The sequence below is a fragment of the Silurus aristotelis genome (genome assembly GCF_946808225.1).
Source record: "Silurus aristotelis genome assembly, chromosome: 7".
Lineage (NCBI taxonomy): Eukaryota > Metazoa > Chordata > Actinopteri > Siluriformes > Siluridae > Silurus > Silurus aristotelis.
This window is the reverse complement of record NC_139580.1, coordinates 20,969,273-21,257,630: the sequence shown is the minus strand read 5'-3', so window position 1 is coordinate 21,257,630 and position 288,358 is coordinate 20,969,273. Positions and strand designations below refer to the sequence as shown.

Here is a 288,358-nt window from a genome sequence, read left to right as displayed (position 1 = left end):
GTAAACAGTGTAGTATAATATAATAAAGTCAAAGGTGCAAAAAAAAAGCATGTAAACAATATAGTAGTATAATCTCGATCAGAAGCATCAATATCAACCTCATTAATCCTCCCTGGGTTTTTTTTCCACTTGCAAATTGTGTGATTTTGTGCGAATTGTACAGGAAAGAAAAACGCAAAAGTACAACTGGTTCCTGAAAAAGGTAAACAAGTTTCGAACTGTTTTGGCTGAACTGTCCTCACGATGTCCATCTTTTTTTCAGAAAAGTCCGTTTTGTAAATGTCCTTAGCTGAGACCAAATCAATTTTAGTTTGCTACAGATGCCGGGATGCAGATTTTTGAATGACCATGAGCCACTTTGTGTGTATAGTTTCCGGATATAACAGTTACAATTCCTGGCGTTCAACCAGGCCGGCAAAAAAGTTGAAAAAGAAAACAAGTTAGCAAAACATTACCCTGTTAGCCAACGGCTAAATGCATCATAGCCGAGCTAAACAAAACCCAAAAGACTCTCTCAACGCTTGAGAGCAGATATTAATATAAATATTTTGTTAGTGTATAGGTTTATTGACAGGTCGCTGGGGTTAAAGACACACAGCAGTGTTACTCACATTAGCGAGTCGCGCGCTGCTCTGCGTCTGAAACTCTCCTCCTGCAGTTTGATGTGTGCGCGCGAGGCGGAGGAAGTGAAACGTCACGTGGAGGAGGCGGGGCTTCTCACTGTGTACGCCACTACTGCTCTGAACATATACTGTGTGTGTATAAGGGCCCTGCTATTTATTATTTTTTAAAGTATTTATTTTTTATTTTGGGATCAATCCACAATGATTTCAAGATTCGTTTAGAAAACATGTTCCTTCAAGTTCTTAAATGAAATAGTGAATAAATATTTTGTTTGTAATTTACCCTAACACACCATCAAATTATATTATATGCATAGATTTATGGTGCCCCCTTACTTTGTCTTTTTTTTGTCTTTTTTTTTTTTTTTTTTTTTTTTTTTTTTAATAATAAATAAAATAAATAATAATAATAAATGTAAAAAAAAAAATAGACCCTAGACCTAAGTGACACCAGCCTCATGTTGCAAAATTTTCCTAAACACAGCTTGGATGGTGTTAATTTTATGCAGCTTTGTTTCACAAACTTTGCCAATTGTCCTATTCATGACGGTATGCCAGACTCTGTGCTAAATACGTGCGATTATCCAACATGTCTCTTTAGGCTTAGGCTTTGACTTCTTCCCTGGCAATTGTTAGTGACAGAAATGAAGGTGGCAGCTTTTCTAAATCATTACTCGCCTCCTTTTCTCACTCGCTGACCCTTTTTTTATTACACACTGGCAGTGACTCACTGTGTTACTGCATCTCTTCTCCCAGCATAACATTCAATATGCTGCTCTTTTCTCTGTCACCTCGTGTTTGCCACCAGATCAGCCATAATGTGAGGTCAGGGTTATTTTTAGGTCAGAGAGTTCACAATCTGTTAATGCCAATATGCAAAGTAGTTAGGCAGTAATGCTTTGGTGAATGTTATTTCGTTTCAGCAAATCCACTTTCGAATTTGGTAATAAAGATCATGCTTTTTAGCATATGCATGTATAGGTTAAAAAACAGTTGTAATTTCTAACTACCTCTGAATAGACTATGAAGATTGCATATTATCAAGAAAGCTAAAAATAAATTAACCTTCACAAAATCATGCTCAGGTCACAATATGCTTATCTGCTGGACTGCATGTCACTGAAATCTGTTGGAATTATGTTCGTAATGTAAAGTAATCCCATTAAGCAGCCTCTAGAGAGGGCAAAGCAGATTAACAATGTCAGACTAATAAGAATCAGCTAGCCGTGACGCTAGTCTACAAATCCCAATAGTCCGATTTGTGGCGACAGACACAAAGAGTAAGAGAGTAATATACACAGTGAGAAGCTTTATTAAAAGATGGTATCTCAGGTGTGCTAAACACAAGGTCTACAGTAAATTTACTCAATAATACATCCACAATTCAGTGATTATACAATCAGCAAATGTGCTACTTATACAGTATTGCATCATATAGATGGGAATATAGGATACGATTAAAAGATGGATTAAATAAAAGTATGGTGGAACTCTCCTCCTCCTCATCCTCCTCCTCCTGTTTTCTCTTTTTTTGAAGAATTAAGGTATATATTATGAAAGAAATATAATTGTAAAATAAAAAATAATAATTACACAAATGATCAAAATATGAGGTGAAAATCAAATAAAAACATATATGTGAAAGTAAATATGAACATATCGGTTAAAACATGATATTACAAGGCATTACTTTTAACATCACTTAATAACAGTACTTCCACAATTCATACATATTAGGCATTATATTGTAGTGCAGGTTTGGACACACCAATGGTAACTAGATTTCTGCTGTAATATTTAGATACTGCTTTGATTTTTTTTTATAGAGCTGCTTTATATAGTACGTTAGGCAAATGTCTATGTCTTAACAATAAATATACATAGAAATATTAATATTACACAATAATAAACATTTGCTTTCAGAACACATACAGCATGAGCAGTGTGGCAGGAATGACAGCTTCACCAGAGCACATTAGAAACTTATTATGAACTCTGGTTGAAACCTCACTTAAGTCACTTTCCTGATGAAATGTCACTTGTTTATGGGCAGTAACTCAACTCAGATAGGGTCCCAATGAGACCATTAACTAAAGGGACAATGTTTTACACACTCACTTCCATGTGTTCAGAGGAACGAGTTTTAGCCTTGTTTCTCAAGCCTGTAAGTGTACCCGTGAGCCCAAACCATGCGTCTCATGGAATAAACAGTGCTGTAAAATGGGTGAACCTGCCCACTGACATGGAGATCACCTTTTTATGGGGTGATCATAAATTATACACATTCTGGTGGAAAATACATATGCAAGATGATTTACAAGACAAGCAGAATATTTTTCTGTACTTCGAGAACCACAGGGGTTCATGTATGTAGTGACATCTACTGTATAGTAGAGCATTTTTGGGTTGCTTCAAGCAAGGCCAGAATATGTTCCACACTTTATTGCATTACTAGTATGAACTGCTGTACTATAACTCCACACATCGATCTCAAGGCATTCCCTGAAAAACACTTTTTCTGGATGGAACATGTGTTGCTCTAAAATCTGTATATAACATTCAGCATTGATGAACCTTTTTCAAATTTAGTCTGGAGGATGTGGTGTCAATTGTTTCCAAAAAGAAATTACAAATTTGATTCGTCTGACCACAGAACAGTTTTCTACTTTGCCTCAGTATATTTTAAATGAGCTTTGGCCCAGAGACGATGAGGGTGTTTCTGGACCATGTTCACACATGCCTTCTTTTTTGTATGATTATTGCAAACTGTGTTCACAGACAATGATTTTTTTGGAGGTGTTTATAAGCCAATGCAGTGATTTCCATTACAGAATCATGACTGATTTAAATGTCGCCTGAGGGCCTTAAAATCATGGGCATCCAATATTGATTCCTTGTCCCTTGTGCACAGAGATTTCTTCAGAATCTGAAGAATTTTATGATATTATTTACTGTACTTGATATTTAATGAGACATTCAACTGTTTTGCAATTTTATGTTGAGAAACATTATTCTGAAATAGTTCCACAATTTGTAGACACACAGATTTAGTGAAGCTCTGCCCATCTTTACTTTTTATAGACTCTGCCTCACTAAGGTACACAATTTACTATGTCTTAACAATAGATATAAAAAATATTAATATTACACAATAATACACATTTGCTTCTAGAACACCTACACACATACAGCATGAGCAGTGTGGCAGGAATGACAGCTTCACCAAAGCACATTAGAAACTTATTATGAACTTGCTCTGGTTGAAACCTCACTTGAAATTTCCTGATGAAATGTCACTTATTTATGGGCAGTAACTCAACTCAGATAGGGTCCCAATGAGACCATTAAGTAAAGGCACAGTATTTTGTACACTCACTCCCATGTGTTTAGAGGAACGAGTTTTAGCCTTGTTTCTCAAGCCTGCAAGTGTACCTGTGAGCCCAAGCCATGCTCATGAAAGAAACAGAGCTGTAAAATGGGTGAACCTGCCCACTGACATGGAGTGATAATTTTATATTATAAATTATACACATTCCGTTGGAAAATATGCAAGACAATTTACAAGACAAGCAAAATATTTTCCTCTACTTGGAGAACCACAGGGGTTCATATATGTAGTGATCTACTGTATAGAAGAGCAATTTGGGTGGCTTCAAACAGGGCCAGAATATGTTCCACACTTTAATGCATTACTAGTATGAGCTGCTGTACCATAATTCCACACATCCATCTCCAATTTTGCTGAACTAGGAGTTGAAATAAGATTCCCATTTAACATCATTCAACATCTCAGAGCTCTGAAATTACCAGAATCTTCTTCTTCTTCTTCTTTCGGATGCTCCCATTAGGGGTCGCCACAGCGGATCATCCGTCTCCATACCACCCTGTCCTCTATATCTGCCTCTTTTACACCAACTACCTGCATGTCTTCCCTCACCACATCCATGAACCTCCTCCTTGGCCTTCCTCTTTTCCTCCTACCTGGTGGCTCCATCTTCAGCATTTTTCTACCAATATAATTCATGTCCCTTCTCTGCACATGTCCAAACCATCTCAATCTCGCCTCCCTCACCTTGTCACCAAAACATCCTACATGCACTGTCCCTCTAATAAACTCATTTCTAATCTTGTCCATCCTCGTCACTCCTAACGAAAACCTCAACATCTTCAGCTCTGCTACCTCCAGCTCCACCTCCTGTTTTTTACTCAATGCCACTGTCTCTAATCCATACAACATCGCAGGTCTCACCACAGTCCTATAAACTTTCCCTTTCATTCTTGCAGATACTCTTCTATCACAAATCACTCCTGTCACTCTTCTCCACCCACTCCACCCTGCCTGCACTCTTTTCTTTACTTCTCTAACACACTCTCCATTACTTTGCACTGTTGACCCCAGGTACCTGAACTCCTCCACCTTCTCCACCTCTTCTCCCTGCAACCACATCACTTCACTGCCCTCCCTCTCATTCACACACATGTACTCTGTCTTACTCCTACTGACTTTCATTCCCCTTCTCTCCAGCGCATATCTCCACCTCTCCAGGCTCTTCTCAACCTGCTCTCTACTCTCACCACAAATCACAATATCATCTGCAAACATCATAGTCCAGGGAGACTCCTGTCTGACCCCGTCCGTCAACCTGTCCATCACCACTGCAAACAGGAAAGGGCTCAGGGCCGATCCTTGATGCAGTCCAACCTTCACCCTGAACCAGTCTGTCGTACCTACTGCACACTTTACTGCCGTCACACTGTCCTCATACATGTCCTGCACCACCCTCACATACTTCTCTGACACACTTGACTTCCTCATACAATACCACAACTCCTCTCTCGGCACCCTGTCGTACGCTTTCTCTAAATCCACAAATACACAATGCAGCTCCTTCTGTCCTTCTCTATACTTCTCCATCAACATCCTCAAAGCAAATAAGGCATCTGTGGTGCTCTTCCTCGGCATGAAACCATACTGTTGCTCACAGATGGTCACCTCTTCTCTCAGCCTGGCTTCCACTACTCTTTCCCATAACTTCATGGTGTGACTGATCAACTTAATTCCCCTGTAGTTACTGCAGGTCTGCACATCTCCCTTATGCTTAAAGATCGGTACCAGCACACTCCTTCTCCATTCCTCAGGCATCCTCTCCCCTTCCAGAATCCTGTTACACAATCTGGTTAAAAACTCCACTGCCATCTCTCCTAAACATCTCCACGCTTCTACCGGTATGTCATCTGGTCCAACCGACTTTCCATTCTTCATCCTCTTAATCGCTGCTCTCACTTCCTCCTTACTAATCCTATCTACATCCTGCTTCACCAACTCCACATCCTCCAACCTTCTCTCTCTCTGATTTTCCTCATTCATCAGCTGCTCAAAATACTCCCTCCATCTTCTCAACACACTCTCCTCACTAGTCAACACATTTCCCTCTCCATCCTTTATTGCTCTAACTTGCAGTACATCCTTCCCAGCTCGGTCCCTCTGCTTGGCCAATCGGTATAAATCCTTTTCTCCTTCCTTAGTGTCCAACCTCTTATACAGTTCCTCATATGCCTTTTCCTTGGCTTTCGCCACATCCCTTTTAACCTGCTGCCGCATCTCCTTGTACTCCTGCCTACTCTTCTCATCACTCTGTCGATCCCACTTCTGTTTTGCCAATCTCTTTCCCCTAATGCTCTCCTGCACTTCCTCATTCCGCCACCACGTCTCCTTGTCTTGCTTTCTATTTCCAGATGTCACACAAAGTACTTTTCTAGCTGCCTCCCTCATCACTCCTGCAGTAGTTGCCCAATCATCCGGCACCTCTTCACCACCACCAAGCCCCTGTCTGACCTCTTCCCTGAACCTCACACTACACTCTTCCTCCTTCAGTTTTCACCATCTTATTCTTCTTTCAAACCTTACTTTTCTCCTCTTCTTCTTCACCTCCAAAACCATCCTACAGACCACCATCCGATGCTGTCTAGCTACACTGTCCCCCGCCAACACCTTACAGTCTCCAATCTAATACAGACGCCTTTCTCCTCTCCTTCTCCTCCTTTGGCCAACAGTAGCCCAATTTCCACCGGTACCCTGTCGGCTAACGATACCTGTGGCGGTCGTTGTTAACCCGGGCCTCGACCGATCCGGTATGAAATTCTCATTTGTGATCCGCATATTTGATTTAGCACATGTTTTACGCTGGATGCCCTTCCTAATGCAACCCTCCCCATTTACCCGGGCTTGGGACCGGCACTAAGAGTACACTGGCTTGTGCCCCCCTAATGGCTGGGTTTCTGAAATTACCAGAATACCTCATAATAATCTAAATATTATAATATCATAATATCATCAGGAAATATTTGTTCAGTCATTTAATTTTATATTTAAATTAACTTTTGGCCTGTTAACTGTTATTTTCTAATGTGAAAGCAATTCGACTTGTGATTATGCTTAATTAGCCGGGAATGTTTTCTTTCCTTTTGTTGATTTCTTCACCACCAGTGCAAAATAGGATACATTAAGTAAAGAAGGATGCATTCATTAATTACAGTTATACATCACTGCCACTAAACAGAACATTATTTCTGTTATGTAATTTAAAGATGCAGACTTATGAGTGAGTGTTTAACATTCAAACATCCAAATTTTTCAGTGTTTAATTGCAGTCAGATTTGGATTATTAAAAATAATACATCCCAAGACATGCATACTGCAGTCACAGACACAAATATTAATTCAAGCCCAAATTATGATTTGATTTCTTTTTTTTAAAAAACTGCAAACTGACCATTTTAAACCTGGCAATTCGTAATAAAATATGGTGCACTTTAGTGGAACAGGAAGAGCTTTAGAAAAGTGCAAAAAAAAAAACATATGGTAAAAAGTCTAACAGAATTTGAGCTGCCACTTATTAGAACATTTGGAACAGTCTTTCAGATGAGAACCTGCAGCACTTTGCAAATGTCAGAGACCACCCTTTTCTTCTCTCAGTAAAGTGACTTGTAAAACGTATTATTATTTGGTGGAAAACATTAACGACAGCAAAATGTAAAGTACTAAATGTTCTATTTTCGGTATAACAGCCATACAGTACTTATTTATACTTATATGTAGGTCAATACCTTTGAAATTCAAGTGGTGAAAATCATCACCCACCGTCATCAACATTATATATATATTATTAAGTTCTTGTATTTACTAGACATTTTGGTTGGTAACTTGAATGAAACTGGTTTAATCCACACTTAAACCACTCCAAAATAACATAATGTCTAATTGAACCTAAAGTTTACTGTGAAAGCAACTACAAAACTACAAAAACAAACAAAATAATATTGCACACATTTAAATAACAAAATACTTATGCACATTTATGCAAAGTTTTGGTTTATTTTCATTTAGATCTCTTTATCAGGCAGTTGACTGTGATCAAAAATCTTTGGTCTGATTCTGAAAAATCCCAGTAACACTGCTGTGCCTGATACATAGCTTATAATAATAATAATAATAATAACAATAATAATAATAATAATAATAATAATAATAATAATAATTATTATTATTATTATTATTATTATTATTATTATTATTATTATTATTATTATTATTATTATTATTATATCTGTACAGAAGCTCCAGTGATGACAGGGGAAACTGAAAAACTGTATAGCAGAACATGGAATACAGTTAGTACTGGCATACCTACAAAACAGACTAAACTGCACCTCATTAGTATAATATATAAAATCTAATACCTCATAAAGACTAATATGTGTAGCTACTGGGTAGGCAAAATAAACCGACAACTCAGCATATCTAAAAGTTAGAATTAATCAGACAGAGATAAATAGAGGGAGATTTCCTGATAAAACTCTCAAAGACCCACTTCTTTAAAACTCACAAAAAATTTTTATGCATGTCATTTGAAGCAGATAATGTGCAATTACTCAAGCATAATTAAAGTGATTATCTGCAGTACAATGAGCAACAATACCTAAATCAAGAAACTGCCTGATTATGATAATTACAGAAATAATTTCAAGGTGAAATCACCTTGTAATTTAAAAAACGCTTTGGAACTGCACCCGAGGTAAGGCATACAACACCAACACAACACCAAACTTAAACTTACACCAGAAGAACTATTAGGAAACCGTCAGTTTGAATTGTATTTGAATCCACTGTACTTCCTAACAAATATTAATTTAATTTAAGTGTGCATTATACATGCATATGTGCTGGTGGTCTAGTGGTTAGGATGCGGCGCTCTCACCGCTGCGGCCCGGGTTTCGATCCCCGTTCAGGGAACCAAATCCAGTCATTAGGGTTGCACAAGCTTTAGTGCTGGTCCCAAGCCCGAATAAATGGGGAGGGTTGTGTTAGGAAGGGCATTTAGCGTAAAAAACATGTGCCAAATCAAACATGCGGATGGTCCGCTATGGCGACCCCTAACGGGAGAAGCAGAAAGAAAGAAATGTGCATAGCTTTGTAGAGCTAGATTTTGATCTATGAATCTGTCAATATAACCCTTATTCTGCTTATTTCAGCCCTTAATATATTTGTGTTTGTGATGTCGTAAATTGCTTTTTTATTTAAGCAACAACATCGTCAGTTCCCACCAATTTTCTCATTATTTCCGATCATTAATGAATGGTTCTAAGCATGGCTAAGTATTTTAAAAACATACAGTAAGGCTGTAAAGAACACAATCACAAAATGTATTTACATTTTAATAAAATTGTTTCTCGAGAGCAATGAGCTGGCTTTCAAGGTTGGCCCAACCCCCCCAAAAAAAACCTGTGACCGTGAATTGGGACCATTTTCTGAAACAGATCCCTTTGCACTTTTTGTTTTGCTGAGCCTTGAGATACACCACAAAACATTCCTCCAATAAAACTGTATTCGAGTTATTATAATCGTTGAATGAGTTTTCAAACATCAAAATACAGTAGCAGCTCACCCGGTATTCTGAAATAAAAATATTTACAGTGTTGTAGGATTAAACCCCATCCAAAGACTATAGTATAGCACTTTATTGTAACACAGTAACATGAGGATTTATAAACTTTCATATAAAACATACATTATGTCTAAAATTTTGTCCTTTTAGATTTTAAATAAAAAAATGTTTTTATCTCATTTATATACTGAGCAGTTGAAGATTAAATCCCTTTCTCAAGGGACCAGCAGTTGCAATTAAATAGTTATTTGAACTCTGAGCAGATGGACACCAGCTTAACCACTGAGCTACCACATCCCTTAGCTTAAGTGCTTTCCATGCTATAATATGTTTTGTAATCCAAAATAAATAATTGCTTTAATTAATTGTTTTTTCTATTCCTCCTTTTGGTTTCTCCTCCAAACATTATTTTTTATATTATGTAAATGTTTCACTATGGCAGTTTCTGTGAAAAAATGTATTAGTAATATTAATAATTTAGTAACGACTGATTAGTGATTAGTAAAGGTATAAATCATGGGTTGGCATTTATTCTTCCTGCATCGAGCTGCAGGAGACCTGTGTGACTCTTTAGCTCAGAGTCTGTGGCAGTCGTCAAAAGTGGAAACATTGCACGCCATTACGAAACTAAACATAGACACTTTGAAGAAACTTTCTCTCCGCTGTCCGATGTAAGGGCACGGAAAATAAATGAGCTCAAAGCCCAGTACGAGCGATCTACACAGGTTCTCTCTCACTCACTCACTCACTCACTCACTCACTCACTCACTCACTTACTCACTCACTCACTCACTCACTCACTCACTCACTCACTCACTCACTTACTCACTTACTCACTCACTCACTCACTCACTCACTTACTCACTCACTCACTTACTCACTCACTCACTTACTCACTCACTTACTCACTCACTCACTCACTCACTCACTCACTCACTCACTCACTCACTCACTCACTCACTTACTCACTCACTCACTCACTCACTCACTCACTCACTTACTCACTCACTTACTCACTCACTCACTTACTTACTCACTCACTCACTTACTCACTTACTTACTCACTCACTTACTCACTCACTCACTCACTTACTCACTTACTCACTCACTTACTCACTCACTCACTCACTTACTCACTCACTCACTCACTCACTCACTCACTCACTCACTCACTCACTCACTTACTTACTTACTCACTCACTTACTCACTCACTCACTTACTTACTTACTCACTCACTCACTCACTCACTCACTCACTCACTTACTCACTCACTTACTCACTCACTCACTTACTCACTTACTCACTCACTTACTCACTCACTTACTCACTCACTCACTCACTCACTCACTTACTTACTCACTCACTCACTCACTCACTCACTCACTCACTCACTTACTCACTCACTCACTCACTTACTTACTCACTCACTCACTAACTAACTCACTCACTCACTCACTCACTCACTTACTCACTCACACTCACTTACTCACTCACTCACTTACTCACTTACTCACTTACTCACTCACTCACTCACTTACTCACTCACTCACTCACTCACTCACTCACTCACTTACTCACTCACTCACTCACTCACTCACTCACTCACTCACTCACTCACTTACTCACTCACTCACTCACTCACTCACTCACTTACTCACTCACTCACTCACTCACTCACTCACTCACTCACTCACTCACTTACTCACTCACTCACTCACTTACTCACTCACTTACTCACTCACTTACTCACTCACTCACTCACTCACTCACTTACTCACTCACTCACTCACTCACTCACTTACTCACTCACTCACTCACTCACTCACTCACTCACTCACTCACTCACTCACTCACTTACTCACTCACTCACTCACTCACTCACTCACTCACTCACTCACTCACTTACTCACTCACTCACTCACTCACTCACTCACTCACTCACTCACTTACTCACTCACTCACTCACTCACTCACTCACTCACTCACTCACTCACTCACTCACTCACTCACTCACTCACTCACTCACAGCCCAACAACGAGCATATAAGTGTTCACTGGGAATACAGTGGATTTTAGAAAAATATAACAAGCCCTTTAAATGTTTTATTTAATTTTCATTTTAAGTAATTTACATTTTTATGGACTTGTACTGAACTGTACAAATTAACATATAAATTGTATCTTGCACTTTTTAATTTTTCCAACACTGGCACTTTATTTTTTGCCTGTTTGTGTCTCTGAATGATATTGCTGATGATATTTTACCAATGCAACTTGAAACATAGAAGAGAGCAATGTTAAACATAAGATACATTTAATTAAGTAGAGACAATACGTGTGAAGTTAAAATGTGATATGAGATTTCTGTTTTCTTTTATCCTTTTTTTAACCAGTGAAGTATGCGTTCATTACTTATGATCTGTAATCTTAGTTCAGCAGAAACAAAAGCACTTTCGCTTTTTTCTTTTATTTATCTTTTATTTTTCCTTTTATTTATTCATTTATAATGTGTCCAATAAAAATGTTGTCAACACTCATTTCTTTAGTCTGGCAAAAAGCATCAATTTATGTTTTTTAGGTATAGAATAGCTAGCGAGTAGGGGTTTATTTACTGGACCTCAAGCAATTTTAGTTGAAGACCCTTGGTATAAATCAATAAATCGATTTTCTTTTATAAAATACTTTAGCATGAATCAATATTTTGAGCAGCTTTGTTATTGTTTTTGCAATATGGTGAGTAAGGGTGTGTATATAAATCACAGTTGCTGTTGAGTCATGTTTGTCTGGCACTATGGTTCAGGTTGTCTTTTATAACACTCTTGTAACAAACACTGTAAAGCTCTAGCTCAAGCCTTCAGCCTTCTGTTCACTGAGTAATCAACTATCATGTGAGGCAAAGACAGAACATCTTATAGGAAATAAATTTGTCACAGTGGAACATAAGAGAAACTTCAGAACTGTCCTTAAATGCACAGGTTTGTGAGTCATCAAAGACTCACATGGAGCACACAACAGCACAAATTGTTACCCTTTGTCATTTATTATTATTTTTTTTTTCAAAAATGAGAGCGCTGTGACCAAGCTTTTGCTTTGTCAAAATATCTTCAAAAGAATGACTTAGTGCTTTTAACTATAAACCTTGACATCAGTGCATTTCTGTGGTTGGCTGTACCTCCTTCACACAATTTCTACCCTACCCTAACACTTATTTCTCAGTGTGTATCTCTGCCGTGCATGTGCTGGGGTTTTTGCTTGTGCATTCTGCCGAATGCTTTGTCTTTTATGCAGTGTTTGTTCTCATCATCCATTTGCCTTGTAACAGAAGTAAAATAATTATACCAACTCAAACACTGCAAAATTTTTCTCTTTGCCCCAAGCACAGCTTATTTCCCCCAATCTGCTTTGAAGTGCTTTACTGAGTGGCAGTACTGTTGTAGTGGATCTATACACGTTAGATTACTTTTGTTCCTGTGGGCTCACAGAAAAAAAAATAAATAAAAATAAAAATAAAAATGAATAACCCTGAGCATTTAAGCCATTCTGAAAAAAAGAGGGACTCACAGGAGCAGCAATTCATGGTACAACAAAGATAGACTAAGGAATGATGCACCCTTTCATGCACAAGAAATAAATGCATTAGCTTTGGAAGAATTGACACTAGTTAATTGGTAAATCTTTAATAAGAAACTTGCTATACTTACATGACGCCTTATAATCTCTTAATATAGACACCAATCAAATACAAAAATATCAAAATATCCAGTACCAAAATATAACAGAAGTGTTCCTCTTCTGTTAGCAGGAATTAGACAGATGGATGCACGTAAAAAATGTAGCAAACAAAAACATGAGGCGCATAAATACTCTGTGAATGTGCAAACAGTAATAAATGATACAAGATAAAATCAGTAAATGTGACAAAGGCTATGGTCAAAACACTAATCAAACCAGTGGGGAACCATCACGTGCACAACATTAAACCTAGACGCTGCAAATTAACCCTGAGAATCTGGCTTATTTAAAAGCAAAGCTTATTTAAAATGTGATTATTAATCAGAAAACTGCGACATAAGATAGGAGCTTGACTGGAGGTCACATGATGAGGCCATGAGCTGAGTATCATTGGAGTTGTGGGCTACAAGGCCTACAAGGCACAGATGTGACATCTGTACCCTTCTGCATCAACCCACCTCATGAATATAAGTGAGGAAACAGTACAGGCATTATGTTTATGGCATTTGGCATCTTATCCAGAGCAACTTTTTTATCTCGTTTATATAACTGAGCAACTATGGGTTTAAAGGTCTTGTACAGGGGCCCAGGAATGGCACCTTCGTGTGGCTGGGATTTGAACTCACGATCTTCAAATCTGTTCAAATAACCACTAAGCCATCACCTCCACTAGCAGGATAGTTGGTATGGGCAATGTGGTTTTATTAAATCCATCCATGCCAGTTTTAAATGATAAATAAATTAACAATTGTGGGCAATTCTGTTATTACATAGCATACACAAGTACCTTACAAGTATGTTATGTGAAATGTTTACTATGTATTTATTACTATTATTGTTGTTGTTGTTGTTGTTGTTGTTGTTGTTGTTGTTGTTGTCATTATTATTATTATTGGAAATAATGAAAAAGATGCCAATGTCAATATTCCTCTTTTTTTCCCAACAAAGACCTCATCACTTGAGCAATAAAAAGCCTTTGTTCTAATCAAGAAAAGCATTTTCTACATATACACAACTAGATTTTCTCATCAGTTTTTTTCTTTAACACCGACTGACCACAAAAGTGCATTAAAACACAATTGCATGTAGAATAAATTAGCTGAATCCTGAATTGAATGTTTTATTAGCAGTGTTGGGCAAAGTTACTTTTAAAAGTAATACATTACAATATTGAGTTACTCCCCAAAAAAGTAACTAATTACGTTACTTAATTAGGTTTTATGGAAAGTAATGCGTTATATTACTTTTGCGTTACTTGCATCTCTTTCATGCCTGACAGGTGTAACAGGTGTAATATAGATAATTGCTATTAAGAAATAAGTTATATTAGAGCAAAAGATATTTCTTAAACATTGAAAATGTTTAATAACATCTTAGAGAACAATAAGAAGATCGACTAACTTTTGACCACAAGGCTAGACACTTTCCAGTCGCTCTTCTGTACACTGCTTTTCAATCTGCCTCGCCGTCAGAAACGTAACTATCGTTCGTGTATCTAAGGTTGAGGGTGTGGGCTGCACACCGGTGATGTGGAGGGAGAACATACCTTTCGTTGTCATCACGTAAAACTTTGTGCAATTCAGTAAATTTGACCTCGTCCTCGTCTACATCATTCTCTGCTTCATCATCAGCTTGAAACATTCTGAACGCTTTTACAAAGTTTGTGCTATTATCAGTGACCGTGGCAGTTTATCTTCCCACAAAGAGCAAATGAGCTGTGAATTTGCTCTCTCTCTCTCTCTCTCTCTCTCTCTCTCTCTCTCTCTCTCTCTCTCTCTCTCTCTCTCTCTCTCCAATGCAATGGCATCGTACGTGTGTCTCCCACGGAAAACTTTTATTCTGGGCAGTCCATAGATCTGCAGTGGTGGAAACATATTCCAAGTCGGCAAAAGTTTTCTTTAGTTCTGTCTCCATTTCCATATATGCCTTATATGCAATCCCCCCCCCCCCCCGCACACACACATCTGTAGTGCTGTGCTTTGCATGCAGATGTTTTTTTTTTTTTTTTGAAGTGGTATTTTTTTTTTTTTTGCCAGTTGACAAGAGCTTTTCACCAACACATAATCTACACTTAACGATTATTCCCTTCTCCTTTTCCTCGACTATTTCAAAATAATGAGAATACTTCCATCACAGTAATGTAATGCTCTGTCCTGCCATCTCCGCTTCTGAGTGCGTGATTCTACGTGACTACGTTCATTTTAATTCAGTATTTATTTATTTTTATGCAAAATAATTTAACGGAAAAGTAACTCGCGTTACTTTTTTAAAAAAAAGTAACTCAGATATTAATGTGTAAATCTATAAAGTAACACGCTGCTTTACTTGTTACTCCAGAAAAGTAATATTATTACATAACGCACGTTACTTGTAACGCGTTACCCCCAACACTGATCATTAGTACTATTACTTTTCATTACTTTTGTTAAATTATTGATGTGACTACAGTTGCATGACATAATCTTTGTAATTGTGCAGCACAATTTTAAGAACAGTACCTGTACTAAAGAGGACATTAAAGAGTAAGATGCTAAAATGCTACCGCTAATTTTATTTTATTTTTTTATAATGTATGTTTATGGGCTGTAGAGTTACAGTAGATACCAAATGCATGCCCTTGGTACCTCTTTAAATTATGACTTCACTTTCTTTGTATGTTTTGAGAGCAGTGTACAGTCAAATAAAATCAATAAACAAGTGCAAATTCAGAAGAAGAAAATTCAGCAATAATTGAGGCATGCCTAATGGCATAATTAAAAAACTTACCTGTAGTGCAAGTTCTACTAAATCACATGAACATATTTTCAAGTAACAATCATCATTGTTACTAAATGCCTTACGGACTTGGGCACCATTCAACTGTAAATGAATATATGAAGTTATTGAACCTTGAAGCAGTTATCTAATGTACTCTCTCTCTCTCTCTCTCTCTCTCTCTCTCTCTCTCTCTCTCTCTCTCTCTCTCTCTCTCTCTCTCTTCCTTCCTCTCTCCCTTGCAATTCTCTCTACTATTTTTCCCCCTTTTCATCATAATTCCCATGTGCTTTGGAAGAAAAGTCTCAAAAGTTAAAACTATCAAAAAGTAAAAATTAGATGGTGGCCATAAAAACCATTCCAGTCTCAGAATAAGTCCTCAAATAACTAAGAAAAGATTCGCATAAGGAGAAAAAGATACAAGTTTAGATTACATCTATTCATCTAGACGACTCACGACTCTGCACTGGACTGGAATCTCATCTATCAATTCTGCTCTGTGTTCTCGAGATCTTTAGATCTGCAATGCCCCTGACTAGGATAAAGAGATTACTGAAAATTAATAATATAATTAATGATCAACTGGATGTTTACAAATTTACAATATGTTCGTGTGTGTGTGTGTGTGTGTGTGTGTGTGTGTGTGTGTGTGTGTGTGTGTGTGTGTGTGTGTGGTGTGTGTGTGTGTGTGTGTGTGGTGTGTGTAAAACCCGTTATATACCATCAGGAAATTAGGTTCCCAGAACACAATGGCTTCTTCATAGCTCATTACAGGTGTGAACTTATTCAGCAACATTTTTCTTGAAAATGGTTTAGATAAGTGGTTACCTAAAAATACAAGGAAAGGGAGAAAGATAATATTTAATAATAATTATATTTCTGCTGCAATACTTGGATATCAGTGGCTTTCATCCTTGGTCTCTGTCCTGCTCTTTTGAGATAACCAGCCTGTCATTTCTTTATGGAACAAATAACTTACCCTTATCTCAACCATTAAAGGGATCATTAATTCTCATTCATGATTTTTGCCCTGCGTGAGCCGTAAATTGCCACTAGTAAGCTTTTCAGATGCCGACCCCTGCTTTTAGATTAATGGCAGAGGGTTATGTCTAACAGTGAATGCACTGGTTTATCATTTACTGTATATATAGGAGGAAAGGCTGATTTACTATGCACTATGCTGTTGGGATTCATGGATTTATTGTAATTATTGCGTACTCTGTGAGAACGAATGTGAGTAGAGGGGTATAAAAAGGAATATAAATTAAGGGAACATTCTGGATCTCTATTATGAGAGCACTTGAAACATAGTTTTGCTGTTAGATTAGCTCTAACATATTACAAACATCTGTCACTCTGCCCATGTGTTTGTCCACTGTGTTGTATTTTTGCTTTCTTGCATGACTGGAAATGCACCCAAGAGACACTGGCTGATTAGATGCAATGTGAGGAATGAAAGATGCTGCTGAATTCAGTGCTAGAAATACTATTAGTTATGACAACTGGCTGCACTAATGTTTATCGAACCAATCCCCAGTGAACCACCCATTTATTTTAAAGTTGAGAGTAAATAGGGACTGAACAGCTTCTGCTTAACTACTGCGCCTGGTAATTATTAATGCATCACTAAATGCATCCTTAAGCAGCTTCATTATAAACCAAAGCAAGTGGAAACAAAAAAGGGGGTGGAGGGTGGGTGGTTATTACTTTTATGCTGTGAAGCACCATTGGAAATGATCCCTCAAACAATTTCCATCCTCTAGAGAACTGGAGTTCTCATCTGTACCGTGTGAAGAATTTTTGTGTACTGTAACAAAAAAGCACATGTGAATATCAGGCACTTGCTCCAAAAGTCGCTACTTTACAGGCAATCCCCGAATGAAATAAACACCAGATGGTCATGTTTGCCACGTTGTTGTGCACTGCTTGCTTTATTCAATATTAAACACAGCCTCAATCATCAGGTTTGCCTCTATAAAGTATTTACCGACTCATGAGCAGTAGAGTAACATAACAAATTGCCCTGCAGTGACTTAAGGTGGCTGGGTGGGCCACGTTTAACAACCCATCTGCTTGAATTTCTTTTAATGTATACAACATAATTGTTTGTTTGTTTTTTAAAAAAAGGTGTTGATTAATTTTCTATAATTGTTTAACATATGACAGCATTACAGTCGTTTCAGCTTAAGGCAATTTTTACATTCATTTGTTCTTTATCACATGTTTCTGTTTCTATAGTAAGTGCTAATTCAACAAGGACTGGAATGGTGGGTGTTCTATGTAACTTTAGACAAAAAAAGATTTAAAGAATAGGCTGTTTTAACAAAGACAAAAATCTAGTCATTTATTTGGTGAAGCATTCTGTAGAGGGATTTATTTTTAATATTTATGGCTTTCTGCTTTGGGGTTTCTCTGATGTTACATTTTTTTACTTAATGACTTCAAATAAAAAACAAAGATGTGTGCATGTTTTATATTATTAATCATATTTGTACATCAGTGAACCTTGGGAGCCCATGATTATGTCCCTTGTTTACCAATTGTCTTTCTTTGAATATATTTGGTTGGTACAGACCACTGCATAATGGAATACCCCACAAGACCTGCCATCAAGTAGATGCTCTGACTCAGTCATCTGAAAATTACAATTTGTCCCTCGTAACTCAGAGCCTTACACTTGGCCATTTTTCCTTATTTTAACACATCAACTTTCTGAACTGACAGTTAACTTGCTGCTAAATATATCTTTGCCCAGTTCAATAAATCCAATGAACTTTTAGAAAAAAATGTATGAATTTCTAATGGAAAATATGCAATATATTTATTTCTGTAAAGCTGTTTTTTTGTGTGGATTACCACTGTTAAATTGTGTGAACTGAATTTACTAAAATGTAATATTAATTGAATGTCTGATCGTATTGTAATGTAGCAGCTGTAATTTTATGGTATTGGCAGTTTGTTGTAGATAAACAGTTAGAATTATAACATTGTACATTAATAAATTAAGCATATATATATATATATATATATATATATATATATATATATATATATATATATATATATATATATATATATATATATATATGTATATATATATATATATATATATATATATATATATATATATATATATATATATATATATATATATGTAAAATATTGTAATTATTTTTGTTGCTGTGGTATAAAAGGAAAAAAAAAAAACACCTCAGGATGTCCTGTTATTGGACAATAATCAGGTGGTCATACATCACACCACCCTACTGTTGTTAAGTTCCCTATAACAGTATTATTCCTTGTATGAGACTAATATATCTGTAAGAATTTAACCGGTGTGTAACTATTTATACATTCTTATGTTTCTTCAAATATCACAGACTAGTGAGTTAAATTAAATTAAACGATTTTAGTCTTTTTCTGTGTGTATGAATGTGTGAGTAGTTAAACAGAAAAAGTAATTAGAATTTGCTGAAGTCTATCCACATTTGGAAACAAACACATTTAAACCTATTAGGGTGAACAATTATTAAACGGGTGAATATAAAAACTGTGCCAAATCCTGAATCTTTATTGTGCAGAGCAGATCTGCAGAAAAATCTATTTATCAAATGTTGATGAAAAATGTTACATTGCTATTGTTTTAAATAAAATTTATACTGTATTTGTGGACTGTCAAATAAAAAAAAGGCACACTTAAAATTTCTAATTACTGATAACATACGCTTAGGAGGTAAAAAAAATTAAATCAATATCATCATCATCATCATCATCATCATCATCATCAACATCACCAGCAGCAGCAGCAGCAGCAGCAGCAGCAGCAGCAGCAGCATATTCTTTATATTAGTTTTAAAGGGTGTGTGAATGTGTGATGCTGTTTTATCTAGGGGATATTCCTGCCTTGCACCTAGTGTTCCTGGGAGTGATGACAGGTCCTGGATGTTCTGGACAGTTACCACGGCCCTGACCAAGATAAAATTATTATTGCAGATGAGTTCATGAATATTATTAAGCTAAAAATGGTGTACAGGGCATAAATTAAAAAAAGATTTGTATTCAGATTTTTTTTCAAATTCAAATTTTAATTTTTACGGTTTGCAGCCGAGTGTGAAGCGGCTGGGATGAGAATCAGCACCTCCAAATCCGAGGCCATGGTCCTCAGTCGGAAAAGGGTGGCTTGCCCACTTCAGGTTGGTGGGGAGTTCCTGCCGCAAGTGGAGGAGTTTAAGTATCTTGGGGTTTTGTTCACGAGTGAGGGAAGGGTGGAACGGGAGATTGACAGACGGATCGGTGCAGCTTCTGCAGTAATGCGGTCGATGTACCGGTCTGTCGTGGTGAAGAAGGAGCTGAGCCGCAAGGCGAAACTTTCGATTTACCGGTCAATCTACGTTCCTACTCTCACCTATGGTCATGAGCTCTGGGTCATGACCGAAAGGACAAGATCCCGGATACAGGCGGCCGAAATGTGCTTCCTCCGCAGGGTGGCTGGGCGATCCCTTAGAGATAGGGTGAGAAGCTTAGTCACTCGGGAGGAGCTCGGAGTAGATCCGCTGCTCCTCCACATCGAGAGGGGTCAGCTGAGGTGGCTCGGGCATCTGTTCCGGATGCCTCCTGGACGCCTTCCTGGGAAGGTGTTCCGGGCGCGTCCCACTGGGAGGAGACCCCGGGGAAGACCTAGGACACGCTGGAGAGACTATGTCTCCCGGCTGGCCTGGGAACGCCTTGGTGTCCCCCCGGAAGAGCTGGAAGAAGTGTCTAGGGAGAGGGAAGTCTGGGCATCTTTGCTTAGACTGCTGCCCCCGCGACCCGGCATCGGATAAGCGGGAGAAGATGGATGGATGGATGGATGGAAATTTTTATTTGTCACAGACACACTTATACAAAATACGACATGTAGTGAAATGCTTCTTACAACTGTCCAACATGTAAAAATGTAAATAGAAATAAAATATACAGATAAATAAATTAATAAAATAAAAATAAAGTATAGAAAGTATAAAGTATGTTAAAACTTGAAAGTATAACTATAAAGTATAAACAGAATAAGGTTAAAAATAAAAATAATAGTATTACAAATGAATAAAAATATTTTTTTATTATACTTTTTTGTTGTTGTTTTTTTTCACTCCCAATGGCTGACAGAGGAGAAGAAATTCAGTTGGTCAAAGATATACTTACAAAAATATTTATTAGACAGACTTTGAAAAGTTGGATATTGTAAGGAAATGTCAGCCTAAACAATTTTAAACATTTGTTAAGATCCTTCATGAACCATTTATATTTTGGGGGTTTCTTTCCCATAGAATTAGCACGAAAACCTCACAATTTGCCTCAATCTCAAATCCTCAGAAAAACTGTAATACACAGAATAAATGCACAAAAATGCACATAAATGCATGAAAAACCCTAACATTCCAGACACTTCTGGAATATGTCCTGGAAGCATCTTCTGTGATTGCTGTGGACCTCCAAAATGGTGTCTAAACGTGACCTTTGAGCTGGATCTTTATTTTCTCGAAGAGGGCGAAGTTGGCAGTAGCCAGGTGAGTGAGGTGGGTGTGGAAGTTAGATCATGTGGATTGTTGTCCGACGATCATCGTGCATAAATTCACGTCATCTTCCAGTGATGTTCTTTCGACCTTGAAGAGTGCAGCATCACTCAGAACACATTAAATGACTCATTGCAGCATCGCCGTATGTCAAACGCATGTCATGTCAAATGTCTCTGATTTGCACAACGTCATGCTGAATTTCACGTTTGCTCTTTGTTTTACTTGCTGTCTATGTTGAAATCATTCAGATGTGGTAACGCACATGTTTAGAATAGCACCAATTACCACCATTAGTCTCGAAAGAATTTTTATACCACTTTGTAGATCAAATTTCTCAGTAAATATATTTCTATATATTTTCACCAGATGTTTGTAAGAACCCATGCAATCCACACATGCAATGAAATCAACCATAGATGTCCATATATTTAGTTATGTGTAATAATGTAAAATGACACAGGTAAAAGTATTGAACACATAAAGAAAGGGAGGTGCAAAAAGGAATGAAAAACCAAGACAACAGCTGAAATCATTCAGCAATTAGAAAGCAATCCTGCCCCATGTCAGTGCAAATTCATATCAGTTGGTTCAGTCTCAACTGATGGCCTATAGAAAGGTGTCCCATTACCAAGGTGTGACACAATAAATATTTTATGATGGGTAAAATCATAAAAGCAAGTGCTCTTTCAAGACCTTTGCAACCTTATTGTTGCAAAACATAATGATGGCATTGGTTACAGAAGAATTAAAAAAATTCTGAATGTTCCATTGAGCACTGTTGGGCCCCTAATCTGGAAGTGGAAAGAACATAATTTCACCATAAACCGGCCACGAGCAGGTGCTCCTTGCAAGATTTCTGGAGGAGTGAAAAGAATTATCAGAAAAGTTGTCACAAGATATTATCACAAGTGCCAAAGACCACTTGTGGAAAGCTTCAGAAAGACCTGGAATTAGCAGGTAAAATTATTTGAAAGAAAACAATAAGTAATGCACTCAACCGCCATTGCCTGTATGCACGCTCGCCAGGCAAGACTCCATTGCTGAAAATAAAAGCATGTTGAAGCTCATATAAAGTTTGCTGCACAACATTTGGACAAGCCTGTGAAATACTGGGAGAATATAGTCTGGTCAGATGAGTACAAAATTGAACCCAAAAACAACATACGAAAAGTGAAGTTTGAAGGTGGAACCATCATGGTGTGGGGCTGTTTTTTGGCATATGGTACTAGCAAGGTTAAATGAAAAAATGTACTGAGACATTCTTGATAAAAATCTGCTGCCATCTACCAAGATGATGAAAATGAAACGAGGATGAACATTCAGTAAAAAAATGATCTCAAAAACACAGCCAAAGAAACTCTCAATTGGTTTAAAAGAAAAAAAGGTCCAGCTAATAACCTGACTTAAATCCAGTTGAAAATCTATGGAAAGGATTAAAGATCATAGAAGAGACACACAGAACCACCTGAAGCTGTCACTACCAACAAAAGGCTTTTGTATGAAGTATTTAATACATTTCAGTCTTCTTCTTCTTCTTCTTTCGGCTGCTCCCATTAGGGGTCGCCACAGCGGATCATCCGTCTCCATACCACCCTGTCCTCTATATCTGCCTCTTTTACACCAACTACCTGCATGTCTTCCCTCACCACATCCATGAACCTCCTCCTTGGCCTTCCTCTTTTCCTCCTACCTGGTGGCTTCATCTTCAGCATTTTTCTACCAATAAAATTCATGTCCCTCCTCTGCACATGTCCAAACCATCTCAATCTCGCCTCCCTCACCTTGTCACCAAAACATCCTACATGCACTGTCCCTCTAATAAACTCATTTCTAATCTTGTCCATCCTCGTCACTCCCAACGAAAACCTCAACATCTTCAGCTCTGCTACCTCCAGCTCCACCTCCTGTCTTTTACTCAATGCCACTGTCTCTAATCCATACAACATCGCAGGTCTCACCACAGTCCTATAAACTTTCCCTTTCATTCTTGCAGATACTCTTCTATCACAAATCACTCCTGTCACTCTTCTCCACCCACTCCACCCTGCCTGCACTCTTTTCTTTACTTCCCTAACACACTCTCCATTACTTTGCACTGTTGACCCCAGGTACCTGAACTCCTCCACCTTCTCCACCTCTTCTCCCTGCAACCGCATCACTCCACTGCCCTCCCTCTCATTCACACACATGTACTCTGTCTTACTCCTACTGACTTTCATTCCCCTTCTCTCCAGCGCATATCTCCACCTCTCCAGGCTCTTCTCAACCTGCTCTCTACTCTCACCACAAATCACAATATCATCTGCAAACATCATAGTCCAGGGAGACTCCTGTATGACCTCGTCCGTCAACCTGTCCATCACCACTGCAAACAGGAAAGGGCTCAGGGCCGATCCTTGATGCAGTCCAACCTTCACCCTGAACCAGTCTGTCGTACCTACTGCACACTTTACTGCCGTCACACTGTCCTCATACATGTCCTGCACCACCCTCACATACTTCTCTGACACACCTGACTTCCTCATACAATACCACAACTCCTCTCTCGGCACCCTGTTGTACGCTTTCTCTAAATCCACAAATACACAATGCAGCTCCTTCTGTCCTTCTCTATACTTCTCCATCAACATCCTCAAAGCAAATAAGGCATCTGTGGTGCTCTTCCTCGGCATGAAACCATACTGTTGCTCACAGATGGTCACCTCTTCTCTCAGCCTGGCTTCCACTACTCTTTCCCATAACTTCATGGTGTGACTGATCAACTTAATTCCCCTGTAGTTACTGCAGGTCTGCACATCTCCCTTATGCTTAAAGATCGGTACCAGCACACTCCTTCTCCATTCCTCAGGCATCCTCTCCCCTTCCAGAATCCTGTTAAACAATCTGGTTAAAAACTCCACTGCCATCTCTCCTAAACATCTCCACGCTTCTACCGGTATGTCATCTGGTCCAACCGACTTTCCATTCTTCATCCTCTTAATCGCTGCTCTCACTTCCTCCTTACTAATCCTATCTACATCCTGCTTCACCAACTCCACATCCTCCAACCTTCTCTCTCTCTGATTTTCCTCATTCATCAGCTGCTCAAAATACTCCCTCCATCTTCTCAACACACTCTCCTCACTAGTCAACACATTTCCCTCTCCATCCTTTATTGCTCTAACTTGCAGTACATCCTTCCCAGCTCGGTCCCTCTGCTTGGCCAATCGGTATAAATCCTTTTCTCCTTCCTTAGTGTCCAACCTCTTATACAGTTCCTCATATGCCTTTTCCTTGGCTTTCGCCACATCCCTTTTAACCTGCTGCCGCATCTCCTTGTACTCCTGCCTACTTTTCTCATCACTCTGTCGATCCCACTTCTGTTTTGCCAACCTCTTTCCCCTAATGCTCTCCTGCACATCCTCATTCCACCACCACGTCTCCTTGTCTTGCTTTCTATTTCCAGATGTCACACCAAGTACTTTTCTAGCTGCCTCCCTCATCACCCCTGCAGTAGTTGCCCAATCATCCGGCACCTCTTCACCACCACCAAGCCCCTGTCTGACCTCTTCCCTGAACCTCACACTACACTCTTCCTCCTTCAGTTTCCACCATCTTATTCTTCTTTCAAACCTTACTTTCCTCCTCTTCTTCTTCGCCTCCAAAACCATCCTACAGACCACCATCCGATGCTGTCTAGCTACACTGTCCCCCGCCAACACCTTACAGTCTCCAATCTTCTTCAGGTTGCATCTCCTACACAGAAGATAATCCACCTGTGTGCACCTTCCTCCACTCTTATACGTCACCCTATGATCCTCCTTCTTCTTAAAATACGTGTTCACCACTGCCATTTCCATCCTTTTAACAAAATCTACCACCATCTGCCCTTCCACATTCCTCTCCTTAAAACCATACCTACCCATCACCTCCTCATCACCTCTGTTCCCTTCACCTACATGCCCATTAAAGTTTGCCCCAATCACCAATCGTTCTTTCCTAGGTACACCATCTACCACTTCATCTAATTCACTCCAGAATCTTTCTTTCTCCTCCATCTCACAGCCAACTTGTGGAGCATAGGCACTAATGACATTTATCATCATCCCTTCAACTTCCACCTTCACGATCATCACCCTGTCAGAAACTCTCTTCACCTCCACTACACTCTTACTGTACTCTTTCTTCAGAATCACCCCTACACCATTTCTCTTCTCATCCACACCATGATAAAACAGTTTAAACCCACATCCAATGTTCCTGGCCTTACTCCCTTTCCACTTGGTCTCCTGAACACACAACACATCTACCTTTCTCCTCTCCATCATATCAGCTATCTCTCTCCCTTTACCCGTCATAGTACCAACATTTAAAGTACCAACCCGAACCTCTACTCTCCTACACTGCTCCTTTTCCTGCCGTCTCTGTAGACGCCTTCCTCCTTTCCTTCTCCTCCTTCGGCCAACAGTAGCCCAATTTCCACCGGTACCCTGTCGGCTAACGATACCTGTGGCGGTCGTTGTTAACCCGGGCCTCGACCGATCCGGTATGAAATTCTCATTTGTGATCCGCATATTTGATTTGGCACATGTTTTACGCTGGATGCCCTTCCTAACGCAACCCTCCCCATTTACCCGGGCTTGGGACCGGCACTAAGAGTACACTGGCTTGTGCCCCCCTAATGGCTGGGTTTATTAAATACATTTCAGTAATCGTGTTTTTTTCCTTGTGTTATCTCACATTATTACACATAATTTATCCACATTTATGTTTAGATTTCTTTGCATGTGGACTGCATGTGTGTTACCAAAATATGGTGAAGATTTCATGTCAGTAGCACCTTTAAAAATACATTTACTGAGAAATATGGTGAGGTGTTCAATACTACGGGGAAATTGCCAAGCAGCTTGGTGAAAAAAGGTCCACTGTTGGAGCAATCATTAGAAAATGAAAGAAGCTAAACATGACTGTCAATCTCCCTCCGACTGCGGCTCCATGCAAGATCTCACCTCGTGGGGTCTCAATGATCCTAAGGAAGGTGAGAAATCAGAACTACACAGGAGGAGCTGGTCAATGACCTGAAAAGAGCTGGGACCACCGTTCCCAAGATTACTGTTGGTAATACACTAAGACGTCATGGTTTAAGATCATGCATGGGACGGAAGGTTCCCCTGCTTAAACCAGCACATGTCCAGGCACCTCTAAAGTTTGCCAATGACCATTTGGATGATCCAGAGGAGTCATGGGAGAAAGTCATGTGGTCAGATGAGACCAAAATAGAACATTTGGGTCATAATTCAATTAAACGTGTTTGGAGGAAGAAGAATGATGAGTACCATCCCAAGAACACCATCCCTACTGTAAAGCATGGGGGTGGTAGCATTATGCTTTGGGGGTGTTTTTCTGCAAATGGAACAGGGCGACTGCACTGTATTAAAGAGAGGATGACCGGGGCCATGTATTGTGAGATTTTGGGGAACAACCTCCTTCCCTCAGTTAGAGCATTGAAGATGGGTTCGAGGGTGGGTCTTCCAACATGACAATGACCTGAAGCACACGATAACCAAGGAGTGGCTCTGTAAGAAGCATATCAAGGTTCTGGCGTGGCCTAGCCAGTCTCCAAACATAAACCCAAAAGAGAATCTTTGGAGGGAGCTCAAACTCAGTGTTTCTCAGCGACAGGCCAGAAACCTGGCTGATCTAGAGAAGATCTGTGTGGAGGAGTGGGCCAAAATCCCTCCTGCAGTGTGTGCAAACCTGGTGAAAAACTACAGGAAACGTTTGACCTCTGTAATTGCAAACAAAGGCTACTGTACCAAATATTAACATTGACTTTCTCAGGTGTTGAGATACTTATTTGCAGCTGTATCATACAAATAAATAGTTAAAAATTATACATTGTGATTTCTGGATTTTTTTTTTTGATCATGTCCCTCACAGTGGACATGCACCTACGATGACAATCTCAGACCCCTCCATGATTTCTAAGTGGGAGAACTTGCAAAATAGCAGGGTATATATATATATATATATATATATATATATATATATATATATATATATATATATATATATATATATATATATATATATATATATATATACAGTGGGTACGGAAAGTATTCAGACCCACTTAAATTTTTCACTCTTTGTTATATTGCAGCCATTTGCTAAAATCATTTAAGTTCATTCTTCTTCCTCATGAATGTACACACAGCTCCCCATACTGACAGAAAAACACAGAATTGTTGATCTTTTTGCAGATTTATTAAAAAAGAAAAACTGAAATATCACATGGTCCTAAGTATTCAGACCCTTTGCTGTGACACTCATATATTTAACTCAGGTGCTCTCCATTTCTTCTGATCATCCTTGAGATGGTTCTACACCTTTATTTGAGTCCAGAAATTTTTGATTATACTGATTGGACTTGATTAGGAAAGCCACACACCTGTTTATATAAGACCTTACAGATCACAATGCATGTCAGAGCAAATGAGAATCATTAAGGTCAAAGGAACTGCCTGAAGAGCTCAGAGACAGAATTGTGGCAAGGCACAGATCTGGCCAAGGTTACAAAATAATTTCTGCTGCACTTAAGGTTCCTAAGAGCACAGTGGCCTCCATAATCCTCAAATGGAAGACGTTTGGGACGACCAGAACCATTCCTAGAGCTGGCCGACCGGCCAAACTGAGCTATCGGGGGAGAAGAGCCTTGGTGAGAGAGGTAAAGAAGAACCCGAAGATCACTGTGGCTGAGCTCCAGAGATGCAGTCGGGAGATGGGAGAAAGTTGTAGAAAGTCAACCATCACTGCAGCCCTTCACCAGTGGGGCTTTATAGCAGTGTGGCCCGACGGAAGCCTCTCCTCAGTGCAGGACACATGAAAACCCGCATGGAGTTCTCCAAGATGGTGAGAAATAAGATTCTCTGGTCTGATGAGACCAAGATAGAACTTTTTGGCCTTAATTCTAAGCGGTATGTGTGGAGAAAACCAGGCACTGCTCATCACCTGTTCAGTACAGTCTCAACAGTGAAGCATGGTGGTGGCAGCATCATGCTGTGGGGGCGTTTTTCAGCTGCAGGGACAGGACGACTGGTTGCAATCAAGGGAAAGATGAATGCGGCCAAGCACAGGGATATCCTGGACAAAAACCTTCTCCAGAGTGCTTTGGACCTCAGACTGGGCTGAAGGTTTACCTTCCAACAAGACAATGACCCTAAGCACACAGCTAAAATAACGATGGAGTGGCTTCACAACAACTCTGTGACTGTTCTTGAATGGCCCAGCCAGAGCAATGATTTAAACCCAATTGAGCATCTCTGGAGAGACCTAAAAATAGCTGTCCGCCAACGTTTACCGTCCAACCTGACAGAACTGGAGAGGATCTGCAAGGAGGAATGGCAGAGGATCCCCAAATCCAGGTGTGAAAGACTTGTTGCATCTTTCCCAAAAAGACTCCTGGCTGTATTAGATCAAAAGGGGGCTTCTACTAAATACTGAGCAAAGGGTCTGAATACTTAGGACCATGTGATATTTCAGTTTTTCTTTTTTAATAAATCTGCAACAGTGTCAACAATTCTGTGTTTTTCTGTCAGTATGGGGTGCTATGTGTACATTCATGAGGAAAAGAAATGAACTTAAATGATTTTAGCAAATGGCTGCAATATAACAAAGAGTGAAAAATTTAAGGGGGTCTGAATACTTTCCGTACCCACTGTATATACAGTACAGACCAAAAGTTTGGACACACCTTCTCATTCAAAGAGTTTTCTTTATTTTCATGACTATGAACATTGTAGAGTCACACTGAAGGCATCAAAACTATGAATTAACACGTGGAATTATATACATAACAAAAAAGTGTGAAACAACTGAAAATATGTCATGTTGTAGGTTCTTCAAAGTAGCCACCTTTTGCTTAGATTACTGCTTTGCACACTCTTGGCATTCTCTTCATGCCTACTTTGAAGAACCTACAATATGACATATTTTCAGTTCACTTTTTTGTTATGTATATAATTCCACATGTGTTAATTCATAGTTTTGATGCCTTTAGTGTGACTCTACAATTTTCATAGTCATGAAAATAAAGAAAACTCTTTGAATGAGAAGGTGTGTCTAAACTTTTGGTCTGTACTGTATATATAATATATATAAACTTTTGGTCTGTACTATTTATATATATATATATATATATATATATATATATATATATATATATATATATATATATATATATATATATATATATATATATATATATATATATACAGTGGGTACGGAAAGTATTCAGACCCCCTTAAATTTTTCACTCTTTGTTATATTGCAGCCATTTGCTAAAATCATTTAAGTTCGTTCTTCTTCCTCATGAATGTACACACAGCACCCCATACTGACAGAAAAACACAGAATTGTTGACATTGTTGCAGATTTATTAAAAAAGAAAAACTGAAATATCACATGGTCCTAAGTATTCAGACCCTTTGCTCAGTATTTAGTAGAAGCCCCCTTTTGATCTAATACAGCCAGGAGTCTTTTTGGGAAAGATGCAACAAGTCTTTCACACCTGGATTTGGGGATCCTCTGCCATTCCTCCTTGCAGGTCCTCTCCAGTTCTGTCAGGTTGGATGGTAAACGTTGGTGGACAGCCATTTTTAGGTCTCTCCAGAGATGCTCAATTGGGTTTAAGTCAGGGCTCTGGCTGGGCCATTCAAGAACAGTCACGGAGTTGTTGTAAAGCCACTCCTTCGTTATTTTAGCTGTGTGCTTAGGGTCATTGTCTTGTTGGAAGGTAAACCTTCGGCCCAGTCTGAGGTCCAGAGCACTCTGGAGAAGGTTTTTGTCCAGGATATCCCTGTACTTGGCCGCATTCATCTTTCCCTCGATTGCAACCAGTCGTCCTGTCTCTGCAGCTGAAAAACACCCCCACAGCATGATGCTGCCACCACCATGCTTCACTGTTGGGACTGTATTGGACAGTTGATGAGCAGTGCCTGGTTTTCTCCACACATACCACTTAGAATTAAGGCCAAAAAGTTCTATTTTGGTCTCATCAGACCAGAGAATCTTATTTCTCACCATCTTGGAGTCCTTCAGGTGTTTTTTAGCAAACTCCATGCGGGCTTTCATGTGTCTTACACTGAGGAGAGGCTTCCGTCGGGCCACTCTGCCATAAAGCCCCGACTGGTGGAGGGCTGCAGTGATGGTTGACTTTCTACAACTTTCTCCCATCTCCTGACTGCATCTCTGGAGCTCAGCCACAGTGATCTTTGGGTTCTTCTTTACCTCTCTCACCAAGGCTCTTCTCCCCCGATAGCTCAGTTTGGCCGGACGGCCAGCTCTAGAAAGGGTTCTGGTCGTCCCAAACGTCTTCCATTTGAGGATTATGGAGGCCACTGTGCTCTTAGGAACCTTAAGTGCAGCAGAAATCTTTTTGTAACCTTGGCCAGATCTGTGCCTTGCCACAATTCTGTCTCTGAGCTCTTCAGGCAGTTCCTTTGACCTCATGATTCTCATTTGCTCTGACATGCATTGTGATCTGGAAGGTCTTATATAGACAGGTGTGTGGCTTTCCTAATCAAGTCCAATCAGTATAATCAAACACAGCTGGACTCAAAAGAAGAAATGGAAAGCACCTGAGTTAAATATATGAGTGTCACAGCAAAGGGTCTGAATACTTAGGACCATGTGATATTTCAGTTTTTCTTTTTTAATAAATCTGCAACAATGTCAACAATTCTGTGTTTTTCTGTCAATATGGGGTGCTGTGTGTACATTCATGAGGAAGAAGAATGAACTTAAATGATTTTAGCAAATGGCTGCAATATAACAAAGAGTGAAAAATTTAAGGGGGTCTGAATACTTTCCGTACCCACTGTATATATATATATATATATATATATATATATATATATATATATATATATATATATATATATATATATATATATATATATATATTGGTGATCAAAATTAGAGAACAATTTATAAACAATTGAACAATTCTGAAATAATGTCATCTTCACTGCTCAACAGTTGAAGGAGTTTTTGTCCTGTCTATACCATGCTACCAGAACACCTTTTTCACAAATTAACTAAGGCATTTAAAAAAAACCTATTATTTTGCAGAAAACACACTGATCAAAATTAGAGAACACTTTCAGATACCTCCCAGTTATTGGTGTTAATCTGGTACCTGGTGCTAATTTCCTTGATTATCTGTCAACCCCTATTTAACTGGCAGTCTAACTTCCAGTTTTACTGACTCTGCAAAATGGTGGGCCATTCTAAAGTGACTGAAAGCCTCCGGCAGCAGGTTGTCCAGATGAAGGCCAAAGGGATGACCCTATCAGCCAAAGCAAGACAAGTTGGTCGTTCCAATTCTGTGTTTTCAAGAATATTACATCTTTACAACATCACAAACTCATTCAAGTCTGCCAAGAAGGCTGGTCGTCCACGGAAGACAAATACAAGAGAGGACAGGATACTGCGGAGGATCTCAATGGGCAATCGTCTTCACACTGCAGCTGGAATTGTTTACCAGTTCAGCGCTGAACAGGGTAAGGATCTGTCTCGTCATACAGTGTCTCGACGTTTAAGAGCATTTGGACTGAAAGCCCACTCTGCAGTGACCAAACCTCTCATTAGCAGAAAGAATCAAAAGGCTAGACTAAGCTTTGCTGAGGAGCATGTTGTGTGGACAGAGGAGAACTGGTCCAAAGTTCACTTCAGTTATGAAAGCAAGTTTAATTTATTTGGGTCCGATGGGAAACATTATGATCGGCGACAAACTGGAGAAAGACTAAACCCCAAGTGTGTAAAGAAGTCAGTGAAAAGTGGAGGAGGAAGTGTCATGGTTTGGGGCATGTTTTCTGCAGCAGGAGTTAGGCCTCTTATACAGCCACATGGCAGAGTGAATGCAAATGTTTATCAGAACCTTCTTCAACAACATATGGTTCCTTTCCTGCGTTCATCACCCAATCAGCCCGCAGTGTTCCTGCAGGACAACGCTCCATGTCACACAGCAAAACGGGTGAAGCAGTTCCTTGAAACTAAAAACATTGAAATAATGACATGGCCTGCCCAGAGTCCCGATCTCAACCCAATAGGGAACCTCTGGAAAATTCTTGGTGACAAAGTTATGGCCAAGAAACCCACTACAGTCACCAAACTGTGGAGGAGACTGGAAGAAGAGTGGACCAAAATCACACCAGATCAGTGTGAGAGACTAGTGCTGTCCTGTGGCCGCAGATGTGCTGAAGTCATTCAGGGCAGAGGCCTGTACACTTCCTACTAATTGCTGACTGTTGTAACCTTCAGAAAATTTTGTTGGAATCTTTTTCCATGCTACAGTCATTGTTGTTCTCTAATTTTGATCAGTGTGTTTTCTGTAAAATAATGGGTTTTTTTTAATGCCTTAGTTAATGTGTGGAAAAGGTGTTCTGGTAGCATGGTATAGACAGGACAAAAACTCCTTCAACTGTTAAGCAGTGAAGATGACATTATTTCAGAATTGTTCAATTGTTTATAAATTGTTCTCTAATTTTGATCGCCAGTGTATATATATATATATATATATATATATATATATATATATATATATATATATATATATATATATATATATATATATATATAGAGAGAGAGAGAGAGAGAGAGAGAGAGAGAGAGAGAGAGATAGAGATAGATATAGATACACAGTATATTCATATATATCAGAATTTCTGAAATTTATTTAATTATTCAGACCTTTAAAATGATACAGAAATCAAATACCAATGAAATATTTTAATTGTTCATATGAAATATTCATCGTTGCCTGTGAAAGTTCGTGAGTGGCTCTTATTGAATTAATGACGTGCATTTAAAATTATGCACAGAGCTAATTCTTTAACCTCGTGTTTGATGGTGACCTCAACTATAATGTAGCGTAATATGACATACTTTGATATTCTACTCACAGCACTGGACTGCTGCCAGTAGAGAAAGCTTGCTATGGACAAACACTGCTGCACCAGAGTGAGCCATACACACACAAAGCTCTGAAAACATCCAGCTTGCACGCAGAGTGGCTCATTTGCATTATGTAAGTGTAAACTGGTGTGTAATACCACAAGGAACACAGAATCACAGTATTCAACCTGACAAGCCCAGAAAGCCCTTTAGTGTTTTTTTTCCACTGTTTTCTCTGATACTTGTACATGGCTGTAGGTTTAAGAGGGTCGCTGAGACTGCAGGTGTGACTCTTAAGAGCTGGTACCAAATGTCCAACTCTTTCCTGTCACTCAGATAGGGTCTATTCCCTAATCAGACCCCTGAGGACCTGATGTAAGCCTGTGGATGTCTCTTGCCTCATTATGTGCAATAATATAATATAATATAAAAAAAAACTTTCTTTTCGGCTTCTCCCGTTAGGGGTCGCCACAGCGGATCCTCCGCACGTTTGATTTGGCACATGTTTTACGCTGGATGCCCTTCCTAACGCAACCCTCCCCAATTTATCCGGGCTTGGGACCGGCACTAAGAGTGGCTGGGGATGGTTCCCTGACCGGGAATCGAACCCGGGTCGCAGCGGTGGGAGCGCTGCATCTTAACCACTAGACCACCAGGGGACCTATAATATAATATAATGCAGTAAAGTGTTTTACAGCTATAGTGGCGGTAGTTTAAACTAAAATTGAAGCAACGCAACAACTGAGAAGAAAAGCGAGTAACTTAGGAACAATCGACAAACGATCATTAATAATACTAATGATTACCTTCAGAAAACAGTGATTAGTATGGTCAATTTTTTTAGATTCAACCAAGTACTGTGTCTATGTATTGTCTAATCTAATGTCAATACTGCTGTACACTGAAAGTGAAAGGTACTCTACACTGTTCAGTGTTTTTTCCTGACTGTACTGTACAAAACATCAGAATTACAAGTAGCAAATCTTAAAAAACTTCTTCATAACTGGTTTTCCGCATCTGATTATTCTTCACGAAATATCAAGGAAAAAAATTGAGTCAGTACTCAGATTGGAGAAGTAGCATTTACATGATTTAATTGAAAGATGTTGGAGCTAAACCTGTTGTTCTTCGGGTCTGGGGACATGTTTTAGGTCAGTGGGTGAGGCATTGGACTTCCGATTGAAATGTTTAATTCTAGAGCCACTACGCTACCACTTCTGAGCCTTTAGCAAGGCCTTTAACTCTCACTTGCTCAGTTGTTTGATTAAAATATTTGTAAGTCGCTCTGGATAGGGGCATCTGACACATACCCAGAGGCGCGAAAATAGGGTATACAGTATATGCAGTACATAGGGGTGCCGCACATGGAAGGGGGTGGTTAGGGGTCATTGAATGCAGTGCTCGAATTGAGGGGGGGCTGGGGGAATCTGGGGTCCCTAAGGTTATTTTAGTAAAGAATATATAAATTACACAACAACTGGGCAAATAAGACTTGACTCAATTTGAGCACTGATTGAATGTAGTGTATTTATTCTTGTATTTACCCCTGTTGTTTTGGGAGGAGGAGTGGGTGCCAGCCATGATCTTGTATACCCCCTCAGCAAGTGTGCAGTTGCACCCCTGCACATGCTGTAAATGAAAATGTCCAGAAAAATATGAATATAGAAAAACTTGTGAAAACAACATGGAAAACATGAAACAATTATTTGTCTAAGAAAATAAGATTAAAAATGAAGCTCAAATAAATAAACTGTGTAATGATTAGAAATAAAAGCACTTGAGCACATGTAGAAAGTGAAGTACATCCAAAATGTGTGATACGATCATGTAACTTTCCTTTAAAAGTAAATTCATTGTCTGAGAAGTAATTTAAAAATGCTTAATCAAAATAATAATAATGTTAGATCACGATCAAGTGTCTTCGGTCTGTACCTTAGTCTGTTTTTTTTTTTCTGAGTGAAAATATACTGTTTATTATGTCTTATATTTGTGATATAGCTGTGTGATTGCATTAGTAATGGAAGGTATTGTAATATAGCAGAAGGGGAGATTAAAAGGGTGTAATGACATCCTACGTGTGATGTAGATACTAGTGTTTACTGAGGTTATGAAAGATATTCAACTAAGCGGATTAGACTGTACTTTTAATCTTACTGCATTATACATTGTTTAGTTGTTCAAGGGGTCAGTGTAACTTTTTTTTTTGGTCAGACCATATCATCATTTCAACTTTTTTTTTCTAGTGGGTTCAATTTCTGTGAGAGACTGACTTTCTCAGTGCGCTATCTCTGTGAAAAAAGATGACCTTTAGTTTCTCAAAAAGGGCGTTATATAAAGAGAAGATTCAATTATCACTTTGGGGGAAAATGTATCTTCTCTTTAGTTCCTTTTTTTTTTCCATCTTGCAATCCTTAAGCTCCTTCACGTCAGATCAATGTGACTGTGGCTGCTTTTGTACAACACAGCTATTTTTTTGTTAAAGAGACTGGAGCCAAGGTCATCTTCATCAATAGATTACCTGCACATTTGGGGCCTTGATCTTGAGATAGTGTCTTCCATCCAAATCAATGAACACTTGGTCAGCAGCACACAGATGTCAACAGGATAGCTCCAAAACATCCTTTAAAGGGTTATAATTAGACTATTGCTCATGCAAAGCATTACTGGGTGAAAATCTTACAGAAGAACACACCAAACAGCAAAACACTAATTAACCTATTGGCATTTTGATGTACCAGCTTAATTTCATTTTATTATTACAGCCCCAAATGAATGGAGTGAATTAACATTTCACTGCAGTACAAAATCGATAAATTGCACAAAAGTCTGAAACTGGACAATTGATTTTCTCATTTCTGGAAAGGAAAGTCGGTCGCAGCTGCTTATGTTGTGTTATAGTTGTAAAATCAATAGTAATAACAACTTACCTTTGAGAGACATTTTTCACCACAGAAGCAGACACGCCAACAGCAAACTCAGCAAATCAAGTCACACTTTCTGCATGGACACAGACAGAAGTGTAATGATTTTGTAATAGCTGACTGGAGATGTTAAAGGTTGTAGGACAACGGATTAGGTTTAGGGAAGTCTGCTACTCAAGTGTTTATTCAATTACCACAGAAATGTCTGTTTACATAGCCACGTTGGTTATACTACTAGTTTTCATACTTCTTTCTGTTTGTTTAGTTCTCCACATTCATGGCTGTGAGTGGTAATAGTATGAGACAATGATTTAAGAAAACATACCACAGACTGTCTTCTTTACTTCCAGGTTTCTCCATCTGCTGTCTCCATAACTCCTTTTTCAGGCTTCCTTATAATTGTCGTGTGTGTTATTTATAGTGCCCTTTATTAAAGTGGTGGTTTATATACTCTCTCTCTCTCTCTCTCTCTCTCTCTCTCTCTCTCTCTATATATATATATATATATATATATATATATATATATATATATATATATATATATATATATATATATATATATATATATATATATTTTTTTTTTTATATTATAGGTAAATGCATTCTAACCTAATAATACTGAAAAATATATGAGGATTTAAATGCAGTACCAGCATGTGTGTCTGTTTAATGCTTAAAATATATGAATCCCAACGTGACGATCGTCTAAACTGGAAATAACCAATACAATTGAGCATGCACCAAAGTAACAATGAAAAATAACAAATATGTGGAAAAAAGTCTATTTTTTGATGGGTAAAAAGTATATATACTTTTATATATATACTCACTTCCTCCTAGAATTGTGCAGGCACATGGGCATTTTTTTTATACTGATTGCAAGATATACAGGAGAGCTGCAAATATTAACAGCAAATCCTTCAAACTACAAAGAGTTGACAGTGGTTTGTATCAATGTTTAAGTGCATTTAATAGCTGAGTCTTCAAATGTCAAAGTGTATACCTCTTCTATCTTTTTTTCTCTTGTCTGGATTGCTTAGCAAACAAAGAGTCTGTTGAAAAGGGCACCATATTTCTGATTTGACAGGAGAGAAAAGGAAAAAAAGGATAAGTGAATAAACCCTGCTAAACCAAAAGCACAGAAAAGGGAAAAAAAATAAGTAAAAGTATTAAATAATATTTTGTGACAAAGATTTAGGGCTGTACCGGCAGCAAAGTTCCAGCACATTAAGCTTAATCAGGGTCCAGACTGAGATTTTTTTGATGCCTGTAGTATCAGGTCACGCAAAAGCTATATTAAAAATAGACATTGAAGTATGACAGCACATTGTGAATCATCACTTCTTGCTCTGACATTTCGCTGCATGTTGCGTTCAGTGTGCATCCCCAAGGGAAAAAGACTAATTAGAGTTCTGAGTCAAACAGAAGGACTCAGGGCAGACTGTTTATGGTTCACAGTGTGTTGGGTAATAGCTTTGTGTGTGTGTGTGTGTGTGTGTGTGTGTGTGTGTGTGTGTGTGTGTGTGTGTGTGTGTGTGTGTGTGTGTGTGTATGCGTGTGCGTGTACGTACCCACTGCAGATGTCATGCATATGCTAGTCGAAAGCAATTTTAAATGCTCAGCCTATGAATACTATTTCATATTTCATGTGAATGAAACATGAATACTTCTGCCTCCTCAAGCATTACCCTTCTGATCAATAGTTTATTTTTCCTTTTTCTTTTTAATACCAGTCAGTAGTGGTATTTAAGTATGTAATAATCTGTTTGGAGACTTAGGCATGAGACTAATATTTCATTCTTTCTCTATGCCCTGTATGGGCATAGAGAAAGGATTATGGCCAGAAAACTTGATAAAAGGCAATAATTAAGGTTTAATTTCATTCCGTTAGCACTCTAAATAGCTGTATATGATCCCATAATCATTGGAAAATGTAGCATTTAGATGTATACTGTCTTCCACAAGGTAATTGGTCACTGAAACGTCTACATCCACTTTTATGCCCTATGTCTTATAGGCCAATTAGTCCATGTGTTGACAGAAAAGAGCACTGAAGCTGAGACCGAAAAAATCCTGGGGAGAAAAATGAACTGGTGAGACGGGTAACAAGTTATTACCTTATTGGTAGATGAAGAGAAGAGTGATCATCTCTAAGTATACCCTGTATACAATCAGCAACACAGAAAATAATAGTCAGTGCAATTAGCCATCAAGCAATTAAAGCCATAAGGAATGCAAGTTTTAAAGAGCATTTTAAACAAATGCGAACCATTCTCACAAGACCCATTAACGTCCGGACAAGCTTCATTGCTTTTCACTGGAGTTTGTTAATGGCTCAGTTCACTGTATTTCCACTGAGAGTAGACAACACTCTCAAGTGCATATTGAAGACTGCTAAGTAAATGCCAAGAATAAGTTCTTTTTTTTTAGATATAAGACCTGTCCCCATTGGACATGCCATCGAAGACCAAAATAAAATACAACTTTTACAAGCATGTAATCATGTACCACCTGTTTGAAATATGGTTTTAAATCAGAAAAGCTTACTTCGCTGTACTTTTACACAATCTCTTCATGTTGAAACTTATTCTCCTAACATACAGCCAACATAGAGCTAAAACATAAGAGAAAACAAATATAATACATATAAATATATAAATATATAAATACATATTTCAAAATGACAGCATGGCCCATGTTTTTCTTTTTTAAAGATATATTTAAATTACAAAATACAGAGCCAGTTGGTATAAATGGGGTGATGTTAGGCTGACCCTGTAGCCCTGGTAACTTCTTTTTTTGCTTTCCACCCTTCAAAGTTCCAAAATATTTAATGCATCTATTTATTCAAATTTTTTTGCTTAATTTTCCTGTCTGTAAAGCAACTGCAAATGCCAGGACATGAGGTTAGCATCAATGAGGACAAACTTACACCACCACAAATGCTTAATTTAAGATTTAATTCTCTGAAACGACTAGCTCCAAGCAGTGATGGAATACAAGAAGCAATCAGAAGGAGTGGAGCAAATGAATATTAGGGCTAGAGTGAACCAGAAAAATCTTCAAAAAGTGAGCTTGAGGTTTTAGGCGAGATGTGCACTAACCTTAAAGGCCAAAGTCTTTTGCAGAATATCCACCTTTTATTGTGTTATTGTTAGTTGTGTGATTTGCACCTGATTTTATGCCAAATTAAAGATAAAACATCTCATTGAAATGCCCCTCATTGGCGTATAGGACAGCTAAGGATTTAGGCACCTTGTCATTTCTTTACCGGAATGAGAAACATGGGAATATTGAAAATTTCTTTTTCAAATATGAAAATTTAATGAAATTGAACAAATCTTTCTTATCTTTTAAATTTGAAACCAGTCACCTATTTCTGACAGTATTCTCGTTTCTGATCTTTCAACTTTTTCATTTTCTACTGCTCATGAATAAGTTAAATTCATATTTTTATTCATTCACTTAACTTCAGTAAACATTTTATCTAGGTCATAGTGGTGTACAGTCTGACTTCATTCCAGATGGGATGGCAATCCGCACACATTCACAGGGGCAATCTGCCTTCTGGACAGCTGTGAGTGATTTCAGTTAATTCAACATCTTCCTCAAACCCCTAATAAATAGGAAAATTAGTTTGGGATTTGAAGCTAATGGCTCAGGCTATCTTAGAGTCTTTAGGTTGGGTTTTTGTAAATGTTATAAATGTACACTGAGGACAGAAACATCCCATTGTGAGCATTTTCCTGCTGCACAGAAGGACAGTATGCTGTTGCAAATTAAAAGGACTGACTTAACACAGTTATTGTTTCCAGTTTTTTTGGCATGCATAATTTTTTTCCTAAACATTTTCAAAAGTAACATTGATGAATTTAAAAGTGGATATAAGTTCACAAAGAACAGAAAATGACTAAATAGAGAGTGGTAAGAGCTCCTGCATGATAAACCTTACAGCAATACAGCTCAGTCAATGTAGCAGATCAACAACCACATGCACAAACTTTTCCTCCTTTTTATAGTGAACAGTTTCTTTTGTTCTGATAAAAATGTCTAGTTTTATTTGTCTTAATTTACAGATTTGTTTTGGATTGCCTTCTTTCAAGTCAGAACATTAAAAGGGTAACCTTTGGCATTAACACATCAGTGGGTTTTATAGAAAGAGACTACACTTTTAAAGACTAATGCAGTTTTCACAGTCTGTGCAGTGGATTAAAGAGGCAGGAATGACCTGTTGATCATAAGTATAATATTGTAAAAGGGTTCAAGGTTTATTGGCATTGTCAAGGACTAACAGTATAAACACAAGCAGTCATTTTAAAGCAAGAAGATTTTGATGAGTATAGTTTCCCTTTAAACTCACAAGTGGTAAGAGGTAAAAAGGGCTTGTGTGGTGATTTAAAAAGGTGAACATAGATAGAAACGATTTTACTCCACAAGCGTCTCAATATTCAAGCTGAGAAAACAGTTTGGTTGTCCTTTCATACAGGGAGGAATCAGGTATGAACAATACATAATACCAGACATTTTCTGAGCAGGGTGGTTTTGTGCCAACACATTTGCTGATCCACATGAGTCCATTTGTGAGTTTTTTTAGGCGGGTTTGAGGAATAAAAGAGATAGCATTGTCTTGTTTGTTGGGAAAGACCTTGAAAGGTTATCTCTTAAGTGTCCATTTAAAGACGAGTCAATTTCAGAGAAGACAAGTGTATATGCTCTTTAATAATTTAGTAAACCCATAATTGATTGAAGATCAATAAAAAATAGTAGAAGCCTTAAAAAGATTTAAGAGATTGAAATTCTTTTCTTTTCTCTTTTCTACACTTGTGAAACAATTTATGATGACGTCAGCATTAGAGTATTTAATAAATAATGAATTCCTTTAAAAATTCACTAGATAGTAGCCTGTTGCACAAGTCTAGTGTTATAACCACTCAAAGTAATTGTATTTTAAGCTATTGATAATGTCGTCATTGATGCCATCCTGTGGCAGCAAAATCTATGGTCATGAGCCACTGAATACAAAATACAGTGTTAAAGTTAAGCTACACTAATGCTACAAAACTAAATAGACTGAGTCATATTAAAGACTTATAGAAAATCTTTTCACACTTGAACTTTATATTTCAGATGTGTATTACAAAAATATACAATAAATGTAAATAAAATTAAACCATTGACATCTGAATGCTTCACAATAGACATGATGCTTTTCCCTATAAATACCCTAGTTAGTATTATTCACACTTGCAACTTTTTTTTATTACACATGACAAGTTTCTTTCATTCCCACTTCTTAAGCAATATATTGATGCTCACTGGATCTGATTTATATATATATATATATATATATATATATATATATATATATATATATATATATATATATATATATATATATATATATATATATATCTCCTCTTTATTTTCTTCTTCTTCTTCTTCACCTTCTTCTTCTTTCGGCTGCTCCTGTTAGGGGTCGCCACAGCAGATTATCCGTCTCCATACTACTCTGTCCTCTACATCTGCCTCTTTCAAACCAACTACCTGCACCACATCCATAACCTCCTCCTTGGCCTTCATCTTATCCTTCTTCCTGGTGGCTCCATCCTCAGCATTCTCCTACTGATATACCCCATGTCCCTCCTCTGCACATGTCCAAACCATCTCAATTTGCCCTCTCACACTTTGTCTTCAAAATGTTCTACATGCGCTGTCCCTCTAATAAACTCAGTTCTAATCCTGTTCATCCTCATTACTCCCAAATGTACAACAAATGTAAATAAGTCTAGATAGATAGATAGATAGATAGATAGATAGATAGATAGATAGATAGATAGATAGATAGATAGATAGATAGATAGATAGATAGATAGATAGATAGATAGATACATAGATAGATACATAGATAGATAGATAGATTTGTTGTTAGCTTCTCCTGCTTCTTTTTCCCAACTTTTGCATTTCGTTTGTTTATTCAAATATATTTTGTTTAGTAGAAAAAGACAAAACAAGCAGATTGTGTATACCAGACAAACAAGTTCAGTTTAGGTTTTGAGCAGCACTACCTCAGTTTATTAACCTTTTTAAAATTAAATAGGTTCCATTATTACATGGCATTCAGCTAAAAAAACAACAACAACACTTCCTCTGCTTTTGTGTCCTTTGTGTTCTGATGAAATATTGCTGTGTAATATAAAACAAATGAGAATTATAAAGGTCATGTATCAGAATTTTATGTTAATAAAATAACCCACATTGTACTCGCTGCACATTGTAGTACCACAGGAAAAAGGAAAAGGTTTTACTGTTTGGATACAAAGGGATTATATTAATTTAAAGCATCTTACAGTATATCTGGCCTCATATGCTTCATATAAAACATTGTGTTTCTCAATTTATACCTTGGGTTGTTAGCAAACCAGCACTTTTTTTTTTTTTACAGAATTCAAGTAAATAAAAATACATAATTATTAATTAATATATGTATTATTTTAATAAATAAAATATATATTTGTAGCATTTGAATAATTGTATTAGAACATTTCCACCTTTAACGTTAAAATTATAGCCTGCACATGCGGTTGTGCACCAAACCAAACACATATCTGAATAAAAAGTTAAAAAATGTAGAATAAGAATTAGAATAATCTAATTGCATAAATTTGCACACCTCTGAACTAATACTTAATTGAAGCACCCATTGATTTTATTACAGCACTCTGTCTGTTTGGATAAGAGTCTATCAGCTTGACTCATCTTAACATGGGAATATTTTCCAAACCTATTTGCAAAAAATGATCCAGATCTGTCAAATTGACAGGACATCTTCTGTGCATGGCTTTCATAAGCTTCCCCTCAGATTTTCTACAAGATTTTTTGCTAAAGCCATTCTGCCATTAAAAACACCAATTGAATGTGAACTTTGAATCATCATCATGCTGAAAGGTGAAAGTCGTCTTCACCGTCAGCGTTTTAGCAGTTTTGACTGGTACTTGGAGCTTTTCTTGATTCACTTCATTTTAAATAAAGCCCCAGTCCCAGCTGAAGAATACAGCCCCAAAGCATGATGCTGCCACCACCAAGTTTCACTATGCTTTAGCATTTATGACCAAAATCTTTGTATCATTAGACTATAACTAATTTTTTAGACTGGACATGTTTTTGTGAAGATGTAGATTGTTGTAGAGGCAACCAGTACTGGACAAAAGAGCTCCAGCTCCATTAATGAGTCTCTGATCAATTTTCTCTTCGACTTTCCTATCAATTTTGAGGCTATCACTGTTGTACCTCTTGTAGCCATATTTCTCAAATTTTGATAACTGTCTTCATGGTGTTCAATGGTATACCTTATGTCTTGATTTTTCTTGAACACATGGTCTTCAGAACTGTTAATAGCTCATAAAAGTATAACATAGGAGAGGGAAATATGTGGGGGGAAAATTATAAGGTTAAAAAAAAGGGTAAAACATTCTAGGTTTAAATGAAAGTTTAAAGGCATATATTATTTAAAAGAAATGAATAGTCAAAATTAATTGTTTTATTCTGTGGTGTGTTTAAAATACATTTTATTAATTTCTAAAAACCCATAAGCTATAGATCCCTCAGCAAGGCCTTTTTTAAATAATAAAATAAAAGAAGAACAAAATCTCTGCATAGTAATAGCAGTCCCAAGAGGATGCCTTGAATAGAAAAAGTCTTCCTCACACATGGATAAAAGTCCTATTAATGGCAGTAAATGACATATAAGCTCCCCAAATTAATACTACATTAACAATACACTGTCAGAGGATTTTTAATTTTTTTTTGTTTACAAACTACAATTAATATTGTCATTGTACAAGAAATATTATATCATGTTTAGGCATGCAGGGAATCGTACTGAAAAACCTGTTAAAATAAGTTTAGTAAATATTCAAAAAAGTACTCTATTGGGTACAAATACAATTACTTTTTTTGTATTAAATATTTTTTTCATTGACTATTGATTAAGTTGGCCATTTCTTAAGATGATTCCTTCATTGATATTGGTCAGCACTGGTTTGAATATTTTCATACTCATGCACTAATGTATTAAGAATAAAGCAGGCCTTTAAGGGCAGAATGTATATAAAATGTAAGTATTTACGGTTTGTAATGTCTTTACAGTATGCAATAAGTTTATTACTTGCACAGTGTGTAAAAGAAAATCATGGTCAAATTCTTTGGCAGACTGTTTATCCCATTAAGATTCTATAAACTATTAAAAAACAACATTCTCCATCTTAATTCTTTTTGAATATTTGGTCATAAAATCTTTATTTTTTTTTTTTTTATAAAAGTCTATAAAAAACAAACAAACAGTGCAGTATAAAAAAGTATAAAAGCTCAATAATGTGTTTAACTGTGCAGACTATTTGACAGTTTTAGTGATTATGACTGCTGTAATGATAGGAAATTATACAAAAAAGTTGAAAAATGATGGAAATTTGCATCGAAGCATGTCTCCCTAAATGACTAAATAGTTCTATTTAAGGCCAGTCCAAAAGTGTTTACTTCACATATTTCTTGTTTTAGTACAGTTTAATCACTCTGATTGCTACACACCCCAAGGAACTTGTATCCCAAGAGAAAAAAAATGGTTTTATTTAGCCATAATTATTTTTTGTCACAAACACTTCTTAAATTCCACAGGAGACATGGAAAAATACACAATATTTTAAAAATCAGAACAGAAAGAAAGTGCAATACTTGGCATCTTCAAACAAACATTCAAACAAGATAAACACATTTCTGCAACACCACCTGGAAACTTGTTAAAACAAATATTATTCCTTTTTTTGTTTACTGATTAGTTAATTGAGAGATTTTTTTCAAGTGTTTGCTGAAGAGCTGCAAGCTGAGATTTAAGACAAAGTTAAAATAATATTTGAGCAAAAGGTTGAAAAGATTAAAATCTCTTTTCCAAATACAATTTTAAATACTTATTGCATTTTGCAACAAATATGTCCTGAGCATAACCATACAGTCCTGGACCAAAAACAAACAACAACAAAGAAGGCTAAACCAACAATGGTAAATATTTAGCTTCTAATGGTCTTCATAACAAATAATTGACCGTAAAATTTGCAAGAATTAAACGAATGCACTTATGAGGTGCCATCATTTGCTTGTTTACTTTTCCTGCAGTGAATTGTTTGTGGAACACACCAGTACAGGGAAATTTGCATATACTGTAGTCTGAATGACAGATTGAGAGAGATAAAGAAGAACAAAATTCCACTGTTTCTTTCACTTTGATCACATTGCTGTAAAGGAAATAACTATAAAGAAAATAATGAGATCTAGAGTCTTTTTTTCTGTAGTAAGCATAATGATGCAGAATAGTAATAAAACAAAAAGGAATTAAATCTTTGCATGTGCCTCCCTTGCAGAGTCTGATGTAAAATAGGTGTTATTGAAGGTATACAATTTTTTTTTTTACTGTTGAGCCTACAGATAAAACACTCAATATGTCCTGTATAATCTTTAAAACATACATGTCTGGTGTGCTACAAATACCTAATTAAAGTGATAAAGACCTTGACCTTTTCTCAACTCACTTACACCTATTCTTTGGTTAAATTAAAATTTAATGATGAGTATATAAATTATATGAAATGTCTAAAGTTAAACTGTTATAACATAGTAGAATAAGGTCATATAAACACAAAATGATAGCAGTGTGTATTTAAACCGTTATACTGTAGCTGTTCAGCAAAGCAACAGCTTCTGAAGACAGTTATGTTTATGACAGTGATCAGCTGATTCACTGAAACATGCAATTAAAAACACATTCTCATCAGAACATAATAGAGCTGTCATTAACTTTAACGCTACCCTGTTCTGCAGTGTTGGAGTGTATGATTTATTCATGATGATACTCTATATTCTTTACTGCAGTAATCAAGCTGTCAGACCAAGAGTGAAATGAGAATGATACACATAAATACAAACATACAGCTCTTTGTGAGTTCAACTGGCTGCTTATATTGTTACAATGAATATATATGGCCAGTCTGTGACTAACATAATATGAATGATATATAAATATCAGCAGCATTGGAAGTTGTGATTTATCTAATGCTTTTACCTGAATATTTTTTCTTGTTTAAAATGTGCAGAAATGAATCCTTCATTAATGCTAGCTGGGGTTTTAAATCTCTGTCCCTTAGACCTCAGCTGTTAACCATTTAAGTCTCCCTTCACTGCACAACATTGATTAGAGCAAACATACTGATCATTTTCTCCCCTAGTTTAACCAGCAAGGACCCACTGGGTCAAAGCAGGAAAAGTCATCTAACAAGCTGAGTGCTGTGAGAAGATCTGAAGTGGCAAAAATATTTGGTGGGATTTTAACTACAATCTCTTGAGCCATAAACGGAGGCTGAGAAATAGTCATTAGTGCGCTGTGGCTATGAGGAGAGATAATTGGATGCTGTTCTCTACTGGACAAATATAAAGAAGGTTCTTAGTTATCGCAGACTCCTGTCTGTCAGCGAGCCAATTAAGTGTGGTGGACTGAGTGCATGGCACCTCACAAGTATTGAAGGTTCTGTTAAATGCCTTTTGGACGACTAGTCAAAGTGTTGGACCTGGTGAATGCTTGCTTTGTAGTGAGAATGGAAGTTGTCTGCAATAATGTAATCTGATCTTGAGCAGCTTTTTACTGCAATCTATACAGTGTGTTTACACTAGGGAAGCAGTCCACCTGCCCACAGCATAGCAACATTATTCAATTATTCCAAAGAAACTTGCAAATTCTGCTAGAAAAGCAAAAAACGGGCCAAAACTGAAAAGTGCTATCATTAAGGATCTGGGAGCAATGCCAAAAAATATTAAAACAATTTCATGTGGCTTATCACAAAGCAAAGACAATTATTACAGCAGGTGGGCAAACGCACATGTCCAGTTCTTTCTTAGCTTTGAAATATACACTGGATTTAAATAAACTCATAAGCAGTTTCAAGATTTATTCGCTATCTAACTTGACTATATAACTAATATCTGGGAGTTTTTGGAAGCAAAATTGATGTTGACAAATTATGATGTACTTAATACCTTTATTATAAATACATAAACCAGTTGCTAATTGTCAGGGATTCCCCTGCCACGCCCCCCTCAGTAGCTGTCATGGTTCCTCCTTATACTTTGCCCGCCAGGATCACCGACAGCTGTGGCTCGTTAAGGACTAGACTATATAAACTCGTTCACTCGGAAGGAGCTCACAGTAGATCCGCTGCGCCTCCACATCGAGAGGGGTCAGCTGAGGTGGCGCGGGCATCTGTTCCGGATGCCTCCTGGACGCCTTCCTGGGAAGGTGTTCCGGCCGCGTCCCACTGGGAGGAGACCCCGGGGAAGACCTAGGACACGCTGGAGAGAATAAGTCTCCCGGCTGGCCTGGGAACGCCTTGGTGTCCCCCCGGAAGAGCTGGAAGAAGTGGCTAGGGAGAGGAAAGTCTGGGCATCTTTGCTTAGACTGCTGCCCCCGCGACCCGGCCTCGGATAAGCGGGAGAAGATGGACGTTCTCGAGTCACAGGCTGTCGGTTCTTGAGTTGTCATGCTGGTCATCTCCTGTTCCCGCGACCGCCAGCCTGCCCGCTGGTTCTGTTTTCAGACTCTGTGTCCATGTGCGGATTACTCTTTGCCGTTGCAGTTTACTTTTGTTTTCGGACTCTAAATTTCGTTTTGGATTACTCGTCTCGAGCGGATATTCTTTGTTTGTTTTCTCGCCACGGCAACTGTGTGTTTTTTTGTTGAACTGACTGAATAAACCATGATTGAGTTATTTCCGCTTCCGCGTCCTGTCCATCAGCCTGACACTACTGATTCCATGATTGGTAAATAGTGTATGATTTGTGTTCTATTGTATTAACCCTTACAAATAACCATATAAAATAAAAGCAGTGTTCCTCACTAAAACCCACATAGATAATTTAGATAAATAATTGAACGAACAAAACATTTCTTCCATGTATTGACCCCTTATTACTGCACATTACCTTGAACTTTAAAAATACTGTATTTGAATGAATGTGTGAACTTCTTAAAGCATCCTTTAAGCAAAATTTATCATTTCAGCTCTTAAAGCTATTATCAAAACACTTTCCCTCTAATGAACTGCAGAATCTGAACTTGCTATAAAGTCTATGATCAAATCTGAAGAATATTACATTAGCAGTGCAACCTTCTAAAAAAGTGGGTCGTTAAATAGGTTAACACACCTTGGATAGCATTGAGAATAGCATTGTTAATGTGTTTGGCTAATTCATTAACTAGACCTTATGATTAGACTCTCTGTACACATGAAACACTGGCTGACATTAGTAAGACACCCAGTGCTACAGTAAGCTAATGTTACACGTTCAGAATATATAAAGCTTTGTCTTTATTGATTGGACGATTCTGGACACAGAGTACTGACCACTTGATCGTCCAGAAGGAATTGCTATTGGTGTTAGTCTAAGGTGCCCTTCTACTTAGCCCGAAGGGTTTTGTATCATGGCTGAAAAATGAGCTCTGCTTCCATTGTGCACAAACAACAAAAGCGAGAGTTAAGCACATGGGTGAGCTCAGACTGTTTGCTTTACATGTACATTTTAAAATGCCTAAAGGTAAGCCACTGCATTTTAAGAATATATGGATTTAAAATACAGCTTAATGCACAAAGTCTATGGTCATGTCTGTACTAACTCTTTAAACTGAAGTGTTTAAGTTAACAGAGTGGGTGAACAAGAAAAGGCTGTTTAAAAAAACGCTGCTTTCACTTTCCCAAGTGTCTGCTTTCATTGCTTCACCTTAGTTTGAAGATACACTGTTTACATCTTTTTTCGATTGGTTCCTCTACTTTCTTTAATTTTGTTTTTTTTCCCAATGTTTTGGAGGTAGGGCATTTCAGTATTTCAAACTGCAGACATGAAACAGCAATGAAAAGTGCTGCACACTCCTGGCATAGCAAAACTCAAAACCTGAGTATTTGCTATATTTGGAATACAGTACTGCAGCTCATAAATAATATCTTGCCAGCCATGCTTTTCGCCTGGATCTAGGCTCAGCTGCTAAGAGACATTTTCACAAGTTAAAAACTGCCTATTTCATGTTATTTTTGGGCTTCAATAATTTATTTTTGTCCTGAGCTTCATTAAGCTTATGGGAATGTAGAGCATCTAATGATATAAGACTTAAGAGCCGTCTGTGTACGTTTTCTTTATAAACTGAGTATATACAGGTGCATCATTTGACTTGGTTCGTTTTGAACTTCCAGAAACTGTAGTCTTAAGAAAAAACACTATGTGATTGCTCATGCAAGATGTCTAGACATTTCAAAAACATTCCTTTATTATAAATAAATTATTTGTATAAAAATCAGGCATGCTTCAACCATAGCATATACACACTTAACAAACCAGCGCTAATGACCAGAGTAGCCGATACAAGAGACAAAGGCATTTTCCAATGCAGATCTCACACTGTGGGACAAGAATTAAAAAATCTGCACAACCACAAAAATACTTACAATTAGAATAACAACTAACATGGTTGACTCCAACATTTCCTTAATTTTTGTTGATTTTCTTTTAATATGTATATGTATATATTTTTTCCCCTTTGCTTCAGTGAAGTCCCTTTTCCATGTGCTGTTACACCAGCAGTGAGTGCTGTCCCTCTGTTGTACGGCCAATAATTTTAACTGTTAGAAAAAACAGGCAAGATTTGTCTCGGTACAACAAAACACTCTCTTTTTCAAGAACAACATTAAAGTCTCATGCTTTAGTTCCAGTAAGTGCCAGTAATCCTTTCCCAGAATCCTGTACTCAGGATGCATCTTCACATGGCATGATTGGTATAGCTGACATACGTTGTTTTGGAGGGCAATGCTGCAGAAGAGAAGGAGAGATCAGGAGAGAGAAGAGAGAGAAAAAACTGTGAGGCTTTATGCTGCTTTGTATGGAGTGAGAGAAACAAGGCTGCTATTTTTAACACCGACTTGTGGCATCACTTTCCGAAAGTGTGACTTTAAACCTCCAATATCACACTTCTCTATACTAAATTAGATTAACTCAAGGCTCTGTATTCTGTGTGCTCATTTGAGCAGTATGAAGACAAAGGAATTCCTACTCTTTATTTCTCACATTGTTCTTTGGGGAATTGCAGCGTGTTGATAAGATTCAATCAGTCAGTTTCTGGGTCAAGAGAAAGTAATTAAGAAATAATGAAAAGAAATAGGCTAAAGATCCAAGCTCACTTTTTGCATTGGGTCATCTAGTATAGACAATAATGATAACATACAGTGGCATATGGTTCAGAGGTCACATGTGAGCAGAATTAGAAATACCCTGCTCATGAATGCTCATAAATATGAATATTCCTAAATATTAAACATAAATGCTTGGTATTGACACTCAGAAGACTGCATGTCAATATGAGTCTAATGAACAAGGATGCTATGAGCTATGAACATATAAGATAATATATAAGCTATAAGATAATTATGTGTATATTCTTTCCAGATGCACCTGAACATTTGCTTTTACTCTAACAGATGATGTATGAAAGGAAAAAGTATCTTTCAGTAGTCTTAGCATATGTAAAGGACTATTATCCTGTATTATTAAGGAAGTCCACATGATCAATTCTGATTTCTTATACAAACCAATACATTAAAGAGTACATTTAATGAATTAAGAATGAGTCTGTATTTGCTGTTCCATTTACTATATTTGCTCTCATTCAGCCCAAGGTAACATTACAAAATATGTCAGAAGCTGAGTGGGTGAAGCCATCCATCATTAGTTTAAATTAAAAACCATCTGTCACAAAGGAATGAGAAAGAAATACGAACTATACTCACTGTTGTTGTCCACACTCTCACAGAGCTCGGTTTTCACCTCTCCGTTTGGCCTTTCACTGGCCAGTTGACTGAGCTTACTGGACATGGTGGCAGCTGTGACAATAGCCTTGAAGCTGCGCTTGCGTTTGGGGACATTTTGCTCCGGGTGAAAGATAATTATATAGACTTTGGGCATGTAGAGCATTCCCAATGACACAGATGCACTCAGGCTCAATGACATGGTCAAAGTGGTCGTCTGGATGTACATCTACAACAGAGAGTAGAAGAATATTAACATGTCAGCATCTTTAACGATTATTAAATCATATTTTGGCTGCCTGGATATGTGCTCTGCTCATTTCAGCTGTCCTTTTCTTAATCTTACTTAGGATCACTCCCAATTTCACATCAACCGGTTTAAAAAAAATACTGTACCCTCCTCCTAATTTCGTTTATTAATAATATAATCAACAGCAGCATGGTTTTGAAACACAATGAAAATAAATACATCTGCATTAATATGTAATATTACAACTTAACACATCACACATTGCATTATAATAAACTAAGATGCTATAGAATTTATAGTGTAGCTGATAAAATAAGAATGGTACAGAACCCTGATAGTGAAAACTGGCTCTAGTATACAAGCATCGGAACCACCAGTGCTGCTCGTAGCTATTATTTTTGACACATTTCAGCACTCTTAGAAAGCATTTCTCAATGGCTCTTTGGTTTGTTCACTTTTTCAGCTCTCCACAGAAGGTTCTATCTCTCTGCTGAAACAAACCTTTGCCTATCAGTAGACGTCTCCAGAAAACCTGTGTTGGGGACCAACCAGAAGACCTCTTACCATGCTATGATCAGGGTAATTCCTTTCTGGATAACAATGATCTTAAATATACAAAGCTGTTTAGGGTCATCCACTTGTTAGTTTCCCTTATTTTACAGAAATGTGCATACCCTGAATTAACCAGAGTCTGAGAATTATTACAATAAGGAGCTGAATTTATCTGAATAGAATTTTTCTGTTTGGGTTCTGGTAAAAATAAATCAATCCTTACACCATGTAGAAGATTGAAATAGCACATGCACTACATGTGGTGATTAATGTGGTAATGTCTTTCAGGGAAAAAATGCTCATTTTTAAGCATTAAAAATCCCCCTTTATTGTTATACTAGGATTGCATCTGTGTTGCATTTTAATGCACTTAAAACACTTCATGCCACATGTTTATTAGAACTTGCAGACACACTTAATTAAACAGTGCGAGAGTACAGAACAAAGACTTCAAAAACCTACAGTTCTCTTACATTTCCATTCATTTTAGTCCTGTTATCTTGCTATTTTCAGTATCCCACATGCAGAACTACTCCAGCACAGACCGTGGTGAGTGTGGAGAATTACTCAAGGGCTACAGTAGCGGTTTATATTCAAATGGTTGGCTGATTCTTTTGCCACTTCAAGACAAAGATTACAGAGAATTAATCATATGAAATGTAAATTGGCCTTATTAATAATCCACTTCAGTAAAGCTATACTGAACCTCTCCAACTCAGTATTGCCATAATGCTCCACAGCACAGGATAGGCTTTGATTAATTTTTTTTTGTAGGCAAGCAAAAGATTTCCTGTATTAAAATAACATACCAGCAGTCACAGTCAGTATGACAGAAACCATTATCAGTAAAAAATATTCAAAGCAAAAAGAAAAATAAATAAAAAAAATCAGCCTGTAATATTAGAAATTTGATTCGCATTAAAGTATAATCATTTATCTTGTGCTGAAAGAATTCCAAGAAATCAGATGGTGTTGGAGCTCATTTTCTTTACACTGCTTGATTTTACGCTAATATAACGGTAAGACATTTTAATAGAACATCCGAGCCTAGACACAAGCACAATCGCAATTGCAATGAGGAAAGAACAAGTACATTCGGCAATTGTTTTGAAGAAAGTAGGTCAGCTTAATAAGCAGATGATCATACCTTTTATATTTAATTAAAGACATAAGGAATACATGCTCTGAGCAAGCTTTAGGAAGCCTTGCAATGTGTAAGTGAATGCAGATGATCAATCTTGCAGAACTGCCATTTTCTTTCCCTTCTGGATATAAAGCATATGATGTAATGTACACTGAGTTAGGCAAAGCATCGTTATTGCACACCTAATGAGCCATTGCTGAGGGTCTTAACTGGCACTATGTCTATAGATTTTATTTTGGTGTTCTCCCTGAAAGGCGAATATTGAGACCTTACCCTGCAGTTCTGTATATACTAGAACAAAACGAGATGGAGCACATCCATAGAGCCACACTGCACTGCCTCATTGCATTGCTTAATTTTCTGAAGAAGAAAATCAAAGGAAAGCTAATCACAAAAGATGAAATATGTGCCGCTGAATGAATCCTACTGTATCTCTTTTTGTATTGACATTTTTTTAATGAACAAAATGTTGCAGATGTGAAGGAAATTATTTTCTTTCTTACATAAATACAGCCTGCAGTATGATGTGCATGTTAAGTTATTTGTTTCCTTTAAGCCCTCCATGGAGATGATACAAAACTATGGCTGTTTTCTCATATTGATTTTTGACAAAAGGTTAGGGGGATGACCTGTTTTGCACATCCAGCTAATTTGCTCATTATAATAGCTTCATAACGGAATTTTAGTGATTTAAATGAGACATGAAATTTAATCAATAATCATAAGGCCTTCATTAATTTAGAGTTTGCTCAATTTACATTACATACAAAAACAGACGACACTTCCTGCATGCAACTAATCTACTTATATTCTGTATGTCCATAATGACATTTTCATTTCATGCTGAAAGTGCTTTTACTTTTAAGTGCTAATAAATAATGAAAATAAATCCATTTTGCCAAATAATATTTGTGTTGAAAAAGCATTTTTAATAAAGGTAAATCAAAGTTAAGATTTGATACTTCATTTGTAAAACATGCATCTTTTGGTTTGTCTTCATATTTGCTTTTGATCACCCTCACAAAATCCTAAAAACTGGGCATAACATTTTGTATTTATTCATTTATCCATCCATCCAAAATGTTGTAGAGACCTGACCACTGCACTCATATGTGAGCCTTCTCCAAACTATTGTATTTAGAACACACTTGTACAGGATGTCTCAGTATTCAAATCATTTTTAGGCACAGACCTAGGTCCACAAAAAGATATGTTTTGGTTTGATGTGGAAGAATTCGAGTAGCCTGCACAGCCTCTGGGGACACATTTGGGATGAACAGAATGATGAGTCAGGCATCCTCACCCAACATCAGTACCCACCCTCTCTAATGCTGTTGTGGGTAATTGTGTAGAAATCCCACCAGCAACACCCCAAAATCTAGCAAAAAGACTTCCCAGAAGGGAAAAGGAGACTGACTCTATAGAAATGGCCATGGTTCTGGAACAGGATCCTTAACCAACTTATATATGGGTATGATGTTCAGGTCTTCCCATACTATAGGCAATCTGGTCTGGGTGATTTTAGAGTTGATCTAGAAAACTCTAAATGAAAATTTAAGCAGCAAGAACCTAGAAACTATACAGTAACCCAATCAAACTGGAGTATCTGTACATGCTTTATCACCACATTATCCATGAACAAGTATTTTGTTAACAAATTACATGGAGTATGTAGAAACTTTGCATTTACAAGAATATAGAATTTATATCTTTATATCACTTATATTATATATCATAATATCATATTTATATTTATATCACTTTAATGTACATATATTTTTTGTACAGGATTAGATATAAGAATAGAGAAAAATAAACAACCTATCTAACTATGAAAATGAAGCTGCATTAAAAAAAAAGATGAAAAGATAAATTTAGGGATTATTACACTTAGTCAGTAACTGGGCTACAATGTCTAGTCCTTCTAGATCTGGCCTGTCTGAGCAAGCTGTATACAGTATAACAGAAAACACAATAAAATCTACAGAGACTGTGTTCATGTTCAGAGACTAATATCCTTTTGGGGGAACTATATTACGTTAGTCACTGTTCTCTTTTGTCCCATATTACTGTTATCAGTAACAAGATAGCTCTTCTCCAGCAGAAGACAGCACATGCATGGAGCAACTGGAGTTGTCTAAGGGAGAAAATAAACAATCAGCATGGATATTATTCCAGCAGAGTCTGTGTAATGATGCTACTGGATTATTCACTGACACAAAACAACTGCACTAATGAGTAGTAGGACAAAATATTGCGTGCGACAAAAAAGTTTCTAGCCTTCCACTCATCAAAGAGTAGTGGACGAAGTACACAAAGCATGTACTTGAGTAAAAGTACAGTACAAAAGTACAAAGATACAGTAGGTAAAATATTATTTCAGTAAAAGTGCTGCCTTTAAATGTTCATGCGGGTAAAAGTACAAAAGTAGTTGCCTTCAAATGTACTTAAGCATCCGAGTACTATAATTTATTATGGTTATAATGTCTTATTATAATTTTTATCACAAGACTCTTGCTTAATCAACTCAGTTTTTATAAAAAATACTCTGTTACTTTTAGCACACAAATCTGTTAATAGAATGATATTAATGAGTCAAACACTGATTGATATCTAATAAATGATCATGAACCCATAACGGCCTTTTCAACGACTTAAAAACAATTGCGCAAATAAGGCCAGGAGTGTTGTGGCAAATTAGAGTCAGGAGTTTCTTCCATCATTTATTCCTTTTAAAATGTTTTGCTTGCTGTTGAACTGACATTAAACCGTATGTTCATGCTAAGTAGATACCACCAACCCGCATTGGTTTTAGCTCTATAACAAAGTCTCCCCCGTTGTTTCAGCTCTGCTTCATCTACCCTCACTGGATGAGTAAGACATATTCTCAGAGCAGTCCACAAATTTGGATACATTTCTGAGAGCTCACTTTCATGTATAAATTTATCAAACTGTCCAGAAAAAAGAACAAAACAACTCCTTGGTTAAATGTAGCCATAAGATACATATAACATCTATATCCTTATAATATATGTAGGTCTTTTAAATGAGCCTTTTAAGCTGCACTGGAGATTCCCCTTACTGAACTCAGTTCAGGACCTATTTAGTACAATCACAGAAAACCTTTTATGACATCACCTCAATTAAAGGTAACCAAATTAATAAGTGCTATTTTAACTACAACCCAACTAGACCAGTTAGTTTGTAATTATACTATTGTAATATTGTTGCTGAAAGCATAGCAGGCATAACCTAGGTGCTATACAGCTTTTAGCTTTTATTAAATGCATTAGCTCATACTATCCTTATAACGAGATAAGTGATAGAGCTGGATACACACCTTTATCTTTAGACCTTTATTTGTCATCCATAATTGTAATGTGGATTCAGCTCTCCTTACTGACGTGATGTCACCCAAACCCCCCTCACCCTTCTGAGGGTATGAGTGAGGGAACTTCTCCGGGCAGTGGGTGCGCACTCTGAGTCCCGACCAGGTTCATTAACCGTCACATTATAAAATAACTGATGCAAACGTGCAATGTGCAAACATGCAAATGATCCTAAAACATTTTTTTTCTTAAATACTCTATAATAGCAGAGAATTTGGCAAATTTTGGCCAGTATAAAGTGCTTCTCCTAATTTATCATTTGTCTGGTAACAACATAAATTATTATTATTTTTTTTAATCTGGGGGATTGGAAGTTGTTTCAATCAAAGACTGCTTATTCTACTTATCCTTACTACCTACTACTTATCCATTCAGTTTGTTTTTGGGCTTCGGGGTTTGCTGGTTTACACTTTTTTAACAACAATTGGCTATACATTTCCAAAAATAATAATCATCCAAAAACATAAAAAAAAAAATGTGTTCAGAATTTAGTTTAAGGTGTGAAATTCTATGAATAAGATTTTTTTTCTGTTTCTGTTAATTACATTTCTTTTCAAGAAATTAATGTAGTGAAACACATGGTGCATTATAGTCTTGATATCAATAAAGCTATGCCGTTATGTCTAAGTATGGCATGTGGGCTTAAAAAAGAAACAGGACACTTAAACACATGAAACTCACCCGCTCTGCAGACTGTGCCGTCCCAAAGAAGATTGGTATGAAGGCAAGCCAAATGATGCAGGTGGTGTACATTGTAAATCCAATAGGCTTGGCCTCATTGAAGGTCTCTGGTACTCCTCTGGTTTTGATGGCATAAACAGTGCATGTGACCATTAAGAGAATGCTATAGCCTAACGAACAGATAAGCGAGAGATCCGAAATGTCACATTTAAGCACACCGCGAGCGTTTTCAGGGTCCTGCGTGCGCTGCTCACCATAATCCACAAAGGTGTGTGGTGGGTCGGCGATGAACCACACCAGCACACCCATGAGCTGCACTGAGATTAGGCTGAAAGTGATGAACAGCTGGGAGGCGGGACTGATGAAACGCGGCGCCGCCACTGAGCGCTTGCCCTGCTCAAAGATGCGGTGAATGCGGTTGGTTTTGGTGAGCAGCGCGGCATAGCTGAAGCACATGCCCAGGCCGAGGAAGAGCCGGCGGAAGGAGCACACAGCCACTCCAGGTGCTGCGATCATAGGAAACGTGGTGATGTAACAGAGGAATATTCCTGTCAGCAGCACATAACTCATCTCCCTGCCTGAGGCGCGTACAATTGGCGTGTCATTGTAGCGTATGAAGGTGATTATCACGAATGTGGTGGCTATGATTCCCAGAATGGCAATGAAAACAGGTACCATGGCCCAGGCAGAGTGCCACTCCAGCTTAATTATAGGGATGGGCTGGCAGCCAGTGCGGTTGTGATCAGGCCGCTGCTCGTATGGACACAGCTGGCACATGAACTCGTTAGCCTGGTAGTGGTATCCCTCACAGCGTTCACAGTGCCAACAGCATGGCACGCCCTTGACCACCTTCTTTCGCTCCCCGGTCTGACAGGGCATGCTGCACACCGAAGTGGGCACAGAGGAGTCCCCACTCACCCACTGCATGACACCCATCTGGAGAGGTACAAAAGTGTAATTATGGGTATCTATTCTAAATTAGGATGTGCTCTTATAATGTTTTTCAAGATTTAATTAAAATAAATTAATTGGAATTAAATGGAAAGTTTTTTTGTGTCATCAACCGCACGGTGCTAAAAGCAACAACATTATCATAATTTCGATCTTGGACATAAACATTTGCTCTTATTAATATTTCACTTAAAATGATTTCTTAAATCAGCCAAAACATGTTAATTAAAATGCAATAGCACAAATGCCGTTGCTCACATTTAAATGCAGATGATCAGTCCAGTGCCCGATGACTTTGTACTCAGCAGAATCATTAATAATTTGATACTGGAAGATGTCGTATCGTCCAGGAGCATCTCCATTCTCGTTAAATGTCACAGGGGTTTTAGCGCTACCTGTTAAAAAGAGTGAAAAGAAGTCTATTAAAATGATGGTCAATACCAGTTAAATACAACATTTGATATCCTAAATCATTACCTATTAATCATATTTTCTAATATATTAATGTAAGCAGACTATATGATTAGAGTCAGAGTGGAATTAGTGCATGGTTACATTGCACATGATATGCAATTCAGTAATCCGTCATAAAGCCCTGCTAATGTTTCAAATATTATCATGCACTACCAGCACCATTGCTGTGAGCCATACTTGACTTTCTCCCATGCCTTTCGGAATTTTCCGATCAAGCATTTTAGGAGACAACAGCAGGATTAGTAAGGGCAACAATACAAATAAGCATCTCAAGAGACCAATATGTGATGCATCATTAAAACACCTGCAGAGAGACAGCTTGCACAGGAGCCTTCAGCCTGCAGGACTCAAAGTCTACAAAAATACAGTCCAGCCGGATTCAGTCATCTGTAAATGCTCATGAGTGAATTAAAACCTGCACACACACACACACATTATGTCTAAAGCACCGCTGAATCACATTAAATCCTCCATATGTCTGCTCATCACAGCACATGGCTTTGACCATTTCTCAATTAGCCACATGATTTGCCCGCCTCGAACAAAGACTGATTCAGTGATTGAATGACTACCAGACTCAGAAGATGCTGTGATTAAGCAAGTCCATGCTTAATCACAGGTTAGAGCCTATTTTTGTGAACTCAATTAGAAAGCTGCTGTTCGGAATGGGCTGCATAAAACCTGACAAGATAAAATTGATGTTTTAGTAATTAACAAAACAGTCTAATAAAGATGGCAATTAACATCTTAACCTTTTGTAATTTACGCTTAATGTATGTATACAACTGCATCTACTTACATATCAATTAAAGATCTGATGCATTATAAATCTTCTCCCTAGGTAATGAAATACTAATCATTTCATTAAAAAAATCTAACTTTAACATGGATCCTGGTTCAGTTTAACAAAATAAAGACATCACTAATTCTCTATAAGTGAATGAATATTAATATATAAGCAAATAAAAAATTCACTAATAGCGCTCCAGAGCAAATACAGCACAAAGTACACAGTATGTCTTTAGCATTCTGCACTTAATTCTAATGAAACGTCCCAGCACAAGCCTGTCTTAATCATAACGACCTGCTAGTGTGTATAGAACAGCTTCTAAAACATATGGGTGTAACACAGGAATTAGCATAACTCATGCGCTATAATCAACCAAGACACTGCTGTTTAGAGCCATGCTCTTTTCTCAGCATCTCATAAAAATAAACGTGTCTATGAAGGCAATGGAGCGCCTGTGACTGCAGATGAGTTGGCAGTTGCCCACGGGCAGCTGTAGTTTGCCTGAGATTTCAGAGCTTCATGCTATTCTGGGCTCATTTATTAGCCGCTTGTTCAGACTGTTCTCTTGTCAGTTAGGACAGAACAACAAAAGCAAATTGTTGGTAAAAGTTCAATCAAGCATTGAAAGTCATTGAATTAGGATACACTCTAAGGCATCTACCAAAGATGTCTGATAAATACACATCCTTACAAGACATCTAATTACACACACATATATACACAGGCTACCTGCTCGTTATATGTAAAATAAATGTGTGCTGGCCCTTGAATCAATTGTATTCTTTAGTAGAGCAATATTTTGCATATAGGCTTTTGGGTTCTTGTCACAGATAAAAATGAGCGTCCAGTGTAGTGTGTATAAGTCAAGCTGCAGCGCAAACATTATATTGATGTGAACTGAACTGCTACCAAATTCTGCTATTATGTTTGAATTGAAACATACATCAGAATTAATAGCTATGTTTTCCTGATAGAATTTCCCTCAACAATATAGCAATTTCTACCAGGATGCGTTTTTCAATAGCAGTATTCTCAAGTGGAATGATTATCAGCTTTCTTTCAGTAAATACTAACCTATCTACACAAATACATGTCTAAGACATTCTGTGCAGGAGCTCCTAGATTACAAAATAAATGTGTTTCCAAGAATGGGGTGCTTTTACAATTGGACTGCCATTTTATGTGCTTACATAAAATTAAATCTTATTTTTGTATCATTTTCAACAATGAGACTAAGAAAATGCATTATCCATTCACAAATATGCTGTTCCACAGTAAAATCACTGAAAGTAACAAGGTTTTACAAGGGTTTTTTTTTTTTTTTTTAAACAAAATGCAGGTAACTGTATCCATACTAATGATATGAAGAATTTAAAGGTATTATAATTATTAATTAAAGAATTATATATATATATATATATAAGTTTGGAGAGTTTATCTTCTTTGTATCTTAAAAGAAATTTTACTTTCTGTTAAATGTATTACAATAAATATAAATTTTATGTTAAATTAATTAAATTAATTTAGTTTAATTATCCTAAAAACATACATGCAGGTATTTGTGAAAATGTTCCATTAGCAAACAATATCTTTTACCTCTATATATTTGTAAATATGATTTCATTGGGACAGAAATGCCACCGCGTTTATGGAATCACCGACAGAAAAGAAAAAGAATTTACAGATGCTGCTGCATGTCCCATCCTCTAATCTATTAAAATATTGTTTGAGGCTCTCTACTATCTCTTTACTAACACTGTGGTTTCTCTACCAGTATTAAACTAGTTTATTAAATTGGTTTGGCAGCATTTCTATCCTGCCTTTGTAAAGGTTATCCTCATAGGAAATGTGGGGAACCTCCCTGAAGGCATGACCTTCAACCTCATAAAGTCATTCAAAGTCTGCCAGCAATCCCTCACTCTGACAGGAGATGATATTGGATGATTTTGTCTTTAAAAAAAAAGGAAAATAATGACCAATAACTAAAGTGTATGCAGAAGCAGATGCAGACTCACAAGAATAAATGGTTAGGCAATTATTTTGAATCTCATATTGTGTGGCTGTACCATAAAACTACAACAAACATGCCACTGAAAGCTCCACTATTATGCTATGTGGAGTTAATTAAGCATTTTGCTTGCACAGTGGACTCCATTGTGGCTCGTCACACATCATTTCTAGCCTTTTAGCCCTGAAGTTAAACATAAAATACTGGATGTATTTGGAAGAAAACAAAAGAATATCGGACTTAGTGCCTGCAGCAAGCCTCACAGTTCCTTCGGAGTGACTTGGTGATATAGCCATTGCATTTTTTCAGTGAACACTCATTACAATGCAATATCACTGGCATGCTACATTACTGCCATCATTCGTCATAATGATGGACTCTAGGACACAATAAAGAAGGTTTTCTCTTTTTTTGCAACTAGGAACAAAATGTAATTTATTTCAGAATAAATTAATGTATCCATGGTTGTGCTAAGAACTTACTACTGTACAGTATTTCTGACTGAAGTCAGAAGCCAGACTGTTTTATTATCAGAGTGAGGTTAATTAACCCGACTGTAGGTGTAGGTGAAAAAAAAGAAAGAGAGAGAGAGAGAGAGAGAGAGAGAGAGAGAGAGAGAGAGAGAGAGAGAGAGAGAGAGAGAGAGAGAGCACAAAATATCTTGTAAGAGTTAGGAATACTGCCCTTTAATAAATGTCACTGGACCCAGCATAGCTCAATATCCTGGATGTAATTTTATTTCTTGAAATGAAAACAGCTGAAATGTCTTAAGATACAATCAGAAATGTCACATAATTACAATTTATCCACAAAAAGTGACATGCAGGCCAATAGCTCAAGGGCATGAACAAATTGGATGACTCTCTTTTGGATATAAAGTCAAAAGGAGATTGTGGACTGGATTAGCTGCACCTTCTGATCGCTAATAGCCACCATGTTTGATGTCTGAGACCAGTTTCCAACCTGTTCTTTTTCATTGTCAGGTGCAAATCTTTGACCCGAGTTGACACTGTAAAGCTTTGGAAAACTTCTTCTTCTTTCGGCTGCTTACATTAGGGGGTCACCATAGTGGATCATCCGTCTCCATACTACTTTGTCCTCTACATCTGCCTCTTTCAAACCAACTACCTGCATGTCTTCCCAAACCATATCCTTGGTCTTCCTCTTTTGCTCCTTCCTGGCTGTTCCATCCTCAACATTCTCCTACTGATACCTCATGTCCGTCCTCTGCACATTGTTCCCAAAACTTCCTACATGCGCGGTCCCGCTAATAAGCTAATTTCTAATCCTGTCCATATTCATCACTCCCAATGAAAATCTAAGCATCTTCAGCTCTGCCACCGCCATCTCCGCTTCCTGTCTTTTACTTAATGTCACTGTCACTAAATCATACCACATCGCAGGTCTTACCACAGTCCTATAAACTTTCCCTTTCTCTAAATACCCTTCTATCACAAATCACTCCTGTCACTCTTCTTCACCCACTCCACCCTGCCTGCACTCTTTTCTTCACTTCTCTAACACACTCTCCATTACTTTGACCCCAGGTACCTGAACTCTATCTTCTCCATCTCTTCTCCCTGCAACCGCACCACTCCACTGCCCTCCCTCTCATTCACACACATGTACTCTGTCTTACTCCTACTGACTTTCATTCCCCTTCTCTCCAGCGTGTACCTCCACCTCTCTAGGCTCTTCTCAACCTGCACCCTACTCTCACCACGAATCACAATATAATCTGCAAACAACATAGTCCACGAAGACTCCTGTCTGACCTGGTCCACCAATCTGTCCATCACCACTGCAAACAGGAAAGGAAACACTGCATACATGTCCTGCACCACCCTCACATACTTCTCTGACACACCTGACTTCCTCATACAATACCACCACTCCTCTCTTGGCACTCTGTCGTATGCTTTCTCTAAATCCATAAACACACAATACAACTCCTTCTGACCTTCTCTGTACTTCTCCATCAACATTCTCAAAGCAAATACTGCATCTGTAGTGCTCTTCCTCAGCATGAAACCATGCTGTTGCACCCAGATAGTCACCTCTTCTCTCAGCCTGGCCTTCACTACTCTTTAGTTACTGCAGGTCTGCACATCTACCTTATTTTTTTAAAACCGGTACCAGCACACTCCTTCTCAAGTCCTCAGGAATCCTCTCACCTTCCAAAATCTTGTTAGACAACCTGGTAAAAACTCCACTGTCATCTCTTTTAAACATCTTCATGCTTCTACTGGTATGTCATCTGGTCCAACTGACTTTCCACTCTTAATAGCTGCTCTCACTTCCTCCTTACTAATCCTATCCATTTCCTGCTTCACCATCTCCAAATCATCCACCCTTCTCTCTCTCTCTTTTTTCTCATTTATCAGCTGCTTAAAATACTCCCTCCATCTTATCAATACACTCTCCTCACCAGTCAACACATTTCCATCTCCATCCTTTATTGCTTGTAGTACATCCTTCCCAACTCGGTCCCTCTGCCTGGCTAATTGGTATAAATCCTTTTCTCCTTCCTTAGTGTCCAACTTCTCATACAGCTCCTCTTTTGACTTTTCCTTGGCTTTCGCCACATCCTCCTTCACCTGCTGACGCATCTCCTTGTACTCCTGCCTACATTTCTTATCTCTCTGTCGATCCCAATTCTGTTTCACCAACCTCTTTCTCCTTATGCTCTCCTGCACTTCCTCATCCCACCACCATGTCTCTTTGTCTTCCTTTCTATTTCCAGATGTCACACCAAGTACCTTTCTTGCTGTCTCCCTTATCACTTCTGCATTAGTTGCTCAATCATTGGAAAACAATAAGTAGAAATAAATTGTGTTGTTGTGTAAATAGTTGCACCCAGATATCTAAACTTTTTTCCAACGGGACTAAAAAAAAGTTTATTCTGAATATAGAATTTATACAATTTCCCTACTACCTTAAATGTAGATGATCAGCAATGACATGCTTCGTTCTTGAAGTTGGCTTCACTGGAGCTACACAGTAATGATGCTAACAAAGAGAAACTGAAACAAAAAGGCTTAGACACACAGAAGACGAGAGTACGAAGACTAACAAAATAATGCAGCTTGTCATTCTACCAATAGTCCTCTGTCCTAAAGACACTCCTGTGGCAGAAAATGTACTGCCATAAGAAAAGTGCTGAGTGCTGAGAGTCTGTCTATAAATAATAGATAAATGTCTCCTAGCAGAAAAATCACCATATCTAAAATTGTATGCCTTTGTTAAACATAGTTTTTATTTTAAATCTGATCTGTTTATTGTTTATCTTCGATTATGCAGCGCTGACACCATACAGCTGAATTAGCTGTTCTTAATTAACTGAGAATGAGCTACAAGTGTTTATATACTGGCCTTTTTATGCTGAGATTGTTGTGTGTTTGATGGGGAGCTGAGGGGAAGGCAACCAGGAGGTTGTTACAGATGCTTAAATAGCATTAGGCAAACTCCAAGTCTATGTCATCATACTTTGCTTCAAACAATCCTGAGTTATTCAAGTGGTTTCTGACACCATATGACCCTGGTAGCACTAAAACCAAGAATAATAGAATATTATTTGTATATATCATTCTCTTTAAACACCAACACATGCAGCTCATTTATCTGATTTATTTAAAGAAACACTCCATTTTAAAACACTTACAATATGTTTATGGGAAACCATTTTAATAGATACTTGTGGAATTCTTCTGATTATTGGTGTACTTTTATTATTTTCATTAGAATGTATCAGTTGTATGCTATGATGATGCCACAGGGGGACACTGCTATTGCAGTTCCAATTATTTAGATAAAACATTTTAACTCATATAATTGATAGAGTTTTAGCTCCAAAATAACAAAAAAAAGGAAAAACTTATTTTTCCATTCAACACGTTCCATTGCCATTGGATTTCAGAGATGGCAGAGATGACAAATGTTTAACTCAGAGTTTGAGGATGCAGGAAAAATTATATAAAACAAGGACACTGATTCATAGGGAGAGACGTGGCTCAGGTAGTTAGCTATCAATAAGATCGACAAGCACAGCGGTGTTGATCTGTTTAAACAGGATGTACAGTATAAATGAGAATAAGAAAGCGCTGGACAGAATAAAAGTGTCAGAGCAGTGGCATTTCTAGTTAGAGGAGAAGGTTAAATCACATGGGTGCCACAAGCAGAAGATAGGCAAGCAGTATTGTAGTTAATGTAGGAAATTAAAAAAAGTTAAATTGGAAAAAATAAAAACGCCAATGTCAATGAAAGATCTATCTAACAAAAAAATACATTTTGAATTTTAAATGGTGTTAAAGGTCTCAACATTCATACCACAAAGTTTTGCTTATTGATCTGCAAGTCCAAGCCTTGTTTATAACCTTGTGTGTTTTGAGTTCTGCTTTTTTGTATGGACTTAACTTTTGCCTTATTCTCAATCACACTTGATTCTCATGCATATGGTCTATGCAGGGACTTTTGCTTGTGTTTGCAACATCTTTTATATAAACCTCTGCACACAAATTCATAACACATGTGTTCTCTCCTACAGAGAGTGATAATTACCATATTGAAACTGGTAACATTTTGTTCCTTAGCATATAGATTAGTATCAGAGAAGGGTAGGATGTAGGAGAAGAAACAGGCAGATGTTGAAGGTGAGTTGGTACACAAACACCAGAAGGTAAATCTGCTATTTGAAAAAAAACGTTACCAACAAATAACATCGCAAAGCCAAACAATGTGTGTTATTTAGACAAGCAGTTTGCATAATGCTAAACAGATAGCTCAAGCTTCGTTACTGCTTTACAGCAACATTAGATGTGTGTCTCCAGTGCAAGTTTGAAGAAGCAAACTTAGAGACCAAACATGTCTCGACTGAATTAAAACGTCTGGAGTGGTGAAAAAGATAATTTTTGGCTGAACTGTTCCTTCAAGGGTCATAGTACTAAGTGAACAAGAGACAGTAGTTGTGAAGAGACTAATTGTCCAATTAATTTAGTGCATTCCACTGAATCAGCCCGAGACAGTGAATGCTCTTCCTGAAATACAGACAGACAGCACTAATTAGTGCTGAAACCTAGCTGTCTGAGATCTTTACTTTATTGGTATTGATCCCTCTCTTCTTTTAAGCTAATCAGTGCCCTACACACATCCTGTGAAAGCAGATGGGACATTTGCTCAAGCTAGAATATATTCAGCGATTTTCCACCCACTTATTTAATTACTTATGTCTTATCCGGTGGATAACTGAGAGAATATCGATAGTAGGGAAGATAATGGAATGAAATGTTTCTGGGTCAGTGTTGGGATCACAGCTGGAGAGTGTCATACAAATTAAGTCCTTGATTATTAAATAAAGAACTATTGACTGTGTAAGATTTCTATTTTTCACTATTTACTCTAAATTGTATTTATATTGTATTTGTATTTAATAAATTCCTAATTATTATTCTATTCTTCTAATCTAAATTCTACTAAATAGCTATACTTTTATTGTAATTCTATTTATATTTTATTCTAAACTGTAAACATTTTATTATTGTTTATTTTTATTATCTTTTTTTTTTATTCCATTTTATGACAGACCAATATATCTTGAAAATCATTTCAGTGAACATGTGTGTATGGTTGTGTAAAAATGTCATCTTAATGTAATATCGTAATATTAATCAGGGAAAGTTCTGTTCAAAGTTGCTAATCAAGTTCTAATATCCTAATGAAAACAGATACATTTTCTTCCCATTATTCGGCAGAATTAACAACGAAAACGACTGCTCTTTAAACCTGAAACTCTCACTGGCATATAAACATACAGTTGCATAGCTCCATATACAAAAAGACCTTTAAGGGTTCCCTGAAGGGACCTAATGTTTATATGCTGACAAACACAGTGTTTTGGCTTTCAAACTTTTCTTTAACTCAGCTATAATAAAACATCACTGTCAGCTGCTTCTGTTTATCATAAACAATTTCCTTCCAATTAATCTCACTGAACGGGACCTGATAGTATGTAAGGAGTCCTCTTGAAAACATACGGTTTAACAAAGGATTTAGTATAACTCATTTGCAATAATCAACCAAGACACTGCAGTTTAGAGCTATGTTCTTTTTTTGGATTCTCAAAACACATACGTAAGAAGGCAGATGAGATTGCAGATGAGTTGGCAGTAAGCCACAGGCAGCTGTAGAGATTTCAGAGATTTGAAGTTGGATTGCTGTGGGTTCGGTGCTATTCTGGATGCATTTATTAGCTGCTTGATTGCATTGTCCTCTTGGCCTACTATCAAAAAAGACTGAAACCAAATTGCTACTAATCCTCAAATTTCAAGTTCAGTCAAGCAGTTCTGTCTTTTGGGACCGAATAAACAGCATGATCAAAAACAGACGTTTAATATTTAATGAAATGTTGAGTCTACAAGCAGTGTCTGACACATCCATCAATCTAGACTATATTAAACCTTTAGCAAACTTGTTAAGAGACATTATTTTACTTTTATTAAGAGACGATATTTTATGATATGTTATCAAGCAAACACTAATTACACTGAGCACAACCGTCAGCAATTTACTGAGATGTGTTGGAACACAAATTTCAGCATTATCCTTGCGTTCACATCCGTACATAATGAATTTATTCTTTTATTTTTTTCTGTGCCGCAAAAATTCTAATTGCATTTTCACATTTGTTAAGTTTAGCAATGCATTCCAAGCACTGATTTGAAAAGCCTGTAGAATGCTTATTTCTATTTTCCTCTCACACCCTCGAAGGTGTTCTAATCTTGTGGGGGAATAGGAGAAAAAAGGCATAATAAGTCTAAGCTGCACAAATTTGCTCTAACATAGTAGTGCAAAACAAAACAAAAGTGACAGATGAGGACAACTTTAATGAAACCTTTAAAATGTTCGCCATTAATTTCTTAGTAGGTTTTAGTGTATAAACTGTCATTTCATTCAATCGCTTAACAGTCTAAGTCACCACATGCATTTTTTGAACATTCAAGAGTTATTAAGGTGAACTAATGAAGTACTAGAGGTCTAATTCATAAAGACAAAAAAAGTCAGATACAATTTTATGAGGTAAATTATTGTTCACCCCATTACTTGCTTGTTCTTTAAAAAAAAATTTTGTGTCTTAAATGTATTTATGTTGAATATATTCATATGGAAAGGTATTCATACAGCAAGACTGGTTAATGCTATGGCATGCCTTAATTGGCTAAATAACAAATGTGTCAAATCACTGCTCCTATGTTGGGCATCCACCCAAAATAGAGCACATCTGTCAGAGATCCCAATCCCCACACTCCCTATCTTAGTGTAGAATTTTTTGTGAAACAAAGTACTACTCAGACACCCATATTCCTATAACTGTTATTTATGTGCCACATGTATTATTGTTTTGACTCGTAATGTCTCCACCCCTGTCTCAACACTAGTTCATGGCTTCAAGTGTATTTTTATTCACAGCTGTCTAAATCCTGGGCTCATTTTATGTCTGATGTGCAATATGTATACATACTAGGGGTGGAGGGTGACTCAATTTTAATTCAGTTCGTTCCCCTCATGTACCAAATGCAATCCTTTTTATGTGTGGAACATAGTTAAAATCTAAGTTCCCTCAGGAACATATTAAGTGGGGGATCAAAAGTTTGTTTAGTCTCTGCCTCGCACTTTGAATGCATCTTTTTATTATTACATTTGAAAACATAAACAATGCCAGGGGTATAAAAAAAATAAAAGAAACTAGAGTTAGTACAGTGTCACTATGGGTACTCACCGCCCATACCAGAAATAAGATTTGTTTTGTGCATACATGGATAGTGCATGCATAATGCTAGCAGTATGGAATCTTTAGCGTTTTTATGTCCAGGTTCCAGAATTTCAGGGAGTAAATAAATGAAGGATGAAAGTAATGAAGACATTTATTAAAGTATGCTGAAATAAGTAGTACAGTTAAGTAGATCATATATTAAATGTAAACACACACATTTGTATCAAATGAAATCAAATTTTATTTGTCACATACACAAAATTTGATTTGATTTGATACAAATGTGTGTGTTTTACATTTAATATTTAATTTTCTAAAGATATGATCTACTTAACTGTACTATGTATTTCAGCATACTTTAATAAATGTCTTGTATTACCCAAATGTGGTAAAACAATTGTAAACTATTTAATTTAGTTTTTTCATTTATTTAATTTTATTTAATCAATTTAATTTGTGCCAATTTCATTCATCACTCAATTTAATCATAATAATAAAAAGTGAATTGCATTTATTTTATTGATTTTATTTTCTAAAATATTATTTTATATATTATTTAACCAAGCAGGTATTTTATTTAAAATTGTTAAAAAAAATGTAAACTGTTGATGTTCACAAACGTTAAAAATAATAAACTGGGTTAATAAAAAACGACAAGCAATTTTATGTTTTGCATTTCTTCCCCATAACCGTACCGAAATTAAATCGAAATGTGACTCGAAACCCACGGTTCATACGTAACCGTGAATATTTAATACTATTACATCTCTAATGCATTCCCTGTGTTTGTTATTGTCAGGCTGCAGACGCGGAAGCCGATATAGTCCGATCATTGTCCTTTTATTTCAACAACCGTACAACACAAAAACACTAATAAGCCGCTGAAAACAACAAACAAAGACATCCGCTCGATACGCGTTGTCCGCTATGAGTTCGAATGTCCCAAGCATAATCCATAAAGCCTTCGGCAATGAGTAATCCAAGTCGGAAGTGGAATTCGCATATACAGCCGGCGGTCGAGCAGCCACGCGATTGTCCAGCTTGACAATATAACGACCGACAGCCTGTGACTCAAGAACGTGAGTTTATGTAGTCTGATCTTTCATGAGCCACAGCTGTCGGTAATCTTGGGAAGCAGCGTGACTGCTATCGAGGGGGGCGTGGCAGGGTGGATCTCTGACAGCTACAGACGGGGGCGTGGCAGGGTGAATCCCTGACAGCTACAGAGGGGGGCGTGGCAGGGTGAATCCCTGACAGTACCCCCCCCTCCAGGGGCGACACCTGACGCCCCAAAACCCACCTATGCCAGGCGGGCCAGGGCACTCCGAGGAAGGCCTCCTTAGACGCCTGGGAGCAACGGAGGCCTGGTGAGCATCCTCTGCGGAGAGCCGGCATGGAACAACACCTTGCAGGAGGATCCGGAATGGAGCCACGCCCTCGGTGCTGACAGGAGGCTGAGTAAAGCCCCTGGCGGGGATTGAAGCCGGAGCGATCTCCATGGCGGGGAACCGGAACTGGACGCCAACCATGACAATGACCGGGGAGTGGAGGACGTCCCGGGCGGAGACCAGGAACGTCGTACCACCCTCTGAGGGATCTGGAGGACCGACGTCGCCGTCAGAGGGACCTGGAGGACCGACGTCGCCGTCAGAGGGACCTGGAGGACCGACGTCGCCGTCAGAGGGACCTGGAGGACCGACGTCGCCGTCAGAGGGACCTGGAGGACCGACGTCGCCGTCAGAGGGACCTGGAGGACCGACGTCGCCATGCAGGGATCCTGTGGGCGATCCGTCGTCCTGAAGAGGACCTGGATGCGATCCTTCGCCCTGCGTGGAGCCTGGATGCGATCCTTCGCCCTGCGTGGAGCCTGGATGCGATCCTTCGCCCTGCGTGGAGCCTGGATGCGATCCTTCGCCCTGCGCGGAAGGGGGCGAAACGTCGCCTTCTGTGGAGCCCGGGGGCGAAACGTCGCCTTCTGTGGAGCCCGGGGGCGAAACGTCGCCTTGTGCGGGCGCTGGAGACGAGCCGTCGCCTTGTGCGGGCGCTGGAGACGAGCCGTCGCCTTGTGCGGGCGCTGGAGACGAGCCGTCGCCTTCTGCGGGCGCTGGAGACGAGCCGTCGCCTTCTGCGGGCGCTGGAGACGAGCCGTCGCCTTGTGCGGGCGCTGGAGACGAGCCGTCGCCTTCTGCGGGCGCTGGAGACGAGCCGTCGCCTTCTGCGGGCGCTGGAGACGAGCCGTCGCCTTCTGCGGGCGCTGGGGGTGAGCCGTCGCCTTCTGCGGGCGCTGGGGGTGAGCCGTCGCCTTCTGCGGGCGCTGGGGGTGAGCCGTCGCCTTCTGCGGGACTGTGGGGTGAGCCGTCGCCGTCGGTGGAACCCGGGGGCAGCAGGTCAACTTCCCTTTCGCAGTCCTGGAGCCGGGGTGAGTGCACAGGGAAACCCCTGGGCGTAGGGGCGCTCCTTGGGACCCTTAGGAGCAGATCGGAGCCTACTGATCATCCTGGAAATGAGGTGAAGCCTGCCTGGAGATCCACGAGCGGAGAAGGGCTCGCCTGGAGGTCCACAACATCAGTGGAGCTCTCTTTGGGACACTGAAGCGGAGACGAGCTCGTGGGGTCGCTCGGAGGCGGAGACGAGCTCTCGGGAGGAGCCAGGAGCTGGGCGGAGCGCTCTTGAGGGACCTGGAGCTGGGCGGAGCTCTCTTGGAGGGACCTGGAGCTGGGCGGAGCTCTCTTGGAGGGACCTGGAGCTGGGCGGAGCTCTCTTGGAGGGACCTGGAGCTGGGCGGAGCTCTCTTGGAGGGACCTGGAGCTGGGCGGAGCTCTCTTGGAGGGACCTGGAGCTGGGCGGAGCTCTCTTGGAGGGACCTGGAGCTGGGCGGAGCTCTCTTGGAGGGACCTGGAGCTGGGCGGAGCTCTCTTGGAGGGACCTGGAGCTGGGCGGAGCTCTCTTGGAGGGACCTGGAGCTGGGCGGAGCTCTCTTGGAGGTCCTGGGGCGGAGCCGAGCTTTCCGTGGGCGAGATGTCGCCTTGGAAGGGGCTCTGGGATGGGGCGTCGTCTGGAGAGGGACTCGGAGGAGTCACTTCGCCTTCTGTGACCGGAGGTGTCGGCGCGGCGCTCTCGTGACGACTCTGTGGCGGGAAAGCATGCTCCTGGCGCTCTCGTGACGACTCTGTGGCGGCGCGGCGCTCTCGTGACGACTCTGTGGCGGGAAAGCATGCTCCTGGAGACTCTGTGGCGGGAAAGCATGCTCCTGGAGACTCTGTGGCGGCGCGGCGCTCTCGTGGAGACTCTGTGGCGGGAAAGCATGCTCTCGTGGAGACTCTGTGGCGGCGGGAAAGCATGCTCCTGGAGACTCTGTGGCGGCGCGGCGCTCTCGTGAAGACTCTGTGGCGGGAAAGCATGCTCCTGGAGACTCTGTGGCGGCGCGGCGCTCTCGTGACGACTCTGTGGCGGGAAAGCATGCTCCTGGAGACTCTGTGGCGGCGCGGCGCTCTCGTGGAGACTCTGTGGCGGGAAAGCATGCTCCTGGAGACTCTGTGGCGGGAAAGCATGCTCCGTGACGACTCTGTGGCGGCGGGAAAGCATGCTCCCGTGACGACTCTGTGGCGGCGGGAAAGCATGCTCCCGTGACGACTCTGTGGCGGCGGGAAAGCATGCTCCCGTGACGACTCTGTGGCGGCGGGAAAGCATGCTCCCGTGACGACTCTGTGGCGGCGGGAAAGCATGCTCCCGTGACGACTCTGTGGCGGCGGGAAAGCATGCTCCCGTGACGACTCTGTGGCGGCGGGAAAGCATGCTCCCGTGACGACTCTGTGGCGGCGGGAAAGCATGCTCCCGTGACGACTCTGTGGCGGCGGGAAAGCATGCTCCCGTGACGACTCTGTGGCGGCGGGAAAGCATGCTCCCGTGACGACTCTGTGGCGGCGGGAAAGCATGCTCCCGTGACGACTCTGTGGCGGCGGGAAAGCATGCTCCCGTGACGACTCTGTGGCGGCGGGAAAGCATGCTCCCGTGACGACTCTGTGGCGGCGGGAAAGCATGCTCCCGTGACGATTCTGTGGCGGCGGCGCGGCGCTCCCGTGACGACTCTGTGGCGGCGGCGCGGCGCTCCCGTGACGACTCTGCGGCGGCGCGGCGCTCCCGTGACGACTCTGTGGCGGCGGCGCGGCGCGGCGCTCCCGTGACGACTCTGTGGCGGCGGCGCGGCGCTCCCGTGACGACTCTGTGGCGGCGGCGCGGCGCGGCGCTCCCGTGACGACTCTGTGGCGGCGGCGCGGCGCTCCCGTGACGACTCTGTGGCGGCGGCGCGGCGCTCCCGTGACGACTCTGTGGCGGCGGCGCGCCGCTCCCGTGACGACTCTGTGGCGGCGGCGCGGCGCTCCCGTGACGACTCTGTGGCGGCGGCGCGGCGCTCCCGTGACGACTCTGTGGCGGCGGCGCGGCGCTCCCGTGACGACTCTGTGGCGGCGGCGCGGCGCTCCCGTGACGACTCTGTGGCGGCGGCGCGGCGCTCCCGTGACGACTCTGTGGCGGCGGCGCGGCGCTCCCGTGACGACTCTGTGGCGGCGGCGCGGCGCTCCCGTGACGACTCTGTGGCGGCGGCGCGGCGCTCCCGTGACGACTCTGTGGCGGCGCGGCGCGGCGCTCCCGTGACGACTCTGTGGCGGCGCGGCGCTCCCGTGACGACTCTGTGGCCGCGCGGCGCTCCCGTGACGACTCTGTGGCGGCGCGGCGCTCCCGTGACGACTCTGTGGCGGCGCGGCGCTCCCGTGACGGCATGGTGTGCTCGCCGACGCTCGGAGATGGTGTGGTGCGTCCACGAGAACCCCGGAACACAGCAGCACGCTGGTAGAGACCCTGAGATGAAGCAGCCCTCTGATCAAAACATTGGGGCTGAGCTGCAGGCTCATGGGAGATCCGGCGCGGAGCCGCGTGCTCTTGAGAACCTTGGAATGGAGCACCTTTCTCCTCAAGGGGACTGTAGTGGAGATCCACCACCTCTATCCCCAACTTCCCCAGAAGCAGCCAGAATCGCGGAATGGCGAATCCGCGTTCGGTATAGGTCGGTCGTTCTGTCAGGCTGCAGACGCGGAAGCCGATATAGTCCGATCATTGTCCTTTTATTTCAACAACCGTACAACACAAAAACACTCATAAGCCGCTGAAAACAACAAACAAAGGCATCCGCTCGATACGCGTTGTCCGCTATGAGTTCGAATGTCCCAAGCATAATCCATAAAGCCTTCGGCAATGAGTAATCCAAGTCGGAAGTGGAATTCGCATATACAGCCGGCGGTCGAGCAGCCACGCGATTGTCCAGCTTGACAATATAACGACCGACAGCCTGTGACTCAAGAACGTGAGTTTATGTAGTCTGATCTTTCATGAGCCACAGCTGTCGGTAATCTTGGGAAGCAGCGTGACTGCTATCGAGGGGGGAGTGGCAGGGTGGATCTCTGACAGCTACAGACGGGGGCGTGGCAGGGTGAATCCCTGACAGCTACAGAGGGGGGCGTGGCAGGGTGAATCCCTGACAGTTATTCACCTTTTGGTATTAATACGCCAAATTTTCTGCTGTGTTCCAAGCTGTTTGTTACATAATTCACCTTTCCTGGTTTTTTATCTTGGTTTCGATTTCTTATTCAAGTTCTAGTTTTGCCTTGTTCACTTTTTTTTGCCAATTGCCTGAACTATGCCTGTTTCAAGTTTCTGCCTGTTTTTTCTTTAAATCTGTGGAATATTTTACATATCACTCTTCTACATTTCATTTTTACAGATTACATGATGATTATGTGTAATACATGTCCACACCAGACCAAACTTTATTTCCTGCCTACACTACAGTACTTATAAACAGTTAAGAAGTACAAAGTAAGCATTACAACCTGAATATGAACTAGCTTAGTAAAAATTGATTAGGCATAAAAAGTATACTAAAACAATGTGTGCTAACTTTTAATATGGTAATATAACTTGCTGCTAAGTGTTAGGGATAGAGTAGGCCATATCTGAGAACATAAAAACATTGAAAATGTCAGTGTTTTGGATTTTAGATTTGGATTTGGAAGGAACAAAATCAATGATAATGACAATAAACAAAAAAAAAAAATCCGGGATGCTATGTGCTTATTTACTCATATGTCCCAATATCAGTTAATGCTATATGACACAGGCCTAGTCTAGATTGCTTCACTAATAACCATACAATAGGAGATGATCTGAAGATACAGTATGTCACAATTAACAACTAAAGCAAAGTAAACTGCAAACTGTGCACTTTGAAAATATCAACTGGGGTACCTGCAGCATTTTCCAACAATACAAGTAACAACAAAACATCTTAAACCTAAAACACTCAGGAGGAGCTTATTGTGCTCCTCCTCCTGATGATGCAGGCTAGGTGAGGAAGAAATATTAACAGTTGTTTTTATCCATTGTGAATTCTTGCCCAGAGACATGTTCTAAATGATCAGATGCTTAAAGTAAAAAATAAATAATTTTTTTTTAATTGTATATTCTAAATTTGTTTGTTTCTGTAAAGCTGCATACTGACAGTGTTAATGACCATTGTTAAAAGCTGTGGAAATAAAACTTCAATAATTCAATTTTATTGAATTACCTCAATCCACTAAGTCAGCAATACAGCTACCTAATACAATTAATTCAAAGAATTTAAAGAATTCTAACAAAGAATGAGCCAAGTATGGTATGTGAATAGACTCACATGTGTGCCCTTTTTATGGCTGGCAAAACATAACAGCGAGAAAAAATGTTTAGTATGATGCACCCAATTAACACACAAACACATAAAAAGTCCTATTAATACCACATGGCAATGAATTCCACCCTCACTCCATTTCTTTTTACTTTTTATTTCATGCTTGGCTCTCAGCTTAGGTTATTCCATTAGTTATTAAACATAAAACAGTACATAACATCTTCAAAACTGAATAAATGTGAGTAAAATTCACCTGAGAAATATATGCTGTATGTTGCCAGATGTTAGCAGATTTAAATTGAAGTGTGGTAATTTTCTCCTGTATACTGTGCATCAGTATGTGTGAATTCGAAAACAATATGCACTTGTACTCGTATCTTGTATAAATGAATATAATATAAATATGAAATAAAATGCATATAAACACACAAACATATTAAAACCAAGAATGCTCTGATGTAAACACAATATCACCAGAATACCAGAATATATCAAGGAAATGAAAGCAGATTGTTCAGACAAAAGAGCAAAGTACATTTGAATGTTGCCCCATGGGATTTAACTACCAGAATATTAGTCCAGACCTAGTTAGAAATCACATTTTAAAAAGTTTGCAGATTTATATCTTTTAGTACTGCAAGAGCTAATCGGTGAGAAAGACTTAAATGAATGTTTCCAGGAGGCGAGGAGTTCACAGAATACACATGAATGAAACAGATGAAGGATATAATCCCTCCGAGCTAAAAAGCAGCAAATTTGATAGAGGAAACAAAAGAAAAGAAAAGAAATGAAAAAAGAGCAAGACCCTGTTCTGCAGTAGTTTTAAGTATGATCCACAGTAAAGGCAGATGAAATGGAGCAGTGATGATAAGTCATTACATACATACGAATGATTCAGTCTTATAGAAAGCAGAAAAAGAAGGCTGTGGCGGCTGATTAGAATTTGTTGATAACCATTAGAGAGGAATCAACTGTTAAAAAGATGTAGTTAGCTGTCAGTGCAAATGAATGGAACTGTAATGAAGGGTTTTTTTGTTCAATTACAGTACATCATCTCCTCTCTCGTCACAAGAGGTGATAAAATAGTTTGTTAGCAGGAGAAGAAAGAAAGCAACTCACCATTGAAGCTGACGTTGCGGATGTAACCCAGCAGTTCCTTGCCATCAATGTTGCTCATGCGAGAGCAGAGTCCCGGGCTTCCGGAGCACAGGTCTCGGTGCATGCGGTGAAGAGCATGAGCCATGGCATAAACCGCATCCATCACAAACTGCACTTTTCCTTCCTGCTCGAAGCTGGAGTCCCTGCCCACCTTCTCCAAGCCTAACAGTAAAGTAGAATACGCAGTTAGTTAAACACAATGAACAGAACACAGAGAAACAAAAAGCCAAATAATAATAATAATAATTACAATGTAGCAAAAAAAAGAAAAAAGAAAAGTGTAGGACTGGTATAAAGAAAGATTTTCCACTTTTTTCCACTGCACTGTACATCTTTTATTCTTTAGAAATATGCTGTTTATCAAAATATAGTGCAAAGAGAGTTATTATCGAGTTTAAGACTAGTCACCTGATTTATTCTGAATTTATTCATTTATTTGTTTCCCAAGCCCTCATTTCATGTGTCTATTGTTAAGTGTAGAAAGAGGGGAAAAAATCCTACATCCCAAAACACAAAAAGGTACAAATTGCATATTGATATAATTTAATATTTGAAGTATTCCCAAAGTGTATTGTTATTATGCTTTTTGATAAATTTAACAGAACAGATGTTAGCATGCCAGTGTGTGCTTATGTGTGTGTGTGTGTGTGTGTGTGTGTGTGTGTGTGTGTGTGTGTGTGTGTGTGTGTGTGTGTGTGTCTTGTGAAGTTTCTTGCATTCCATTAAGCTGATTCAATTAAGAAGATTAGGAAAATAAATGCTTGTCAATCTTTTCTGTTTCTAGCATAGAAACAGTGTGAGATTATTTAAATTGTTCATTTTCTTTTAAGAGTTTGACTGAGCTGACCTACACATGCTAGTTGGAGTCTACAGTAGGAAGTGAAAAGTTCTCTGAAGTTGAGGAAATATTGTTGGTTGCTTGGTAAACCCAGCCTACTCCTAGTTTCTATAAAAAAAAGTCAATACCAATATAAATGTATTCACAAAATAAATATTAAACATGTGGTAAGGAATAGAATAATTATACATCCAGACTCTATATTTAAGATTAATGTTGATAACACAGAGTCAACACATTTGCTGTAAAAACACAGCAGCTTTAATGAAGAGACAAACATAAAAACTAACAATCTACCATTAATTATGGCAAATCACACATTGCCACACAGCCCAAATAGGCATTTAATATCATTTAATATATATAAATACATAGATATAAAATGTTTTTTTTTTTTTTTTTTTTTGCAATAACATTATTCTTTTGCTGTGTCACTGCTGACCTTTAGACAAAACCGATTGGTCAGAAAGTATCCTTCTACTGCAGCATTATTTCTATAGTAACAATTTACTTATAGATACTCTATATAAGGCTAATAATAAATTGTTTAAAAACAACATTTCCTATCTAACAAGAGAAAACATTTTACTGTTTGTGTGTCCTGAAAGCAGATGTTTGGATTAGTTTGGGTAAGGACCATTAACTTTTCTGCCATGTGATACATTTCCAGACAGAGAAGTTTCAACATTTTCCATGTTATTTTTTGAGAAAAAAGAACTAGGAAATGAAAAGACTTTATAAAAGAGTGACGACAGATCTAACTTTTCTTATTTATATTTATTAAAATGAATGCTGACTATAAAACCGAAAAGTATGGTGATTTCTTTCCTTAATTCATTTAAAATTAAAATATCTTTTTTGGCAAACTGCTATGGTATAAGAGCAATAGAACACGTTGGGCATGTGGTGTTATAGGAAAATTATCCCCATTTTTAAACAGCACATCTCAAAGTATTTTATATCTTATTAAAGCAAGCTGAGATTCTTACTCTGGCTTTACTTTATGAAAAATCATAAAGTAATTTGTTCTTTACGTCATCATAAACTAATAAAAAGTGACATCATTCAAAGTGTATTGATTGAAGAATGTGGTCTAAATGCTATTGTAACATAATTAACATAACATTCTCCCTCTTTCTCCATGAAATTATAAATGGCAATGGCAATAATTAGTCTTCTTTTATTGCATGAATGGCTATGGCCTACCAACAGAATGATGCAAGAGATACAAGATTTTTTCCATCATATTAGATGAGTGGTATTATGCATGACCGACAGCTTAATCAGTGAAACTAGGATCTCAATTATCCTTCACTTAGAGAACTAAATTGAATTAGCCCTCACTGATACCACTGAGCATCAGCTTTGTCTCGCACTGCTCCTTTCCTGGCACAGCAGATGGACATTGCTCTGTTACAGTTTGATTAGAAAATAAGATAAATGACAAATTAATTAAAGAGATCATTATTTATGATGGGATGAATAAAGAAAAAATGGGTCTGCTTCACAGAACAGCATTGAATACATTTCCTTCGATGATGGCCCATTTTCTGACCAATTGTTTATCACAAAGGTTGAAAAGCTTGTCAGGCGATGTAATGGCGACACAATGTACGCTGATAACATCTAATTACCGATTTAAGATTTTCTGATTTATTTGACGATTACAGCACCTATCATGGGAGCAGGTTCAATAGCAAATAGTGTTTCACTGAAAAGCACTGATTTATTCATTCATGATTTGTAAATTATAGCAGCGCAACACAGTACTGACAAAATTCAGTAAACTAAAAGACCAAATGATGTTAATGTTATACATTTGCTCATTTGTCTTTGAGGGGAAGAAAAGGTCAAGCAGGGTCAATGCAAAATTTCACTATAACCATTACATTAGTCATTCGATAAATTGTTTGCTCTGAAACTGTCATATGAAATCGGTGCAAAAGGGTGTCAAGTACCCAAGTCCCTGCATCTGCATTCATCAAGATCTGTGGAGTACACTCATTCTGAAAAGACACAAAGCCTCTGCCATTATCAGGCGACAGAATGAGCAGACACTATGGCACACTCAAAATGTACAAGAAAGAAAAATGTTCTCTTACTAATCTTAAGAACACACTTTAAAAGGAGCACATATGAACAGAGAAAGAAAATAAAACATCATTGCTGCACAGCACATCACTTTGCTTCTGTTACAGAGTCGATGGGAAACAGTCTAAGTCGTTTACAAAGCCAAAACCATGCAGCAGAATTTAATTCAGGGCAGGTAGCAATCAAAACCAACAGCAAACAAGCTAATGCAAGCAAAGGAGAGTGCTCAGTAAACAAAGCAGAGATCAATACCATGAAATCCAACATAGTCAAAAGGCTAAGAAATGCACAAGGGATCACAACAGCAATGGCAAGACTTCATGAAATGATCGGGTGAGGGTCTTGGGAAAAATATCAACAGTATACACATTTTACAACATTTAACAGAACAGAAATTGGTGTCATATTTGCTCATATCTTTCATTTTAAAGTTTGATTAAACCAAATGTGAAAGAGATAATATTGCTTGAAAAAGAATAATGAAACTGCAAGCTGCAAAGAACCATATGTTTACAGTGCGAAATTAGTTTTCACTTCGATTATCTATATCGGGGTCATGTCCACGTGTCCATGTACACGACAGTGCGGCTGCAGGCTTATATTCGCAACCAGGCAGATGTCACACCTGTTTACACTTCTGTAATTAGTTCATGCTGGGCTCCAAGTATATCTCCTATTTAGCTGAAATGAAAGCCTGCACCCACACCAGCCTGTTGCAGATGAGATTGAAGACCCCTGATCTACATCATCTACCTCAGTCTCTGTCTCATCAACACCAATAAAAGCCGCTCACTGCATTTTTAAAAGAAGCCTCAATATTGTCCCATTATTTAACTAATTTTCATTTACACTTCATTTACATGTACAGAGTGTGTAATATGATGCTGTGATAAAACATGACCATTGTGAGAGATTTTAAACTAAATGGTATCTAATCACAGACTTAATGTATACATTTTAATTGTATATTCATTTCACTACACCTGATAACTATCTAACAACGGCTAAATGTGTGGCGTATGATAAATGTATCAAGGTTTGAAAACATCATTATGCAAATTGACTGTATTTGCTGATGAAATTTGTTAAACTGGCTGCTTGTTTAATGTGGAATAACACGACAGACCATGTGGTTATACAAAGGTAAAGGTGCTTTATACTGTACTTGTACACTACAGCACAGTGAAATTCCTTCTAGGTATATGCCAGCATGGTTAAGAGGCTGTGGTCAGAGCACAGGGTCTGCCATAACACAGCACCCCTGGAGCACAGAGGGTTAAAGTTGCTCAAGGGCCCAAGAGTGGCAGTTTGGCGATAGAAGGTTTTGAACCTTGAACCTACCAACCTTCCAATCAGTAATCCAGTGCCTTAGCCATTGAGCTACCACTTCTACCTAACTGTCCGAGGGTGCAATGGGCTGTTACCAAACCATAGTAAATTATTTCCATTTAACAGCATGATCTGAAGTAGGTTATTCCACTAATACCACATCACACTTTAAATTCAGAGTACGACATGTAGTAAAATGCTTCTTACAACTGCCCACATGTAAACATGTAAATAGAATTATAAAAGTAGAAAAGTAGAAAGTATACTAAAGTATAAAATAAGGTTAAAAATAGGTTACGGAAATAATATAATATAATGTATATATTGCCAGAAGTCCAGTTTTAAAGTGTTACACCTTTTAACTGTACATGGTTACATTAAATGTTATGGAATGTCTCCAAGAAAAATGCAGTTATTAAAAACGTTCTCTCACCAGCCTCTCTTTTTTTTTTTAGACATTAATAAGACAAATAAAATTTGTCATGTTGCAAAGAAACTGAAAAGTGCAAACCCCTCTGCTCTAAACACTCTCCTGTGCCCTGAAAGTGCTGACTGTTCTAAAGCACAAATACCCAAAACTCCTTCATTAATATTAAATGTACATACTGTAACAAAAAGCTTCACCACATCTTCACCAATTTATAGATTATTTTTTTTGTTAAACAATACGTTTTATTATTAGGCCTAGATTATGTGTTGTTCATCATGCACATACCTGTGTGTGAGCGGTTACTATAGAAACAGTACCACACTAATATGAACCTATTATTTATGTTAGAGCCGGAAATATTGTCATGCAGTTCCTTGAATTCCTGAATCCACACCTTCTAAACAATCAAACATTAAGAAATCAACACACTGTTGTATAAATCAGAAAACAATGGAAAAATTGTACTACATTTTGGTAAATAATATATATATATATATATATATATATATATATATATATATATATATATATATATATATATATATATATATATATATATATATATATATATATATCAGACACTATGGGCCTCAGTTAGCATGTTGAATGTAAAAGTTCATGACAGCACAATTTTTAAAAGACTGAACGAATATGGTATGTTTGAAAGGTTTGTCAGGAGATATCCTCTGCTTTCTAGAAAGAAAATAGCAACACAACTTAGGTTTATAAAGTTGCATTTGACCAATCCACAAGAGCTCTGGAACAAATGTCCTTTAGAGGATAAGACCAAATTGAAGATACTTGGCCATAATATACATCCCAAAACTCTAAACCAGCATATCAGAACAAACACCTAATACCAACTATGCAATGGTTGTGGCATGATGATGATTTGAGCTTGTTTTGCCACCACAGCACTTGGGCAACTTACAGTCATTGAGTTGGCCACACACTCCTCTGTGAACCAAAGTATCCTAGGGTCAAATATGAGGCCACCTCTCTGACAGCTAATGCCTTGCCCAAAATTGGCTTTTGCAACAGAACAATGATCCCAAGCACACTAATGGAATGATTTTTAATTATTAAATTAGAAGCAATCAGTTGTAGTTTTTGAATTTGGTGCAAAACCAGACAGCAGGTGATGAAGCTCTGGACGTGACAGCGGCAACAATTTCAAATCCAAACATTTAGTCTTCTAAATAGAAAACACTAGTTTTAGGTTTCAACAGTGAAAACTAAAAAAACTGTTGCTCAGCATAATTCTTGGACAGGGAACATTTCAACAGCTTGGTATGTCTGTGCAAAAGGGCAAAATATAATAGACTGCTGAGGCACTGTTGTGTTGACAGAAACAATGTTAATCAGGGGAAACTGGTTGACATATTGTGTTTACTGCTTGTTTGGCTCCAGTTTATGGATCTTAACAATGTCTGTCAAACCAAAGAATCCATTCATGGTCTCTCGAGTATGTTACTGACTCATTTGGGCAGACTTAGATTTGTTAGCTTGAACTCTTGCCAATGCTGATCGTGATGCCTCTCACACTGGCAGCCTTACCTAACTCAGGAATGCACTAGCTGACAATTCCTCTGAGTTCTCTTAATGACTTCCTCATCGCCTGCATTAAGAAATTAAATATTTACGGTAGCCATAAACAAACAAGTGCTCAATTATGAAAATGAGTGGCTGGTAATGCCTCCGGTTTAGAAGTGTTACTGTGATGCCTATAGTACAGGATACAGGTGGAGGATGCTGTATTTCGTATATCCATGTGTAAATGTGTAAATTACCAGGCAATGCAAATAGACCAAAAATGGTAATATTAACAGTTTCCCAGAACTAAGGAAAGAAAAGGAAAAAAAATTAACAGGACAGTGAAATATTTCTGCAGCAAGATGCACATTGCAGCACACATTTGTTCGACATTACTTGAAGGCAGAAATACTCTCTCATCAAGACTCCATTATAAGGAGACTCTGATAAAATTGATACATTATATTGCTGAAGTGTGATTGTATCAGTCTGGAATAACACGTATCATCATTCTAGTTGAAAATGCAGAATATGAATGCAATGATTACACATGAATAATGTTTCTCAGGTTAGTAAACAGCGCAAATGTATACATTTTGCTCATTCCTCTTTCTATATTGAATCATTACTGCAGAACAGGGGCGTTAGGAGAACAGGTGTTTCAGTCACTGTTCCAATTGACAGCATACATCCATTTCTGCATGGCTCAGTGTCTTGTGATCATACTAAGAGAGGCAGAAAGTAGAGAGCGAGCCATCAAATTCAGCTGAAACTAAGAGAAGGCACTGAACAAAAGATTGTGCAATATTTATAGCAATTTTGTTATTTCCCCAAAAAGCATGGCTAGCTGTGTGCTTGACGAAATGCCTGAGAGTGCCCTCCACTTAGCAGTCATCTTTGGCTCGCTAACAGTCCTTCCCTTGACACCCATTTTGCTCTCAAATAAAGGGCACAGAGCCATTAGAGGAAAGGCTAGTGGCCAGGACCAGAGTGAAAAACACCACCGACAACAGGCAAGGCTTTTGTTTAGATGCCTATTGATATGTAAATGTTGTGAATCAGACTCACTCTGGGAAAAAAACAGAAGAACAAAAAAAATGTTGCACTAAATGGGTCACATATGCCAACAGCCAGTGCAAACCTTCATGTAAATGTACAAACTTTTCAGAGAATGTGTACAAATATTTATGGCCATTAGCCTCAATGTGAAAACACAGAGTTAATGGCTTTTGAATAAAAGGCTACTCTGCAGTGAAATAATAACGCTCAGTGGTGCATAAATCTCCAATCAAATATTTATAAGCCCTGTCCAACCGTGCCTCTAGTGTATTGTCTCTCAGACAGAATATGAATAGAAATAGCCATTTGTCCACTTTTTTATGAAGCAAGGCCATAGCCTCTGGCATTTTCTAAGTCTATGTATGTTGTCTGCTCAATTACTGTGATGCATATACTTTAAGAGATCCGCTACAGGTCACTATTAGAAAATATCCACTCGACTGACTTAATGGAATTCTACTTTGCTGACCTCACCTTACAGCAGGAGTTGTGGTGCTGATAGACAAGAAATAAGCGTTACTGACAAAGCAGAAGCAAATATCTAATGTTTTAATTACGTGATGGCAGGAAGCACAACATTTTATGTACAGCTTTATATTTTACTTTCTGTATTTTTAGTATGTTTATTTTTTTGCTAAATTATCCTTATCGTTACCCTATGTTAATTCTCTGAGCAAAGTCTGCCCAACTTCATAGCAGTCCAAAACAAATCGATAAAAGCAAGGAAGTATGTCTGCCTCATTTTTTGGGTTAAAAGTAAAACATTTTGGTGTCAGATGTTCCCAGGAATATGTATGCAGATTAACCCAAATCTACTCATGCCTGTCAGTAAGCATCTACTGAGCAGCAATGAAATCTAAGATGACTTTTCATTTCTTGCTCTATAAAAGGAAATAAATTTAAAAATTGACCTAAATTAAGTAATGTACACACATGAGGATATTACAAATAATATTTCCACCACACAAGTAAGCACAAGAATGAGCCTTATTCATTTCTAATAATTATTTGCTTGTGACCTCACTCTACTTATTTTTGCTAAGTGTCAGTTTGCGTGAATGACTTTTTACTCAGTGAGGTTTCACCAAAAACTTCACTCTGATATGTGGCCAAAGACCCAAACCACCTGAATGGACAAATTACAGGGTTTGAGAAAACTGACTGTAGAAAAGAATTTTGCAAGTACATTCGCAATTACCTTTATTAAAAACTTGGCACACAAAAGGAAGTTTCCTTTAAAACACAATGTCTTTAACAATAGTTGAAATGTGTAATACTATATTTCAGGCTTTTCCTCATTTAATTTTAATAAGTGCACAGACTGCTGTAATCCACAGAACTTGCCCATAGTCAAGGATTTTATGGCAAATAGCCTGCTCAATCTAGATATAAAATTATTTGTCATTGACCTTCAATAGGAATTCTTAGAGGGAAAATGTATTCTAGGTAAACCTTTAATATTTATATATCAAATAACATTGACTCCAAACTTTCCAGTTTTTACACTGCTGATCTCTTAGTCTTTATTTTGCATCTCTGATTTTTTTGGCCTCATGTCTTGCACTAAATAAAGCCTAATTAATGTATTTCATCTTCAAACACTGCAGCTGACACTGAGGTTTTTCAAGGCTCCTGCTTGTACAGTTTTTCTGCAGTCATTCAGGAGTACCTGCTGTGCTGCAAGCCCCAGGCTGCCCATATTACTGCTGTGTTATTAACTTTGTGTCATGGGGTTATACCTGCTCCTGCATGCAAACCATATCACTGCTCCCTGTTATTCAGAACATCTCATATATTGTGCAAACCAGTACAGTATCTAAGTCCACTGGCCTCTGCTTTAACTATTTGCACTAAAATGAATAATAAAGTTACAGTTTCTTGTCATGCACAACCCAGTTATCCCAGTCAATTTAAGAGAAATAATAATCCCTAATAACAGAGAGAATAAAATCAAATAAAACTAAAATCTAATCTATAAGTCATTCTGAGCAAATCGAAGTGGAGATTCAGAGCCTAATGTGTCACAGCTTGATTCAACGCATTCATTACTGAATGGCAGGCAGCAAATAAAGCTTAAGTGAACGATGAGCAGATGTTCATACTCTGTGCACACCCAGGTATAAGCAATATGACAGTTCGTTTGGGAGCTTTTTTCTCTCATCATTAGGCTGACACATCTTATAAGATTTGCCCTATTTGCCAGCGCCTGGTATATACCAAATGTAAACTGAAATGCTGAGTGCAATTTAATGAATGCAATACTAAAGCAAAAATCACACTTCCTGTGAAACTCGGCTCTGTGGTTTAGCTCTGGAAACACATACCAACATCAGACATTCCAATAACATCAATTTTCATATATTTGGGGTACTTAGAATGATAACTGGCACAGACGCACACACACATTTATATGCAACACACCTACACCACATACACAGTGATGTAAACCCAAGCACAAGCAAGTCACGAGTGTTGAACAGATGTTCAGAGGCTTTCTTTCGCTAATCTCTCTCTCTCTCTCTCTCTCTCTCTCTCTCTCCTAAACACACACACACACACACATACACACACACACACACACACACACACACACACACACACACACACACACACACACACACACACACAAACATTCTCTGGGTCTCACTATCTCTCTCAGGTAGTGATGAACCAGAGGTCTTGCTGAATCAGCTCTCTATCCTGCTGCGCGATTACTCCCCAGACCCAGACAGCCTCTGATAAAAATGAATTTACCCAGTTCTCCCAAAACTCAATCTCGAAACGATAATACAATCAGTTTGATCCACTGCTGTCTTCATTTTGCAGAGGCTTCAAGAAGTGTTCGAAAAAATATTCCCTACTAGTTACTAATCAAATAAGTTGACTGTGTCGTTTCAGGTTGGCATACTTTACCTTGTTGACATACATTTTTTTATCTAGTTGCTTAACATGTCTGGGACATTTGCTAAAGGTAGCTATTTCCTGAAGCAAACAAAATCCCTGAATCAGCTAGGATTATTTTCTTTTGTAGACTTGAGAAGTCTGTACTCAGCACATTGTAGCTCTCTGCAGAGAACTGCTCAATGTATCGAAGCCTTTGTTTTGCGTGCGTGCATGTGAATGTGCACTGCTGCTGTATAGACTTAGCCAGACTGAATTTCCCACTGTTCATTTTTTGTAACATGACAAAAGAACATCTTTTTTTCCCACACTTTAATGATCTCCTCCCACTCACCTCCTTTAAAGAAAAGAAGATAATAATCAGAGTATCCGTCTGTGTGCTACTGACAGACGCATCTCTCTGCAATGAAGTGTTCTGAGCGTGTAGTTTGGAGCGAGAAATAGCGAATAGAGCAATGAGAGAGAGAGAGAGAGAGAGAGAGAGAGAGAGAGAGAGAGAGAGAGAGAGAGAGAGAGAGAGAGAGAAACAAGGACCGCCAGGGACTGGTGTGCTACAGTTACAGCTATGTAATTATTCTTGTTATGTCAAATAACCATGCCAGAACAATAACCACACAATCACAAAAGAGCCCCGGACATTCATTGCTCTCTGCAGCGCTACTGATGCAAAAAGAAGAACAGGGGAGCAAGAGAAAGCAAGCAATTCACGCATATAAAGAGGGGAGAGCTCACTCCTCTGCCTGATGTGTACACTGAGCTGCAGTATTTCCCTATTTAAACGGCAAGGACTAAAAAACACTTTTTTCCCCTTTCAAACCTTTTGTCTGCAAAAAACATACATTGGTGGCTCCTGTTTATGTGACCTGTTTCTGTTTTTAATGCTAATTTCTTAAAAATACCAAATACAATCAGTCAGTGTGACTGAACACTGAAAACCACGGTAAAGTAGAGTCTCATCTGCACAGACCTAGCAAATCTTAGCCACCTCAATAACAGAGAATATGTAACCAATGTGAAGAAAAAACACTACTTAACAGAATTGAATGCAATATAACAAAACAGCAAACCAATATTCAAAAACAGCACCATCTCAAATCTAGTTATACCATTTAGAGGAACACGAAGAGTCCTTTACATTGTCAGCACAGTACATCCTCACCTGTCACCCTCACACAGAAGTCTGTAATGCACACACAAACACGTGTGCACAGACGCACATACATATTTGTCTTACTATCGTTGACATAGTTATTAATGCAGAAAATTTATGAGATGCCAACACATATATCTGAACTCTTTAATCTACCTTCAGTCAAATAAAACTTTCTGGCTTTCATGCTTGAATTATTACAAAATTAATGTCGACCCATTAGATACAGTATATACTTATTACTGTCATTTGATTCTGTACTTTTTTGTAAATATTATTTATTACAAAGGGAGTCTATAAGAATACCAGGGGTTTAAATAAATGTAAAAATAATGTACCTGGGGAAAAAAAACTAAAATCTTTTCTTTTGTTGACCAGAATAACAAAAAATCATTAAAAAAAAGTTTTTTTAGAAAGGTTTTTAAAAGGTTAGGCGTTTAGTGTAGTGTTCTAGAATGTTGTATACCAGAACACACTCTAATAAAGAAAGCCCATAGTCCAGAGGACAAGAGAAAAATCTGAATAATGATGTATATTACTTTAATAATCTCAACTGATGCTTTAAGCAAGTAAACTTTCAGCAAGAAAGGTTTAAATAAAGCTAGAGCTACTGTTAGGAAGGGGAAAAAGTGCATGTGTGGATCAGCCAAATGTTCCCACAAGGTCAAAACTGTCAGATATTCCTATCCTCGTGGTGACACTTGCTTCTCACAAAGATAAAAACATGCCCATACACCCACACAGACACACACAGACACACACACACACACACACACACACACACACACACACACACACACACACACACACACACACACACACCACACACACACACACGCACTGTTGTTTGATCAACTGATATATTTATTTTTTCTTCATTTTACTTCATCTTTTTCTCCTTTTGCCTTTTCTTCTTTGTGTTGTATAAGTATTTGTTTTATTCTTGTTAGTTGTAGCTGTAGCTGTGTTTTCTTGTTTGCTTATTTTTATTTGTTCACACAGTAATACAAGTATAATTTAAAACAATAAAAATGTAAAAGGATGCGAAGGTAAAAAGAATGCACTTAGATAAATTCTAGTTTACCTTTGAGAACAAATCTGAGCTAAAGACAGTTCTACTATAATGTGACATTTTGTCTACAATATAGAGGAGGTATGGAGGAGAATGTGTTCTGCTGGGTTCAAATGTTCTCTTTTTGCTTTTAGGATTACTCACTCCCTAATTCTAGTTTATTTTTGCCTGCATCTGTTTTTCTGTCCTGTATTGAACTGCTTATTGCAGTCCATCTACCAGACACTATTTTTCTAGCTACTATTTTTGCACACACTGAGATAATAGACGAAAGGAATGGACACCAACAATGGCTTATCTACTCATTGATAAGACAGATGGCTACAAGGTTTGCAAAACTCTGCTGGCAACTTGAGGTGCATAAACTGAAAGCAGTTCGATTTCAGTTTGATGGATTCCTGCTTTAATACCGCTCCCTGTGTTTGCTGTGAACTATTGAGCTATCCCCATATACAGCTATTAGACTAAGTATATTGACATATTCAGACAGCATTTGTGATCCTGGAGACTTTTTGTTGTGTTGAGGCTATGCAGGGTTTTTTGTTTGTTTGTTTTGATTATTACATTTTTTTTGTTCTTTTCTTTCACAGAAGGCTATGAGAACATATTGTCCAAACAGTGCTATATACTTTTTAATGATGGCTGAAATTGAACTCCTGCCACTCAAACAAATAGTCTTATAAATTCAGCAGATCGAAGTTTTTGTGTAATGTAAGATGAAAAAATTATGCAGACAAAAGCCTGCAATTACAGAGTGACTAAGCCTGGAAAAAAAGAAATAATTATTTATGTACTCATTAGAGTCACTGGAGCAGTGCTTAGTCTAGTTCAGTCAAATCTCAGTGTGATGAACTTTCCTACCCTGAAGGATTCGCACAAAGAGGAAGAAATCTTCTAATCAATATTCACTTTAATAAGACAGAAGGCAAAGGAAACAGTCTGCTCTTACCCGTACACTTCTTAGGGCTGCCGGGACGTTTGCCATGCATTCCCAATTTACATCCAAAGTTTTCCTCCCAGAATTCAGCAAACCAAACATTCCTCCTGTTGTTAGACAAGCTGCGACTTCTGAAATACCTGTCAAAAGCTTGGGAAGAGTGTGATGGATACCCGAACAAATGAAGAATAAACAATTCAGAAATAACAGACACTAAAAGAAGTACTGCCCATTAAAAACCTGACATTCACTGACATTGACATTCAATGGCATTCATTACTCATCTTGTAATCACAAACATGCAACTTGCAACTAGTTAAAAATAAAAAAAATGATCTAGAAGGTTTACAATGGTTTTAGTCGTAGTTCATCAAGGTCATAACTTCTATTTTCACAATGAATCCGAAATTATTGTACCTTCCACTGATGCTCTTTTAGGCAGAATAGTAATGGCCCCCTCTGCCACTTTCTCCTGTTGATGTACAGGGGTGATCTTCGAGCCCCAGCTGTCTGAGCCCACCCAGAGAAAATGATTTGTCTGATTGTTTCGCTTAGCAGCATCAAGAACACGTCTGAAAAGTAGAAAACACTAACGTTAACATTTTATCTAAAAACACACTCAAGAACTACATTTATTACTGATCCAGGAATATACTAATTTATTGAAAAACAAGTTTATTTGTTTATCCATTCATCTTCATGTTTTCAAAGTCTCACTGGATTGAGACCCTATATAGTGAGGCAGAAATACACCCTGAAAAAGCCAGTACATTTCAGGGCACCATTTACACACACACACACACACACACACACACACACACACACACACACACACACACACACACACACACACACACACACCAGTGGCAATTAGCAGCATGTTTTATATGAATCTCTAGCTGAAATTACCAGCACGTTTTATGGAAAGAAAACTGGAGAACCAATAGAGACTCTGAAACAGGAATAAGGCAATGATACCCACTGCACCACCATGCTGATTATTCAAGAATACATACATGTATATACTTGCAATATCAAGAACCATCTCTCTTTTTTTTATATTAAAATGATTCAATTCATGATTAGATTTTTTTTGTAATAAAGTATTCCTCCACATTTAGTACATCCATACTTGGGTCATTTAAAGATGACATTTTTTAATTAAGATTTCAAAATACTGAGTCCACCTGGGATTGCATTAACCAAAGCCGGATTGAAAGAAGAGGAAAACTATAACTGAGAGGTGTACCTGATGTCATCCTCATTTGCAAACATGATAATAGCACGAGCATTGGGAGTCTCAAGCAGGCGCGAGAGGATCTTGTCAAACTCTCCATGTCTGGGTTCTCTGGGGATCTTTAGAGATTGTGCAATGCACACACCACCTGAGGGAGAAAGAGACAGGGGAGGTAGGAGGAGAGGGAAAGAGTGAAGAGAGAGAGAGAGAGAGAGAGAGAGAGAGAGAGAGAGAGAGAGAGAGAGAGAGAGAGAGAGAGAGAGAATAAAAAGATTGGGTAAATGAGAGAGAATGATGTGCACAGGAAAGTGAGGGTGGAGGCAGACAGGAGGTTGTGAGGGAGAGTAGGAGGAATAGAGGAGGGGAGATAATGGAATGTTCAGAATGAAATTGTGTAAGATGAGAGGCGTAGAGAGTGACAGCCATAGACAGAAAGAAAGGATGAAAGAGATATAGAAATGGGGACAGAGAAAGACAAAGAGACAGGAAGGAGACAGGAGGGAAAAGAGAGCAAGAGAGAGAAAAGAGGAGAGGGACAACCTCAAAGTCTGATTCCATCATAACAAGGACACCAGGCAATCCAAATTAGATACAGAGAGAGATGAACAAACAAATTCGGTGTTATCTTTGCTATCCAGAATAAATGTGTTTAGATAAAAAAAAACATCTGAAATGCCACCTTGCCCAAGGTGTTTGAGAACATAACATTTTTAACTCCTAATTTACACAGCCTAATGTCATTCTGACAGATTAAAACTCCCCTTTAAAAATGTTTAATACAGAGATTATGCACAGATATCCTTCAGAGCATTTATATGCAGCGTATCCATTTTAACAAGGATATGGCAACAAATGTTGTTGATCTTGGGAAAACTCCTCAATCACAACTTGTGTTTTTAATTCCATATATATATATATAAGTGTATACATGAGTCTATTATCTACAGAATGATTTCTGTTGGATAATATATTTCAAGATTGAAATAAGTAAGGAGTATTAAACAGTAGATAATGTCCATACATCAGAAATGCGTAACACTGTGAAATATCAAAGACTGAGAGATATAAAAAAAGATTTTTCCAAGTGCAATCAGGTAGTTTTATGCCAATTACATGCATTTTAAGATATTATTATTTTTGGAATTGTGGGAGAACATAGCAACATATTACTGTGTGTCTAGAAAATTGTTTAAAACATGCTGCTAGACTGTATGTTGTCATCCATATAATGCTTATTATGGGTTTACCCTAAACATTCACTAGATTGTAATCTATAGCAGAGGTCAAGTATGATAGCCTCTCAACTTTATTTTGCTTAATGCTACATCTCAGCTTGTTGGTCAGTTGTTGGTCAATAGTTTAACTTTTCTGTTATATTCTGCATCATTTTAGGTCCTGTCACCTGGCATGCTGTAATTTGTGTGCTTGCTTGTGCTTCTGACCGTCTGTTCTGTGGAAAACACTGCAGTGAAGCCACGTGCATACGCACCAGGTGGGGTGGCAAAGCCTCTTGCCTAGAGGAACAAAATCTCTGTGGCACGGCTGTTCATGCTCACGCTTACAGCCTTCTGTTTTCTGCTACATTCTCTTTTAAACTGTAAACATTTTCATTAGATTATGATCGTTTTGAAGTGGACGTAAGCCATGCTTTATCAGCCAAAGGTAATCAGAACCAGAACAATTAAAAGGTTAAATACACAATTTAGGAAGAAGCTGTGAATTGAGATAAGTGGGATGTTGCTAATCTATGCCTATGCTCCAATGTGACTTGAGTTTGAAACTGAGATGATAATAATAGAATAACTGTATATTATAGCCTATTATTATAGCCTATTGTTGGTGTGTCAAACAATTACAAATGGTACTTGCAAAATCCATTTAGGAATGAACAATATTTTTAGCTCATGCCAACATAAAACAAAACTAAACAAAAATCTAATAGAATAAAACTAAATCTGCTACATCATTAACAGTTACAAAATGTATATATTGTCTAGGATATATTATGTTCTTACATTTATAATAATAATAGTAACACTCTCTTGATCCTCCCCCCCCCCAGAAATACTTCTTTATATTATTCTTTATGTCTCTCTAATTTGGAGACAGAACAATCTTTAGTGTTAAACATATGGCCACAATAACTTTATATCATCTCCCTAACACTAGATTACACCATTAGCTTTGTACTGTCGGCTTTACAAAAACTCATCTCACCAGTGAAGCCTATCACGGCTTGTTACAAGTCTATTTTATGAACTGCTGTGGGGTCTCCTTTCTTCCAGTGCAATTTTTACTGCACTGTTAGTTGTTGCTTTTTTTTTTTTCTCCACTTGTGATTATGCTGAACAGATAGCCACCTTTCAAGAATAAAAACCAATCTTTGTGTCTATGCATGCTCATCTGCTAGTGCTCTTCTTCCTTGTTTTTCATCTCCGTCATCATTATGCAAGAGCATTGCAATTACAGCTGTAATGTTGGGCGAGCATAAACCTATTTAAGATCTGTGATATGGCCCATTGGGATTTGTGGAGTAAACAAAATACAATTTGTATGATCTAGTTGTATGAATAGATGGCTTATGGTCTAGTCCTCAGGTTTGCCCTCGGTAAGCTACTGCCACATGGCTCACCCACTTATTTTAACTTGAAAGACACATCCCTAAGCCTGCCTGTCACTTGTCACTATTTTAATATGGGCTTATGTAACTCAAATGTGCACATGTAGCTGTGAGGCTCCACCACAATACCATATGCCAGAGCGATATCAGTGTCAAACATGTACAAGAGTGCTGGAGGCATATTGTTTTTCTTGAGCATGCATGCCACAGCCAACTATCTACAAACAGCCTACCAAGAACCTACGCAAAAAAATAGAACCAATCATGGTGTCCTCAAGTCAAGCACGATTCTTCTAATTTCCCATGAGCCTGAACGAGCTGACAGTGTGCACACTTGAACACATAGTTGCAAGGTTTTTGCAATTCAATGAGTTATGATTAATTCTAAATTTGATTAAGGGTCATGCAATTTAAGAAACATGACACATACAGTGGAAGGCAAGTAATTGGGCCTTGTTTAAGACTCAGGGTTAAAAAATACTTTAACTGATTTCTCATTCCTACTTCCTACACCTTAGTAATGACTTAATCCTGGTCAGAGTCGAGGTGGAGCGTGACAGGCAAGAGGGACACTAGTTCATGCACTATGCACACCCATATTCACCTGCTCATTCACATGTAAGGACAATGTATTGTAGACATTCAATACAATACAACCAGAGAACCCTGAGGAAACCCATTTGAACACAAAAGAACATCCACAGAGACGTGTAAGAAAGTTTAAAAGCATGGTGAGAAGCGTTTATCGGAGCGCTTCTTTTTGCAGCATAGTTTGACTGATGAACGCCTATTTGCTTCTGCAGAAGGCAAATAAAATTGTCTATTTTTATTCTCATGTCGACTCTCTGTCTCTTTTCTGAATAGATAGGACTAGAAAGCAAATTTTAAACTACAGACGCCACACAGACACTAACGCAAGCTCAGAAGCAAAACCAGCACGTTTTCCACTGTGGTACTATTTATTATTTATTAATATGCTGATATGATATATTTTATTCTCTCCTTGATTATTACATCATCATGCATTCCTTACTGTGTAAATAATTAAATATAAAAATTGAAAATCAAACTGTGAGAGACATGATAACAGACAGTAATGTAAAGATGAGGTACATAACCAGTATGTGGTAATATCTATTTGGGAAAGGATCACTTTTTAATAATGTTTATTCAACCAAACAATTTTTAATGACTTCCTGACTGTACCTTTTTTCCTATATAAGTATGGCAAAATAAGTGATGTGCACATTTGGGAGATACTACTTCATCATCTTTGGCTTTAACAGACATAACTGATTAATGATTATTTCATGAGATACACAAAATGGATCTTGCTTTGCGTGATGCTGAAGGTCGGCAGATAAGAGGCCAAATATTTCAACACTATCAACTGAAGCCACACTTCAACACGTCACAGCAGAAAAACACCTGATGGTTATTCTGTTTCACCAAGCATGTTGTTTGCCTGTTTTTTTTTATAGTACAGGGCAGCAGACACAAGACATTTCTGTAGAAGTAAGAAATGTGCTAGACAATATGGCTTTTTCAGGCACACACACACACACACACACACACACACACACACACACACACACACACACACACACACATACACACACACACACACACACACACACACACACACACACACACACACACATACACACAAATAGCCATCTTGCAAAAGCTTGTTAGGAAGCGTGGGAGCAGAGGGCTTTGTGTGTAGCATGTAAACAGCACCAACCATTCACTAGCGTAACATGCACAAGCCAGTGCACAAACACGCTTAGCACATCGTGAATGCAACACAGAAAAAACAAAACACAAGCAGAGGCTGAAATGGTTATACAAACATTCCTGTGTTAGAGAAAGTAGAACCACATATTAAGGACCATGCCTACGCAATGTTTTACATCAAAAGACAGCATACAATATAGGATGTATGCAGTTATTATTAGCGAAAGATAGGAGAATTTTAGCTTCTTTAAAAGTGTTTAATAATAACGACATGGTTTATCAGGTACAAAATATAAGGCAGCAGTGGCCCAATGGTTACTGACTTTAAGATACTGCCAAGCTTTAATTGTTGGGTCCTTAAGTCTCTTATAAATGCAATAATTTCTTCATCTAATATACATCCATAATATAGTAAATATCAAGCACCAACTAACATTAAAACCTTCATGAATGTTGTACTACAAAACAGCCGTGACCCATCAATGAATGAACTCCACAAGACCTCTGAATGTGTGCTGTTGTATCTGGTACTGAGCAGCAGATCCTTTAAGTCCTCTAAGGTGCAATGTTTTAAGGTCCAACCTTTTTTGCGCCATGACATGCATCAAGAGTGAATCATAGACAAATGTGGCGGAGAGAATCTGGTCATTTTCCAAAATAAAACATAGTTCAGAATCAGATAATAAATAAATCGGAAATAATGTAAGTTATGTATTCTTTCTGTGCGGCCTGGTACCAATTGACCCACGGACCGGTGCCGGTCCACGGCCCGGGGGTTGGGGACCACTAATCTATTGGACTTGTTTGTCCCGCACACTCCAAAAATCCTTAATCAGATTTAGATCTGGGAAGTTTTAAGGTCAAATCAGAGTTGCCATGTCCCTCAAACCTTTATTGAACAATTTTTGCAGTGTGGCAGGACACACTATTTAGCTGGCCATCAGTCCCAACAGGTATAAATGAGCATTGGGTGCCCATAATCCTGTACCTTTGGTAGGTACTAACCACTGAATACTGAGAACACCCCAAGTCCTGCATTTTGATGATGCTTCAGCCCAAACATCTTGCCATCAAAAGCTAGACCCTGTTAAAGTTGCTCAGATCATTAGGCTTGCTCTACTAATGTGTCAACTTCAAGAACTTACTGCTCACCTGCTACCTAATATATCCCACCACTGACAGGGGCCATTATAACAAAAATAATCAATATCTTTCACTTTAACTGTGACTAGTTTTAATGTTGTGGCTGATCGGGATATAGTGCTTAGCAATAACAAAATAAAAGACCTTAAGTAATCTACTATTTTTTTTCTCACTCATAAAATTGAGCTATGTTTACAGTGGCACTGAGAAACTTTTTTAGCGAGGAAGTGACAGCATTTGCCATCATAAATTGCAGTGTTGCCTGAGGATGACTGGCACCTTTGAAGTGGAGAGACACCAAGTTAATGCCACAATGGAGACGAAACTCTGCCTGCTTCTTGCTTTAGATTAACCGCTCACATCTAATTGCTGTGGAAAGATGTATTTTGTCTAGAAGAGCCACACTGCTGTGGTGAAAATACATTTCTTTGATGGCATTAACATTTATTTATTTAAATAGGGACCAGTATTCAATAAAAAACCAATAAAATATGCAGAATAAATTCCTCATATAACACATTGGTATTCATGCCTCAGGCATGAACTACAGACACAAACGTTGTTCATAGAGTTGTGCAAAGTTGAATGCTCAAGTTACATTTGATTCCAACTTTGAGCTTAAGTCGATTTTTCGTGTGCGCTATCAGTGTATGTGAGTAACAGTATTCAATTCAAAGCTACTGTCAGCCAGTTGTATCCACAGCTGAAACGTAGCTTTGATCTCTGAATACACTCAATAAATATGCAATGGCATTGAAAGTCTACTGTATATTATATAAATGACATTATTTATAAATTAATAAGTCATTTTAATCCAAGTCTTATCAGTTTAACAAAGTACACTGAATAAGACTTACTTCAAGAACTAAATGTTAAAAAGAAAAGTTACTATTAACTATACCTTCTTAATGTTAGCCATAAGCATAGCAGTTGCATGCTCTGCCAGATCATAGTGTCAGAACAAAAATGCAAAATAAGGGGCTGTACTAGGTCAAGTGTTATTTGTACATATTGAGGTTTCCACATCTCTGTAGACATAACCTGGCACACGAACATTTTAGTGCTGGCTAAGAAGACTGGACAGCATCTTTACATCCTGAGGAGACTGAAGAAAGTTAATTTGTCTCCCCAGATATTAACAAGTCTCTATCGCAACACCACTGAGAGCATCCTGACAAACTGTTTCACAGTGTGGAACGGCTGCTCAGTGCTATCTGAAAGAAAAGCCCTGCAAAAGGTAGTGAGCCAACACATCATTGGTGCCCAACTACCAGTCATCGAACAGCTTAACCACAGAAAATATCTGCTACTATCTGCATTCTGTTCGCTAAACTGCATTTGCTTGCTGATGATTTGTATTGTTTAATGTCAATAAAGTGGAATCCATCTATTTATAAGCAGACAGATAATGAGAATAAAAGCCATATTGTTAGGATAAAAATGTTTACGTTGTTGACGTTTACTTTCAGGACCATTCAAGCATACAGGTTTTCCTGCATAAGTGATTTAAGTCAAAAACTTTAACATATTTTTTGTAGAGTGTTACTTGTATGCAAACATGGAACAAACAGCAGATTAAGTTGATTTTCAGTGTTCTCCATTGCAAAAAACACAAATTATCTGCAGGTGGTTCATGCTTCTTGTTGGTGCAAGTTTTTTCTTTGAGTGTAAAAAAAAAAAAGGTTTTTCAATAGCAATGTAGACCACATTATTAGCACTAGCAGTATTATCAAAATACTATATTTTAATTAGATGTTATTTTCCTTAATGACGTTTTTGCATTCAAATAACATCATATTATACATCACATTTTATTAAAAAAATTTATTTTATGTGTTAGATCAGGGGTCACCACCTGGCGGACTCCGGTCCGAATTCCGCACCGCAAAATGTGTCTGGCCGGACCGCGAAGCCTTTTCACATTATCAAATTAATATATGTCAAATGCTTTTTTCTAATAAAACCAAATTTGTATCAGGCACATCAAGGTAGGCTCAGTAGAGCTGTTTGGGTCCTACGGCACCACGGGTCGCTACTACAGTTACTATGATCACTGTTTCTACGATCTGACGTGCAGTTGAGCGTGCAGTGAAGACAGCAGAGGGAAATGTACAATAGATGAAACTTTCAGTGTGTGAAAAACAATGGCATTCCCAAAAATACAGAAAGTTGGTGTTTGTGTTTCTGAATGATCTTGCCGTTGATATTTTATCAATGCAAAATAAAGTATAGAAGAGAGCAATGTTAAACATTAGATACATTTAGTAAGGTAAAGACAATGTAAAACATGTGCCGAATCAAACGTGCAGAGGATCCGCTGTGGCGACCCCTAACGGGAGAAGCCGAAATATATATATATATATAAAAAGAACAGTCTCACGGTTCTACTACAGAGAAATCTGGCAATGTTGGGGCCATGAACTACATGCAGGTAATCTGCATATTTTAGATAAAATGTCCAGAAAATCGAGTTATGTCGATTAAACATAAGCTTAAATGTTTACATTTCTCAAAAATTATTGATTTTATTAATACAGACTATGAATATGGGACACAGAATTCTTCTAATTAACATTTACAAATAAATTAAACTTAACTTATATCCACATAACATTAGAGTTGATGTACTATTTATTTAATAAAACCCACCAGATTGTACTCAAAATGTGCATTTCGAAAGGCTGTGATCTCTTTTGTCACTATTACTAAGATATAAGATGATAGAAAATCTTATTCAAACCACTTTCTGGTGTCAAACCTGTGATTTAAAGTGTAGGATCAGAAAATGAGAGCTTTTGCTCTCATCTTCCACACAAGCTACCCTCTCCACATGTTTGGGAAAAAAGCTAGCGATGTAATTGATCTCCATTACACATGCCCAAAAAAAAAGGCTTGAGTGGGTGTAGAGACAATTTTCACCCAGGACAGACTGCTTTCATAGCCTCAGAATGACAGAAAATGCATTCATATCGCTAATGCAGAAACGGATGCCATTAATGTCTTTCCACATATTCATAATTTTTCTGTGTCCCTTATTTAGAATAACAGCACGCATTCAGTATTGACATTCTAAAAAGCACACTGCTGTTTACTGTACATGACTCTATTTGCATTTAAAAGACACAGCTCACTCAAAAACGGGAGCTCTGTTTATATCTGGTTAAAACAAAAGTGTTTCCTTAGAATACTTATATTACGTAATTGAAATCAAACATTGAGTTGACTTCCATTTTGACAGGAATGTCATATATTTCGTTAGTTATATTTTAACAAGGTTCAAAGAAGATTAAGGTTAGACAGAAGAATAACTACAGGTGACACATTTGTCACCATTAACATGTAATCATTATATCTTATTCTATCTTATTTTTTCTGATCTTTATTAAGTAAGTACTCTGTAAGTACCTAAACTAAAAAGAAGCCATTTAAAATGTTGGCAATTTAATTTTGCTCTTACGCTTCATTCTCTGTTATCGTTTTTATAATTTAAGCTGGTTTTCTGTAACACACTGTAACTATCACACAACATGAAATGATCTCAGTAAAACCTTGGTCTGAATTCTGAAACAGATTGTGTGCTCCATGACAGAATTTACAATTTACTTTTATCAATCACCACAACTTTTAGAGAAGCATAGTAGTAGCAGCTTTTAAATTCATAATTAAACCAAAATGTTTGTCTATGCCACAACTTTACATCTTTGGTTACCTGACATTAAATGCAGCCATGAAGGAGAATGTCACACTAGTGATTCTAAGACTGCCTATATTATTATATATGAACTCACAATAGAAGAATTGTTTAGCAGTTAAAACACACAATGGCTTTGCAGTTTACAGTGTATGTTTAATGTTTCCTTGTGTTTGCTACAATTAATCTTCTGTTCTTGCAGTTCACTTGAATATTAAATATTGTCACCTTTTCTTCTACACGATCAATGTAATAAAATCAAACTGAAGTAAGTTTGCTTTTTGTAATTAAACTGTAATTAAACTTCTTCGTTCATTGTTCTGTAGCAAAGCTAAATCTGTTAATATGCAGTGTGCTGCTACTGCTTTGTTTGCCTGATTGGCTCCAGTGATGCACAGCACATTTTATCTATTCGACTCACCCAGGTGCAACAAATTAGTGCCATAATGAAACCAGCATTCAGCCTGAGACAACAGCATGCCACCTGGTCATTCACACTTCAACTTATCATTCAAATCATCCCTGTCCCCAGATGTTTGGCAGAACCAGGCAGAAAGACATCACAAACACTTGGTATAGAAATGACAATTTTATATTGCACCAGTTTAAATGCGCAACTTTCATTGAAGATCTTAGAATTTTTTTCCCCTTGTGTTTAACCTGTTTGGTACTCAAGCAGCTACTCTGCGGTTTCAATTATTTCCTTTTTTTAATCTTTAAGTCTTAAATAAAAAAAAAGTCCCCTGGTGGTCTAGTGGTTAAGATGCAGCGCTCTCACCGCTGCGACCCGGGTTCGATTCCCGGTCAGGGAACCATCCCCAGCCACTCTCAGTGCCGGTCCCAAGCCCGGATAAATTGGGGAGGGTTGCGTTAGGAAGGGCATCCAGCGTAAAACATGTGCCAAATCAAACGTGCGGAGGATCCGCTGTGGCGACCCCTAACGGGAGAAGCCGAAAGAAACTTTTAAGTCTTAAATAAAATAAGGAAGGTCCTTTCTGTGCCACTGCGGTTTCAAGCCAAATACTTGATGAAACATATAAGAAATTTCTTTACACCCACAAAGCACTACGTCTGCTAGTCATTAATGAAACTGCACAAAGACTTATCATCTTGATTAAACATGTCAGCCCAGAACAATGATACAAAGTCATATATGCTGCCTGAGGGGTTTAGTGAAGTGAGACAGGTAGACATTACATACACGCAGAAACCATTAGCTCTGAATCTCTATTAGCTGAACGGACACTCCATTCCTGAATGAGTACAGCTCCTGACAAGCGTGCTGCACAGATGTACCCAAGATCCGATGTCTTATTATTGTTCCCATTTTTTCATGTATTCTCATTACCTAACATATAATTGACCAGACATATGCATGAACATGAAGGTGTTAAAGGTTAGTCTTTAAGAATATTTATTTGTTTGTATTTTTTCCCTCATACAACACCATTACAATTTAATGCAATGAGTGTTTCAAAGATAACAAGTTTGAATCAGTGAAACAAAAAAAAAAAGATTTTAAGGTTCTCTTTTAAAATGAATGAACCCTAATGAGATGAAATGAATCCAATTCATTCAGTGCAGAACAAAGTTTTACATCTCTATCTTGTATTTCCATAACAATTGAAATGACAACAAAGCAGGTTTAAAAAGCATTTCCCAACACAAAAATATACAATTATGAACCAATTTTTATTAACACAGTGAGGGTGATATCAACATTATATAATATAACATTGTGACAGCAGAATTATGTGATTCTTCTTTGTTGCACAATTCTGATTTTATCGTTACAATGAATGTACAGGGAAAAAAATCGCAGTTTCCACACCACCAAAATTAAAGTGTCTGCAATTAACGCCAGCAGAGATATCAAGCCTTTCCAGAGTGCCACCCAAGACTCATCACTTGGCTAAAATTGCTTACATACTTTCATAATAAGCAGTTCATCACAGTTAAAAAATACTGCTGTAAAAAAAGGAAATGTTTTTATTAATTTTCAGTAACTAATTTATCCTTGTCACTATCATGATTAATCCAAAGCCAAAGCTGGGAATTCCTAGGCATGAAAAAGGAATATGTCATGAAAAGATGCCAATCCATTGCAGCATAACATGCTCTTACACACACGCACACACACACACACACACACACACACACACACACACACACACACACACACACACACACACACACACACACACACACACATTCAGCCACTCGTTCACTAATAGAGGCAATTCACCAACCAGCATGTTCTTTAACAGTGAAAGGGAAACTGGAAAGATCAGAGGAAACCCCTAAGGATACAGGGGGAAGATACAAACCCTGCACTGAAAGTAACCCAAAACCCAAGGATAGTAGCCCCATTCTAATCATTCTAAAGAATAATAGGCTATATTTCCTTTATTTGTTTCTAGGCTCTGTTGTTAAAGTATAACTCAAACACAATTCTATGCACTATAAAATGAGCTTTGTAATGCTAGCATAATATTGGACTCTTTGGAGTAAAATAATATATTTGCTATGTATTACAGCTGAAGTGGGTTTTAGAAATATTTCTACTTGATTTTTTTAAGTTCTAATGTTTGTGTGAAATATTTACTTTTATACATTTAAAAAAAAATAATAATAATAATAAAAAAAAAGGTTCTTTGCTCCATTGCAAAATATATCCTCAGGTACCTATGTAACTTACTGCACCTTTTCCTGAGAAACACATTAAAGGAATTTTTTATATATAACATATAACATCATATATTTACATTTACATTCATATTTTACAAGTTTAGTAATTGACTGAGTGTAGCATATGGGCTAAAAATCATTAAAGATTTCTGATTTCTGATGTTGAAGCCATATGAAACTGTAAGAAGATCAACGCAAGTGCATAAACTGTTATATACTTGTTATTACTTTGATTTAACTATTTATAATGGCCAAAGTTGTGGTGGGCCCAAAAACTATAGACTCCACTGCAGAGGCTACATATTCATTCATACATCTGACCATATTTTTCGGTGGTAAGAGTAAACCCGTGAAGCCAGGAATTCCACACTGGCACATGGAGAACAAACAACCCTGAAAAATCCCATGCAAAACATCTAAGAGACAGTGGCCTGAACTCAGAAACTATGGCACATGGAGATGTGGAAAAGTAGTGCTACCTGCAACCACGCCGCCCAAATCTAGTATATATTGTTAGAATTATTTGTTTTCACCACTGACTACATTTAACCTGCATTGGTGAAGCACTGAGTGGAGTTTATTAGGTTCTTCCCCAAATTATTGCCAAATAGTTAGAAGCACATAATTGTCTACAATGTTTTTTGTTTGTTTGTTTGTTTGTTTTTTCAAACTGGTTATTATAACAGCAAAGGATGGGCTAAATCTGAAATGAGAAGTACAAAAGGGACATATGAGTATAAATGAACAGACATCCACAAACTTTTGGTCATAAAGTGTATCTAGATGAGGGAAACAGATTGTATTTGCTAACAGGTTTTAATTGATTAACTTGAGAAATTTGTACAACATTGCTGGCTAAATGTCTTTATTGACTGCACAAAATAACAACCAAGTTAATTAGCTTTCCGGCACCAGAATCTTAGCAAAATAATCAATGTTGAAAGATTGTGTAACACATTATCACACTGGGGCTTCTGTTCATTTGGATGATTGAATTATGTCTAATATAATATACATTACATTATAGTATTAATCCTGTTTCATGTTAGCTATCTGTCTAAAATATTTAAAAGATGTTTAAAACTGATGATTTAATTTTTTGAGACTCTGAAGTGAATAATCTACTGGTGCATCCACAAGTGATGATCAAGATCAGCTGCACTGAATAAATATTCCATTTGGAGACCATTTCAGTCCGTTTAATTCCTGCTATAAGTGTGCCTATGCCCATAACTGATGGTTAAAAGAAGCTGACAATATTCATTTATTCTTTGTAAAAAAATTTTAATTGTAATCACAATTTTCCAAAGTAAAATATAAAAAAAAATAATAAACATAATGTTTCTATATATATCAGTGAAAATTTTAATGAAACATAGAAACGCTTCCATTAATAGTACAATAGAGTTTAATGCCTAATCGAGCTAGTCAAGCTATAAGAAATACAGCCATGTGCTATTAATATCAGTGACCTCCAATAAAAGACATGACGTTGGGCCTTATTTTTCGATACAAAAATTTTTTTGCAGCTTAAAAAATTTTATACAAATATTTTGTTGAATGTTACATTAGAAATAAAAGTCTGTGCTAGTGGACTTTTTCCTATTTTTTCTTTACTCATACATGGCAAGAAAGTGCCAAATCAAACATCAACACTGGCCAACTTTGGCCATGGCCCTAGTTTGGGCATCTCCGGTATTGACAAATTTCAAGAAAAAGGTTTTGACAGATTCCAAGTGAGACAAAAAAAAACATGCAATTTCTTTTGCTGCACTCTCTATCATTATTATTGAACAATTTCTTGAATTACCAATCAGTGCACTGATTGTGAATAAGGACTGATAGCCCATTGTAGCAAAGGAGACAGGAATTTATAATATATCCAGGAAAAAGAACTACAACACAGCATCTTGGCAGATCTAATGCTACACTAACTCCACAGCTTACCTCACTGCCATGTAAAAAAAAACAAAAAACAAAACAGAACAAAAACAAAAATAAAGAATTTTATTTTTTATGTTGCCAGTACATGTGTGTAATAGGACCATTTATATATGTACTGTAACAGCTTCTGTGCTGTCCTCCTGCAGTAATTATTTAGTTAATAATTGATTAAAAAAATTACTTTTTTTTACAGCAATAAAATAAATGAACTAATTTTGTTTACCTAAATTACAGTTTCATTCTATAATACTTTAGCCACTTTGAATGTTGCCTGAATGAAAAAAACAATGGTTTCTGCTACAAAGAGGACAATACTACACAACATTTATAGTGGAAAATGTAGCAAACACATTCTGTGGATAAATGTTTACAGATATAATCTTCTTATCTAGACTCTAACTAGATTTATTGATTTATTTTCGGTAGCCATTTTATCCTGGTCAGGGTCAAATCGGATTTTTAACCTTAAGCAGGAACATTTGGTGAAAGGCAAGAATACAATGTGGATAGGAGGCCAGTCCATTGATATGCAATTCACACATCATGCTCCATAAATCATTTTATAGAATCACTGAGACTTTTTTATTGAAAAAAGGTAATATTTGTGTAATATATATTGTTTAATAATAGGCTTGGAATCACATTGTATAGCTCAGCTGTACTTAAAGCCTGCTTGCTAAGTGGGCTGGTTTCCTTTCTTTTCTTTTCTTTTTAAACTTTTACTTGAGTCACCACTCAGTAAGGTATATTTTACTCAAGTATGACTACTGGGTGCTTCATACAATGCTGCTGCATTGTTTCTGTGAAACTACACAGCATATGTTGCTCTTTTCTTGAGATAAACTCAAGGTCAGGTTCAGATAAATAGCTTGTGTTAGCACAGGTTTGAGTCACCTTGCATGCTGACGGTGGTTGCTGAGCAACAATCCAAGAGTATGGTTGTAAGATGTGTTCCAATTGTGCCAAACCAAAGTGTTATGAATGTGGCATTTATAGTCAAAAGGTGCAAGTGAATGACTCATAAAATGTACTGATTACAGTGTTACAATACAATTCCCTTTTTGCCAAAAATCCTACAGGAAGGATGTGGACACTCAATTTTGTTTTCCTTTTTTTTAAAGAGTGTAGCAATTTAAATCAGCTGAAATGAAATAATTAAGTACAAGTGTATACCAGAAAAAAAATATCCTCTCCATTAAGGACAGTTTTCAACACAATTTCTAATAAGGTATTCTGGTAATATTTCCTTAAATATCCTACTAATAGTAAGCATTCTTTTGGATGGCGACAGCTGATTGCCTTTTAATTGAATGTTGTTTCAGTGGGTACATTATTCATACTCAAACTACTACAGAGTAAAAAATGTTTTACAAATAAAACACCATTTAAGGAAAAAATAAAGCACTGTATCTGAATAATCTGATATTAACCACCATGTGACACAGAACCCATTAAATAGTTACACAAATGCTTATTAATTAAAACAGCTTGTCAAAAACAATGGCTTATTAAACAAAGTTCTGATATTTTGTAACTTTTTCCTTTCAATATTTTCACAGATAATGTGATGTTTTGATTTTCATTTCACTGGTTGCCAGTGGACCTCATTTATTTTTATATATATATATATATATATATATATATATATATATATATATATATATATATATATATATATATATATATATATATAGAGAGAGAGAGAGAGAGAGAGAGAGAGAGAGTCATATTTTTATGAATGATTTGTCATCCAGACCAAACAAAATATTCCTGATCAAATTTACAAAATCTACACAACTCTGATTATTTTCTTTTCTTTTTTTTTTCCCACATACTCACATGGATATGTTGATGAATGCAATTACCTGTAAAGTGCAAAGCTCTTGTATGCCATTGCTCATTTGCATTTAGTGACACCAACAAAACTCCCTAAAGGAGAAGTTCACAGACAGCTGAAAGTGCAAATTAAGGATAAATTGGTAAAAGAACCCTTTCTTTCAAAATTTCTGAGAGGCAGAAGTGGAAGCTATTTTGACAAACAAAAAATACCATATCATCTAACAGAGAAACATCACCTAGATAGGCCAAAATTAGGAGACATCTTACAGAGTTAGATTTGAATAAATGTTAAGTGTAAAGAAAATGGTTTGACAAAAGCCTGAGACAAAATAAATGTTCACTGTAGGTAGTGTATCATATACACCATTTACCTCACAAACTGTTTTATAGTTTTAAGCGTCTTGCCAACTGTCAGACAGAAATCTCACACACTACCACAGTCTTCAGCCTCCCTGATGCCATGCTGGAAAAGCAGGAGGGCATGAGTCGTAAGAAAACCTGATGTATTCTGGCTGCCCTATGATGTTGCACAGGGAATACGGAGCACATTGCAGATTGCAACATACCAGATTGGTCAGTTATGAGTCACTTAGTGCTGGCCCTGAAGTGTTGAGCAGCAGGAAAAGAAGATGCTGACATGAATGATAAGCCAACTTCTACACCAGATTAGCCGTTGTAATTTGTCTTCCTTTTATAAAATAAAAAATTACAATTTTCATCATAATAAAAAACCTACATTTTTATCAATTTTTTTTGCAAATGTAGTTGCCTTGCTTGCTTTAATTATATGTTTCTTCTCTATTTAACATTTATTTAATCAGTCCTTTTATTATGAAGGGACTGGTTTCCCTAAATATCTTAGTAACAGTGTAGGTCTAATTAAAATTAATATACTATATCATTTCAAACTGTACATAAAATTGCTGTAATTAATTAACAATTATATGATTATATAAAGCCTATTAAAGTTCTTAATCTTTACAAACTTGAGAGGACTCAGAGGATACAAAAAATTTTCTGAACGTACAGGGTTTTCATTAATACAAAATCTGTATGTGTAAATGTGAAATGTACCTGTCAAAGGTTTGGAAACTTTTATGGTTTTTGAGACACATGCATGCCCCTTTGTTTATATGCAACAAACTAGGAAAAACGTAAAAAAAAATATATATATAAAAAAAAAATTAAAATACAAAATATTTGAACAGTGAATGAGTGGAGAAAGATCTGTGGAATGATTATTCCAAATGTGATATTTTTGGCTCTAAGAGAAGACCTAATGCAAGATGGGGAACAGGAGAGATGAGGTTAGCAGACTGCCTCACACCCACAGTCAAACATGGAGGTGGAAGCTTAATGGTTTAGGGTTGTTTTAAATCAGGGAAGGTTTGAGACTTATTCCAGGTAAAAGGAATATTGAACCAACATCTCTACTATTCCATACTTCAACACCATGCACCATGCAACTTTGACTTATTGGAACAAACTTCACCGTTCAAGACAATGAACTGCTGCAATACATTTAAACTCTGTAAGTGTTATTTACAGAGTAAACAGTTGACGGGAGTGTTATCTATCATGAAATGGCCTGCTAGTCACCAGGCCTAAGTCTTATTTAACTGCACAGGGAGGTCAGATAGAAATATCCAACTAGTGAAGTACACAATTTAAGTAAAGTGGCAAGTATTTAAGCTGAATGTTTGTAGAAACTACCTGTCCAGATCACAATAGTGTGTTAAGCTAATATTCATGCTAAGGTAGAATTGTATTGAATTATACACACATACACCCATATATATATGTGTGTGTGTGTGTGTGTGTGTGTGTGTGTGTGTGTGTGTGTGTGTGTGTGTGTGTGTATGGGGGTTTTGGGCATTTAGTTAGAGCACAATGCCTCCTTGATTGTGGCCTGTTAAATGGCAATCTTGTACTGGACTGGAGATTAGTGTTTTATCTTTATTCTATAAAAATAATGCAAATCATTGATTTTGTCTTTAATAGTATGCAGTGTGTTTAAGTGGGTGTTAAAAAAGCATTGCATAATTGTGGTTTGATCTTAACAATTCTCATGGTTTTCTTATCAAAATTACACACACACACACACACACACACACACACACACACACACACACACACACACACACACACACACACATACACACACACACACGCGCACTTTGTTATGCTAAGTTGAAGGGAGTAAATTTAATCATGTTCTTTGGTCACTTATTCTCTTTCAGGGCTGATTAAATCATTTTTGAGCTGCTTTTTTAGCAGTATCCAAAGTGGTCCCTCCGAGCCTGTCCTTATAGTAACAAATAGTTTTTTTGGTGATAATCATCCTCTTCTCCTTTCGGCTTCTCCCATTAGGGGTCACCGCAGCGGATCATCTGTCTCTATACCCCCCTGCCCACTACATCTGCCTCTTTCAAACCAAAGAATAACCTGTAATAATATATTTTTTAAAGTCCAGATTTTTTTTTGTTATTTATATTGTCATAATATATTGTAGCTACTGAAAAACTAAACCTCTACTGCCATTCACCTTTTCCTTTTTTTTTACTGTATGCTTTTATCCTTCAAAAACTTTCAAAATACATACATTTGTGTTTATACCATTCTGAACTATATTCTGCACCCAAAAAACTTCAATAAAAAGTAAGAATATAGTAGTGATTTTGCATTGAGTAGAATTACACTTGATTAGAACATATGTTGCTAAAAAAGAACATCTACGCTTCTTCATTAAGCGCCAATCTGACATTGGTAATCAATCAAGATGTCAACCTAACAACAGAAAAACAAAGCAGTAAAACTTCTTTGCATTATATATATATATATATATATATATATATATATATATATATATATATATATATATATATATATATATATTCTTGTCTTATATTAATAGGTTAAAAATAAATTGAATAGTACATAGTAATAATAAATAGTAGTACACAGTATATTTAATATAATATTATATAAATGCTTTGTTTGTTTTATTGTTATATTTGTTTAAATAGATAGCTGCACACATACAAGCCAATAAGACTAAAAATTGTGCTTCTGGCCAAATCAGTATAATTGGTGAAAACAGATTAATGGGTAGTAAATTAACAGTAAAGAGAATTAAATTTGCATAGTTCTTCATTCATTTAAGAACTTATTTCCACACATACATATAAATTGACATGTCCATTTCACCAGTTTTTTTGTGGGTCCCTTCTGACCTGGAAATTTCCTAATTGTAAATTATCTGACAGCATGGCCCGAGAATCACACGGTGTAAGACATAATCATTTACTATTTACAAGGCCATAGTTCCACTGCCATCATGCTTTATGAACCGTGACTGCTCCAACACTTTAGACTAGACAGTTCCCAGATCACTCCTAAAACTGTAAGATATGTGTAGTGTATCTGATTGATGTACTGTATAAATATATCAGTTGCAAATTTTAATGCAATTCAGCACAATATTTTGTGTACAGGTTTTTGTACCAAGACATTAGTACAAAATGTTCATTTATACAAGATTATCAAGTTCCCCGTTTACAAGAATGAAACTCAAAGAGACAATAAAAGACAAGAATAGAATGTGAAGTGCTAGAGCTGTAGAAATACAGCAACAAGGGGGCAGGGTCGAGCATCAGCTGCAGTACAAGGGGTCGGAAAAAATGAGCAATTAACAAGGAATGGTTTACACCCAAGCATAGTTAATTGCAGCCCTACTTACAGGGCTTTCACGTGTGATTTTTTTTTATATCAGAACTGCTGGCCTGAGCACCTTTCATGCTAATTTCGAAACAGCAGATCACATGATGTGTAAACTGTTTATATAATGCTATCAGCTAACAAGTAATAGTTAACTGGCCAAGAAGAAGAAAAACAAATTAACAAATTATTCATTTAGTCTGAGTGAGAAGGAAGTTGTTTAGCAAGCCTCGCCCTGGGAGACAAGAGATTAAGAGGAGTGATTTTGAATTTTCCAAATATTTTTATTTTGAACATAAACAAGTCTACACTAAAACTAATGAACTTTACACAGGCTTTAACGAGAGACACGTTACACAAGGTGTAACAGGTGAAATATGTTGCGCTTCCTTTAGGAACATAGCGGTATTTTGGGAATAGCCTGGCACTGCATTTTACCGGTATTACTACGTGTGTTCAAGATGAGGATTATATCCTTATTATTTTCTGATGCTCATTTCTAAGTTTCTTTGACTAACCCTTAATGCTGTTGCCAATAAAAATAAAAAAGGAAGAGTTTTGGAAACCTGTCTGTGCTTATATGATTTCTGTTGCAACTGGAGTTAGCGAGCTCTCCCTTCACCCAGACTCAACGCGTTACAACGGCTTGTATCTAAACAGTAGCCGACCAAGAAAGTTAATGTTCACTGTCTTCCTCCTTCCTTTCACAACAATTTCTATCGGGAGTTTATCTTTCGGCATCCTCGTGCGTTTATAAAAAAAGTTTTTCTCCCGATGCTGTGCAGCTCAGAACACAGGTGAGGTGCGTTTTTTCGTTTCCGTTCGGAAATTTCATTGGTCCAATGTTATGGGGTTCAGTTTTTTGGCTTGAAGTTTGTGAAACCGCGAAAAACCCAGGAAAAATTCATAAATAAGCCGCTTCGTTGTTTAAGCCGCGGGGTTCAAAACGTGGGAAAAAGGTAGCGGCTTATAGTCTGAAAAATATGATAACTGCTGTCTATAGTTACAGCACAACAGTATAATATTGAAACTATATTAACTTAAGCATATTATTTAACTAAAATGTTAAAATATTATAAAAAAATTAAATCCAATTTTTATCCTGAGATTATAAAAAGTGAGTGTAAACCATTAAAAAATTCCAGCTGTGCCACTCTCTACTACCCTTAGTTTTGCTCAAGTGGTCCAGGTTATTATAAAATAACAAAAAATGTAAATGCTTTAATATAATTTTATTGGTAGGGTTGTCTACCCTTAATTGAAACAAGCTGAGTAAATCAAGCTTGGAAGCATTCGTCATGGAAGTTGGAAAAAAAGACACTTGATCGATCACTTGATGCAGAACCTCTGTATTTCTTATGAAAAGGATTAGTTGCATTTTGAAGCATGTCCCTTTTACTCAAAATTGCAAAGCAAAACTAATGTTACCACTGATTAACAAACATTTTGTAAAATAAAGAATGGATTTGTTACCGACAAGAAATGATAAACAAATCCACCCTATGCTAATGAATGAAAAAACAGCAAGCTGTAGCGAAAATTATTAGTGACAGCTTGTCTGTTCAAGTTTATATACATCCTGAAAAAATAGCAAAAAATGCCTAGATTCCTGTAATTTAAATCAAGCTATACTGCTGCGGGCTAAATGGGCCACCAGATTCAATTAGCCTTTTTAGTCATTTAACATAGTGTACAAGCACACACAGCTTTTGCAATTGTACAAAAGTGCCCAAGGAGCAGGAAGAAGTTAAACTTAGATATGCATCCAGAATTGTGCAGTTTACATACAGATGCACTGCATCAAGTAGGCTTATTGTTATCTTTTTCAATACTAATACTTCAAATTTCTCTATTTCTACTCAGTGCTCACTCAAACTGAGCATTTTGATGGATGAGGTCCCTTATAATGTCACAATCTACTGAATATTTCAAGTAATGCGTGATGGAAATGCTCAGCAGTGGCTATAAGTGAAGACGGAACAGTAGTCTGTTTATGAGTTTTTAGCACTGCCTCCGTTATCCGCTCTGCCTAACCCTGACACATGACTTATACGCGTAAGACAACACTGCTCAGCGCTGGCTGTCATGATCCGATCGACGGTTGTGTATATCTGTTGAATGCACAGCAAAGTCCTGCTGCACGATGAGACACCTTTCCCCCCTTATAAAAATGGTAATGCTAAAATCTCATCATTGTCTCCGGTTCATTTTAAATGCATGCACAATAACACTAAATGCAGTATTCATGAGAGGGTTCGGCTAAGAGATGACTCTATTGTTGCACTACTGGAGAGATAAGCAGGATGGAAATAGCAAAAGCTTTGATCAAATTTGCCTTGTAGCCGAAAAAAAAAAGATAAGCCCTGTGTAATGATGTTGTCTCTTCTAGCCAGAGTTGTGATAGGTCTTAAGTTCTAAAGGAATTAATTTGTGCAGTTATACCTAGAACAAATTCATTCCTGCTGACACACTATGCGCACCAAACACTCACGATCCCAAGAAAACAAAACAGGAAACATAGTGATGCTAAAACTTCCTATTAGAAGTGCCAGATTTACTTAGCAACATTTCAAATTTTAGTGTAAATTATTTAGCTTATGTGCAGAAAGGTTTTTTTGAAAAGAAAAAAAAAATGTAAATTGCTTTTTTGACAAAAAAAAAAAAGAGTTATGAGACCTTTCAGCCCCATACTCGAAAATAATAAATGTTTAATTTCTCCTGCAAAACGTATTGACACTGAGGCACTTTGGAGCAGTTCAAGTGAAATGAGATTGTATTCTGTGTGAACAGATGTTTTCATTAGTGCTTTGCATTTAACCTATCAGTGGAAATTGATATATTATGAAAAGCTTTATTTTTCCCCAAGTATTGGTAAATGTTGTGAACATGCTAATGTAATGTGACAACAACTATTAATTAATTATGATGAAATTGAAAGTTTAATAAAGGGATCCGTATATATAAATAGTTATTTTTTATATATTAGTTCTTAACATGATAAACTCATGGTAAACTCACTGTAATGCACAATATCAAATAGATTCTAGCTTTTTGTTTAAATGGCAACAAAAGCAATATGATCAAATCCATTGTTCATTCACAAAAACTATTCTCCCACGATTCACATTAGGTCTTGATTGCTAGGCAACATAACAGACATAGATTATAGCATTCTGTAAGTAGAAGAATGGTTTAACTGTAACAGTTTGTACTGGTTTAACTGTGGCAACATTAATACAGAATACAACTATTGTGATGTATTTACACTGCTTGTGTATGTGTGTGTTGAGGTTTGTGTAATGGTGTTGATGGTTGGCTCAGCTAATCAGATTTTTAAACAGAGACTATGCATTTCATAACCAAAATTTCTTCAAAATCTTTTATATGTCAGACATTATTTAAACACTAAATATCGACAAATAAGCTATTCCACCAAAAGGTTGAGGTGCTGTCCCATTTTAATTGCAGATGTCATAGCATGTTATTACTCTCTATCTTTATTAAAATTTCACTCTAAATTTTAATTGCTTTAACTTAAAAGTTTACTATTCTGCACCAGCTTATGAATGAAGTGCTTATAGTTAGCCAACATCATTTTTGGGAAGAGTATTTTTCTGCCTTGTCTTTAACCCATCCTTGATATGTAAAAATGTATTGCTGTACCAAAAGCTGGAGTTGAATCCATCCACCAATCACATAACAAAAATGGGAGTGTATAGCTGTATCGATGTCTTTTACTGTGCCTTCTTTTATAGTACCATTTCTCCAGCTCGCTCTGCCTTATATAGAGTTGAGCCCACGTTAAAAAAAAGCCACTGCTCTTGTTCTGAGCTGCCTGTATAACAATTACAATTTTTCTGTTTATGTGCACAGTTATATCGAAGCAGCTGTTATCGAGCCTAAATTGAAACTGCAAGAACATCATGAATGCCAAATTTCATCATTTGAACTAATAGAAAAGAAGATAGAAATGTTTCTGACATCAAATGTGATTCAATTAACATTACAGCATAAGCAGAGGAAACATTCAGTTCAAAGTAGAGATTTGGCTGCTAGCCATAGCTGGAAAATGAGTAGCTTGTTTCGAGGATAAAAAGCCCTTTGAAAGACTGACTGATGATCTCTCTAGAAAGTAAAGGTTAAGAGGGTTTAAGTGTTCAATGCGGATAGTTTGCGTATTAAGATGTTTAACAACGCTTTACATGGTAAACCAAATGCAAATGAGCATGCGGTCAAATGTTCTAATAACACCATGGACTAAAATCTCACTCAGATCTGCAGCTTGCATTCAGTTGCTGGGATCTATTAATGATTCTGTTTATATTAGTGTATGTTATACTTTTCTAGTTTTCTCCACTTGTCTGGTCTGATTATATCTAGTCTTCTAACAAGCACAGTGGCAGGAGGCACAGTGATGAAGTGTGGAGATCCTGTACATGTTCTACTTTTGTTATCAAAGGTTTGCTTCAGATTTGGACTAAAGATGAATGAGCAAGCAGAAGAACAAGCTAAAGTGATTTTTTATGACCATAAAACATTCAGAAATTCTTACTAAACTACTCTTTATCTTTGTGTGCTTGAGCAAATGTTTACAAATTACATCACAGCCTTTTAGTTATGCCTTGCTTGAAATTGCAACTCGACAAATCATAAAAAAAAAAAAAAAAACAGGTAAGAGCATTTTTACATGGACAAAAAATATGAACAATTCAGATAACTTTACATTTCATTCCCCTGTGTGGCAATCAAACACACGCCTTTTTATTTACTCTTCCTTGATAAAGATATAAATGAGTTTTTCTAGCTGAGTGAAACTGCTACTAAAGGTAACAATTTTAAGGGTCTTTCCCAAATAATTTATAGCTTTAAAAAATTAAGGACATAAAATACATCTGTAGTGATGACATGCAATTTCAGAGAAGACCCTCAGCTAATTCATACATTGTTGAGACTTTGCAGCAATTCCTATCTAAAAAGTCTAGCAGTGTCTGTAAGTTTATTACAAATAACATTTTTGAATAATTGTGTTTTATGTGGTTGTGAAAATATTTTCCACTCTAAAGATAGATCGGGACACATTTCCTATTGATTCTTTTAATCTGCTTCTGAAGTGCTTTCATCAGAAGAAAGTATTTCTGTCTCTGTCTCTCCCTCTGGAGCTGTCTCACACTTCTTACATATCTGGACAGTTTCATTTAGTAGGAACATGCCCGATCAGACCTCTTTGTTCAACATCTCTACTTCTCTCGCTCTAAAAGACTTCTGGGTCATCTGTTATTGAAAGCCACTTGAGAAAACAAGTGCAAATACAGGACGTAGAGTCAATGGAAAACAAAAATGTAGAGTGCACCAATTCCATGGAATTTTGCATTGTTGCTGCCTTTTTCTTGCGATTAACTGTATTTTTATGCGAAGCATGCTTCAAGTGTGAACACAGCACAATCAGTAAATGCCTGAGACCTGTATAATATCAAATGTCAAAGTTTTATGCTTTATCTAAGCAAAAGAAGATGCCAGAGAAATAAACCGACCTGTAGTGCTAGTAGCTGATAAAGTGGCTAATCCATCTATTGGAATTGGTGTTGAGAGAAACCCAGAGGAAATCCACATGGACAAAGTGAGCATGTGCATAGAAACATTGCATCAGAGCTAAGGAGAGAACTGGTTACCCTGGAGCCATGAGACAACAATACACTGCACCACTGTGCTGCCCTGTGCTGTCCACTTGAATGTTTAGCTACTGATTTACCACATCAACCAAGGGAGAACTGACATTTAATTATAAGCATGTGTTTTCCCTTGTGAAAAGAAAAAAAAAACGATAGACCCTACAAAAAAATCCAATATTATAGTCTTTCAAGGCCAGTTTGAACAAGAAGAGTGACTTGTGAACATTTTTAAGCTGGTTGTTCAAATGCATTTTGTAACTGAATATAATACTCTCTATTGCTTTGTGGCCACTACACAGCTTGTTTCATTTCTGCAAATCTGCAACAATACTAATTTCCAATCCCTATACACGTCCTCTGCCTGAAATCCAAATGTGTCAATAAGACGTTTTTAATGCTTGCATAGATACAAGTAGAATTAAATCTTCAGTTACATTGTTAATGCTGTGTTAATATGTAGCTGATATTTATATCCTGGAAAATGACCTAAGACTTTGCTCATTGCTTATTTATAAACAGAAAGACAGTTTTTAGAATTTTATAAAGCAATAATGTGCAATAAATTACTGCATAGTGATCAGTATATTGTAATAGTGGGTTTGTTTTTAAAAAAAAAAAATCCTCTCTACAGAGTTGTAGGCTGATGTTTGTGATATTTTAATTTTGTAATCTAGCGATACAATGTTGATTTATTTATTCATTGATAAAGACTCAAGGCATTTTTGTACATTACTCTGGATAAGAGTGTTTGCTAAATGCTGTGAATGTAAGTATACATTTACATATAAATTTACATATAAATGCAATTGTAAATCTTAAAATGCATAATTCACAATCAGTGAAAATTTATGCCATGGTTATGCCAAAGTCTGTGTTAAACTATGCTAACCATCAGCCCCTGCATGTAAATTTGCATTTACATTCATGGCATATTGCAGATGCCGTTATCCACCAACTTACAATGTTCTCATTTAAACAGCTGAGCAGTTGATGGTTAAAGATCTCAAAGCCCCAGCATTGGCTGTGCTGGGATTTGAATGTATGATCTTCTAACCATAAGGCCAACACCTTACCACTGAAACACCACTGACTTACCACTCACCTATCATGACTATGCAACGTCATGACTCGCGAACACCTGGCTTTTATTAGTCCTTATTAATCAGCTCTATATCAGTTCTAGTTTGTCATTACCTTACTGTCATGCATGCCTCAGCCTTGTTCCTAGTTTTTGTGTTTTTTCCTAATGTCCATGTTTTGTATCTTAAGTGTTTTTTTTTATTGTTTTTATTTGTTTGCAGTAAATTAAATTCTCTGCACTTCCATCTGCCTTTATCTTTATATAATGACAGCTATTTTAATGTAAGAAAAAGGATGAATAGCTAATGTTATAAATCAACACAATTATTATATGTATTTTATTATATTAGATTAGATAATATTAGATCAGATTAGATTAGATTCGATTATAATTGCCATATGAATTATGTTTTAGCTTTGTAAGTTTTAGATACAAAGTAAACTGTTGAAATTGGCTGCCTAATTTCAGTACACTGTTATCCCTATTAAATATTATTGACAACCTTTCACTGCTCCAGGTAGCAGCGATGTTAAGGCTAGATAATTAGTCTTGCAAAAAGGAATCACACATGATTACAGAGAAGAGAATATGCATCATTCGAGACAAAGTTAATGGAAACCAACTGTATCTTTATGTACAAAAAACACCACACAAGCCTTAAATAAAAAAAATAAAAACACTTTCACAGGTTTAATTTTGCTTGTATAAATTATTGACATAATATACACACAAGCCTTCAGGCACTTCCTAGCTTTCTTTTGGCACATTTAGTTTTACCATGCTAAAATCCAGCATTTACTTCTTCAATCTTCCAAATAAATGACACCCTCTTCAGGCCGATTCCAATATCCCTCGAAATGAAAACAGGATTGAGAAACTTGGCTGGGAATGGAAGAAGATTTTTTCCCGTAAGCTTGCCCCAGATTTGCTGTTGCTCACTGCATTCTTTCTGAACAGCATCCAAGGAGGCATGCACTAGCGATCAATTAGGGCAGAGCAATACTTCAGAGCATGAGCCCACGGACACATTAATTCTGCTGGCTGGCAGACAAAGCTTAAGACCATAAAATATTTAGCACAATCAGGATGCAATACGATTTGAGAGTATTCCCTCTCATCTGAAGGCATCCACAATGCAACCCATCAGAGTTAATAGGTAGGTGTGATTTATAGAAAACAAGGCAAGTCGTGTCTTTCAACTTGCTGTAATACTCACAGCAAAAGATTCTCAGGTGTCGGGTGTAACAGTCAAAATATCGAATTTAAATAACTACTTAACAGAATGTTTTGCCACAACTGAGCTAGCTTTGCTGCCCTCTTATTCTTGTTTTATGTTACCATACAAATTTCATTAAACAAAAATGTGTCGTTTTTAGTGTCCACATTAAAAGACTTATTATATTCTATTTATATCATAAAATATTATATTCTATATTATTTAACCAAGTTGTCATTTTATATTAAATTCTTTTAAAAATGTAAACTGTTAAAATGTTGATGATCACAAATCTTATTTTATGTTTTGTGTTTCTTTTTCTTAACCACACCAAAATTTAACCACACTATGTCTTAAATAAATAATAATAATAATAAAAAAAAAATAATAATAATAATAATTATATATATATGGGGGTGTAACGGTTTAACAGTCAAATTTTTTTCATTGCTACTGCGGTGATGGACTGTTATGATCATTTAGATCTTACACATTGTATATATTGACACATAACATTGATTTAGAAATGTGCTCATGTGGGTTGTTTGAGGGCAGAGGACTGTTCACCTTAATGACCACACATGGTTCAATAACCAACACAAAAATTAAAGATGAACACAGAAATATCAGATCTGAGCAGTTGAGAATTGACCTCTGTGGCTTGCAATGTTGAGTGGCCTAATATTCATTCATTCATCTTCAGTAACTGCTTTAGCCTGATTAGGTTTGTGGTGGACCTGGAACATTTACTGGTAACACTGAACTGATATACCATCCCTATTCTTGGAAAGCATACCAGTCCATTACAGAAGACAATGTACACAAATTTTTGTTTGACCATTCTGCCTAGCTGCATATTTTAGACAGTGGGAGGTAACCAAAAACCCAGAGGGAAACTTTTGTGAACACTAGGAAAACATGCAAAAACTCAGCACAGATAATAACATAAGCTGTATTGAACCTGGGACCATGGAGCTGTTAGGCAGCATTGCTAACTGCTATGCCATCAGACTAACTACAGAATAATAAAAGGATAATATAAAAATAGGCATTTTGTGACTGTTCCCTTTGTTATATGGTTTAATATAAATGTAATTGGATTTTTTCTTTGTTAAGGCATCCTGCTCAGAAACAACCTTTTATAGACCTTTTTACAATAAAATATGTATAGCAAGACATCACCTTCAAGCTGAATTGCTCTTCTGACACCTTCACTGTTATCTGTGTTGTAATATGTCACGACAATATTTAAAGGATATGTAAAATGGCAGTACTTTTATTCAAAACCATTTCAAATAAATGTGCATTAAAGGTTATAGAAATCAGAGATCTGGACAATCCCTGACTGACACACTCTCCAACCAACTTACTAACACAGCTGTTAGCCTGTCAAAAAAAAAAAGCCCTGCTTCTGGATGAACTTTCTATACTGAACTTTAGTCAGTCATTCAGAAATGCTGACATCTACAAATTGAAGAAAAGCACAGCAGGAAGTTGAGTCTTAAGAGTGCAGGAGCATGGACAAGTGGATTTAACTCTACTGGAAGGAAGTGTTTCTGAGGAGGAATAAATGTGTCAGGCTTCATGAAAGCTCTGTAATATGCAATATCCAGTTTTACAGGCTCCTAAATGGTGTAATTATTTCTGAGAAAGCTTTGTTGTGGGGGGCGTCTAGAAATAATGTAGTTAATACATCAATGTCTGATTAAGATGCTATAACCCAGGACAATAGTACTGAACAATACAGACAAAATACACTGAATTAAATAAACTTATAAAATATTGCTGGTGTATATGATGATGTGAAAGAACTCTAGGTTAGATTTTTGTTCAATTAGAAAAAATAAATGATTACAAAAAACAAGCATTTAACTAAAACAAAATGTATTTATGCATTGCGTTATAGCCAACTTGCATTTGCATTTATTGTTTCAGGGAAATTCATTTAAATGGGTATATTAAAATTAGGATAAAAATATTTGAGGTTTTGCCACATTTTTACATTAAAAGGGCAAAAGCTAAAAACCTGTTAAAATGTAGAGATGTCACACACAAGGGTTAATGTGTCATAAGATATCAGAGCCTTCCAGAATCAGTATCCAAATGCAGGCCAAAAAATGTACAGTAGTGTAAAGTAAAACACAAAGCACGGCGTCAAATGCGATTATACAGGTATTGGTTTACTGAAAGGATTGAAAGGTTTTATCTGAAAGGAAAACTTTTACAAAAAGTCTTTTAGCTGACTTCTAGGAATAGTTGCTATTTCCATTTTTAAAGCTTATTCCTGCTTGGCTGTTGCTGGCAATTGTGTCAGGAAGTAGTTAGCAAGTTTTTCTACAACTACCTTCTGTATCTTGAATTTAGCTGAATGCTAAAAGCTAGGCTACATATTCAGACAGTGAGCTGTGTTGAAAACAATGTCACTGTTCATTCACTTCTTCAAGGGAATAGCATCCGCTCAGGAATTTATACAGGGAAAATGAGCTGAGCAGTGGCATTTTTTAACACTGCATTTTTTGTGATGCCAGTGACAGGTTGTGCAGGTTAACTGAAATTTTGTGTTCCACAGATGGCATCTCACTCCCTATTAAATTGGACAACATGGAAACTAAGCCAATGGATTTTACAATACAGATTGGTACTCAATGTTCTGAGTTGTTTGTTTGAAATTATATAGCGGATAAAACAAAGCATTTGTGTACAGGACACCCAGACACACAAGCTGCACATCTGCCTCGCAAAATGAGGTAGGATCAAGCTAAGAACGTAGGATGCCAGTGCAGCAAAGCAGTGGGGAAATTCTGCAATTGAGAAATATGGATCAAGTATAAGATGCATGTCAGGGGCCATGCTGCCTTTTATAAACATTACGGTGCAAGTATAAAACAAAATTCACTTCAAGTTGAAGCTCATTTTGTATGAAATCATGATCAAACAATGAAGTTGATGTTAGCTTATTATATTGTTATACTAGTCTACCAGGGGATTGGTGTGTGTTGGCTTGGGGCCAATTTCCTTTTGGATATTCATGATCTGTTTTTTCTGATGATGGTAGGCAAATTTCTGCTGTGTAATGATATATTTTTTTTAGGATATTGAAGTCATCCAGTTTATATTTAATAAATAATATATTATAGGTGTGGGGGTTTTTTTTGTTAAAAAAAAAAAAGAAAAAAGATTTTCTGTGAAGTACTATTACTTGACCCAGTTTCCCAGTATCAGTCTGCTATGTGATACTATTCATCCACCAGCAATATGCTTAAACCTACTGACTGAAGTCATTCAGCTGTTGTGAAATGTTGACTGGACCTAATTAGACTTTATTTATGCTGTAATCGTGCGTGGTGTATAACTTTGTATTGCCTTACACAAAATAAAACAGGAAGCTGTGCTTCTTAGAAAGAGTGCATTAGTTACCCAGATCATGTGACTTGTGAAAGATTTATGACCAACATGTAGTGCCAACTCCCAGTGGCAAGCCATTCTTCTCATTATTGTGAGCGTAGAGGTGGACATACAATGGCCTGCTGACAGTCTTCAAATTCATTATATAGTCCTCATATTTTTCATGCACCAGCTGACATATAACAACTAAAGAAAACACTTTGTAGTCGCTCGGAGTAGGCTCTATGTACCATCTAACCCTCTAACTCTTCAGCATATACACACAGTTCAGTGCAGAATTCTCTGACTGTGCAGGGGTCAACAGTGTCTACTCAAATGTGGACCTAATTAAAGGCTCATTTTAGTAAAAACACCAGCAGGTTCTCTTTATTCATGGTGAAGTGTAGCTGCAGTGATATTACACCTGATAGTCATAGTACAAGCTTTTACAATGTCTTTCTTTACTCAGCCCGAGTTAATCCTTTGTTCTGAGCATAAGTGTAGGAGGCCCTGATTGCTGAGCGAGTCGATTTCAGCTCTGCATACATTACCCAACTATAAGAAACATGTTTCTTTTTCATCACACAAGGCATATTGTCAATAGATCTGCTGAGAAATAAATAGGTGAGCTTTCAGTTTTTCCACTCATATACTTCTCCTGTTTTGCCTTCCTTCTTATCTGTTTCCATTTGTCTAATGTTGACTAAACAAATGCAGACAGAGGATGAGAGAAAATGAGACAAATACGAATGAGAGGAATATGTTGTACCTGCAGTCATGATAGGGGAGATAAGCAGTGAAACCGTTCACTACCTCTTATATTGTTTTTATACATCACAATGCACTTGTCATGACATACTGCGTCAGGAATGATTGTACCTGACAGATCAGTTTTTAATTCAGAAGAGGCTTCAAAATCTCAAGAACTAAAACGTGAAGTATCTCTCGCAATAATACAATCTTGAGAGAAAGCATTTGCTCTGACATACTGTCTCAATTATAGAAGATCACACCACACATATTTGGGTTTTTTTTTGTTTTTAATGAAACAGCAGTTTTATTTGAAAAAATTATCATTGTTTTATTTGGGGATTTCAGAGAAGCATTTAAAAACTTGCCTCAAGGCCTCAAGGCCTCAAGGCCACACATCCCTTTACAGCTGAAGAAAGGTATAAAGTAATCCAACTTCATTTAAAATTTATTTCTAACTACTCTGTGTTCTCACCAACACTGTCTAATGAATACTTAATGTTATAGCAAATCCAAACCATTCCAGTTTAGAGGTTTATATAGAAGTCATCCTTCTTATTAACAAGCACAAAATTACAGAAATATAATTTCTTTTGGTAATGTTTGGTTATTAGAAAATCGTATATATTATATACGATTGAATAATATCGTATATATTATTTAAATATCTAAATGTTCTATTATGAAAAACTATAGACCCCTTATTGCTTGGAAGATCTTTCAAACATCTAACCAAATGACATTTCATAACTCTTCTACTTCGGGTGGTTTCAGGTGAAAAGGAATAGTTGATATATAAATTTAATGAGCAGCACTTGATTTATTCTCTTGAATCAGAATCCAGCCTCTTGTAAACTGGGTTTGTTTACAGAATTTCTAGTGTACCAACATTTTCTTCTTCGGTATAGTTTTTTCTGTCTAAACAGACAACTTGTTTTATATGTTGCTGGCTTTCCTATGTTCAAGTCCTTTCCCCAATCACTTGGAAAAAAACAGGTATTTACATGGCTATCGCTCAGCATGGTACAAGTAAATTCTCAACTACAGACCTAGCTCACTGGACACAAAGCTAAACAAGTTACATAGTCCAATAAATATAATACATAGAGCACACACAATCCCACAAGATCCTGTATGAAGCATATGTCCCTAATGCAGTCAGTGCATTTTGATTTTTTGGATGAAATGCATTTTTTTAGAAAAAGGCTTCCGCAAGGGTTCTGTGGAGGATTCAGAGTTTACTCAGCAATCTTATCTGGTGGGTATCCTTTGTTAAAGAATAATTAGCAAATATGATACCATGTTGTAAAGTAAAATTATTAGGGGAAAAAAAAGGATTAATTGAGAACAATGAAGGGTTTCTTTATGTTAAACTTTACTGGATCTTTAGAGGTTCAATGTTGGACGATGCATTAACTAGGATGATTATGCTAACTATAAATGCCGTGACATGTATTTTTTACACATCAGTTAACCTCTGGTAATTTAATGCAAAAAACATAATAATGTTATAATATGAAATATGAATACATGTTTTTTAAAGAAATTAAACTACAGAAGACTCACCAGAGTTTCCAGTCTTCCAATATTATTTGGAAGGAATCTTAAAATGGTCTTAACTCCATTTTACACCTGGGGTGACACTTATGAATCTGTATGAAGACCAAGTTTTAAATTAATGTGAAACAAACGGTGGTATGCATAAGAGAAGATATATCTGTGTACATGCTGTTATGTGTACTGTTGATTGCAATAAAAGCACTCTAAATTGCCTAAAGCCATATTATGCAAACAAATTCACTTTAGAAAGCCTAGAAGCCTGATCATGGCAATGCTCATTATAAGCCATTATGTCTTATGTCAAATTCTTAAAAACATGAATTTCAATGGTAATATAGTAAATATTTTTACTGCTTATTTTGGAAATGTAATATATTGCATTGTAAATAATATGCATGCTGTTAAATGTGGCAGTGTTCAACTATTTTTTTACATGCATTTTGCCAATATCTATATAGAGTGCCATGGCTAAAATATACCCTTAAAACCAAATTCCTCCTAGCACAAATCTCCATGAGCCAAATCTACACTTTGTTGTGAGCAGCAAAATCAGTAGTTCCTCTCACAATCTTGCTTTCGCTGATTTAATCAACATTACATGAGAAGGAAGCTCATTATAATTGGTTTACCCACTCTTACATTTTTAATTTAACACTAAGGATTTCAACATACATTGCCAGGAGTTTATTTGCACATCTTTGTTAACAAAAAACTTGCTACACATAGAAATGTGTGTGTACGGTTTGAGCCACAAAAACTATTCAAAGTTGATAAATCAGCCAACTGGCTTTGACTAATGAGGTTGAAATTGAACTTAGCAAAGGTAATCTTGTCCACAGTCCTACTGTAACCAAACCTGTGGCATTAATATTTATATTCCTTATAGACAAAATGGTATTACACAAAGAGAAAACGTAAAGCAAAATTTGGCTTCCAAGAAAAACTGCGTTAATGTCATGATGCAAGATTTATTGCCAGCATGTAATTGTCCTGGTGGCAAGCCATTCTGCTCATCATTGTAAAAGTAGATAATATAGCATAGTGGAAGCTTGCAGTTTAAGGCTCTGGGTTACTGTTCAGAAGGTCAGGATTTCAAACGCCAACACTGCTATGCCAATCTGTCACTGTTGGGCCCTTAACCCTCTCTGCTCCAAGGGGTGCTGTATCATGGATGAGCTCTGACACTCTGACACAGCATTATATATATATATATATATATATATATATATATATATATATATATATATATATATATATATATATATATATATATATATATATATATATATATATGTAAATAAATGTGTGTGTGTGTGTGTGTGTGTGTGTGTGTGTGTGTGTGTGTGTGTGTGTGTGTGTGTGTGTGTGTGTGTGTGTGTGTGTGCTTTATTGAATATGTGATATAATAAGGCTGCTTTCTTCTCAGGAATTATGTAAACTGGCAGATCAGATCAAACTCTGCAGCACAAGTCTTAAACAGGATTAGACTGTGAACAAAGACATTTTCAACATAGCTGCTTCTATGCACTGCCTATTGCTCTTTCCAGCAGGATATTTGTCTTCAAGTCAACACAGAGAATCGAGACTGTGCAGGGGTCAACAGTTTCTACTATAATCTGGACCTAATTAAAGACTCGTTTCAGTAAAACCGCCAGCAAGTCCTCTTTATTCATGCTGCAGAGCAGCTGCAGTGATATTGCAGCTGATAGCGGTAGTGGAAGCTTTCACCACGTCTTCCTTTATCAGCTCAAGTTAATCCGTTGTGCAGAGCGTAAGTGTGGGGGGCCCTGATTGCTGAGCGAGTCGATTTCTCTGCATACATTATCAAACTATGGGAAACATGTTGCTATTTCATTACTGCAGGCATATTGTCTGTAGATCTGCTGAGAAATTAATGGGCATGCTTTTAGTTTTTCTATTCAGACATTTTCCTCTTATGCTGTCTTTTTTCTACCTCCTTTTTTTATCTATTTCTTTTTCTCTGATGTTGACTGAACAAATACAGGCAGCGTATAAAAGGAAAAGGAAGGAATATGAAAGTAAGTTGAGGGCACATCACTCCATGAAATTGTCTAGGACAGAGTCTCTACATGAGTTATTCAGGAAATGTTGCTAATGGGTTGTGATGAATGTGATGAATATGTACTTAAATTGGTCATTAAAGGCAGATATATTTACTGACTGAGACAAGCAGAGCAGGTGTTTATTGCCATTGCTTTGGCAGAAGTGAGAGATTAAATGGTCATATAGCATGTATAATTAGGGGTATCAGCTGCAAAAGCACGAAACACCAGCCCATTTTCTATCCTAATCATAACTTGGTTGTGAATGTGGAGCACTTTTACAATGCATTCACTGCAATTATAGTGCAACCCAGGCAGGGAACCTTAATACCTGCTTCATTTAAAAATGCACTTGTCAATGCCTATATATCAGGTATTACTGCAACTGACAGATCAGTTTTAATTCAATCACATTTAAACTGTTCACCTATACATCATTCTAACAGTTCACCTATTATTTGCTCTGGCAACTTAATTATAAAAAAGTCTCAGTTATAGTAAATAACTGTGACTGCAGATTTATCGCTGAAGAACTTTCATACAAAATCAGAATTTGGGGTTTTTGGGAGAGAGTAAGTATAAAGTATATGGGGTTTCTCATATAGTTCAAGGTCTTGCCATATCTAAGGTTAAAAATAGATCTTTCAGGAGAATAACATTTCCCTCAACAACAAGAGAAGTATAAAGTAATCCATCTTCATCTAAAATTTATCTGCAACTACTCTCACCAACATCATCTGATGAATACTTCATGGTACAGTATAGCAATTGCAATCCATTCCAATTCAGATTTGGTTTACACAAGAAGTCATGGTTCTCATTAATAGAATTAATAGTGCAAAGAAATAGTATTAATGCTTTTTTAGTTTAATTTAAATATATAATTGGCCTTTATGCTTCAAAGTTGTTCAATTTTATGTGCACAGAATGACATGACAGCTTCAACGTAGACACAAGCTCCTGGCCACCATTCCCGTTTCCATATACATGTCAAATATTTACATCAGACTAGCTGCATATGACATGTCCCAATTTTTTTCTATAATATACAACTAATTTGCATTAAACATGCCTTCATTTTTGCGAACAGTTTCACATTGAGGCAATAACTGGGAGCTTGGTGGAGCTGAATTTGAGGTGTGTACTTGTGTCTGTGTGTGAATGGACTCTATATCTACAATGATCCTGACCATTCTTAATTTTTCACCATCAGTGCTTTTGCAATCCTTTTATTTTGGTCAAACTAAATGTGTATGTAGAAGTGGAAGTGTCCTTTTGTTGATAAAGGTGTTTAATGTCAAATTTGGGAAGAGAAAACCGAACCGATTTTTTTAGCCTCACCTGCGAGTACCTACAGTAGATGATGTGAATTTTTGGCTGTTTTTATTTTTACATACATTTTTCATACTTGAATAGGTCAGGTCAAAAGAATTATTCATAAATATCCACCAAGCAAAAATTTATCAAAGTGTCTGATGCGTCTTCATGATTTTTAATATTGTTTGAATTTTACTATCATTACTTACTTTCTTTACTTGCTATGACAATTATTAAAATTAATTGTTCATTAAATTAAAAATAAATCCTTGCTTATTAAAATGTTATCCATTATACATACATAGCAAAGAGGAAACTGGTAATTAAAAAAATTGTGAAATTTTCATGCAATTGTTTAATGATAGGAATTGGCCTTGTACTGTCCTTTTAAAAACATTTGGGGGGAAAATGAAGCCGTTTTGAACCCATTGAACCCACTTTGAACCCTCATTTCTGACATACACAGTTCTTACTATATATGATATCTGTGTTGCCCTTCAAATGTAAGTGGATTTGCTCTACAACAACCAGGTGACATGAAAACCTGGTGATTAGTTTCATTCAGCGCAATCTGGAGCACATTTTCTATTTGATAACTTGGTCCTTACTTTTATAGAATGACACAGCGGAACGTGATTCAATCTGAATGCATTCAAATGCAATTCAACTGCAAATGAAGCAATTAGATAAAGTGTCATTTGTTAAAAAATGAAAAAATAAACCTTCATGCTTTCCCTTTTAATTAAGTAGTAATGTAGCATCTTGGAAAAGTATTAAAAACTACTGTTATTTTGTGATCCCATAGGAGGACCAGAAAAGCCTAATGTTTTTTTGGGACTAACAATGACAATGATTTTTAATTCATTTATTTACTAAAATCATTAGTTTGGTTGCATTTTATCTCTGCCAGTATTGACGTAATGTTCACATTACATTACGTTTCGACTGAGACACGTCGATGACTCTCAGCTCAATCACACCCTACACATTAGCTGGCTTTGATTTACACATTTATCATGCTGCCGGTAGCCACAAGTGTGCTGAGATTGTGAGCTGTGGGAAGATGGGTCAATGAACTAGCTAGAGACAGCCACGTGTACCCATTAAAACTCAAATTGAATTTATGAAAGTGCTGAAATGGCAAAAGAAACACGAGGAAATTTGGTCATGCATTTACTGTCTGTGGAGAAATAAATAGAGATCATAAGAGTGACACATCAATAGTGCCATCAACAGCTTTTGCATTCCTACATTGCATTACAGGAATCTGTTCTGTGATTTGTTTGATTTTAAACAGATTTCTCTGCAGCCTAGAAATGTGTAGAGGCAAAATTCATGGATCATCACTATGTAAGCTGTGCTTTAGAGGTAAAACAAGAACCTTCGAAAGTTATAGACTCAGAAATCTTAATTAAAATCAGGAGAATGTATCGGGAGTAATAACAAAAATATTTTGATAAGTAAATTATTAATAACATCGAAAGGTAGCCCAGCAATGTCAACATAATAATTGAGCAAATATTCTTTTCAGCATTCGAAGTATAGCCAAGGCACCTTGTAACTGCAGAACCTTGTTCGAATTGAAGTATATACAATACGGTAGGTACACAAAATTGTGTTTCCTTGACCAATACTGTTCTCGCACCTGCTGACATTATGTTCTGCCAATTCAAGCCGACAAGGGAATAAAGCTGATATACAACTGCTATACAAAAGAACGCTACAATAAAACTGCTGTACAAACTTATTCTAACAAGGACTGTTCAGGCACCTTAATTCTTAATACTTAAAAATGCCAACGGTGCAAATCTGCACAGCGCAGCCAGAACTTGTTTATATCATCTACAGGATGTAGCATTCCACCATAAAAAGCATGTGAAAAGGCATTGCTAATCTACCAATCAGCAAAATCTGTAATTGATCATGCACATATGGATGTACAGTGGGTACGGAAAGTATTCAGACCCCCTTAAATTTTTCACTCTTTTTTATTTTGCAGCCATTTGCTAAAATCATTTAAGTTCATTTCTTTTCCTCATGAATGTACACATAGCACCCTATATTGACAGAAAAACACAGAATTGTTGACACTGTTGCAGATTTATTAAAAAAGAAAAACTGAAATATCACATGGTCCTAAGTATTCAGACCCTTTGCTCAGTATTTAGTAGAAGCCCCCTTTTGATCTAATACAGCCAGGAGTCTTTTTGGGAAGGCTGCAACAAGTTTTTCACACCTGGATTCAGGGATCCTCTGCCATTCCTCCTTGCAGATCCTCTCCAGTTCTGTCAGGTTGGACGGTAAACGTTGGTGGACAGCTATTTTTAGGTCTCTCCAGAGATGCTCAATTGGGTTTAAGTCAGGGCTCTGGCTGGGCCATTCAAGAACAGTCACGGAGTTGTTGTGAAGCCACTCCATCGTTATTTTAGCTGTGTGCTTAGGGTCATTGTCTTGTTGGAAGGTAAACCTTCAGCCCAGTCTGAGGTCCAGAGCACTCTGGAGAAGGTTTTCGTCCAGGATATCCCTGTGCTTGGCCGCATTCATCTTTCCCTTGATTGCAACCAGTCGTCCTGTCCCTGCAGCTGAAAAACACCCCCACAGCATGATGCTGCCACCACCATGCTTCATTGTTGAGACTATACTGGACAGGTGATGAGCAGTGCCTGGTTTTCTCCACACATACCGCTTAGAATTAAGGCAAAAAAGTTCTATCTTGGTCTCATCAGACCAGAGAATCTTATTTCTCACCATCTTGGAGAACTCCATGCGGGTTTTCATGTGTCCTGCACTGAGGAGAGGCTTCCGTCGGGCCACTCTGCTATAAAGCCCCACTGGTGAAGGGCTGCAGTGATGGTTGACTTTCTACAACTTTCTTCCATCTCCCGACTGCATCTCTGGAGCTCAGCCACAGTGATCTTTGGGTTCTTCTTTACCTCTCTCACCAAGGCTCTTCTCCCCCGATAGCTCAGTTTGGCCGGACGGCCAGCTCTAGGAATGGTTCTGGTCGTCCCAAACATCTTCCATTTGAGGATTATGGAGGCCACTGTGCTCTTAGGAACCTTAAGTGCAGCAAAAAAATTTTTGGAACCTTGGCCAGATCTGTGCCTTGCCACAATTCTGTCTCTGAGCTCTTCAGGCAGTTCCTTTGACCTTAATGATTCTCATTTGCTCTGACATGCATTGTGATCTGTAAGGTCTTATATAAACAGGTGTGTGGCTTTCCCAATCAAGTCCAATCAGTATAATCAAAAATTTCTGGACTCAAATGAAGGTGTAGAAACATCTCAAGGATGATCAGAAGAAATGGAGAGCACCTGAGTTAAATATTTGAGTGTCACAGCAAAGGGTCTGAATACTTAGGACCATGTGATATTTCAGTTTTTCTTTTTTAATAAATCTGCAAAAAGGTCAACAATTCTGTGTTTTTCTGTCAGTATGGGGTGCTATGTGTACATTCATGAGGAAAAGAAATGAACTTAAATGATTTTAGCAAATGGCTGCAATATAACAAAAAGTGAAAAATTTAAGGGGGTCTGAATACTTTCCGTACCCACTGTATATGATTTGAATAACTGAATTGATAAATGTTATTTCCAGAAAGTAACCAGACTTTCTCTTTCCAAAGTGAGTGTTATTAAAATTGTAGTATGTCAAGGACTGTCACATTTTGAGAACTCTTTCTACAATATAACAAATATTGACACTGAAAAGCTCAATTCAAATTTTTTTTTTTTCCTAAAGCTTTTTTCAACCACCATCTGTGACAAATCTTACCTTGGCTGTCTAAAGCACAAATAATGGAAAAACATTTCAAATGTGTGTATGATCAGTGAGTCATTGTCTTACACTGTGAGAAAAAAAAAGACAACCTGTGGTTCATGCTAAAGCATAAGTCAAAGCCCATTAGTCCTTTTGATGTAATAGTAGCCTTTTTTGAATTTCTTTTTTTTTCAATGTGTTACCATGGACCCTAGCTAATAGAGTCACATTAGGTACATGATTAAGTAAACATTTTATATGGTACCTAAAGCAACTCAACTGAAAAAAATGATATTAGATTGTACTGCTGTAATGTGATACTGTATGTACAGAATCCATACTTACACTTGTTTGAAAAGGGGTTCAAAAGATTCTGTATTCCTGTAGTCTATAGCGAAGGCTTAGCGTTGGCCGGTTAAGCCTATTATTAGCCAGTATGGTAAATGGACAGGTGCAATCTTGTCCAGCTCGATGGATGCTAAAGACAAATGGCCCTTAAGGTAAGTGCTACCATAACACAGAGTGCATATGATTGCCATTTTACCTGGTTCCTTTATGCTTGAAGTGTAATGCAGTGACACTTAACAGGCTCATTGGTTTAATGCATCTATGTCCGGTCCATTAAGACATCGTTTACAGTGGATAGACCTTTAAAACACCCTGTAACACACTGAAACCTCATATAGATTGCAATTTAGTGCTTTCCTGCAAAAAGCACAGATTTAGGTTATGAATCTGTAATACAAGGAGCTAGTAGAGAAAGCACAGGGTTTGTTCGTCTTCACATTCTTCCCACGTTACATTCTTTTTTGCTCTGCACCAATTTTAACATGTACTCATCTTTTTTTTTTTATCTCTACACTCGTTCTTTGAGTTGGATCTCTCTTTTTAATTTTGCTTGATCTGTAAAAAGGCTAACATTGTTCAGTATAAATACAATAGACCCTTTCAGGCATTGAAACTTTAGCTTGATGTAATGCCTCCAAATTTGCTGAGATCAAAAATGCAACTCTGCAATTTCTGGGCTCTTTGTGTTTTACTTAACCAAAGTGGAATGGGAGAGAAACGTGCTTTAGAGGAATTCAAATTGCGCATCAATGTGTCTGCTGTAAAGGTTGGAGCATTATAACCATGCCAACTGCAGCCTTTACTAAATTAATGCTAATTAGTATAAGAAAATATAATTTGTTTTATTTGATAAATGCTGCAGCTGAAACTAAAGCTAGGCATGGTTTACTACAGCAATATGACCCATTTTTAAACATCATCCACCTGTTATTAATATTATTATTATTATTATTATTATTATTATTATTATTATTATTATTATTATTATTATTATTAAGCACTATTATTAATTGTGTTTGAACTATGAAAATATTTAACAGTATTACAAGTGCAACAAAATTATTTTTTAATGATTTTACAGTTAATTAAAAGTTTATGAATATGACAATAATTATCATTTAAAATAAAATAAAATAAAAACTCAAATTTGCATTTGCCTTTATTACTGTCTCTATACAGTAAGTCTTAAGTAGTAGTAATAAGATAAGGCTAAACAAATAGAATTTTAATCTGGATTTAAATACAATTTTAGAGCTACCGAATGTTCCAAATGTTCTCTGGAACACATCTCTTACCAGCTGAGCTGCGACTGATCCTTCGGATTTACAGCAGGCTGTCCTCAGCTGAGCAAAGTGTTCAGGGTTGGTTACAGTGCTACAGCATAGTACTGTGAACCTAATTATAATGCAAGGGAGCTGCTTTTTTAGGTTCTGTTGGTTTTCAGAAAGAATTATATTCTATATTCAAAGGGGTACAGGAACTCTTTTCAGGAATTCAGAACCCATCAGGTGTATACTTCTTTGGGTCTAGAGAGGAGCAGAATCTCAAATCACATACCATTGTACTTTCGGGAGGATGTCTGGCTGTACATACTGTCGAGTGTCCCCACAAACAATACAAGCAATTGCTGTACAGTAGACTTGTATACAAAACTGCTTATGTCTGTGTCTTTAAACTGAACACATTAATGAAGCTTACATGTATAATACAATGGACATTTTAGCAGATAGCACTGAACACAAATATTTTACATTCTCTTGAATTTTGTGAAGCTTGCTTTTGGTAAAAAGAAATAAATAAATCTGTACATGTGTGTGTATTATATATAAGTATATTTAGAACATTAAATCAAAGTTACATTTTTAAGCAACTGCAAGTGGCACAGTTTACATCCTCCCTTTTTTTTTTTGACATTTCTTCTTTTTAAGTACTTTCTTTCTTTCGGCTTCTCCCGTTAGGGGTCGCCACAGCGGATCGTCCGCATGTTTGATTTGGCACATGTTTTAACGCTGGATGCCCTTCCTAATGCAACCCTCCCCATTTACCTGGGCTTGGGACCGGCACTAAGAGTGGCTGGGGTTGGTTCCCTGACCGTGGATCGAACCCGGGCCGCAGCGGTGAGAGCGCCGCATCCTAACCACTAGATCACCAGGGACAACCTTCTTTTTAAGTACTAATCTAGTAAATTGTTATACAGGCTTTAAAAATTGTATAGAGGAGAGAATACAATTCACCTTCATAGAGAGTTTTACTTTTTACTTTCTGTGATGTGGTAAAAGTCATGTAACTTCTTCCTTCAAAGATGTCAGTTCCTGAAAGATTTTTTTTATGCCAATATTATTTAGATTTTAATTTTAGCAAAGATGTTTGAAATATTTTTTTACCTATTTAATTAATAGGTATTGATAACTATTTGTTTTCTAGTTATTATTACTATTTTTTGCTATTTAATTCAATTACTGAAAATGTATTTCAGACTGACCTTATAAAATCTTACAAAAACTATTTGATTTCGTTTTGGTTTAATGAGTGACCTGTCTGTATGTATTATTAGTAAAGTATCTATTTTACTATCTTAGTAAAATTCAAGATAGGTTTGAATATAATGTGCATATATATATATATATATATATATATATATATATATATATATATATATATACACACATCAAAGCATTTTCTATAAAGAATCCCCTCTCTATCTCTTTCTCTAATGGCAGTTTTGCTGAGTGCACAGATATCTGAATCTGAAATTGAGCTATGCACTAAACTCTTTAAAGCATAAATCTGTATTTCTGCAATGCCTAAAGAGTGGTACTGCTTACATTTTCACACAACCTCCATGTTCTTAAGCCAGACAGCATGTTGTTGTTTTTTTGTTTTTGTTTTTCAGAAATTGCTTTTTCTTAAGGCATTCAAAGCAGTTTATCTAATTAAGCACATGGGAGGGGTTGATACAGAAACAATTTGACTGTGAGTCAGTCTCTACATGGAGTGAAAAGACAAGGTGCAACAACTAGATAAAAATACTTCAAAGGTAAAATGGGATGATGAAGAAGGTCTGAAATATTTCCCCTAATAGGATTACTCTGCTCCAAAAATTTTTTATTTGCAGACGTCCTTCCTACACTACAGTTAGCCGTTCTGCAAATTCAGAAAGAATAGAGGTTTAAATGAGATTGTTCTGTGGCTGAGTTTCAGGACTGAGATTCATCTTTCTTTAACGTTATGCAAATTCATTCTTAATCCATGACAGCTTATCCCAGCCAATGAGGTCAGAGCCTTTGCATCTAAGGGTACGATTTCCACTGTACCAGTCACTTTTTTATTTGATTCTCCACAGAATATTTCATTACTGCCTCCCCCCGAACGGGACATAATTTCTTTTTGGCAGTTAAGGGTTCATTAAGTCTCGTAAAAGAGAGGGGGAGACATGGGGGTAAATTCAAGTCTTCTCCAGTTCTGTGGGGACTTTGGATGACACACAATATTCTCAGTTACCTGCGGTTATATTGCAGGTATTGCTAATTGATTCTGAGTCAGACATTTAAAAAAAAACCTGAAGAGCCAGGCAGGAGAGGGATATTCAGTTATGAGATTTAGAGATATCCTGTAAGAGATACAGAGTTTACAATGAATGGTGGGATTGAAACAAGGAGAGCATCATGGGAAAAAACAGTTGATCAGTAACATGCAAGCAAAAATAGGGATAATGGATTAAGCTAACTAACATTATTATAGGATTTGATCCATTAACGTATATGGAGAACATTTGAAGGAAGGTGCTGTGAATGTAGAATGAAAGGCTGCTAATATACAAACAGTACCTTTGTCATACAAATTTGAGATATCAACATCTGGCTAAACCATTTATTGCTGAATAGAAGAATGCATAGCATTTAAAATGAGTCCAAAATCCTAGCTCAAGACAGAATAATAACATCTCCCTAATTTACTTTAATTTAACATTTTCTCAATATGTATCATTGCTGGAAGCATTAACTACATTAATGTTACCTGTCTGTTAGGTGGCTATTTGCATGCTAGATAGCCTAATAATATATTACACATTATATATGTAAGTTTGACTGAAGATTATTTCTTCAATGCAAAATAGTATAATACCTTGCTACTACAAAAATTATTTCACAAATGTTCCACTATACAAGCAAGGAATCAATTTTGATTTTGAATTAAGCATGGAATCACAGTGCACATGACTCCACAGTGTTTGAAAGTAATGCATAAAGTTTTTGAACAGCCCGGTGTTGTTGGCCGCAGGGCTATGCACTTTAGGGGTCATAAAAAAAAATAACTTTATAGACGAAGCTTTTAAGTCGATATTTACAAACAAATTCCCAAACTCACAAAATGCCCTTTCACAATATCAATTAGGTCAGACTGGTTCCATTTACTAAATTGCGGTTTATAGGAAACATATTTTTCTGTGGGTTCAATATTCAATAAATTTTCTTTTGTCCTCAAAGTAAAATTTGTTCGTAGTCGAAAAAATTCAAAATGGAGGAGAGCCGCCTATAGCTAGTCGTCAACTGTAAACGAGTCTACATGATGTGCACTGGACTAGGGCGAATGGATTTCTTTTAAGTGAATTATTTATAAAAAAAAATGTATATATAATGTTTTTATTACTTAATACAAAATATTGTATACAGTATTTCAATTATTTAGATTTTTTTAGTATATATTATTGTTTATTTGATTGTTTTTATAGCTCTTACATCTTACGAACTTACAAACAAATCCATGCTGCTACGCAACTTGGAACGTAACTCGTCCGTAAGGTGAGGAGCATATATATATATGTAATATGTGTTAGGGCTTTCAGTGGATTATAATATTTGATCGCGATGAAATGAGTGCTTGTCATGAGTTAACTCGTGTTTAATTGCAACTTTATCACACATTTTTATCTGTTCTAAATTATTCAATCTTTATACTTTTCAAGAAAGTCATTTTAATACTCTAATCAACATGCCAATGGACAAATATGGATGCTTTATGCAAATGTATGTTTATTATTAGTAAAACCATACTCAACTTGGAGCATGAAAACAAAATACATTCTGTTTGGTGTCCTGAAAATGTACATAATTTAAAACACCATAATTACTTTAATACATTTACAAGAATATTTTGTTTTGTGGCACGTTTGTCGACCCAGGAGGACTAATTGCCGGATGTGTGCACAATGGCGGATTTTTTTTCTGCTTGATTTGAGACTTGGTGTATCAGTAAAACAAATGTTTAATCATTCAAAATAATTTTTCGGTAGAGTTTTTTTTTAAATATCTGAGTAAAGAAAGGGCGTCGTGAAAAAATGTGTGTTGGGTTGAAGTTTTAATTTTGCCAGTTTTATATTTATATATTGATATTTTTATTCAAAACAGAAATGCACGCTGCATTAATCGAGCGCTAATAAAATTAGTGCTGTTAAAATAAATTTGCGTTAACACGTTATTAAAGCGTTAATTTTGACAGCCCTAATTCAGAAACCTGAAATTGCCTTATATTGCACCAGTAAAAAAGTAATTACCTCCTAAATGCAAAATTTAAAATATAGATCCTTTTTCTGTACTAAACATAAAGAATTTGTACCAAGTTTTTATGACAAAACAAGCAACAACAAAAGAGAAAAGACTTTAACTAAATCGTATCATCAACCACCCAATATTCTGTCCACATTCAAGTAGCGTGCATCATGGTACCTCGCACTCAAAGAGAAGGAAAGAATGTTGCTACAAGCATATAACAAGATAAGTCATGCATATGTGACATCTCAGAATGACACATTAAACTTTTGTAAATTAGACTTTCTGACATGCAAGACAGGGATGAGAATAACTAAGGTTGCCAAATCTGCATAAGGCTAAATCTGTGTATGGCTTGTTTGACTTCTTCACTGGCTTGCAAAGACACCACGATTTAGAAAATAGCAAGGAAAATATACCAAAATAGGCAACTATGAATTCGGTGTGAATCACACACTCAGTCAGGGGAATTGCCCCACAGACTAAAAAGGCGGTGTTAATGTGTTAATAGGCCACCCCTTGCATAAATAACAAGAACAATCTTGGAAAAACTGCTGTTCCAAATAAAATAGGCTAACCTTTTCCTGTGTTCCATCAAACTGTTTTAACAAGTCATGTAAAAAAAAAGATTTTTGTCCCTGTACACTATGAGGCACTACAGTTTTCATCCATAAATGTGGAAGTTTCTGTTTCATTCTGCTTGGCCATAAAGCACAACAGCATCCACAAAATCTGCCCAATAACTACAGATGCTAAGTTACACTCATGCACATGTGAATCTTGTTGCCATCGTACAGTATGTTTTGACAGATTGTTTTATTGCAGCGAATTTAATAAAAATATATAGAGTGGGAAAGGCTACCAGCTGAGCATTGGGATCAATAAAGCAATCTGAAAGGTATACAATTCACTTGATCACCTTCACTTGTGCTTGAGTTCTGTTTAAATGTTATATATTATAATGTAATAGACATGTCAAGGTCCCCCAAGTGATTAATTTGCTTTTACCAATATTTACTTTGTCCATGTACAATATATTATGGTACTTCAATATAAATGAATGAAATGAATAACCGAATGAACGAATGAATTTGTTCATTCGTTCATTCGTTTATTCATTCATTCCTTCATTCATCTCTAGTAACCAATTTATTCTAGTCAGATTTGTGTTTGGTACAATAATCCAGACTAGATGACACACTCCATGCACTGATTCATCCCAGTTAAAGTTTTTGTTTTGCCAACAAGCATGTGATGGGGGATTATGAGGAAGAGAACCCAGAGTTCTCCAAAGACATGTGAGCTCAAGCAATACTGCACCTGAACTCAGAATTTAGCCTTGGTGCAGCAATGATCATTACTGTGCTTGGAGATATGATGTACTCTATGTTACATTTAATAAACCTTTAAAAGATATTGACAGTGCTCCAAAATTTCCAACAATAAACAGTGCTTCCATCCATTTAAAAAGATACGGTACCTCTTTATAGCTAGTTACATCATCCGAAGCAGTATGATATATTTTATTCTTCAAGAAGATTGGAAGCCCAGGTCCTAACTAAGAAAAAGTTATTTTTTAAGCAAGTATGAAACCAATTTCATGAAGCATGTCACATTTTCCTTTGATGTACCTTTGATGAACACTGCAGATTTTACCAAAACACCTACTCTAGACATACACACACATACAGACTTAATGAGCCTGGAAGTACAGTGAAAACTGTTAATCGCTCACATGGATGGCTCAGCTTATGAATTTTAATTCCATAATTACAACATAATTAATGCACCAGCCTTGTGTCTACAAGAGTCCAAGTATGGTACATGGCAATAATAAACCAATCACAGAGCACAATGGGAGCATAATTTCATTATGATGACCTCTCTCCGCAAACAGTTGTGTATGCACAAGGGATTGGTTGGCAAGTCCTTTTCCAAACCCTTTCCACATAATTATATTTGCATGCATCATTAACGCCCTGTCTTTTTTTTCCTTAGGTAAGGAAATAGAATCCTGTGTAAATCTGACAGACCCTGGTCTAGGGCCCATTTTACTCTGATACACTTTTTTGAAAGATGCTTATGGCAAACATTTGGCAAAGTACATGTAATTCGTTACTGTACTTAAGTATTATTTTTGTGTATCTGTACTTTACTCAAGTATTTCCATTTGAGGAGACTTTTACTTTCACTTCACTACATTTCAAAGTCAAATATCTTACTTTTAACTACATTTAGCAAAATCAGTCTTTCCTTTTTATTCATGAGTAAATAAAAACGATGATTGATGGTCAATCACGTAGCAAGCCACAAATCAGGGTTTGATTGCTGCTTGGCAGTGGTGTATTTAGGCAACATGAGCATCTTGCCGGGGGGCAGCACAAAACAAAAAAAAAATAAAAAATTGTTTGGGGTTTACCGTTTATTTCTACGGTCACGTCAATTATTATATCATGTCAATGAACCTGGTCGGGACTCAGAGTGCGCATCCACTGCCTGTAGAAGTTCCCTCACACATACCCTTTAGAAAGGCGAGATGAGGGTTGGGTGACGTCACGTCAGTAAGGAGAGCGAAATCTACATTAAAAATATGGATGACAAATAAAGGTCTATACTCTCAGGAGCCCAATTCATAAAAAAATTAAATAAAAGGAGGGGGGAAACGTGAAAAAGATAAAGGTGTGCATGCAGCTCTATCACTCATCTCATTTTGAGGACAGTATAAGCTAATGCATTTAAAATAGGCCAGAAACTGTACAGCACTTTGGTTTTGGTTATGCTGTGTTGCCTGCAGTGCTTTTAATGCATATAGCAACAATATTTATTTTAGCTTGCATAACATTTTTAATTTATAGTATGCAGTTTATCCTAATGTGTGTAGCAACAAAACAATTACAACCTAACTAGTCTAGTTGGGTTGTAGTTAAAATAGCACTTATTAATTTGGTTACCTTAAATTGAGGTGATGTCATAAAGGTTTTCTGTGATTGTACCGATTAGGTCCTGAACTGAGTTCAGTCGGGGGAATCTCCAGTGCAGCTTAAAAGGCTAATTCAAAAGACCTACATATACTGTAATTTCCGGACTATTAAGCGCACCCAAATATAAGCCGAACACACTGAATTTGACAAAGATTTTTATTTTGAACATAAATACGCCGCACCTGTCTATAAGCCGCAGGTGTCTACATTGAAACTAATGAACTTTACACAGGCTTTAATAAAAGACGGTGCCTGTAAAACGGCTTGTATCTAAATAGTAGCCTACCAAGAAAGTCATTGTTCACTGTCTTATCCATAAATAAGCCGCTTCATTGTTTAAGCCGCGGGGTTCAAAGCGTGGAAAAAAAGTAGCAGCTTATAGTCCAGAAAATACGGTATTGTAAGGATAAAGATGTTGTATGTATCTTATGGCTACAATTAGACAAGGAGTTTATGTTTCTTGTTTTTTGAGAGTTTGATAAATTGTGCACAGTGACGTGTATTTAATTGTGCAATAAATGCATTTAGGGTGATATTTATACATGAACGTGAGCTCTCAGAAATGTATCCAAATTTGTGGACTGCTCTGAGAATATGTCTTACTCATCCAGTGATGGTAGTTGAAGCAGAGAGGAGCTTTTCAAAGCTAAAACTAATCAATAGGGAGACGTTGGGTCAATGGGCGTAAATTTCATTTAACAGTAGAGGGGGGACAATAAATATAAAATTTCTCATGAGCAATTTTTGAAGTGGACACAAGTAATACAGTAAAGTTGTACTTATAAAGATATGGTTTAGGTGCACTGAAAAATGATCTTATGTCCATTTTCTTTTTCGCCGTCATTTTATCTGGTCTATGACACTGCAAGACAAGTTTATTTATACTGTAGCACATTTCATACACAATGGTAATTCAAAGTGTTTTACATAATGAAAGTAAAACTATCATAAAACATAATCACAACAATAAAAACAAGGAATTAAAAAAAAATTTTTTAAATGTTATTTAAAATGTATTAAGACACTTAAGAACAGAATAGAAATTGATTATAAAAATAAACAATATGCTAATTGTGGCCGTAAATGTTAAATTAACATTATACCAAGTCGTCCCAAATAAAACACTGTATGGGGAACGGCTTTGGTGTGTTAGTGTCAGTGCACTATGCTACAAGCTATTGTAAACAAGCTAACGTTAACTAGATAAGTCATATTTTAATAGTTAATATAGCAGATTCATGGAAAATTACATCGCTAATCAGCATTTTTGCCGCAACTAATTTATGAATGAGTCTGCATCAACTACATTAAAGAGAATCGCTTTATTTAAAGTATATAAAATACCCTAGTTAATGGAGTTGAACATTAATTAAGTCGCAGACAGACACCTGACTCGTGTGTGTAGAGTAGGTGAGATGAACTGGGAAAGCAGGCAGTGGGTCAAACCACTGTGAGGAAGTGGAGGGGGGGAACTGTTTCTAAATGCAGTTTTTGCGTTTTTTTTTCTACTTACACAATTATTTAGGTATACATATATATATATATATATATATATATATATATATATATATATATATATATATATATATATATATATATATATATATATTTTTTTTTTTTTTTTTTTTTTTTTTTTTTTTTTTTTTTTTTTTTCACAATAGAGAATGCGATATTTTTTAGTTAATTTTTTTTGTGGGGTACAATCCTCGGATGTGGAGGGACAACCCTCGGATGGGGAGGCATGTCCCCTCCGTCCCCCCCGGGATTTACGCCCATGGTTGGGTCATGGTGTGGTTCACCCAGGGCATCCTTCAAGCTATAGTTAAACAGCAAGCAGAACATTTTAAGGATAATAAATGATGGAAGAAACTCCTGAATCTAACTTCCCACAGCACCTGTAGCCTAATTTGCACATGTTTTTTTAAGTCGTTGAAAAGAAAGTTTTGGGCTCATGATAATTTATACCGAGAAATATCAATCAGTTTTTGACTCATTAATAGATTAGTGTGCTAAGAATAACATTAGGGTCTTTTTACATAAGCTGAGTTGATTAAGCAAGAGTCTAATGCTAAAAATGCTAATAAGACATTATAGCCATTATAAATCATAGTACTTGGATACTTAAGTACATTTGAAGGCAAATCCTACTGTACTTTTACTCAAGTGAAAGTTTAAAGAGAGCACTTTTACTGGAGTAATATTTTACCTATTGTATACTCTACTTTTACTCAAGTACATGCTTTGTGTCCTTCGTCCACCACTGATAACCTTGTGTGAATGCATTTTAAAATATATGAAAGTTAAAAAGATGCAAGATTTTTTTAGTTAAGCAAGATACCAAACTACATTTCTTACCCTTTTAAAAACCTATGAACCACTGGTACCTTTCCCTGTACCTATCTGTCCTAAAATATTAATTTACTAAACCCGCAGTCACTAAATAGTTCAATGCCATTATTAAATATGTTTTAATAATTGAAATAATTAATCTGGTATTCTTTAGTTAGTACTATTCTGACCGTAGAAATGCTTTACTTGTGTCTTGTAGGTAAAGAAAAAACATTATTGTAGATTAACAAAATCTACATTTATTTTATGAGGCAGAGGGTTTTCACCACTCTTGGATTTCGGGAATGCACACTGCTTGAAGGTACAGGTTCTGAAGGAAGTTTCTAAAGAATTATGCTGTAACTATATGCATCTATCTAAAGTATCTGACCTCATTTAAAGTCATTCTTTCTTTGATCAAGAGGTATTGTAACAACTCCCTTTTTTTTTTTTATTGCATTTAATTAGTTTCGGCAATTTCTTGTGTCAACACTGTCCTCTGTCTAGTAAATATAGATAAGGTTGCTCACCATTAGATTAATTTAAATAACTTAAAGTACAACAATTGTGTTAAGGACAGAAATTCTCTTACATGAAGTACACTAAAGCCTAAAAATCTATTTTCAATAAAACAATATTATTTCAATGTTACATGATATTATAGCCATTCTGCGGCTGCTATTTTGACCAGATATCAGATAGCAAAGACCCAGTACAGTACATTCAGCAACTGTTTTACCTACCAGTTTCACGACTTATCTGGACAAAGGCCTCCACACCACTCTCGCCATAGTTGCCCTCTGAAGCCAGTGTAGAGACATAGTTCCACCCCATGGCCATTACAATGTCCAGCATAGCCTGGGCCTGGTAGGAGTCAGGCGGCACCACACGAGAGAAGAAGTCATAGCGGGTATTATCACTTAGCTCTGGGGCAGTTGATGCATAGCTGATCTGAGGAATCTGTGAAAAAGTAAGACAGATTTGGTAACTTTGTAGGAATTGTGGCAAATGTAGTGTTGGTACTCCAGGGCCAAAAAAGTTTTAGCAGGCCAATGAAATCTCTGTCAAATATAATCTTTAAGGCAACTACTGTTGTATAGGAAACCAATACATTTTGTCTTGTAGGAAAAATCGATGCTAATTCTAAAATGCTGGCTCACTGTGTGGATGTTTGTGGATGCTCGAACTTGAATCCATCAGATATATATAACATAGCAACATCATGTAAGTAAGAAGAGAGATGTAGGAGGTAAGGGGCTCTGGTGGGTAGTGAGGCAGGGTGGATAATGGCTCTTTGGAGGCAATTGACGGCCTGATTGATTTCTCCTCAGCCAAAAGGCCAGGCCGTCGGCCAGAGCCCCAGAGGCTGAGCTCATCGGCATTCGGTGAGAGAGAGACGGTTAGAAAGCCTGCCAGCAATACAAATGACACTCTGTGCTGGTCGTGCAGGTACAGCAATACTCTCTCAGCTTCAACTATAAATTGCAAGCTTTTGAATATAAATGCCAGAGATCGCCTGTGAACTGTCAACCATGTGTGCATAGATCTGCGTGTAAATTTGGGGGTGGAATGGAAGGTGATGGCATGTAGTCTGAGAAGGTTGAGTGCTTTTGAAGATTTTGCAAATAAGATGTGCCAAGAGTATACTTGACATATACAGACCTTTCATTCAAATAAGGGTCAATAGAATAAGGTAATGTAACAGGTGGGAGGAATTTCTTTATTTATTATTGCAGCCTAAATGAGAAAATGTTTAGTTCTATGAAAATTGTAGAATCTTTCCTTTCAATGAAACACTAATTTGAATGGATAGGAAATGATGCGGTACTCACTGACAGTGCCTGTCAAACATCCTGTCAGGCTTCATAAATTCTTTTCTATCTAAAAGAGAATGTCTAAGCTTGAGTGATTGATCATTGAAATCTCAATTTGCATTAGTTTGCTACCTCTCAAGGACATTGTGATTTTACAATCAACAATAGCTGTAGGAAATAAACCCTACAAGCAAAGAAAAGGCCTTTCATTTGTTAACGGTCCCAAACATATTGTATATTGCCCACTTATAATTAAGGCTAATCACAATATATCAAGAAGGGCTAATTAGAGTAACACAGAATATGTTATGGAAAAAATTAGCCCATTATTAGCATCAACAAAACCACATGACTCTGGGTTTGCTATGCAGGACCGCACTGAATACAGGTAATAAATCATACACTAATTCTGTAGTGCTACTGTGGCCATCCAGATGCCTTCATTCTGGGTGGTAGGCCGAGGGCCGGGACACTGGAAATGTTATGTAAAAAGAGATCATTTTGGTGCAGAGAACAATTTATGCATTCATATAACACAATGTGAAATTCTAATCATGCAGTACATAAAGCCCATTAGACCACATAACTGTATAGCCATCCCAGCAATTTTGACAACTAAGCTGTTATCACTGTTTATACCATTGTTTCCAGCTGTTTGTCTTGACTCGAATGCTCTTTGTATTTGTCCCTATAATGGAGCTGTCAAATGTAGAAAAGCAACTCAATACTGATAGATTGCATAAAGAAAGTACTAATTAACCCTCCACATGACCTTTATTTAAAAGACTACTCCAAGAGGCATGCACACAAGTTACTTTGCACAGATGGATGTTTATACTTTTCAGTTTTTTTCCCCCTAAAAAAGTAATACGTGTATGTATGTGTGTATATATATATGCGCCTTTTGGAAATAGAGTAGCAGTAGATCGTGTGTACATGCATCTCTTTCGCTAGAAAAGATTTCTTCTTCTTCTTCTTCTCTGGTTGTAATATATTGTGCTTTTTTATAGGTAATTAAATAAATCAGTTGCAGATGTAGCCAAATATGATTGTTGCCATTCATGCATCATCAGCAAATGTTTTCCTGTCCTAGGAGATTCATTCCTGTCTTGGCTGTGTTGGGCCACCTTAATCTTGTCTGTGATGTCATTAATCTCAGTGTATAAATAGTCCTGTTTGTACCATTGCCTGTGTTTTCAGTATTTGCTGTGTTTCCAGTTTTTCTTGTTTCCTATTTCTTCAGGTTCAAGTCTAGTCATTGTTCTCTTTTACCTTGCATTATAATATAATATAATATAATATAATATAATATAATATATTATAATATAATATAATATAATATAATATAATATAATATAATATTATATTATATTATATTATATTATATTATTTAATATTATATTATATAAAAATATAATATATTTTAAAAAAGCTTAATAAGAATATGTTGGGTTTGTGTCCAAACACCTCTGTCTTCTGAGAGTTGCACAGCCACTGCTTCAGTGACTAACTCTCAGGATGGGCTTGGATGAAGTACAGAAACTGCAAAAGAGTATTTATTACAAATAGGATAAACTGTGGAAAAAGCAAATTAGGTGCTTATTTTAGACGAAGGCGTTTAATAATTAATCGTGACAGGTATGGAGCCATTGTTGCCAGAATGAACTGCTCAATGGCCTGATTTCTCTACAGCTTTGTATGAGATGCTCATTCAGCCTGGTACTGCACTCCTCAAACGCTGCATGTGTGAACTGCCGCTGGTGTGCCATTTTCAACTTCACACCTCCTTTTGAAAGCATGTGCACTCCGGAGGCTACTGTCTGAGCTGAAGTGTGGAACCATGCATTTGGTGCTATCTGTGTCTCTCACCTTCAATTCATAAAGGAAACTTTGCACCTGCATTAGGCGTCTGGGATAATTTTAGATGTTTTGCGGGTGTCTTGGGAAAAAAAAAGTGACGTAAATAGTGATGTAAGTGGCATTTGCAGATGGAGCAAGTATATCTGCTTACATCCTGTTTGAAGGGATAACGCTGCATCTCATGACAAATGCAATTCATGCTGGTTTTGAAGATTGAGCAAGTCCATTTACTGACACAATCACACCTAATAAATTATAAACCCATGCGAAAAAACTAATGGCAGAGAGAACACCACGTCCTAGTCTTTCGTTGGAAGGAAAAGCTCATTATTGGTGGCATTTACCTCAAAACTGAAAAAACATTCCATGGAGATATAAACTAATTATAAATTGTTTTCTCTTCACACATTTAAATGCTCACTAATACTGTTAGCAAATGCAGCAATCCCAAGGTTGCCTCTTATTCTCTATTTTTACTGAGGTCCACTTTTTCTTGTTCATTATTTCTCAGTGAAGAGCCCCTTTAGCATCCATGCTGCAGTAAGACTCACCAGGGCATCAGAGAGATAGAAGGTTTGAAGTCCTATATATTCCACTCTTATGTGGTCATCAGACGAGCGTTTCCCTGGTTCTGACGGACAAATTCTTAGCCCACGTGTCTCGTTCTCACACCCCAGCCAAGTTAAGCCTTTTAGAAGATGTTTCTCATTTGAAGTTTTTCTAATCAGCAACACAATAATCCAGTTACAGTAAGCTGCTGTTGCCAACTCTATGTTCCCTCCTGTAGGCCATGTCCAAGGTAAATTTCAAAGTGTCACAACTTTGAGAAATGAATAAATATATTTCTATAATTGATACATCAAAGAAGACTACTGCAAATAATTGCTTCAAAGAATTGGGGTAAAACTGGTTTATTAGTAGACATACTAATAACACTAACTTAAATACGGGAATAAGTATTAAGATTGTGATAATGAGGCAAAGGCCTGAAGGATCAGTATATTCACTTAGATTCTGTCAGCAGGAAGGAACAAACAAGATTGTCCTTTTTTTTTTAAAGGCGAGGCTGGCGATTTAGAGATGGCATTAGCATAAGTCTCCCTGGCAGGCACAACAGAAAGATATCTGCGAAGCCAAACTTTCTTTCTTTTTTTTTGGGTTGCCTGCAATAGACTGTTTGTTGTGAACTGTCATGTAAGAGCCCCAAAATGGTTCTTCATGGTTCTTAGCTGGAAAAGCAAAAAGGCTGGTGACATGGTTTCTGACTGGAAGAGTTATAGGCTATAATATGTGCACATCGACTCTCTCATTTTAATAATTCAAACTTAATTTTAAGAGTTACATTTAAATGGGAACAAAGCATTCTTACTGCCGAAAATAAATCCATGAATATAAAAATATCTATAGAGATACTCATAGCATTAATTTGTTTATAAAAAACTTTGTTCATTAAAATGTTTATATACATATTGTTTGATATATTATATATTAGCGGTCCCCAACCATGGACCGGTTTAATGTCAGACAATATTTTCATGGACCAGCCTTTAAGTTGTGGCGGATAAATACAACAATATAAAATGATACGTCCGGAATAAAAACTGGTATTTTCTAAATATAATAATAAATGTGAATCCACTGTTTTGTTTTTTTGTTCATTTTGTTTGCTTGGGGGTTTCACTTTAGTGGTAATGTATTAAGTGTTAGCGGCCGGAGCAGCCTCTTTAAGAGGGTAGCGGATGGAGGTAAGACATGTGACCGAGGCATCATGACATGCATCAAGAGTGAGTCATAGACAGATGTGGCGACGAGAATCCGGTAAATATCTAAACTAAAACATTGTTTAGATTCAGATAATAAATAAAATGAAATTAATGTATGTTATGTATTCTTTCTGTGTGGCCCGGTACCAATTGACCCACGGACCGGTGCTGGTCCGCAGCCCGGGGGTTGGGGACCACTGCAATATAAAAAGTCAAATGGCATTCACATTCACGGGAAAAACTTTGCTAAATTTGATATTTACTATACCCACATCGATACACTTTTAAAACATATGAAACTTAAAAGGAAAACCTCTTTTTTCTATGCAACTGAGAAACACAGGGGGTATGATGGATGTGTTTCTTTATTTCTAAGACTTAAAATCACCTGGGCTTAATAGTTGATTTCTTTTTATTTTCACTTCTCTGTACTTTTTGATTTGTCGTCTCCACTACATCTCAACTTTGCTTGAAAGAAATAAACTTCAAATTCCTTGCATGTACAGTGAGTCGGCTCACACGAACCAAGCACTGACTAATTACTCAGGATGTTCTTAATCATGGGGAACAACACGGGTACATGTATAATTGGCAAGGCCAAAGAACAAAGCCACAAGACAGCTGAGTGACAGACTATATCATTAGGGTGAGAAAGTGCTGATGCCCCAAGGATACCCTAAGGGCTTTTCCTTACAGTACTTTTGAATTCTCTAACTGCTAAAACAGTAGGTGGCATATATTCCAGAGAGATATGACTCATTACAGTCTAACCTTATGTGAATCTCATATAGCTTTCGATTAGAACTGTGATATGGTGAACTTCTCCATTGGGATTCTAGCATATGCAGCCTGTCCTGACTCCATGTACTGTTCAGGTGTTAATCGCACCTATTACTGACACCCCAATGTTTCATCCCATGAATAATCTTCTAAATATCCCTTCTGTGCTCTATACATATATGGCTTCTGCAGTCAGTGAATGGAACAATTCTGTGTAGAGGTATTTTTCCAGAAACCAAGGTAAAGCACTTTGTCACATCAGAAGTCCACTCAATGTGATCTAATGCCCCCTACCTTTAGATGCCTAATGGAGGAGGATTTATGTTCTATGTCTTGGCCAAAACAAATATTTTTTGCACTAGTAAATGGTTCCCTGGCTCCCCTTTAAGACAGACATTTATCTAACCTACACACTTGAAAAATATTATGCTTGTCCACGTTCAATCACTTTCTAATTATCAAAATAGGGGACCCCCGCTGCTCCCTATATATCATGAGGAAAATCGGTGCACTTCCACTAGTCCACAGACTTTCCACAAGATGTCAGGGTCAGAGTCAGACTGAATGGCAACTAAAGCATTGCATTTAGGCATCATCTGCACATTCTTTTCTTTACACTGTTCAAGCTTGCACAACATACTAACAAGGAAAAAAAAGGATGCCAAGACACACAAAATAAACTTAAGAAAAAAAAAGGTTGGCACATTAACGACAAAACAGCCACTGTGAACCTCACGCCTAGGTAGACAGACACTTTTGATATTTGGTTGGCATTTACATGTAGCCCCTGGATAACCAGGGGGGAAAAAAACACAACAGAGAAATGAAGAAAAAAGACAACAATTAAGGTAACTATTAACCCTGCTGCCTCCATCAAATTCGCACAGGGGTTATGTAAGATGTGTAGGGCATAAGACAGTGCCATCCTTCAGCAAACCGCAAATTATCAACATATTCTTACACATTTATGTGTTTGTAATAAGCAAAGTAAAAAGATTACATCCCCCTGTGCTACATATTAGGGAGAAGCAAGTCTACAATTTAACAAAGGTCCACTGATAACGAACAAATCACTTTAATAACTCTGGCATTCATTCAACAAGCACAAAGAGCACAGCACACCCTAACATTTATGCTCAAATGACAAATGTGAACATTAATGAAAAAATGATGAGGAGAAAAAGCAAAAATGCAATGCGTGTTTTCAGAAAATAGGTGTTGAAACAGCAGAGGATGCTGTGGTTTTTATGTTAAAATGGAAGCCACATTAAAACACAGCATGAACAAATTGTGCTTCACAATTAAGCTACTTCATAAGCCACTTCATGAAAACCTTTATTTGAGTTTCTAGATACATTTTGCACATCTGTACATTATAAAACCATTCCTCTCTAGCCTCAGGTCAAAGCAGTTCTCTAATTGGTGATAGACACATCATACACTATACAGCTGTTGATCTTCTGCTGTTTCTACAACATCTTAAGCTTCCACACAAACACACATTTTCACAGTGAGCCTAAGTGACATCCTGATTTGATCTGTACCTGCGAGGGGCATCTAGTTGTCCACATGTGTGAGTGTTAGTCTTGATAGATGGGCATAATGGAATCAGAGAACGGAGGAATGAAACAAGATGGAAAATGTCACAGTTAATCAGTGTATCACTGAGTGAGTGGAGTGTGCTGTCCTCTGGGTATAGCCTGTCACCCAATGACCAATCATAGTTAAAAATAAATAAATAAATAAATAAATAAATAAAAACCAACAACAATCTTGAATACATTACATAGTTAAGTCATGCAACAAAAAAACATGATAATTTCATATCAGAAATAGCTAAATAAATTATGGACTAAAAAATTTAATTTCTAGTCAAACTAACGGACTTGCAGATAGGAACTGCCATTTGCCTCAACTATTAAGGACAGATCTCTTGATAGTTACACCCAAAAGGAAGATTTTCAGCAAAAATATCACTCAAAGCTTTCAAAAATTGTTCTACAATTCACATGAAACCGAGTGTGAGGAAATTCTGTCCAAAAAACAATTTGCCTGATTCATTGCTACGCAGATTAGCACAAGACATTTGGTAAGCTTTTAGAGGTGTGCTTCCTCTGTCTCTGTCCTCTGAGCTATTCTTACCCTGAATTTACATTGCAATCAACCATTCGATTTCACACCTCCTAAACACCAGGGGTAGTGAGACTCACCTGAATACCATCCTTTGCACATTCACTTTGTAGAAAAGCCACAAATTGATAAAAGAGGTTGGATTTGCAATAATTCCTGCTGTCATATAGCCATCTTGTACTTTTGGAGTGTGAGAAAAGGAACACAATTACTTATACCTGTATCTTTTTAGTGCTCAAATTATTTTGTTAATGAACCCTACCACTATGTCAGTGTAAACACAGAGCAACAAAGGAACACATAAACAAATACATGAATAAAGGAAAACTGCAGAAAAATAATACTTGTTTTTATTTAAAGATTACATCTGTAGGCAGCAATACTTTATTGAACTGCTAAATATAAGGACTTCTAAATACCTGGCAAAAGTTCCTAACCAGTCTCAACCAGATGCCATGTGGAAGTTTATGGAAAGCATTCTATGACTGAGTATGCTTGGGAACTATCTTTGAGAATTAAAATAAATGTCCACCAGTGTAAGTGATTAAAGATATGTGAAATGACTAATTCAAAGTAGTTACAATACTTTATTTCAGAGGCCATCCTTCCATTTTTGTTGGGAGGAATAGTTAAGAATAAAAAAACAAAAAAAGCCAATTTAAAAAAAGGTGGGACACTGTGTAATGATTAGTGATTAAAAATAAGAATAAAAAAACTAACAAGGACAATCAAGCTAGTAAACATCACAAAGTGGCTCAATAAAGTATGAAGTACAGCAGCGGAGAACAGATAAAAGTGAATGACAGGGTTTTTTTTAAGGGAAACAAAAGAGAAACAGTGGTCATATGCAAGTGTTATTTTTATCACATACCACTGTCTGTTATACATTCAATATAATATATATTCAATTTGTAAAGGTCTTGGCATTTATACATGCTGAAAAAGCTATCGATGCCATATCCACCCTGCTGCAGGGGTGTAATAGAACTACTTTAAAAATATTTTTATGTTAATTTAACTTTTGGTTTTTTTTGCAATATCCTTTACCATTTAAAATGCAAATACAAATGTTTTTAAATTCATATATTTTGTAAATATATAGTAAACCAGGGGTAAAACTGCTGTGCTACAAGCAGTCACATTTCATATAAAAGCCTTTGCCATACGAATTCACAGATCAGGCATGATATAGAGATTCCGTTCAATTAGATTCATAGCTTGATGAATATCCTGTATTCTGTCTCATTCCACACACAAAACCGACTGTATTATTTTACTGTCATTCAGTCTTCCCCTGCCTCAGAAGGGAGGGTCACAAATATGTTTGGATTCTTTGAAGAAGCATACTGTTTGCTACGGTTGTGCCTCATTAGGTTTGGCCATAGCTGTTGCCCATGTAATGGAGCCCCCTGGTGTGGTAATTGCTGGATTCTAGCCAGAACTGTCCAAGCCATCTGATTCTCCTATGCTTCAGTGCAGGTGCTGCCAAATGTATCTAACTGTCGCTATCAAACCGTGGTGTGCTTTAAGCCCACCTGCAGTCAGGAAAGCACAACTGAGTGCATAATCATAATGCTGAACAAATTGAATGTTTGCCTTAGGATTTCTGTTGACTATGATCTAGGATAAGAGCACATGACATATTACAAAGTTATGCTCTGCTAATCCAGCATCTCTACCAGTTCCCTGTATCCATTACATGTCAGAAGCACCAGAACACACTTTAATAAACACTCTGTCAGCGACTATTCGATAGCTTGCAGCAATTATTTAGTCATTACTTTAGTCTAGAAATGTGTTTCCATCACATCTTACAATCATTGTGCCTCATTGAAGCCTGGACATGTTTAATGTAAAAGTGCAGAAAGGAAAAATGACTTTAAGCAAATCAACAGCTTAAGGACATTTTAGTAAGAGCTGTTGCTCTTTGTCAAACAAATGTACTTTTACCTGTCAAGCTTCAGGCTTCCAATATTACAAATGATTTTTCACTGCTCACTTGGCACTAGTCAGTGTGGCCTTTTTTAACAGTGATGAAACCTTTTTTGTTGTGTTTGGCGAATTGCAGCTAAGCTCTAAGCCTGGAAATGCTATAATATATAAATTCACACAATGCAACATTTCCATTAAGCATGTGCTTTTGTTGTCATGCAGTTATATTGCTTACTTAAAAGATAATATTAAATAAATACTGATAAATACATGCAGTATAGGAATGATCAATGATGATCTGTAGAATATTTGTATTAATTATGACTACACTAAGCCACCAAATAGGTTTTGATGCTTGAACCCTTACAGGCAAATGCTTAACGAAATGCAGACTGATCACAATTATATCTAACTAGGTGAGCAGCCAGATTGGTAATCTCCAACAGTGTGTGTGATTAAAAATATGTGGATTGAATAATTCAAAGTAGTTACAAAACTTCATTTCAGAGGCTATCCTCCCATTTTTGTTGGGAGGAAGAGTTAAGGGTTTAGAAAAAAACTTGTACAATGCCAATTCCCAAAAAGTTGGTACACAGTGTAAAAATTTAGATAAAAAGATAGGGCAATGATTTGCAAACCTCATAAACACATTTTATTTACAATAGAACATAAAGGAAGTTTACTATTTTAAAATAAGTACTTTTGAATTTATAGAACTGCTAGAGAACATTTTTGCAACAAATTAGGTTAATAGCAAACAGGTCAGTAACATTATTGGGCATAGCAAGAAGTTAAATCTCAAAGAGACCGAATCTGAGATGGGCTGAGGTTCATCAATCTGCAAAATAATGTGTTTACAAATTACAAATTTCATTATAATGTTCATCAAGATAAAATTGCCATCTACAGTATATTAGAACATCAAAAGTTTCAGAGAAGTTCATTGTATCAGACATGATAACATGATCCATAAATGTTTTCCCTGAAAATCTTTTTGGAACCATAGACACTGTATCCTCTGGACTAAAGAGGAGAGGGCTTATTCAGCTTGTTATCAATGCTTAATTTGAAAGTCTGTATCTCTAATGGTATGGGGATGCATTAGTGCCGATAGAATGGTCAGCTTGCACATCTAGAAAAGGCACCATCAATGTTAAAAGGAATATTTACAGGTTTTAGAGCAACATATGCTTTCATCCTGACAATGTCTTTTTCAGAGAAGGCCTTGCAAATTTCAGCAAGAAAATGCTAACTGCGTACTGCATCATTCCCACAGCATGGCTTTGTATTAGAAGAGTCAGAGTGCAAATTGTCCAAACTGGCCTGTTTGCAGTCCAGACCTTTCACCTAATGAAAACATTTGGTACATTATGAAATGAAAAAAAAAAAAAAACGTCAAAAAGATTCAGGAATTTTGAACAGATATAATCAGATATGAATGGGGCAACATTTGTCCCTCAAAACTCCAGCCATGGTCTCATCAGTTCCCAAATGTGTTTAGACCAGTGACACCGTTATCAGTGACACCGTTGTCCCAAAAGCTTTGAGACGTGTTGTGGCCACCAAATTCGAAATGACCCTTTTTTTTTTTTTAGATAAATTTCCTCAGTTGTAACATTTTCTATGTTTTCTATGTTTTATTGTGAATAAAATATGGATTGATGAGATTTGCAAAGAAGTAAGCATTATCTGATTTGCAAGTAAATACGATTATCTAACCTCCAACATCTAGTGTAGGTATGATGCTGATCACATTGCCATTCTTTAGTTTCTAACTAATGCAATACCATTCATAACCAAATTTTAAATAATTTCATATGATTTCCACAGTTCACTTCAGTAAGGTAATGTATTCAAATGCATTGTATATTCTCAGTAAACATAAGCCCAAAACACTATTGCAAAAGTTTTATAATACAGAACAGAACAGGACGTACTGTATAAATCAGTCAAGAAAAATAACTGTCATTTTTACCACCCACTTCAGATATTTGACACTGGAAACCAAAGAAAGTGCTGAAAAAAACATTACACTTCTCACCTTATCAATTACAGTATAACTTTATAAGCTTTGCCACAGCAGGGGAGAGCTGGTACAGCTGAAATTATTTTCAGTGTGATTTAAATTACTCTGTGATTTAAGTGTAGAAAACTGAAAATTTTGACTAAAACTAAAATCATTACTCTGTTACAGCTCTACAAAATCATGTGGTTTGGATAGAACACCAATCAAAAACAATCTCAACTTACATGTATATAAAAATACCTAAATAAATGACAATGTAAACATTAAGCAGTTAAAAAATTACACATTATATATAAGGCAAAATTATACACTATACATTTTTTAAATCCTGTAAATATTGATGCAGGGCATTTTTGTTGTTTTGTTTTTAATTCTAAAATTATCTTTAAATCTTTAAAGAAGAAGAAGAAGAAATAGTAAACATTAATACTATGGTAAGGTATATCATTAGTATTGTTATTCCTTTTAATTCTATTATTAAAAAAAGAACAATGTCTTTATGGCTCTATATTAATTGCCATTCATTCTTACAAGTGCAAATGCTGTGTTGATGTTCCTTCTCTGTCTGTGTTGTCTTCGACCCTCTAGAGCAAAAAAACTGTAACAGGTTGTACAATTGTAGGAGAGGTTACATCCATACATTCTCAAAAAAAGCATAAACAAAAATGACGCCAAAGGTTTTAAAAATGTAAGCAAAAATGTTTCTACAACTGTGGCTAAATCCCCCTGATGTTTTTCATACATGTGGAGAATTGAAGATTTTTTTTTTATATTTCTATAAGGAAGCCCTGTGTGTATGCATGCATTTGGTGGTCTCTCTTCCCTACTGGATTTCTTTGTCCTTTATGAATGCATTAAATGCATCGTAAAAACACAGTAGAACCATGTCAATTATGTTTAGCCATTTACCTGTCTCAGTTCATATTTAGTAAAACTAGTGAATAGATTTGTATTTATGTTTGTAAGTATTTTGTTATGTAGTATTGCCATTGTCTATTAATGTAACTTATGGATAAACATTCCACCAGCAGATGACAGTAATGCACCTTATGGGTTTCATACCACTACACGAATAAGTGAAATGAAGTTTGCATTAAAAACATGGCTGTTTACCAGATATACTATCCAACTTGATTTAAATTTCATAATAAATGAATGGTAAAGGAAAAAAAAGCAGCTTTTCACTAATTCTGCTATACAGTACATCTATTTGCCTTAACTGAGGACATACAGTAACGGTGCTGACCAATCTAACAAAAAAATTATATTAATTAGTTTGAACAAGCGCCGACCTTGATTTTGATTACAAGGTAAAAAACTAATGAAAACTGTTTTTCGCATGATGGTGCTTTTTGTTTTCTGTGAAAAAAATGCAAATATTCTTACTCTTTAAAATAAATGGAGTGTTAATTATAGGGCACTAACTGTAAATAAGCTTCTCTGTTTTACCTCAGAAACCCTTTCTTCTTTTCTTTCTCACCCCATTGATTAAGTGTTGGGGTCAAGCATGGCCTGTGTAGACTTGACTGCGCTGTTGAAAACATGATGATGAAGAACGAGGCTTTAAGTTTCTTCCTTCCCTAAAGACTTGAATCTCGCCAGTTCTAATCATTAATATTATGGAAAGTATCCTGGAGAAAATGGTTGCATGGCTTGCATGATTGTGCTTGTTTATTTTTTTGTGGTGTAAATTAATAACTAAAAATGGTAATTAGTTCCTGTTAATGGCAATCTTTTTTGACTCTTGCATATTTAGAGTGTCTCTCCTGAGGATAGACCCTGTTCCATGAGACTGTAGGCCAAGCAGTGACCTTAATCTAATCATGCAGCACAGTTCAGACTGGGACCACAAAGGACACAAAATCATGACGCTTTAAGTATGCATGAAACGTTATGACACAGTTAACCATATATTTGCCACTAAATCAAGAGTCTTGTGCTTAATTTATATGTTTGGATTAGTACTGTGCAGAGATCTGTTTTGTGATGATCATTGTAGGCACATATAAAAATAGATTAAATGGAAGGTATAAATGGAATTTAATAAATGGTCTTTCAAACCCTTGTTGTAAACATATAGCAAAATAAAATAGTCTATCTTTCTAAAACCACCATCGGTTCTAATTATTGTATATTGAATGGTGTGAAGAACTGTGACTAAGAAGAGTAGAGTAGCAAAGACAGAGAATAGAGCAGACTTATGCAGCATCAGTGACAGTTATGCTAGGCGTTTGCACAGAGAGGAATGCTCGTTAAACCCGAGCTTCATATGGGCTGATATGGGAAATACAGTCCTAAATAGGGATCTAAAAGGAGACAGTCGAGCATGTCACATTTCCCCACAGTTCTCACAAAAGTTAGATAGATAACTATCTTTTTAAAAGGGTATGAAGTGCAGGAGCATACAATACGTAATTGCAAAAAAAGTTTAAATCAGTGTAAGAATATTACATAAGTGTAGGAATTTTAGCCACTACTGCATGTTGCTCAGTGTAAGACCATCCATACAGTGAAACGGAGCAAATTGGAAAACAGTGCAAGATTTAAAGCTGACCGGTTCTTACTTCGTCCAGAAGGATTCTGTGAACTGACTGAAAAGGCTTCTGAGCTTGGTTTTGTAGAACAGCTGGAGTTTGATAGCTATTTGTTAGCTGTCCATCAAGCAAGGAACGTGGGATAGTAAACAGGAAGAAAATAGGCAAAATTGACCCCTTTATACACCACTGCTTGCCAATCACTGTATAGGTGCACAGCACATTTGTACATTTTGTGTTTAGCTAACCTATCAAGACAGAATGCTTTTCCTAATTTACCTTCCAAAGACTTTGGAAGCCCATTCAGAAAGAAGAATAAAAAAGAACATAATGGCCAAATGTATTGTTATAAGGGGTCTGAATTTTAACATTATTTTTATATAATATGTTTTTATATAATATATAATATAATTTTTTTTTATATTATTATTGTTATCATTAGTAGTAGTAGTAGTAGTAGTAGTAGTAGTATTAACATAATAAGTGAGAGTGGTGTGATGTAGATTGTTGATTACTGTAGACAGCATTATGGCTTATATAGATATAATTCTATTTTCCCACAAAAAGACAAAAAAGGCAAAATTGGCTGATATATTTTAAAATTTTAAGCAATAAAAACAAGAATTAAAGATTGCATTTAGCTACAGAAATGTGCTTTTAAAAGAACTATACAGCTTTCACTTGGTCAAACAGCAAGAAGTAGAAAGGCTTGGTAAAATCTCTGATCGAAATGCATATTTGAAAAGGCTATTAGGCGCTTATGTATAAAAGTGAGTATACCCCTCACATTTCAGCAACCATTGTATGTTCTCAAGGGTTTCTATATAAATAAAACTTGAATATATTTTAGAGTAGAGTGGTGCCACAGAACTCACGAGGGTTACGTTCTAATACCCCGAAAATAAAGACGCTCAGAAAGAGAGCGAGGAGGTCCTAGGGGCCCCTGGCGACGCTCTAAGCTCAAGGAGGGCTGGCCGACCTGAGGATCATCCTCGCCTTTATTAAACGGGCCATGGTGCATAAGTCCTGACGGCTTACATCTTGGAGGGTGGTTTACACCTCATGCTATGGTGCCTGTCCCTCCCTGGCACCACCGGGAGGCCGGTTTGTTCGCCCTGCCACAGGATGTGTTTCAGGGCGCCGCCTCCCTTCAGCGGTTAACTTTCTCTATTTACGCCCGGATTTCCAGCCACTGCCTCTCAGGAGGAGTCGTCGGCTGCAGAGCACCGCTCCAGCCGCTCTGAGTGGGTCAGAGGCCAGCCCCGAGGGGTTGGTTCCCCTGTGGAACTTTGTGTCAGTCTGGGATGGCTGCCAAAAGTCTCTCGGTGGGTCCTGCATACTGTAGAGAAGGGCTACGCGATTCAGTTCCCGTCTTCTCCTCCCCAGTTCAACGGGATGTGTCCCACCCTGGTGGGACCTGAGCAGGCTCCTTTGGTCCCAGGACAAACTCCTCTCACTGAGAGCCGTTTACATCCCGGGACGGTTGAATGTCAGAGCAGACGCCCTGTCGAGACAATTGCCAAGGCCTGGGGAATGGCGGCTCCACCTCAAGGTAGTGGAGCAGGTATGGCAGAGGTTCTACAGAACCCAGGTGGATCTGTTTGCGACCCAGGAGAATTCGCACTGTCCTCTGGTTCTCTCTCTCTTATCCAGCCCCATTGGGGCTGGCTGCCATGGTACAGTCGTGGCCGAGGCTACGCCTGTACGCCTTTTCCCCGATTGCGCTGCTCTTGGGAGTTCTGGAGAGAGATTGCTGGGAAGGAGTCCGTCTCCTCCTGGTAGCACCTCGATGGCCGGGCAAGCCATGGTTTGCGGACCTGGTGTCCCTGCTCGAGGGCCCTCCATTAGGAATTCCTCCCAGGTGGGATGGGTAGGCGGGTGGAACCCTGGTTGGAGACTCTACTCCATTCCAGAGCTCCCTCCACGAGGAGGTCGTACGCCGCACGGTGGCTACTGTTCACTTCATGGTGTAAGCACCTTGACTTAAACCCAGTTAACTGCCCAATTGTTTACAGGAATAGTTTGCCACAGGGTTAACCCCTTTAACCCTGAAGGGTAACGTGTCCGCCATCACGGCATATGTCACCCCGCCTGCGGGGCATTCGCTGGGTAGGCACCCTCTGGTGATACGTTTCCTTCGCGGTGCACGGAGGCTGAGGCCCAGGATGCAACGCAGAGTAAGAGTAATCTGGAAAGAGTAAGGAAGACGAAGAGACGTGGTGGAATGAGAAAGTGCAGGAAAACATAAGAAGAAAGAGGTTGGCAAAACAAAATTGGGATCGGCAGAGAAATGATAAAAGTAGGCAGGAGTACAAGGAGATGTGACAGCAGGTGAAGAGGGATGTGGCAAAAGAAAGGTAAAGGTATATAAGGAGCTGTTTGAGAAGTTGGATAGTAAGGAATGATAAAGGGATTTGTATGTGTGTTAAGAAGGTGGAGGGAGTATTTTGAGCAGCTGATGAGTAAGGAAAATGAGGGAGAGAGAATGTTGGATGATGTGGAGAAAGTGAAACAGGGAATGGATAGGATTAGTAAGGAGGAAGTGAGAGCAGCTATTAAGACGATGAAGAGTGGAAAGTCGGTTGGACCAAATGACATACCAGTAGAAGTGTGGAGATGTTTAGGAGAGATGGCAGTGGAGTTTTTAACCAGATTGTTCAATAATTTGTGGAAGGTGAGAGGATGCCTGAGGAATGAAGAAAGAGTGTGCTGGTAACAATTTTAAAGAATAAAGGTGATGTGCAGACCTGCAGTAACTACAGGGGAATAAAGTTGATCAGTCACACCATGAAGTTATGGTAAAGAGCAGTGGAAGTGGAGTGAAGAGATGACCATCTATGAGCACGAGTATGGTTTCATGCAAAGGAAGAGCATTACAGATGCAATATTTGATTTGAGCATGTTGATGGAGAAGTATAGAGAATGTTAGAAGGAGTTGCATTATGTGTTTGTGGATCTAGAGAGAGTGTATGACAGGGTTCCGGGAGAAGAGTTGTGGTATTGTAAGGGATATTGAGGTGTGGCAGAAAAGTATGTGAGGGCGGTGCAGGACATGTATGAGGACTGTGTGCCAGCAGTGAAGTATGCAAAAGGAATGACAGACTGGTTCAACGTGGAGGTTGGACTGCATCAAGGATCGGCTCTGAGCCCTTTTCTGTTTGCAGTGGTGATGAGTTTAAGTACCTGGTGTTAACAGTGCAAAGCAATGAAGAGTGTGTTAGAGAAGTGAAGAAAAAAATGCAGGCAGGGTGGAGCGGGTGAAAAGATTGATAACAGGAGTGATTTGTGATAGAAGGGTATCTGCGAGAGTGAAAGGGAAAGTTTATAGGACTGTGGTGAGCATTGACTAAAAGACAGGAGGTGGAGCTGGAGGTAGCAGAGCTGAATATGCTGAGAATTTTATCAGGAGTTACGAGAATGGACAGTTTATTAGAGGGACCCTGCATGTAGGAAGTTTTGGAAACAAGGCAAGGAAGGCTAGACTGGAGGCTAGATGTTTTGGACATGTGCTAAGGAGGGACATGGGTATATAGGTAAAAGAACACTTAGAACTACTCTATCCTGATGATAGTCATGGTCAATCTGAAGTCTTTGAGTATTACCAGGTATGAAGTAGAAATACATCCTATTGCAATGTTATCTTGTAGTTGAATGAAGTTGTCCGAAGTTGGAGGAAACTGACAATCCCAGAGGAAACCTATGTGGACATGAGGGTAGAAACAGTAAACAGACCAGGAATGAACCAGGGATGATGGAACTGTGAGGCAGCAACATTACACCATAAAGCACTGTGCTTTCAAAGATGTAAGTAGAAGCGAAAATGTAAAAACCTAGTCAAGAAGTTGTGTAGCAATTACTTAAAAGATTGTGTTGTAAATTATGTAAAAGATTTTTTGTTATTAAATAAATCTGCTTGATACTAACATTGCTGAATTTTATATATTTTTTTATTATTCAATTACATCAACTAAAACACATTTGTTTAAGAATGCAACACTAAAAAAAGACAATTAGTAGTAGTAGCAGTGGTAGTATTAAAAACAAACAAACAAACAAGCCGAAATGTGCACTCCATGCATAAGTATAAAATATGGCTTTATCTTTTAAAACTCTCTACAGTTTACTGGAAACTTGATGTAATTAACCTCATCTAAACACAATTATTTATTCAACTGCAGAACTTGGCGCAGTAAAAAAGAAAATAAATAAAAAACAAATAATCATAATAAAACTAAAAGTCAACATTTCTGTGACAAAAAAGTAGATTTAGGTATAATTTGTGCAGGTTTTTGAGAAAAAAGTATAAAGAATTTTGGAAAATCTGCAGTTGTAACTCCTGAACACTTTAACTGTTAAAAGTTTTCATTAAAAACCAGAAGATTTATTTATTTATTTTGGAAAAGTGGTGCATTATGTAATGTTACTTTCTTTACTAACATGCAAAAATTCGTCTGTAACATGATTTTTTCTTTTTTTTTGGTTGGAATATAAATGCTTAGAAATTTAAAATGTTTCAAGAATGAGTCAATAAACGCAGAACTCATAAAATAAGCATTTATAATAACATTTACACAGTACTGTATGTTAGACACACCAAAAACGACTATAAAAATGTGAGTATTTTTTAAATATCAGCATGATGCTGGTTGCCTTCTATCCCCTCCCAAATCCCCCAATCTAATCATTGTTTAACCTTTAATTTGTTCTTAATTAATGCACCAAAGTCTCAATACACACAGAGACAGAGCTGTTTGAAAGATCTTTAAAGAGTAAGGAATCTCTTCTGAAGGCAAACCGGGGCTTTATTAGGTGATATTACATTTTTGAATTGAAATTCATATCAATACTAAATGATGTTAAATCCAATTACTCTTTTTAAACCTGTTCCTAAATCGTTCTAGGATATTTTAACATTAGATTACTACAGCTAGTAGTAATGCCACTTCCAAGCTTCATGGCCTTCCTGCCTCGATCATGAGCTCAAATTTAGGGAGGTTTTCTCCCACTTTTTAAAAACATGCAGATAGGTGACATGGCTGTGCTAAATTGCTCCAGTTTAAGGTGTATTTCTGCTTCCACATTTACTGTGACCATGACCAGGATAAAGCAAAAATGGATTACATATAAGTGGTACGTGTCTGTGTTTGTATTGCAGAGCATAAAGATGCAATGACTGAAAAATTCTGAATTGCTTAAATCATTTTTTAATGTTCAAATCATAGATTTCATACATTTACACATGCACTCCTTTTCTGGTACTGTCATTGTACAATATTTCTAATGAGGCTAAACAATGCTACAGCTTCAACTACCTCTAACTTTAACCTTAGTCTCAGTATTTATATCTGTTTACATCATTTTGCATATTTAAATGTAAATCCAATGTTAAAATTCACATACTTGAATTTTACGTACATTTTAAATAAATAGATTTAGATTGAATTCTGCTTGGTGATTTGTGGATAAAAAAGACTATATATTATATCAGGGGAAAAAACAGAGTATCAAAGATGTTTTTTGTCAAGCAGATTGGCAAACACACCACACACACGTATATGGCGCATGGCCAAGTGCACTGAAACGGCATGGATATAAACTCGCCAGCCACTTTAATAGGAACATCTGTACAGGCTTGTTCAGGCATTTATCCAAACACAGCAATAATATGGCTGTGGAATTCAGCGCAATGTGTTAATGATTACATCAAATATTAGAATGCGAGAACGTGTTTTCGGTGATGTTGGCTATGGAATGTTTCTTGTAGCCAGTATTAGTGTGTCAGTGCTGCTGCTTTAACAAACAAGAGTGTCTAGTGTTTACACAGAATAATGCAGAAAACCGAAAAAAAAAAATATTCAGTGAGTATCAGAAGTATGGTTTAGAGGTCAAAAGAGAATGGCCATACTGGTTTGAGCTGACGGAAAGGCTACTGATTAAGTTCCGGTTCGACAGGCTGCTGGTTGTATCATAGCTCCAGACCCAAGCTTCAGCACTGGATTTCCCAGGACTTTGAACCCTCTTGTGTGTGTCGGGAAAAAATGGCTGAATATAACGGCATTAAAAGTTAAATTGGCATAGAAACATTTTAACTACCCTTTATGATATCTGTACAAATGATAAATACAGCAGGTGAATAAAGACAATTCCTACTCACAATACACACTCACAATAAACCAAAATTTACCAAATGTGCTTTCATAATTTTTTTTTTTTTTTTTTTTTTAGAAGGAGGTCCATGGTTTTTTTTTCCAATAGAACATGTCCCCGGATACAGAAGGTTTGGGAACACCTGCTGTACAGCATTTAAACATTACCCAGTGGAATTGAGTGATTAAAATCTGTGGAATGTTCTCAAGGGCTTGGGATTTGCTAACATGCTAATTTTACCCCAAGAGACAGAATATGTCAGTTCCTGATGATTACAAAACTGAACTAACAAGAACTATGTGTTACAACAAAAACTACAATTTATAGCTGTTTTTTTTTTTTTTTTTTTTTGGGAGCTCTAAGTCGCCTGGTTATACTGCTTCTAGTACGGAACATGCTTCTTAATGTAAACGTGATTAAAATTATATATCATTTAGTGAATTTACTTACACTGCTGAGAAAATAATGATAGTTGATTAAAAACACTAATTAATATTTATAAATTCTTACACTTACTAAACAGTATGTAAAGATTGTAATCTAATATTTTAAAGGAAGTATCTCCAATATTCTTTCAGCATAATTAATATGGTAAATGTATGCTAACCAAATCCAAACTTGTATTCAGCGACTATGACATTGACCTTCTACGACCTCATTATGCACTTATTATGCAAATCTATTCATTAACAGTTAAAATTCTAGTCAATATTTTTTCCATTCTGTAAACATCTAAACATGTAATATCTACCAAGTATCACTAGAATTCTACAGTACAGTTAAATATCTAGATTAGAACATAACCCAGGTTATTATACATATATACATATGTATAATAAGAATGTGGTACGTGTCATCTTAAAAGGCCATAAGAGTACAAAAACCAATCACTCTTTTAATTACTATTCATGCAGTTGGCAACATTATTTAGCATGTCTATATGACAAAGCTTGCATTTCTAATGCCATGTCAAAAAGCAGGACAGAATGACGTATGGCACTCAACGTATGGCAACTGACAGAACTGCAGCATGTCTTTATGACAAATTATGTCATTTCTTTTCCCTGATTATATAACTTATTATTCTTTAGAAAAGGGAGAGTTTCTGCTAAAATCACCTCTGTCATTAATTTATATGGATGCAGGGACAAAAGCGTCAGTCATGATAAAGGGGGAAATGGACTTTGCTCTTTTAAATGGGATTTTAAAAAACTAATTTCTGCTTTGCTTAATCTCTCATTTATAGACCATCAGTCCTAAGCAAACACACTCCAAATTATCCAGTTCCCATAAGGCTTTTTTTTACAATCCAAGTAAAATGTCAGTGGTAGAAATACTGGATACCGGACAGTTTGACTCCTATACTGTGTAAGGTAGTGTGTAAGATAAATTGATTAATGTGCATCTGCCTCTGGATTCAAAACTGTTTATATTTAATATATTACTGTGTGTGTGTGTGTGTGTGTGTGTGTGTGTGTGTGTGTGTGTGTGTGTGTGTGTGTGTGTGTGTGTGTGTGTGTGTGTGTATATCCATGTATTTTGAAATATACTCCAAACGTTATATTAATTTGTTGTTATACCACAAACGTTGCACAGTCACTTTTTCTCAAACAGCAGCACAGTAATTCCGACTGTGACATAAATCGCAGCTTTAAAATCATGGGCTCATTCTGATACCTTAGCATTTCTATAGTAACTGGTCAGGCATATGAATTATCTTGAGAACAATCAATATAACTCACAGTTTAACAAAGAAAAATATGTAATTACTCTGTTAGATTTTCTGTTAAAAGATGTTTATTTAACAGGAAGCCTTTTACACTTTATACACTTCCTAGTGCACTCAGCCTTTAAGAAAAACGTGTTGGTGTAGAATGTTGGAATCAATTTTTCAATATTTTGCAGTAGCATGCAATATAAATGTTTTTTTATATATATATATATATATATATATATATATATATATATATATATATATATATATATATATATATATATATATAAAACATTGAAAAAATTAAATTCTTTTTTTATGAAAGAATGTTGTATTTAGGTTTTGCTTCCAATGCAAAAAGAGAAGTATGCATGAGAATACAAGCCCATCACTCTCACTGACGACAGCTGCTCAAATATTAGTATTGATGGAGATGGTGTATCTTAAAAGAGGAGTGTTCCCAAGAGCATAGGTATTAAATCGACTGGGACTGCCTGTGAAGTCTCATTTATATATGCATACATAACTAAAGTCTTTTCAAATCAAGTGTTTGATTCATATGTGCAGGTGTTCATCTTAGGGAAGAGCTGTATCAAGAGCTATTTCTTGTGTAATTTCTTTCATACACTATTCACTTTCATCAACTATTGTCATACCTTTTGCAGTACTTGATAATTAGAATTAGGGACTGCACTCATTAGCACAGACTCAGGGGATAAGTGTGGCTGGGAAAGATTTCCTCAACGGATGTAATTAATTTTGCATGCTAATCCAGATTTTACATCCAAGAGGACTGACAATTTACAGAAGCACCTAAGTGTGCAACATCAGATATCTATTGTATCAAAGTTGCTCGGCCAGATGAGTCCTTTAGAGTTGCTAATAGCCACAGTGTACAGAAAGAAATTAATTTAGGATTTTTATGATCTCAGATCTGCTTGCTTTATAAGTCAGACAATTGAGCAAGCTGATATGAAAGGAACAAGAAAATCCTTATTTATTTCTCATAAAGGTGATAGGTTTCACTCCTTTTGAGTATTTTCTCTTTATTTGAATAATACGGTTTTTGGGCTTTACCTAAACTCTCTGTATGACATTTGCTAAGCTTGCACAAAGTCAATTTTGCCTGGATCTAGCTTAAACTATGTCAATAAGACAATGGTTTAGAGGTGACTGAATTACATGATGATAAAATGTCAGAAATTGTTTTCCTTTAATGCCTTTAAGTGACTGATCAAGCTCTATATAAATCTCACAGCTTTTTTCTCAAAACCAAAATATGTGGCCTTTGATACCACTGACACCCATCTATTCCTTAAATATTTTATCACACCACATACTGAATGAAACATGCCAGCGCAGTTCAGTATCTTATCAGTTATGCGACCTTTGACAAATTCTCTGACTGGTTCAATTTCACTCAATAAGCTTTTTCTGTTAAGGGGATATTCTGTGTCAATCGTCTTCCTAAGCTTGCTCTCCTGAGCCCCATGGCACAGAAATTGCACAAAGGCTCGAGTTGTGCTACACTAAGCTATATTCTATATAGTCAAAATGCTTTGCGCCATCATTCTTTTAAATCTGTTTCGATGATTACAATTGTTAGTCACTCATTCGGAACCCACTGAGCCAATAAATCCAACAGAGGCCTCTGAATATCCTGTGTTTTACCAAAGCGTGATATAATGTAAATATGTGTGTAATTAGACAGTACAAACAGACAGTATGTTGTTTTTGATAGAAATTTCATAGCTTCGGTAACATGGGCAAACAAGCATTAACCCCTCCTTCCTTTCTTCACTAGAGCTGAGCTGGTGTATTGATTAAGACTGCAATGCGACGCTTCATTCAATCCTGGGAAACTGGGAGTGGCAATAACCCCCTACTTGAAAAATCGAGTAAAATGTCTTACTTGTATGACAAAGAGCACACAATAATGCAAGCTCTTTTCATAAAGTCTTTTCTACTTCTTGATTGTCTCATATCCTGATTTATACTTGCACCTGTCACAAAGTGTATGTAGTTTGTTCCGGTCTGATTTAAATAGAAACTATACAGGATAAATAACGTAAGCCTACAATCTGCCCCTTAAGGTGAAAAGTGGCACCATAGGGAGCATTACAAATATAAATGACTCAATCAGATTGTTCTGGCTCTTTTCCTTTCCTCTTATTTCACGTGTTACTTTTGCTTTATTTTTTTTTATTTTTACATATAAATGGACCCAGTGACAGCTGGTCGTGATTTTAAATGAGAGGAATAAAAATTCCTACCTACCAGTAACTCAGCATTGCTATACGGTTGAGTTTTATAGCACAGGTTCTCTTTATAGACATTGAACTATTACACATGTACATAGGAAATGGGGGAATAGCTAAATATAAATGCATTATTTTAATTGAACAGGTAATATGTGCAGTGAATAACACTGATTACCTTGTTAGCAGAGCACATCTTAAGTAAACAGTCAGTTCTCGAAGTTGATGCATTGGAAGCAAGAAAAACTCTAGTATAAGGATCTGAGCTTAACAAACCTGAAAAGATTGTGTCACAGCATCTCCAAACAGCAGGTTATCTGGTGTGTTCCTGGTCTGCAGTGGTTAGTCAGTACCAAAAGTAATTCAAGAAGGACAAGTGAACTTCAGGGTCATGAATACCCAAAAACTCACTCATACCGGTGGAAAGGATAGCACAGTATCCCAAACTGCTGAAAAAGTTCATGCTGGCTATGGATAGAACTTTAGAGTCCATGCCTCTAAGGGTAAGAGCTGTTTTGGAACCACAAGGGAAACCTACACAATATTAGTCAGATGATCTTAATATTAAGGGCAAACTGAGTATATAAATAGATAAATACAGCCTTGACTAGAAGTCACTCTTTCAGCACTGTCAGCTCCTTCTTTCAAACCATACAAATTTAACTTTGTCATTTGCCACATCATTTAGTTGTACTTTAGACAATATTTGCTTATTTCCTTCTACTTACTCCTCCAGTCATCACCCAAATTCACTATTCATCTTTATTAGACCTGCAACTATATTTACATATGCCTTTTTTATCACCTCTAAAATCAAAGAAGTGGCCTTAAATATATTTAGCCCCAGCAGACACAAAATCTACTCTGTGCATAACTTGGCATGTCTGACACTAATAAGCTGCATGAAATTACAGTTTGAGTTAAAAAGAAATTATCATCAGCCTTTTTTTTATTTCATTCTGTTTATGTTCAATGCCTTGGCAAAAAATTCAAAATACCTTAAGTTTCATTCAAATTACACTTTTCATTTCCTTGAAAGGAAGTCTATTTTATGAAAAAACAGTGTTATTTTGTGTATGCAAAAAAATTAATGAATAAAATCTTATTTGCCCATCGTCTTTTTTTTTTTACTACTGACAAGACCATTAACTATAAAGGCTGGTACAGATGTAATTATATCACATGTCCTTATACATTTTCTGTAATGTGAACAATTCTTGTATGCCTTATGATTTTTTAATATTCAGACACTAAAAAATGGAATAATCATCTCTGACTTCTGTGACCATGTATCATCATCTTTTAAATGGATTAACAAGCTTTTTGATTGGGCCATAGTATGGATATTGCTTCATCACTTGGCAGTAAAGCACTGTGTGCAGCTGAGAGCCAACAGCTTTTCATGAGCTTGACTTGTCAAAAGATTTTATATGGTTAGTTTTTACCTGCTTTTCTGCAGATCGACGTTTGCAAATGGATAATGTTTGAGACATTTGAAGTGAAATCCAATCGAACTAAGTGTATGGACTCAACTCTCTAAGGAATTTTTGTAATTTAATTAAGCATCTTTATTACGTCCTTCAAGATTAAAGCATTAGCAACAGCAAAACTGAACACCCTTAAGGACAAATTATATGTAGTTCTAGGACTTTCTCATATTTGATAAATTAAAATTTGTCGCATGCTCAATACAGATTTTTCAGCTGACTGAAAAAGTGAAAGTTGGAAAATCAGTTCCAAGCTCACAGCATAGCTCATCAAAGAAGCTCTCCTCGCTCCGAGCTTATCTGATTGGGTAAACTCTAAATTTCCATCTGAAAGATGGCCCACTGCCAAAAATGTCTCAAGCTATTTAGAAATCAAATTACACAGAGTAAGCAGCAGCAAATGTATGCACTATATGGCTAACAAATGCAAAAATAAAATGAAATTGGCATCTAATCATGTTTGCAAGAAAAAAACATTTTTTTCAATTTGGTCTTCACATAATTATTCTCCTTCATATATAAATGTATATTACATTTTATAATTATAATGTATATTGTATAAGATTAGATAAAATTAACACATTGAACCTTTGTGTCTATCATAATGACATGACATACATCTGTTTTATTTGCACACAACATTACAAAATAAATCATCTTAATATTGAATTTTGTGTGAATAACCAGAGTATCCAAATTCAACACTATCACTGACCTCCTGGCTAGTAAATAGACATAATCTTGCAACACTGGGATTCGGAGTGTGTGACAGGGCATATCTTCTGCACTTACTCTCAGTTAGCGGCAGTATTCATTTTCATTTACACTCAAATTATTTTGCTATATAGCTGGTGCCATAACCAAACAGTTGAATAATTAGTTTATAGAATTAAAAAAAATGAATTGACAATAGTTGTCAAATATGGATGAAATAGTTGACTCTATAAAACCAGGTTTCAATAAACCAGTCAAATGGTATTTTTTATTTTCATTCATTTATTCATTCATCATTTTCAGTGACCTCTTTATGCCATTCATTGATTGCAACATGCACACTATCAAATCTAGTGGCAATTTAGCATAGCCAATCCACCTACAGGCATGGTGTTGTGGGTGTGAGAGGAAACCAGAGAGCACATAGGTAAAAAATAAATACTCTACACAGTTCAGGATCAAACCAGGGACCCTGGAGCTGTGAGACTGCATTGCTCCCCACTGAGCCTCTGTGCCTCCATGTATATTTTATTTCATTTTTTTATTACTCTCGTTTGCATTTATAAGGGAAGGAACTCAGATTGCACTTCCTAATGACTTACTGGCAGGTACTGCACCTGAATTCCACAGTAATGTTCATTCAATATCTCAGGCCCCAAAGGGCTCATCTAACAGATTTCACTTCGGCTAATAAAGTACTGCAGTGGTCCTTAAAATGGCAGTGAGGATTCCCTAGGGGGAAATTGCGGGGTCAGTGTTGACAAAGTCATAATAAAGGCAGTATTGAAACACAGCATATATCTACAAGTAAGCAAGCAATAAACAAATGCACAGTCTCCCAATGCTTCTTTTTCCCCATAGCAAATAAACTGGATTAAACACTTATACAGGTTTATTAAAAATAAATTATGCTTTTTTTCTAGACTAGATTCACCCACTTTTCAAAAGGTAGAACATAGATAATACTTCATAGTTAATTATTCTATGGTAAGATGGTAATTACAATGGTTGTAAATACTGAAAAATATACATATACATACACTCATTTGATATATGAAAGAAAATAGCCTTGGGGAGAGTAAAAATGGTATAGAGTGATTTCTGTTTTGATATAATACTGTATAAAGCAGCTTGAGGTGAGGCAAAACAACAACTGATTAAAATGTGAACACCTCTGCTCCAATGGAGGGATGACTTGCTGGGCACAGAGATGTTTCAGACTTTTCTTTTGAAACATTGCTTCACACTGTTAACATAAGTTTCTTGTTGTTATTCTTTGGCCTTAGCAGGATACGGTTGTTGACTAAGTGCCAGAGATTTGTAACGCTTTTCAGTGGTTTTCACTGGCATTTCTCTTCAGAGATTTTCAAGCTTTGTCATAAGATTCCAAAGATTTACTCAAAAAATTTACTTTATATCATGTGTGTGCTGACATCAGAGGGTGGTTTTTGTGTAGGAAAAATCTCCACAGAGGCATGTTTTCTCTGTGTAATGACAGAGGGCCTCTCGAATAGTCTGAACCAGAAGAGGACATGGCATATTACATTTACATTTATAGCATTATGGCAGCTATGGGGTAAAGGCCTTGTTCAGGGGCCCAGGAGTGGCAGCTTGATGTGGATGGGATTTCAACTCATGACTTTCAGATTCAAAGTGCGATGCCACTAAGATCCCACCTCCCAATAAGCCACTTAATCACTAAGATCCCACCTCCCAATAATCAAATTCCAATGGTTTCATTTAATTACAAGACACTAAATACAATACAATAAATACAACACAATTAATTTTGTCTGGTATTATACTAACAATTTGTTTTTTGTTTGTTTGTTGGCAAGACATGGGATCTTAAACTTAAACATACCAGTCACACAGATGGTCAATAACCTAATCCATGACAGTCTTACTAATTAATGTTGCCTGTTATCTTAGCTTTGTAATTTACAAATATTGTAAATAAATTGTAAATATAGCTTTTCAGTGAAATTTACAAGGTACAAAGCAACATTGCTACCTTTTGGTGTGACATGGCAGATGCTTCTGTTTTTGCCCTGAGTTTGGGTTATGAAGCGAGAGTAAGAATTAACAAGAAGCCAGACCAAAAGCACATAGAGATATACACTTCAATAACAGACACCTGTGCTTCCCCAATTTTTAAAACCACTGGCAGCCACCAGTTTTTACCCAGGGTGTATATGTATGAATTATTGAACCTACATTCAAAGCTAGGTACAGCAGTGATATCTAGGCATAGCAGATGATCAAAGTGGTCATGAAACCTGCAATGCTTTTGTACTATCTTCAACAAAATATGCAGTATTACATAACAATTATTATGAGAAATAATAGCATTGTTTGTTTTAAACATTGTAACATTGTTCATGTTGTACTTGTGTACTGTGTGTGTGTGTGTGTGTGTGTGTGTGTGTGTGTGTGTGTGTGTGTGTGTGTGTGTGTGTGTGTGTGTGTATACATACTATATCATCAATATAACATAGTTAAATATTAAATATCAAACTGAAATATCAAATATGCTGTAAACTAGATTTCTTTATAAAGAAAACAGGATCTGTCTGATTAAAATGCCACTCTAACACATAGGCAAGTACAAACCTACAGATGTTGTGTCATTTTCTAACACATGGATTTGGGCATCTACTGTATTGTGGAGCTAATTAAGAAATATTTTGGTCTAAAAAGCTTGATTATATGGACAGAGATGTACTTCCTAACCTAGTACCCAAAATACAAACTTGATTGACAGTATAAGAGACCTTACTGGAGAAAGTTATTCATATAAAAAAAATACCACTATACCTAACATGGATAACTAGAAGGGGAAATAGAGCTTCACAACAGAAAGGCTTTCTTTGTTAGCACAGTAGAGCGCTGGACTTATTACAAGCATAATCCAGTCAAAAGACAAGAAGGTCTAATTAAGGTTCAGTCTGAGAGAACTGAATATGCCTTTAACCACAGCAGTAGCACAAAAACAAAAAGACAGCAATATGCTTGAAATTGTAGTTTGAAGCACTTAAGAAAAATGAATAATAATAATAATAATAATAATAATAATAATAATAATAATAATAATAATAATAATAATAATAATAATAAATTAATAATGAATAATAAATGATTAATCATATTTATAGAAATAAACTTATATTGAGTATTCTGTATACTCTGGTTGGAGGCCATGCTCAACCCTATTAGTCCTGTGCTGAGTGCAGTGTAGAGTAACTAGTGTTACATTTAAAATCATACTGTGAAAATCACAACAATTAATACGTTAACAAACACAAATAAATAAATATTATTATACAAATAATAATATTTGTAACTGTACTTTTGGAAGCAGAGTTTAACTATTGATGTTGAATAAAGTGAAGCAAAGCTGAAAGGTGTTTAAAGATATAAGAAATCGTGTTTAAAGACATAAAAATTCCATAGGTTCTTCCAGACATGGCTTCTCCCTTAAGGCCAACTTCCTAGTTTATTGAGAAACCTGCTCGCTCCTAATAAAATTATGGAAACCATCAGACCATTTACCATGACAGAAAAAGAAGGGAGCAACATCAATGCATCTTTTCAGTGGAGAGCTCAAAACACCTGCACAACTGTCAGTCATTCTGGATTCATATGTTGATTGGCTCTCCTGACATGTTTATATGAGAAAAAATACAAATGTGTTCCTGGGTTATTTTACCTACTGCTATTAAAATGCAGAGCTCCTACAGCAAATGTGTAAAGCTTGGCAGGTTTTAAACAGTCATTTAAATATGTATTATTTATTTATTTATTTTTGCATATTTTTCTTCTGGTGCCACTCACAGTTTGAAGTCTACAATCTTTGCTTACGCCAAGCTGCTCAGATGCTCACTGCTACAGGATCTCAAATTGCTCACTGCTGGTAGCATGTTTTCATGATGCTTACATGGAATTGGTTATGACTAATTAAACGCACTCTCCTTCATGAAGCCTTCTGCTGATTGGCTAGACTAATCATGGCCACCTCACTTGCTTGTTTTTATTTGAGTCTTGCTGGATTTGTAAAGCCAGAACGTTGGCAGAAATTCTAACTACAAGCTGAGTTCTTGGACTAAGCAAAGATAGCCAGCAAAAATCTTAATAGGTGTTCTCTAAGTTTAAAGAATAAGTGTTGCATGCTGTGGTCACCCACATAAATGTCAGTCATCAAAGGTATGACTTTTAATGAAGTAATTTGCATTAACTTTAGTTAGCAAGCTCAAAAGCAAAGGAACACGTCATCAAAACAAGAGCAAGAGAAAGTAGTCTGATAAGTGTATAAATAACTTAAAATGACCACACTCATAACAGTTCACCCAAAAATAGTTTTAGTCCTTAATTACCATCCTGTTTTTTATTTTCAGAAGAAGTAGTCGACTAGTTTAACTAGTAATGAGCTGAGCCTTTCAGAATTAAAAAAAAGCTTGGTGTGTAATTAGGCTATGTGAAATGTTGCATCTAACACTGCTGAATGAGGGAGGGAGAAGAAATATATTACAGTGGATAATGAAAAAGTCAGTTTAATCTCGACCCTGTTTTTCTGTTTATTTTTGGTTATTTATTTTACATTTTAAAGTGTTAAAAAACATCAAAATGTCTGTTTGCTTATGATAGTACAAACACAGAGTAGAGGAGGAAGAAGGGAAAATAAAAGAATGGAGAGAGCAAATGCTAAGAAACAGAGAGAGAGAGAGAGAGAGAGAGAGAGAGAGAGAGAGAGAGAGAGAGAGAGAGAATAAAAATAGTCTAAGCAAAGCAACATACTGACTACTGACAAGCACTCTGATAATTACCCCCATGACCCCTTTTTTATTGCATATGAAGTGTCAGGGTTGTTTGCCAGCGTGAGAGAAAAACTACCCTTGTTGTGTGTTTTTATTTCAATAGTACAGCTGCTGTTTCATTCAAACCTATTCCATTTTCAAGCTAACGTTGCATATATCCAATAGAAAGCGATGTAATATAATGTTTTTGTAAACTGACTCATCAATTCATTTTTATGCTTTAACAGTCATTATAATTAACAATGGAGCCTAGGGAAATGTATTGGGTAAAGAATATGCATTATAAACATTTAACACAATAGAAATGGACATATTTTACTCATAAGTGATGTCGAAATATGTAGAACCAGCTTTTTTCTTGGCTAATATATACAGGTACCACTGTCCTTATCAGGGCTGTACAGTCTGGATATTATGTCTGCAGAGAGTTGCATCACAACCTATTCTGGTGAAGAGTCACTACTTTAACCAGAGGAAAGTTGAGTAAAGATTTAACTGTCACAAGTATTTGAACAAGAACAAGTTGATGTGATTCACAGCAAAACCCCACATCACCTCAACAACTCATGGCATTAAGTTATATTGTGGGTTTCTCGCAGACATGGCAAATTCTTATTTTATTCCTGATTAAATGGTGATTCCCTTCATCTATTAACTGCAAACCCTGTTTTTTTTTTTTTTTTATATATATATCCAATTACAAGTCAGCTATATATAGTGTGTCTATCAGACACTCAATTATTAATGTGACAAGAAACAAGATAACCTCGAAACAAGATAAAGCAGCACTTTCAGACCCAAAGGCAGGAAAACATTCAGTCAATAATGGCTACTGTAACCGAAGCATTTCAACTTGTTAACTGGTACAAATATATTTCATAGATCATCATTAGTGGAGATTGGTTCCTGTTTAAGTATATAAACTGTATCAAAAGAAACTATATCAAAATAAAGTCGATAATAATGATGAATTACTGAATCTTTTAAACTAAATGTAACTTATAATCACTTCATCTTTTATAAGTAGAGCTGACAAAGAGGAATCTATGTTAACCAGTGATTTATGTGTAAAGACGTGCTTATACTGCCACTAGTCCACTCGCTGCTTCAAATGCATATAGACGTCCCTTTATCCTTGTTTTCTGGTTGAAACAAAGTGCCTGCATTTTACAAAATATACTGTTTAAATACAACAGATATCCAAGATGTTGGGGAAGGGGCCACTTAACAGCATGAGTAAAAGGACAATGTGTGTATGCATTTGATTAACTCACCTTAAACAGCCGCAGGATGTTGGCTACCATGATGGAGACAGAGCTTGCAGATGCACCGATCACTCCCACAATTTTGTCAGGTTTGGCAAAGATTGGCGGCTCTCCACTGGCACAGCGCACATCAGAGGGGTCGCGCTCAATCAGTGCCTGCACAAAGGTGAGTGACTGCTCCAAAGCATACGTGTCTCTTGAGCATGTATCCAGGATGCGCGCACCCAGCGTGATATTGGGCAGCAGCTCAGGGTCTTTGTTAATGAGATCAATAGCAAAGAGCATGGCCTCCAAGCGATGAATGCCTTTCTCTTTCTTTAGCTCGCCGCATGGGGCACCACGTTCCCCTCGTGTATGAACTGGGAAGAGGCCACCCAGGATTATGTCTCCATCTATTCGAATGGAATGAGCATATTCAGGAGCTGGGGGCATAAGTGGGTCCACAAGGCGCTGAGGTCCATAGGTGAAGGAGCAGCTTGCCACTGATAGCATAAAAAGGCAACCTTGCCATGTGGAGAGCTTCGCCATGATAGTGATGCGTTAAATAACAAGGCAAGCAGATAAATAGCAGTGGAGTTCTATCAGGTGTGCAGCAGTTACTGTAGTAGGTGGTAAGTATGAAACGGGTGCACGGGGTGAAAGGAATCACCAGTACACCTCAGTGTTGATGTAATGACCTGTGTGCGCAGATCCCAAAGTGGAGCTACCATTCTCTGGCCTCATAGTCCAGAACATAAGGTTAATCATCGAGGTGTGACAGCGCAGAGAATGGAATACTGTTTGTGAGAAGAGGAATGGTGCATTTAACAGTCAGACATAGTGATCTAGGCTGCAGATTTCATAGACTCCTGTGGACCCTGTAGAGGAAAGAGAAAAGCAAAGGAATGAGCAATTATCTCAAAAAAAAAAAGTGCCCCATCAGGTACACACACACACACACACACCCCTGTCTTGCTATCTTTGTGAGGAAGACAATTATTAATTTTATTCCTACACCCAAATCTATCTGTAATCTTATATTATAAGCAAAAAGCAAACCTGTCTTGTTTCCTCTTTTAGTTTAAGTTGTTTTTTTTATTTTATTTAGTTTTTTTGCATTTTTAATAAATTTTCTTTCTCTTCTTTCGCATCCTTGTGAGGAAATGTGGTCCCCAGCAAGATACCGAAACAAGCACGCACGTACGCACACACACACACACACACACACACACACACACACACACACACACACACGCAAGGAAATATCTTGCTTGTTCCTTAATCAAGCATGGAAACGTTCCTGAAAATATTTAATGTAAAAATAAAGCGAGTCTGGATGTGAGCAGTACAGTGCGAATAACATTGCCATGCAATATTCTATGAAAAATCTGCTATGCGCGCGCGGACACACACACACACACACACGCAGGAGCGCGCGCGCTCACGCACAATTATACTACTAATTGTTCTCCCACACGAGAATGCATACATAATTACTTAAAGTCGCAATCTGTGTTATTTATTATAAATCAGCGAATGAAGAACACATCTTTATAGTAAATGCGCTTTTCTTCTTGAAGACTTGCCTGACAAATGACAAGAGCTCCAATTTCACCAGAACGCGAGCGCACAGAAACATTCAAGCTTCCTCCAAGAATCATTCCGTGGTTTTCTCGTGGAAATCAGCAAGAACTTGGTATATCCCAAATTCTACGAGTAAATGAAAGCGGAGCCCCGGTGCAACCTCTTATCCATGCACGCGCCTTCTGATTGTTATCACGAGCAGTCAGATGGTGGGTTTCATCACTCCTAATAGATAATAAGACGAGAGTCACTCTGGAAATCCTTTGCCCCTGCAGGGTTCCGTTCATATATCTGACATTTCATCCTTCCTAAAACAAAGAGAGAGAGAGAGAGAGTGCACCTGAATCCCTACGTGTGGTGCATCATCTGGATAAAGAAACATCTGTCGCAGGCGCACACTCATCTCTTACACACTACCCAGAACTGACTCCAGTGCACATGCATTTGCATGTGCACTGACTCCAGTGCACATGCAAATGCAATATGAAATGCAATGGCTTTAAACACTTTAGTTACGTCATCCATTTATTTAATTTATTTTTTAGTGTGTAAATGGTAAAGGAATTACCTGGTGGTGGTGATGATGATGATGGCGCTCTGGTGACGGTTCCAGCTGCTGTGCAGGAGGAGAGCGCGCGCGCGGAGCAGGTTACAGCATCAGTTCTCCTCATACACACCAAAACACACTCGCAGTGCTCGCAGCTGCATGCCTCCTGTGTGGATAATTACTGTTTCCTTTTTCCTCAAAGTCAATGGCAAGACTCGTTGAGTCATTTCACATTTCTGCACATAATTTCTGTGCGGGGGAAAAAAATTTTATGCACGTGGAACAAGATAACGTTAAAAGTAAGAAGAAGAAAAAATGAGGGCAAGAGCAACTGTTGGCTACAGCTGAGGTTAGTCTGTGAAATCGAGTTATCGCCTCCTGTGATGCCTTCGCGTGCCCATTATCTCCAGTGTTATAATGAGAATGCGAGCGCAGAAGCTCAGAGCTGCAGTTTGCTCAGTGAGTAGCAGCTGCAATAACCCTCATGTCTCATGAAAAAAAAGTAATGTGCTTGCGCCATCTGCTGTTCGAAATAAAAACGGTTTTACAAAGCACGGGTTCCCAGCCCCTGGTCTTGTACACTGCAGTTTAGTATTGTTCCGCTCTTTACTCAGGACAGACTGTTGATTAACTGATTGTTTAAATAATGAACAAGACAATTCTCAAATGTGCCCTCAAACACAATCATATATTATATATCATATATCATATATATATCATATATTATATTATGTTATTATAACAGCATAGGTGTAATAATATATTGATTGGAAAGATCAAATAGGACATATATACTGATCAATCATAAATTTATGACCACCTGCCTAATCTTGTGTTGGTCCCTCTTTTGCTGCTAAAACAGTCCTAACTTAATGAGCATTAACAGCATTAAGTCCTTCAGCAATTTGAGATACTGTATCTCGTCTGTTGGATCGGACCACACGGGCCAAACTTCACTCCCCACATGCATCAGTGAGCCTTGGCTGACCACGAGCCTTTCGCCAGTTCACCACTGTTCCTTCCTTGGACCATCTTTGATAGATTCTGGCCACTGCAGACCAGGAACACCACATAAGAGCTACAGTTTTGGAGATTCTCCGGCCCAGTCATCTAGCCATCACAATCTCTTCCTTGTGTATATACTTTTAACTTTTCACTCTGTGCTGCTGAAATCTGTTAAATCACCCTTTGGGGTGAATGAATGAATAAATTAACAAATGAAGGTATTTCACATGTTTCTTCCTCACATCTCTCTGTATGTCTGTCTATAGTCAGGATTTTAAAAACCTTTGCGATACAGTGTATTAATAGAAGTCTTGCTTGATTTTTCTTTTTAGTATGCACTCTTATAATAAAAAAGGTGCACAATAGCTAAATGTTCTGGTTTTCAAAAATAGTTTTTACTTGTTTTTTGGTTTGTTTGTTTTTCAAGAAAGATAAACCTATTTTTTGGCTTGCACATTTTAAAGGTTGTCACAGAGAAGCAATCCAAAGAACCTTTCAGGATCAGATCTTGAAGAAAATTAACAGCAACAAATACCTAACCTGTAGCATAATCGTTTTTCAATACCGCAATCAGCCATAACATTAAATCAACCTTATTTTTATTTTGTAAGTACCCCGAGTGCCACTTAAACAGGTCCAACCCACAGAGGTGTGGAGAGCAGATCCTTCAAGATCTGTAAGATCTGTTTGTCAAGCCCATTCCTCACATACTCCATTAGACTGAGATCTAAAGAATTTGGAAGCCAAGTCAACACCTTGAACTGTGTGTTTTGATACCTTTTTTCTTAATCAGTAAAGCTTTCTCTCCACACAAAAGACAACACTCTCAAGACAACTTTTTTTGGGTAATGGCCACTGCATGTTGGGAACCTCACAAGACCTGCAGTTTTGGAGATACACTGACCCATTTTCTAGCCATCACAGTTTGGCCCTTGTCAAGGTCACATAAATCCTTACTTTTACTTCTTGCTTCCACGTTAACTTTGAGAACTGAATCTTCACTTGCTGTCTAATATACCCCACTCTTGACATGTGCTATATTCTCTTCACCTGTCAGTGGTTTTAATGCTGTGCCTGATCTGTGTAAAACTTTCTGCCTCGAGGTAGAGCACTGAAGCCAATGCTGAAGACTGCTACACTGTTGCATCATGTTTTCATGGCATCAAAGACATACAATATGAATAAGGAAGCTGTGTAGCATCAAGAATTTTTGCACCCATCACCATGAAGGTATGGGAAAGAGTGGTAGAAGCCAGGCTGATGGAGGAGATGACCATCTGTGAGCACCAGTATGGTTTCATCCCGAGGAAGAGCACTATGGATGCAATATGTGCTATAAGAATGTTGATGGAGAAGTTTAAAGAAGGTCAGAAGGAGTTGTATTGTATGTTTGTGGATTAAGAGAAAACATACGACAGGGTGCCAAGAGAGCATTTGTGGTATTGTATGAGGAAGTCGGGTGTGTCAGGGAAGTATGTGAGGGTGGTGCAGGACATGAATGAGAACAGTGTTACAGCAGTGAAGTGTGCAGTAGGAATGACAGACGGGTTCAAGGTGGAGGTGGGACTGCATCAGGGATCGGCTCTGAGCCCTTTCCTGTTTGGAGTGATGATGGACAGGTTGACAGATGAGGTCAGACAGGAGACTCCGTAGACTATGATGTTTGCGGATAATATTGTGATTTGTGGCGAGAGTTGGGAGCAGGTTGAGCCTGGAGAGGTGGAGGTGCGCACTGGAGAGAAAGGGAATGAAAGTCAGTAGGAGTAACAGAGAAGAGGTGGTGAAGGTGGAGGAGTTCAGGTACTACGGGGTCAACCGTGCAAATGGAGAGTGTGTTAGAGAAGAGAAGAAAAGAGTGCAGGCAGGGTGGAGTGGGTGAAGAAGAGTGGCAGGACTGATTTGTGATAGTAGGGTATCTGCAAGAATGAAAAGAAAAGTTTATAGGACTGTGGTAAGACCAGCAATGTTGTATGGTTTAGGGACAGTGGCATTGACTAAAAGACAGGAGGTGGAGCTGGAGGTAGCAGAGCAGAAGATGTTGAGATTTTTATTGGGAGTGATGAGAATGTAGTATGTAGGATGTTTTGGGTGAAAGTGAGACAGGCTGATTGAGATGGTTTGGACATGTGCGGAGGAGGGACATTATATATATATATATATATATATATATATATATATATATATATATATATATATATATATATATATATATATTGGTAAGAGAATGCTGAGAATGAAGGTGCAAGGCAGGAGGAAAAAAAGAAGGCCAAGGAGGAGGTTTATGGATGGTGTGATGGAAGACATGCAGGTAGTTGGTTTGAAAGCGGAAGATGTAGAGGACACAGAAGTTTGGAGACGGATGATCCATTGTGGTGACCAAATGGGAGAAGCCGAAAGAAGATGATGATCACATCTGGAGGCATACAGGCCAAGTTAACCTTTGTGAACAGCCACTTCTGACAGACCTCTGGTCTCCTCAGCAGACTGTTATAATAGCCACCATTACTATTAGTGTACTCACAGTAGACAAGACAAAATAGACATATTTAACAATTTACACAAAAGTCGCTTTACATACACATAAATACACAAATTTAAACGTGATATTTGTTTTATAATTCTAACATTCTGTAAAATTGCTCTAATACAATGTCTATTGTTAAAAGCACTATAGAAATACAATTTAATTGAATAGAATGTCAAGACTAGCTCAGGGCTGTCAGCAAGGGCAATAAGGCCTTTTTGACTTGACTTAATGAGCTCCTAATTTTGACTGCAACTGTATATGAAAAAGTCTACACAACCCTGTTGTTACAAGTACAACTTGTGATATACAAAAACCAATATAAATAATTGCTTCTTTCATTTCACGTGTTCAATAAAATACAAGGAAAAAATATACAACTGGATTGCATAAGTATGATCACCATCTACTTGTAATACAGCCATATATTTATATCTGTACCAACCTGTATCTTGATTTGGCATGTTAAAACTGCAATTTTAGCAGAGGTGTGTAGACATTTTTCTACTTACGTTCTATAAATGTATTATCTTACAGACATTCATTCATTCAACTTTAACCTCGGTATGCTGGTCAGAATCCCACTGGGTCTTATTTCAGGAATACTGAAAAAAAGGGTAAACTCATCCACCCTAGATGGCATGACCATTACAGGGCCACACACACACACACACACACACACACACTCACACACTTAAGGCCAAATTAATAAAGAGACAGTCAACCTACTGGCATGTTTTGGGATTTGGGTATAACCAGAGAACCCCGAAGGAAACCTTCAAAGGCACAGGAAGGCAATGAACAGAAGCACAGCACATACAGGAACAAAAGCTAAAGAATGAACCTAGGTCCCTGGAGCTGGAGCCTAGGACCCTGGAGCATGTACTTATTTTATGTACTGATTATGTACTGATGTACTGATATGTTTCTAGTATTCAAGTAAAAAACATTTGCAGGAAAAAAAAAAAAAAAGACATTCATTGAATAGAATAAATGGGACACAGTTTTAAAATCTTTATTTGGACAAAGTTATTTCTAGTGAAGAAGGGATAGGAATGCAAGTATATACTGTATGTTTTATATATATATATATATATATATATATATATATATATATATATATATATATATGTGTATGTGTGTGTGTGTGTGTGTGTGTGTGTGTGTGTGTGTGTGTGTGTGTGTGAGATATATGTCTATCTATATATATCTATATATATATATAGTATCTCACAAAAGTGAGTACCCCCCCTTACATTTCAGCAGTCATTTTAGTATATAAGGGACGATACTAAAGAAATTAAACGTTGATATATTTTACAGTAGTCCATGTGCAGCTTGTATAGCAGTATAGATTTACTGTCCTCTAAAAATAACTCAACATACAGCCATTACTGTCAATATAGCTGGCAACAAAAGTGAGTACATCATAATTGATAACAGCTGTAACTAGCTGTCTAACAATGCAAAGCAACATGTCCTATTCATCATGTTCATGTTTTTGTCTGCTTGACAGGACCATACACATTTGTGTATCTTGTATTAGAGCAGTTACATTTTGTTGCTTTGAGTACAATTGTCTTATACTGACCAGTGGGTGTTCAACATGGCACCTCATGGCAAAGACTCTCTGAGGATTTGAGAATTAGAAGTGTTGCTCTCCACAAAGATGGCCTAGGCAGAAGCTTTCTTAATAAAAAAAAAAAAAAAAACAGATGCATGAGTGCTGGCGGCTTTGCTTTAGAGGTTGCAAAAGTGGAAGGTCCGCTTGTCAGTGCTCAGACCATACGCCACTCAAGTTGTTTTGCATAGCCGTCATCCCAGATGGAATCTCTTCTGTAGCTGACTCACAAAAAAGCCTGCAAACAGTTTGCTGAAGACAACCTGTCAAGAGCATAAATTACTGGAACCATGTCCTGTGGTCTGATGAAATGAATATAAACTTGTTTGACTCAGATGGAGTCCAGCATGTGTGTCGATGCCCTAGTGAGGAGTACCAAGAAAGTTGTGTCTTGCCTACAGTCAGGCATGGTGGTGGTAGCATCCTGGTCTTGGGCTGCATAAGTGCTGCTGGTACTGGGGTGCTGTTGTTCTTTGAGGAAAACATAAATTCCCTCAATGTACTGTGACATTCTGAAGCAGAACATGATGCCCTCCCTTCAGAAACTTGGCTTAACTGGAGTTTTCCAAAATAATAATGAACTCAAACACACAGTCAAGATGACCACTGCCTTGCTGAGGAAGCCGAAAGTGAAGGTGATTGAGTGGCCAAGTATGTCTCTAGACCTCAACCTTATTGAGCACCTGTGGGGCATCCTCAATTAGAAGGTGAAGTGCCATGTGTCTAACATCCAGCAGCTCAGTGGTCATTATGGAGAAGTTAAAGAGGATCCCAGCAACAACCTGAATTCCAAGGACGATAAAGGCAGCGCTTGAAAACAATGGTGCTCACACAAAATACTGACACTTTGGACACGGTTTTGACATGTTCACTTAAGATGTAGTCACTTTTCTTGCTATTTATTTAGACAATAATAGCTGTCTGTCAAGTTATTTTCATTGGAGTGTAAATCTGGACTGCGACACAAGCTGCACATTGACTACTCTAAAACATTCAAGTTTCATTTCTATTAGTATTATTATAGTATCCCTTGAGAACATATACTAAAATGCTTGCTGAAGTGTGAGGGGTGTGTATGTATAATATACACATATACATACATACATACATACATACAAATACACACCCCTATATATAAAAGAAGTCTTGCCAATCACCTTTTAAAATGTTACACCTTATTTTATAAACGTACATAGTATCAAGCAAAAGCATTTGATATGCACGATAAATAAAAATTTTGACTTCATTTCACCCATTACACTCACTCAAATAACTGTAATTAATCATTACATACTAAAGTAGCCAGAGGTATTTTTTAGGTCTAGATATATTTATTTTTAACTGTTAACTAATAAGAGCAACATTATACAAAACAGATGCAGTAGTATCTAATTTACCTTTTGATCACAGTCGCAACCTTGTATTGGATATAATCAAACAGTCATACTTATTAAAAAAAAAAGAAAAAGAAAAAAAAAAGAATTTGTCTTAGCACAACCTGAGCAGCACTGACTCATTAAAGGGAAGCAGAAACATGAGCACAAACAGTAGTTACAATGCGAAAGGATTAGCAGCATTTTCATTCATTGTGGAATGGCAGATATGGATTAAAGCTGCACTGTGTCAATTTTTGAAACGTGGCTTAAACTGTTTTTTTTTTTTTTTTTTTTTACATTCTGACTGATATCAATAACGTCGATTCTCTGAGGGGAAAAGTCTGCACCAAAAAATGCATAAATTTTAGCTATTGGTTTTCATTCGCGACTGCCAATCACTTTGTACATAAACATACTAATGGTACAGGCCAAACAGAGGGCCATGGCAAACTTTATACCTTCCAATTTTTTATTAGCTGATGCTGCTGAGTTCTGTGAATTTGTTGGCAAAAAAGTTCTTAGATGAACTTAGATTAATGCAGTGAAAAGCAAATTTAAAAGCTTACAACAACAAATGACTTAATAATTGGTTTTCGTGTTATTTCTCAACTGGGTTGTCTTTGTTCCCCTCAAGGCAAAATTATATATGCACTTAGTCTGACCCTCATAAGAAAACAGCTAAATATTTTACATGAAATCAATTGGTTGGTTACTTTCTATTATAATGTAAAGGCTTCTTGACTGTACTATAATTCAGCTAAATGTAAGCCATGCAACACAGATTTGACAGAGGAATGTTTTGAGGACGTGTGAGGTTAAAAGCAGGGCTTTAAGAAATGTGCATGTATAACTTTAGAGTGAGGGCATAGCAAAAGTGTGGATTCGTCACCTACATGTTTGTAGCTGTTATATAGCATTTGCTGTATAACAGCACAGTGCAGCTTTATTTCTTATGTAAGCAATCCTACTTATATATTCAATAATAACATTAAAATGAGCTTAAGGAAAAATGTTCATTTAAATATCTACCCAAAGTGTGTGCAAAGCATTTACAGTTAAGCAAGCTTTTACATCTGAGCAGTGTAAACTAAACGCAAACCAAAAAGTTACATAAGGAGACAAGTACATCATCTGATCTAGTATTCATTCATCATTCCATTTCAGAGAGAACAAGAAAAAAAAGAAATGTACCTGAATGTACAATGTATAGTTTTTAACATTAGTTCTTTAGGTGAATCTAATTAAAATGTTATATAGGCTACATTTCTATGAAAATCAGAGGGTTGACTAGTCAACAAAGCATTAATTAAATGTACGCTTAAGCTACTTTAAAGCATTAACTCAACTCAAGTAGCCCTGCAAAAAACTAAAGTAAAAACATCAGGTCAAATGAGTTATCACCATCTGTACAAGTAACCTACTCTGATTTACACGAGCCATTTTCATTTTAATCCATCAACAGAAGTTTGATGCAACTCCACAAATCATGGAGAGCATAGTGATATTTCATTGGTGACTATTCTCTCTATCTGGCATACCACCTGTCTAAATTTGAGATGCAATCAACAAAGATGACAAGAAAACATATGAAACTAAGTAAAATTATATTCTGCAAATATACTTCATTAAAAGTAAAGTGTACTGCCCACTGACTACTCAAAAAGAATGAGATATCCTTCAAAAACCATGTAACTCAACATCTGTAACTGGTCGAGACAACTTTGTGTTAGAAGAAAAGAAATGTTTGGTTGCAGCGCCCTCTGCAGTACAAAAACTAAAATATTCAGGTGCAGGGTCTTTTACTTAAGATTTGCATGGAATTTCCTCTTAAACACCATTCTGATTCTGGTAAAGCTTTCCATTCCTGTGCGGCTGCCTTTTGTTTGCTGAAGATCTATACATTCCAGTGAGCATGTGTCAATTAGGTGGATGTGAATATCTAAAGAAAGAAAGAAAAGAAAAAAATCACTTTTGCACAGGTACAGCATTCACAAAATTTATAAACACATACAATTTAAGGGATTTAATGAACCAGAGATTTTTCCTTCATATTTCCCAGTAACCCAGTGATCTAACAAATATAGAAACAATCTGATAAAAATAATTGTGTTGTGGTGTCCAAGACGTGTTTGAAATGCAGGGTGTTGTGAACAAACACCAAGAAAAATTCCTTATACCTTTAAATGCATATGGCAAACAAAATTATTCTGATATTAAAACTCATGAAAATTGAATTATTTGCAGATGACAGTAAATATATACTGCTATACAAGCTGCACACTGACTACATGAGTTCTATTTCTATAGTATATCTATAGTATAGATATACTAAAATGGTTGCTGAAATGTGAAGGGTGTACTCTCTCATATATATATATATATATATATATATATATATATATATATATATATATATATATATATATATATATATATATATATATATATATATATATATATATATATACCCTCATACTCATATTTTGCAAAAATCTCAACTCCACCTGCACATTTCCAATATCATACCCCTTTGTTATATTCCACATTTTGACATAGGTATATTACAAAGATATTCATGAGTCAGTTCTTTTATTTGTGGCAAGAGATTAAAATGGATCAAGAGTAAAAATAAAACCTTTGGGAAACAGCAATGCATGACAATGATGTCTGCACGAGTATAAATTGATGGGTGTGTGCTAGCTGCATCCTCAATATTTAAACCTCAATTAATTGCTCTGATCCAATACTTTGGGACAAACCCATTTCTAAGCATGAAGATAATCTGATGAAATGGGTACAGTCAAGCACTGCAGAGCTTCCATCTGAAAGTTTTAAATAAAGTTATCATTATTATTATTATATAGTACCTGATTACATTTATACATTTATAGAATTGCAGTAAAATATTTTTGCAGGGAAAAAAGACATTAACAGAATGCAATATACGAGATACAGTTTTAGATACAGATGCGGATGAAGAACAAAGTTATTTCTAGTGAAGCAGGAATAAGAATGTGAGTATTGTGTGTATGATTGTGTTTTCTATATATATATATACACACAGTAATCCCCATTCCAAAACCGCCTGCGATAAACGGAAAACCGCGGTGAATGGAAGCCACCCCAAAAATGCTATTTTATGAGGTGCTGAACCGTATTAACATTTTACTTCATTTTATAATGAATAATTTGATTTTTATTAATTAATTTCATTATTTCAACATAAAACTCCATAAAAACTTGTATAAAAAATGTGTATATCGTGCCATCCCTGAGAGACCAGGAAAATCAGCCAAACAAGTTAGTATGCAATTCCACGATACACCGGGGGAGCTAGAGTCGAACCGCGATAAAGCGGGGGATTACTGTATATATATATATATATATATATATATATATATATATATATATATATATATATATATATATATATATATATATATATAATTTATTTATTTATTTTTGTGTGTATTCCAAAATATATGTACATAATTGTTCATCACACTGAACTATTCATTATAGTTTTAGCCAATTTTCTGAGTTCCAGATTAAAAAATCTTTTATTCATTTATAATGCTATTTCATATTAACAGAAATGGTCAATTGTAGAAGGCACTAATTTGAATTATATAAAAGACTCACCATATCAGTGCCTTCGACCGAGTACTCCTTCCCTGTACTTTAGTGCCTCCAGTTGGTGTATTGATGCTGGTCTTATGGCTTCGTCTGTGAGTCTCTAGGAAAACCTTCTTGGCAAATGCCCGACTGCACATGTCACATCCATGCAGAGAAAAGTTCTTAGTAACCCTCACCTCTGTGCTTGACTCCTGGCTTCTAGTGATGGGAGGTCCTTTGCTGGGATTGTGGCTCCGAGTAACATGTGGATTCTTTGGCTCTTGAGGTCTCTTCTCTTGTTTACATAATTTGGTGGCTTGTGAGAGTTCCTGGTCGTGATTCGAAGTGTTAAGAGATGTGAGGGCAGAATTCTTACGAGTATTCAGGTAGACCGAGGACTCGCTTTTCTTTACACTAGACGACCAAGACGAGTTTTGCTGATTTACTTTGGATGGAGTTGCTTGGTCTGATGTTGTCAGCATGCTAGATGATGGACCATGGTGCTTTCCAGGTGTGTCCTCTTTTGATGAGACACTCTTCCCACTGCTGTTGAGTACAACCTCAGCTGGTTTCTTCACTGCACGACTCTCCAGGATTGGCATGATCTTGGCCAGATAACGGGATGACTTCTTGTGAACCACTGTAATGTGACGTATGACATCTCGTTTCCGCCGTGACTCGTATCTGCAGATAGGACACCCATAAAACTTGATGTAGATACTGTCATTACCATCCATGTGTAGCTCGGTGATGTGCTTAGTCAGGTTCTGACTGGAGCTGAACTGTCGTTTGCAAAGCCAACAGTACATCTGCTTAAAGTCAAAACTTAATGGAAGGTTTCCACTGTCCTCTGTGACTTTAGGCTTTGATTCCAAGCATTCTGTGCTCTTATCTGCCTCAGATGAAGTAGGTGCACTGGAAGGAGGGCCACTTTTTCCGGAACTAACACTTTTATCAGGGTCAGTCTTTGTTTTGTTTTTCCTGGGAAAGAGAGCACGGCTGGCAGAGGAGCCATTTTCCAGTGTGTGAACCTTATGGACAATGCGCATATGCCTCCTCAACATGACATGTGAGCTGTATTTCCTTCTGCACAGCCGGCATCGAGAGGTTGTAACGCTGACCTCTTGTTGGTCTGGCTTTGTAAAGGAGCTGGGTGGTTTTGGAGAGACTGGTGAACCCTCAAGCAAAAGTGGTTGGCCAGGTCGGGTAGCAATATCGGGTGTGATGCAGTCTCGCTTCAGTCCTCTGTGCACCTCATCGAAGTGTCGGCGAACATTAGCTTTAGTAGCAAAGGACTTTTGGCAGACAGGGCAACTCTTGCCAGTGGCCGGCGGAGGAGATTCTGCACTCTTGGTTTTTACCATAGACAGCAAGCTGATAGGCACTGTGCGTGTTTCAGTAAACTTGCACAACTCCTCCAGCTTCTGCCGGTGCATCTTGCGGCAGTGACGGCGGATGCTGCTTCTTGAACTGAAGTCCTTTCGACACAGGCAGCAAGATATCCTTGTTTCCTTCATTTCAGGAGCAGGTTCCTCCTCATTTTCCACTTTTTTATCCTGCTCTGTGTTTCCAATTTCTTCTGATTCCTCTACTTCTCTCTCTGGAGACTTATTAGATGCTGTATCCATGTCATCGTCTGTGTCCTCTATGTCTTGCTGTTCAATCTTTTTCGGGGCTACAGAAGACTTGCGGCGATTCGGCTTCTGCGGTCCAGGCTCTGGCTGATGGGAATTAGTGGACATGGTCTCATTCTCATTTTCATTCTCATAATTCTCAACAGACAAGTGTTGGAACACAGCATTAGGGTTGGTCTCTATGGTCTCCAGTTGAATCACATGTTCATGCTTGTCTCGTTGTGGATAGATTGCCTCCAGAAGCTCTTTGACAGCTTGGCTCTGCTTGTTTGGTTCAGAAGAATCTGTACAGAGATAAAAAAGATGGGAAAACCTCTGTATAAAATCAGGTTTAACTGGACCTGACTACAGACACAGGCTAAAATAAAGAAATATTTGAAGTTTAATAGGAAGTTTGTAGATTTGAATGGTGTGAGTAATACAAGACACTAATACAGACCATCTTGCTTATGATGTCCAGAAAAGCAGTAGAACTCCTTGTGCGTGACCAGATTGGGTAGACCACGGAACAGACTTCGGCAAAGCCTGCACTCAAAGATGGTGTCAACTTCTTTCAACAACATGTGCCTGAGCTGGGTCGTACCTGCAACATCATCAACACAACAGAAGTGCTGACCAGAAGGTCTTAAGGGGATTTCTCTCACTTAAAAAATAAACTTTCAACACCGATGTACCTGAGCGAAAGCACTCGATTATTTGTTGAATTCCTGACTTGGAAGTGTGGAGCTGCTGTTGAAGTAGAGGCGGGTCTCCTGGCTCAATAATATGCACTAAAAAATATGCCAAAGATTGTATATGATGTTGTCAATAACCAGGTTTGAATATCAGAACATTAATGCATGCAACTACATGGGTTTAGTTTTTTCACCATGTTTCAAAAGTACAAATATCAACGTAATAAAAGAAACATAATTTTTGGGCACTTTGGAATGTTGCCATAACTCATTCTGAGGTTAACATAATTATTGAATAAAAATAAATGTAAAAATTACTCAAACCTATCGGCTGACCATTTCAGTTGGCCTGCAAAACCAGCTGATACCAGTGTTCCATGTCTAACCGGTAGTGGTAAAAATCACAAAAAGAAAACCCCAATAATATCGCTTTAAATATTATGTAGAGGGCTCTCAAGTAGCACAACAGAAAAGCATTTGCCTTTTAATGTTGTGATCTCACGTTCCAATCATCCGTGTCTAGGAGTCTCTCAGGTTGTGAGGAAAGGCATCCTTTCACTTACTTTATCTCAATCAAAACAACACTAGCAAATCTGTGAGCTCATGTTTGAAGGAAAGGGCAGGCAGTGTATTCTTACGAGTGTGTTACGCTGTCCTTTGACACAGAATCATCAGAAGTTGAGTGTGAATTATGCTGGCTGGATTTGAGTGTGTCTTCAAATTCCCCAAGTTGGTAAACAGTTGTGATAAGAGAAAGCTACCTGATGGGTAAGATAAATTTTTGCAAGTGATCAAATTGGATAGAAAGCTTCAGATTCACTGATGATAGGAAGATACTTTTAAGAGCTACACCACTTTGTTTCCAATACACAATGTAGCTTAAATTTTATTTAGTTTAAAAGACCAGCATTAATGTTAACATCACTGAAAAGAGATTACAATTAACTTATTGGTAAAGGGTCCTATTAGCCAATTAATCAAGTGGTGGATCAGATATTTACGTTTGTAACAGATCACAAACTGGTGAAATGCTGACAAAAACACATCAAATGTAAATATATGAGCGCCGATTTTTCTTTTAAGAGCTTTACACCTATTATCATCACCACCTGAACCTATTTTAGAGACACACCCTTTCATTATGGAATTACACGGACACTTGTCTTAGAAGTAATGATGTGTCTGCCACTTCACATATGACTTCACATGGTGAATTTTTTTATATTTTGTGTTAGAGAAGGTAAAAATGCATTTAAAGATTATGTTCCAAGTCCACTGAGAGACACCAAAAAGCAGATGTTAATTAATTTCCACTTAATTTAATTTGTATTTAAATGCTATTTAGAAATCCCACCTATCCAGTATTGTGTAATAACCATAAACTGAAAACGACACATACTGAATTTTATTAAAATTAGTGAGTGTACCTTGCGGTTGGTCACAGCCCTCTTGTTGTGAAGCCAGCTGGCAACTGCAGTTCCACAGTGTTTCGGTCTGACAGCACTTGTCATTGATTGGGGTCTCTTCGGTGCCAGTTTCCTCCATTGTGTAGACCTTTAAAAACATAGCCCAAACGGTTGCAGGGAGAAGAGGTGGAAAAGGTGGAGGAGTTCAGGTACATGGGGTCAACAGTGCAATGTAATGGAGATTGTGTTAGAGAAGTGAAGAAAAGAGTGCAGGCAGGGTGGAGTGGGTGGAGAAGAGTGGCAGGAGTGATTTGTGATAGAAGGATATCTGCAAGAGTGAAAGGGAAAGTTTATAGGACTGTGGTGAGACCTGTGATGTTGTATGGTTAAGATACAGTGGCATTGAGTAAAAGACAGGAGGTGGAGCTGGAGGTAGCAGAGCTGAAGTTGTTGAGGTTTTCGTTGGGAGTGATGAGGATGGACAGTATTAGAAATTAGTTTATTAGAGGGACAGTGCATGTAGGATGTTTTGGAGACAAGGTGAGGGAGGTGAGATTGAAATGGTTTGGACATGTGCAGAAGAGGGACATGGGGTAAATCGGTAGGAGAATGCTGAGGATGGAACCACCAGGAAGGAGGAAAAGAGGAAGTCCAAGAAGGAGGTTTATGGACGTGGTGAGGGAAGACATGCAGTTGGTTTGAAAAAGGCAGATGTAGAGGACAGGGGTGTATGGAGACGCATGATCCGCTGTGGCGACCCCTAATGGGAGAAGCCGAAAGAATAAGAAGAGGCAGGACTAGACAGAAACATTTTAAAACATCTGTAAATTAAATTAAACTTCGAAAAAAATTTGAAAAAAAGTTTATACCAGTTAGTGACATTAATAATAAAGAGCGTTGCAAGTATTTTTCTATAAAAGGTTATGATTATGTGGTGTGTTTTTGTCTATCAAATATCCTTCAGTATTTTTCATAGACTGCTGTGAGTGTAATCATTTTTAATGATAATTATTTTTATTAAAACTAAAATAATTGTTGATTACAAATCACGCTAACTCCACCATACCTAACCACTAAAGGCATCCATCCCCTTCTCCCCAGTCCCACATACTCTATTCACACTACAGGACCAGGTACAGTCCAATAGTGCTATCATGTAGTGTTAACATGTATCATGTATTTCAGAACATGCTGGTGAAGGAAGAAATGTCATTTGGGCATATGGATGTCAGTTTTCCACTATGCTTTAAATGAATTATAACATCCATTACAGTCTTTATTTTATTGTACATTACATTTAAATCAAAGTCTGGAAAAAATGCAGTATGTCGACTGTTGTCAAGCAGTAAGAGAAGTGAATTTATAGAACAGTGGCCAAATGAAGCATGCAGTATGTTACGACACAAGTTTCAGCAATAAAATGTTGCGTACAAAAAGACTTGTAAGACAATTCTGCCTCGAATCTTAAGAAAAAGGAGTCATTAACTATTGAAGTTTGTAAAAATAGATGTTTGAATGCTATTGGTTCTAGATCTGTCTTTGCTGTCAATGTATTTATCTGCTACTAATGTTTTTTTTTTTTTTTTGCAGTTAGGTTTACAGTCAGCACATCATCCGGACATCGCTGCTCAGTGTGACTGATGTACATTACAGAGCGTGCCATGTCGATTCAGCTGTGTGTAAAGTAAGAATGCATCAAAGCATCCTGTTGTATTTAAATTGATAGCTGCTTTATGGTCAGGAACAAAAAAATTACATTGATGACATGTTAAAGTTGGTGTTTCTACAGATTGAAGGTTTGACGACTTGCAGTCATTGTCTACATCTACATTTGTTCAATGAAAGCTCATGCACACATAATATTAGACCAATTAACCCAGCCATGCCTACATTGTAAAGAAGTGGAAAGAAGGTCTAACATGGAGAAAAGACATATTCCACTACTTTTTCCTGAATTATTGCTCGACTGCACAATTTGCTCAACTGCAAATGCTCGACTTTTACACACCGCACTGTGTAATGTACAGTAGGTTTACTGGTGGTGCTATTGTGTGTTTTGTGTATTGTCCTACACTGTCTTGTGTTGTCTTCGCACTGACTGTCTTGCACTGTTTGCACCAAGTTGCACACGATGCACTTTATGTGGCGAGGACACTTACTAGTCCTTAGCCCTGTGTTTTCTGTTATGTAGCTTTATGCTGTTTTATGTAGCACCAGAACCTTTTATGTAGCACCATGTGGTTGACATATATCTGACAAGCTTCTTGACTTGAAATATGCACAACAACCTTACACTGGGACACACACAACATGGCCAAAAGTAAGTAGATACTTTCCTCAAATTGGAATCATTTGAAAGCATAGGATGCTTTTGTATGCGGTAGCATTATAATCCCTTCACTAGAACTAAGTGGTCAAGACCATGCCTGTTCCAGCTTGACAATGCCCCTGTGCAGGGTCCATAAAGACATGGTTTGCCAGGAGTGGTTTGGAAGAACTCAAGTGGCCTGTACAAAGCCCTGACCTCAACCACACTAAATACCTAAATACTTTTGTGCATCATGAGCTGGAACGACAACTGCATACAAAGCCTTTTTGCATTAATACCTGTCCTCACTAACAGTGCTGTGCCTGAATGAGCAAATCCCTACAGCCGCACTCCAAAATCTAGTTAAAAGCCACATATCTAAATCATTTTTAAACATGGGTCTGACTAAACCTAACCCTACATCAAACGTAGAAGGCATTGATTTACAAAGCATTTCAGCACTAAGATGTAAGCCCATGTGCACTTTACAGCCACTGTTGCTATGCCTTGGGTCTTTTGTGAATTGTAGGTAGTAGTGTAAAAATGTTGAGGACCATTGGCCAGTTCAGAATTATTTTTATATATTCATGCAGGCTGAATAAAATAAGGGAGCATGCCATTTATGGCCCACAGTCATTTTGTTTGATGCAAGTGGCTTAGATCATACAATATGAATCCATTAAGGGTTTTTATGTTTGTAATGTTATTTTATTTTTACTTTTTGTTTGGAAGAACATTTTTAAATGTTCTATAACCATGTTTACTAAAAGATTCCAGTGTCTTTGAGTGTCAAATTTGACACACTTTGTAAATGGGATAATAGCAAAAATAATTAAGGCAATTTTCCAATTTTACTGCCTTGAATAAGTGACATTTGTGCACAGTAAGGAAAAAGAAGGTAAATACTGTGTCTCTAAAACTGAAGTGTAAAAATTAAAAATACGAAAATGGAAAATTAAAGTCTAGTTTCACATATAATTAAATAGTTATAATATATGTAATATATGACAATTATTATATGTAAGATAGAAGAGTTCCTTCTACACAATCACAAGTGTACTCCAGTTAATCCACCTGTTTGCCTGCAAATGCTGTTTCCGAAGTCACGAGACATGGTTCTGCCATGTGTGTAGATATTTGAAATAAAGTCAAACTAGTAAAATAATAATAACTACTACTACTACTACTACTACTACTAATAATAATAATAATAATAATAATAATAATAATATTACAACTACTCAATCGAATACTTTTAATGTATGAATAATTACTGTTGGTGTATCTTTGACTAAAATTAAAAAAATGATTTTAATACAAAATTAAATTCCTTTTAACCTCAGCCACCCCATCTTGGCTCCCCTATTTCTTGTAATAAAACTGCTAATTAGTCACATGTCTCTGCATGTTAGCTCTAAAACTATGGTAACACCAAAATTAGCCATTTACCACTGGCCATGAGCCCTGTTATAATGAGCACAAATTTCCCCTAAAAACAGTAGGATTCATTCATTTGCTTTACAGTGCATGGTGATGTCTTACATCAATGACTAATCCTCTATTCATGACAGAATAATCAGACAAATTTCATTTGTTACACAGAAATCATTTAAATCTCTGAGCCAGTGAAAGATTCGAATTCAACATAGTGTAAGTATAAACTTAAATTAATCTAGTCAACCAACATTTTGCCAAAAGCCACAAGTAATTTTCAACTTTATTATAGTATTACACGGTTCTCTTCTGCATTTTTCTCATGTAGATTCACCAGGTAACATTTGTAAAAAAAAAAAGTTATAATAATAATAAAATAAATGTAACATTTTCATTGTTAAATGTCAGTTTAACAAGAAGACAGAACCAACAGACAATATGCCATTTTCAAGCCGGTGAGTTGTTTTCGCTTTTTAGAATTTCATAGACCTTAAAAGCATCCACCAAATTATAAACTACAAATGAAAAAAGAAAAAAAATGTTGTGTGTTTCCACAACTCGGTTATAAATAACAAAAAAATCTGAGAAATCAGAAAAGGACCTTATTATCAAAGCCCCAAGCCAAATCAGTCTGGACAGCACAGAGACGCATACCACATACACCAATGCAACTTTATATCTCCAAACAAACACTAACTGAAAACAGTGCAGATATATTTGTACGTCACAAAAATCTAATGAGTCATATTCATATTCAGAAATCTAACAGGTTCTGAACTAGCAGGTGCATGCTATAAAGTTGGTGTATGTGGCTTCTGAGCACTGAAGGCTCTTCCAAAGAACTGGCAAGCTTATTTTTCCTTTTCTTTATTTACCTGTGAGGAGAAAGCTTTAGCTGAAGGAGGCCTTTTTGTTCCTTTTTTTCTAGCAATTGACCGGCTGCTAATGTTATGCTAAAACGTCAATGAAAGCAAACCAAGAGCAACACACAAGCACACCAATACACCCCAATTCCAGCAAATTTTAAAATCCGGACATAGTGTAAATGATCAACTAGTCATAAATACCTAGACTTTAAGAGTAACTTTAATAAATAATAAATAAGCGTGTTTAATATGTTTAGGTGGCTGTGAACATCCCTGGCATTCACCTGCCTTTCAAACACCTGTCCATCAATTATTTTTTTAACTGTTTAACTGTTCAAACTGGAGCTGAAGCACCTAATGCAGAATCTCTGGAATGAGGACCGTATTCTGATTCTTGTCATGTGGCAATTATTTGTGTTTAAAGACTTGCATACACACTAAAATCCACTTAGAATAGGATATTTCACAGTAATACAAGTGAAAGCAAAGAGCCTCATGCTTGTCACAAATGTTTTGTGACATCAAACATTAAACTCCTTTTTCAACAAAAGCAACAAAAAGTTTGGTAGTGTGTTTAATATGAAGACCTTTAAGTGATGAGGATGTCCCAGGCTGCCCTCTGCTGCACTACTGAACAATACCACATCAAGCAATGCAACAAACCAATTCAAGTCCAAATTAAAGTGAAATACACAAAAAATGTTTCATCTCATTCAGACTCATGTTGGTTAGATACGTTAGAATTATTATAATAGAACAACAACAACATTCACATCCAGGTACATTTTAATGGATGCACCTGCACTTTCCCAGTATTGCAAGAATCAACTTCTAGGCTATTCTCGTTAACAATGTAGCAAGCTGAGCCTTAAAACAAACCCAAAGAAACACGTGTCACAACTTCAACAGGCACTTAAACTTGACATGGTCCATCGCAGTCTGTGAGTGGGTGGCTGCTTTATAAAATGGAAATCTTCCACGCTGCCTACATGACTGTCTAAGTGTTCACAGAAGACACTGACAACACTGAGCCGTGCCCTGCGCCCAAAAACAGCGCCTATACCCAACACCGAGTACTAAACAAAGTATCGGAAGAGCACCAAACATCCCATTCAAAAGCTTACTTTGGCATAAAGGTTTGAAAGAATTGGCACCCGCTTGAGTCACATGACCGGAAAATCATTTAAAATTATAGACCGGGGACCGGCGGCGTGGATGTAACCCACTCGTAATTGAGGAAACAAGACTGGAGGATCTCCTAGAGAGGGCTCTCCATTTACCACCAGGCACAAACTTCACTCTAAACCATGTCAGCCTTTAAAGAAAAAATATATATATATATGTATCAACTTAGACTACGATCCTACAAAACACACCAGTTACAATGTTACAAATGTGCGCCATTAAGTCAATACGCTGACTGATGTCGCAAAGTGGCCATGTGTCAAATCCATAACGCTCTAAAGTGCTTTTGGGCGTCGGACTAAGAGTTTCCCAGTTGTGTGTGTGCCCACGGCTAGCGACGCCTACGCCGCGGATGACCATGTGCGGGTGTGTGTGCGATAACGCGTGAAGCCCCCGACAACTTCCACATCGCCAACTCCACGACCGCGTCGCTACACAATAAACACGCGGCCGAGACGCGACCACGTTACGCCACGCGTAGGAGGACTCGCGTGCACGTTTCCGCGTTAAGACAGGTCGCTCGGCTGTGTATCGCCGAGGCTTAAAACCTGCCGGATAAGGTGGCGTGCACCATTCGCGTCGATGGCCGTTCTGCCCGTTCTGCGCAACACGCGAGCCATCGAGGCGCAGGCACTAAAACACAAACCTCCGAGTTAGCAACTTTTTTTGTGTTGTTGTTGTCGCCTGCTGCACGAGATCTCGTGTACAACTGTTTAACATTGCGCTTTATCCGATCAATCTCTTTGCACCGATAATAGTGTACTACGGCCCAAATCTTCCCCATTCCAGGCCACGACGTGAGCCAGATTATCTTTGATCAAGGGAGAGTCCATCTTTTTCAGAACGCTGATAGTGAGGCTTGAGAAAAGCCTCCACGCTCAAGAGCTGACGCTTCCCAGCGAGTGCAGCGTAAAGGCGGGCTGAACCGAGAAGCCGATACAAAGACCGAACACACCATCCATCCATCAACCTGCGCGGTTTCGGGGCTGTTTTCGCTTATCTACACGATTTTCAACCAAACCCATAAAGCGAAGTGTGTTCTCATTGTAGGACGCGTCGGTTTGTGAAAAAGTGTCTGCGCTTTGCGGTGCTGTGCCACATCTTCCCTGAAGAAGCTTTGGCGCACAGGTCTGGTGACCCTTCCGGCTTTACGCGTCCTTCTCGCCGTATTTCTTTCGACGCGAGGCCCTGTAATGCTGTCTTACACACCTTTATATCTCGAATCCGCCTCGAGATATCGTTAGCACGCCTGAAATTCAACCAGGGAATTAGCTCGAGCTTCGGGAATAAGTGCGTTTTCCCCCGGCCGCACAGCCAAGCACGCTCGGTGACGCCATTTTTTTCTGCTCAGAGAAGCCACGCTCGGTGAGGAAGCGAAGCCACTCGGGTCCGCTACGCGATGTCGGGCCCAAAGTAGAAACCCGGCGTTTGAAATGATAGTAAAATGTATCGCTGGACGGTTCTTACCTTTTGTTAAAAGGCTCGACCAAGCCTCGGCCTTCGCGAGGTACAACTTTGGAGTTCCGGTGGAGGATTTAGGCGAGTGGATGTGGAGACGGCTGCTGTGGCTGTATGGCTGCTCTCTCTCTCCGGCGCTGTCTTTGTGCACTGACCGGACTCCTCCAAACGAGGCGGCTGTTGCGCAAAGGCGCAGTTTGAACGCTCGCAACCGCACAAACGTGACCGTGTTCTCTGTCGCCGTTTTGGACGGACAGACAACAGAGTTTCCCCAATCCCTTAAAACGAAACATTTTTATGTGGTATTAACAGCGCGTTTATTTATAAGATTTGCATTAATACCAAGAAGCCAAATGAACTCTACCCGTAGTTTGGAGTTTAGCCCAGAACACACATTAAACTTTATCAAATAATAACTTAAAACCGCAAAGATTCATCCCTGTTACCAACAAACTACTTTAGATTCGAGCTAATTAATTTCGCTTCAGGTGCAACTTTTTTTTTATTGAATTGTCTTGGCGAAAGTTTGTCGCTTAGCCTAGCAATTATTAAAAGTCTTTCAGAGATACAAGTTATTTCTAAAAATATTACTGCACTGATGTTAAAGAGTGAAGTCTCTTCATCAAACAGCAGGGCTAAGCTTACTTCTGGGGATAACTTAGTAAAAAATATAACATATCATCAATATAAAACAATAACATCAGAAAAACAGGTGTTGTATAGATCACTGAAAAGTTATGGTTACATTAGAAAACTAGAAGATACACTGATAATTCATGACTTGATGCATGTTTACTGTTACTGTTGCATTGTAGTGGAAACTGCAGGTGAAACAGGCTGCTGCTGGACACTTTTTTAGTCTATTTAGTCTATCAAAAATGGTTTTAATTTGAGAAAGCTTGACTTTCCATATTATTAATGAAAAGACTTAAGAAGCAACTCTGAACCCAAATGTCAAATTTTGCATAAACTTTAAATGTGTTGGTTCATCTAGAGCAGAGGTGCCCAAACTTTATCCTATCAAGGGCCAAAAAATAAAACTTGATTGATGGGCTGGAAATAAATGCTGCATCATACCAAACTATTTATATTATAATTAAAGCTGCCATGTTTCTTCTCATTTATGATTTCATAATATTTAAACATTAAATAAAAAACACTACTCTGCAATCTAATCTGCTTCACTAATGGAGTTTTATTTTCAAAGTTCAGGTTCAGAGAAGTTTATAGTACAGTGAGAAACAGTACAATTTACTATGCCTAATACATATATTCATTGAATTCTAATGAGAAACTTGAAGCTGGTCCTTATTTTGCAAAGGTTTTTCCAATGGTAACACCCCCCCCCCCCCCCTTTAAATATATGGCATGTTGGGCCAAATCAAAAGTCACCCTGTGGGCCGTAGTTTGGGCATTTCTGATATAGACCAACAAATATAATTGACCATGTTTGCCACTGTATGATTGTTTAAGTTTCAATTTGTCACTTATTAACTGTAATTACACCTCTCACAAAGACAAGTTGAAGATATGATTAACAAACTAATTAATTGAAGTTAAACATTTTGTATTTGCAAAAAACAAAATCTTTTTCTTAACAGCAAAGGATTGTATTTAGACGCAGTATATTACAATATATGAACTTCCACTATAAATATAGAGGAAAAACATCACTATATTTTAGATTTTAAATATGAGCTATCTTGTAAGTGGAAAGCATGGATAGCTTCATTAGGTGATTAGATGATAAAGTAGATGCTTATTTCAAAATCTGGGTTTAGAAAAGTGAACAGGATCATCAGTACATATTGCTGGGGAAAGAAAATATGAGCGAGCACAAAAGCAATCATTCATGTGATTTTGGGTTGGCGGTTTTTTTTTTTTTTTTTTTTTTTTTTTTTACTCTTTCCTGTAATGCATATGTTTGGAATTGCAGTGTCAGTGTATTCAATATATGCTCATTCAAGTGGACTGGAATCTTGTCCAGGATGCAGTACTGCCTTTTGTCCAATATTTCATTGACTGGCTCCAGATATAGAACTTTAAACACAAACTGGACTGCTACTAAAAATTAACTAATTAGTTAGGTGATGCATATTAACATCCACCACTACCTCATAGTGACATTAGGATATTACAATCTCAGAGAATTAAAGAGAATTCTGTACACATATTCATGTGTTTTAGGAAGTGAATTTGAGAAATAAGCACAGTGAATTTCCACATTAAAGATGTTATTTTGGTCAAGTGGCCTTTAAAGAAGCGTCTGGTAGAACAGGCGCTCTAGTGGTTACAAGGTGAACCACAAGTTGTTTACTTTTCAACCAATCTTGGGCATTCCAATGTACAGAAACTGTACCTCCAATCTATATGGTGTCCAATGGACATTATTGACATTGCTCAGGCTGAAAGGTAATTTTCCATCTGCTAGCTAATTTTCAACTCCATATAATCCATATAATTTACATTACTTTGGTTAGTTGCCACAAAGCCTTTAACTACTTTAGTGTGTTTTGTTAGTGAAATGGCATCTGATAGCAATGCTACTAGTATAAATTAACTTACGTAGTTACACACTCACTTACTCATATCTCATTAGATTCGTTTGAAATTTCCCTCTTAATAAATAATGTCTTTGTTACCTTAGTATGTTTATTGAAGGTAGCTATCCTTTCTAATTATCATATGAACTCCATAAAAACACACATAACTCCAGAAGTTGCAATTTTTACTAATGTTTTATTTTTTTATTTTTTTATGAACTGTATTTAAGTTTTTAATTTTTGTAAATTTGGTGGCAATGTAGTGCTAATACCTTATAGAACTGGTCCCTGGACCATGGTTAAAATCTGGTTTCTCATGTTTTTCCAGTTTCTGCCTAGGTTTTTCCTGGTTCTGTTTTCTTCTGCCTCCCAAAAATATGGCAGAATGTGGATTGGTGACTCTAAACGTCCTCTAGTGTGTGTAAGTATGTAGCTGTATGTGTTAAATGTGGACTGGAATCCTATCCAGGCTGTATTCCTGCCTCATGCTGACTGAGATATTACCAAAATAAAGTGGGTATCTAAGATAAAAGAATAATAATAAAAAAAAATTTATGTTAATGTTAATATAATGTTAATATAAAGGTATACTGTTTTGGTAATCATCTGTGGAGCCTGAAAAAGTAAAAAATCCTGACTATTTAAAGAAACAGAATACTAGGTAAGAATAACAGTTTATAAACTCTAAAATTGTTTACTGTACACATCCCACAACATGAACAGAATAATAATCAATTCTACTAAGCTTGACAATGGCTTCAGATGACAAAATTATTGAACAAAGCATCATTTATCAATTGCGGACAAATTCAAAAGACACTGATAAAAATATCAAAAGACGACATAAATACAGAACTGTTCTCTTTCAACACTTGTTTTCTTATTAAACAGGATTTACAGTATATCCAAATAACTTTATATGCAACTTTCTAAAAATCTGTGACAGTTTGTTAGCATACATGCTTCTCCAAACTGGATTATTTTTGTCTGGACAATAATATAATTAAATACTATATATCAATATTTAGTGCAGCATTATGCATGCTGACTGCTCTGTACTGATCATAGTTTAATCAGTTCTTAGCATCATGGTCTTACATTTCACCCTTCTTTCCCAGGCAGACGTGAGGTCAGAGAGGAAGTGGTAAGTTTGTTAGGGCTCTGTGGGAAATGAAGGTGTTGCAGCTGGCAACAAAACTGTATTTGAAGAGAGTGGAGCTCATGTAGAAAGTTGACTGGCTGTGCTTTTTTTCTCTATTATGTGCATCTCCAGCAGCTTCTGTCGGTACAGCAATCATGATTCCATTTTTTTTATTTTTTATTTACAGGGCCATATGTCATGTTCTGTGAGAAAAACTTTGGAGCTGTGGCCCTTTTAACATAAATAAATAATAAATAAATAAATATGCTACATCTTGAATGGATGGTGCTTCTTTAACAGGGCTTATACTAGGCTGATGAAAGTATTCAGGTAAAGGGCTCATTCCTTGCACAATTCCTCTCACCAGTAGATGACAGTAGTTCATCACAGACTGTTGAATTTTTCTTGGGCTTGTTTGTAGACAAATATTATGGTTAGTATTCTTGTCTCCCCAGCCTTGTTTGAGAAATGAACATCCGCTCACCCTTTGCAGAAAACACTTAAAAAAAAAAAATCCTCCTTGTTTTTTTTTTCTTTGTCCAAGGTCACCACTCAGCAGGTCCCGGGAGGATAGACATGATTTTAAAAAATAGCAAAATAGTTTGTTGGTTGGTTGTTTTGGGGGTCCTTTTTTACTTCGCATTTGAGAGTACTGTTTGATCTGCTCATGATTTCCTTGGAACATTAGATGTGCATTGTAAGTTATAGTATTCGTCTTTTCTTTATATTTATGTACATTAATATTTTGTTCATCATAAGTTTTATGTACCTAACAAATATCTAATATATACTCATCAGCCACTTTCTTCTTCTCACTTGCTTCTTCATGCAATTATTCAGTCAGCTTAACTGAATCAGTGCATAAACTCATGCAGCTACAAGTTAAGAGCTTCAGTTTATGTTCACATCAAACTTCATAAAGGGGAAAATGTGATCTCAATTACTGTGACTGTGGCATGTTTGTTGGTGCAACTGCTTTAAGGTTTAATACATTATGTATTCGAATATGTTTTTCTGCCCACCATAGTTTTAGAATGGAAAAACAATAGGTTATTTGAATTTCCATTGCCTTGCTGTCAGCTTGAACCAGTCAGTAAATCCCCAGAGAGCAGGAACTTAAAAAAAAAACTCAAATCATCCCATGACGCTATCACAATTTCTAAGATCAAAAGTTTCCCTATTCTGATGTTTGATGTGAACATTAAGTAAAGCTCTTGACCTGTATTTGCATGACATTTATACACAGTGTTACTTCATGAATGAGCAGCTGTATCTCTGTACCTAACAAAGTGGCCAATAAATAGCCCTGCCCACCCCCATAAGAACATAAGAAAAACACTTAAGGAAATTGTTCATTCTTATATTAAGTGATATTTTAGCTTGCATGAAATGTGAAAACATTATTCTTTCTTTTCATCAGCAACAATTTTGCGATGATTTTTGGAACAAGGAATTGTTTAGAGTAAACTATAAACTTTGATTGTTCAAAATTTAACTGGATTACATTTTCTTTTAACCTGTGACCTGTGAAGTATGAAGAAAGGATTTAGCATTGGCTCATATCCTAAATGAGAATTCTTACAGCTGATCCACTAAGAATTTCAAAGCAATAGAATGACAATAGAAACAATACAGGGAAGTAGCTTTTAACATGTTCCCATTTCAGTTTGGCCCCAAGCAACTTTAAAAGGTATTTTATGCTTGATTCCAGGTTAGAATATATTGTATAAATCCAACAAAACAACTAATTTGCTAATATGAGCTGTAATGATACGGGGCAGAATTTAACCCAATTTTCCAATTACCTTTGGAGTTGGATGTAATTTTGCCCTAAGCCAATGTGTAGTTGGCAATGTTTAGCGTCTTGTACATGATATGCAATGATCAAATTCTTAGCCTTTATAAGGCCATAATCTTTTTTATCAATGTGTATCTCCTGCTGTCAAGATGTTTGCAGAATTAGCCATATTTTCCCTTTTCATTAATAATAATAATTAATAATTTAAAATAATTATTCCAAAAAGATGTCTGCTTTTCTTTTTTTTCCTCAGTCAAATGGGGCCACTGCACTGAGCTCATAAACAATATAGTTCCTTCAATGTGATAGTGAACTCTGTTCTGTTTTATTGTAATGCAAATAAGGTTTCTTAGGAAAGTGTGTGTCCACCTTACAGAGAGGTGACAAATTAAAGGTAAAAACACCATAAAGTGTCTAGAAGTTGGCCACCACAAGCTGACAAAACACTTTTTAAATACTTTAAGTGCCTTTTCTCATTAATTCTAATTAATGGAGACTTTTAAACTTTGGTCCGTTTTTCTGAAAGATATTTCCACAACTGGTGTTTTGTTAATAGATGTGGAGAGTGTTTTCTAACATCTCATTCCAGAATGTCTCATCGCTTTTTTTTTTTTTTTTACTGGGTTGAATTTTAGTGACTGTAAAGTTCATAGCCCATGACTTTCAACATTTACATACTACCCAAGCCATTCAGCTTATAATTGTGCCCTGTGAATGGGGACATTTTCACCCTGAAAGAGTAAATTAGTAGTTGTTCAGTTATTTCATTGTTTGCTCTTCTTTACAAATTGAGCTCACATGTTGAGAGAAAAAAAATCCAAATAATGTTCATGATGATGATTATGATTGTGTCTCTGCACCTCCTCATGCCATGTCACGTGATCACATGCACTTGAATCACATTGTCTGGTAATTTGCTCATGTACATAAGCTTTTACACCATAATTTGTCCTATGATTTTTTTGATCCACCTTGTTCCACTTCATGTTCAGGTTATAGTTTACTTGTTTATGTTCCATGTTATTTAGAGTTGTGGTTTCTTTGTTTTTCTTTTTATGTTTTGTATATTGCACCTCAATTTAAATTATCAGCATTTGCATGCACTCCCCACTTCTTTACTGTGACATGATGACTGTGGACCAGCAATCCAGACTGTGAAATCCATCAAATTAATTTGTTTGTCCTTATGTTGCGATGATACCAGCCTCATATACACTGAAACTTCTCATTAATAGTCCAGCAGTGGCGTACACTTATTAGTCTTATCAGAATATTTGATTTGTTCCTTGGTGCACAATAAATGGTGATAACATTACTGTACTACCTGATCTCAAATGAGTAACGGCCCACTGATGAACAGCACTAATCACTTCATCTGGCCCACACACTGGTGAGGAATGACACAGCTGAATTAATCAGTATCTGGCTCCTATTACTCAGTCATAACTCATTCAAATGTTTGCAACTGAGTCACTTTTGGCAAGAGAGAACCAAACATTTAAGGCCGTTTTTGGTCCACATGACAAATGCAGTTAAAACTTTAAATCTGGATGCTTAACTTTGGGGAACTTTTCATCCACAGTACACTTGCTAATGCCACAAAAAACCTGTAAACTTAGTCAGTCATCTTCTAACCAGATTTCTTTACCATTGTTTATTTGTTGTTGTAAATACAATGTACTATTGCAGTTATTTTAAAATGTTAACAACATGTAAATAATTTACATCAACATGAGATAGCTATGATTCATTACATTTGCATTCATTGCTTATACACAATAGCACACTTGGATTTGTGTATTAAACTCATGGATGTGGAGATACCAGAATTAAAGCTATCAACCAGTGATCCCATGTGGCCCATGGTGGCTTGTTTATTATAGATATATTTGACTGGAAACCTGCAAAATGTTGCTCTCTGAGTTCTGTGTGAACTCAAAGGCACAGTGACCCTAAAGTCAAAACATAGGAATTCAACAGCAGATCATTGCACCTCCTGACTAGGAGAGTGAGAGCGCAATGCCATAATAGTGGGAGCAAAACCAATTGATATTCTCATGCAATGTGCGGTCACTGTGTTATGACTTTAAATTTAAACTACAATTTTACACACATTTTCTTATCATAACGAAAGATGGTTAGTTTTGAAGGTCGTTTTTTTGAAAACTTAAAAAATTGGAAAACAATGCAACTTGTTCGACCTCTTCAGAAAGTAATTTCTTTTAGACTATATAATATCATCTGCCATATATATATATATATATATATATAAAATCTCGACACTGTTTTGGCTATTGAATTATCCAGAATTAATCTATAAACCAATGATTGTTTCATTATTAATTGCATTTCAGCAGGCACTCAGGCTTGGATGATATCAACATACAGTCTTAGAACCTGTTTATTTAAAGTTTTCCTAATAAAAGCTTCTAAGAAACACTATTATGTAATGAACACTCTGTTTAAGAGTTATTATTATTAGTAAACACACACTCACAATGTTTTAACTATTGTGAAATGTGGTTTTAACACGGTAGTACAACCATGTGTGTCATCATCATGTGTTTTGCATTTGTATGACAGATCATACAGTGTAAACCCCAGAGGGCTTGAAATATGCTGTACAGTGTAGGAAAGCTTGGCACAACCTAAGTCAAGTTCAAAAGTATATTAAATTCGCACATTTTTTGTTAATTACATCTATCACTCTAACTCTCTTTCTTATTTTCCCCTCCTTCAACTGCCTTCTTTTTCATATACAGGTAATCTGGAGACATTGTTTACCCGAGGTTATGCCTGGCTGCACTGCTTAACGCATATATTCTTTTGTTAATTTAACAAGTAATAAAATTTTGATCTGTTTAATAATTAACTTGGAATATACTATACTACATGGTTATACCATAGTAACTGTGGGAAAATTACACATTGAAAAACATACCATAGTGAAATCCTGGCTAATTTGCCTACTCATAATTAAACCATAATTAATGAGACAACCTAGAACACAAATACTGTTCTTCAAATCTTTCCTAATTGACATATGTGTTTTGTTTTATCTGCCATGTTGTAATGCCCTTTGAAATGAATTGTAATTAAATAATGTGAGACAGTTCTTATAACTTTTGAAGAGTAGACTATTACTGTAAATAAAAACAGGGTTTCCAGTCAGTTATCAAGCAAAACATCAGCATTCATACCTGAATAGTTGCCAAAAATATAAACACTCCTACTTTCACTTTCTTTACTTACATGAACACATTTTCAGGAAACAGTATATATATTTCTCATCAAAATCTTACGTCACAAAAGAAATGCCATTTATGTTTAAGCAACAGAGAACAGCTATATGACTACTACATAATTATACTACATCATCCAGAACATGATTAACAAAGTAGAAGAATAAATATAAAGGCTTTAGTGAGTTTTAGTTAATCAGCATAGGCCTATTTTAACTTAATCCTAATCCATTTAATTACACATTTAAAAACTAACACAAGAATACAATTAAAATGTGTGTCCTTGCAAGTCTTAACCGACGTCAGAAAGGTCATATTTTGGTTAGTTGGAACTGTTTTTAACTTTTCACACACTGTAAATCAGCAGACAGAGTTTGCTAGTGGAAAACTGTGGGAAATATTTCAGAAAAGCAGTTACACATATCATTTTATTAAAATACGTTATAAACATATAACCAAAAGAAGGCATGTGGAAATATGGATCATTGGCCTATCACAGGAAAACTAGGACTGAGCCAGAAATACACCCTGAATGACATGAAATTCAATTGCTGGACACCAGGCGCACGCACTCTTGTGTCAGTTGAGTCACATCTAGGCCAATTTAGCATTATCTGGAGTGGGAAACCTGACTAGACATAAGATCATGCATAAAAACACAGATAGTAAAAGTGGATCAGAATTGAACCTGAAACCCCAGGTACAGCTTAGTCTTAATATCTGAAGTCTCAATGGTTTTTGCCTTGAAAGTAAAGAGATTAACATTGTATGAGCAGGTGCTGGAGATTGTATATTTCACATTTGTTTCCAAAATATGGTTGATTAACTACAGCTGGAATGTGGCTGCAGTTTTCAGAAAGCACTCCTTTCTAAAAGGAAAAAAATACAAGTAGAATTCTTAAAGATCATTATTTTCTCAATGCTTCAAAAACAAAAAGCATGAAATTATACTATAATATTATACTTATTTCTATTATCATAAACAAATTTAACAAAACATCTATTGCTCTAGCACATAAGCACTTATTCAGCTTAAAATATATAGATTTAGCGAATCCCGGTTTTCTGGCTGTATTTATTAAACATGGAAGTGATGAAAATAGAATACATTATGTTATATTTATTAATATTATTATTAATACATTATTATTATATATATTATATATATAAATTATTACATAATGTAGCCATTGGCCAGCTAAATAAATAAAACTGCACAGCTTACAGTTTGAACAATTCAAAACACTTACGCTTCTCGTTTGAATGTCTCGTGTGATATTTTGTCATTTCCTAGACCCTCGGGACATTCGTTGAAGTGATGGATACCAAGTGTTTTCATTGCTACAAAGATGCACATACATACATATCATTTTTATCAACACATCATCCTACCATAAAAATAAAATTTTCATGCAAAACCCAACCACTGGACCGAATATCTATAAAGCCATCACTCGTTTTAAGGAGATATGTAAAATATATATTCTGGTTAGTTTTAGCATACAAGCTGACATCCTTACCCTCTCTATATTGGTTGTAAGATATGAACCCTTGGTTTATAGGATCAAGGATACCACACACTGCATCAAGGTTGGAATCATCAAACAAACACGGGCAACTTGTGGCCTGAAGCTTTGATGCTTGCATTTGCTCAAGTTGGGTAATCAGGAATTCCTTTGGATGTTCTGGAAAAACAAACAAACAAACAAACAAACAACAAACAATGACACATAGTAAAATGATTCCATGGATCAATGAGACATGCAGAAATCCCATAAGATTTTGATTTTAATTCTCAAGTTAACACTACCAAGACATCAGTGTGTTGCTATTCACACGTTGTGGTTATTAAACCGTTTATTATGTTACAATAGTTTATTAAAATGAGATCGGATCCCTCTCTATCTGACACATGACTCTTACGCTACAGATGCGCGACATGACACCATATGAGAAGGTCAGAGGTGGATCACCTGGTCTGTAATAGAAGAGCATGCTAGTTAAGTTATTCATGAGTTCTAATATTTTATGATTTTCGAGGTAATGGGCAGCCTCTTCCTCCCGCGGTGTTGACATGATGCCGCTTCATTAACACTGCTCGGGCCTGACACCGGTTTGTTTGGCGTGGTTGCTTAGATACCAACTGCGCGCGCGTTCAATACGGCGTCCTTTCAAAACGTAGTGCGCGTATATTTGGGGTTTTACTGTAACCAAACCGGAAGCAACGTTGGAAAATACACGCTGAAAGCTTTTCACGTCCGCTTTTTCTACTTTCTTTAACTTACGGACTAAGTCAGTAGTCCCGCCTTTCTAACATGCACGTTACATATGCCAAAAACACAAATGTAAACTTACGTTTTTAGCGAAATTTACAAAAACAGACCTGCTACAGCGCCCCTTGCTGACTACAGTAAATCCCCTAATATGCGCGCAGTATTTTTTGGCGTGTATGCCTGCATGTGTTATTGATTGTGAATACATGTATAGTCATCACAGGAGTGCAGTGGAAATAGGTTTGTATCTCGCATTTCTTTACATGAATAAAAAATATACACAAGAAAAACAAATGTGTTGCACAATCGTGTATACTGCAGGTTCTTACAGGTATCAAGGCAGGAGCATAAATCACACACGGTGGATTTTCAACTGAATAATTAAACTCAACAACAATGTAATAAAATCCTGATTCACGCCCTCTCATCAGTTGATCGCTCTGTGCAGATTAAGATTGGGTTTCACATGAACACCCTACAGATCCATAAAATTACTGAGCAACCCAAGAACTATAAGGTTGGATTTGGACTGTAACTGAAATAAACAAATAGAGATGGAAATATAATGAATGGACATTAGGACAAAATGGGTTCCTTTTGAGTCTGGTTCCTCTCAAGAATTCTTTCTCATATGATATCAGGGAGTTTTTCATTGCCACTGTCACCATTGGCTCATTCATAGGGGATAAACATCTAACAGATAACTTAGAGGCAATAATATATAAATGTATCATGTATAAACTATTTATCGCTGTAAAACTACTTTGGGAAAATGTCAAGTTTTAAGGGTATTATACAAGTTAAACTGAATTAAATTACCCTATAGCTATGAAAAGTGACTAAAATGTGGTGTTAATGTGCAATAGTTTAATTATAGAGCAAATAAGGTACACATTGTATGCATTTGTGTATCCTCGTGGTACATGTAAAATGATACTAATAGTTATAGTGGTTATATTAATTTTAAAAGGAAATTAAATAAATAAATATAAGATTTTTGTTCTTTTGTGCTTGATGAATGAAATGTGACCTGTGACAGCAGCACAACATTTCAAGAGTTATTTTTAATTTGTCAATTAATTAAACTACATCATTAGGGTAATCTATTTTTATTAAGTTGATTAAAAAATGGTTAAGTCAGACATGACATGCTACTGTTTAGATAATTACATACTGTATTCCCCTATAGGGAATGCGATTTGCAATTATTGATATAAATGTCTTATATCAATAATTGCAAATATTATTAATACAAAACATGTATATCAATAATTGCAAATATTATTGATATAAATGTTTTATTATTCCTTATACTTTGTACTGCACCTTAACATTTGGTGCATTGTGGTTTGATAGATTACTAACTACATCCGGCGTCTGCGGCTCAGACACGGTATTGGCATGTATTATCCGGGTCGAGTGTGGCCTGCAGCTCACTTTGGCACAGGTGCTGTCAAGCACTGGGCCTATTCTTGTTTAACATAACTTTCCCGGATCTGGTCGCAGAGTCTGGGCCACTTCTGGCAATTGCTTTTTTTTAAATTCATAGACGATTAATTATTCAAAATAACATTGAATAAATTCTCAGATAGTGTCTGATCATTTGCCAAAAATGTGTATGGTACAAGATAATTAATAATAATAAAAGTACAATATAGGAGTGAACATTCACTTATACCTATAACAGTAGCACATTTATTTAGATGTAATGTTAAGGTCATACATTTATATGCTTTTAATTTCAATGCACTTCGTTGGACGCTCACGGGATCGTCTTCAGGCAGGATGCAGTGGAATAGGGCCTCATTGTACCTGTGGTTGATTCAAGGTTTGTGTTTGGGTGCAAATAAAACAATTGAGTATTTACCAATATACATAAATAGGTTTATGAATACATGTTTATCTGACATTTTCCCTCCAAAATGATCTGTTTGACTCAGGGTACAGGCTGCCAGTGTGTTTTAAAAGTGTATATTTTTCGTGATGAATGTAGAGGAATAATCCATCTTGGACTTAGTAAAACATAGTAAGATATTTTAACTAGAAAAGTGTAAATCGTTGTATTTGTGACTTTTTAACTCTACTTTGAGAGCAGTTGACGTAATCAGTAAGCGACAAAATACTTCGCGCGGTCCCGCCCTCATACTTGCTTGTGCGCATGCGTAAAACAAGGAGTCCTTGGCTGTGCTGGCTGCTGTAGGTGAACCGCACTGTTTCGGGACACTGTCAAAATGCAGAGCTGGAACCAGCTTTATCGTACCCTTGCATCGGTAACTCTTGTCTATGTAACTCTAGCGTGCTGCACTGAATGCGTATACAACTGTTTATGGACAGAAATCAAGCATGAAGTCGCTTTTTTTTTTGCCCAAATTGTCCACCGTTAAGGCCCAGTTAGCTCTATAGCCTGACAAGTAACATTAGCGTAGGTTGCTTAGCTTTAGACTGAATGTACCGGGTGAGGTGTGTAACTTAATTTGGCTGTGTTTGTCAAATCCTTACTTTCGAGGAAAAGCATTTACTGTATACATTAAAGTAAATAATGACCAGGAAATTATATTTAAATCACAGCTTAAAACGCCAGCTACTTTGTGTATACAGGGTCAAGCAGCCTTATTATCTTATCACGCCTAAGTCTTAATATTGAATACAGTGTACAGGTTGCTTAGTTTCTGGTGGATTTGTTGTTTGGTTGAAAATAGCAAAGATTTTCCCCAAATGCTGCCATTCGCTTGTTATGTGTCTACATAAATGTTAGGACCCTGTTTTGTTTACTTTTCTTTCACAGGCATTTTCTTTCTTTTTTTGTAATGTTGGTTAAACACATGTAACACAATGTGATAAACACAGAGTACTTTATACTCCTGACTTATCAAATGTCTATATTTATTAACACCTTTTTACTTGAATTATTTGTTGTTTGTTTTCTTCCCAAACAGCGAGGCCAGCACCTGCCTTGCAAACTGCACAGAGCCACATCATTGCCTCTGAGAACATATTCAGACAAAGCTGCAAGTAAGACTACTCAAGTGTTTTAGATAATCAGTGCTGCCATCATCTGAAATCCGTCATGTTTGTTTACCTTTACCGAAAGCCATCAAGTTCAGCTGATGTTTTTTTTCTAGTTGATGCTGACGTCACAGTGGTGGGCTCTGGGCCTGGAGGGTATGTCGCTGCCATCAAAGCTGCACAGCTTGGTTTCAAGGTAATATAAGTCAGTGTTCTTGGTAAAGGCAAAATTGATTTTTTTCTGGGGTATTTTTTTCCTCCTAATCATTATTAGCGCTTTTTCTTTCCTTCTGCAGACAGTGTGTGTGGAAAAGAATGACACTCTTGGAGGCACCTGCTTAAACGTGGGCTGCATCCCATCAAAGGTATATGTTTATATGTTTTATGGCTGGTCCACTACCTGAGTGGACCAGCCATAACATCATTTATTTATTCGCAGCAAATTTCTGATAATTGCATTGTTTTTTTAAGGCCTTGTTAAACAACTCTTATCTGTATGACTTGGCACATGGGAAGGATTTTGAAAGCAGAGGTATTGAAAGTAAGTACAGTGTCACATTTAAATTTTTTCATATCAGAGCTGCAGATACTGTGGTGATAATGTCATCTTGGTAACTCGAGCCAAATGTTTTCATTCTTTATTTACCAAGTTATGCATAGTGCTATGATCACTGTGTGTTTTAAGACATGTATCCCATGTGTTCTGATTTTCAGTATCAACTGGTTCTACAGTAATATAGTAACTGGCATGTTATCTGTCCTACCAAAATAGAGATTGACATGAATCTAACATGAACATTTGAATTTTAAGCCCGTTTTTGAATGCAGATAATTGATATTTTTTTCTTTTTGATTTTAGTCCAAGGAATTTCACTAAACTTGGAGAAGATGATGGCACAGAAGAGTGGGGCTGTAAAAGCTTTGACAGGAGGCATTGCACACTTGTTTAAACAGAATAAGGTGTGTATGTAAATGTAAACAGTTCTACAGTAGCACAAATCGAAAGGACATGCACAGTGAGCTGTTACTTACTACTGCTGCGGTGTTTATTTCTTCTGAAGGTTACACATGTCAACGGGTTTGGAACTGTAACTGGGAAAAATCAGGTCACTGCAAAGACTGCTGATGGTGGTGACCAAGTCATCAACACCAAAAACATCCTCATTGCTACAGGATCAGAGGTCACTCCGTTTCCAGGCATCGAGGTGTGTTTTCACACATTTAATCCAGCTTTTTCTGCCAAAAAAATCCACATTTTCAATAGTGAAACATTTATACACAAGCCTCTAAAAAAATACACTCCATTAACGATTAAAAAGTTTTTTTTTTTTTTGTTTGATGTAAATTAGTAACTTTTGTGTTCACAGATTGATGAAGACACTATAGTATCCTCTACAGGAGCTCTGTCCCTGAAGAAGGTCCCAGAGAATCTCATTGTTATTGGAGCTGGAGTTATTGGAGTGGAGCTGGTGAGTAAATAGGACAACAGTACAACGACCAGGCATAACATTATGACTTTATAACATCAAGACCGGTGACGTGTATAACACTGATTATCTCTACATCATGGCACCTGTTAGTGGGTGGGATATATGAGGCAGCAAGCAAACAATTTGTCCTTGAAGTTAATGTGTTAATAGTGGGGAAAAATGGGCAAGTGTAAGGATCTGAGTGAGTTTGACAAGGGCCAAATTGTGATGTCTAGACGACCGGGTCAGAGCATCTCCAAAACTGCAGCTCTTGTGGGATGTTCCCAGTCTGCAGTGGTCTAGTGGAAGGAATAGTGGGGAACCGGCGACAGGGTCATGGAGGCCAAGGTCCATTGATGCATGTGGGAAGCGAAGGCTGGTCTGTGTGGTCCAAACCAACAGATAAAATACTGACGCTCAAATAGCTGAAGTTAAGGCTGTTAATGTCCGTAGGGTCAGGACTATTTTGGCTGCAAAAGAAGGACCATCACAATAATAGGCAGGTGATCATAAAGTGTACTTCTCACTATTCCAAATTTGATACATTTCAGGGTTCAGTGTGGCACAGACTGGGCTCCAAAGTGACAGCAGTGGAATTTCTGGGCCATGTTGGCGGGATGGGCATTGATATGGAGATCTCCAAGAATTTCCAGCGCATTTTGCAAAAACAGGGCATGAAGTTTAAGCTGACTACCAAAGTTATGGGTGCTACCAGGAGGCCTGATGGCAAGATCGATGTGGCGTAAGTTTGAACTTCAATTTAGAATGTTTTTTGCTTTTTTCCTACTGTAGTAAAAAATAGTGCATACCGTATTTTTCGGACTATAAGTTGCTACTTTTTTTGTTTCACAAACTTCAAGCCAAAAAACTGAGCGACATTAGACCAATGAAATTTCCGAACGGAAACGAAAAAGTGCACTTCACATGTGTTCTGAGCTGCACGGCATCGGGAGAAAAAACATCGCACAACGATGACAAAAGAGAAATACAAAAGAGAAATACAGTGGTACCTTGACCTACGAGTTTAATTCGTTCCGTGGACGAGTTCGTATCTCAATTTGCTCGCACATCAAATCAGTTTTCCATATTGAAAATACTTAAAATGGCATTAATCCGTTCCAACCCTCAAAATGACACCCCGTTTTTATGTTTCATGTTATTAAATTGGAAAATACATTTCTAAATAACAAATCTTGTATAAAACATAATAGAAAGAGATTGTAAAGATATAATAAGGTTTTATTCAGTGTATTTTCCTTGGAGATGAGACGACTTAAACTAACGAAAACGTGTGTGTGTGTGTGGAGGGGGGGGGTAGAGGTGGGGGGGAAACTCGTGTTTTACTATCACGCCTGTACACTACGTATCCCTAAACTTTTAAATTTTTACTTTTTCTTCTTTGCTTATCTTAATTTTCGTCACAATCTTCGCTTTCTGGCTTCGCTTCGCCATCTAGCAGCGGCGTCTCGTACCTCAATTTTTTGCTCGCGTAACAAAGCAAAACAATCGACAGAGTGACCGCTCGTACCTCGGAAATCTCATACATTAATGCACTCTTAGGTCAAGGTACCACTGTAGTTGTGAAAGGAAGGAGGAAGACAGTGAACAACGACTTACTTGGTAGGCTACTGTTTAGATACAAGCCGTTGTAGCGCGTTGAGTCAGGGTGAAGGGAGAGCTCACTAAAACCCCAGTTCCAACACAAATCATATAAGCACAGACAGGTTTCCAAAACTCGTGCTTTTTAATTTTTTTTTGCAACAGCGTTATGAGTTAGTCAAAGAAACTTAGAAATGAGCATCAGAAAATAATAAACACATAATCCTCGGTCCACACACACGTGCAGTAATACTTGAAGTATGCAGTGCCGGTCTTTTCCCAAAATACCGCTATGCTCCTAATAGAAGCGCAACATATTTCACCTGTTACACAGTGTATAACGTGTCTTTCGTTAAAGCCTGTGTAAAGTACATTAGTGTAGACACTTGCGGCTTATTTATGTTCAAAATAAAAATATTTGTAAAATTCAAAATTATATAATTCGGCTTATATAAGGGTGCGCCTTATAGTCCGGAAATTACGGTAATTGTAAAAAAAAAAAAATAATAAATAAAAACAAGTCACACCAGATATTTGGACAATACGTCACTACAGTGTACAGTTAGAAAAGTGAAAGCAAAAGATATCAAGCGTGCTGAAAAGATGTTCTACAGGCCTTCCCATATATTTAGTTTAAACAGCCCCAAATGGACATTATGAATTTTCTGAAGCTCCAAGTAAAGACCACTTAAATATTTTTTCAATTCTATAATGTTAATGTAGTGTTTTGGTAAAAGCTTTGTTATGCCAAGTTTGTTTCAGAGTCTGTGTTATCAAGGCTCAAGCAGAGAGTTAGAGCAGTATAAAATAAGTGATTAAAACCGACCCTGCCTGTTCCTGTTGGGAACCCCTGATTAATTCTGAGCATGTTCCTCTGTTATGACAGGTTTTACAATTACAGCATCACTTCTTCGAGAGTACATTAGTCTCCAGCAGGAACTGTTTGCTCTGAGCCGAACACAGTTTTCCTTCAGCAAGATTGAACTGACTGTAGTCCATCTGCTTTTAATAATACATGTTATGTCTATGTGAATAATGGTGAAATTGTAATATTTACTGGGGAAATTTTAGTGTGGGAAAAACATTGCAGTATTTTTTGTTTGCAGAGTGGAGGCTGCTGCAGGAGGCAAGAACGAGACGCTGACTTGCGATGTGCTCCTGGTGTGTGTCGGCCGGCGCCCTTACACAAGCGACCTAGGTCTTGAGAATGTTGGTATTGAGCTGGACAACCGTGGCAGGATACCAGTCAACAACCGCTTCCAGACCAAAGTGCCCAGGTATTATTACTAATTTAAAAGTACATTTAATTATTTTTCTTGTCACCAAGAGAATAGTGATGAAAATATGTAGATTAATGCAATGTGTTCTTGCAGTGTAACATGGTAGTAGGAAGTCAAAATGATCTGAAGCAGTTCTTTATTAAAGAACAGACAGATTGCACTGAGAGTTGTTATGGTTGTTAGATAATTTTAATTAATTAATGAATTTATTTATTTTTGCTACAGTCTCACTACAACTGAGATTTTAAGTTTCTTATCCTCATCTACACATTTTATGGTATGGTTTATATTGGAGCCCAATAACACTGACATTAAGGTGTGTAAATATGCATATAAATCTGTTAATTACAATTTCTGTCACTGAGTAGGTAGATTTTCTATTTATTTATTTTCCTATTATATTGTCTAATCGTGTATTGATGAGTCAGCAGTCTTAAAAGTAATGTTACAATGCTATTATGTTGTACACTGATTGTGGTAAAGGTCACAGTTTACATTTTGCACTTACACAGTTTGTAATTTAGGGATGTCCATGCATTTGTGCAAACCATCTGAGCTTTTCCTAAGCATGCAAATGAACTAATTAGATTTTGGAATCGATCCAAAAATGGTTAAGGTCACAGCAGGGCAATTAGTTAGAAGGAGGGGTAGATTTTTGGTTGTGGAGGCCTCTGTGTTGAGTTCTACTTGTTTTTTTGTGTGTAAAACTTGCATTGTAAGTATTTTCTGTGCCGATTGTGAATAATTTGATTACTAAGAACAAAAAGTCCTTGTTTTCAGTCAGTGTGCTTTTCTGAATGCAGTATTTTTGCCATTGGTGATGTGGTGGCTGGTCCCATGCTGGCACACAAAGCAGAAGACGAAGGTATAATTTGTGTTGAGGGAATGGCAGGAGGAGCCGTTCATATAGACTACAACTGTGTTCCGTCTGTCATCTACACACACCCTGAAGTCGCTTGGATCGGTAAGAATGAGGAGCAGCTTAAGGAAGAGGTGGGATTTTTGTCCTTCATTTTAATGAGCTCCCCAACCTTTGGCATCATTTAAACATTCTTTACCTCTTTGAACATGTTTCCTTTAGGGCGTCCCATACAAAATTGGCAAATTTCCCTTTGCTGCTAACAGCAGAGCAAAGACTAATGCTGATACAGACGGCCTGGTGAAGGTCCTGAGTCACAAGGAGACGGACAGAATGCTGGGAGCACACATTCTTGGATCAGTGAGTAGCAGCAGTACTGTGTGGCTAATTTCAGTACATAATTGATCCTTTTTTTTTTTTTTTTTTTTTTTTTTTTTTTTTTTTTACTTTTACACTGGACAAAAAAATTAAACATTTTTATAGCAAAGAGGCATTAGCTGTGGGATTGTCTGCTTGTACATGTTTTTTCACTCATTGGACAAATTTGTGCCGTATGTTCATAGAAAACAGACAACCAATCGCCACACTCATCCAGCACTCAATTACACGATAATTAAATAATAACTAGTTTAAAATATTTTGTATATGAATCCATTGATATTTCTGTGAGGCTGCATGTAATCGGTCTGCTTTATTTTTGCTTATTGTTCATAGTTCAGTTTAGCAGCTTGAATGTAATGGATTTGATTCCTAACATGCAGTTTAATGCAGTGTTACCATGTTTTACTGCTGGTATTAAACGAGAATTCTTTATTCTTATGGTCTCAGATCAGCATGTTTCATCCACACAGAAGTGCAATGTGCCTAAACAAATTTAACAAAAGGAATGCACTATTAATTAAAACTGACCAAACACTACACCCTAAATAATGTACACTTCAACAGATATTGATTTTTTGGCTGCCTTTTTTTTTTATTTTTTTAAACAAAATACTTTGATATGCAGGGAGCTGGTGAGATGATCAATGAGGCTGCACTTGCAATGGAATATGGAGCATCGTGTGAGGATGTTGCGAGGGTCTGCCACGCCCACCCTGTAAGTATTTGGGGGGTTTCTTTAAATGCATAATTGCAAAACACTGCATAAATGTTACTGGGTACTACTATCGTGGGAAAAACTGTTAAATAAGGTGATTTTTTTTTTACCTGACCTCTTCTGATTTGTTGACTTGAAAATTTCTTCCTTTTCAGACTGTTTCAGAGGCCTTCAGAGAAGCCAATCTTGCTGCTTCATTTGGAAAAGCTATTAATTTCTAAATTACAAATCACATGTATATAATTGGTTTCAGTACATCAAAGTGCACATGCTTGACCTCCTGAACCCTTAGTTTTCAGGAAAAGACATTATTAAAAATCTAAAGTAAAACGGTATTCCATTTGGTATGTTATTTAAATGTTCTAATAAAAGGATTTGTTCCTCACTGGTCTGAAGGAGTGTACATCCCATATGAGTGTAATGAATTTGTGGTGTTAACGATCTTAAACAATGCAGGAATCCTAAAACACGATGGAGATTGTCTGCAGTTCCACATAAACAGCTGTCCAGTATGCATACATACAGAAATTTTATTGTTAAAATATGGAAAAAATTTTCTGTGATAATTTTTTAATCTGTATAGTATGCAAAAAATGTTATTGGATTTGTCCAAAGCCCTTTATCATGGACTTGAACCTTTTCTGCTCCAGAAGCACTACATGTCTGAACCAGTGATTTGACCCCAGCTTCTTTGCGGCTATGATTTAAAAAGATATTCATTGTACTGAATATGTATAATGTCAATAAAGATGCCTTTCTAATCAGATGATTAATAACGAAGAACGGGTTGTTCGGTTTAATAGTCTTTTTAGGAATATCAGGTTCTAGTTTTTATCTATTTTAATTTATTATAAAGTTGAAATAAAATAAAAAAATTACTGGGGAAAATTTTTCCCCAGTCTACACTACAGCTACTGCGCTAAGACAAACTCCAAACAAACTGAGCTTAATGATCACATGGAAAGGTCACTTTCAGCGTAATCAAAAGGTTTTTGCATGTGGAGTTTGGAACGAAGAAGGAAGGAAATGTTATATGGTTGAGCGGATCTGGTCGAATTTAATTATGACCTTTTTTCCATTAGTGAATTATTTTAATTAGATGAAACTTTTAATTTTGGAACTGATATGGATAAGTGTTTGTAAATAGGAAATCTTTAAGAACTCTTAGTTTTTTTTTTTTTACCTGATACCTGCTCAGATTAGTAGGTATTTCACCTTGAATTATTTTTTTTTACTCTTTTGCTTAGAGGGTTTTCCCCCCTCCTCCCAGACAAATACCATAATTGTACTAAACTCGGTGCAATTAAGTGTTCAAGAGTAGTGTTTCACTGTTCAAGCCTGGTGGTGGCACTAGAGGACTGTTTTACGGGTGTGAGGTGTTTTCAAACTGCACAGGCTTATATAATAATTCATCTGGCCCTCAGTAAAGTAATATATAAATTATTCTTTTGCAATAAAATATTTTTTGCAAAATATTTTCTCCCCAAATGTAATGTATTAAAAGATTTTCTCACCTTCAACCAGATATTTGGGTTTATATTAAATCTGTATTCACCACCCGTATCTACATAAACCAGTAATATACACTCACACTATGCTCACACTTTGATGCTTTTGTGTAATTTCTATTTTTATTTACTTATTTTGTGGAAGAATTGCTATATATAAGTATACATAATATCTAAAAAAAATTCTTATCTCCCTTTTGTTGTTCTCTTTCTCTTGGCTTATGTAAGCAATTGTATAATAATAATAATAATTTTAAAAAGAAATATGAATTGAAATAATGTAACTAGATTATTTTTGTGCTTTATGGCCTAATATGGTAATCTCTTTAAATTAATACTGTTATGATCATTTAAAAATGTATGTCTAGTCTTGAAATTTGCCATCCAAAAAATTCAGCAGCAGCAGACCATAAAAGAATGCATTGTAATATATATTTTGATGATGATAAGCAATGAATAACAAGGATTCGGTATAGATAAATGCATTTTATTTGGCAAGAAACATATTATGACGCCTACCACTTAGGGAGGGTTGAAGGTTTTTTTTTTTTTTTTTAGACAAATGGAGACATCACAGGGGAGAACATGCCTCAGCACGCTAGAAAGAATTGAGCCAAGAGCTGAAATTCATTTCCAATAGACAACTTTCTTCTTAAATAAAGGTTAGCTAGCTCATATTCTATTACATATGGAAACATGCTGTGTGTATATTTTATGACAATGAATATTTTCCTATAAACATATCCTTTGTTTAAAAAATATAAATTTGAAATAAATGCACATGTGAAAAGTATATTTAAAAAAAAAACATGGGAAGAAAGTTATATGATATCAGTAATAAGCCGATTCAGACGCATATACTGCTTGCATAAGAAGTTTATTTGGTTTCTGTTCATTATAAATTGGTAAAAAAAAATCCACAAATAAAAAAAAATATATTCGGTTTTTGAAAAATCTTTTTCGTATGGGCAGAGACCTTTTCAGTCACAAGGCCAGGCAAGTCAAAAAGGTTCACATTCATTGATTTACTTTTCAGTATAGTGTCATTTTAAATTCCACAGTATATTCTTCAAACAAGACCATTTTATAACTTTCTATAATTTATTTATGATTGTCAGGGTCTTAGTCCTAATAGCTTTGCTGTTAAAACAGACAGGTGCTGTATACGGTTGCTTTCTGGCTAATTTCTTGAAGTAGCTCTTTCACAGCCTTTTCTAGATCCACCAGCTGGTTGGCTTTGTCTTCCAGAGTCTTCTGGTTTTCATCGTATGATTTTTCCAAATCTGTTGACAAATGATATAATTAATATCTTAGCAGCAGGAAACAAAATAACAAGAGCGATGAAAAGTGTGTATACATTTTTTGCCCATCTTGAATATTTTTATTATGCTGCTTATTTATTCGACACCAACAACTTTAAGAGAAATACCACTATTCCTGCCGATTCATCCAATCATAATTCAGTACTTTTGCAGAAGTACTAGACAAAAATTTGGTTGTATTGCCAATCAAATTCTTCTGATTTTTTATTTCCCACATTTGATCTGACCATTAATTGAACCTACAGGATCTGAATGAGTACCGTAATTTCCAGACTATTAAGCGCACCCATATATAAGCCGCACCCACTGAATAAAGCGCACTTGTCTATAAGCCTGTCTACACTGAAACTAATGAACTTTACACAGGCTTTAATGAAAGACAGTGTCTGTTACACGGTGTAACGGGTGAAATATGTTGTGGCTCCGTTAAGAGCAGAGCAGCATTTTGGGTTGAGCCTGCCGCCGCATTTTTCAGGTATTACTGCATGTGTGCAAGACCGAGGAATATGTCATTATTTTCTGATGCTCATTTCAAAGTTTCTTTGACTAACCCGTAACGCTGTTGCCAAGAAAAATTAAAAAGCATTAGTTTTGGAAACCTGTCTGTGCTTATATGATTTCTATTGCAACTGGAGTTAGTAAGTGAGCGGCAGGTCAAACGTCAGAGAAACCTCATCCATATTTATGATGTGGTGCGGTCTGATTCAGTGGGAGCGCGTCTGATTTAATATAAAAAGTTTCATTGGTTCACCTGAACCCGTTCCGCAATTTCATTGGCCTAATGTTATGGGTCTTAGTTTTTTGGCATGAAGTTTGTGAAACCGGGAAAAACCCAGGAAAAAAACATAAATTAGCCTCTTCGCTGTTTAAGCTGCGAGGTTCAAAGCGTGGGAAAAAAGTAGCGGCTTATAGTCCAGAAAATACGGTAAATGTATTACGTTAATGCTACATCATATCAAATAATCACCAGCATTTCTCTTTTTTTTTTTTTTTTTTTTTTATGTATTATTTACCTTTTTAATAACTGGCAGCACACATTAACAATATAAAGACAAATCTCAAACAATTTTAAAGCATAGAGGTACGAGGCCCAGGTATGCATGGAGTTCATACCTTTGAGAAGTTGTAATTTGTCACTAGCTTGCAGCAGCAGCTTTTTGGCTTCCTTTTGAAGCATCTCAGCTCTTTTTTTAGCATCTGCTACACCTTGAGCCTTTTGAGTGATGATCTCCTCTACAGTACCGTACTTATCTTTCAGCTCTGTTTCCAGATCCTACAAACACATACATAAAGAGAAAGCGATTACTTTTTTTATTCGCCTCAAAGCATAAAAATATCATTGGATGTTATGTAACCTTCATAATTTCCAAATGCTGGTTTATAACATTTAATCACAAGTTGGATGGAGTGTATTAATACCTTTTTGATCTGCTCTGCCATCTTATTGACACTGTCTGTGTCTTTCTCTGTCATTTCAGCTTTAGTGGAAGTGCTGAGGGTTTTCTCTTTCAAAAGAGCCACATCCTTTTCCAGCTGAAGTAGCCTTTGGGTAGCATTACTCAGCTTTAACTCAGAACTCGCCGTCTCTGACTCTACCTGTAAATCATGAAAAGTTTCCATCAATGCAAAAATTTATTAACTCAGGTCTCACTATAACACTGTATTTAACTGTAGCTAGATTCCAAAAGTTCATTCATAGGTAAGATTGCCTTTTGTCTTTTTTTTTAAGATACTTGAAACAGGTTTTATTTGCATGTGAAATCTATTTCCTCTACTTTCTATCCCTTTAGTGTTCATTTCAGTGCTCAACTATGTGGTCTGGTGCCTCTGTAAGCTATTAAGTACAAATATAAATGTCAGCAAATTACATTTTTTTTACATAATTTTTTATATATTATATATAATTTTATATAATTATTTTTTTGTTTTTAATAATGGTCAAAAAGTAATCAATTAATACTTCTAGAGAAAACTTTTCATCTTTCAATATGCTTTATATAGTGTTAAGATGGTTATTAATATTAACTGCCAAATCTATATTTCACACTGGAAGTTAACTGGTTCTTAGATAGTCCTCTAACACTATATGAGCAAAAGTATGTGGACACCTAAACATCACACACATATGTGGGCCTTCGTTAAACTGTTGCCACAAAGATAAAGCGCACAATTATCAAGAATGCCTTTGTATGCTGGTTTAGGTTTAATATTTTCCTCCACTAGAACTATTTGGTTCCCAAACTTGTACTATCATGACAATAACCTGTGTACTAAGTGAGTTTATGAAAATATGGTTTACCAAGGTTTGGGATAAAAAAATTAAGTGGCACTACCCTCAATCCCACCAAACAAATTTGGCTAATGTTCTTTCGGCTGAATAAGCATAAATCTCCACTGGCACATTTCAAAATATAGTTGAAAGCCGTCCCAGAACAGTGAGATATGTTACTAAAGAATTATTTATTTCTTTTAGTTATTCATAACAATTAAATTATTTGGCTTCTTCTTACTAATATGAACTTTATTTCAATCTCAAACCATATTTTCTTTATGAATGTTTACATAGGATTCAACTTACAGATACAAGCAGATCCTTTGTTCCTTCGATGTCACTAGCAGCCTGGTCCAAGGCCTCATTCACAGCTGTCTGAGCTTTTTTTGCCTGGTCCAGAGCTTCCTGTACCAGCTCAGCTGTGCTCTTCACATCAAATGCCTCTTTCCTGTTATGGAAATTTTGTGTTTACTAACAGATTACAAAGTTTTACCCAACTTTTTGCCTACAAATGTTAACATATGTAAGCAAAATGTACAGGATGTGTATCTCATGTATGTGTTTCACCATGTTGCAGTGTGCAATATTTTAACAAACCACTAGGTGGTGATAAAATATTGCATACTGCATTCAAGCTACCTGAGCAACATGAATCTTTCGAAACAAACAATCCAGCCTGCATCAGAAACAGATTGATGTTTCTAAATTCAACGTTCTGACCTGGCTTTGCGGGCCTGTTCCAGCAGGGTCTCGGCTCTCTCAATATCAGCAGCGCTCTGATTAAGGATCTCTGCCACATCAGACAAGCTGGCCACGCGATCCCGAATGTCTGCTGTCAGGTTCTGCAGCTGAGCTGGCGTGGTGGGCATCTGCATCTGCAGCACCTCGTTAGCCACAGCTTCAATGCTCTCCAAATCTGCTCCTTCTTCTGAAGACGTCATCAAAAACAGCCCGGATGAATGGAGTGATGTTTAGAGTCAATTAAAAAAAATTTTACAGCAGTTTTCAAAAAGTTTTAAAAAAGAGATTACTAGCAAAACAATAAGACTGAAAAGAATAACAGTCATCCTTAATCATCTATTTATACACCCATAAAGAAAGGCACCTATCCTAATAGTGAATGCTATTTAACACATTCAAATCTAAAAATATTTAGAATATATTAGCATACGGGTGAGGAAGTCTCGGATCTGTTTGATAAGCCTGCGCAGCTCCTCGTTGCTGTCATCCACACGCTGCTTGGTTTTATTTGTCTTCTGCAGCACCTCTTGAGCATTCAGCTTGGCCTCGTCTGCTTTTAATTTAGCCTCCGACACCTGAATACACAGCATCAGGTCAATTATAAAGTAAATAAACTTTTTAGTAGTAACTTATTTGCTCGCTAATAGAAATGTTCAGTGGATTACTCACCATCTTGGAAAGCTTGTCCACCTCCTCCATGGCGATGACAATATCCTGGTCGAAGTCCTTGGATTTCTGCCAGGCATTAAGGGCCAATGTGGTAAGACCATTACATCCCTCTCCCCCACACTTCCTGTTTCCTTCAGCATCCGCACAGCCCAGGCCTCCACACGGAGAGTCAGCACAGGCCTCTGAGCCAGCAGGGCTGCCACAAGTCTAGGGTCAAATCAGAATAAGATCTGTTATACTGAACATATGAGTGCATAAAATACAATAATATAATAACAGATGTGGACTGATTTACTATAACCAATCGCAGACATCAGCACTGGCTTTAACTACAATGCGAGGTCAAAATATTAATGTTCAAATCTTCTATTGTTTAGTGGTGGACGAAGTACACAAACCATGTACTTGAGTAAAAGTGCTTCTATTAAACGTTCAAAGGTGTCAAAGTACATGATTTATTATGGCTATTGTACTCATTTATTTATATATATTTATATAAAATCAAATTTTTTAAGTTTTTAATACTTCAATCAACATGGGCATGGACAAATATGGAAGCTTTATACCAATGTGTGTTTATTATTAGTGAAATCATACTTAACTTAGAGCATAAAGATAAAATATTTTTGTAAATGTTTTGAAGTAATTACAGTGTTGTAAATTAAGTAAATCATCAGGACATCAAATAAAACTTTAACTATGTTTCCAGATGGATCTGATGTGTGCACCATGGGGGATTTTGGTGCTTGATCTGAGATACGGCGCTTCAGTAAAACAAATGTTTTAGTGATTAAATATTATTTTTCAGTGAAAACTCCGGTGGAGTTTATTCTTATTCTGTTCACACAGTGTTTTTATGTGGCGCAATAAATTTATTAACGCCTGATTATCGCAGCGAGCATTTCTGTTTGACCATTTTTATTACAAATATAAATAAATAAATATAAAAGATTTAGTTACTGTTATATACACTGTTCTCACTGTATTCTTTTTCTAGCTCTTATTTAAAGCCACAGTACATCCTCTGTAACTTTTTATACAATTAATAGTTATAAATAAAAAGGAACTACTGATTTTGCAAAATGTAGTTGAGTATAAAGTAAAAATTTTACTTTGGAATGTAGTAAAGAGAAAGTAAAAGTCTCCTCAAACGGAAATACTTAATACTTAGTAAAGTAAAAATATGCAAAAAAGCTACTTAATTACAGAATTACATTTACTTTGTCCTGTCCACCACCACTATTGTTTAATAATAACAATTTCATTAATAGGGACTATTATGGTTGTCCACAAAATCTAATAATCAAATAAATTAGTTTAGATTATTAGAACTTTGTAACAGATTTTCCTCTAAGGGAAAGTAACTTTAGGACCCAGTGTTCCTCTCTGTAAATATATGCATTTTTCTGTCTTTATTGTTTATTATCATTTTGTTATTAACACTATAATTTAAGTGGTAACAGGAACTAGATTGTCTCATGGATATTCCATAACATTGATGTTATGGATATTCCATAACATTAATGTAATATAAACTTCAGAACATGATGTTATAAAGATATTCCACTTTGGGGTGGTAATGGCATGACTTCATGTGTTTTTTTTTGTTGTTGTTTTTTTAGACTTGTACACCAGTCAATGTACAGAATAGATATGTAATATTATCACCTTCTCACTGAGTTCAGACAGGTCCAGGGTCTCAAGCTTGCCAGCCAGATTGTCCAGTGCCTTGGTATGTTTATCCTGCTTCATCTGAAACTCCTTTTTAGTCTCTTTTATAATGGACTCTGTGTGATTCCGCAGTGAGGCTGACTGCTCCACCAGGCTCTCAGGATCACTAATGGAGGCGTTCACACGAGCCTCGGCTGCTTCAGACTCCTGTGCATATTTCTTCACACTGTCTAATGCTCCTACGAGTGTGGCCAGTCCATACAAAAGAATGTTAAATATGCATTATTAGAATTGGTAAGCAGCACTAATAATAATGGAAGTCTTGCACAGATGAAGTGTTACTCACCTCGCAAATCTGAATTCTTCATAAAATCAACTTGTTCTTGTAGGTCTTTTACAGTGCGTTGCAGTTTCTGAGCATCTTCGCTAAGTGTTTCCAGCTTTGAGACTGTGCTGTTTTCTGAGATTTGCGAAAAGAGCTCCTCTGTCTGATTCAGCTTCTCATACATTTTAGACATCAGGGATCTAAATTAGATTAACAATGTGTAAATCTCAATGATAGTATCTACACATTTTTACAAATATAGATTAATCCATCCATATTTTTTTCATGTGGATCATAGGTTAGTGATACTACTGATATTAAACCAAATATCACTGAAAAGAAAATATCTACTATGAATAGGTACATTTGAAAAAAAATACATAAAGATTAAAAAAAAGATTACTTAGATGGAAAAATGTTCTCCATGTGCAAGCAAGAAATACTGAAAAGATCTAATAGAGCAAACAAAGGAACTGTATTGCTTCAGAAATATATGACACCACATTTAGTAGTTTAAATAAAACACAAATTTTACTGGGTGTTCTCGGGCACTTTTAGGTTGTAACATACGTAGTTTGCTCCAGCAGGCTCCGGAGCTCAGTGAGTGGTTGAGTGGCAGGATTCTGAGCCAGAATCTCAGTGATAGAATTTGCACTCCTCTCCACTTTGTTGATGGTATCCTGATAGGGCCCAATGATGCCATTTGATTTAATGGCGTTAACTTTCTGCACCAGTCTGTGTGTCTGGTTAGTGAGGTCTCCTATGACCACATCCCATTCAGCAAAGCACTGATGGCAGCGTTCGCAGTGTGGGAATTCTCCAAAGTAGCCCCGAGCACAAGTGTCACAGCGGGGGCCCGACACACCCTCTACACACACACAATGTCCCGTGGCTTTGTTACACTGCTGCTCAGCAATTCCTCTGGGGTCACAGTCACATGCTGAAAGCACAAACAAATACGTAGACAAAACAAGACATCGATAAACATCACATGAACTCAACACCACCTTGTTACTCTTATTTATGGTGTAAACCTGCGTAATTACTTCACAACATTGGAGATAAACCAACAAATATTTTAAAAGGTTTATTCCAACATGTAACCAAGCTGTTTCCAACATAACTTTACTGTTTGAGGTTTTAGAATAAACCTTTTTAAAATGTTTTTTAATTTTTCATGCGGCAAAGTGATTAATTTGGTAACAAAGTGTTATTTGTAATTTATTTGACTATGCCAAATGTCACGAGATTTACATATCACTAGGTTTGGTATTTTGGGCATTTTTTCTTTAATGCTGTACAGTCATCTTAATCTCTGCTTTAATTTTTTAAAGAACAGATAGCTTCAGATCTGGAAAGATTAGCAGGATTTCGTTTTGAGCCTCTGGGTTTAGAATTATAGTTTGTTATAGCTGCTAAGTTGCATTAGACTGTGTCTACACTGGAGGTCACTTCTAAAGAGAAGAACGAGGGTGGAAGTATTGTGGGGAGGACAAAAATAAAGTAAATATTGGTGTGAAGACGGTGCATTGTAACATGAGTAAAGTCTCCACCGAGTGTTGAAAGACAAAAGGGGCTAACGAACCAACAATACGATGCTAGACAATAAGTAAACACACATCTAAGATTACTTTAAACTGGCTTCATTTGCACAACCCCTCAACCCCCCAGCGCTTACAAAGACAGAAATCTTCAAAAAGGAAGGTGTTTTTATTCACATCCCCCCACACAGCTTCAATCCACAAGTCTTAATCTTCTTGAATAGCATTCCAACCTGAAGTGCTCCACACACATACATACATACATACATTCTTCAAGCAAGGACTTCATCACCTCAGAACCCTAATTTCAACAAAAGGCTGTGTGGAAGTGGGGGCTTAGCTCAGAGGTTAATCTACCTATTGTAGAGGAGGCCTCTGGCAATGCTAAGAGGCACAACTTGCTAAAATATGCAATGAATGTGACCCCTGGAGACGAACACTGTCTGCAGCCTTTTTTGTTTGTTTGTGTGTGACGGTCATTGACTTTCTTAATGCTCAGACCAGCACACATATACAAACCTGAGCTCACGCTCTTTCAGGAAAGTGCAAGAGGACAAACAGAATATTTGTATGACATCTGTGACATTAAAATTGTCCTGCGGTTAAAAAAAAATATCAAAGTACAAATATTTTAATGTGTTAGACATCAAAATGTGCCCATGTTAGGCAGATATTCCTATCCTTGATATACAGGATGTAAAATCATTGTGAAACTCACTTTTTGTTCACTACAAGTTTCTGAGACAGAAAAAAAATCCTCCTTCCCACACATATGTTTTCCATTTTCATGAGGATACATTTATTGCAACAGAATGTTGTAGCGAGACTTTTTGGAGCACAATAAAACAAACACATATGGCTAACATTCCACTCACAGAGACTCTGAGTTTCTGTTGTGGTTTATTTCCTAAAACCACTGTAAGGTGAGTGTGAGGTGTTCCATGTGCGCATACACTAACAGAATGCAGAAAGGCCTCACTACTCAGCCATAATACATAGATGGATGTGAATCAGTAGATTATAATAATTATGTAGAATACATTTCATATTAAAACCCAAAATAGGTTTGAGAGTTGAGCTAGAACTTAGAAGCATCTAATAATTATCACTACCACATTCACAAAAAAACCCACATACTATAATTCAATCAGGGAAAGTCCTCATTCCTCTGCTGATATGGATTGAGGCATATTGGGGTTAAGTCAACACACAGAGACACTCAGGAGGTAACTAGATCTTAGAGCAACATAGGGTAGGAGGGGGCTTCCTGCTATGCTGGGCTCACCAAACAAACAGCATGCTAGAGTCTTGTTCCTGAGATGAGCCACTCATACTTGGCTCAAGAAAAAGAATGTAAACCTAGGACAGAGGCAGGAGCTCAGACTGTGTAGATATGGCTTAAATATTTATGAATGTTCACACTTGAGGCAGTTGCATACAAACTAGCACGCTACAATCATTAAAGTTGAATGTATTTTAGATATAAAGTTAGCTTGCTCACATTATAATGCTTAAAAAAAAGCAACATTAGTATTTGAGCAATAGATGAATTCAGCAGGTACTTCTTTATACACTATATTTATCTGTTCTAGTTGTATTTTACAAGAAGGTTTAAGATTTAGTCTAGTCTAATACACTCCACCATGTTTAGGGACAAAATTTGATTTGTGCACTACGTCACCAACCCATTGCCCCTGAAGGGAAGACCTACTGAAACAAAGGTACTTTGTTGTAGAGGAGGAGAGGAAATTGGGAGGCCCTAAGCTCAACATGGCAAAACACATTTGAAGCTAACTCAGTATTGGAAGGAAACTTTCATACACTGCTGTTAGTGCTGTTGGCTACTTTTATAACTTTATTTATGTTTGGAGCAGAAAAAATGAGCATAGAAATCGCCAGCCTTGTAGTTAATATGTATCAATAAAGATTAACTTCAGGTGTTAGGTGTAACAGTGGTTGATATAGCCAAAGTATCTTAAATCACAGTTTCACTATATGTATCATTTGAGTTTTTTAACAGTAACTGCGGTAGTGCTATAAAGCAGAGAGGAACCCTGCAATATTCCTAAAATGTCACACTGTGTGATATCACAGAATTAATTAGATTTTTTTGCCCAATGCCAGTATGTTTTTAAAGCTTACCGTGACATTTGAATTCAGGGTTACCCCAAAACAGCTCTCTGCACTCCCTGCATGTTCTTCCTCCAAATCCAGGCTTACACATACACTGACCACTTATCTGGAATTGAGTTAAATGAGCATACTACTTTACAAGCTGCACAACACATTGACAAACAATGAGGACATGCAAACAAATACCAAATCATACGCTACATATATAGAGCAGAACAGGACATCACCTCATTGCAAGCAGAGCTGGACGAGTGATTGGGGTCACAGTCACAGGCCTCACAGCCTAGACCACTGGCCATGTTCCAAGTGTCTGGGGCACACAAATCACAGTGCTGTCCAACTACGTTGGGCAAGCACTGGCACTGCCCGTTGTTCAGGTCACAGTGGCATTCGCCGGCAGAAGGACAGGTGTCCTGCCTAGTTCCCATATGGTTACACACACACCCTGAGGAAGCAGCAAACAATAACTCATTAATAGAATGAAATAAAAACAAATTACCTATGATCATTTGTGAAGTGGCCTACAATGCATCCAGAAAGTATTTACAGTGCATCACCTTTTCCACATTTTTTTATATTATGTTATACAGTTTCTCCTATTCTTTTTGGCAACACCTTTTAAGCTCCATCAGGTTGAATGGGGAGCAGCAGTGCTCAGCCATTTTTAGATCTCTCCTGGTTAAGTGCTGCAGAGATGGTTGTTATTCAGGAAGGTTCTTCTCTCTCACAGAGTGACCATCGGGTTCTTAGTCACCTTCCTAACTAACTAAGGCCGTTCTCTACCAGTCACTCACTTTGGCCAGGAGTCCAGCTCTAGGAAGAGTCCTGGTGGTTCCAAACGTCTTTCATTTATGGATAATGGAGGCAACTGTGCTTATTTGGACCTCCAATTAAATTTTTCTGTACCCTTCCCCAGATCTGTGCTTCAATACAATCCTGCCTCTGTGGTCTACAATTCCTTGGACTTGTTTTGTAATAAGACATGCACTGTTAACTGTGGGACCTTCTATAAACAGATGTGTGCCTTTCCAAATCATGTCCAATACTTTCCGGATGCTCTGTATCTATAAATTGTCCTTAATCAGATAATTACAAAACAATCCCGGTGCTTACGTCTGCAATTCTGTGTAAGGGCATCACCATAGTAACCAAGCTTGCAGTGGCTGCAGCTCTCGCCCTCTGTGTGGTACAGACATTTGAGGCAGGTGCCCATGCGTGCATCACATGATTCTGGATCCATCATGTCAATGTTGTTACTGCATTGGCAGGGTTGACACTCTCCACCAGCCTCATGAGGGTTTCCGTAGTAGCCTGGTGCACACTCATCACACCTTGCACCTTCATAAAGCAAATTGAATGAGAGACTATATACAATAATCACTTGTAAATCGGAACAACTTTCTTTAACACTAATATATTTGTGCACAAATATAAAGCTTTAGAGTGACACATAGCACTATAGTGTGATATGAAATAGGACAGTTCGATTACCTTTATAGCCCTGGTTGCATACACAATACACCTGGTGAGCATCATGGCTCTTATAACAAGCTCCAGCAAACTGTCGGCTGCTGCCAGGGCCATCTGGACACAAACAGGGGCGGCAGTGGTCTCCAGATCCCAGGACAGGGTCACCATAATAACCATGCAAACATCTGTATAAACAGGCACTTTATCAGCAGGTTTATATTACAAGATCAAATTAGGATATTTATACTGCATGTATACTGGATCGACTATTCAGACTTCACAGCATAAGTAATTGTACATTTTGCAGCTCAATTGTATTCTGTTGAGGTGACAAATACAAAACAATAAGGCTAAAGATAAGACAATGTCTGTGCATATCATATTAATTAGGTTCAGTTTGCACTAACTTACTTCAAAATATGTCACTAATAAAATGTCACTGACCTTTCACAGCTGTGTCCAGTGGTGTGGTCGCTACAGTCTAAACACTGGCCTGTTTGGGGATCGCACTGCTCCGCATGGCCATTACAAGTACATGGACGACAGTTAGGGAAGCCCCAGTATCCAGGGAGACAGCGATCACACTGACGTCCGTATGCTCCAGGAATACACTCACACTGACCAGTGGCCTCATGGCAGAAATCATGCACTGAACCTTGTGGATTGCACTCACATGCTAAACAAACACCAACAAAAAAAAAAAGAATGCATGAACTCAGTATAGCCATTAGCTCAAAACTCTCCTTTAAGATACATTAGTATGAATTGTGCATACAAATTAAAATTAAACTTACGCCTGCAACCCTGAGGTCCAAAGAGGAAAGTAGATGGAGCACATCTGTCACAGTTTCTGCCCACTACGTTAGGCCGGCATTGGCAACGGCCACCATTCGGGTCACATACCGTACTAAGAGAACCCTGAGGGTCACACTCACAAGCTGTGGGTGTAAGAAAGAAAAATCCTTTATATGCCATTTATTCTTTTATTTTCAGCAACCTCTTTTTCCCGGTCAGGGTTTTAGTGAAAGCAAAGCCCTTACTTGGGCATAAGGTGAGCGATATCAGTATATCACAGGGTACCATGAACGCACTTATTTAAAGAGATTTAAAATATTTTACAAAATCCAATATAATTTTTCAGCATTAGATTTAGACTAAATAATTATTAAATAGATGCTATACATTTATGCAGATGTTCAGACATTTAAGCTCTCTTTTGAGAAATTGCAGGATACTATATCAAATACTAAATCTGAAATCATAAGTTATGACTGTGGTTCCATTTGAGAGAGCCTTTTTCTTTTTAACATGATGAAAAGGTGCTTTTTATCTGACATGTAACACATACCACAAAACTCCTGGCCAATTTGTCAGGTTGACAGGAGAACAAAGACCCTATCACAATGAGGAAGACTAAATAGCACTTGGTGCATTCCTCAGGATAGGGCATTTGAGATGAAAGATCTATAGCGTCCATTCTGTTTCCTGTATTGCAGGCTAGAGCATGTTGAAGTGATTTAGGAGTGCAGTGCAGGCACGTTTGACGTCAGGTGTAATTAATTAAAGCACCGATATGAAAGCACAAAAGCCATGCTGAAGGTAAAGCTCTGTCTTTCAGTAATTTTACATCTCTACTGTACACATACATCTAAATTTTTAGTGAAGACAGAGAACATTATGGTTATTTTACAATAGTAAATATAAAATAATTATTCCTTAAACTCTAACTGAACTAAAATGTTCAGATATATGCCATTGCCAAACAATAATAAATATATGATACAACCTGCTTTTTCCTCGTCTCCAGAACTCTGTTATTGTTACATCTTATGGAAGTAGATAGCTTCAAGGTAAATTCTACCAAACTTGTAATAACATTAATGACCACTGTTTTGTGTCTTGGAGACTTGTCTGTCATGTTATTTGACAGCAAATAACATGTACACTGTTGAGAAAGTTGGCTCAGGAAGCAAGTGAAGCCCTATAATCAAGCTTGAGGCACACATTTACAAGCTATAACATGCAAAGACAACTGCAGGGACCAGGGATGAGTGAACAAGGAGAAGGACTGACAAGACTTGACTGACGTGCCCCTTAAAAAAGACCTTAAGGTGTTGAGAACACTGTCAGAAAATGGATGTGAGCATATAGTATGCATGTGTCTGTTAGTACCTTTAGCTCCCTGATGTAGTAGAGCAGACACACTAAAGATGTAATTTTTGCAGATGTCAGGCATTGGGGTCTTCACCACTGACTGGCTGTTCTCTAAGCAGCGGTAGCGCTGGAAGGTGTCCCATGCACTGTTGGTCACCAAGTCACCTCCCTCTGAACCAGAACCAGAGAAGATATCTAGGTTCTTACAGTGTGGCATCAAGACAAGCTGGACAAAAAAAGAGTAAAAGTATGAACAGGCTGTAATTAGTGATTTAAAACCAGCTTTTTTTTACTGATTAAAATATATATGTTGCATAAAAATATATTGTATGCATTGTCTTTTAATCAATGAATGTTTGTTCTTCAAGAATTATTTTATAAACAGTTTAGATATTTTAAGAAAGAACCTACTGAGTCAATAAGTGTGTATGGGGACTGGATGTCACTGTTTGTAGAGTAGCGAGGAAGACTCAGACGCACTGTATAGTTCAAGCCCTCCTCAAAACAAACTGGTCTGGGTAACACCACATACCTGAAAGAAACCAACATAATTTTGCAACTGATGTTATACAAATGTAAAGATTATATAAATATTTCACAGTATGGTCATGATTGTCATAATAATTATTGGTGTCAGAGCATAACTCCTATAATTACAATAAATATAAAAGAGGCACCAGAAAGGCAGGTTAAAACGTGTAAATATTCAGTTTTATTTACACACACCTGGAACCAGGGTGTAGAGACACCATTTGGTTGTCATCATCAGGCATAGTGTTAGCACATAGGCTGTCACCAGTGATGGTTTGAGGCCTGATGATAGTCATCAATACTTCCTCCCACTGCTCTGGAAGCTACACAGATAAAAACACATTGTTAGGAACAACAGAAGCTTATACAATATACTCACACTAACACAGACATAGGAGTCGTGTTGTGCTAAGAATACTAGACAACAAAAAACTACTACAAAATATTGTGTGGAAGCGTACTGGAACTAACCTGGGGTTCATAGCGAATAAGGATGTCATATTCCATGGAAAAGGGGATGTTGTCAATGCTAAACTCCAAATAAGCTCCTTCGGGGACATTCACAAAGCCAACACCAGTCCAGGTTGGATTGCGGTCCTGGGGATATGGTCTTGGGACAACTGTAACACCCTAGAAAAAGAAAAATGTTTAAAAACATGGACCAATTTAGATATATAAACCAGCTTAAATACATATAAATACAGCTGACTTACAGGTCCAAAATTTGCATCTTCAGCCTCATAAACGTAATGGTCCAGAGCAATGAAGTAAAAACCGGACTCCACCTGGTCACATCGTCTACCAGACATGTGGTCACGACACTGACAAAACCCTGTCTCTGAAGAACAGCTAAAGAACACAAATATCAACATGATTCCTGTAAGTCTGAAAAATTTGGACTCTGGTACAGCAATGAAAGTATGTTCACATATACAGTATGATGACATCATTTGAAAATAATCTAAAACATTGGAACTTCTTAGTGCTAAAAGTGACAAATATATTTTGAAAAATGGGTTTTATTGAATTTAATCTTAAATAATAAATAACCATAAAAAGGTTTAGATATGAAATATTTAGCATAGTTTGAGCACAAGATAGAACTCATGTTCACATTCAGTAACCATGTTTTATGGACCAAAATCTCAATTAATGTGACATCAGCACGTGTTCCAATATAGACCCTAAAGTTTAATCAGAGTATCCAATCAGCTACAAGCTGCACTGTGCCATTACTCACTTATTATTTAAAGCACCTCCAGCATCACAATCGCATGGCCTGCAGCCGTCCATGTCATTGCTGAGCCCCCAGTGCTGAGGCTGTGAAAGGAACAGCTAGTTAAAACCTGCTTCGAACAACAAGCTGTTTATGACAGACCTCCCAAGATGAGAAACTAATCCTACTTAAAGGCCTGTAATGATGAATATTCTGTCAGAAAGAAAGCAAAGAGTGCAAAATCGAGACTAAACAGGATGCTACTGTCATACACATACACACAGACACATATCTTTGCACAGAAAACAGCTAAAAGTATAGCATGTTTTTTTTATTATAAAGTTTTACCACTAATATTATTTTAACTAATGCAACATGGTCCCTGTCAAATAAACCAAATACAATAATGTCCAGGAAATGTGTAATCAAAACCGAGGTCAACCTACCAAGCACTGGTCACAGTTTCTTCCCATAACTAAGCGCTTACAGTAGCAATTCCCTGAAAGCGTTTCACAGGAGCTTCCACCGGGGATTGTTCCCACAGGATTACAGGTGCAAGCTAAAAAAATGCCAGACAGACAGTATAAATTGTGGAAATGTTTCCTCCATTATATTCAAATGCAAACTATCACCTTGACTGTGAAGCTATTAAGAAAAGCCTGAAAAGTCAGTAAATTTACCTTTACATCCCCGAGGATCCTCACTTAGGCCATAATGGCCTTGTTTGCACTGGTCACAGCGCTCCCCCTCCACATTGGGCTTACAACGACACTGTCCCGCGATCATACCAAGAGAGACATCTGTCAGCGCGTCACAAATGCCTCCATTCAGAGAACCAATGGGATCACAGTCACAGGCTATAGAGGGGCATAAATCAACATTATTATTATATAAAAAAATCTATGTAATCAATGAATTATAAATCCAATCAACAAGAAACCAGTGGTCACATCCAGGTGTTATTTAACAACTTACAGTAAAAGAATAGTTACAATTTGTGTAATCACTTATGTTTGGAACAATTTGGAACTGTGTGTGGTCTAAGAGCTTAGCGTAAGCTTCAGACATCACACACAACAAAGTGTGAAACTTCATCTTAGTATTTAGCTCTATGTTGACTAACACCACTTTAAAGACCAGGTGTCCTACCCTGTGCTCTTCCCCCATCATCTTAACCACAATGAGAGACAGAGAGGTTCAAAGATCTAGCCAGACGTATTTTTCAAAAATAAACTAGCCCAGACAGAAACACTGAGAAACAGATGACAGCAGAGAGGAAGGAAAAGACAAAATAAAAGAGGAGCATAGTATGATAACAGGAAAAGTAACACACAGTCGCAGATGTTGGGGTCACGAATGTCCCTCTCAGGATGCTGGTAGAAGAAAGGCTTGCACTGCTCGCAATATTGGCCCATAGTGTTGTGCTGGCAATCATCACATACTCCTCCACTGACGTTGCCTGACGCCTGATACACAGCCATATCAAAGTGACACGAGTTACTGTGGTGATTGCAGTTACATCCTGTAGAGAAAATGGCAGATTACACATTTCTGTTATTATATAATATTTGCTTGCAATCATTTATTCGTTACTATGACTTAAAATAGTTTAATGTAATATAATTACTGACAAAACAGATGGATAGCTGGGATAGCTTTACTCGCTCATTGTATTAGTATGTGATATTTCCTGTACATGTCTTACTTTTGCAGGCATTAGTGTTACGCCCCTCTGCAGGCCTCCAGGGCAGGTCATGGTAAAAGTCCTGACAGAGCTCACAGTTCAGCCCCATAGTGTTGTGATTACACATACAGTGGCCATGAACCTACAGAAAGAGCAGCAATAAGAAAACTTAAAATGTAATCATATGGTAATGACTAACTTGAAAAAATGTGGATAACAGAATTTTTAACTACAAGTGGGGGTAAATGAAATAATAAATTGTGTTCAAGCTGAACCCATCACATTTGTTTTTTATTACAAAAAAACATATCCTAGTATACTATTGATAAGGCAATTCATCAGACCATTTCCCTGATTAATAACCATTTCAACATCACAGAAAAAAGCTTCAACCAAAAGGAACTATTGCAAAGATGCAAGTACTCAGAATGAGCTGTAAAATCCCCTTATGCAGATGGCAGCAGTAATGTTTATACTTAATGCATCTGGAAACCATTAACAAATGCCAGCTCTTAAGATCTCGCAGCAATCACACACACACAGTTCATGCAAGCTCTCACTGTGCTGTATTATTTCTAGCACAGATCAAGCAACACTACAGTGCAAGTGAGATCAATATGCAATCATGATATCCTGATGAACTGCTTTTTGGGGCGTAAAATGATTAAATTTCTGTCATAAAGAAAGTAAACACTGTGGAATGAAGACAGGATGCTGTTTTCAAACAATCACAAAAAACACCAAAAGGTCAAGCATGCATTTTCAGATGAGTGACTTTCCACAGTGAAAACTTTAAATTCATCTACAGTACACAGTTTAATTCTTATAAGAAGCAGATTTCAAACTTGTTAACAGTTTTGTCTAAAAACTTGCTCATTTGGTTCTCTTCAGTTGAGAAAACGCTAGACAAAATAATCAGTGCCAGCTAAAAAAAGCCTTCTTAATAATAATAATTTAAAAAATACACCTGCAATATTATGCCGTATAGTATGGTATAGTGCAGTGCCTTGTTCAAGACAACTTAGTCTTCATATAGTTACCTACCATTCCATCCACCACCTCTCCAGCTCTGTCGACAGGGGCACACTCTGAAGCATGGCCATAGCAGAAGCAGTTGCCCCTCACCACCATGTCATAAATAGCATAGTAGTACTTCTCCTTGATCTCAATACGTGAGTCTAGCAGATTGTCTCCCAGTGTGTGTAGTTTAGTAAACTTCACTCTCAGATTAGTAATCTTCAACATGTCTAAAATCAGAGAGAAGAGACACTACATGTGTTATTTCAGGGCAGTGCATGTGAGTATATGCCGATAGGCTTGATACAAAAGCTGTTAATAAAGTTCTTACTTTGGATCCTTGGGCTGTAGGGATCTTCAATCCTGAATGCTGGGTCCAATACTCGAAAGATGACCTGGAAAATACAGGTTTCCAGACACAATTTATTATAATTCACACCTTCAGTGTGAAATCAAATTACTGTACAGGCATTATTGCAAACATTAATTAAACCATAGGCAGCTTTATGTCTCACCTCTCCCTCTGTAGACGGTTCAATGTCAGAATAGCGAGAGTCACAAATGACGTCATCGACCTTTTTCATGGGGCCCCGTGAGATCGAGGGGAAAGAGGACTCGCAGTCATAGGCAAAGTAACGATACACCTGCCATGTCTTTCCAAAGTCAGATGAACGCTTGATCACCATGGCAGCCGGCCGGAAAGTCTAGTTAAAATGTACCAGAGAAAAGCTTTAAACAGATTAAATAGCATTTCTAGTGGTACATTGAGGTAGTTAATGCAAGGCACCACCAGGATTTAAATTATTCATTCATTCATCCATTCATATTCTCCCGCTTATCCGTAATTCGGGTCGCGGGGGCAGCAGTCTAAGCAGGCCCCCCCCTTCGACTGCTGCCCAATCCTCACAGCACCGTCCCTTATGGTCCCTCCTGCAGGTGGTGAGCCCACGGGAAGGGATTTAAATTATAACAAACTATATATAATAACAATTTTATATTTCATATAAACATATATGACTCTTTATGAACTTCTTGAACTCCTTAACTGGTGTTAACAGGTAAGTAATAGCCACGTAAGTAAGTTGTGTAATTTAAGTAATTGTGGTAGTGGCAACAGGATAAGCAATGCATTCCTATTTCTTAACAATAATGCTATTTACTGATTTGAATTATGTTTGGTCCTCATGTTAAAGGAAACCAAAAAAAAAAACAGCAGGAATGAAATCACTTTGAAAGTCTAGACCTTTAGTACCTCTAGTAAATGAACTACCAACAAGAAACCTAAGCACCTACAAGTTAAAGTAACATTTTACTGCAGTGACTTTTTCAGGAAACTTATTTATATATTATATTTAGATATTGCTGTACACTTCCAGTGTCATGCTCCTTGTCATCATTATTGTTTGAGGACATCTGCTTTTGTTCATTTAAAACAGTAACTTCTGAAGGAAGTTTGTTCAGAAGAGTTCCAGGACATATTTGGATTTCAAAGGTTCTGGAGGATATGGTGGTAAAAACTTTGTAAGACTCCTCTAAAGACTGTGAGTTAAAAGCCCATGGTTGGTTCCTTAACCTTCAACTTCTTTGTTGTATTCTGTCTTAATTTTAAGTTACTTTGGATAAAAGCATCAGTAAAATAAGGAAATGCACCATTTCAATGAGCCTGGAAATAGGGGAAGTGTGTGTAAAACACTTTTTTCTATTGCTTACCAATAATAGATGTCCATTTAAAATTAAAGCTTATAGAGTTTTCCTCCCAATTTAATGCAATTAACTGAACTAAAAAATGTGGTTAAATACATTCTAAGACTGAACTGTTGAAGAGGAAACTTTATCAGCAACATTCCAATCGTCTCAGTCACAAGCACAGCTGGAGCTTCTCCAGACCTCCTACTGCTCTCACACGTATCCACCATCACCTCCCCCACGAGCAGTGATTATGTGAATCCTCAATGTACACACACACACACACACACACACACACACACACACACACACACACACACACACACACACACACACACACACCTGTCATCACAAGACCATGTCCCTCAGCCTATAATCACAATTACCTTGAAGGTCATGATGAGATGGGTGAAGTGAAACTCTGCTTCAAGGTTCAGTTGAATGGTAACATTTTCCATGCCTGAGAACATTTAATAAGAGAGAAACCGTTTAAAATGTAATGCATCTAATTAAATCCAATCAAGAGACAGGGGGGAACAATGCTGAATTATTTTACTTTAAGTTACAGTGCAAAAATTTGGACTGAAGTATGATAGTATAAGTAAGTATAAAAACCATATCACAGTAACAGCTGCAGCTTTTACATTATGGAAAAATTCCATATACAGTCAAAGTACAGTTCTACAGTTACAGCTGTGAACATCTGCTTTCTTTGGAAATATGCCACATGATTCTAGGAAGGCTAGAGAGTGTATTATTAAGCTATATGTCTCTGTGTGTTTCTCTGATTCCCAGGCCCATGTGTCCAGCTGTGGTGAATAACTGTTTCCTCTCTCCCCTACATTACACCACCGTAAGCTCTAATCGCTTTAAAACAACTTTTGAAATGTTTTACATTCTGTTTTTCCTATGAATGATGCACCCCCCCCCCCTTCGATAAAATATCAAAGCAAACAGAAAATGTGTCCCCACTATTCAGCTCATCTACATAAATGACATTTTCAGTACTTTTGTAATTACATTTTAAATGAATCTAGACAGTGATGGGCAACTGGGAGTGACCATTTCTATGGGAAAAAAAGTTGTCATGGTGGAGTTAACACAGAGGTCATCATTTGAGCTAGTCAACTATTAGGTGTTTGCTTTGAAGCTGTAACTCCCACCAATGGTATGATTGCAGAGGGCTATCCTGAGAGGTGTTCCCTTTAACAAGCCCTCTTTTTTGCAGTGTTCCTTTTTCCCATGAGAACGAAATGCCTTTCTTGCTTACAAGCAAAAACATATTGGAAAATATAACAGCCTTTATAAAAAAAAAAAAAAATAAGAACCCTGAACATTTTAATAACAAATGCTTTCTGGAAGCAAAACGTATTGCTTTTTATTTCAAAGAACCTAAATATAAAAAATAAAAAACGTTTTTTAAACATTGATTGGTCCTATAAACTCACCATTTTCCGACTGCCACCAAGTCTTAAGTCGGTTATGAGCAAACGTGGTCACTACATTTTCAATTCTGTGGCTGGTTGTATGTGCAGTCTCATTGAAAGTCTCCCTCGAGTCACACACAAAGCATTTCTTCTCTTCCTACATTTGGCGAGTGGGAAAAGATAAAAAATGTCAATGGCTTTTGCACATAGACCACATTTAGCAAACCTTATGAGAGAAACAACTCTAAGACCCTATTCATGGATTTATCGTGGAATGTCTACAATTAAACTAAATGTGACTCTGTCAGTATCTGAAAATGAATGGCTCATGTCTAATCTCACTGAGCTGAAGAAAAGATTAGCCTCACATACTCAAAGATATGCACACAAAACTGTGAATGGAAACTTACCAACCTACACTCCAACCTAATACCATAGTCCTGATATCTCTACAAAGATAACTGACAATATACCCGGTTCTTAGCTATACGTTTTTTGGGAAGTTTCTGTTTTACTTCTGAGACTATTTAAACAGATTTTTATGATGGGGTTTAATAATTTGATTTGCTTTTCTTTCTGTGAGGTTGTGAATATCAAGTCTAGACTTAACTAAATCTATTATGTCAACTCTTATGCAAGAAAAAGATTTGTCCCAATAGCACCCACATGAAGTAATGATTAGTACAAACAGGAAAGATTAAAGCCTAAAAGGGCTTGTATGCAATGCACTCTTTGATTAGATCAAGTCTCTGGATGTCCTAAGTCCTGAACAGTTGCTCTCTAAAGACTAAATCAAAAGGAATACAAAACATTTAAGAAGGCAAGGACTTTCTATATGTCTATAGCCTTACCTAAGAGTTCAATTTGGGGAAAGTCCCGAAAACAATTAAATGTATGAACATGACTTTTAAATAATGTAGTAGATGAATGACTCACATATTATGGACTTTTCTCTCCCGTTACCTTTTTAGATGCAGATGTTATCTCTCTCAAGAAAGTTAACTGAGTAATGTGTCTAGAATTTTAAATGTGTAGAGAGACCAGAGGGTAAAACAAACTCATTCCAGGTTCATAAAGACAAACACGTAATCTACCTGAAGATGACTGACGATGCAGAAAGGTTCAGTTTTCTCCAGGCCACAGGTGGAGGTGGCTGAGAGCTGATTGGATCTGCCAATAAGCAGGTCTCCAGTGGCGGGGTAACAGCTTCCCTCCGTGCACACATCCCCATGCTCTGGCAGCTGGGCCAACGACTGCGCCCCTAAACCTGGTGGCAAGATAAAAGTCCAAAGTTATTTCAATGAAGACGTCTTTCACGATTTCTATTTTACGTTTTGTCGTTTCAAATGAAAACATGAACAAAAACCTTTTACGCATAAGGGGAGATGGTAGCTTAGTAGTTAAGGCATTGATCTTTGATTGCACTGCAAATCCCAGCCACACCAAGCTACCACTCCTGGGCCCCTGAGCAAGGCCCATAGCTGCTCAGTTGGATAAATGCAATAAATGTAAGATGTTTGAAGATATTTGAGAAAATGTAGTATACAAAATAGTACTACACAATGACAAAGCAACTAAACATAATGAAAAGAAGAAAAAAACCTTTGTGATTGAGGATGGATACATTCCAGGATAGATAATTTGTTTTCAACAATTAAGTAAATAAAGCAATATATTAGTGTGTGTGTGTGTGTGTGTGTGTGTGTGTGTGTGTGTGTGTGTGTGTGTGTGTGTGTGTGTGTGTGTGTGTGTGTGTGTGTGTGTGTTTCAAAACAATTTCAAATTAAATATGACTTACTAAAACTGCACAAGAAGAACAATTCTTGTACTCATACTGATGGAGTGAATTCACATATTAAGACTTTAAAGCGTCTAACTTGTAAATGGTTATACAGTATAAAGTCGGTTACAGAAAATTCGTCCTATTAATAAGAGCCAGCGGCGAACATCTGGAAACATGCATGTGATCACATGACTGTATGAAAACTAAAAAAAAAAGTTTAACGGGTCATTTTGAAGCATTAAATGTAAAGCAAATAAACTTACACAGAAGGGCTGCGAGATGGAATATCATGGTGTTTCGCTTGACGCTTTTACAGGCACCGCGTTGAGCCTCTCAACAGCTTCCAGTCCTGTCTTCTGTGTTCCGACTCCAGTTCTGCTCCGCTGAAGTTGGGCGAAAGGCTCTCTCTCTCTCTCTCTCTCTCTCTCTCTCTCTCTCTCTCTCTCTCTTTCTTTCTCTCTAGCTCATGCGTACAGGGCTCTCAGCCCTCCCCCAGGTGTTATCCACAGTATTATCCAGTCAGGCGTTACACTAGAACAGACCTAATCTTTCAACTAAACGTGCTAAAAAACTTAGCATCTGTCTATAAATCCTATGTTCCAATAATATTATTTGTTCATACACTGCATACATACTACATATTACTGTAACCATGTGACCTATAATTGTGTACATACCTTGTACAGATGAAACATACTAGCGTTTTATGTATTCATTTGTATGAAGTCACACTTTCCTGGAGTCACTTAAAACAGTGAGCTTATGCATTTATTTAAAAGTAAAAGCTCAAGAAAGAAATTTTGTAAAACCCAAAGATGAAGAAAAACCTCTTAAACCTCTTGTTTTTATGTAAACTGAATATATAATTTTTTTTGGTTGTGCAGTTTGTTTAACTGTAACTACACATAGAACTAGATGGTTGTAGTTTTGTAAAAGCTGGACAATTTAAACAAAGTTTTTCTGGGCAGTATAAGACTGTACCTAGTATCTAAGAGTAAAAAAAAAAAATCTCACTCCCCTTAAATAAACTCCTACCCCTCTTCTGTTTTTTTACTATTTGCACAGAAGATCTGTTGATCCGTTCTCAGCCTATTACATTAGATTTCTTGGTGTAGTTAGATTTTATTTCCTGGCTATATAACATGGATATTAGCTTTCCTTTTCATTGGAAATCAGCTCCAAAAGGCATCTAATTGATAACAATTGCAGTTAATTCAATATTTTTATGAATCTTTTTTATTAAAAAATATTAATAATTTTAAAAGTTATTAATACCTTTACATTAACAATTAATTTTGATTAATGAACTATTCAGCAAGTTCAAAAAAACTAATAAAAGGTATGTCAGAATTGAGTACTTTTGTATTCACCAACAGCTTTCAGGGATATAATGTGTTTAAGTTGTTTATATGTAGCTCTAAGTCCCAGCCCCGTTCATTTAAACCCACCACCTCCCCAATATAACGACTGACTACTGTCTTCCTCCCCCTCTGAAGACAAAGAGACCTCTGATGTAGGAGGCGTGACTCTTTCCATACATAGCCAGTAATATAATACTTCAAATTAGTACAGCAACAGTGTGGTTTTTGTGATTGTGTAGGTGTAGCTCGAATTAGCAAACAAACAACTAGAAAGTAAATAACTTCTTTCTTGATGCAAAAAAACCCAATCTGTAATTAAGGGTCATTAGCCTTCTAATTAAAGCATTCATATGGGACAACCAAAGTACTTTTAAAGGTTTGAAATTTCTTTCAAGATTGCACCTATCTATAATCATCAGCATTTATCGTTTGTCGAGCAAAAAAGAACAAATGATAACCTGGAAATAGCAAACACAACTAATCATCTCCTTGCAGAAGAAAATGAGAAATATCAAGCCATTTTCACTTGTTGCATTAAGAAATTTATTGAAGATATTGTGTTACCTAAATGTGTTTGGCCAATTGCCATAGCAGGGTTACTGGCCCATGCTGTTACTGTTAAAGATTTGTAAACTCTTTTAGTATCATTTACTTACAGGACAAATACAAATATTCCCATAGCTTTCCATTGTTTACATAAACCAACTTAAAAAGGTTGCTATTTTGATTTCAGCTCTGCAGGAGTTACCTGTAAGTGATTTGTAGATTTTTTAGCATTATTATTATTCGGTTTAAAAAATATATAAAATTGTAAAATAATTTTTTTATATAAAAAAAAAAGACGAGGTTCCACATCCCTTAAACTGTCAATTTGCTCTGGGGCTAAGCTAAATCCTTTATGGGTTGAAAGTGTATATGTATACAAAAATTTCAATCTTAGCAAAATGTGATTTAAATAAATAAGTATGTTAAGAGCCAAATAACACAAATAGTCTTAACTGTTTTTTAGAATTTCACTGAATGAGCGGAAATAATATTTAATATTTAATCCTTTTGGGGTCCTACGATCTTGCTGCCCTCAGCAATTAAAAAAGACAGACAAAATGTAATTCTTATAGGACTTTGTGGAAATACCATAACAATTTATGTTGTAATTAGACATGGTTATTATTTCTTAGAAACTGGGAATTAAAATATATGAATAAGTGCAAAGGTCCGCTAAGGTAACTAGAAAGTATCAAAGTTCACACATGATGAACTAGGGTAAAGCAAATGCAACTGAATAGAAATGGCTTTCATCTGGTTGTTCACAGCACAGAACAAAAATAGAGATTGCCAGGTCCTTTAGCTATTGACATTTGAAATCAGCATGCATCCAAAGCTGAATGTTGGTTTAATCTTATTACACCTAATTCTTGTTTTCATCTACTTGTATTAGATTGAAAATTTACACACTACATAGTTTAAAGAGAATAAGAATCCAAAGCTGGACAATTGGCATACACCAATAACAAAGACTTTTAATTCATGAAGCTCTAAAAGATCATAAAGATGATATACTAAAACATAAGAATAAGTAAAATTTAAAGCTAGATAAAACAGTAGTCATTAATTTAGTAAAATAGTTGCAGTTATTTATGACAAAACAAAATGTAACAAAGAAAAATTAACGTTCTACAATAATGCATAACAAAGTATTTGTTCTTTTCTATATAGTGTTTGGAACTGATAAAACAAAAAACAGCGTGTTTAATATAACACACACAGTGGAAAGTCATTAATCAAGTAGCACCAATAAAGAATCTCTAGGTTTTGGCAATTAGTTCTTCCTTTTTAAACAAGAAAACTTTAAAACCAAAGCCATCAAGACACGGCATTGCATCTAGTAGAGGTGAAGACGGAGACATCTGCAGGCTTAGGTGCCACACTGCGAATAATTGTCCGCTTTCTCAGCAATATATTCTTTCAAGCTCATCGCTTCTGCCAACAGAACTTCCAATTCTTTGATTTTATTCATTTTATGTAGTACTGCATTTTGAATCCTTTTCTCCAAGACTGAAAATCAGTTGGAGAATGGAATGTTTATATATTTTACACTCAAGATAAATGAGCAATACATTTCAGCCACAGAGGTCATGCAAGTCATATACTTAAACACATGAACATACCTTCAATTTGATTCATTTTAGATTCAACATCTTTCGCCATGTTTTCAGCCTCCTTTTTTATTTTCTTCAGGTGCTCAGTTCTTGTATCATTTAGTCCCTGAGAGATGTTTTTCAGTTTTTCTAACTGCTCTTCCACATCTCCAAGATCCTAAAAAATGAATTAAAACATTTGCCCAGGTGTCATGGCTCCATGGAAATATATCCTTATTAAAACGTAAATTAAGGCAATTTGTTTTGTGGGAATTTTATTTACCGTAATTTCCGGACTATAAAGTGCACCCATATATAAGCCTATAAGCTGCAGGTGTCTACACTGAAACTAATGAACTTTACACAGGCTTTAACGAAAGACAGTCTGTTACACAGTGTAACAGGTGAAATATGTTGCGCTTCTTTTAGGAGCATAGTGGTATTTTGGGAATAGCCTGGCGCCGCATTTTTTCACTATTACTGCATGTGTGGAGACTGAGGAATTTGTCCTTATTATTTTCTGATGCTCATTTCTAAGTTTCTTTGACTAACCCATAACGCTGTTGCCAAGAATAATAAAAAAGCATGAGTTTTATCCCTTGACCCAGACTCAACGAGTTACAACGGCTTATATCTAAACGGTAGCCTACCAAGTAAGTCATTGTTTACTGTCTTCCTCCTTTCTTTCACAACTAATACTCTCGGGAGTTTATCTTTTGGCATCGTCGTGCGTTTAAGAAAATTTCATTGGTCTAATGTTATAAAGTTCAATTTTTTGGCTTAAAGTTTGTGAAACCGGGAAAAACCCAGGAAAAATCCATAAATTAGCCGCTTCGTTGTAGCAGCTTATAGTCTGAAAAATAAAAAAAAATTATTTATATCTTTCTTTAACATTTTTCCCCATTTTTTTTAAATGAATACTTTCCATTTAGTAGATGAACGATTAGAGACAATTTCACCACCTCTGTGTGTTGGTAAGTGTGTGTGTTAACTGATGCCACTGACCTCGTTAGCCTCTGTAACATTGGCTAATGCTGCATCAGCTGCACTTTTTGCCTCCAATGCCTGAGCTCTATTCATTTCTGTTTTATTTTTTAGAGCCTCAATTTGTTCTTCAAGTGTTTTCGTCCTAGGCGTGCCTAAATCTTCTTCAACATTCTTTAGTTTTACATCAGTCTGTTGGGAATAACAGTGAACTTTATAAATACTTTTGTAAGTACACCTAATACAACAGACCTAAACATTTCACCTAATGAGACATCTTAATTTAAATATTTACCTGGTCAAGTAATTCAGTGGTAGCATTTATGTTGTCTTCGGATTCATTCAGCTTCTGCTTTATCTTGTCTTGGAGTTTGGCAGTGTCATTCAGGACTTTTTCTATGTATCCAACATCTGTGTCCTTAGTTCTGTTTCTGAAAAAGAAAAGAGCAAGAGCTGTGTGCTACTAAATAATATGTTTAAATTATTTGTTAAAAACCACTCCATGTTATTTGGTGTAGTTGGATCAGTGCATGATGATGATAATAATAATGATTATGATGATCAAAATAACAAAGTACTTACAGAATTTCATTAGCCTTGTTTTTTAAGTCTTCGGCTAATTTGGCCTTATCCTCCAAGTCCTTCAGGTCTTCTGTAATGTGTGTGAAGTTTTTCATCATTTTCTGAATATCCTCAATCATCTTCTTGATCTCATCTGGAGAACTGGGAAGCTTAATATCCAACACGGCAGAGGCTACCTTATCAATGTCGTCCGGTTCCATTGCCTCTGCTACAGCAAGAGTGACAAAGCAGTATAGAAATAAGTTTATATCATACTCAATTTATAGTTTACTGTCTCCTATTAGGTTTTAACAAGTAAATCAAACAAAATCTACGTATATTACCAGACTTTAATGACTGTAATGTAATTTGTGAATGGCAGTTAAGTTTACCAAAACTGGGCCATAATAAATCATATGCCTTACCTCTGAGGTACTCCCTGACACTTTCTATGAGTTTTTTAGTGTCATTCTTGGCCTTTTCGAACTTGTTCTTACTCTTGATGATTTTATTCATCATGTTCTGGGCTTTGTTTTTTACATCGTTATTTATATTTTTGATGTCATTGATCTAAGAACAGAAATAATTCATACATAATCAGTTCATTTAAACAACAACAAATTAGATAGATCTTCCCACTGCACCACGCTGCCTAAGATCCTCCAGCACTGCTCGACTGGTACCACCTTCTCTCAGAATGATAGGTAAGTATACTTCAAGGCTCTTCTCTGTTTTGGCACCGAGGTGGTGGAATGAACTTTCCCTAGATGTCCAAACTGTCCCGGGCTATCTTCAAGGGAGGGGTGAGGACCTACCTCTTCCTGAAACACTTAAACTAACACTTTCCCAGTTTGCTTTGTTTAAAAAAAAACTCAACAGAGTTGTAGGCTGATTTATCTTAAATTTGTAATCTAGCATACCAGTGTATATTTATTTACTGATAGAGACTCAAAGCACTTTTGTATGTTGCTCTGGACAAGGGCTCTGTTAAATGACGCAAATGTAAATGTAAAAATAGAAACGGAACACTTCCCACTTTTAGTGTGTCAGTCACTTTGTAACACTCAGCAGCATGTGTAAAATAGCAAAGTCACAGCTGACAAAATGCTTACAAAATAGTTATAACACGTATGTATGGTGTGATTTATCATGCCTTTGTATCCGCTCCAGTCAGATTTTGGAGGAGGCTTTGAATGCCTGCTTTGATCTTCTTTGCTGTTTCTGTGGCGTTGAGGGCAACAGGAAGACTTCCTGTACACGATGGTCCGCCACACTTCCCACACAAAGCACCCCCACACACAGCCTTTTCACACTCTGCATCACCTGGTGCACCACAAATCTATCAATGATATTCAAAGATTCAATGAATGCAAAATTCTGAATGCTTATTTTTTTAAATATTAGTAATCCGGAATTAGTTTGCCTACAAATAATGCACTTATTTATACATTTATCCTGAAAAACTGTTTTATTCATTGCAGGGTTTTGATGGATCCTGAGCGTATCCAATGGGAGCACAGATCCACAGTGCATGGAACATTAGTGCATCCATGGCAGCATGCATACACACTGCACACTTTAGAGACGCCAAGTCACCTATTAGACGTGAGAAAAAACTGGAGAACCAGCTATGAAGCTATGTGGAGAACTTGGAGAACATTCCAAGAACAGTAACACTACCAGCAGCACCAATCAGCCACCTATATATTTTATTGATCAGTATTATTATATACTTATTTATTATATATATAAAATCACGTGATAAAAACAACAAGGTAAAATGAGTATGTTTAAAATTCCAGCTCATAAAAATCTTCTGTGATCTCTGTAACCTGATCTGTATATGCACATATTTTACAATGCACATACTGATACATGGCTTTGTGTGCATCAATAAAATCCATACAATAGATTATATTGCTGATTAATGTCATGAAGATATATCAGAGTGGGTGAAATTAATGAAATGAAAAGCCTTAAATTATGTAGAAAAACTATACACAAACAATAAATAAATAGGTTTTTAACATGATCACACTGCATTAGGTAAGTTTTAAGCAATTTCACAATTGAAAAAAAAAGAAATAAAGGGGGAAAAATTTTATTCACTGTGTAAGTAACAGTTCCTTTCTCTTACCTCCTCATTAAGTTTGGTCACACTGAGCTCTTTGACCTTCCTCTCCAGTACATCCAAGGGCCTCAACTGGCATTTAGCCAGTTCTTTTTTTGTGTCCTGTCGGGTCTGCCTGGAAGCATCTATATTATTTCTTGCCTGCTTCACACGTTCTTCATCTTTCAGGAAGTCATTATGGAGATTACGGATTTTCTCCAGTGCATCTGCAAAAAAATAGACCATGCCATTTCCTGCAATGTCTTTTATATTGTCAGTGAAATATTTTATGAAGAATGAGAGGATTCGTATGCACACTTACCCTTTATCTCTCTTAGATCTACTTTTTGGGAGTCTTTAATTTTCTTTTGCAGATCATCCAGTAGCCTCTTGAACTCATGATGAATGTTATCAATTTCACTTTCCAGCAAATTAGATGGATTAATAATTATTGTGTTTGGATCAGTGGTCTCTGTTAAGTTCCTGATATATAAATAAGAAAAACTGTAACAACATTTTAGCTTGAGACCCTCAAATTAGATTACCAAACAGCACTTCAATCAGTTATTCTATATTTCAGTTTTAAGGAAATATTCATTTCGAACTGTACCTGATTTGATTCAGGAAATTCGCTATGCTTTTCAGGCCAACCTGGTCATTGCCTAGCATGCTTACCAGGCTCCTAAGCTTCTCATTTAACTTTTGTATTTTTTCTTGGTGTCGCTTGTCGCTATGTAACAGATTTCCACCATGTTTCGAGAGCACCGACTGCATGATTTCCATAGCCTGTGTAATGTCTGTGGCATTTTTTTCCCATTGATGGTAACAAGGGTGACATGGCTCACAGACAGGGAAGATTGAATCATATCCTGGGGCACACTTTTCACAGAAATTGCCACTTACTCCAGCCCGACACAGACATTCACCAGTGTCAGGATCACAGCCTGGGTAAATAGAGCCCTGCATTTCACAGTCACAGGCTAGAAAGGTGAGTTGGAGAAAATTGGAATAATGAAATTAATACATCTAATCAACAACAGCAGAATTTATATTAAAATGACACCAACAATGTCTCAATCGTTTAACCACATACAAATGCACTGAATGTCAGGATTTCCAAAATGATTGGCTGCACACTCCATGCACTGTTTACCACCATATCCTGTTTCACAAGGACACTGCCCAGTAATCTGGATTCATAGAACGAGGAAGAAAATGTGTTTATACATATATCTGTATGTATCTGAACAACAATATTATTATGTCTTAAGAAGGTCACCTTGTCACAAAGATTATTGACAGAATGGCCTGTGTGACAGTTACAGGGCTGACACCCAGAAATTCCACTCATATTCCAGTATCCATCCTCACAGCGATCACACCGAATGCCTACCACACCACGACGACACGGGCACTGCCCGGTCACCTCATCACAAATGCAGGGGCCGCCCAGTGGGCATTTAGATATGTTTGTGCCTTGCTGGTCACATGAGCATTCTGTAAACACACAAACAGGGAAAGAAAAGCAAAAAAAGTCCATCATTTCTTTTTAACGGTTCAATATTCATGTAAATTCCATTTTAACTCTGTGCTCACATCTGTGGTGTGGATTTTGATATCTTTCATCATAAGGCTCTACAGTTTGATTTATTCATTAATTCTCACTCACACAGACTTCTAACACTTACAGACACATAAAAACATCCCACAGATGACACTGGATTCCACAGAGACAGACTCTCGTGCAATATTCTCTTTTCTAGCAATAATTTGTAGCTCACTTTTCTCAGAAAGAGTTTTTCAGTATGAAAGCTACAGTTCACCAATTAGAATGTCTCAGTAGAAATCTGAGCATGATGGAGGACACACTTTCTGCAGAGACATTAAAGCCTGACTATTACACCACTGCCATTATCAATGACCAGGCAAAGTCCTAAGCTATTTTTTGTTAATAAATCGCTGTAACCCTCTTACTCCTGACTCCTTTAAAATCACCCTGCAACCCTGCTTTTTTAATTTATATATTTATAAATACAGTACACAACATCTGAAGGAGATTTCAGAGCATCCCACTACCAGAGCTACCACTAGTCACCAGAATCCTATGCCTACATTTAAAGACATTTAGACATTTAAAAGCATTGCACTCATGTGTCCATACAATTAATATTTTTGATAAATGTAAATGGAACGCTAATGAAAAGTGTATTCCAGAAACAAACACTCCATACCTCTGCAGTCCTGGAGCAGTGCATTCCCGTAATATCCTGGCTTACAGGTCTGGCACTGAGGCCCAAACGTGTTAAGCAAGCAGCGAAGACACTCTCCAGTTAAAGGATCACACGCCTCGCCATCACTGGGATCGATGTTGTTGTTGCAGGGGCATTCTTTACAATTAGTGCCTGGTAAAAGCAGGTTACCGTAGTAACCAGGTGCACACTTATCACAGCGTAAGCCTGTAAAAAAAAAAAAAAGAAGAGAGACTCAGTAATGTAAGGTTATTGTATGTAAATACATTTGATTGTGAAAATGATAATCTTTATTATTTTTTTTTAGGTTAGACTGTGTAAAATACAATGCAGCTCGAAAACTAATGTTAAGGAACTAGTGTATTGCCTTTGTAAAGCAGTGTGTGTACATAGGTGACAGCTCAGACCTTGATGCCCCGTCTTGCATTGACAGGCCACGGTTATTGAATTTGTGTCTCCTCTGCAGGAGTCAGCAAAGAAACGACCACTGCCTATTATGTCTGGACACATGCATGTCTTGCAGGGTTGCCTTAGTACTGGATCGCCAAAGTAACCTTCAACACACCTGTTGAACAACAGAGGTCACACACGAAACAATTCTAACAACTATGCCTGTTTGTTTGTTTGTATCAGTTTATTTTATTTACTAACTGTTAAGACTTTTTAGAGTTTTTATTATTTTTTAAGAACTCCTACCTTTCACAGTGGGATCCAGCTGAATGCCCCCTGCAGTTTAGACACACTCCAGAGTCATCACAGTGGTCAGCCAGCCCATTACACTGACAAGGTTTGCATTTAGGAAAACTATAATATCCAGGCAGACACCCATCACATTGTCTACCTGTGACTCCATTATGACATTGGCACTGTCCAGTTTTATGGTCACAGAACTCAGCTTTGGAACCGAGTGGCTCACAGTTACATGCTGGGGAATTCAGAGAAGGCATACTATATTGACTATCCATTCACTGGATTTTAGTTTAAAGCATTAATGTTATTAATATCCATGTACAAAAAATACTACACTTGCCAATACCTCACATTTGTCTTCCCTAAGTGTGTATTACTCACGTGAGCAGCCATTTTGTCCAAACTCATAGGTCAAAGGAGCACAGGTGTCGCAACAGCGGCCAACCACATTTTGTTTGCAGTTGCATTGTCCGTTAAATTTACTACAGGCTGAGCTAAGTGATCCCACATGATTGCATCTACAAGCTGTAAAAAAAAAAACACACGTGAAAATAAACAGACTTTGACCCAAAATCACTATCACGTGTAAATAGTACTAAACAGTATGAAAAGTTAAGCAAGCTTTTGCATTATATGACATTTTTTATTTGATGTCATGTTTGGTGATGTACTAATCATTTGGAAACACCATGGTTACACTTGCATCTTTACATATTCATATCATGTTGCTTAGTTTATTGCCTGTATATAAATAGCACTGTTTCAATTTTGCTATGTTTCTGTGACATATTAGTAGGATACTCACGAATTGCACCATTGTGGATGTATGCTGACATGCTGGCTACCAGTTTTTCACACACCTCAGGTAGGGTATGTTCTCCTACCTGTGCACCCAATTCCACACAGCGATACTGCTGGTACTGAGCCAGGTCTGCATCAGAGCAGAAATTTGGCAGAGACTCCATCTTTGGAATAAGTCCCATCTGAGAATTTATTACAAAATAACATCAGGCTATCTAACCTAGTTTCTTTTCATGTTGTGTATGATCGATCAATAGTGGTGGAAAGATACAAATAAAACAGCTTACAGAGTCGATTAGAATATGTGAGCTGCAATAAGGGTCTGGATTTTCAAAAGTGATATCCACATAGTACCTCACACCAGAACTGAGACATACAGAAGGATCCAACATGGCTGCCCTACATTTAATAAAACATCGGGGGGAGAAAATTGCTAAAAGCAACAGCAACACAACCTGTATAACAAATATAGCAATAAAACTACTTAATAATAAAAATAATTAAAAACAACTTTAATGTGTGGCTGCAGGTGTTCTCCACTTCTAATTCCATCAGTATAGCCATCACAATGATCAGCTCACCTGCTAGTGATAGGAAGCATAAAGGTTTTCTCTGATGGATCAAATGGACAGTTTTCATCAGGAGATCCTAATGGCACAATTTTTACTGTGGCTGTCCATCCATCTGTGTTCTACACTCATACAGAGAAAATAAAAACCATACTAATTAGTACAAGTGAAATTACACCCAATTACTAATCATATATACAGTATACTACACAATTTAGTAATGCTGCAAAAATTTCAGTTCAGGTCTTATAGAAGGCACATACTATATAAAATTATATATAAAAAAAAAATATACAAACCTCCAGCTCATACCGAACAACAAGATGATAGTTAAGAGTAAGTGGGATGTTGGTGATAATGAATCGGAGTCCTGCTCCATCTTGAACCCGCACCACTCCTGGTCCAGTCCAAGTAATAAGTTCATCTGGGGTATGTGGTCGTAGGATGACCTGATGGAGGAATCCCGGTTGCAGGGAAATGGTACTCTGTAGGACCAAAGGACAATTTTGAACATGGTAAGTAAACAATATTCCAGATCTGTTAAACGGTGTATTTGTCAAACTGTACCTGGCCTTGTCTTCGTTTTCGACGGCCCTCACGCTTAACCGCTACAAATCTCCCGTCCCTGAATTCTACATCATAGCCTCTGCTTTTGAAGTAGTTCACACAGCTCGGTAGAGTGACAGCAGGAGGTAAAGTCTGATATGCTACAGGAGGCCAAACATTCTCATAAACTGAAGGTTCAGAGGTGTAGGGGTCATATGTCTCCTGCACTGTAGGCTCAGGTTCGTAATAAGGTGGTGGTGTAGGCTCACGAGTCTTTGATCCTGGGGGACAGTATGGAAGTGGACGAGGTGGAGTAGGATACAGGGGAGGTACAACCTAGGAAACATAATTATATGTTATAAAAGCCTGCTATATGTTTAGTTTGTCATACTTAACAGTCTGTCAAAGCAATGACAGCTATTTTATTATTTTCTTTTCCACACGTGTTGTCATTGCACATTAACCAAGGTTTTTTTTCTTGCATAATTTTTACTTTGCTCACACACCAGGTCAGAGAAGCATTTGGTGTCCAGAGGAACAGCACTTTCAGCCTCATAGAGATAAAAATCAAGGGGGGCCAGGAAGTAACCAGGTTCAGGTTCGCTACAGCGACGTCCCACCATATTGGCTCTGCATTGACACTGGCCATTGTCTGAGATACACCTAAGTATAAATACATAAACACAAACATGCATATTTGTGCTGTGGTTTCCCAGAGGATTAAAATATTGGGTAGGGGTTTGGAACGTGCTAACTTACAGAGTAGTGAAAGCTCCTCCGATGTCGCAGTCACAAGGTATACAGTCATAAACTGTATTTCCTAGTCCCCAGTATCCTGGCTAAGAAATATTAATAAAACTTTTTATAAAAGACAACGTTCAGACACATATGTACATTAGCAAAAATCGTGGGATGTATTTTTTTCGGTAGAAATAATGGAATTGTGGGACTCACTATACACTGGTCACATTCTGGTCCTTGGGCCAAGTGGTTACAATTACATTGTCCTGTGTTCTGGTCACATGGTGATGTGTTTATAGTGCCCAAGAAGTTACACATACAACCTGGTCAAGAAGAAGAACAAAAAACGTTATCTACTAATAAACAAAAATAAATAAGTTGTATTTAATATTTACATTGTAAAAAAATATTAAAGCAATAAAAATAATAAACAATAAAATCAAGCAGCAATGAATAATTATTTAGATGATTTTATACATTTCAAGCGTAATATTATTATGAGAATATTACAAAGCATGTAAATCAGTGGAAAGTCAAGAAAAAAAAACTCTTACTCTGACAGCCCTTGGGGTTATCCTGGCTGAGACTATAGTATCCAATCTTGCATCGGTCACAGTGTTCACCCTCTACATTCTGTTTACACACACACTGACCACTCACTGGATCACACAGCCCACCATCCACAGACCCGTCAGAGTGGCAGGTGCAAGCTGCAGAGAAACAAAATAAAGGCATAAGATATAAAAACTATTTTGCTGATCAACTGGATTCTGATGCCTTTTGGATTTTTAAATACACTCACGTATGCAGCCATGAGGATCATTTAGAGAATGCAGGGGGTCCTTGTAATAGTGTGGTTTGCAGAGCTCACACTGAGCACCCATGCGGTTATTTCTACAGTCATCACACACACCACCACTGACCTGTCCAGTGGCAATGTAGCGCTGTTGGTCAAAGTGACATCGCTCAGCGTGACCATTGCAATTGCACCCTGTAATTAATTGTGGAAGATTTTCAGCCATTATTTACTTTCTATAATCTAAGCTCCTGTAGTCTAATATATCTAATATATAGTAAGATTCTATGTGAGATGCTATACAACTCTATATAATAATTCGTTTTTTTAAAACATTTTGTTAGACATTTGTATTTTTTTTTTAATTGTTGCTGTATTTACTTTTGCAAACATTGTGATAGAAGGGTATCTGCGAGAGTGAAAGGGAAAGTTTATAGGACTGTGGTGAGATCTGCGTTATTGTATGGTTAAGAGACAGTGGCATTGAGTAAAAGACAAGAGGTGGAGCTAAAGGCAGCAGAGCTGAAGATGTTAAGGTTTCTCTTGGGAGTGATGAAGATGGACAGGATAAGAAATTAGTTTATTAGAGGGACAGCGCATGTAGAACGTTTTGGAAACAATGTGAGGGAGGCGAGATTGAGATGGTTTGGACATGTTCAGAGGAGGGACATGGTGTATATCAGTAGGAGAATGCTAAAGATGAAACCGACAGGAAGAAGAAAAAGAGAAAGACCAAGGAGGCGGTTTATGGATGTGGTGAGGGAAGACATGCAGGTAATTGGCGTGAAAGAGGCAGATGTAGAGGACAGGGATGGTATGGAGAAGGATGATCCGCTGTGGCGACCCCTAATGGTAGAAGCCAAAAGAAGAAGATTTACTTTTGCAAACATGTGGGTCAGTGCTCCCAGCTGGCCTCCAGGGGGAGTCATTGTAAAAATCCTGGCACTTTTCACAGTTGTTTCCCATAGTGTTATGTTGACACACACATCGACCGTGAACCTGAAAACAAAAGGCCCGATACATCAGATACTACATACTATCGTACTTAACAGTGTGTGACAGCAATTTTCCTTTTTATTTCCACACTTATTGTCATTGCCCAATAACAAGGTCTCATTTTATTGCACATCTCTTACAGAGTAATTGCAGTACTGTATATATTTAAACACAAGTACTTCCTGAATTTAACATTAATTTTACAATTATTCTCAACTGTTTATGGTAATACTGTGTATCAAATCCGAAGCTCAGTTATTTATAGTAATTCAGAAACTATTGCCATGCTTACCATGCCAGGTTCATTCAGGGTATCTCCACGTGTGTTGTAAACAGGCATACATTGACTGGCGTGGCCATTGCAAAAGCAGCTCCCTCTGACCACCATATCATAGAGGGCATAGTAGTATTTCTCCTGTGGGTGCCTCCTTTTCCTCCCCAACAAGTCATCACCCAGTGTGAGCAAACGTGTAAAGTTCACTCGCAGGTTAGTCATGGTGATGAGCTCTAACAGCAAAAAAAAAAAAAAAAAGATATTTTATTACATATTCAATATAGAATGTATCTTATTATATAGCACATATATGGAATCCGTTGTATTACACACTTATTCAATTCTTTTAGCTGATATAATTGGTTGAAATACATTTGTAGTAATGCACTTATAGCACAAATATTTGCATAGTGTTGCCATGAAATACATTTCAGCCATGATAACTATCAGGACAAAGAAAAAAGTAGCAAAAGTGGGTTTTGTGAGGTTGTGAACTCATATACAAAAACCACTTAAACATAATTTTTCTACCATGCAAACCTTGAATGGCAGGGTCGAATGGATTTTCAATATCAAAGTTGGGGTCCAAAGCCTTTAACACCACCTGTAAGGAATTAACACTATTTAAATCATGTTATATTATGATGAACATTGGATGAAAAGGACAGATGTTGAAAGCGGTTGTACTTCGCCATCAGTAGAAGGCTCAGCTCCAGAGTAGCGGCTGTCACAAATAAGATCATCTATAGTTTCTGCGGGGCCTTCTGAGATTCCTGGGAAGTTGGTAACACAGTCATCAGAGAAGTATCGATACACCTTCCAAGTGTGACCAAAATCCTTTGACCTCTCCACCAGCATTGCAGCAGGTCTGAAACTCTATACAGTAAGGATTCAATGCATTATATTGTCAGTTAAAAGCAAATATGATGTACACCCACACCAATAAAAAAACAGAATAAGTACCTTGAATGTCATGACTAAGTGGCTAAACTGAAACATAGTCTCCAAGTCTAGTTGAATGCTGACATGATGCACACCTGAAATAAAATATAGAGTTTTAAGTGTCAGTAAGTAACAGATACTGTAGACTGATGAATCATTTATACATTTTCATACTTAATTCAATAATTTGTAATCCTTAGTGGGCACTTGAAATTTGTTACAAAAAAAAATATATTTTTTATTATTCATAAGAAACATTTACATATGTCTATATAACCCAAGCGTTTTGTTTGTTATTGTTGACGCACGTGTTTCGTAAATTCTGTGAGACTCACCGTTCTCAGACTGCCACCATTTCATCTTACGCTCTAGCTCAAAGGTGGTAATGATATTTTCAATTTGATGGCTAGTAGGGTTGTTGTATCGATTGTAGGGGCTCCTTGAGTCACAGGTGAAACATTTCTGTTCATCCTAAAAAAAAAAAAATAGGGCATTCAATTAGTTATGTCAAAACACAAATTGATTTTAATAACACGCGATTAATGCAGCACGCATTTCTGTTTGACCGTTTTTATTATAAAAATAGATAAATAAATAAATAAATAAATAAATAAATTAGAGGTTCAATTGAAACGTTCAATGCAACACACATTTATTCACGACATCTTTCTTTAATCAGATATAAAAAAATAATAATAAACTTTACCAAAAAAAAATCACTGAAATTTTGTAACATAGCAAAAGTTTGGTGTCCTGAAGATTTATGTAATTGTAAATATTTGGAAGAATATTTTGTCTTTATGCTCTATGTTTAGTATGGTTTTACTTATAATAAACATACATTTTTACAGTGGCGGGCGGTCAGGGCCTAAAGTCCTTCTCTGCTGGCCTAAACACTATCAGAAGCACTGACCTACATTTACAACCCAAATTCTAATATTTGTTCCATGAAACTGTATTAATGTATTCCCAACAGCATTTTTCCATCCTCTGATTGGTTGGTCAAAGGGAAACTGTTCGACTGGCAAAACACATCAGTAGCGCTCTGCACACATTAATACATCTAAGTTACACTTTTTTACACAATGTTTGACGGAGGAAGAGAAATTGATCTGGTCTCTGACATACCTAAAAAAATCAATTTTCAAGAAAAGCAAGACATTGTGAGAAGAGGTCAGCTAACCCCGAAGCTAGCTAGCTTGTCTCAGCCCAGGAAAGGGTTTCAATAATTGTGACGTGATAGTGGTGGTATTGAGAGGTGGATCAAGTCGGTTAAGTCCCCACTGAAGGCCCAGGTACCAAATGCATGGCTTGCCACTGCATATGCATAAAGCATCTATATTTGTACATGCCCATGTTGATTAGAGCATTAAAACCTTGAAAAGTATTAATTTAAGGTACATTTAGAACATATAATAATGTGCGATTAAGTTGCGATTAATTGTGAGTTAACTCCTGACAATCATGCGATTAAATCGCGATTAAATATTTTAATCAATTGACAGCCCTACATTCAATTGAATGAAAAACCCTTCATTGTGTCATAGCATTGGCAACTCTAGAACTATAGTATTCTAATACTACTAAGATCTATTGCTCTTGCATTGGGTGGCTAACTAACCCTGGATTGCTGAACACACACACACACACACACACACACACACACACACACACACACACACAGACATGCACAAACACACATAAATACACACACGCACACACCTAGGAGCAATTTATTGTAACCAATACAATAGTGAAGATCATAAACAATAATGCAGGTTCAGAGGACTCACTTTCTCTTTCCAAAACTCTATACCGGATATATCAGTGCTGCACGCATTTTGGAATTAGCATAAAATAACACAAAGTATAAAAACATACGTCACACATATTTTCCTTCAGTTGGCATGTATGAACAAGAACTATTTCTTGTACATTCCTATATATAAACATGGAGGTATTTTATACCTATCAGTTCAACTGATTGTTACTGGAGCAAATATTTCTGGTGTCTATTCTTCATGCCAACAAAAACAATATACAAAATAAGCTCTGCGTGAAAGACCATGCCTTGAGCATTAAACAAGGATGGGGTGCAAAGGGAAAGACGCATATATTAGGTCTTTCTATTCCCTAAAGACTATCATATTGGCAGATCTGAACATGCCTATAGCATGCATGCGCAGGGTGGGCCACATTGCTTTCAGTCAAGTTCAAACTGTAGGCTGCTTGCTAAGATGCTGACAGCCAGATTTGAAATAGATTTTTATTATAAAACAACTTATGTCATGGCAGGCAATCATTTCTATGAATAGCAAAAGGCCTGACCACACCTGGGAAATGTGACACTTTGCTGCATTGCAATATAGGTTATTTCCTGAGGGCACAACATTGTTGTAAAATAAATTAAGTTTAGGTGTATAATCATAATTATTTATTATAGTTATTATAACCAGTTATTACAATATTAACAAGTTCAGTTTAATATGTTGAGCACTTCGTTTTGAAGTTTAATTGTGCAAATACAACACAATGTATTAAACATAATAACCCCCAAAGTCTAGTTATCATTATGGAGTAATGTAGTTTAGAACTGACCTCCAGATATCCCAGAATACAATAGTTTTGGGGCCTTTTTAGGCCACATGTGGATGAGGCAGAGAGTTGAGCAGCACGGCCCACCATAAGATCACCTAGGGTGGGGTGGCACGAGCTCCCCTTACATTCTTCCTGTAAGTGAGCTGGCACCAACAGAACTATAAATTACATAAAAAAAAAAAAAAATAGAACAAATAATTTGAGTCATTGTGTTGATGAAATGAGCCAGAACCTCTCAAGCACTCTGCCTTTAAATCTCTTTCAAGTCATGCTCTATAGTCCTAGAAGACAAACTTGCTAATTGCTCATTTACTAACCTCTACAGATGCTGGTGAGCAAAAAAGTTATGAATGAAAAAGACTATAACTCATTTAGCAATTGTTAATTAAACAAAAACCCACCCTGCTATTTTATAAAAACAAATCCTATAAACAAATAACAGCTCAACAGGGCAAGCGCCTGCAAGAAAATTGCAAAAAAATATAAATATCCTAGCACAGCAAGTGATCACACGTTTGTGCTGATGAGGCATACTGAAATGGTTTTACTGTTAAGTTCCTTCAATATCAGAGAAAAAACAAGTACACTCACAAACAAGCAGCACTGCAGATATCCACATTTTTGCTTTGGCTGTGAAAATACAAATATTTATCAATTAATAATTGAATCTTATAGTTTGCAAATCATTCTACATGCATAATTTAACAGCTATAATTAAAAATGATCCTTTTACTACAACCTGAAATTATTAATGAAACCTTAAATTTATTCAACACTTTCTGTTTGAAGGCACTGACAAGAATTCCTTGCGGTTCATTAAGTTGACTGCCTGCAATGCCTCAAGCCAGGCAACCCAACATGTACAGTCCTATGAGTTCCTCAGAGAAGAAGCTGCAGCAGTTCAAAGAGATAATGCTTTTTTTATTTTTTATTTTTTTTACATATACTGACGTGCCTGGAATTTAAATTATTTAATAAATGTGCCATACATTTATTTATTTGGACTTTTCAGAACAGGAAATCTGTCTGTAAGTACAAAAAGTAAAAGTAAGTAAAATATATATTTTCTGCCTATTTATCTGTGAAATTCTACTATATATGTGGGTATCAATGCATAACCTCTGTGCACAGTGAATATCAGTGCAGTCCCCTTCCCAGTACTCCACCACCCAGCTGTAGCACTGTGAGACAATTGGTAATTTAAACTTTCTTTTACTAAAAGAAATTGCTTCTAATGTATAATTCCAGACATAAGATTTCAAACATTAGGTCACAGTATATGCTAGTAAAATACAACAGAGAAAATGACCAGTTATATTTCATTCTACTAGCCTGAGGCTTTGAAATTACATAATGATAGTGGTGGTTCCCTGAAAATACTTTTAAAATGCTAGCTATGATATTTAAAGGTTCGAAACAAAATAGTTTGTAGACTTAATTATCAAGGACGTGAGGTCACTATAGAAAAAAAAAGACACTGCCTTTACATGTTACCACACAATCATGGACAGCAAAAAATATAATATATATTTGTTTACTATACTGCATAATTTTGCATCCAGTTCAAGATTTAACACCCATAACCTTTAAGGTGATGTACTGCCACACAGTTTGGGACAAGAGTAAACTGAGAAGCTGTTTCTGTTAGAGTTACTAATACTATTACTTCAGTACTAATGCACTTTTAAGTTTAGCAATTGCAAATGACTTAGACATTTAAAAAAAAAGACAATCGTGTGAAACAAGTTTTACAGTGTAGATAACTGCAATATAAAGATAATTACATCTATATACAAGGGCACTTACAAATTAAATAGATCAGATCCATGCAGAAACGTAACGTCCATTCAAGTCATTCAGCGTCTACTGATTTTCCCCTTCATGTCCACACAGCAGGCAGTAATGGACTGTGAAGCAATCACTGTAAAGGCTGAAGCATGTAAAGACACACCTGAACACCTGAAAAAGAGTGAATGTGTGCAAGCAGAAAAAGGAGCTGCAGGGCTCTGTGGTAAAAAGGGATTATATTGCACTAAGAGCTGATTTATGCTTGTCAAACCAATGAGAAGGAGCAAAGCGGAGAGGACAGGATGCATGTAACATTTAGCTATTGGAGACACTAAATGATAATACCATTCTGACAATACACAGTGCATAAGTATGTTATAAATGATTATTACAATGATATTCATGGATAAGGTTCAACTTACACAACCTTTTTCGTTTTCTTTTTTTGTTTACAGATGATCGGTGCATTTTGTCTCTTTTTCTTTCAGTAAATTTTGTAACCCTGATAAAGATTTAGTTTTTATAAAGTGTTACACAGAAAAATGGTTTACACTGTATGCTAAAAATCTGAAATGTATAAAGGAATAAATCCTTACAGTTTAAAGCAACTTGCAATGAAAGTTATGATTATTGCATTGAGATCACATCATGCAAATCAACTAAACAAGTTTACCCCCACCTCCACTCCTCTTACCCCCCCCCCCCCCCACCGAAGCGCCCCACCACCACCCCCCCACCCCGCAGGGTAACCTGGTTCTGTAGTTTCGAATAATCTTTATGTGTGTATGTGTGTTTGTAAAATGAGAAGTATAATATATAGAGCCTTGGGCACCATTTCTTCTTTAAATGGGGGTGGAGTCTGAGATTTCTGTTTGCTTTTGTTGTAACTTACATGTATAGTTCAATGTAGACATTTTATTGAAGTTTAAAAAATTATTTATAGACATTTTTCAAACCAGCAACTCTTATCAGCCAACTAATTATTTAGTTCTAAACAACAAAAAAAAGATAGCTTTGGACTGTAAATATATTCCTAGTCACAATTTTTGTTTCAGTTCATGATTAACACATTTTTTTTATGTTTACAGATAATAGTTTTTGGACAGGCAAAATAATGTTTTGAATTAATTTAATAAACATTATGTGCTACTTTTTTTTAGTAGCACTTAGTTGTGTTGATCTGAAAATAAAGTTATCTTAGGCTTTTTTTTCTGATTCTGAAACCTACATTACCCTGTCTAAGGCTTCTTTCTGTGACCATGACTATTTTTGTATCTTCCCTGTCAGGGCAGTGTATCGTTGATTTGCACCTAATTTTCAAACTAGTAAAGCAAGCAATGTTAATAAAAAAGTAATTAATAAAATAAATACACATTATGGCAAAGAAGATTAGGCAGTCCCAAGCTTTGGAGATCTGACTGTAGTCATAAGAAGGTAAACACAACACCATATACTGTATATGAGATAAAAGAAGAATGAGACAGAAAATATGTTTTTTTTAATTGTATTTTTTGGCAGAACAGCAGCATGAAGCAAAAAATTTATGTAAGAATAATATAACCATTTGCAAGGATGCACAGGCACTTTTTTGTCTTTTATCTGATTAAAATAAACTAAAGCAAATTTAGTCTTTCTAGTAAGTCTGTTTCTGTTATTAAAAGCTCTGAAGTATTGTGGTAGTGACTCAGTATTTCCCACACATACCTGGGTGGGGAACTCCAGTTTTATTGATGCTGCCATATATTTCATGCCATTAAAAACAATAATAATAATCACTTCTTAATTTGATAGTCTGTTCTGAGTAAACAATGCAAGTTTACATACAATTAAGAAAACATTAAATGCATAGGTTTAGGTAAGTAAATTAATGTAATGATTATTAGGACTTATTAGTTTTGTTATTACATTTTCTAAGGATTTATGAGTAATTAGTTTGGAAATAAATATTTTCCTTTTGAAAGAAATAGCTTTTTGAAATCGGTTAATTCTATTATTAATATATACCACCCCAACCCCCCATTGCTCATAAACAATAAACTAATTTGAATAAGAAGCTGTGTATAAGAAAACCAACTTTAACCTCCTGGTGTAAAAAGTTACTGTTAGTTTTGTTGTCAGCAGTTTTAACTTTTGCAAGCTTCAGAAAGAAGAAAAAATGTGTTGCAAAAGATCTTATTAAAGTGGAATTGATGCAGGTGCTAAAATGAAACAGTATACCTGTAATTAAATTAAATGTATTTTTTTTTGCCATAAGAAGTTTTTTGTCAGGTCTATATTTAATTCAGGACAACACATACCAGCAGCACACCATGACTGAAATGGTACTTGAGTCATTTGATAATGGCTCTAATAAAGATACTACACTGCTTAGGCATGAGCAATATCTACAAAATATACATTTATATTTTTATAATACCTTTAAAAGTGTTTTAATGTTTTTTTTTTTTTTTTTTTAAAGGGATTCTGCCCTAATGTTGGCAGGTTTAAGTTATGGACAGTCTCACCTGTACATTCTCAAATATGGATGGTTTCCACCAATATGATGGTCAGGTACAGACATGAAAGTTGTTAATCAGTAAAAGTTCAGTAGTTGCAGTCATGGCCAGAGCATCGCTGCAATTTCTAAAGCCAAGTAATATTCAGAGAAAAAAAAATCTTTTTAATCACTTTGCAATCCTCTGAAAATACTATCAATTTATCCGCATAGAACAGAGTCTTTAGAAAGAAAGTCATGTTTAGAAATATGTTTATTTCAGATTTTGTTTTTAGTCTTTTGTTTAGTTTTTAACAGTGTATAGTAAAATGAACAATACATAATTTGATCAAGTATAGCATGAAGAAAATCTGTTTAAAACTTTTACTGTAGATTAATGTCTATATATTTTTGGTTATATATTTGTGTACTTTGCTTCCACTGGTGAAAGTGAATTTGAGTTTGCCCCATGCTGCTACACATTTACTGCTGAAGCAATTTTAATTCTTATATATTTATGATTAGTTTATCAATAATACAAAACACAATAGTCAATGATGCATATAAAATGTGTGATACCAAATCTGAACTTCTTTTGTGTTTCCTTTTTCTTTAATAAAATGCATTCGGACAATGTAATTGATATTTGATGTTAATCATTAATGCTGTAGAGATGCTGCTCCAGAAATGCCAAGGTTTTGTGCCAAGAGTCCTCCTGAGCTCGACTGTGAGGCTCCGTTTGTCCACCCCACAGCACCACCACTATAAAATATAGTATGCAATGTGATGTTTTCGTCATAAAACCAGCAGCTTGTCCATCTGTTTAGTGGAATTAGCTATATAAACTTATTTTAATGTGTTTTATGAAATTTCCTTACATTTTAGTACACACTTCAATAGCTTACCTTTAGTTCTTGACTCAGCCAACATGAAGTTGCTGGCTCGACAATGTGGACTGTAAGGAGGTTCGATGAGGTGTCCAGTTCCAGGATAAGACAGAACAGTCAACAGACGACTATTGCCGGCGTGTTCCATCATCAGCTTCATCTAAAGATGTGTGAGGGGAAGGCACTGTTACAGGCTAAACCCCCATATTCATTTGTTGGTTAATGCTTTTCATAGCCTGGGATTTTAATAATAAGTTTCAGGTAACCTAAACTCATGTCTACTTTGTATTTAAGTTTCTAAATGTCTTATTATATATATATATATATATATATATATATATATATATATATATATATATATATATATATATACACACACACACACACACACACACACACACACACACACACACACACACACACACACACACTACTCACATTACAGACTACATCAAATTACAGACCCATTTCAAATCTCCAATTTATGTCTAAGATTTTAGAAAAGATTGTCTCTGCCCAGCTATATTCCTACTCACAAGAGAACAATAAAATTGAAAATTGTCAGTCAGGTTTCAGGCCCCATCATAGCACAGAAACTGCTCTAGTTAAAATGAATAATGACCTGTTTTTAGCTTCAGACCAAGGCTACATCTCTCTGTTAGTTTTACTAGATCTTAGTGCTGCATTTGACACTATAGACCATGATCTTCTCCTAGATCGCTTACAAAATTACATCGGCATTCGGAAACAGGCATTAAGATAGTTTAAATTCTACCTGTCTGATCGTTACCATTTTGTACACTTAAATGGATAGCTATCCAGGTTAATGCAAGTAAATTATGCCATGCCACAAGGTTTAGGCCTAGGACCCCTGCTTTTTACAATATACATGCTTCCCTTGGGAAATATTATTAGAAGGCATGGGATTAGCTTCCACTTTTATGCTGATAATACCCAGCTTAATATCTCATCGGAAAAAAAAAGCCGATACAGCTCAATTGGCTCGAATAACTGAGTGTGTTAAAGAATTAAAAGACTGGATGACTCATAACTTTTGCTTATTATATTCTGATAAGACAGATTTTGCTCAGGGGCCCAAAAACCAATACACAGAAGCGCCAGCATTTCAACCTGCATTTAAAAGAATGTTCTGTAACTACTAGTTTAACAGTAAAAGAACTGGGAGTTAATTTAGACAGCAACTTGTCTTTTAAAAATCATATCAACCATATTACAAAAACAGGCTCCAGATTGTACTATTGTAATGCATTACTGGGTGGTTGTCCTGCATCATTAATAAACAAGCTAGTTAAGTTTACAAGCTACAGTTTGTCCAGAATGCAGCAACCAGTGTTCTCACAAGGTCAAGAAAATATGATCATATAACCCCAATCTTATCATCCCTACACTGGCTACCTGTTAGGTTTCGAATCGACTACAAACTATTGCTACTTACTTACAAAACACTAAATGGTTTAGCTCCCATGTATCTATCCAGTATTTTAACACTTTACAATCAGTCACGCTCCCTGAGATCTCAAAACTCCGGACTTCTAGTAGTTCCTAGAATAGCAAAGTCCACTAATGGTGGTAGAGCATTCTCACATTTAGCTCCTAAACTTTGCAATAGTCTTCCTGACAGTGTTCGGGGCTCAGACACACTCTCCCAGTTTAAATGCAGATTAAAAACGTATCTTTTTAGCAAAGCCTACACCTAACATACGTCTCACATCATAACCTTGTGCTCCAGAATATCTGATCAAATGCACATTATCAACTTATACTTGTACGCTAATTCCTCTCCACTGCTTCTCTTTCTCTACCATCCCAAGACATCCTAAGGTTGCTCCAGACCCAGTCACATTCCACCTTATGAAGATTGTGGACCTTAAAAAAAGTAGATGCCGACCCCGCAAACATCCCAAACCATCTAGAGACGTACCAGTGCCAACTGGATCCCACTTCATGTGGAGTTGGGACATTGGACCTCTTTGAGTGTTTAAAGGCTCTGGCATGGAGAAGCTGGTGTTGGATCTATGATGATCCCAAATGTTGAGCTATTTTATGAGTTGCCCAGTAGCTCCTAGTTTTATAACCACAAATGACTGTAAAAGACTGTAGAAAGAACATTACTCATAACCTTACATTCCAGTTCTCATTTTAGTTCTCACTCTGCAGTGTTCTGTATTGTTTAAAGACTATAATCACACTCTTGATGTCACCCAAATGAGGATGGGTTCCCCCTTATCCAATGTGATGGGTTCCCCTCTCCTCCTCATGAGGGTTCCTTGCCACAGTCACCATGGCTGCTCATCAGGGATAAATGCACATCATTCACCTTAACTCTTAAATTCTGTAAAGCTGCTTTGAGACAATGTCTGTTGTGAAAAGCGCTAAAGAAATAAACTTGACTTGACTCACATCTTCTGCAGACTCTGATGCTGGCCAATTCTGATCATCCTCCCCAACAATCAATAAAACGGGGCACTTGATACGACCCATCTGCCCAACATTCATATACAATTATACAAAATCACAATGAAGAGAATAAGCAAGTAATAACGATCAATTGAATTTGTCATGCTTCCCTGATGAATCCTTACTTCAACTTTCTTTAAAGGATCATCTGGTATTGGAAGCAGAAGATCTCGCCATATGATTCTCTGTTCTTCATCATAGCGGGTGTTTTTGACATTTCTTTAAATAACAGAAATACAGGAATTTGTCATTGAAACAGAATAAATATGGGAAAAACCAGAAAGAAAAAAATATACATGTATGCTTTGAATGATGAGTGGTTATTTTATTAGGTAACCTTCCATTCCTTCAAAAAAGGAACTGCTTTGTCAAGTATCCTGGCAGTTCTATCTACAGTAAGTAGATTTGCAATAATTATATGATATATTGAAAAAAATATATATCACCTGTAAAACTGTCATGCCCAGACTGTTAAAACCTTTTTACTCTGGCGGGTGTTATAGGTGTGGCTAAAAATGCATGTGTGCAGGGACAATGACCCTTATTTACCACACAGTGCACATCCGAACACTTAACAATTGTTTGTCACTAACTAAGAACTTGAGGCCAATAATGAAAAACTATTTTGGCCGAAGGGATGTGTTTGTGAAACACCATTTTACAAAGGCATGGCATTATTACAGAGTTCAAAACTTGTAAAATGTTTATGATTGATGTCAGGTGATGAGACCTGGGGTGAAGTCAGCAACCTAATTCATCCAGGTCAGGTTAGGTGCAGTAATGGTAAATCATAATTCCACAGCATATAAATATGGTCTAGACAATCTTGCATTTCTATTTTCATTTGTGTGACAAATGATTTAGGAAGGTCAACATATGGGGTTATGAGCAGGTGTCCACATACTTTTGCCCATATAGTGTATGCCCTGCACCGGGATCCCTTACCAGGAATTCCTGTAGTTGCCCCAAACATTTAAATACCAAACTAAATTAAATCACAAAAACATTATTACTTTGTATCAGACATTCATAAACTTGAAACCAAAGTCCTGCTTTTTGAATTCGAAACAAGAACATTTTACACTCATACTATACACATTAAGTACCTCGATTTTGCTCTGACTGTGGTATGCAGTGGTTCAACTGTAAAATTTTGGTCTCTTAGTGTCAGGGATTCCCCTGCCACGCCTCCCTCGGTTGCTGTCAGAGATTCACCCTGCCACGCCCTCCTCAGTAGCTGTCATGGTTCCTCGTTATACTTTGCCTGCCAGGATCACCGACAGCTGTGGCTCGTTAAGGACTAGACTATATAAACTCACGTTCTCGAGTCACAGGCTGTCGGTTTTTGAATTGTCATGCTGGTCATCTCCTGTTCCCGCGACCGCCAGCCTGCCCGCTGGTTCTGTAACCCTAGACCCGTCACAAGCGAGCCGAGCCGCCACAGACCCGTCACGAGCGAGCCGAGCCGCCACAGACCCGTCACGAGAGCGCCGCTCAGCCACAGAGTTCCGCCGAGGGCGCCGCTCAGCCACAGAGTTCCACCGAGGGCGCCGCTCAGCCACAGAGTTCCGCCGAGGGCGCCGCTCAGCCCCGTTCCAGAGTCCCCAAGAGAGCTCAGCCCCGTTCCAGAGTCCCCAAGAGAGCTCAGCCCCGTTCCAGAGTCCCCAAGAGAGCTCAGCCCCGTTCAAAGGCCGTGAAAAGGACGTCGTACCGCCGCCTGGCCGCGAAGAGGTCGTCGTACCGCCGCCTGGCCGCGAAGGGGACGTCGTACCGCCGCCTGGCCGCGAAGAGGACGTCGTACCGCCGCCTGGCCGCGAAGGGGACGTCGTACCGCCGCCTGGATGCGAAGAACACGACAGCTCGCCCCCGGGCTCCACAGAAGGCGACGGCTCGCCCCCCAAGTCCTCCTCAGGGCGAAGGCTCGCCCCCGGGCTCCACAGAAGGCGACGGCTCGCCCACGGGCTCCACAGAAGGCGACGGCTCGCCCCCAGGTCCTCCTCAGGGCGAAGGCTCGCCCCCTGGTCCTCCTCAGGGCGAAGGCTCGCCCCCAGGTCCTCCGCAGGTCGACGGCTCGCCCCCAGGTCCCCCGCAGGGCGGAGTCGGTCCTCCAGGTCCCTCTGACGACGGCAAAGCTCTCCAGAGGCCCTCCGAGGGAGTCGTTACGGTCCAACGACCTGCCGAAGGTGCCCCTGTGTTCCTGGTCTCTGCCGTGGACGTCGCTCGGCTTCTGGTCTCCGCCGTGGACGTCGCTCGACCTCTGGTCTCCGCCGTGGACGTCGCTCGGCCTCTGGTCTCCGCCATGGACGTCGCTCGGCCTCTTGTCTCCGCCGTGGACGTCACACGGCCTCTGGTCTCCGCCGTCAGAGATTCACCCTGCCACGCCCCCCTCAGTAGCTGTCATGGTTCCTCGTTATACTTTGCCTGCCAGGATCACCGACAGCTGTGGCTCGTTAAGGACTAGACTATATAAACTCACGTTCTCGAGTCACAGGCTGTCGGTTCTTGAATTGTCATGCTGGTCATCTCCTGTTCCCGCGACCACCAGCCTGCCCGCTGGTTCTGTTTCCAGACTCTGTGTCCATGTGCGGATTACTCTTTGCCGTTGCATTTTACTTTCGTTTTCGGACTCTAAGTTTCGTTTTGGATTACTCGTCTCAAACGGATATTCTTTGTTTGTTTTCTCGCCACGGCAACTGTGAGTGTTTGTTTGTTGAACTGACTGAATAAACCATGATTGAGTTATTTCCGCTTCCGCGTCCTGTCCATCAGCCTGACACTTAGTCAGTTAGCAGAAGCAGAAAGGAACCACTAGAAACTATTACCTATTACTATTAAATTGCTTAAGGTAAAAAAAAAGCAGAAGAAAAATTGGGTTTGGATACAGTATGCTAAGAAAATTATGTTTTATAACATCGTCTCCAGAATTACAAGTAACGCTGTGTTCAGTGAACGGTCTTTTCAACAAGACTGTGTGTATCCAAGTAATTGCAATCTATATTTTTTTAAATTACAGCAGCATAATAAAATCATAAACTAAATAAAAGTTACGCAGTAAAAGTGAAAAGAAAATATTAACTAAATTATATTGTGCAAGCGAGCGATCCAAATTAGCTAATTATAAAGCCTTGGTTAAACTCTGGGTTACTATGAATATAAAAGAAAAGTGCAGCCACTCACCATCATTACATAATCAAGGCAGCCAAATAAGCACAGTCTTACTGCAGGTGTACATAATAAATCATCCACATATTCTAGCTTTTAAATCACATTTGAATCACCAAACCTGCAATAAACATTCATGATCTGTTGCTTACTTTTTGATCTCAGCAAATACATCAGCCAGCGATCCATTGACAGGCATGATGTGGCTTCCACTAACACACACTACACACCTGGGCTGAAAAGACAATTAATATGTCTCAGAGTGTATGGCTTAGCATTTCATCATGTTTAAAGCTAGTCTTAGGAAGGATATTTCGGACAATATTCAAAAGGAATTGCAAATTGTATTTGCAATTCCGTTTTCGTTTTATATGTGGATGCGTATATTGTGACATAATAAAAACGCAATTGCAAATCTTGCATTAACGTTAGCATTTTTTACTTACAGACGCTCTGGGCATTGACTACAACCACAAAACTTTTACTGATTAACGACTTTCATGTTCCTTTTAAATATTGCCCAGAATATCATTCAATACTACAAAGTAAATTGACAAATGTTTGATCTGGTCTACCTTTATCACTGAGGAGTATACCGCCATGCCCAGGGTGACAGAGACACCAAAGGACAAACCCAGAATTGCAATTCTTTCTGGAGAAACCTGTGGATGCTCCTTCAGCACAGTGAATGCTGCCTAAGAGATTACAAGAGGAATTTATATTTAATTAAATTTAAGTGTTTTGTTTCTAGTTTGCACTCAACTGTCTTCCTTGATATTTGCTTAACTGCACTATGCAAAGATCATAACTTCAGAGGCAAATACCTCGAAGTATTCACTGTCTACTTTGTACGGCTTTCCATCTGCGTCTACTCGTCCAATATACTCCAGTGCTAAAGCAACATAGCCTCGGGATGCCAGCAGAGCAGAGCGATATTCCACTAGGCCTCCACCTCCACCCCAGAGGTCCAGCACAGCAGGGAAAGGTCCAGGGCCTAGAGACGATTAAATGTTATGAAGGACACATTGCTTCTTTCTGTAGTGTATGTTACTTATCACATGCAAAACCACTAACACAATATTGAAGTTGAAACATTAAGACTCTTTATCAAACCCTCTGTCCGTGATACCTGGTGGGATGTAAAGAGCCGCCTTTAACCCTTTGTCCGTAACATTAATCCTCTGAATCCCCGGGGCAGTGTACCACCTCTGTGTCACAAATAATGCTATGGGAGGTTTCTCTCTGAATCCCTTAGTTAAGTGGTCTTCATATACAGATATGTGGACATCCATCGGTGTGTAGACATCCTTCTTGCGAAATCTAAAAAGATGACTAAATGAGTGAGTTATTCATTGTTTAGAAGTACACAAAGATCCATGAAGGCTGCTGTGGTTTAACCTGAGGCCTGTCCTGCTTCCAGGAATAGGTTTCATACTCCACAGCAGACCCATGGGTTCAACTCCTTCATATGATCCACCAAGACTGGGATCTTTAGATACTGAAACAGAGCAGTGTGTATTAGTGATCACTTGCTGCATATAATGTGTGAATACTCATCAAGCAAACACATGTGCATGATTTACATGCACCTGTGACATGTCCTGTCTCATCGCTGACATAGTGACCAAAAGCTTCCCAAAAGTCTCCGTCCTCTGACTGCAGCAGCGCGTGCAATGTGACCCGAACCCCAGGCTGTAGATCCTGCACGCGCACTTCGAAGCGTTCATCCACCATGCAGCGGATCGGGCGAACTGAAAGTAGCGGAAGTGACCCGGCCATTTCCTGCGGCTGAAGAACAACAGCATGCAAACAACTTTAATAACAATATAATAGTAGTAATCTAACGTTAAGTTCGATCAAATAACTATAGAACTTACTTATAGCGTGAACGTGTCGGCTGTGTGTGTGTGTGTGTGTGTGTGTGTTTGAGCAGCTCAGCAGGGTTCAGCAGTCTTCTCTAGTTAATAAATAAACCTCATTTATACAGATACAGATAAGGACGCCTCCATAAAGTAGTGCATGTGATGGTCTTTCGTTTACAGTCACACATACAAGCCATGGACCATGTCCAGCTCTACATTTCATTTATGGAGGGCGCTAGTAGTTTTGTGGGTTGCCAGATAAGTCTGTTCAGATCCTTTCATTCTTTCTACCATAGTAGATTGTAGATTGAAGTAGTAGATTAAAATGTATGTGTAAAATTAATAGTCACTCAAACTAAATAAGAATATTTTTATTTGAAACCAATTTCTAAGTATTTAAAAGTATCACGTTGAGTAAGGAATACTAATAATTACAATCTGTCAAGTTTATTTCTATAGCACTTTTCTCAACAGACATTGTCTCAAAGCAGTTTTACAGAATGTAAGAGTTTAAGGTGAACGATGTGTATTTATCCCCGATGAGCAGCCATGGCGACTGTGGCAAGGAAAAACTCCCTTAGATGTTATGAGGAAGAAACCTTGAGAGGAACCAGACTCAAAAGGGGAACCCATCCTCATTTGGGTGATATCAAGACTGTGATCATAAATCTTTAAACAATACAGAACACTGGAGAGTGAGAACTAACATGAGCACTGGAATGTAAGATTATGAGTAATGTCCTTTCTACAGTCTTTTACAGTCATTTGTGGTTATAAAACTAGGAGCTACTGAGCAACTCATCAAATAGCTCAACATTTGCGATCATTACAGATCCAACACCAGCTTCTTCATGCCAGAGCCTTTAAACACTCAAAGAGGTCCAATGTCCAAATTCCACATGAAATGGGATCCAGTTGGCACTGGTACGTCTCTAGATGGCTCGGGAAGTTTGCGAGTTCGGCATCTACATCTTTAAAGGTCCACAATCTTCATGAGGTGGGACGTGACTGGGACTGGAGCAACCTCAGGATGCCTCGGGATGGGTAGAGAAAAAGAAGCAGTGGAGAGGAATTAGCGTAGCTGCTGTTCATGATATTAACAGCAAAAGTTGATAATGTGCATTTGATCAGATGTACTGGAGCACAAGGTTATGACATGTGATGTGTGTTATGTGTAGAACTCACTAAAAATATACGTTTTTAATCTGCACATAAACTGGGAGAGTGGGTCTGAGCCCCGAAAACTGTCAGGAAGACTGTTCCAAAGTTTAGGAGCTAAATGTGAGAATGCTCTACCACCTTTAGTGGACTTTGGTATTCAACGAACTACTAGAAGTCCCGTGTTTTGAGATCTCAGGGAGCATGACTGATTGTAAAGTGTTAGAAGACTGGATAGATACATGGGAGCTAAACCATTTAGTGTTTTGTAAGTAAGTAGCAGTAGTTTGTAGTCGATTCAAAACTTAACAAGTGTAGGGATGATAAGATTGGAGTTATTTGATCATATTTTCTCGACCTTCTGAGAACTCTGGCTGCTGCATTCTGGACAAACTGTAGCTTGTTCATTAATGATGCAGGACAACAACCCAGTATTTCATTACAATAGTACAGTCTGGAGGACATAAACACATGGACGAGCTTCTCTGCATCAGATATAGACAACATGTTTCTTAGCTTAGCAATATTTCTAAGATGAAAGAAGCCTGTTTTTGTAATATGGTTGATGTGATTTTTAAAAGACAAGTTGCTGTCTAAAATACTGTAACTGTTTTACTGTTGAACTAGTAGTTACAGTACATCCTTCGAAATGCAGGTTGAAATGCTGGAGCTTCTTTGTACTGTTTTTTTGGGCCAGTGAGCAAAATATCAGTCATCAGAATATAATAATAGAAAGTTATAAGTCAGCCAGTCTTTTAATTCTTTGACACACTCAGTTATTCGAGCCAATTAAGCTGTGTCGTCTTTTTTCGATGAGATATATAGCTGGGTATCATCAGCATAACAGTGAAAGCTAATCTCATACCTTTTAATAATATTTCCCAGGGGAAGCATGTATATTGTGAAAAGCAGGAGTCCTAGAACTGGACCTTGTGGCACCCCATAATTTACTTGCATTAACCTGGATAGCTATTCATTTAAGTGTACAAAATGGTAACGATCAGACAGGTAGGATTTAAACCATCTTAAAGCCTGTCCCTGAATGCCGATGTAATTTTGTAAGCGATCTAGGAGAAGATCATGGTCTATAGTGTCGAATGCAGCACTAAGATCTAGTAAAACATTTACGATATCACTGCACTAACATCAGCACTTCAAATGAATGTTTTTTCGGTACAAAAGAGGTTGAATGACATCATGGCGTTAGTCACAATACAGCAGTGACATGAACGTATTAAACCTTTTTTTTTTTAGAACAATAAGCTCAGTAATGTAGAACTTTGCTGATCTTTTTTATTGATATGATACTATATAATGAAGTATTATATAGTATCATTTAGAAATGAATAACATGTACCATATGCAACATCAACTGGATGTTGTAATATGTTTAATGTGCACTCTGTGTGTTTGTGTGTGTGTGTGTGTGCGTGCGTGCGTGTAATTACTTTCCAATTACTGTATAAAAACTTACTTTTTTTGTTCCTTTTTTTAATTCATGTGACAAGTGGAAAAGAAACAAACCCACCATATTACATATTCTGGATGAATACATAATTTTGTTTATAACTTTGAGGTTAATTCCCTATAACTAAAAAAAATACATTTACGACAAAATACAACAATAATAACAAAATGCCAATTTTAACAATGACATATGTAGCAAGACACAATACAGTGCACTCAAAAATAATTTACACCTTCCCAAAAATGATCATCAAGATATCCAGATAATTTTCTCTCCAAAATATATGTGCCAAAATGAATGAAAACTCAGGAATAATACAAATAATTGCAAACTGTCATTCTTGTCAAGCTTCGTTATTTAATATTATTATTATCATGATTATTTTTATAATACACACCACAGCATATCACATACTTCAACAGGAACAACTGAACACATGCTGATTTATGCAGTTATCTAGTCATGTGGCAGCAGCACGATGCAGAAAATCAGGCAGCTTCAGGCCAAGAGTTTCAGTTAATGTTCACATCAAGCATCAGAATGAAGTAAAAGTGTGGGTAGAAACAGGATAGTCCACTGCTTGGTATGCATTACATTGTTTTAATGCATGACCTAGTTGCTTATGCAAAGTGCATTCAATTAAAAAGCTGTGAATTATCACATAGCAGCTCTGGTCATTTAAAGTCACTGATAATCTGAATACATATAAATAACTGTTCATTTAGTTTTTGTTACATCATCTTGAATTCTGCATGCGCTAAATCATGCACAAAGATAAAGTAGTGCAATAATAAATAGTTATTCAAGTGAATTATGTGCATCTGTGCTGCATCTAGTACTACTTCTACTAGTCCTATCTAGAACTACTACTAGTAATGAAGCTGTTGGTATTAACTCCTTGTGCCATTTCCTGTTATCTTTCTCACTTTATTGCCATCTTCACCAGTTCATCAAATTCCTCTTGTGTCTTGTGTCCTGAAAATTGCATTATTCATTACATAATTAAAAGGCAAAAATAATCAATCTATTAAAGTGATGTAAGTAGAAACTGTTTACTATAGCAGTCTGTCTATATGCAATCGTGACTGTGTGTTGTGGTTAAAACTATTCAGATAATTAGCCTAGAACAGTAATTAAACTGGTGAGAACTACCTGTGCGTTCAACAAACACCCTCTAGCCTTTTAAAATCCAGTATTCAGACTGACCATAATTATATATATATATATATGCATAAAAGTAAAGGTCCCTAGGAACCTGTTCCCTGTTGCATCACAGTTTTAGAATTGACTCTAAGAGTAATTTTTTTTTTCTTTTCCAAAATATCACTTTCACAGCAGAAAAAACCCTGGAAGAATGAGCCCCTTCCTTAGATCGTTTCACAACATTCTGGTCCAGCAGGTCTTGTAAATACTGAGAGCATTATAAATTCTGTTAAGTATATACTGATACAGCTTTTAACAAACAGATGAAAGCAATATACAAAACAAAAACCCCACAATGTTTTGCAATGACCATCTCAGTCTCCAGACTTTAACCAAACTGAAAATCTAAATTGATGCAGACAAATGCACAACCTAAGAACATAAAGAACATTGCTTAAAATATTTTATAATATAAATAATTTCTCTACGAAAACAGTGAAAGTGATAACAGATAGTAAGTGTGGTTAGGTTTCAAAATGGTCCCTACCCAAAATACAAAAAAACAAAAAAAATAAAAATAAAAATCCGTATGTCATTGTGCTTCCAATCAGGGATGGTAGATGGTAACACACGCTTCATCTCAAACCCATGACACCAATCTTTAGAAATTCATACACACTGTGAGCTCATGCCTGCAGGAGAAGGCAAAAACCACCATCCCTAGACACCCATGATTGACTAATGTTTCTGTGATTGACAGTGTGCCACCCCTCCTACCAAAACAGCAGTTCTTTGTGGGGTACTTCTAATTCTGAAATTGATTGTATATTCAGAAATCAATAACATTAAAATGAATAAAATATCAGCATGCTGGGGAAAATTTTTGAACAGCATTTCACTTAAAAATATTTAAGAACTATGTATACGTCTACTGAACAAATATTAGAATACATTCTTTAGGTATGCAGCATCTCATGAAGCTCCACCTGCAAATATGAGCTCTAGGGCAGCTTGGATGTCTCCTCCCGTGGCCTGTAGGGCTCGCAGAATCAGCTCCTCATCCTGAATTCCCATATCACGCAGTTGCTGGAGCTGAGATTGCCACTGACTCTAAACACACACAGATCCCAATTCATCCGTTTATGGCATGCACATACAAGAACTGTTTATCAGCAAGAGCAACCCCGAAGCATAGGTGCATTTCAACATTTTTAGGAGGCATTATAGCTTTCTAGAAGCATTATAATTGAAGCTTTCTCATTAAAATCAAATAAACTACATATCAGGATACACGTCTTATGAAAATGATATGATGATGAGAACATTTGTAAGTACTTACTTGCAGAGATGATATGCTAGACACCTGTATGGCTTGCTGCAGGGCCTGGTTAAAAAGGTCATTTGTTATTGGAGTTCCTGCAGGGATAGGGGAAACCCCTGAAGAAGCTCCCTAGTGAGGATGTTGAAATACATATCAGAATGTGCAAATTGAACAGGTACAAATATAAGCACCTAAAAACCTGGCCCTGTTACCATCACGTGATATTAATCACTATAAAAAGTAAAGGTGAAGTTTGTGTCAAAAATGATGAAATACCTGTTGTTATTTTACCAATAATTCAGGTTTATTCGACCCCAGTTTACTCAACCGCCACTAACCGTATAAGTGTCTAGATAAGATTACTCTCTGCATGTAAGTTAAGCTGCTGCATGTTTGGATGAATGTTCATTTTAGATATGATTATAAACCATTTTGTATTTTACATGGAGCAAATGCAGTTAGTTTTTGCATTCACTCAAAATGATCTCAATTGTCCAAAATGAGTTACCTGATTTCCGATGGTAGGTGTAACAGCGCTGCTTTCTGGGGTGCTGGCTAGGGCCAGAGCTGTTGCAAGTTCACTCTGTGTAATTGGCCTGGGCCCTACTGCTCCTCTGTAACCTAAAGTAGCAGGTCTCAGACCTGAAGAACCTGCAGAACCTGAGGATGGCCCACTGCGAGTCCCCTGTTGCAGGTCAGAGAAGTCAACTGAGAAGAACAAAAGGCTATACCTATATTTAGTTAGATGTGTCTTCAAATGAACAACTTACCGATTGGAAATCTTCCTCATCATCCGACATGCCTTCAAAAAGAAAACCACCTGCAGATGGGACAAATTTTTTTGTAGAGCTTTAAGTATCATGATTCTGGATCATCATCATAAATGCGACTTTTAGACTTTTTAGGCAGATACAATTTGGTTATGTCTTTGATAGTAGGCAGAATTAAGCAGACATGACACAAGTAATTGTGTTCATGATTTTCGAAATACAAAGCAGAAGTATTTCTATACAGTTCAGCACTGAGAACACAGTTACTTTTTCAAAATGTAGCACCAATGTTTTATAGTGTATAGAGGACCCCAAAACTTAATTCAAAAGGATTTTTGTCCCAAGGAGAATCCATAAAATAACAAACCCTAAATCTTAAAAGATACAGTATTCAGCTGTCAACCTGGAAGCAGATTACTAAAGGCAATCATAAATTAATGATCTTAACTTAAAAGCATGTTTTACCTGGCATATCACTGTAGGAGCTGGAGGAAACATTTCTAGAGGAGCCAGCACTCTGCTGGGTGGGAACACTGCCAGCTACAGAATGTAGCACCAGAATAATGGCATTAACCAATGTTGGGTGAGAGCTAATCAACCTAGCAGAGGCACAAAATAACGGTGAAATAAAACTACTTTTAATTTACTGCATGTATTATTTTAAAAACATCATAGCCCAGCAGGACAGGGCATGAAGCCATGCCTTTATAAATGCTTACATACAGAAAATCAATGAAACCCGGAAAGTATTTTTTTAAATATGCCCCCTGTTTTACTCACATGTCGAGCATGTTCGGATCAGAGAATTGCATAAAGAGGTCCTTGTCTTGAAGCACACCTAAAAGACAACACTTATTTTAAAACCAGGTGCTTCAATGAGCATGTCAACTTTAAGCTGTGACTGTAAAACTGTATTCCAACATCAAGATATACACTTTGTCCCCTCGGCACAGCAATAAATAATTAATCAACGCTAGATCTTAAAATTATAAATGAAAAGCGAGCATACCTAGGGCTACGGGATCACCACTCAGTCCGGGTGTCGCCACAATGATTTGATCCAAAGACTCCTTGTTGTTCAGCATCTTAAAAACCTGAATACACACACCACCGTTGTTACTAAACAAAGCCACAAAGCTCAAACTCTCGGCTGATCACTCTCCAATCAAACTCTCCTCCACAGATGTCTGCAATGCACTGGGCCGGATCAGCGCTCACAAAGCCGCTGGACCAGACATCATCCCCGTATTCCCTGTTCAGGCACGTTGGGTTGGAGTGTTTTGGCACTGGCACAATGGACGTGCATTTAAAGCAAGTGGGAACAGCTGCTTGGGCAAGAGACAGGTTGAAGATGTCAGTAAAGACCCCAGCGAGCTGCTCAGCACATGCCCTGAGTATCTGGCTCCATCTGCTCCAACACCATCACACTCAACACTGGTGTACCACAGGGCTGTGTGCTGAGCCCCTTCCTCTACTACCTCTTCACCTCTGACTGCAGGCCTGTGAATGGATCTAACTCCATCATCAAGTTTGCAGATGACACTACCATGATCGGTCTCATCACCAACAATGATGAGACTGCCTACAGGGAGGAGATCCAGCACCTAGCCACATGGTGCAATAACAATAACCTGCTCCTTAACACCTTCAAGACAAAGAAGCTTATTGTGGACTTCAGGAAGGAGGCAAGAGGCACACATGACACCACCCACATCAATGGGATGGCTGTTGAGCGCGTCTCCAGTTTCAAGTTCCTGGGGATCCACATCTTGCCGGACCTGTCCTGGAACATCAACACCTCCAGCCTGGTCAAGAAGGCTCACCAGCGCCTCTTTTTCCTGAGGACACTTAAGAAAAATCAGCTCTCCTCGGATATCCTGGTGAACTTCTACCGCTGCGCAATAGAAAGCATCCCGACCAGCTGTGTCACAGTATGGTATGGGAGCTGCTCTGTTGCAGAACACAAGGCACTGCAGCAGGTGGTGAAAACTGCCCAGCGCATCACAGGGACTTCACTGCCAGCCATGGAGGACATCCAAAAGAATTGCTGTCAGCGTCGAGCTCGCAGCATTCTTAAGGACTCCTCTCATCCCGCCCCCAGACTGTTTACTCTTCTGCCTTCCGGCAGGCGTTACAGGTGCCTCCGGACCAAGACCAGCAGACTAAAGAACAGCTTTTTTCCTAGAGCTGTCTCTTTACTGAACTCTGCCCGTCGCTGATATAATACCACATTTCCCCCCACACCTCACACTCCGTCACTTTGCTAATGGACTGTCTGAACAAAAACTTATGCTCACCAAGACACTGATCATTTCTCACCTCACACTTTGTTATTGCACGGACTGTTTACACAAACCTTTGCTCATTTGCACACTGCTCTTTTTTGTATTGCTGCTCACCATTAACTTATCACCATTGTATATATACCCGTTCTCTGTGTATAGTAATAGGCATCTGTATATCATGTTCACAATACATATATATATTCATGTGTATATTATTGTTCATAGTACATATATATATACATATTCATCTGTAATTATATTCATAGTACATATATATATATATATATATTAATCTGTATATTATGTTTTTAGTACATATATATTCATCTGTATACTACTTTTATAGTACATATACATCTTTAAATTACTGTTTATAGTCTATATTTCATTTTATGTAACTATGTAAATTCATGTAAAAACTATATATCCTGCACTTGCTGTTATTGCACTCTGGTTAGACCCAAAGTGCATTTCGTTGCCTTGTACTTGTACATGTGTAATGACAATAAAGTTCAATCTAATCTAATCTAATCTAATCTAAAGCACATCACTTCCTCCACAGGGAATGCATGACTGGTGCAACGACAGATCTTACCGAGTCTCTGTAGGCTGTGCTGGTGTGAAGAGCTGCCAGCAGGACACGAAATTCTCTTGCAGCCGCCCCCCTGTCCACTGCCTCTAAAATAATACAAGAAGGATTACATTTAAAAACAATTCCAAACAAAAACCTGTACAAAACTTCTGGATAGAGTTTCTGCAGAGTCTCACTGCATTTGCATTTTCACTGCAACAACGGGAAACTCTCACATTTAAAAGATCTGATGTGCAGGACAAGGAAACAGTGAACTGACAAGTGATTATATATATATATAATATTTATAATAAATATATTTTAGTTTTACTCAAGTCGAAATATAAAAGGTGTACTTTCAAAGGATTTGCTTTGAAGATGTGAATAAGTGTGAATTGTGAGTGTTCCCAGGATAAAATTTACTAGCTGATGGATGGATGGATGGATGGATGGATGGATGGATGGATGGATGGATGTTAGAATAAAAACACCCAATACTGTAGATAAGTGTAACCACAGAGGTCTACCTGCTTGGATCTCAGGTTCTGGCCATGACTTTCTCAGGATGTGGACTGTTGATCCTGATAGGATGCCGTAAGAGTCTAAAGTGAGTTCATCCCTCAGCTTCCTGCCACAGTAAACGAGCTCTGCAATGAACATATAACAGAGGTGCGTTGTGTTCCTGGGGCTCAGAAAAGGTACTGAAGAGTATAGCCGTGATTAACCCACCTATAAGCTCAGGATCTGGAATCGCGTCCGGTAACTGCACTGAAACGAGCTGTTTAAGAGTCGCAACGCGGTACTGACCAGGAGGAACATCACCGGGCTCTGCCTCTGGAAACTGAAGCAGTGACTTGGGAAGGGAAGGCTGGTCCAGTAACTTCAGCGATAAACGCCACTCGGAAACGGCCATACTTCCGGTGCCGAAGGCGATCACTGAGAAATATATCAACAGCACAAACAGGAATTATATCAATATTCTCTTGCCAAGCTTTTAGTTCTTAATAATAAAACGTGACAGTAAGTTTTAAGAAAAAAACAAAAATGTTAAGAAGGATATTTGCTTTTAAATTCCTTTTTAATGTAGACTGATCTAGTTACAGTAATGAAGTTGTGCATTCTAGCAAAATCATCCTTGTTTTTATGTATGCGTGATGACAGAGAGGGAACGTCACGCTGCTTGTGGGATTTGTAGTCCAAACGATTGTAGTCCAAGCGATTGTAGTTGTAGTTACCGTACACTTACAGACCTGTGGGCGGACGGGGGCGCTGTTGTTCACCAACAATAAGTACGTTAACGCAAACAGGGAAAAGCAATAATGGAAAAAAAAGCATTTTACATTATAATTACATGTTGCATTCATCACTGAGCTTAATTTTTAGTTCTAAATTGTGTGTGATAGATAGATAGATAGATAGATAGATAGATAGATAGATAGATAGATAGATAGATAGATAGATAGATAGATAGATAGATAGATAGATAGATAGATAGATAGATAGATAGATAGATGTGTATGTATGTATTATTATTAGTAGTAGTAGTAGTAGTAGTAGTATATATATATATATATATATATATATATATATATATATATATATATATATATATATATATATATATATATATGTATAAAGCCTTCTCTGCTGGCCTAAACACTATCAGAGGCACTGACCTACATTTACAAAATAAATTCTAATATTTGTTCTATAAAATTTTATTAATTTATTCCCAACAGTTTATTCACTTCATTTCATAGCGTTCTTTTGGCTGCACTGCATTCAGTACGTGTATGTGGATATTAGATTTTTTGTCCAATCAGATTTCAGGCTCTATGTGCTGCCTTGTCAATCTAATCTGCCCAGGGCCTTCAAAGTCTGTACTGCTGGCCTTTTTACCTTAATCTTTATAATAAATAGCTCTGTTTCTTTAACCAATCAAATTTCAAATTCGTCTCACAAGGCAAAACACATCTGTAGTGCTCTGCACACATTAATACATTTGAGTTACACTTTTTTATGCCCACAATGGCTGACGGAGGAAGATACATTTATTTGGTCTCGGACACTCTCAAAAATCCATTTTCAAGAAAAGCTAGACATCGTGAAAAGAGGTCGGCCAAACCCGAAGCTAGCTAGCTTGTCTCAGCCCAGTAAAAGGTTAGTTCACCACTTCCAGACCAGTAGCTACGAGCGGTACCACTGGATTGCAACCTCTGAGGAGCGGTGCAAATTATGAGACTGCATCTCTGGTGAGTAGGTTGTATTTTATTTACATTTTCAATGTTTTTGTCATGTTATTAGACAAATATTGATTCTGAACTGCTTCAGATGATGTAGGTGGCACAGCTGCCATTGTAGTGTAGAAGTTTGGGGCTTCTTTTTCTTCTTTCAGCTTCTCCCATTAAGGGTTCGCCACAGCGGATCATTCAGCTTCATACTACTCTGTCCTCTACATCTGCCTCTTTTAAACCAACTACCTGCAAGTCTTTCCCCAACACATCCATAAACCTCCTCCTTGGTCTTCCTCTTTTCCTTCTTCCTGGTGGCTCTATCCTCAGCATTCTCCTACTGATATACCCCATGTCCCTCCTCTGCTCATGTCCAAACCATCTCAATCGGTCCTCTCTCACTTTGTCCCCAAAACATCCTACATGTGCTACATCCGTCTAATAATAGAGCTTGCTTTAGTAAAATGATATTCACCCTCTATATGAGAAATGCCTCTCCCTGTAATGCCACGTGTTGTTATATTGCATTTTTTGTAGTATTGATGGTTTCTATAATTGCGATGTGATAGTGGTGGTATTAAGAGGTAGATTAAGTGGGGTAAATTGTCAATGAAGGCCCAGGTACCAAATGCATGCCCTGCCACTGCATGGATGTGACTTTACATGTTACCTCACAAACCTGGACAGACATAAAACATAATACATTTTTGCTCACTATACCACATAATTTTGCATCCAGTTCAAGATTTAACACCCATAACCTTCCCGGTGATGTGATGTGCCGGGGTGAAAATAAAAGCAAATAATGTAGCTCTGCTTGGTGAACTTTTGCCTGTCTTTCTTCCAGCGTAGAACCAGTGAGATTTGTTAGACTAATAAACTATCAATTTAAGCAAATGCAAATGCCTCAGACCTATCATAAAAATAAAAATTGTGTCAAACAAAATAAGTTAGAGAGCGGAGATCTATATACATTTATATACAAGGGCACTTACAAATTAAATAGATCAGATCCATGCAGAAACGTAACGTCCATTCAAGTCATTCAGCGTCTACTGGTTTTTTCCCTTCATGTCCACACAGCAGGCAGTAATGGACTGTGAAGCAATCACTGTACACAGTGCATAAGTATGGTATAAATGGTTATTACATTCGTTATTAAGGTACAACTTACATAACCTTTTTTTTTTTTTATATCATATGATGTAACATGCATTAAATCAGTGCATTTGGTTTCTATTTCAGTAACTTTTTGTAACCCTGATAAAGATTGTTTTTATAAAGTGTTACACAGAAAAATAGTT

At 37.2% G+C, this 288,358-nt stretch overlaps 10 protein-coding genes and 1 long non-coding RNA gene across 25 annotated transcripts in view; 3 read left to right on the top strand and 8 right to left on the bottom strand.

Annotated features, from left to right (window-relative positions):
* pot1 (protection of telomeres 1 homolog) overlaps positions 1-730 on the bottom strand; it is a 32,843-nt gene extending 32,113 nt beyond the window's left edge. For all 4 annotated transcript variants that reach the window (XM_083545995.1, XM_083545997.1, XM_083545998.1 and 1 more), the window contains exon 1: positions 612-730. The gene's annotated coding sequence lies outside the window, so the exon portion shown is untranslated. The remainder of the gene's footprint in view (positions 1-611) is intronic.
* A 49,057-nt stretch (positions 731-49,787) lies between these two features.
* Positions 49,788-179,016, bottom strand: grm8b (glutamate receptor, metabotropic 8b). 2 transcript variants are annotated; one of them, XM_083545986.1, is made up of 12 exons: positions 178,561-178,978; positions 177,995-178,300; positions 176,439-177,286; positions 143,935-144,151; positions 91,820-91,955; positions 90,988-91,142; positions 90,583-90,720; positions 77,192-77,392; positions 58,576-58,712; positions 57,367-58,302; positions 51,333-51,579; positions 49,788-50,358 (listed from the first exon to the last, which is right to left on the bottom strand). In XM_083545986.1, the coding sequence occupies exons 3-12, from the start codon at positions 176,955-176,957 to the stop codon at positions 50,309-50,311; spliced, it is 2,736 nt and encodes a 911-aa protein (XP_083402112.1). In that variant the 5' UTR covers positions 176,958-177,286; positions 177,995-178,300; positions 178,561-178,978; the 3' UTR covers positions 49,788-50,308. The 2 variants fall into 2 exon arrangements, with proteins under 2 accessions (XP_083402112.1, XP_083402113.1); XM_083545987.1 differs by lacking the exon at positions 177,995-178,300 and having other exon boundaries at positions 178,561-179,016.
* Positions 179,017-185,000: 5,984 nt separating this feature from the next.
* On the bottom strand, positions 185,001-200,131 carry znf800a (zinc finger protein 800a; the record flags this gene model as incomplete). Of its 7 annotated transcripts, none has more annotated exons than XM_083546004.1 (7): positions 199,655-200,131; positions 192,416-192,542; positions 190,989-191,084; positions 190,754-190,897; positions 188,708-190,598; positions 187,701-187,887; positions 185,001-187,004 (listed from the first exon to the last, which is right to left on the bottom strand). In XM_083546004.1, coding segments are annotated over exons 2-6 (2,250 nt in total). In that variant the 5' UTR covers positions 192,534-192,542; positions 199,655-200,131. The 7 variants fall into 7 exon arrangements, with proteins under 7 accessions (XP_083402130.1, XP_083402131.1, XP_083402128.1 ...); XM_083546005.1 differs by lacking the exon at positions 199,655-200,131 and adding an exon at positions 199,397-199,530; XM_083546002.1 differs by lacking the exon at positions 187,701-187,887.
* On the top strand, positions 199,234-203,603 carry LOC310728525. Its single transcript, XR_014534277.1, has 4 exons — positions 199,234-199,315; positions 202,517-202,609; positions 203,307-203,332; positions 203,517-203,603. It is a non-coding gene; the product is annotated as an uncharacterized lncRNA (long non-coding RNA).
* Positions 203,604-209,615: 6,012 nt separating this feature from the next.
* On the bottom strand, positions 209,616-210,562 carry efcab10 (EF-hand calcium binding domain 10; the record flags this gene model as incomplete). The annotated part of the gene is made up of 3 exons (XM_083546046.1): positions 210,343-210,562; positions 209,890-210,054; positions 209,616-209,710 (listed from the first exon to the last, which is right to left on the bottom strand). Exons 1-3 carry the CDS (start codon positions 210,443-210,445, stop codon positions 209,616-209,618), a joined length of 363 nt encoding a protein of 120 aa, XP_083402172.1. The 5' UTR covers positions 210,446-210,562.
* A 2,198-nt stretch (positions 210,563-212,760) lies between these two features.
* dld (deltaD) lies at positions 212,761-220,734 on the top strand. The gene is made up of 14 exons (XM_083546022.1): positions 212,761-212,912; positions 213,579-213,654; positions 213,765-213,844; positions 213,945-214,013; positions 214,120-214,189; positions 214,508-214,608; positions 214,710-214,853; positions 215,016-215,117; positions 215,669-215,859; positions 217,823-217,993; positions 218,800-218,989; positions 219,078-219,215; positions 219,862-219,951; positions 220,107-220,734. Exons 1-14 carry the CDS (start codon positions 212,874-212,876, stop codon positions 220,170-220,172), a joined length of 1,527 nt encoding a protein of 508 aa, XP_083402148.1. The 5' UTR covers positions 212,761-212,873; the 3' UTR covers positions 220,173-220,734.
* A 1,586-nt stretch (positions 220,735-222,320) lies between these two features.
* On the bottom strand, positions 222,321-245,528 carry lamb1a (laminin, beta 1a). Its single transcript, XM_083545964.1, has 33 exons — positions 245,365-245,528; positions 244,413-244,585; positions 243,340-243,475; positions 242,278-242,351; positions 240,721-240,909; positions 240,537-240,600; positions 240,233-240,435; positions 239,210-239,330; positions 238,838-239,026; positions 238,185-238,361; positions 237,951-238,063; positions 237,529-237,608; positions 237,002-237,137; positions 236,760-236,918; positions 236,484-236,611; positions 236,169-236,289; positions 235,776-235,983; positions 234,398-234,541; positions 234,048-234,279; positions 233,625-233,788; positions 233,247-233,471; positions 232,361-232,578; positions 232,143-232,239; positions 229,030-229,399; positions 228,481-228,659; positions 228,132-228,373; positions 226,464-226,670; positions 226,225-226,369; positions 225,774-225,981; positions 225,360-225,501; positions 224,201-224,377; positions 223,895-224,054; positions 222,321-222,742 (listed from the first exon to the last, which is right to left on the bottom strand). Exons 1-33 carry the CDS (start codon positions 245,390-245,392, stop codon positions 222,603-222,605), a joined length of 5,349 nt encoding a protein of 1,782 aa, XP_083402090.1. The 5' UTR covers positions 245,393-245,528; the 3' UTR covers positions 222,321-222,602.
* A 2,434-nt stretch (positions 245,529-247,962) lies between these two features.
* Positions 247,963-267,922, bottom strand: lamb4 (laminin, beta 4). The gene is made up of 36 exons (XM_083545959.1): positions 265,975-267,922; positions 265,264-265,924; positions 264,049-264,087; positions 263,458-263,615; positions 261,195-261,330; positions 260,881-260,954; positions 260,605-260,793; positions 260,458-260,521; positions 259,936-260,150; positions 259,526-259,646; positions 258,654-258,842; positions 258,406-258,561; positions 258,065-258,174; positions 257,870-257,949; positions 257,617-257,773; positions 257,132-257,446; positions 256,864-257,049; positions 256,577-256,686; positions 256,283-256,394; positions 256,000-256,177; positions 255,576-255,719; positions 255,201-255,429; positions 254,912-255,069; positions 254,487-254,711; positions 253,535-253,752; positions 253,349-253,445; positions 252,866-253,235; positions 252,578-252,738; positions 252,283-252,482; positions 251,299-251,484; positions 250,571-250,715; positions 250,167-250,374; positions 249,880-250,015; positions 249,606-249,776; positions 248,631-248,778; positions 247,963-248,517 (listed from the first exon to the last, which is right to left on the bottom strand). The coding sequence occupies exons 2-36, from the start codon at positions 265,283-265,285 to the stop codon at positions 248,378-248,380; spliced, it is 5,547 nt and encodes a 1,848-aa protein (XP_083402085.1). The 5' UTR covers positions 265,286-265,924; positions 265,975-267,922; the 3' UTR covers positions 247,963-248,377.
* On the bottom strand, positions 266,722-276,271 carry LOC310728512 (bile acid-CoA:amino acid N-acyltransferase-like). 3 transcript variants are annotated; one of them, XM_083546025.1, is made up of 11 exons: positions 276,123-276,271; positions 275,835-276,033; positions 275,644-275,743; positions 275,375-275,565; positions 275,070-275,239; positions 274,821-274,940; positions 274,398-274,480; positions 271,209-271,302; positions 271,027-271,107; positions 268,624-268,765; positions 266,722-268,480 (listed from the first exon to the last, which is right to left on the bottom strand). In XM_083546025.1, exons 2-11 carry the CDS (start codon positions 276,022-276,024, stop codon positions 268,371-268,373), a joined length of 1,281 nt encoding a protein of 426 aa, XP_083402151.1. In that variant the 5' UTR covers positions 276,025-276,033; positions 276,123-276,271; the 3' UTR covers positions 266,722-268,370. The 3 variants fall into 3 exon arrangements, with proteins under 3 accessions (XP_083402151.1, XP_083402152.1, XP_083402153.1); XM_083546026.1 differs by having other exon boundaries at positions 275,835-276,027; positions 276,123-276,266; XM_083546027.1 differs by lacking the exon at positions 275,835-276,033 and having other exon boundaries at positions 276,123-276,220.
* On the top strand, positions 272,326-273,895 carry LOC310729341 (uncharacterized protein; the record flags this gene model as incomplete). Its single annotated transcript, XM_083547449.1, has 4 exons — positions 272,326-272,375; positions 272,472-272,814; positions 273,075-273,532; positions 273,853-273,895. The coding sequence occupies 4 exons, from the start codon at positions 272,326-272,328 to the stop codon at positions 273,893-273,895; spliced, it is 894 nt and encodes a 297-aa protein (XP_083403575.1).
* Positions 276,272-280,177: 3,906 nt separating the features above from the next.
* ubl7a (ubiquitin-like 7a (bone marrow stromal cell-derived)) lies at positions 280,178-285,993 on the bottom strand. Of its 3 annotated transcripts, XM_083546032.1 has the most exons (11): positions 285,925-285,993; positions 285,553-285,759; positions 285,351-285,470; positions 284,848-284,930; positions 282,977-283,061; positions 282,748-282,805; positions 282,433-282,566; positions 281,968-282,017; positions 281,706-281,882; positions 281,216-281,326; positions 280,178-280,986 (listed from the first exon to the last, which is right to left on the bottom strand). In XM_083546032.1, the coding sequence occupies exons 2-11, from the start codon at positions 285,734-285,736 to the stop codon at positions 280,849-280,851; spliced, it is 1,140 nt and encodes a 379-aa protein (XP_083402158.1). In that variant the 5' UTR covers positions 285,737-285,759; positions 285,925-285,993; the 3' UTR covers positions 280,178-280,848. The 3 variants fall into 3 exon arrangements, with proteins under 3 accessions (XP_083402158.1, XP_083402157.1, XP_083402159.1); XM_083546031.1 differs by having other exon boundaries at positions 285,553-285,986; XM_083546033.1 differs by lacking the exon at positions 281,216-281,326 and having other exon boundaries at positions 285,553-285,986.
* Between the last annotated feature and the right edge of the window lie 2,365 nt (positions 285,994-288,358).

Excerpts from the sequence above, each read along its gene's own strand:
- grm8b (XM_083545987.1), bottom strand. The coding sequence starts at position 176,957 with ATGGCGAAGCTCTCCACATGGCAAGGTTGCCTTTTTATGCTATCAGTG. Across the intron at positions 58,303-58,575 it reads CTGATCATCTGCATTTAAAT|ATGGGTGTCATGCAGTGGGT; the intron begins GTGAGCAACGGC and ends GTACCTCTCCAG. Across the intron at positions 51,580-57,366 it reads CGGCACAGTCTGCAGAGCGG|ATGTACATCCAGACGACCAC; the intron begins GTGAGTTTCATG and ends TCTCTGTTGTAG.
- dld (XM_083546022.1), top strand. The coding sequence starts at position 212,874 with ATGCAGAGCTGGAACCAGCTTTATCGTACCCTTGCATCG. Across the intron at positions 213,845-213,944 it reads CTGCACAGCTTGGTTTCAAG|ACAGTGTGTGTGGAAAAGAA; the intron begins GTAATATAAGTC and ends TTCCTTCTGCAG. Across the intron at positions 218,990-219,077 it reads AGGAGCAGCTTAAGGAAGAG|GGCGTCCCATACAAAATTGG; the intron begins GTGGGATTTTTG and ends TGTTTCCTTTAG.
- lamb1a (XM_083545964.1), bottom strand. The coding sequence starts at position 245,392 with ATGATATTCCATCTCGCAGCCCTTCTGT. Across the intron at positions 240,436-240,536 it reads CTACAGCCCAAGGATCCAAA|ACATGTTGAAGATTACTAAT; the intron begins GTAAGAACTTTA and ends CTCTGATTTTAG. Across the intron at positions 236,919-237,001 it reads AAGATGCAAATTTTGGACCT|GGTGTTACAGTTGTCCCAAG; the intron begins GTAAGTCAGCTG and ends TTCTTTTTCTAG.
- lamb4 (XM_083545959.1), bottom strand. The coding sequence starts at position 265,285 with ATGGATCTGATCTATTTAATTT. Across the intron at positions 258,843-259,525 it reads TGACCCACATGTTTGCAAAA|GGTGCAATTGCAATGGTCAC; the intron begins GTAAATCTTCTT and ends AATTAATTACAG. Across the intron at positions 257,950-258,064 it reads CAGAATGTGACCAGTGTATA|CCAGGATACTGGGGACTAGG; the intron begins GTGAGTCCCACA and ends AATATTTCTTAG.
- LOC310728512 (XM_083546025.1), bottom strand. The coding sequence starts at position 276,024 with ATGGCCGGGTCACTTCCGCTACTTTCAGTTCGCCCGATCCGCTGCATG. Across the intron at positions 275,566-275,643 it reads GGAAGCAGGACAGGCCTCAG|ATTTCGCAAGAAGGATGTCT; the intron begins GTTAAACCACAG and ends TCATCTTTTTAG. Across the intron at positions 268,481-268,623 it reads GGCTGAGTCAAGAACTAAAG|TGGTGGTGCTGTGGGGTGGA; the intron begins GTAAGCTATTGA and ends TATATTTTATAG.
- ubl7a (XM_083546032.1), bottom strand. The coding sequence starts at position 285,736 with ATGGCCGTTTCCGAGTGGCGTTTATCGCTGAAGTTACTGGACCAGCCT. Across the intron at positions 282,018-282,432 it reads CTCCTACAGTGATATGCCAG|GTGGTTTTCTTTTTGAAGGC; the intron begins GTAAAACATGCT and ends TCCCATCTGCAG. Across the intron at positions 280,987-281,215 it reads CTAGCATATCATCTCTGCAA|AGTCAGTGGCAATCTCAGCT; the intron begins GTAAGTACTTAC and ends GTGTGTGTTTAG.